Here is a 288,358-nt window from a genome sequence, read left to right as displayed (position 1 = left end):
TGAGGAGATGCTGCTGATCAACAGAAATGCAAAGACTAAACATTCATTTTCATCAAATATTTCAAACTTGCAACACGACATCCTCTCATAGTGAGTACTACAGTATGAAATTGTTTTATGTTCAGGCTCTGGCAGCACTTGGTTGAGGTTTGGGAAACATCAAGATCTCGATTTAGTACAGAAAACTGAATCATAAAACACAACATGTTAACACAAACCATTATCTTTCCCTAATTCTGGACTCTGGTGCTACATTCCTGTGTGTTGTATACCTGTATGTGGGTGGGTGGGTGTGTGTGTGTGTGTGTGTGTGTGTGTGTGTGTGTGTGTGTGTGTGTGTGTGTGTGTAGCTAAACAGTTTTAAAAGACTCTCAGCCAGATATTCCTCCACCACTGACATTTTTAAGAAAAAATCTGAAGATGTACATATTTTCCATGTTTTTTTTGTTGCTCTTAAAAGTCTTCATATTTTAGTATTTTATATATTTTTTATTTTAGAAGTGCAACTTACAAGCTGTGTTTTATTAATAAATTTAGTTTAACAAGTTTTTATCCTGTCAGTGCAATTTGGATATATTTTTTTTTTGCTGCCTGACCAATACCTCATGCAGCACTTTGGTCAAGTCAGGTTGTTTTGAATGTGCTGTATAAATAACTTGATTTAATTTGATTGAAAGGAGTTGATACAGAAGCATTAAAAGTTACAGACAAATCTGCCACTGTCTATATTACCTATAAAATATAATCATAAGAAAATTATTTTACATTTTCATACATGTTTTTACCCTATTTTTTCACTGACTCTATCCCCGTCGCTGATTTACCAGCTAACCAGTGAGCAGATGGACAGTCAGAGGAAAGAGAGGTGAGAATAGAGGGATGTGTGGAGAGACAGGGCAGACTTTTAACTCTTTTAATTCTGCTGGAGGAAGCTGGTTAACCCTTAAGTGTTTCGCCCTGAGGACATCCATGAAAACTTAATCAAGCCCACCTGGGACGGGCACCTCCATAACAATGACTGCTTCTGTGTGTGTGTGTGTGTGTGTGAGATGCATGCATGGAAAGGTTGTGGTCAGTGAGGTATGCAGGTCCATCTCTTATTGATGAGCGGCTGGCAGTGGATGGGCGGAGTCTGTGGTTTGGTGGCAGCACCACAGAAGAAGAAGAAAAGGGCGAATCAGGAGATGAAGGCATCCTGAGGACCATATGCACTCGTTCAGATCGGTTAGCATGCCCAAAGGCATGAGAGCTTTCATCTGAATATGCCAACTTTGTACAGCATGCAAAACCGCCACAGTAGCTGCAGGTCAGCATGGCCTGTTCGGTGTGTGTGTGTGTGTGTGTGTGTGTGTGTGTGTGTGTGTGTGTGTGTGTGTGTGTGTGTCCTTAAAACAATGTGTGTGTCTGCCTGCAGAGATCGATACATTAAGTGTCCGATGGTCTGCTGCTCATCAATAGCATTGATCACATAGTACCTTATCTATTCTGTATGGTAATGTATTGAAGCTAATGAGCGCACCCCACCCCCCCCCCACCCCCCCCACACACACACACACAGACACACACAGACACACACACACACACACACACACACACACACAGCTCATCCCACCTGAGAGGTAATTTCTTTCTCTTGCTGAGAGGCACCAGAACAAAACATTAATTTATTATTCAGAAATATATTATTCATCTATTCAATTAGCCACTATTCTCCTCATCCAACCTAAAGAATCAATGTGGGCGATGGATATGATATGCACAGTCTGTCGTCTGACACGCACACACACGCAGGGAGAGGTCAGTCAGACTGTGATCAGAATTCATAATGGAAACTCCAGCCCAGAGAGGAGTAGCAGGCCGGCAGCAACAACACAGAGGTTCACACACACATACTGTACGTGCACTAACAAATACACACAAGGTATACAAAGGGAGGGGAAAGGTCTGACTGCAAACCAATAAACCGTAATGACATTTCAGGGACACTTACAAGGTTCAGTAGTTGTAGTGTTTTCTGCTCCAGCTGACATTTCTAATGCTAATAATTGCATTTGCTTTATTGGGATAATTACAAAACTGAGCAGTAGATTAGAATTAGTCTGTATCGAAATATTTTATTCAAAACTCCACAATGTGATTGAGCTCTCCGTGGCCTTATGAAATACATGTGCTCCATTCATGCTTTCAGAAAAATTGTGAGCATTAAACTGCATTTCGCAGTTACAACAACAACAAAAAAAAATAAAAAATCAGTTTCACATGTAGAAGGTTACAACAATAAATACATAAAAATGTACACATGTATAATATTGGTGTCTTTGCACTGGATCTAAATGGAATTAGACTACAACTACTAATCAAGACTGTTCCTAACTTTGAACACACTCAAATCATGAATATTTTAAAGTACAAATTTCCTGAAATTTTCAGATTTTAACAGCACATTGTAATTGATTTCTTGTTAAATTCTTATTGCCTGCTCCTCTCTCTTTACATCAAACACAACAACAGAAAACAAATGGCCTTTCTGGCAGGACGTGTTTGCCTTTATTTGACAGAAAACAAAGCATGGACTGAGAGGTGAAAGGAATGTAAGGCTTCTATACAGTAACATAGGTAGCAAATGTATCGTTGGTTTTCATTGTCCCTGATCTCCTACTTTTTGAATACGAGCTCCTGGTTCTTGTTTGCAGGTCCAGCTTTGTTTAAGGAAGTTACAAATATTACAACTGCAAAAAAAGTATCCAATCACAGTGTGCAGCAGTCCTGGAGGCTGCCTATGGCATCACAAAAATCTACATACTGTATGTGTAAGGCAGTGACAGTTATGCCCTGCAACACTGTTCTGTTTAAAATGTGCCACGTGTCAGGATGCGACTGTCGAGGTGACAGAGGTTTGGTGTTCAGGCCTTGTAAGTCCTTATAAGGTATAGAAGTGAAAGATGAAAATCCTGGTTTAATCACTTTGTGCATATATTATTAAAACATAAGTGAGAATGTTTCGTGTTCCCTAAGACGCAAAACATGCCAGTTGGATTTTTACCCCCAGTATCTATTATTTTAAACTGTCCACACAGACAGTTTAAATAGTTTTTTAAGGTAAAATACTAGGTAGAAATTTTAAATTAAAGATATCATCATGAAACCTCTGCTTGTTAATATTCGCTTGTTAAAATGCACACATTTGAATTAAAAAAAAAATCCAGAACAAGAATTTGAACACTGAATAAAGTCACCATCAAAATTCTTGTTTCATCTTGTTGACATGTTAGATAAAGTATTTCCTACATAGGGGGTTTATGTGATCACTCTTTAAATCTGAAAAACTGTAAACAGTCATAAATAAATATGAAATCAAAATTCAAAGATGTTCCTGTTTTTAGGAACACGGTTTTGAAAGTCAGATAGTGAGATATGAACAAACCTCTCTGTAAAAACCTTCAGAATAAAGAAGGAAATAATACTAGGAAGTTACTGAAATTAAGATTTCTGGCTCAAAGTATGAAGAATTTTTGTTTTTTTTAATTCCTCCATTTTTATAGGAAAGCACAACTGGCAGGTAAAAGTTTCAATGAATAGTTGTCTCATGAAACTTCCCAATTTTATTATTTACTTTTGTCCTTACATGCAGTGTCCACAACAAATCACAGATTTTATTTATTTTTTTACATGTCATCAGATAATAAATATATCAAAATATTAAATAACTAACAGTTTTTTACAGACTGACATTGGAACTGACCCTGATGAGCAGAGTATAATTATTGATGATCAATGTTCTCTGCAGTAGACAGTTACTGTCACTCAGAAGAAAATAAGAGAAGCCACACTGATAAAACTTTGATCAAGCTTTCCTACACTGCAGTTAATCAGAGAATATTTTGTACATGTGCGTTTCTTGTAGAATCAAAGGTTTTTATAGATATTCCACAACTAACAGACACATTTCCACCACCATCTGCCATTTTATTTCAATATTTTAATTTGATCAATATTTTCAGAGTAACACATAACAATAGAGACAATGATCATACAGAGAAGTCTTGGGAGATTTTTGTTTTGGATGACTTATTGCAAATGATGTGGTTTTAGTTCAAGTTTAGATAACTGTCTGCTGTAGTGGATACCATGAAAGAGTTAAGAAATGTGTATTATCTGAAGACAGAAAAACTGGCTTATTACAGCATAATGGCTGAACAGTGAGACGCATTAAATGATAAAAATTTGCTATAAGCTGTTCGTGTAACATTAAGTTACTGTTTGGGGCCAACAGAGACTAGTCCTACTTTCTCTGTTTACATAGTGAAGTAAGGGCTCAGCACATGAATATATGTGCGGTCGAGAAGTTGCTCCAAAAATAAACCTATACCCAGTGAATTTTAATTTACTGCCTGACATTTTGGTGCATTAGAGAATTAGCTTAACTACAGGACAATCTCCTGAAAACTTCAATTAAAAAAAGAAGGTTATTTTCTAAAATAACCTCCCTCCCATGGCTGTTTAACCGGCAACTTTAGAGCAAGAACTGTTCATCAGAGGCACACACACTGACACTGACCTGTGTGTCAGTGTGTAACAGATGTCAGCCTCCACATCACTGTCGGGATAAAGCCTTGACAAAACAGAGCTGTTTCCAATAGGAATTAGCCAGAGGTTATATCCCCATTCGTCATATTCAAGATATAAAAGACTCATCCATTTAATATTGTGCATTGCTCAGAGCCACCCATCATCAGACTAGATCATGTTGAAGAGATAAAGAAAGACAGTGACAGAGAGAGAGAAAGCAGTTGGAGGTAGGAAGAGAGAAAGTGTGTGTGTCTGTGTGTGTGTGTGTGTGTGTGTGTGTGTGTGCATGACAGTAAGTGAGCATCAGATAGAGACATTGGGCCATTTTTTGTCCCTCCTCGGAGGGGATAATTATCTTTTGCATATTCATTTATGCAAAAACGACATGAATAATTTCCCTCCAACACCTTCCTCTCCCACTCTCCAAAGGTTAGCTCATTAATTACAGCCCAACAATTAGCAGGAAGTATTTTTATAATTAATTATTTGGCGTTTCTTTGGTGCCAGCGTTTGTGCATAACTTACAATGGGGTCAGAGCCCAGGACAGCTGTTGAGGCTGTCTGTAGCGAATGGTGTGCCCATGCTAATGCAGTATACTATATGTTTGCACTGTGCAAGGCTGAGTGTGTCTGTGTGTGTGCATACAACTGCTAAAATGCTATGTGCGTGTCAGAGACATGGAGTAAAGCTATTTCAAAATAAAAGCATGTAAGGATATGCACCATCAAGGAAAAACCACACACACTTGCAGAAATACAAGCAAATCAAAAGCACGTCAGGACAAAAACATGCACACACAGACCAAACACGCTCTCTCGCTCAGCCTTACACACATACACACACACACACACACACACACACACAGACACGCACATACAGAGCGGTCTCAGAGTTGGTTGTTGCCTGTGGGCCTGTGGTCTTTGAACTGCCTCTCAGACTCCAGTCTGTCCAAATTCACTATGAGAGATCCAGCTCTGTGCCTGCCTAAACTACTGCAACTCAAACACACACAAAGAAAGAAGAAGCACATGCACACACACAGGCCAAAGACAGACACAAAAACACGTAGACTGTAACACACACACAGATGGAAACACACTCCAAATCAGTGCACCTCAGCTTCTGCCAGCATAAGTTCTTGGAAAGTTGGTCTTGGCTTCTATCTGGAGTCATACAACCAACAATCTCACCTACAACTTTAGATAGGAAAATATTTCTGAGATCATTGAGCAGTCAAATATTTTCCTGTGGTTGGTTACAGCACAAAAAAATAATTCCTCTCTCTTTTTTTTAGGTGAAAAGATGCAGTTCTGATCTGCAGTCCACAAACTGTACTTTACTTAAAAAAAAAAAAAAAAAAAATACAGTAATGTGTTGCCACTTTGCTGATATTGATCACATTTGGGCCACCCAGCTTCTCATCTGCTATTAGCCCTGTAATGGTGATGATGTGTGTTTCTATATTCTGTGAAAAGCTCTTCTTGTTTTTGATCGCTAAAATAGACAATGATCCCAACATCATATAAAAGGTGATTTTCTTCCACCTGGTCATACAATAGGATTGTATTTACTGCGATGATTTTGGCATCTTTTGTTTGTTTTTGTATGATTGTTACTGTGCCAAAACAGTTAGAGACAAATTCAGCTTTCAGTTAGTCAAAATGGGCACACCACTCTATTCTAATTAAATTGAAGCGTGTGTGTGACTGTTTCATCACTTGTTGACCTGTTGGATACTCTTGGGTTGGCTACAATTGGATGCTAAGAGAGAGAGATGTTTTCAACATGTTTTTTCTTCCACTTCAGGTTCAAATCCATTTAGATATTTTACAAAATCACCAGTCAGACAAAAAATAAAAATGTAAAATTAATTGCAAAATGACCTAAAAGCTACAAGTGGATCCACTGCAATTTCATTATATTAAGCAGATTTTGTTCTGAAGTTTTGCTGCTTTATAAATGCTGTTGTGATTAGACCCTATGACTACAAATCAAGATGAAATGACTGCACTGAATCGACAGGGTCAATTACACAAACTACAGCTTTGTGCATTTCAGTCCTATTCACTGATTCTTTAATCCTCTGAACTCCAAGCAGTTTCTGGTCATTTTTTGCCCTTTTCACTGTGGTCTCATTTGTTTAGTCTAATATAAAGTCCTGCACCTCCATGGTAATAGAAAGAACTCAAAAATGTATGTTGTTGTAATGCCCTAAATATTTTTCTAAGTTGAATTTAATTGATTATATGCTTTCCCCTTTTCTTTTGTTTTCTTTTTCTTTTTTTTTCTTTTTTTTTTGGATGAGTACGTGCTTTAAACCTGCATTGTGTGTAACAGCCAGCAGGCTGGAAGCAGGTGACTCCTCTGGTCATAAAAAGAGGTCTGAATGCATCAACGTCTGAGAGAAAATGACCTAAGTCATCACTTGATCTGCCACATCAGAATCAAATTTATGGTCTTAATCACTAGTTTTAAAACTTTTTGAATACAGCATGATGTTCATTTTGTAACTTACGGTCCCATTTAGAGTAAAATAAATAATAAAGGCAGTCTATGTTTTAGGGCATAGCTGCCCTGTAGTTGACATGTTACTACTGTGTCACTGTGCATAACGTCTTGGGATTCCTGTCTGTTTCTATTTGCTGCGCCCGGTTTCAAAAGATCAACATGCTGATGGCCAAATACCAAACCTGAGGCTTCACAGCAGGAGCTGACAATGAATGGGTGACGTCATGGTGGCTGCATTCAGAACACAAACTTTACAAAGACATCTGGATGGCATTGTTGATTTTTAACCTTAGAACGAGATGAGATCAAAAGTGGATCGGTCTCAGTTATGTAAAATTCTACAAATCCCAGCGCATCCACGCAGAATACATGTAGACACTTTACATCTTCACCAGGTGAGTCAACAGGAGCTTAAGGTGATGAAAGCTGCAGTTTTATTCACCGTATTTAATGCAAAGTGAAAGATACAACATAATAAACAGATTCCTTTGGTCAATATACCAAAGACTTTACTGTCACTGCGGTGTACAGCAGATAATTTCCTTTCTCTCGTGCGAAGGCCTGGCGTCTTCTCACTTTGATCTACACTCTTTCCTCATGCTGTGAAATGAGAGGTGATGTGACTGCGCCGCCGTACGCCGTGTGTGTAGTTTGTGTCTGAGCTTTAAAGAAGTGTTTCAGTGCGGAGCAACCTGTCCTGTTCGCTTTCTCCTGAAAACTAATTTACCCGCACTGCCTCTCATGTCGGAGCCACTCTTACACCACAGTAGAGCTGTTGACTTCTACAGAAGGTGTGCATATGTACGCTCATCAGCAGTGTGTGTATCTGAGTGTGTTTGAGGAAGACAGAGATGACTCGTGGGTGTTTGAAGAGTGAAAGGAAACATTCTCCCGCTCTCTCCTCCCATTAGACATATTTGTACATTTCATCGCCAATAAAAACAGCAAATCAATCTCATCCAGCACTCTTCAGAGGGCTCTTTGAAGTCTTCTTAGTAAATGACCTCCCACTTTCCCCATCAACCACAACCCCCCAAACCCTCTGAAAAAAAGACTAGTGCAATATTTATCTCACTTCACAAAATTTTTAAGTTTTTCCTTTTTTTCAGTTTTTTTTTTTTTTTTTTTTTAAGGAAAATCCTTGAAATTTTCATCAAAAGCATTCTAATCAGGCACTCCTCAGGTCAGCTAATGAGTTGGCAGGAGTGGAGCCCTCGCCGGGCGGTTCTCTTCAAAGGGCTAGCTCATTAGCGTTAGCGGCTCTGATTATGATACTTTCACATGCTCCTCTCACACACTCACACACTGGTGTGCATACACACTTGCTCACTCACTGACGCTGTCTCTCTTTTGCTTTCACACACACACACACACACACACGCATACACACACACACATATAGCCCTGTCATTAGCCCAGTTAGCATCATTAGCATCATTAGCAGCCAAGGTCAGTGTTTGAAGCCAGAGACAGACGAGCGACCTCCATCTTCCTTCAACCAGCCTTTCAAAATGTCTCCTGGCTACTTTAACAGCTCCAAAGTTACATCTCCACAATTAGACCAGAGGAAAAGAGAGAGGAAAGAGGAGGAGGAGTGAAATGGATGAGAAAGAAAATATGTAGAGGACAGGACAGGAAAGAAAGAAAGAAAGGAACGAACAGAGGGTTAGGAAAAAGAAAAGACAAGAAAGGAAAGACAGGTTTAAACTGAAAAATGTGGCTCGGCGATAGAAAAAAAATTACAGTTTGCCCTTTCTGCCCTTTAGCTTTACAGGTTTTAAGAAGCCAGCGTTTCCCACCATCCTTTTCTTTTTTTTTTTTTTTTGCTGGCAAAGAGAGAAACGATTTCACACGTGATTTGCCACAAGTCCGCTGAGAATTAATTAAAAAAGATGAAAAAAAGATGTCACCCCTTCTTGGATTATTCAGCCTCCCACTGACGTCGTGATAGCATCATGGCTCGGTCTATGTGGTGACTCTTTGTGGGAGTTTTTCATGTTTGCTGACATTTATTGGACTATCATGATGAATAATGTGAATATTTAAATACTTTCTGACTCATGTATGCAGCCTGTTCTAATGTCTAATGCTTTCATTCATTTACATTGCTGCACAAGTGTTAAAAAGATCAATAAATTTAGATGAAAATAAATAGTGACTTTATAGTTCATTTTCTTTATTTTTAAGTATTTTTTCCTTCTAATCCATGAACAGCCTGTGGAGTTTTCTGATTTGCAACCAGAGCACCAGCGTGTAACCAAACAGGGGACATTGCAGTTATGTAGACCACCTCCACTTACACTGTTCTCTCTATTTTGGTGGTTTCGTTCAGAGCCGATGCCTGGGATGGTGAGTGGCAGAGTAACATTAGTGCTTTATTGTTCATAAGTTGACCCCGTAAAATAAAATCATGACAACTTGTAAGCCCTAACTGCATGTAGAGGAAAGTAAAGTTAGACTTTACTGAAAGACATTTGTTTTTATATACAGTCTCTGGTCTTGAACCATGAGAAGACACAGAGCTACTTCTGTTATTTATGACAAGCAACAACACAACAACAGCAATCAGGCAAACATTCAGTGTTGAAATAATGAATAAAAACATATACACAAATAAATTAAATTAGATTTGATTTTAGCAGATCAAGGAGTGGCTGTTTATGCTGCTCATTGACCAGTGTGTACTGTGTGGTTCAGGTTTCACTGACATACACCCTGTCTCATTATTTAACAGCCACACCGCAACACCTTATACATTTTGTAGCATGTCTGACCTGGAGTTTAACTTTTTGAGTGAGTGGTTTTACAAATTTGTGACAGTCATTATATATATATATATATATATATATATATATATATATATATATATATATATATATATATATATATATATATATATATATATATATATATTTGAAGATAGATAGATGATAGATGGATAGATATGAAATTTAAGTAAATAATAATAATACATTTTATTTATATAGCACTTTTCAAAACACTCAAAGCCACTTTACATAAAAATCATCAAACAATAAAAATATAAAATAAGTCATAAAGTACATCATAAAAATAAGTTCATATTATGTGTTAAAAGCAGTTTTGAACAGGTGGGTTTTGAGGAGTCATTTGAAAGTAGTCAGGTCTGTGCAGTCACGGGTGTGTTGTGGCAGGGAGTTCCAGAGTGTGGGGGCAGATATGGAGAATGCTCTGTCCCCCCAGGTTCAGCGCTTGGTTCTAAGCGGGGGGGGAGTGGTAGATGAACGAAGGCTGCGGGAAGCAGTGTGACGGTGGAGCAGGTCTCTGAGGTATGGGGGCGCTTGGTTATGGAGGATTGAACTGGATGTGTTGTGGCATGGGGAGCCAGTGGAGGCTTTGGAGGACAGGGGTGATGTGTTCACAGGAGTGGGAGTGGATGAGGAGGCAGGCAGCAGAGTTCTGGACATGCTGAAGTTTATTGAGGACTTTTGAGGATGAACCATAAAGTAGTTCGTCCAATGAATAGCTTGAAACGGTACATTTCAGAATTACACAAAAAGGCCTTTTTCAGGGAACAGGAAATGGGTTCACAACTTAAAGCTTTTCTGCAGCAATGGAGGTTCATCAAGCCTTGAAAGTTGGTGCTACCAAATCCTACAGGTGTTTCAACTTTTCTTGATTACTTACAACCCCCTCTGTCTGCATGAAAGTAGTGTTGGAACACACCATGGCACCACACCCTCCAGAGCATTATTTGAACAGCATTGTACTGCAGAAAGTAGTGTGTTGCTATAAAAATGGTGAGGACAAGGCAATTAACAATAGAAGAGAGACAGACCATCATAACACTTAAAAATGTAGGTACAGAGAAATTGTGAAGAAAGTCAAGGTGTCAGTGAGTACAGTTTTCTTCAACATCAAAAGGCACTCAGAAACTGGGGGAAACTCTGACAGGAAGAGGTCTGGAAGACCCAAAGCCACAACAGAATGATAGGCGACTCACAGGACAACAGCTTCAAGCACAGCTTAATAGTGGTCGTAGGAAGCAAGTCTCAGTTTCAACTGTGAAGAGAGGACTTGGAGTTGCAGGTTTGGCAGAGTTGCAGCAAGTTGAGTTGCAGCAAGAAAGCCATTGCTAAGACATAAGAATAAGAAAAAGAGGCTTTCCTGGGCATTGGTAAACCACCAATGGACTACTGAAGACTGGAAGAAGGTATTATGGACTGATGAATCAAAATTTGAAATCTTTGGCTCATCATGTAGGATTTTTGTATGCCGTCGAGTAGGAGAAAGGATGGCTCCTCAGTGTGTGACATCAGCTGTCAAATATAGAGGAGTAAGCATGAGGGTCTGGGGCTGTTTTGGTGGATCCAGGATTGGTGACTTGTACAGAGTGAGAGGTATCCTGAACCAAAACGGCTACCACAGCATTCTGCAACACCATGCAGTACCCTCTGGTATGCGCCGAGTTGTTCAGAGGTTCATCCTAAAGCAAGATATATATAGGTCTGTTGCAAGAGGCTCCAGTCCCCCAATCCCCACCCTCCCGCCCACCCCACCCTCCACAACCCTAGTGAGGATTAAGCAGCATAATAACCAGGTTGGAGACCACTAGTCTAAAGATTAAAAAAAAGGCAGAAGCAGGAATGTCTACTCAGAAATTCCATTAACCTGAATATGATTCTTTAAGTTTTAATACAAAAAGTAAAGTTACAACAAACAGTGTAAGAAAAAAAAACTTTATGATCTGTTTATCTTGATTTGTCTGTACTACAGAACTTCAGTCCTGAAATAATGTCTATGTTGCTGTTAGCCAGAAATTATAAATCTCTACCTACTAAGTAACAGAAAGAAGAAAGAAGAGAAAAAATGGCACCTTTAAACACTACTTCTCAGACATTATGTAGCCCAAAAGGATGCCATAATTACCAGCCAAAAACACGCTGATACAGTTAGTGATTGCCCCAGAAGAGGTAGAGCAACCTTTAAGGGAAACCATGTTTATTCTTGATTTGGCCATATATGTATACAATATGTCTACAATCAGACATTAAAGATTCTTCTACTGCAGACTTCTAAATGAAATGAAACAGTGCATCAGAGGTGCTGTTAGTCACAGCAGCAGCAGTGTACCAGTATCTCCAGGCTTCGTGCTGAATTATTGCATGCAGGATATCAGAATGAGGTGGTGGCATGTTTCGAAACAACCAGCCAAAATTACAGAGAGTCAAGGCTTATCTTTCCCTCCAACAGCCTCCCTCTTGTTATCCATCCATTCCCCTCTTCCTCCTCCTCTTGTTCTCTGTGGTCAGTGTGTGACAGAGGCCCCGGGCTGACTAATGGCTGTGGGCGAGATGTCTGGGAGATGGATCTGCCCCTCTAATTCACTGGTGGTGGACACACTGGATTTAACCCAGACTGACTGTGACGGTGTGTTTGAAACAGTATGTGTAAATGTGTCTGAAGACACAGAAGAAAAAGAGAGAGAATCTGCGCTGCTGTGTGCACACTGGTGTGTACATGTGTGTGTTCCCAGAGAAAGCCCATTGAAAAGCCTCTCTCCAGTCTATCAGATTAGCTCCATTAGTGGATTAGCCGGATTAGCCGGATTAGGGGGTTAATTGCAGTCTGCTGCTGCGTTGGTGCACAGAGGCTAATGACGGCTAACGCTAGTTAATCACACACACAGCCGCGTTAGCCAGCTACTGCCACGTCTGGCAACATGGCACACACATCAGGGAAGCCAGCGGACAGCAGCTTCCCATGAGGATTAGGAACAAGACATGTTGGGATCACACATCTCTGCCAGCTAACAGCATATTCTCTATTTTTATTTATTTTTTGGCAACTGCTATTATCTTCTTTTGTAATTAGAAACTTTTACAACATTTTGTCGCATGGTTTCTACAAGGTTTGATGACTGTTTGAGGACGTTAAAGGCAGAATCTATACAGAAAGGAGTCATATCACACTGAGTGTTTAAGTGAAGCAAAAAGGTTGCAAATTTGAGTCGAGGGCAGGGAAATTCACAGCACAAAGACAGAACAGAAAAACCTCTAGGCATACAAATACTGACCTGCAGATATAATTTTCCCAAGTGTGTCATAATATGTTTTCCACCGGGTGTTATAGGCTTATCTGTGACTCCTTGTGTGTGAGTATAATCTCAATGTCAGTGTGTGATGAACTCCTTTAACAAGGGGAGTGACATCTGCAAAAAAGATTTTAAAAATGTAATTTTGTCCAAAACAAGGCTCCACGCCCCAGTAATTTTTCCCCCCTAAAAGAATAAGGGATGCTTTTTAATTGTACCAGTCCCATAACCTTGTCGGTGAGCGCTGCATGAAAATAAGGTATGTATAAAAGCATGTGGTGCAACATTCTATCATTATAGAACCATGGACATGGTTTAAATTAGTCTCCTTTACAAGGTGAACACTGTCTGCATCCATCCTACTGTGAATAACCCCCTGCTTCCTGTTTGTTATTGTTGTTCAAAACAGAAGCTAAATACCAACGTGTGCACACTAGTGGTGTTTGAAACAGCAGGTGGAAATAGTACCGAACAAATATACAGTTGAGTATACCTGTGCCAGTGAAATCTGATGAGCTGTTTTTTATTATACAGATCTGAGTGAATATGCTTTATTTATTCTTAGGCAACATTTTAATCTGCTTTGGTACAATCATAACTAACATCCACTTTTGTTTGAACAAGTTTTGTAATAGTAGTACTTCTACAAGAAATTGTAATATGCTAAGAAGCAGAAGTAGAGTCAAGGGGTGGCTGCAACCACCACAGAATGAAGTCGGGCAGCCCACAGTACCAATACTGAAGCCTGCTACAGGGCAGCATACGTACTCATAGACCTGAAGTTGTGGTCAGTTACTACTATTTTTCAGGCTGAAGGGTTTTGCAGAACTTTTTCTCTTGTTGCTCCCGTCAAGATGCATTTCAGCAGCACAACCACCGGTTAGTCAGTGGATGGATAGGTGAGTATTATATAAAAATAAAGCCAAAGTGGTGTTGTCTGTATCAACAAATTCTCGGAGTGAGTGACCTGGTTGATAGAGATTTGCTGAGAAAAAACAAAACACACAATAACATAGGCGATGTCGTGCCACGCCAATGTGAGTAATGATCTCAGGTTGGACACCTCTATATAAATTGCTTGTTTCTGATCTCATTATTCTCTAAATGCTGCTTGCAGTAATGGTCTGATGATGTTCAAATTTAAAAGAAACTGTAATGAGGTCTATCTGTTATCTATACATCACTTAAACCTCTGTAGGCTGCATGCCTGTAGTAAGGTGAAGCTTAAAAATGAAATACACATCAATGAATTCTTTACAGTTGCTGAGTAGCAATCATATATTAAGACTGAGGGCCAATGCAGGTTTTTGATGACATATTGATCATTTTGATGATTTAGAGGGTTTACTTTTTTTTTTTTTAAAGTGTGTAACATAGACAAGAACTACAAACTACAATATTTGCAGCCTAAGCTATTTTCCAGTGCCTGTGCATAGATTGGCCTTTACATAAAACATTATCAAAGCAATGTATTGTAATCAGCACAAATATAAGTCACAATACAACAAAATAAAACCTAATGATTATTATCAGATTATGTTTGTGACTCAATGATTGATCCCTCTTTAAAATATTTCTCTTTATTAAGCAATGTTTAGTTCAAATATCCTATTAGTTTGGATGATTTTAATGTGCAAACGTGCAAAAATACCTAATACCTAATTCATGCTGCTGTTTCTTTTGCACTGTAATCTGTTGATGTTGATGTTGAAGTGGACATGACTGGCATTGTTTTGACTACAGATGGTTTTCCTCAGCTGTTTTTGAAAATTTGTATAAAAATTTGTGTAAGTGCATAAAATAGATCTAATATCTGCATATAATACAGGCTACTCCAAGAATATGAGTAATGGTGCAATCTTAATTCATTCTGAAATCCTACTAAAGTCACCCACATGTGAAGTTCAGTTTAACCCTGGTGGATCAACACCTGGGGCAGATGTGTAAACGAACCCAAAATCAGCCCCAATCAGCACCGCTACAGAAATGAAAAGAAAGAGATGAACGGTCAAATCGGTGGTACGTGATGTGTTGCCAGTAGGATGTGGTGTTGGGAGCTGAGTGAGTGCGGTGTTATTGATGCGGTAGCCAATGAGGTCTGACACATGGCTTCAGGACAGGAAACGCCAGGGGTTATGGGTAAAATGGGTGTTAGTGAGAATGTGCAGAAAACCAGAAGCACACCCACACCTATGCACATCGCTCGCACGCAAAGAAGTAAGAAGAAGCAGGAATGCGAGCAAGCATGGGCACACACACATACACACACACACACACACACACATACACACACACACACACACACACACACACACACACACACACACACACACACACACACACACACACACACTTTCCATATATTGTGTGGGCACCTCGGCCTCATTAAGGGGAAGTGAAGGGCTCCCGGCTCATCTTTTAAAGATAAAACAAAGTGCTGTGATGTCATACCTCATCAGCCTTCGCCAAGGAGACGAGAAGCACTTTAGCAGAAAGAGCAGAGTGTGTGATCGCCTGAACGCACAGACCTCCCTCTGACACTCTCCCTCTCTTGCTTTCTTTCACACACACACTCTCACAATCGTGGCGGCAGTGGATGGTGGATGAGGGATGCATGTTGGTTTGGGGCTAAACATGATATCTCCTTTCCCTAGGGCCAGCCAATCAGAACAGCCTGCCAGGGAAAAACAGCAAAAGCACTCAAGACCGGCCAGAAGAAAACACACTCTCATACACACACACATAAACACAGACACACACTAGCAGGCACATAAACCTGCAAAACACACACTCACTGTGTTCTTGCATGCATCCAAACTCCCTCCAAGCAACCATCCACTCAGACAAAGAAATGCTTTGGCAGACACACACCCGAAGAGCTGGTTGAAACAAAGTCATCATATTTATGACTTCCATCAATAGTCAAACTATTACCACCCACATTATCTATGCAGGTGCTGCAGTTGCCAGCACTACAAGTTAGTACAAAGTCGAGACTACATGTTCTTAGAGTTGCACCAGTGTCTGCAGGGGGTGGGACCTTAGGGTGGGAGCTGGGGGGTATGGGGCACAGGAAGTAAGCACCTGGGGGGCAGCAGTCAGGGGAAGTGCCTAGAGGTCCAGCACAGATACATTCAGTGCTATCGGCTCCGTTAAGGGGAAGGATCGGGGCTAAGTGTTTCCAGGGGAAGTGTAATAGTAGAAGAAACGTTGTTGAGGAGGAAACCACGAAAACCACATTGGTTTTTGATGTCAGAGAAAACAAATCAGTGTAAGAATTTCACATTTTTCATGAACCATTTCCTGTCCTCTTAATCTGATTACTGAGAGGTTTTAGGGCCTTTTTGTTTCCAGGTTTGTTTAGCTGGGAAATATTGTCCCTCTGTTGAACCTTGACTGGTAAATACTAAACTATTCAATTTTGATATATGATCACATAAACAGCTAAATATATTTTCTGTTGCTTCACATTACATGCACATTCTTTCTCCCCACTGTCACAAACATGCTTGCTCATAGGGAATCTTTGAATTTGTTGGGTTTTCCATATACAGTTTTGTAGAGTTCATTTTTTAATTAGTCAGATGTATCTCCCTAAATAACAGTACTGTCCTAACCTTAGACCTATTTTAACCAGGTACATTTGTGTTTTATATCATTTTGTAGGTTTTAACTGTAATGTTTAATATACTCAGATAAATTCACATTATTAATCACACTGTATGTTCTTAACCTTGACATTTAAACAACAATCAGATTTCTCTGCTGGGAAGCACTTTGGCTCAGTAGCTGTTGTTTTAGATGTGCTGTATAAATAAAAACTTCCAAGAATTCTCTGCATTTGTGGTACTCCACAGGAAACAGCAGCTGAAAAAGTAAAAATAAAACTTACACATGCGTTATATTTTGAACATATTTTGATGGAAAGAGAAGTATTTTTTTACCGAAAGTGAATGTTTCCTAACCCAACTGTTATATGAAGCACTTACCAGATGCACAATATATTAGAGCTAAAACTACAGAGTATTTTAATTAAATTTCCAATGTTTTTGCTATTAGTTCGTTGGTCATTTAGTCAATAAAATATGGAAAAATCATGAAATATGCCCCTGAAAATTTCCCAAAGCCCAATGTGGCATCTTAAAATGTTTTGTCCAAAATCCAAATTTTAGACATTTAATTTCCAATAGCATAAAACAGAATAAACTGGGAAATAGTCAAATGTGACAAGCTGGCCACACTGAATGTTTGGTATTTCTGCTTAACAACTAACTTAAATTTATTCTTTGATTATTTACAGTTTTATTACTAAAAAAATACACTGATATCATTAGGATTTCATTGACTGAAGCTCAAAAGAAACTCCTTCTCTTGTACTAAACAAATCATCAGTAATTACCTGTAAATTACCTGAATTGATTAATTAGATCATAATTTCTGCACTGCATAACATTTCCATGCTTTTTTTTTTAACTGTTCCACTCTGAATACACCAAAATGTTTCTTGCTCGCAACACAAAAAAGGAATGGAGTATGTGAATACAACAGGGATCTGGTCCTTTACTAACGTATTCCCATTTTATGCATCTTCATGTTTGCATCCAGCACCATTCTGATGAACTTTTAAGCATTTAAAATATGGTAAGTCAAGTCAAGATTTAAACATCCACAGTACTTGAATTCATTAAACACATCAGTAATAATGATGCAAAAATAATATGTGATGATTAAACACTAACAAGAACATTCTGCTTTTCTTCTTTATCTACAGTTCGGTTTTTAGTTCAGGACTTTAGCTTGGAATTAAATTGTGATATTATTAGTTTTACTTACATGTGTATACTATCTGTTCGCATACATCTCTATACTGAATATTGTGGGCCTAAATTTAGTAACATCATACTTTTATTTAAAATCCTCCTGCTAATGTGTAAACTCAGATACCCTCCAAACTGCCCTGTGATGAAGGGTTTGTGTCACACACACCAGGAAGTCATATAGTCTAGTTATGCAATATGAGGGCCGGAATAGTACAGTATAGAGCTCAAGCTGCTTGCTGGGGAAATGGTCCAGTTGTAACTGCATCGGTCTGGGAAACTGCACATTTGTGAATCTATGAGCACCATCCGAGTCAAATCATCAAACCACAGCTCAGGTGAAGCTCACTGACAGAGGATTAGAGAGAAGAGACTCCTGGGTTTGTTTGAGAAGTCGACTCCATCGCTCTTCGATTTGACTGTGGGTCTCACTTGGTTGTTGACCCCTCATAGATCTTGACCAGAGTTTTCCCTCACTTTCTATTATATCATGCTAAAACACCAACAATAAATAAATAAATAAAGGATTCAGAACATTGATGGAGAGAATGTTAAATTTACTCTTTCTACTCTATAGGATCTTCTCTTGACAATTACCGATAATTAGTCCTCACATCAAAAATAAAATGAATAAAACAGCAGTGACCCAGGAGAACATAGGGATGGGGTGAGGAATTGTGGGGAGGGGGTGAGTTGGGGTATTTGGTGATGGCAGGGTCATTATAGGGGGTAGAACGGAGTGGAAGTGGGGGCATCGGGGCAGCGGGGAGGGGCGGTGTGGAGGGACGGTTGAGGGGATTTGCGTGGGGTGAAGGCTGGGTGCGATGCAGGGGAGGAGGGGAGGGTGGGTGCAGCTTGGAGGCTGGTGTGCGGTGGGGGTGAGGGTTGGTTAGGAGGGGGGGTATCAGTGGGGAATGGTGTCAGCTGCAGAGGCAGCAGGGAAAGCCGACATCTTAATAAAACAGCCTCGGGCTAAATCCCATTAAAGGCCTCAGAGCCTGTTACCACTGCTGGCCAGGTATCGCGCACACACGTAACACACACAACCCACTACACATACTCACACACACACACATCATATATCTGTGCCTGCGCATACACACAGACACACACGCACACGAATATATTATATATGGATCCATGTGTCCGTCTCTCTGTCTGTTCCTGTCTGTCCATGTGTGGGGGTCTTTCTTTGTGCTCTTTTTTGTTTTTTTTTTTGGATGTGTGGTTTCACCATCTGAACAATTAAACACTCTGAATCACACTGGACTTTAACCAGCAAACACACCTTCTCTCGCCTGTTGTTGTCGAAGGTGCACAGTTCATTCGCAATCCAGTCGTGAACTGATGGAGTCAGCTTGAATTTAGCCGTCAGTCTGCCGCTATGTTTGCCTCCGAACATCTCCTCTGATTAGAAAGAGCGAAGAAGAGGTGGAACTGTCTGTCCTGAATGCTTGGAGGGAAAACCATTATTACTGTGGCTCAGCTGGGGTTTCTATCAGCGTAAAGGTGAAGCCAATAGCAGTGTAAATGCTACATGAGGAGCTCAAAAACAGGAAAAATAGAATTTTAAGTGGCACTTATGGCTCAAGCTAACATCTTAACATCTGAAAATATAGAAGGTATCATTTCTACAGATACAGCTGAAGCTAATGGAGCAGTAGCGCAACATGACACGACCTGTGAAGTTAAAAAATACCTCCTCGTTTATAGGTGGAAGCTTTAATATCAGATGTACAAATGCTCCTGAAACTAATGCAGATTTTTCCTTGTAATGATGGAGAGTCCAGAGGTCATGTTTTAGGTCATACTCCTCCAGTCCTTTTCTGTCTTGAACAGGCCCATGGGTGTTTACCAGACTGCCCCTACAGCGACCCCTGGTGGCTGCAACCAGAACTGCCTGAACTGATGGGACATAAAGGTAACTGAGAAAAGTTTCGTGAGGGAAGGTTGTAGTTGGAGGTACCCTTCAAAGCATGTCACCACTCTTAATACACCAACATACGGAGAACCCCATTCTATAAAAAGTTATTTCAAGGCATTTAGATCACAACTTTTAACTCTTTTCATCATGGCAGGGCTTGTTGGATAGAGTCAATGAGGTAAAAAAAATTGATTGTCAGAAGAAAGGGTAGAAAAATCAGTTGGGTTGTTTGTGGAGATAATGTGACTTTCCTCTAGTCGAGGCATTCCAACCTGAGGGTTAGTATCCGCCAACAGTTCACAAGATAAACCTAAAGGGCTGCGAGGTGATTAACATGGAGGTATAAAGAAAAACTTTCCAAAACTGCTGCACATTTCCACAGAAGAAGCACTGAACAATGATCAAAACATCATTTCAAATTTATTATCTAAGCTTTCGGTCGCAAAGGCCCTCATTAGAGCAAAAAGGAAGAAACATATTTCTTTTGCAAGGGAAAAAAAAACAGATTTCTTCTACACATTACTTCTATAATGTTTATTTTTCCAGATGTTGCTTTAATCTTGTCTTCTTTCCTGTGAAATGTTGGATAATTTTGTTGCTTTGGATCGCTAATCTCATATGCAACATGTGATGAGAGGGTAGAAGTGTCATGAGCTGAAAAGGTTTGGGAAGCACTACTCTATTCCACAAACCTGCACACAGCTGCACTACTGGGTATAATGCAGAAGTGGAAAGACAGAATTTTTAAAAGTGAGAAAGGAAACGGCAGAGAAATCTTCGGCGGTACAGATGAGCTCTGGAGGAGATTTGTCAATGATGGCAATTCCTCCCTGGAGCACTACAGACGCTTGTATGATGAACAGTATCTAAACTGTCCTCTGAGTTTTTATCTACACATACACTCTCTGATTCTGGGCTGGGATCCAAGTACACTGGCCCAAATGAAACACATGCTCACACACACACTCAAACACACATGCACACACCCAAATCGGGGGGAGATCAATATGAAAGAGGAATCTATATGTCCCAAAGTTGAAGTTCAGCCTCTGTCTGACAGAACACACAAGTTCCTGTTGTAGTAAACTATTGTTTTGACAGGATGTCACTTCAGTTCTGCCGACTGTGTGTGAGAGCGCCGAGCGCCGCGCCTCCTCTTTATCTCAGGCCTAAGGCTACTGTCACTGAGCCGGGGGGAGAGTGGGAGACCGAGGCAGACAGTCAGAGGGAGAGAGAGAGAGAGAGAGAGAGAGAGAGAGAGAGAGGCAGGGAAATAGGGAGGAAAAAGGGAGGGATAATTCACTTGTCAGTTGCCTGATGAAATGCCATTTTAAGTGAAGCTGCTAATAGGAGCATTACGGGGGTTCAGCAAGCCTGAGACAACTTGCTGATGGTGAAGTCTGTGTGTGTGTGTGTGTGTGTGTGTGTGTGTGTGGGTGTGTGTGTGTGTGTGTGTGTGTGTGTGTGTGTGTGTGTGTGTGTGTAATGCCAATACTAGCATACATTCCTCTTCTTTTTATATAAAATCTCTGCCGCCAACAGCCAACATATCTCTGCCTCTGCTCAGACTGGGTCAATGTAGGTTTTTGTTTTCTTTCGACACCTATCACAAAACCCGTAGCATCTATCCCAGCTGGTAATTACTCCACAACACTCTCACCAGTCAGTGTTCATAAGAAATGATAGTTACTGTAAAAAAACAAAAAAAAAAACTTTGGAATCTTCATTAACTTCTCCCTAAATGTCTGTTCTTTAAATGATGTAGGATCATCTCTGTAATATTTCATGTTTGAAAAGTTTCAGCGGATATTTTTTAAAAGGACGGTCATCTAGTGATCACAAGGTGAACATTAGATCACTCATTTAAACTGAAGATGGGACATTTAATTCTGTTGTTGCTGAACACAGTAAGAACCAGTGCAAGAAAATTCAAGAAGCAATATGCATGACTATATATGTATCTCCAGATAAATTAGGGCACTGTATAGAATCTGATATATACAAAATAAACAGAACAATACACAGTGACAAGAAATGCAGCTTTTATGTCAGTAATGTAACTGCTGGACGGAAGCAATAAATTATATTTACAGTCAAACAAGTCTATTTATATTATGTGCACTTTAAAAACCAAGTAGGTAGTGTAAAAGAAGTCAGTGTGTAAGATGCTTACTCACACACATACAGAGTCGCAGTTATAGTTTGGAACACTGACGTTTTAAATAAAATAAAGTATATATAAGATATTGTCATTACTTAAAAAATATTTATGATTTAGTTTTGATAAATGAAAGATCGCAGCAACTTACACTGTCAGAGTGTATAATGAACAGCATAGAAGACAAGAGAAAATAAGATTTTAGCCAAACACAGCTCAGTACAGAAAGATATAAACTCACTTTTTAAATTATTCTCTCTCTCATACAGTCAGAGAATACTAATAGTAATATAATTAAAGCCTGTATGTAACAGTGGATATGAAACTCTTCGTATAATTTCATAAACACAAAAATACAAAAAAGTGAAATTGCAAGAATAGTATTGATTTTGTTTTACAAACAGTGACAAATTGTCAAAAACCAACAACATCAGTTCGGGTAATAGGATAGTATTAGGAGTATTAGTAGTAGGATAGTAACTGTAATAGTATTACAGTTTTTCTCAGTTGCATTGGTACATTTCTCACACACAACTACTTGTTCAGTTTTCACATCATTGTGTCACTTGTGCACATCAAAAAAGCAGTTTCTCATTTCTTTGAACAAGTTGTAAATGCTTTGGTGCATCCATGCAAATGATTATGTACAATTCTCTGCTGTTTCCTACATTATCAATTGCTTATGTTATGCTGATCAAAATGTATTATCATGGGTCTGTGTTGAATAGTCTCACCCTCCACAACATTTAGGCATTAGTTCATTGCATAAGTCTTTGCATGCAAAATAGTTGAACAAGTTGTCATAATATGTCATGGATATTTCTATACATTTCCATTAAAGTTTTTTTTCTAAATCTGTCCTGAATTGGGAAATTGCTCCCAGATGAATCTTGGCTTTCCATGGTGTTTACTATTTGTACGAATTGTTTTGAGAAATGCACTTACTGTTTTGCAAATGTCGAGGATGATTCAATAAATGTATCGAAGCAACTGAGAAAAACTGTAACTTGAGGTAAATTGAGTTACATTGAACGTAATCTCCCATCCCAACAGTCTCATTATAGCTGAGACATTGAATATTTTGATCAGTTAATGTTAAGTTATATGAAACATCAGAGCACATACCAGCCACCTGATGAACACACGTACATCTGCATCTATCATGAAAGAATATGAAAACATTTTCAAAGCAAATAGGGTAAAAGGTTTGCTGTGATTTCATCACACAAGAACTATAATTTCTTACATTTTCAACTAAAAATAAAAAAAGCTTTTTCTCTCTTTAAAAAGACATTTGCTTTATATTATGTGAGATTATATAGCTATTTAAACTAGTGTTCTTTGAAAGTGCTATTTAGCTATTTATTGGGAATTTACACCTTCATTTCTTATATTTTGCTCTTGTTCTTTTTGAGTTTGTAATTTGCTTGGGACAAAAGCGTCTGTGACGCATGAAACTTTAGGAGCTCTTAATACTAAACACCTTGGATTACTTAAATTAAGTCACATGACTTTGTAGCTTTATCACCAAAAAAATATATATTTTAATGAATTTACACTCTGTCGTGTTTAGCAGAGATTTTTTTCTGCTGACTAGAGATGATGCACAGTATTTACTATGCTATACAGTTCTTACTGTAACATTTCACTATTCTTTTGTTTTCTATACTAGATATGAATTGTCCACACTCTTCAAGCATTTGACTAAAATATTAAATCATTTTATAGTATGAGTTAGCTTGAATTGTGCTCTACATTCCCTCTAATGGTTAATGGGCAGTTCTGGATCTTTGCCTAAAACAGTTTTATGAGTGCGTCAGATTTCATGCAGATTCAGTGGAAGCTTATATGCAGCATCATCACAGCAACCAGCTCTACTGTCTACCGGCATTAGTGTTTTCAAAGGGACATCTACAACACACACACACACACACACACACACACACACACACGCACACACACACACAGCCACACAACCACACACTCACTCACAGAGAGAAAGGGTTAAGAGAGCCCTGAGGCCAAGTGATTTACGCAAGAATGGACTGAATAGTTTCTGTCTCTTTCTGCATGAGTGTATGCATGAGTGTGTGCAAATGTGTGTGTGACTGTTAGCGTGTGTGGGCACTCCAGTATTGTACTGAAATAGATAAGACCAATACAAAAGTGCAGTATTCTTTCCCAGCCATGGAATATAACTGATGGACTGATGTCTTCTTACCCGTCCTTGTTTAATTACTTCATTGTTTCGAATGCACAGATATATTTTACACTGTAAAAGCTGGGACGACAATATCCTTTAAGCTCTCCTTACCACACTTGCAAATCACATGTCTATGATACCATTAAAAAAAAAACAATACATTTACGTGCTTTCTTTAAAGAATTTCAATAGCACTGACAATTCTTCTCCAGTTATTTTTAACTGGTGCTAATTTAAATGTTATAGATGCACGTCAGTGAATTGTGATATTTGGATTGCAGGGCATCACAAGCACCATCATTAACAGAGCAAATTCTTTCTCATTTCTATTTATTTTTCTCTATAAAAGGACCTATCATCACGCAACCAACAAGAGCTTATTGCCGCTTACATTGTAAAACACAAAATATACCTCCTGAAGACTAAAGCCTGCAGGTAGAGCTGACTGAGTTGGATATAAACTGAGGCCGCGGCTTTATGTGACAAATTCAACACAATATCCAGACGAGACAGACGAGCACACAAGCATCCATCCAGATTGCTGTGGTTTCAGTCTGTGAAGAGCCTGAATGCCATCTAGTGGCTGCAGCGGGAGGCCTTGCTGAGAGGGAGAGCATCCAACAGCAGGATCAGAGGTCACAGAAGGATCCACTTCCATTTCAACAGCACCCCCTGCAGGGTGAAGCTAACAGGCCTTTATGACATGCATATGATCAGCTGGCCAGTTCGACCTGAAGAGCTTTAAAACTGTGTTGGGTTTGTCTGTGATCCACTCTCTAAAATGGGAAGTTATGTACTGTTTTGATGAGTACATGTTTTAAAAACACGTTTTTTCTTTCGTTTTTGTTTTTCAGGCAGAAGCCACAAACTGCATCTGCCGAGCTGCACTCCAGGGCACTTCAATTTATGTCTTCCTTTTTCCTTGCTTTGTACATCAGCTGAAATTAGCTTTACAAAAAAACCTACAGAAAACGGAAATAGAAAGAAGCTTTACTCTTCTGTTCGATAACTGTTTGAGTCAAATATTTATTTTTTAATTATAGCTCATTTTCCAACATGTAAAAATGTTCAGCAAACAGCTACTTTACACAAGATAAGGATGTTAGCTACACAGTTCCAACAAACCTTCAACTGACGGCAACAAAAGTAAACACAAGTCATTAAAGAAGCGCCACAGTGATTGCTACCTTCAGCTGTACCAGGCAGACAGTGTGAGGATACACACTGAACAATGTCATCAGAATAGCAGTGCATGGCGCAATCGTCATATCAGTGATACTTTTTCTTTTTTTTTTTTGAGGTATTGCCATATGTATGCTAAGATATTTATGTAAAAATCAGGTTTCAATGATCCAGTGAGAAAACCTGTATGGTTAAAAGGACCTGGGAAGTGCTTACTTATATATTCTTGGTTGTTTTCTGGCTCCATCTTTAATTCCAGAGATTCATTTTCTTGGAATGATCTTTTTTATGTGTCCATTCAAACTGCAGAAATCCAAATTCTTCTTGTCCTTATTCAAGAATTAACATAAGACATAAAGTATGTAGCTTTCAGAGTAAAAATAAATATTTTTTCCAGAGAAAAGATGCAAATATTTGATTACAGCACCAAAATATTAAAACCTTAGGTACTTAAAATCATATAACATTTATTGTATTGGCTTTATTTGAATGGATGTATAACAATCCGGTCCCATCACCTGTCATTTCTTATTACTATAAATACTTTCAGTATACAGTGTAGCAGAATAAGAGAAAAGACAGAGCGTGAGTATGTAATGTGAAGCATCTCCCACCATTTTAATGTCCCAGTGCCCATCAACATTCTGCTGGTGAAGGAAAACAGGCACATGGAACAGGCCTTCAGTGACTGGTAGAGCAGGGACCACTGAGACTGACATGACACACACACACACACACACACACACACACACACACACACACACACACACACACACACACACACACACACACACACACACACACACACACACACACACGCGTCCCTACACACACACAACTGTGTGTACGCATGCACCTTATGAAACTAAAACTATGAGTTTGTGTGAATGTGCATTCACTCAAGGTGTGCTTGTCTGTCAGTGTGTGTGTGTGTGTGTGTGTGTGTGTGTGTGTGTGTGTGTGTGTGTGTGTGTGTGTGTGCATGAAGCTGTGGATCTCCTAATTTAGCCTCTAGAGAGCTGAGACGTTGGGGTGTCAATCTCACTGCGCCGCTTTTTTCCCCACTTAACTTTTTAACCGAGTTTCCTCCTCTTTGCAATCCTCCGTATTTATAGCTGCCAAGCCTGGAGCAGCCACGTATGTCTCCGTGTGTGTGTGTGTGTGTGTGTGCGTGCGTGCGTGTGTGTGTGTGTCTGCGGTATTTACCAACATTAAGCTCTTTGTGCTGTGTGTGTATATGTGTGTCTATAGCTGCACAGCTGTTGATATTGTGGGGTTAGGGGTTTGGTATTTCAGTCAATTTCCACCGAGACGAAGATGAAGCGCAACGTGAGAGAGACAGAGGAAGTGTGGAAATCGCTGGAGGAAAAAGAGAGAGCAGAGGAAGAAAGACAAGGAGGTGAAAGGGATGAGGAGGCAGGGGGGATGGGGGTGGAGGGGTTTGAAGGGGGTACAGGGATGGATGGAGGGATGAGGCAGACTTCTGGCCGGGCGAGCTGCTCTGAGACTAATTAAGGTGAGGGCAGTGGCAGAGACGAGGTAATGATGAAGAAAAGGATTTACTCCCTCCATCCCTTCGTCTAAGACACACCACCTCTCTGCCCGTCACTCAGCCCCTCACCGCCTCTTCTTCTCCTCCTTCATCCCCTGTCCATCCCCCTTCCTCAACCCTCCTCCTGTCTCTCAGTTCTCTCACCTAGTTGAGGGCATTTTGTCACAGCGACAAGCAGAGTAAATATAATGTTTACATGCAGGAAAGCTGATTTGACTTATAAAAACTGCAGAGTAAGAGGCATTGTCATGGTAGGGTTGATTATTTATTATATATCTTTGTGATGCACTACATTGGCTTTGTGACCTCAAGGGCAAGAACACTAGAGCACAAATAAGAATGCTTCTGTCCTGTTCCACATCATCAGTGTTGTGTAGAATTTAAAATGACTGCTTTCTGAAGTTAGGCTTTCATTTGAACAAACAAACAAAAAAGACTCCAGCACAACTGTACATGCAAGATATTCTACACCTTGATGAATCTTTTAATGACTGCTTGATAACACAAGAGCACAGTGGCAGCCTGATGTCCTGGTAGTCTAGTCATAGCCCAGGCATTGTGATTGTAACACCTTGTGACCTGAAGGCAAAAGGCCAAGAAAGAAAAGGGAGGTAAAATCCTTATGTATGGATCCTATCTGTCTATCTCATTCTGCAGCTTTGTTCCACTTTGTTTCCCTCTAGTACACTGTTCAGTTTCATTTCTGTCTGCTGAGAACCTTGCATTTGCCAAACATTCAGAGAAATATATTTCCTTTTAGCTTTATGCCCGCGCAGTGAATTTGTTAATATGTAGCGTAACAGATCTATTTACTAAAAGCCTGCCGTCACTGTTCTGCACCTTTAGGCCTCAGAAAAACATTTCTATGGTGAAAACAAGACAGCTCCATTTCCCTATTCATGACATTCAGCCACTGTAGGAAAATAATAATCTTGTCTATAATGGTTTTGTCAATTTCTCTAATTCAGAAAACATTAAATTGCCCTAAAAATGGAGGGATACTCTGACTGACCAACAGCTATCTAGAATTGAACCTCTACTGAATCACTACAGTGCACAGATGCACATACTGAATAAAAACTCCTGTTTGAAATAAGCATCGAAACATAGCAGAAGTTGTTTTGTATTCTTACTGCTGACTGTACTTGGAAGACCTCTTGAAAAATATTTTTGCTTTATTTTTATTCCATGGTCAAACTACAATTGAGTACAAATTGTTACAGTTCATCTACTATTACAAATACATATGTTACAAAATAGGTAATTTAGTATATACACTATACCATTCAAAAGTTTGGGGTCAGGAAGGCAATTTCATGTTTTCCATGAAAACTCACACTTTTATTCATGTGTTAACATAATTGCACAAGGGTTTTCTAATCTAGCTAACACAATGTAGCATTAGAACACAGGAGTGATGGTTGCTGGAAATGTTCCTCTGTACCTCTATGTAGATATTCCATTAAAAATCAGTCATTTTAGGGTGCCCCTGTGGCTCAACTGGTTGAGCGGGTGACCCATAAACTAGGGCTATAGTCTCCGACGCAGAGGCCATGGGTTCGAGTCTGACCCACAGCCATTTGCTGCATGTCTTTCCCTCACTCTCCTCCCCATGTTTCCCGTCTCTCTCTCCACTGTCCACTCTAATAAAGTTTAAAAAGGCCAACAAAATAACTTGATTTAAAAAAAAAATAAAAAATCTGCCATTTCCAGCTAGAGTAGATGTTTACATTAGCAATGTCTAGAGTGTATTTCCTATTCATTTAATGTTGTCATTGAAAAAAAATATTTTCTTTCAAAAATAAGGACATTTCTAAGTGACTCCAAATCTTTGAACAGTAGTTCAAATAAAAATATTCCAGACCTGTATTTTTTAAATTAAACCTTACTTTTTCCAAGATTTCTTTTCATACTTTTTTCAATATTTACCCTTTTCATATTGTAACTGACATACTTTGTGTGCAAATTAAAATTTCAAACACAATATTTACACAGCAGAAGAGGTAAGCATCAATTCAGCAACATGGATGTGTCTCACTTTAAGAAAAACAGAAATAATTAACGTCCGAATCAGAATCGTCTAACTTTCTCTGCCTTTTGCTGTCATCCAACCCTGCAGTCTTTTCTTCTCTCTCACTGTCATGCAGGTGTGTCTTCTCATTCGCTCCAGCTGTGCCTCCTCCACTGGTTTCTCCCTCTCTGCTGCTTCTCAGGTGTCTTTCCGTGGGCCAACAGGAAGCTGCAGCAGCTTGTCAGGAGGCCTCCTGTTCCAGCCCCGCCAACTGTGTTCCTGTCAACCAACGGCAATACATCCCCTCTCCAAATGTTCGCTTCCACCCACACGTATCCTACATCTGCTCCTCACATGTGTTTTGGTGTCTTCTTGTTACACATTTGCATACAGTTTGCAGAAACACATTCATATCCTGTGTTGTTGTCTGTGCCTGTCAGTCCTTCGCTGCAACTGTAAGAAGGTGAGCTCAAGTGTCTCCTCAGTTTAGTCCAAACAAGCACTTTTCAACAAACATGCTTTGAGTTGTTTCTCTCTTCACTTCATTTTGTTTGGCCATTTGACCGATTTCAGGTCAGCTTGTTTGTTGAGGAGTACAGCTCATACTCCATTTCTCATGATGTGGGTTATTCTCACAAAGCTGGGTTGGAGTTTTGTCCAACAATCTGCATTGTGAACTGGAAACATGAAGTTTGACAGATAAGACATTTTGGCATCTGATTTAGTCTTAGTTTTAGTGTTACGACAAACATTTGGTTTGGTCACGTGTTAGTCAAATTTTATTTAATGTCACAGTTTAGTCAGTTTTATTATACATTTCAGTCCAGTTTCACTCAGTGACATATTAGTCTCATGTTGTTGCAAAGCTTTTGCCATCTTTGTGTATGGTTACCATGGTTTCGTGTATTTCTGTCCTCCATGCTGAGGTTAGTAGAATTCTCCTCTGCAGTGATACAACAGATGGACTCTCCTCAGTAAATCCAGCTGTCATTTCCAAGCTCTGAACTGCTCTCTCTCTCCACCTAGCATTAGCTTTTGCATTACATGCTCTCTCCACTGAAGAACAGCAGCTTTTTCTGTTGATGACTCAGTCACTTGTTCACGAAAATCCCATTTACTGTCTCAGTTCAGCTTGAGAAGAGACTGTTTGAAAAAAAAAAGTTTGCAATCAATATTTTTTTGGTGACACCTGGAGCAAGCTTTAGTTGGAGCCCCGTCATTAATCCTGGAGCAGACGTTCTTTCTGACAGCTACATGACAGAGTAACGTAAACATTACATCCACATCAGCTGTCTTACAAGATCAACGCTAGATAAAACTCTGCTTACTTTCGTATATATAAGAAGCTGTTTTGTTGCTTCTTCACACTGTAACTTGTAGATGAGTTTGGTTCATAAGTTCATTGCTTTTAAAGAACCACCAAAAAACATTCCTGACAGATGCCTCTTAATTACCAGCAGGCACCAACACAAGAGATGTTTTGGGTGGTGGAGAAAACTTTGATCAGGATCTTCAGAGTTTGATTCCCCACATGCTGCAACTAATTGAAAAACACTTAAATAAATGAAATAAAAACAGTGATTAGTTCATTTGACTATTTGTCCATTTTGAAGTGTTGTTTAGTTTTTAATCATTGACAAAAACAGGTAGAACATTTTATCACAGTTCCCATTTTATTTTCTATTCAGTTTTAGTTTAATGTCATTATTGTCATGAAAAACAGGTCACACAGATATTTTAGTAGATGACTAAAATATGGAACATTAACACTGGAGGTCTTGTGAATGTGAAAATGAGTTGCATTATGGGTCATGATACCTATTTTATTGTCAATCAGCTGCAAGTCCCAGTTTTTATAAAAAGTGCTTTGCTAAATCACTGCTGAACCTCTTTAATCTGGAAATAAAGAGAAACTTTTGGTGAGATTATTATCAGTTTATTTAAAAAGGGACCATGTACAACATTAAACATAAATTTTTCCATTTGATGTATGACACCAGAGTCAGCTTTAAGCTAATTTCCATCTGAGATATCACTTCTGAGTGTTTCTGGTCATAAATTTTCAGTGTCCCACAGTATTCAGTTCAATTCAATTCAATTCAATTTTATTTATATAGCGCCAATTACAGTCAGATTGTCTCAAGATGCTTTACAGAACCCATATGCCTGAACCCCCAGAACAAGCCAAAAGGCGACAGTGGCAAGGAAAACACCCTTTTAACAGGGAAAAAATCCTCGAGCAGAACCCGGCTCTAATGTGGGGGGACCCATCTGCCTGCTGGCCGGGCGGGTTGAGAGGGACAGAAGAGGTAGAAAGGTAGAGGGTTAGAGGTAGAGGAGTAGAGATAGAGGTGTAGAGGTAGAGGGGAAGAGGTAGAGAGGTAGGGGGGGACACAAGGACCATAAAACACACAGTTTAATACATGCATGATAAGACAGATGATACATGCAAAGTACAACTGACATGGAAACTAATTATAGTTTACTGCTATGGTGTACAGCTCTGGCATTAAATATACTACATATATAGCTGGTGGTAAATTCAAAAACATGTAGGTGAGCAAATCAAGTATAGTAAGGGCAATGCAGAGTAGATTGGTGGAAATGGGCAGCTGGAAGCAGTGGGCTGGAGGAAGGTCAGCAGCAGCATCCCACAGATGGATGTATTGTCTTTGTAAATCAGAAAGATGGAGAAACTGGATGATTAATTTCTTCTCAAAGTGATTCTGGCCCTTTGCTACACCAGGCAGATTAATGACTCAGCTTGCAGTTTTATATGGAGCAAATTATTTTAGTTTGCAGTGCCTAAAGCAAAGGCCTAATCTGTCTCCCTTAGTTTACTTCCTTCTTTAGACATTGCTGGTATTTAGACCATCTCTTTGCTTTTTCCCCCGCTTTCAGTTTGTAGTAAAATATATTCTCCCCAAAGGAAAACTTGTCTTAGGTACAGTGCTACAGTTAATTTACACGGAAGTGGTCAGTGGTCACAATTGTACATGTAATTTTAGACAAGTGTTCCAGCAGTTCCTCCAGAATAGCCTTTCATTTTTCAATATTGCCATCACTTCAACTTTAAAATATGCAACACAAATACAAGTTGCTGTCATCTGCAAAGACTTCAACTTAAAATCTGATGAAACATGAAAATCAAAAAAATCAAAAATCAAAAAAATTATTTGTAGAGCACTTTCCAACAACATAGAAGAAGACCAAAGTGCTTTCCAGACAGAATAATAAACAAAACAATGCAGTTTTTGATTACTATAAAACCATAAAACCCATAAAAACACAAAACTAAGAAAAGCATAAAACCATAAAACCATAAAAACCATAAAACAGTCCTAAGATTCGAAAGCATGTCTACATAAATAGGTTTTCAATCTAGACTTAAAAAGCTGCAGGTTGGTAATAACGCGGAGCTCGAGTGGGAGTGCATTCCAGAGTCTTGGGGTGGCTACAGCAAAGCATCGATCACCCCACTGCTTATACCGGGACCTGGGCACATCCAGCACCATCTGCGTGGACGACCGGAGGGCTCTACTGGGGCAGTGGATGGTTAAAAGCTCCGATATGTATAAAGGAGCTAGGCCATGAGGGGCTTTAAAAACAAATGTTAAAATTTTAAACTCAGTACGATGATGGACCAGGAGCCAATGGAGGGGTAAGTTTCCTCCTCAGCTAGTGAGCTAATGTTGCACAAAAATGTGGGAATTAAATATGAACTTTTGTCAAGTGCTCCTTTTGATTTAAAAGCAAAATTTTCCATGTATCCTTTATTAAAAAACAACAGCAACACACACGGTACATAAAGATGAATATATATATATATATATATATATATATATATATATATATATATATATATATATATATATATATATATATATATATATATATATATATATATATAGTTTTTAACACTAACACTCACTCTTCTTTTCTGCAAAAAGGAAAAGACTAAATGCCTCAAAGCATTTTGTTCATTGGACTCTTCTGCTGAAAATATTGATTCAACAACAATGTGCCCCTACAGACGACAGAAAAGGTAAGACACCACTGTTTTGTTGTGTATGCACTGTTATAGAATGAAAAGGAACAATTGCTGCTGCTGCTGCATCTCTGGTTGCATAGAATGTGTGCTTTCAAATAAATGATGGCTTAAACATCGATTCAGAATGAGCTGGGGCCGTTTGTTTTGTCAGTTTTATTTATGTACTCTACACTCAAAAGTTTGCGGTCACCCAGACAATTTCATGTTTTCCATGAAAACTCACACTTTTATTCATCTGCCAGCATAACTGCACAAGAGTTTTCTAATCCTCAATTACCCTTTCAACACCATTAGCTAACACAATGTAGCATTAGAACACAGGAGTGATGGTTGCTCTAAATGGGCCTCTGTGCCGCTACGTAGATATTCCAATAAATATCATCTGTTTCCAGCTGGAATAGTCATTTATCACATTAACAATGTCTAGACAGTATTTCTGATTCATTTAATGTTCTCTTCATTGAAAAAAATCCTTTTTCTTGACCCCAAACTTTTGAACAGTAATATTTCCCTTTTTTTTTTTTTTTTTTTTTTTAAATTTCATGATTTATTGCTAAGTAGTACCACTCCAAGAATAAAAGTTCCAAATGAAATAAAAAAAAAATAATAATTAAATCCTGACCAATGCCACTACTGATATGTGTGCCGCTGATCACAGATAATAATAAGCTCATGGGGCGAGAAAGCAAGCAATAATTCACAAATGTGTGTGTTTTAAGTGCAATGTTATTGTATGTAATATGTAGCCATGTTGTCAGTTCATTGCAGTTCATACAGCCAAGTCATACAAAGTCTTCAAAACACACAGTATGTACAAAGTTGCTGTTTGGACTTCATCACTCCCCAAATCATACTGGGGCAATAGTGCGCTTCATCTTGTGCCTCTATTATAAATTACAGGTAATCTGATCTTTTCAGCTGACAGGTACAAAAACATCTGAGCTGTTTGCATTGCTTGGTGTGCAAACATTCAGTCTACTTTTAAGTTATTTCTGCTAGTCAGACAAAATTCAGGCCACAATTGTTTACAGCTTTTAAAATTTGATGTAATTGTGTCTTTTTGGATTCCTAGAAAGTGTGATGCTTTCTGCCTCAGAATGAGCTCTGTGTGAAATATGCTGCCTGCATCACCAATGCACAGCTTTTAATTCCTGGGGTTTCAATGGAAATTAAACCTCTCCTTGCTTTATTTCATTCACTGTACACTGGCAGTTTACTTCATTGACTTCCCAAAGAAAGTTGGAAAGATAATCAGACAGAGCAGACATTTAAATATTATATGTTAATAAGTCTACCTATGTGGCCTGCAGTACCTTTGTTTGGATTTTATCAGGTGAGCAAAAAAATACAAGTCAGAAACAGAAACCATGTTTCCAGGTTTAAATGAGATTTTGCAGTTGTCGTACGGTATGATGAACCTGTTGATCTCTATGCTTCAAGCCTGTGAGTGGGCCAGTAGGACAGTCATTATAAACTCATGCTGTGCAGCTAAACAGTGTTTAAACCCACAGGACTGTCTCTTAAAGTCTAGTAAAGATCCCAAAGTTTTTAAAGTTCAAAAATGAATTTTGCAGAAATGTATTTAAAAAGAGCCAGCACAGGAAATATTTCCATTTGGTAGAACACTATGGCCTTTAAAACATGTTCTTTCCTTATGTAAAGTGTGTATGTAAATCCATGTAAAGTACATGTATGATACTGTCATAGTGGGGATTTTTTATTTTTTTTACCCCAAGCATCGTCCTAATTAAGAGCTATTACCATTTTAAGAGGTTCTCCTATTTGAAACCAAACCTTTTGACTTGTAGACCTAAAGATGATCATTGTTGGATCCAAATATTGTTCGATAAAATGTTCTGAGATCTTTTCTCCTGCACAAGCGGACACTGTAAGTACTGTATCCACTTGTTAAGACGTGTAATATGCATTGGTTGTCAGCAGGTCTTCAACAGGTTCGTTTTATTTGCAGATTTTCCTAGTTTACACTTAATTCTAGCATTTTTAACAGTGTTAAACAGTCAGTAAAAGAGAGTTAAATCAGTAGAGAGGTGTCACATGGCAAAGGGAAGAATTTGGAAAGACTTGGACCCTTTTTAAAAAAATAGCAAGGTAAGACACTGAACTTGATGAAGTTTTGCACTGTGTGAGTGTTTTTCTAGTTTTGTATTAAACCTTGTAATGAATGTACCTAAATGAAGTTAAAGGCTGAACTGGAGGCGAACTGATTTAGCCTCTAAAGAATACCTATAGTAATTAATTAACAAGATATAGTCAGTGATGACAAATCTATAGGCTGAATTGCAGCTGAATTATTCAGAAAAGTGATTTACAATTTCCCAGATCAACAGCAGCCAACCTTAACGTCATGGTAACAGTATCTCATTTAACTGGACTCTCAAATGGCCTCTCACTTTGGAGCACAGTAAATGGCATTATGTATACCATTTTGTGTTCTGGTATAGTAGTTTGCATTACATTCTGTTACTATACAAAACTGCCAAACTCCAGAAAACTTTCTGAATTCCTGAAGGACCTTGGTAATTTGTGCATGGTCAGCAATCTGTCGCATCAACTCCTTCCTCCCGCCCTCTTCTGCAGTGCTGTTTTTGAGCAATGCAGGTACTTCATCCATCAGATTTCAGGTTGCTTGACCTGATAATGGAGTTTAAATAGCTGTCTAACCAACCCAGCCTAAAGCTCCAATCCCAGTCGCTTAAGAAACTTCAGCCATAAATGTCAACTTGTGCAGAATGTCTGTACGTTACATAGATTTTCCTACATTCAAATTTCTTACGGATGTATACATTAAATCATACAGATTCTCAATAAATGAGCATCAACATATGTTTGGTAAAAGTTTGGTCAGGTGATCCACTACAGCCATCGACAGATTGCAGTGTCCTATAAAGCTGCTAAGCGGAACGCCAGCTTTTGCCAAATTTATCCTGGCATTTAAGACGTACAAGCATCATCATCTGTGGCTGATTCTTCCTTGAAAGTGTTCTCTGTTGTTGCAGTTTGCTTCAAAATGTTCCTTTGCATCATACACACCAGCAGTCAGCACTGAAGTGTGTCACACAGACTGTGCAGTTAGTTTTCAGCTTTGTGGTTTGCTGATATGATGGCAAAGTTGAGCATCACTTTTTGCTGATGTTTTGATCAATTATTACTAACATTTTGCTGCCATTTAGAAATCCTACAGATTTTATATGGATTATTTTTTTTTTTTTTACATTGGATGATACAGGTGTGCATCTGAAGGAGTTGACATGTATGTAATGTATGTGCAGTCAACAGTTTGCTAGCTAGGTATTGCCTCGTCTAGCACATGCTTCTTCCCTGGAAGTTACAATTAGCAGCTCAGGCTTTTTATTTGAATTTTTCTAAGAATGAGAAGATCCAGAAGAGGTGGAATGATTTTGTGAAGAGCTGATGGAGAACTAAGGATTCCCACCATAACCTCTGCAGTGACCATTTTAATCCCACTTTAATCACAGACAACTGGAAGGCCATCATTCTACTATCTGGTGGAAATCTAGTGCCATCGTTGGCAGTACGTGCCCACTAAACAGTGTAGGTCGCTTTGTGTGCTTAATTATTTCGGTAACTTGGTCCAAAATATCCAATAATATCTACAATGCACACTTGTGAGTTTACATTTAGCCTGTTTGGGTCAGTTAAAACAAACTCAGGTCTGATTGCACAGTTAGTAAAGTTCATCTAGGCTGCTGTGACATCTGCCAGTCAACACACCCCAATTGTTTCAGAAAAGAAAATATTACTTGCTTTTTCATGATTTTGAAACCTAATTTTATATACAGCGTAGTTTTTTAAAGCATTCAAATTAGGCTTGGCATTGAACAACATTTTTCAGATGGTGTGACAAACCCAGAACATAAGTTTTTGCTGCTTTACTTGCTTTTTACTATTTCCAATGAGCTCCTGACATTCACAGGCTAAACAGGCTTGACAGAGGAGATGAGGTAATGTTTTCGTTGAAGGTTTGCAGCTAACTCAGAGAGTCTGCAGGACACAAAGGGGCAAATGTCATAGAAGTCTAGAAAGATAAAGAAGCAACATTTTCTGGATATGAAAGAAGCTACCCTGGGATGACATTAATACCTAAGTGGCCACAGTTGTAGTTTCTTCATACTAGCTGGAATTTTTTCTTCACACTCAAGGTGATCATGATTAAACTTTATTACAAGCACCAAGAATTCATTTTCTTGCGGTAGCTGCTATAGTGGATGGTAATTTGCCTTAAAATATGGAAAGTACGCCCAAAGAAGTCGCTCTGTTGTTTCAGAGAGGCTGATGAAATAAATGCTAAATGAGAATGTGCACTCTGGCTCATGGAACAGAGGCTACAGCCCAGACGTGATGTCATGACTTCGACTCTTTACAAAGTTTTTATCTGCAAACTGGTGGGATGACAACCTTTGGCCCCTTCAGTCGGGGCCTGCAGCTCAGTGGGCGTTCTCATTGGACAAGGTCATTGGACATTTGAGCCCTGTGGGGAGACGTGATTGGAGCGTGAGCCTTATGCAGAGCACAGGATGCAGGCGAGAACAAGAGACACCAACGCAGCATGAGACTGATACAGAGAGAGAGGGAGGCTGAGATGAGGAGAGATGGATGGATGGAAGGAGAGACGGGGAGGAAGGTGTGTGTGTGTGTGTGTGTGTGTGTGTGTGTGTGTGTGTGTGTGTGTGTGTGTGTGTGTGTGTGTGTGTGTGTGTGTGCGCAACAGAAAAGCCCGGATAGCAGTGTCAAGAGTGCTGTCAGTCACTCATCCATCCAGCTGGCTAATTGGCTCCTTACCCTCTCTCTCCCTTTTTCTCTCTCCCTCTCTTTCCCTCTCTCTCTCTCTCTACCTCCCTCCCTCCATCCCTCCCTCCCTCACTTGCCCTCTCTCTCTCCCTCCATCAGGCGTTGCTCCTAACTGCGCGCCGGAGGCCAAAATGCAGATGAGCTCTGCCTCGCGTCAGGGGGAGCTTCTGCTCTGCTTAATTATCTGTGTCTCTCTCTCTCTCTCTCTGTGTGTGTGTGTGTATGTGTGTGTGAGAGAGAGAGAGTTAGCTTATCAGCTTACTGGCCCACACACACACACACACACACACACACATTCATGCTGCTGCTGCTGCTGTTGCTGCTATGCTAAACAGCAAGGCATCCTGGGAATTGCAGTGACAGCTCATTTTGGTTTTTTTCATAGTCTATGTATGAAAGCTGCTGAGAGACAACCCTTTCCTCCCTCCTGCCTCCCAACTTTCCCTCTCCCCTTACAACACACAAACACACACACGTGCACACACACACACACATACGTATACACTGACACATTCATACACGCATTGACATATATACACACACACACACCAAACCTTCTCTGTTTCCCCGGTGCTCATGGGAACGGGTCCGGGGCCTGTCACTAACCCTCCCCCACTCCCTACTCCCCCCCCTTTCCCCCACCACCACCTCACCCTCCCCTCATCGCCGCGGTGACAGGGCTTGTTGACAAACGCCAGCAGTCATCAGGGCACCATGGGAAATCTTCTGCCACCATTTTGTCAGCAGAATGACAGAAGTTGTTAATGTCTTGCCTCTCGCCCTGACACGAGACGCTGGGGCTGACAGACTCACGCACACACAGACACACACACACACACACAGACACACACACACACACACACACACACACACACACACACAAACATCCAGATACACTCTCCTACGTGCACCCATAGACTAACACAAATGTCATGCTCAGAATACAGACACAAACACCCTCGACCATGCACACTCACACACACTGACATGCTGCACACACACCATTCATGTCCACATTTTGTGCCCCCCATCCATAACGCTCCCCCCATTTCACTCAACTAATTCAGGCAGTGTGTGTGCTGTCTGACAACTAGATGTGTATGGATGTTTAGTGTGTATGACTAGGGAGTGTTAATGAGGATATGTCTATGAGTGTGTACGGCTTCTAATGAGTTGTACTCCCGTGTGTGTCTGTGTGTGTGCGCGTGTGTGTGTGTGTGTGTGTGTGTGTGTGTGTGTGAGAAAACAGTGTCTCAGCTCTCGTTATGGATGCGGCGTATGCATCTGATCAATAACATTTACAATCCCGACAGGAGATCGAGCCTGGCGGACAACCCTAACTGACCGTTATGAGAACATGATGAACTCCGGACAGAGCACACACACACACACACACACACACACACACACACACACACACACACAAATACATATCTGCAGCTTCTCTGGACAGCCAATTACCGTTCTTCATAATCCACTTGCTCCACACACACAGCCTCTGCCATCCACCTGTGTACAGCTGGTGCACAACCGACAGACGTCGAGATGTATTTGAGCGTGTGAAGGTGTGTGAGTGTGTGTGTGTGGGATGGTTGCTGAAGATGCCCAAGTTCGCTCCAGAATCCACAACGATCCACCGTCTCAAGCACACAGGCCCCTGATCAGATCAACGTCAGTAGTTTACCACAGTTCGGTGCACTGGCTGCACCTGTTAGGAACTGCTCTATCTGTTTAATGTCTCGGGGTGTTATTGAGTCGTACCTGCAGGGAGGAACGCTGCAGAATCTGTTGAAGATGGAAAAGACTGTGTTTATATTGTCCATCAAACTGTGAATTAGGATCAGCTTGGTTGCTTCAAGAGACCGACACTAAGCCTAGCATGCATACAATAAAGATACAGGCAACACTATTAGAACCTATATTTTATTTTAGCGCAACATTTGGAGGTTTCTTTTAAATTATGCTGAATTATTTCTTTTTCCTGTTTTATGTAATTGCAAAGTGAATGTGTTTAGGGCTTGAACTGTTGATTGGACGAAACAAGAAATCTGCAGAAATTACCTGAGGCTCTAGGATTTTATGACAGACATTTCTCACAATTTTCTGGTAATTCAGAGACGGATATTATTAACTGAAAAAAAATGTTCATAGATGACTGAGGAATGAAAATAGTAGTTAGCTACAGCCCTAAATCAAGGCCTGTATAGAATAAAATGAAGAAATGCACAATTTTGAGCTGAACAAACACACAATACTACAAGCAATCACTATCTGACCTGTGTATATCAATCAAGTTCAGTTACTTGTAATTCTTTAAAATAATGGGCTGTTTGATTCATGGAGGTGACACCAGGGCAAGTATTTAAATTCTGTGTCATAAAAGTTAAAAAAAAGTTAGAGTTTCTGCATTTATCAATGTTTAAAATAGTTTCCAAAGTTGGTTTAATCTTTTTTTTTTTCTTTACATTGTGTGCCGGTGTTGCTTAGTATAATACTTGTTCTCTTCCTGCACATCAACGTCAAGAAAATTCTTAACTCAAACACTGCAGACTGGGCCAACACAAACAAGTAAACAGTTTTTTTAAAGACATAAGTGTGTAGATACAGTATACAGTATATATACAGAGCCCTCCAGCCTGCCTCCAGTACATGGAGCCAACAAAAAAGCCATTTGTTTATGTCTTGTATAAATGATGTAACTCGTATGCATAGAGGGGAATTCTGAGTCACAGACTGTTCAGCCTGGTTAAACATTATCATCACTCATACCATAGGGTCTCCATCACTTTAAAGAACATTACGGTGACTTATATTGATTTCCTGGAAACTTACTCTAACCCTAATCCTTACTTTAACCATAAACCAAGTCTGACACCGGGCAAGAGGACAGACAATTGTCTGTACATTCCAGGTACACTGAAATGTATGTGTTCTGACCATGTGAACAGGCTGGAGCATGTAAACAAAACCAACACAGGCAATGGCTGAACATGCAAACTCCACATGAACTCAAAACCCCCTAGCTCTGAAGCGACTGTGCTAACCATTGCACCACCGTGCTGCGTCTAGAACCAAGTCTCTGAATGGAAAAACTCACATTGCACGATTGATCCAGCTGATGCCGGACCTAAATACAGTCATCCAAATACGGAAGAATTGGAGACAAAGAAATTGTGGAGACTAGTAGAGCAAGCTGAACGCTACACATGAGATATTTTATTGCATGCACTGAACTCGCAGCAACTAAAAACGAAATGTGATCTAACTAAAATAGCTCTGAGCTATAAATGTAGTAGAAGTCAGGGAAGGACAAACATTGCAGTATTACAACCAGAAACGCTTGTGAGGAGAGGTGAATCCTGATTCATGGGGGCCTGGGGCCAGAAAGGGGCCCAGGAGCATGTTCACTTTCTCAGAGTTGTTATTATTGAGTTATAATCAGGAGGCTCAGAATTTACTGCTCGTCCCTGGTTACAGCTGATCCTAACATGGTCCGTTAGCACCAATATAACCACAAATGAATGAAATGCATCAAATACATTTTATAAGTGTAGACTAAACAAAACTGCCCAACATGACTGCAGTCTGGAGTTTTGAATCTTTACATATCTCTCTGAAACAAGCCATTCAAACAGAATAATGAAATGAAACAAAATGGTAATTAAGTCTGACTATGGGGCAGAAATTGTCATCGCATCACCAAAATTTTAGACACATGATCAAAATCTGCTCTCACTCCCAAAGTAATTGACAGGTCTTTTAACAAAAAGATCAACACTTCAGATAAAAACGAAATTAGAGCTCGGAACTTGATTTCTGACTTTAGAAACAGCAGCTGACAAAATATTCTCCCTCAGTGTCCACTTCATGGTTTGTTCCTGATCTTATTAAGGCCTTGTTGTCAAAGCTCCAGAATAAGGAGAGAAATCTCAATTATTTCCTGATGCTACCTGTAGTATCAGAAGTGTTTCTAAACATTGTGAAGACTACTTTAACATCATATTTATTGTGACTGTTTCAGCGAGATGACAGAATATTGACTATTTTACTAAGTTCAGGATTTTACAAGATTATTATTTCACCAGCAATTGACACTCTGTGACTAACAGTAAATGTGTGTTACACAGTAACAGTGTAAATGACCCTGTATCTTTTTCCTGTAATCTTTTATTATCTCTGAGAATAAGTAAAAATTACAAAGTATCTTATATCTAGGCTGCCTACTTCAAAAATGTTGTTGGTGCTTTATCTGTAAGCAGCCTGAAAATTAAACCGAGAGTTCAGTTTTTCTGGATCAGTGTACTGCTAATTAAATAATAGCAGCTGTCTGAGTCCAATTTTTTCTAGGTAAGTGTCTATTGCTATATGTCTATTTGTTACAGATTGTCACTGTTTTATGTGTATGTTAAAGGTTTTGTATTTGCTGCTTGAGAGCAGTTTTGATCTTCTCAACTTCCAATAAAAACAAATTATGTCACAAAATGTACTATTGCATTAATGTTGTTCTTTAACTGATAATACTTGATTGTACAACCATAGCTACTGCAAATGTGTTTAACTCATGTCACCGTATCACCCATTTTAGGAGTCAAGTATCTCATATTGTTTTCTAGACTGAATGACTATATAAATTGTTGAAGTCTGTTGTTGAAGTCTGTTTTCGCATTATTTGGTTCCTTCCAGTATACTGTGGAGCTAACAAAGCTGTGAATGATGTTGACTTGTTGCTAACTGCAATGTAAGTTATATTTAACCAGCTCAAAAAATGAAAACAGTGTGACTTAAATACATTTATGAATAGTAGGAGCTTCAGATATTTCCTGTGTAAAGTCAATTTATCAGACAATCAGTTGTTATCCCACAAGTAAGCTAAGATTTGTGCTTGCTGGTTGTCTTTGGCTAAAACTGCAAAAATGCAATTATTTTTGTAAAATATAAATACCTGAATAATACTACAGCACAAATAAATTCTATTTAAAAAAGGAGATAGACATGAACAGATTTTTATGGAGTGAAAAGTTTTAATAAATACCAGCCCCACGTTGAAAAGGTCTACCTTAAAAAAAATCTTGTTGATGCTTTACTTTGGCTTTCTTTTTCATATGATCGTCTTTACATGCGTATTCTTGGGTTTTCTGAGATTCTTTCACTACCTCCAGGCATTCATATGCAACATTGGGAGTTGCATCTCACTGCAGGTATTTCTGGCTCTGGAGTTGCCGTGTCTCAACTGCAGCTACTTGTCCCACCAACTTGTCCTGTGTTCTCTGTTTTGTTGTCTATTTGTCTCTGCTTTCCTTTTCCCTCTCCCCTTCACCCTCTTCATGGCTGCCTTCTATGTACCTGGCTGGAAGGTCTTCTCCTGTTTAAAGGAACTTTTTCCTCTCCATTGTCCTGGTATGCTTAATCATTGGGGAAATTTTGGATTCCTTGGATTTTCCATGTAGAATTTTGTTGGGTCTTAATTGTCACTTTTAAATTAGGCAAATTAGTCACCAATAGATTGACTCCTATAAGTGCTGCGGCCATTTGAACCACGTTTAGTATGGATGTGGAAAAATATAGCCACTTAAGCACAATTATGGTATATAACCAGGAGGCTGAAAATCCTAATATGTGAGGAAGGCCCATGTGTGAACTGTCCAAGACAGCTTTGACAAGATCTCCTGCTCAGAAGACACTGTGCAAGACCATAATGTTCAGAACAGGCTGTACAAAGATTGTAGGAGGTTTTAATGTGAACATGACATGCAGTTTCTGAACATGAGGGGAGAATCAGGTGATTGTGATACAGTGGTGGGCCTATGATGCATGTGGGGTGGGGTTTAAGAATTTCTTTTTGAGTTCATGCATTGTGTGACATTGTGTAGTTATTCTTGAAACCAGCTTGGTTTGATTGTACTCTGTATATTGTACAACAAAACTACAAATGGATCAAAGATTTAAGACCTTGCTTATCTTTAAATAGCATTGAAATCATTCTGCTGGTCTGAGGAAATTAGTAGAGATGGTTTTGAGGTAAACTGATGTAGTATTTTGACAGTATAAAGAGCCACTGTGTTGTTTTATGACAATGTACTTGTACTGTTTTTTACTGTTTACATAGGAGCCATATGGAAAGTTTAAAAAAAAAATCTGAACCAAAAAAAAGACAAGCACTTTTACTGTAATATGTGAAAATAGACACCCATGGACTTCAATAATTTCCAAGTCTTGCTTTGCTAATGTTGCTAATTTGCCATAAATTATGTACATTATGTAATACAGCAACACAACAGACAGCAGTAAAAATGTGTAATTATCTGTGTAAAAGGCTAACTAGCTGACTTTATGTTAAGCTTATAATGTTATGCAATAGCCTATTAACTTGCCGTGGCACTAGTTAGTTACTTTGAACTCTTCACTATTGTCGTCAGGAATTTTTAAAAACATCAATAATCCCAGGCCCTCCTATTGCAAAATCAAAACGGTTTTGTTTTTTTTACCTAAAAAAGGTATTTTCTTGCATAATTAACTAGCTTTTATTGACCGACATTCCTCTTAGGGGGGCGTGCTATTTCAGTTTCCTGCTATTCTTACAAGTCAAAAATGAAACTTTCGTCTTGTTTTCGAAGTGCAGCCATAATTTCGTAAAGAACACATTCCATTAGTAGTGAGTTTTGTTTAGTGAAACTGAATGAACCCCGGGCTGCAGCCTGTTTCCTGCTGCTGGCTGCGGCACTTACAGTAGCTGCACTCAGACTTACTGACGCACTGTGTGAGCGCGCGGAGCAGGTGGAAGAAGAGGCGCGAGTCAAGTGCGGCTTTCAGCAGGTGCCGCCCCGCGTGAGCCGGCGAGGACGAGATGAAAGGTTCCGCTGCTCTCCGAGTCTCTCCCCGGCTCCCTCCTCCCTCCTCCCCGCGCCGCACCGACACACCGAGCCCCCCCGCACCCTCCCCGCCTCCCCGCGCGCTCGGTGAGGTAGATTTGTAGTGACAGCAGCGGGTGCATTCGCCAGTCATTCCCCATAAAAGGTTCCGTCTGATCAAAGCCCCGCTGAGGCAGGGAGAGGCAGGGAGGCGGCCCGCTATGTCGGTGTGTGTCTGCGTGTCTCCGGTGTCTCGCAGGGTTGAGGCGGTTTTGAAGCTTTATAAACACAAAACCCTCTCTGTCTATCTCCCTGCTATTTACATTTGAGCTCCGTTTTGCCTCGGCAGTAAAACATTGGTTTTATTCCCTCTGCCTGTAGCCTGTGTGACAGGCTCGGCTGCATTAATCAGCTCCTCCCGCTCAGAGTCAAGGATTTCTTAAAGTGGAAGAATTAAATCTTTAAATACATTTTAAACGCCAGTGTCTGACTGAAGTTATGTTAACAAGGCCGCAACCGGAGGTGTGTGTGTGTGTGTTGAGCAGATTCCCCGGTGAGCGCTGAGGGGATCGTACACACCAAAGCAGAGAGGAGGCAATGTGTTCATATGCATTTACCCATCCGCTGTCAATTAGACAAACACTTTAGCAGGTGTAAAAGTTCGGCTTTTTCCACAATATGAGCACCCAGATTTCAGGAACACACCAGCGCAACCTTAACTTTTAAGTCAGCTGCCAGTCATATTCCCAATTTTCCATATTCATGTTGTTTTAAATCACCAGGAAACCCGAGCATCCCTCTTTACCTCCTCATTAACATCAGTCGTCTCGTCAGAAGCAGACAGCATTATTCACCATCAATTAAGTGCACAGGAATCCAAAGCCAGTCTGCTGCTGACATATCTTAGTGCAGGGATGCAAATGCAAAAAAAATTTGGAAATGCAAATTTTGAAAGGTGTTTAAGACTAGACTGTACACCCTGTTTTCTGAAGCACAAAGCTTCCTATACATTGATCTTCTTTCTCCGAAAACACTTTCAGTCCCTGCTGAATAAAACATAGACCATCAACATTGCTTGAAGTTGTTGTCCATGCATGCAGGCCTCTTATCAGCAGAGTGCAGATTCTTTCAACCATGTTGTCAAAATGTCACAGAAAAAGTAAAATCACAGAGTAGCAGTGTTTCCGCATGTGACTAGAGCTGCAACAATTAACTAATTAGTTGTCAGCTATTAATCAATTATTTTGAAAATTGAGTAATTCTTGTAGAAAAAAGTAAAAATTCTGATTGGAGCCACTTAAGTGTGGGCATTTTCCCCATTTCTTTCCACCTCTAGCAAACTAAATACCTTCGGGTTGTGAAAAAAAAACATTAGTCATCTTTGGCTTTGTCAACATTTGTCACCATTTTCTGACATTTTAGAGACCAAACAACTAAACAATTAATGAAGAAAATTAAAATAATCATTAATTGGAGCCCTAATAAATGCAGTTAATTAAATCTTTGTCTGATTACTAGAAACATTTTAAATTTGGATATGAATGACCTGATCTAAATGTCATTTTAAAACATCTTTTTCAAAGTTAGAACAGGTTTGTTTCTACAACATGATAGAATTCTGTATTTTTGTCTTTTCGTACTGGTTTGAGTGGCTGGGGATCAGTTAACTAAGATGAGATTAATAAGGGATGAATATTTGAATGAAAATGTGCTGATGGCAGTGGGGTTGTTGTTTATGTGGGCAACCCACTTTTAATTAAATCAGACTAAAGCCCATCCATTATGAAATAAATTAACAGAGTTTTGAGCATTAAATTGTTAACACATTGCTTTTAATTGTTGCATATCATCCAAGTTTTGAAGTCCCTTTTTCATAATCATAAACACAAAGAGTCAGGATTACTGTCAATATCATTTCTCTACTGTTAACTTGAGGTGCCTACAACCTTGTTTTTGGTGAAATTTGGAGGGCATTACAGCATATTTCTTCAGTGGCTTCTTCTTGACCTACTATGATTTAAAGTGTACTTTATTTTTTCAAATGTCCTAAATCACTGCTTCTGTTTGATAAACAATACTTGCAAATATTCAAATTTTAGAAGTTGGATTCTTTGAATTTCTACTATTATTGCTTTTAACAACAGATGCATTTTAACTCCACAAATGATGACACAGAACAGAACGTAGCCATCATTCATGTTAGTTATACCTGAGCTTTTCAAGTCAGAATGTCTGCTGTGAAAAAGGTGAAAGAAACAACAACAGATCCAGAAATGCCTGATGTCAACATGGCCATCATCAAACTGGCACATTTAATTCGAACAGTTCGCAATAAAAAGAAATAGTACAGCGTATATAAACATTAGGATCACTGTGGCTCCAGCTGAGTGCTTCAACTTTGCTATATTACATTAGATTCAGTTACTGTGCAGACAAAACGCACCTCAACAACATTCTGTTTTAATTTAAAGCCTCTAAGCAATGAATTTAAACAAGATCTTTCAAACACCCACATACTGCATCTGACTCTTATTCTGACGAAGGCAAAATGGTGCTAATATGTACACTCGGTTGTCCAGATGTGAGTGTGTGTTTGTTTAGCCGTTGTAATGAAGATGAAGATCTAGTTGCAGATGGTGTTCTGTTACTGTGGGTAGGCCTCGATCACCATGGCATGCCCCTGGGAAACACAAGAAAAGACCACAAAAATGGGAAATATTGAAGAAATAATTTTTCAGTTCCCAGTCACATGATACTAGAGAACATTGTCATGTTATTTGGAGCACACAAGACAAAAATATTACAGTGAAGGTCACATTTCCCCAGAAAGCTAGGATCTGAAAAAAGGACAGATAGAAACAAAAAAGTTTGTGCCGTTACCTGTCCTCCAGCAGCACAAGCTGCCACCAGTCCGTACTGTCCTCCCTCCTTCTTCAGCCGGTGTGCCACTGTGGTTACCAGTCTGCAGCCAGTGGCACCGAACGGGTGACCCAAAGACAGAGAACCTCCCCACAGGTTGAACTTGTCCATGGAAGGAGTTCCAACCTGCACACACAACAGGCATTAAGTCAGGAGTGATATTTACACCTATACCATCAAAATTCAGGCTTTAGGTCAGATAAGTAACTTTCAATTTGAAAATCTATATCTACAATCTTGGGTATAAATTTAATGAAGTTACAATGTTACCACAAAAATACCAGTAAAAAAAATACATTTTGCGGTACAATACTTTCACATTAAATTGATTATCTTGGCCAAAAATTGCATACATCTCTTGCAGTACGTTGCAAACATCAGATGTGCTGCATGGATCTGTTGTGAGAAAAAGTGCAGCTGACCATCAGCTATCTTTACCTTTGATTTCCTGCCCATGTATGTCTGAGCAAACCAGTCTGAGTCCATAGCCTTCAGATTTGCCATTATCTGACCCTGGAAAACACACAAGTATATATCAACAGAGTTACCATAGAAACCACGATTAAGATTGATTTCTTCTGATTCAACAGGGCGAATATGAAGCAGTCCTGCCAAGTTGTACTCCAGCAAGTGAGGAACATACACTGAACAACCACAACATTAAGACCACTTTGAGGTGAAGTGAATAACACTGATTATGTCATTACATTACAACATGTTCCTGGGAAATCCTGGTCCCTGATAGTCATGTGGATGTTACTTTGACACTTAGCACCCACCTAAACGTTGTTGTAAACCAATCACATTCTACGACAAGAAAAGTACTCAGAGAGCCAGTCCTTCACCAAGGCTGCTCAGTCGTTGTATGATTTCCGATGGATAAGTCCTGATAAGTCCGCAGCGGAGGATTTGTAGTAGGATCGTAATCATGTGATCATCAGCAAGCAGCTGACATACCGTTCACTTGTTGTCATAGTTACAGTAACCACTGTCTCGCAATGATTCAGAAATCTTCAACAAATCCATGGATCCAGACTATAAGCTGCATCACTGCCAAAATCTAATCACTTGGTCCTTGTGTCATTTCTGACCTTCCCCGAAAATTTCATTCAAATCCGTTAGTCCGTTTTTGAGTAATGTTGCGCACAGACAGAAGGACAGACTGACAAATGTACGGCGATCATCACAAAGGGGCAGTGGTGGCGCAATGGTTAAGTCTTTGGACTACTGATCAGAAGGTCAGAGGTTCAAGCCCCGATGTGGCCACTGTTGGGCCCTTGAGCAAGGCCCTTAACCCTTCCTGCTCCAGGGGCGCTGTACCGCGGCTGACCCGTCGCTCTGACTACCCCAATTGGGGAGATATGCGAAAATCAGAATTTCCCCTCGTGGGATTAATAAGGGATAATTTAAAAAAAAAAAAAAAAAAAAAAAAAAAAAAAACTTTGCCACATTCCTTAGCAGAGCAATGACACTCCCTGGTCCCAGCAGCCCCCGACTGCATTACAGTGCACCCAAGAACAAAACAAAGATCCCAAAATGCTGACCCACCCTCCACAGATCCCAATCTGAATGAGCATCATGGGATGTACAGGAATAAGCCCAATATAGACAGGGGCCCGCCCTACAATCCACAGAACCCAAAGGATTTACCAACATTTCAATGTCACACACTACAGGACATCCTCAGAATGGTTGCATGAGGATGACCTATACGGATGGTTTTATGGTTGTGGCTGATTGGTGTATGTACATAACACTGTGAAGTTGCATTAAGGCAGGCACACTCACACACATTGACAGAATCCAGTTAATTGATGTTGGAGATGGACATACTGACCCCAAGCAGCTTCTAGGTGCTTTTTGCTACTGTAACTTTTTTACTCACTGTAGGCTCATCTTTCAATACAATATAAAGTACATATTGAAGAATTGACAATAAAGCTGAGTTTGACTTGACTTTGACTTGACTAAAGTCCTAAATCTCTATCCAAACAGCGCAACCATGGCTAGAAGCAGATTGATTGCAATTGAGTAAAGGCTTCTCAGTTGTGCCATGGAGAGCAGAATGTTTTTGTTTATTACAGAATCTGGTTTCTGCAAACTGACATGTAGAGTTGGGTGATACTGATGAAATATCTTAGTAGCTATCTTATCTTAGGTTGATTTTCCAGATGAAACTGACAGTAATGACTAAAGCATGATTACCCACACAATCTGAAGATTGTCTATGTTTTTACAGTTTCGTGCTCAGATGAATGGTGTAGTTTTAGCGCTCTTTAGTAGAATAACAAGCCCTTCAGACCCACCAGTGGCTTTTGCGTTTCAGAGGCTTAAGCTTAATACAGAACACAAGCTCGCAACATGTTGTTTTCCGTATTCTATTGTGATAACTTACTGCGAATGCCTCATGAAACTCAAAGACATCGATGTCACTCATGGACAGGCCAGCCCGTTCCAGGACTTTAGGTGTGCTGTATGTTGGCCTGAAAGAGTCAAACACAGCAAGTGTGAAACTAAAAACAGAATAACTTCTTTTTCCATTCCTCATAAACAACCACAAGTCAAACTGTTGGTCTTCAAAGAAACCACGGTCCTCAATCTCACTTTTAAATAAAATGGAGAAAAGCATTATCAGTTGGCTTTTACTCTGTCAGGAAAATAGCAAGAGCACTTACCCCAAAAGCAGCTGATCTTTAGGGTCCTGTGAAACATAGACGAAGTCTCTGCCAGGATGAAAGAATTATGTAGATGAGCATATCACCTAAAATAGCATTGTTTTATGGAATTAAGACTGCTCTATCAAACAGAGTTCAGATACCTGAGATAGGCTTTAGGCTTGTACCCCATAGCCAAAGCTTTCTCTTCAGACATGATCAGCACAGCAGAGGCACCGTCAGTCTGAGAACACACAAACAAGCAGTTTACTTAGAGTTAGGGCGCTTTAAGTTCAAGACTAAGGAATACATTTCAATGTGTGTGACAGACACTGAAAATCAGGACAAAGTTTGAGCAAGTCTATACAATTTTCTTCTTAAGCATAAAAAGGTATTTAAAAGTGCAAAGAAAGCTTTGGATAGCTGAAAAAAACATAGAATATCATCAAAGAAACTGTAATGGTACTTTGCTTTTTGCACTTAACACACAGAAACAGATGCTATCTCTGCTGACGGCATTTTAAATCCAAGAAGGAGGAATTAAAAAAATTGATAGTGGTGTAGGGCCCGATGTGTGTGTTTACCAGGAAAGAAGAATTGGCTGCAGTGACTGTGCCATGAGGTTTAATAAAGGCAGGCTTTAGTTTGGCCATTTGCTCCATGGATGATGGTCGTATGCCGTTGTCTTTTGACACAATATCACGGCCTGGAGGGGAGACACAAATGTATGGTCATTTTACCTCCTGCAGCTGTTTGCTCAAAATAAATAGTTCAGCTGAAATTGAACTATTAGTTGAGGCTTCACATGGGATTAGAACTATCAATTTCTAAGTATTTATTAACCAAATGCACCACCATGTCCGACTGATAATATAGGCTAGCAATGCAAATCATGAACAAATTACTAAATTGATAATCAGCATGCTTGTCGATCAATAACTGAATAGTTGATAACACGAAGAAAACTCAAAGTATATCATTCTGCTTCGAATGTGGCTTTTGACATGACATGGTCGCTCCAACGGTGCACATAATCCATCACTAGGTCAAAGTGACACTCTTATTTGTCAGCACCTAAGACTTTTGTTGTTTTGTTTTTGTATTCTAAAATCTTGCTTCATCTTCTTTTCAGCTTCATTTGTTGACTCCACCATGACTCCTGACAGCTGTGGTAAATCCCAGGGCCCACAGTTTTGCTTTGTCTGTCCACTGCAATATTAAAACTGCCTCCTTCCGCATCATTTGTGTTTGGTCCTACTGGATCCCAATGCAGTGATCTACTACAAATTTTGTAGGTCTTTATATTGTCTTAATGCTCCGAGTAAAGAAAACCTGTGATTGGCAAAAATCTCCAATCTGGGCTTGATTTTCTCAGGTATGGCTAGTGTATTCTCTGACCAATTCAATTACAATATGCTTGAGGGTTATCATAGAATTTTTACCCTGTGATGCCAATTTTTTTTTCAGCTTTAATTAACCAACCACTTACAATTCGATCGTGTAGAGCTTTAAGATTCTGAAATATATTGTGTAAACAGTTAAAAAATCAAATGTAGGGGATTTTGCCAGAAAAAAAAAACAAAAACATTTTCCAACTAACTTTCTGTTAAATTGGTCATTTTTGACATCTACACACAACTTACAATATCACTACATGCTTCTAACTAGCAACTTTAAAACAAAGCCAGTGCAGAGAATGCAATGAGGCACAGACAAATAGCATTAGTTAACTACAAACATGTAAGCAATTACAGTTGAGAACACAACCATCAATACAATTCAAGAAAACTAGAACAATATCCCGCTCTTAACTTTTTAAAGTGCATCACCGAGAGTGTCATTTAGAAGGTGAAGCAGTGTGTTTACCTGGCACTTTAAAAGAGATGACATCCTCCAACAGCCCACTTTCCTGTGCCTTTTTGGCCAGACTGTGTGATCGCACAGCAAACTCATCCTGTTCCACTCTGGAAACCCCAAACGCAGCAGCCAGACGATCGGCACTGTGGCCCATCGTCTCTGCTGTGGAGAACTCTGCCACAGCAGGAAGCTACACACGATAAAAGATTCAGGATGAAATACTATGCTGTATGTGAGTGATAAAAGAGCAGAATTTCATTTTTGATGCTGCATGCAGCTTTAGAATCAATTTAACAAACTCAGAGTGGTTAAGTGAATATATACCTCTGGAGAGAGGTGTGCCATCCGGATGCTGCCAATGAGACTGAGCTTCTGGCCAAGAGTCTTTGCCTTGTTGAGGGACAGCATAGTCTTCCTCATCTTACGGCTGTGACGGATTGGGACGTCGGACATGAACTCCACTCCGCCTGCCACAACAGCGTCACACTGACCTGCAGCAATCAGACCAACAGCTGGAGAGAAGGAAGCAGAAGAAAGAGGAAAATAAAGGTTAACAAAGAGGGAACAATAACAAAAACATAATGGGAGATGTAAAAAATAACAATAAACATGTAGATTCCTGTTTTTTTTCCTACTGTTCTTAACATAGTGTATGTGCCTTACTGTAATGACATGAGCACCCATCTGATCTCAGGCCCCTGCTGGATCCCCCTCCATTATTCCCCTATCATTGTCATGAGGCATCTAAATAGTTTGTTATGACTCCTCATCTCCGTCCTGCCCAGATGCTTGTGTATGATGGAGTATTTTGAAGGTGAAGATAAGCTAGTATGCTTTTTTGTTTTGCATTGATTTTTGCAGTCCCACTTCTCACAACAGCAGCATACAACAACAAAAATCACATAAAACAATCTGACTGTTTTTGCAGCTATAATGTAGGACTGCCTATATTATGTATAATCATGATTATTGCCCAGCCTAAAATATCCAGTAGCAAATGGAAGAGGTTGGTGAAGACACTTCTTTCTACAGCATACCTGAAGTCATTGCCTGGTTGGAAGAGATGCAAGCCATGGTGACGGTGTGAGCTGGGATCTTGTCAGAAAAACCTGCACCCATTGCTGCCTAAAATCACAGTTAAAAATGAAGGGGAAGCACTTTACACACAGATACCACTTTTACCAATGTGCATTTGCAAAGGATGGTCATGACTGTTTTCCAGTATGCAGTATCCAGTCATGCTTAGCACAAGGCTTACAGAGGTGAAGCGTCACATGCTATAACCACTTTGGAGTGTAAATGTGTGTGCTGGTGTGTGTGTGTGTCTGTGTACCTCTCTTGCTACATTGCTGGTTTTGACCTCCTGAATGACTGTTCCATAGATGATGTAGTCCACAGCATCTTTGGGTACACCTGTCCTGTTTAACAGTCCCCTACACAAACAGAATGGAAAATCAGAGAAAGAGATGACAATAGAATTAGAGCAGAAAAAACTGACTCCTGAATAAATGTATTACTTGACAGGGGACAAAAGCAAAACCTTTTCAACAAAATATATGGACTCAACACACCCCATCACAGATCTGTCAGGTCATTGCTCCAGTGTATCTCTGCTTTGTCTAAACTTGCACTTTAAGTCATTTACAGTCAGTTTTGCCTAAACATAGCATCTGAATGTCACTTACACTGGATAGAACTGAAGTTATGTACCGTGCTGTGAAAATAATCAGTCTTCTATTTTTGCATATATTTTTTAAACACTTTCAACATTTAAATGCTTCAGATGATCAAACTAATATTTAGATTTATTTAAAATTAGACAGATAACCCACACAACGCAAAATGCATTTTTTAAATAGTGATTTACTGAAGATTCATTAAAAACCTGTATCACCCCTGTGAATTAGTAATTGCTCTCTGAAACCTAATAACTGGTTGGTCCCTTGGCAGCAACAACAGCAGTTAAATGCTTGTTACAGCTTGTGATCAGTCTTTTACATCACCATGGATGAATTATGACCCACTCTTCTCTACAGAATAGTTTTAATTCGGCCACATTAGATGGTTTTAGATCATGAACTGTCTTTTTAAAGTCTTGCCACAGCATCTCAATTTAATTCAAGTCCAGACTTTGACTTGGCCACTCCAAAACCTTAATTTTGTTCTTTTTGAGCTCCCTAGAGGTGCACTTGCTTGTGTGCTTTGGATCCTTGTCATTCTCCATAAACCATCTGTGTTTGAGCTTTAGGTCCTGAACTGATGGTGGATATTCTCCATCAGGATTTTCTGGTAGAAAGCAGAATTCATGGCTCCATCACAAGCTGTCCAGGTCCTGTGGAAGCAAAGCAGCACCAAACCACCACACTACCGACACTATATTTTACTGTTGGTATCATGTTCTTCTGTGGAATGCAGAATTAGCTTTACACTAGATGTAAGGGACCCATGCCTTCCAAAAAGTTCCACCTTTGACTCATCAGTCCACAGTATGTTATCCCAGAAGTCTTGGGGCTCATCTAGATGTGTGTTTTTTCAAATACCTTTATGTTCTTTTTGGTCAGTAGTGGTTTGTGCCTTGCAACTCTCCCATGGGTATTATTTTTGTCCTGTGTCTTTCTTATTGTGGAATCATGCAAGCGGACCTTACACTTCTTATGAAGTTTGTCTGGGGTCTTTTGTGACCTCCTGGATTAGATGCCGACGTGGTCTTGGAGAAATGTTGGTAGGCTGGCCACTCCTGGGAAGGTTCTCCACTGTTCCGTGTTTCTCCAATTGTGGATAATGTCTCTCATTGTGGTTCTCTGGAGTCCCAGAGCCTCAGCAATGACTTTGATAAATGTCAGTGACTGGTTCTCATCTGTTCTTCAATCTCCTTCGAAGGCGGAATCGTGCTGCTTTTTGAGACCCTTCAGCTACTTCGCAATGCCAGAGAGGTTCTATTTAAGTGATGTTTAGATTCAACAAGTCTGGCAGTAATCATATATTAGTGTGGCTGGTGAGACTGAACCCAAGTGAAAATGATATGAATGAACCATTTGATAGATTGGTAGCTAAGGGGGCAAGGTGGGGCTGGACAGCATTTTTCCTTCAATAAATGAAATAATTATTTAAGAACTACATTTTGTGTTTTCTTGGGTTGTCTTTGTCTTATATTAAAATTAGCTTGATGATCTGAAACATTAAACTGTGACAAATACACAAAAATAGAGTTTTTTTCAGAGTACTCTATGTAACTTTGCCAACTATATCAGCTTGTGATAGCTTTTGTTTCATTTGCATGACCCACAGAGTTTTTCTTAGTATCAATACCTGAAAGCAGTAAAAGTGATTTTATTCTTTCACCATCTCCACATTTTCTGAGAGTCAAGATGGAGATTCAGAGTCGTCTTACCCTCTTACCCTCAAACCTATCAGCTGGTTTGAAAGAAATGTGGTCTTTGAAATATAAATGACCATCGTGGCATACTTCAGAGCCACAAAATGTAAAAACAGAAAGAATTGTCGGATTTTTGCTTTCCAATGGTTATTGAACTACTCATCTGTGACCCACTGTTCTGTCAGTAAAATTATCCGAATTATGTTACGACAAAATCACTTTACTCTACATATCTTAAACAAAAACCTTCACCAACTGCTTACACTAAACAGATACTGTAAAAAAGTAAAAATTCAGTGCTCCTTGGCACAATGGTGACGCCACTAATGACTCGAATGTGACCAACAGTCCTATAACAAAACATCAGTGACTATTTGGATGAACTTTGTTGAACTGAACTGCAGGCTGTGTTCATACAAAGCAGATAGGAGAAAAGGACTGGGAACAAATTAAAAATGTAAGTGGTAAAAATATGTATATGTAGTATGTAGAGACACCATTTCTTTCAAAGTATTGGTAACACTTGTGGGCACTTGTAAAAGTGTTGTACATGTTGATTTCCAGATGTTTTCAATTTTGGTAAAATGAATAATCAAACAAAATCAACTTTTGTTTTATCTTTTTTATGGTTTATGGTATTCTAAGTGTCTGATACTGTAGATTTATATATTTATGGCATTAATAAATTGCCTAATGGTGGGTTCTTTAGTGTGATAACACAATAAATACAACAACAGACTTACTGCAGAGCTGCTCTGGCCAGGTCATGGGGCATTAGGTCGACATACCTGCAAACACAAACCAGACAAGTTTTCATTTCAAGGCAGAGAACTCTTCAATGAAGTTTTCACTGACAAGACAGCATTTAAATGAAAAGTATTCATTTTGCTTTTCTGATCACCAGAAAATGTGAAAAGTGTTCTTATGAACATCGTGAATGTGTGTGGCCACAGGCTCAGGGAGCGAACTAAGCCGTAAAAAAAAGAGCAGAGACTTACGTGGTTCCAGACAGCAGGAAAGGGGTTCGAACTCCCTCCACCAACACAATGTTCTTCACACCAGGGCGAGCCAGTGTCTTCTTGCTCTTTGTTTGAACTGAGGAATATTAGAAACAGTAATAGGTTGATAGATTAACACTTGTGAATAAGAATTCACCTACTAGAGGAAGGTAAATAAATTCAAGGATTTGATGTGCAGCTAAAATGTAAAACTATGTAATCCATACACGACAACAATGTGGACTTCTACTCAGAGTAATAACTTACCCTGAGCCTGAAGTGGGGCCGTCGCACTGAGAGAGCGTGCACCTGAGACACACAGAGAAAAATATAAAAATATTGCTCATCAATTTAAAAGCACTTTATGACTTTATAACGATTATTTGATGATGACAAGCCGCTGTGACGTGGCTTGTATTTCTATATCCTCTGTTGTTCGGAAGAGATTTTTTTCCCATGGTATAGATATATTGTAGAATTTGTTAAACTGTTGAACAACTGAGGAAGAAGACATCTTACCAAATCGCATTGCCCAAGAGTGGCTGACAGAGCAGCTCCGCATGGAGTTCAGCAACATGGAAGCCATTATGTTCTAGAAGGAGAAAAATTGTTTCAGTGGAGGTTTCATTCAATGCTTTAAAAATATTATAAGAACATATAGGCTCCTGATATTTCAGGATTTCTTCAGAAAAATTGCGGAATACTTGAGTTTCTGTGTATGAATGCACGTGCAATTTTTACTTTATTCCTGAAAGTGCACCATCCATGTGTACAGTACACATCAGAAGTGAGTACACCACTGTGCAATCTCACTTAAGTATCAAATAATTCAATGAAAGATAGCAGCGCTTAACACATTTCTGGAAAGATGACAATCTTTACCATCTGCTCTATGCAGGAGGGACTGTGTTGCTCCACCTTTCTATTCAAAACACCCCAAAAGTTTTATATTGGATTCAAGTCAGGTAACATACTTAGTTTTCACTTTTTTCTTCTTTAGAAAATCTTGTGTGATTTTGGCAGTGTCCTTTGGATCTATACCATTCTGGAATATTCCTTTCTGTCAAGCTTTAACAGACTGGGAGTTATCCTGTCAGTACAGTATCCTTACGTTATCGCAGCTGTTTCCACTGCTTGCGCCAGACATTCACCGTGGTAGTCCTAGGCAGGTTCATGCAAAACATGAATAAATGTCTTTTACCTCAACATTTTATTAATTAATATATTTTAAAATATACATATTTTAAAGAGGACAGTACTATGGCCTATTCTATAACCGTGTGATTACTGCTGCAACTGTGTTTCCACTGATTTTTAGTTGGCCACTGATCCTCTCATATCTTTTTCCATCTTTGCTATGTTTGACTATCAGATTTTTCAGTTCCTCTAACACTTCTCTTGAGTGTGGAACCATGATGCAGATATGCAGATAGATATAGATCATAGGTCCAAACTGAGAAAGTTCTGGTAGCGTTTCATAGCTATGATCATGCAGTTAGATTAAGTGGAAAACACAAGTACAGACAATTTTATTTTAATGATCACAGATTTCATTTGTGCCTCAGTGATCTCAAGTGTATTTATTTTTGTACTCAACTTTTATTTTGAGGCATGTATTTTCAATATAGTCTTTGCAAAGCAAAGTTATTTTTCATGAGAGGAAATACTCGACTTCAACTCAGATGCAGTTACTGAAAGGTGACAATTTTGAACCGTCTGACATTCAAGTGGTCTTGTACAGAGATGTAGAAGTTCACTTCTGAAGTACACTGTTTATGTGCCATCATTATTATCACGGGATTGTTCAGCCTAGAGTGTGACATAACCACACTCCCAGGTAATACGCAGATCCACTTCTGTAGGCAAAAGTTCAGCTGTGATGTGAATGTCTGACCCACACTAGACGTAATAAACCATCCCTGATTGACTGTTTATAATTAGTCAACTCTGTCGTATGACTACATAGATTTGGTGACAAAAAATATGGGATCAAACATGATGGGTCATTTGCATTCAGCTTCAATTAATATATACCATCTATTATGGACAACAGCTGGTGAATAGGGCGAACTCAATGTGCAACGCATACACATGCTAAATATAACCTTACGGACAAGCAGCTACCCGTTAAAAGGCAAATAAGCCATAAATTTCTTGATAGCATTTATGTTACTTATTTTCTTATTATGTGGGTCAATGAGACATATCACTGACGGTCACCCTGCCACCCCCTTCCCCGTCTCTGACCCTTCACCTAGATTCTCAAGCAGAAGAATGACAGTGACAGAAATACACAATCACGGGGCTTGCAAAAGAGCAAAACTGCCTACAGATCGACAGAATACTTTACTCCTTCAAGTAACGTTTAAAACAATCAAAAATAACAGCAACAATGTCAAGGAATGACACTGGACGCTGGGTGCAGCTAATAAACCTAGCTAGCTAAATGTTAGCTTAAGTTTAACTAACAGTAAACTGTCACCAGGCCTGGAATGAAGGAACGCGTGTGCAGAGTTCATATAGCGCCTTTTCTCTTTCTGCTTTTATCATTAACACTGACTACAGAGTTCCAGCTTACTTGTTTTTGTGTTGTGTCGTTGCTCGCACCAGTTCTCTGTCGGACGATCGGCCAGACTCTGCAGGACTACAAAAAACACATTTGAGGACCTACTCAACGATCAAGCTGACCAAAAATGTGCCTGAAAAAAAGTTTACAAAATATTCATTACATACCTAATAATATTAAAGAGCTAGTTTGATTTCAAATTATTTTATAGCATCAAAATTACGTAAATTTGCTGAAAGCAAAAATTGCTATTTAAAACAGTAACATTTTATGCTAAGGCGATGCTCAGCCGGATGTGAGGTCCTTTTCCTGTTTCTGAGCAAACGACCCTCTTGCGCCCCCGACGGTCACAGTATTATTGGTGTACGCTGTGAGCTGAAGTTTCAGGTGAATACTTCAGTGAAGATGGCAGTTAGTCGAGCAGCCTGCGTTTTTTCCACCTTTGCAACTAGCAAATATCATTTATTCTCAGGTATGTGATACGAAATTAACAATTTAACGTCAACTTTATTGGAGGCATTTATATTGGTCTTGGCATTGTTTTTTTTTTTATTGTATTCTTCAAAAATGCTACTTTGTGACAGCAGCTGGCTTTCAAATGTCAATGTTTTTCTTTTTAAACTGGGTAAAATTATTTGGTAAATTGTTCTTTAAATGGACCGCACTGTGGTTGTTTAATATTCCTACTTAGGTGATTAAAAGCTATCATGAATTGCTGGTACATTACTGTATAGTGCATTTCATTCAGGTGTAGCACATTGCACAGATGATACAGGACTATTATGTACTGAAAGTTCTGGCTGCACACACTGGAAATAAATAGCTTGAATAGTGAAATGAATTAGTCATCAATGAAGTAATAACGACTCTAATAAAATTATCACAAACAATTTCAATATTTGAGCAATTGTTTACATTTTCTCTGGTTTCATTTTGTCAAATGTTGAGCAACAACTAACAGCTTTATCATTACTGATCTTTGTCAAAGATACTGATACTTTGGGACATCAATATATAAATGATTGAGGTATTCACTTTACTGTTATACATGACTAAGATAAGCAGCAACTCCTGGTGTTTGAGAATGTTGTACCTGAATTTTTTTTTTTTTTTTGCTGACTAAATGGCTAAATATATTACAGTACCCACTGAGTATATTTCTGTCAATCAACTAAGAATTGTTTCAGTTCAAGTCTAATATCTAGTATCTGCTGCTTTTCATTGGATATTGTTGTTTTTATGTACTGTTAATTTAAGAAACCAAACAGTCTGAGGACAATTCCTTAGCAGAAAGGGATTTTTCACAGTTTCTCTGAAGGTGTTGAGCCATAGTATCAGTCTCAGCTTAATCAGCAATTTCAATAAATGTGTGTCTTGCAGCTGTAAATTCAAGTCTCAAGTACAATCCAATGTATGTTTATCTGCTCATCTCTGACTGACTGGAGCATCACTCCATATCTTTCTCTGTTCTTAGGTCATATCAGCCGAAACCTCTCAGTGTCTTCATCATGGGCAGGTAAAGAAAGATTTAGATGGTGATTTGTCCTCCGAATATACACTTATTAATGAGGTCACGCTAATGATTTACACACATATCAAATCATTTAATAATATTTAGATTTTACTTGAACATTGTTCCAAAATCAGGTTTTAAAAAGTTTAAAGAGACAGGTAGATGTCCCATACCATACCCAGAAACATAATCCTGCAGTTTTTTTCCCCCTCTAAGTTTGCATAAATGGTAACGTTGCAAACCTTTCTTTGGATTGTCAATATCACTACTGATCTGCAGCTGCCCTGAGGAGTTTTCCTCTATATATACTCAAAATTTATGTTTGCATACAGTGTTGACTCTTGAAAACATGTTGTAGCCATCCTTTAGGGCTAACAGACATACTGAAGGCTTTCCTGTCCTCACCAAACATTGCAAAACTGTTTTATTTGAAACCTGTATTGCTACAATTCATTCTTACCATCTGCCTTGTTCTTCTTCCCTGCCATGTTGAATTATTGCTGTGTATCTTAACTCATTGCTGCCATCTATATATCAGTGTGAAACCACCATGAGGAGTGTATCACCAGCATTAGGGGTCAGCTGATAGGTTTTTTTAGGGCCGATACTAATTCTAAATATAACTAATGACGGAGACCGATAACAGACATTTGAAACTAATAAATATTAGCAGGAAAAATGAAAATCTTAGTATGAAAGATATCTTGGTATCAAAATTTACACTTGACAAAACTCTAACACAAAACGTTGTTAAAGTGTTTTACATATGTCTAATTGAAAGAGAACTTTCTCCTTCAGTGTTGACAGGATATTACTCATTACATGTAACCAGTCAGATGGTGCTGTGGGAGGGACATTGCTCAAGACCACAGAGTGACGACAGTATGAAAAAAGCTAAACATGGGCTGACGACCAACCAGCATGGACGTACACAGGACAAGCAAAACAGAGGACCACTCACTTAAAATCTGCTTCACAGTGCTACTAGATGTCAGTAACTTCAAAGTCCCTGTCCTGAGGTGTATTGCTTACTAGGGATCGATTTATTATTGGCCTGGCCATTTACTTGATTTGATATTCAGCATTTTTCTGATAATTAGGATTTTTTCAAACAGATATAATATAAGAACACATTCCTTCAAAAATGTGCCAGTCCTTTCTAGCTGTAGTCAATCTGTTGTCTTGCCAAGTGTCCTGCCCACAGCACTGTCTGATTGATTACACGCAATCTATGAAGAAAAAAATGTTGAAAAGTTCAGTTTTAAATAAACTGATGGAAAATAAATAAACAGGCATTTAAAAAAAATAGTGTTGGAGGTTGTGTAATTCAAAATTTTGACACCAAGATTTTCGTTTTTACTGCAAAAATATATTAGTTCCATATAGTGGTTATTGATCTCCTTGATTACTGATAAGTGGTATTTGTATAAGCCCTGAATAAAGCACACTGCTTACCAAGTGATGGGACCAATGATGATATCAGTGAACATCATAGATACCACCAGTCAGACAGTGCATACCCTGACTGTGAAGAGTAGCCACGAGCAGTTTGGTAGTTCACTGTCTGTATTTCACCCTTATGCCACACATAGATTTGTTCTTGGGATTTAGTTTATTTAAAAACATGCACTTTTCATTTAGTCACAATTCAGCTGGTGACAGGCTTTTGTGGCCTACTGAGTCCCAACAGTTCCCAATATACCTAAGTGTATTCCCAATGGTTAAGTGTAGTTGTATCGTGGTATTTACATTCTCCAGGGATAGTGTTAAACTAGCAGAAATTAGCATAATGCAATAGCGGTGGCCCGCTGATTGACTGTCTCTCATCTTTTTTACTGTTCTCTCCATCAAGCCCGAACACATGTCAGCTATGAGCTCAAGGATGATGTGGCAGTTATACGACTCAATGATCCAACAGCCAAGGTGTGTGCGTCTATCTGTGTGGGTGTGTGTTTGTGGAAGAGAGTATGAGACAGTACATATGTGTCAGAGAGAGAGATTATGTTTGTGACAGTCTTGACTACCTGTCCCTGTCTCAGTCTAACACTGACAGATGTGACATGATTAATCAGGATGTGTGCATTTATGTGTATGGGTTTGTGTGTGTGCAGGTGAACACACTGTCATTGCAGATGCAGTCGGAGCTGACTGAGGTTATGGGGGAGATCTGGTCGAATGGGGGCGTAAAAAGTGCTGTCTTCATCTCCAGAAAACCTGGCTGCTTCATTGCCGGGGCAGATATCAAGTAGGATTATTAGACATTGAAGAAGGATTTGTAATGCTTGTGTGTGTGTGTGTGTGTGTGTGTGTGTGTGTGTGTGTGTGTGTGTGTGTGTGTGTGTGTGTGTGTGTGGTCACTCCTTCACTTGTATGCGGTTGAAACCACAGTGGAATAGTGAAAAAGTGCAAGCAAACAGAGTTTGTAAAGAAAGTCACACATAACATTTTAAACAAAAGTCAATAAGAATTCGGGCAAATTGATTATGTGTCACATGCTTATTGAATTGAACTGATCTTTTGAATAATTAAACTTAAAAAATGTTCTCTTCCCTCTCAGAATGATCCAGGCCTGTAAGAGCAGTGAGGAGGTCACCTGTCTCTCTAGGGAAGGTCAAAAGATGCTGGAGAAGATTGAGAAATCTCCTATCCCTATTGTCGCTGCCATCCATGGTTCATGCCTGGGTGGAGGCCTCGAGGTACGACACTGTGTGTGGGTGTGACAGACTGAGTTAGATTAGGGATAAAAAAAATAATGCTTCTGCGGCCTGAGATTTGAACAATAAGTCCTGATCTTGTTACTTGTTCTGTAGCTTGCGATAGCCTGCCAGTACCGAGTTGCCACAAAAAGCAACAAAACTGTCCTGGGGACACCAGAGGTCATGCTGGGACTGCTGCCTGGAGCAGGCGGCACTCAGAGACTGCCTAAAATGGTATACATACACACACACATATTAATCAGTTACTCAGTTAAAGGCATGAAAGCAGTGCCACAGTCTTGTGCTGGTGGCTACTGAGTTACACTGGAGTATATTAAGGTCAAGAGGCTCATTTGGGCCAATATCAGCTCACAATATCTGCATTCCTTCTGTTGGACAAGTGTAGGTGGGTCTCCCTGGAGCCTTTGACATGATGCTGACAGGCAAGAACATCAGGGCTGAAAAAGCTAAGAAGATGGGTTTAGTGCACCAGCTTGTGGATCCTCTGGGTATGGTCTGCATTGTGACATTTCTTCATTGTACCTCAAGAGAAATAGAACACTGGTTTTCTGCTGAAAACTTCTGGGGCAGGGTGGGAGGAATCTGAACTCTTTTAAGAAGCTAAAAAGTGAGTAAATTGATGTTCGGATTTCGTTGTTTGTCTGTGCTCTGTGAATTAATTTATTCCAGGTCCTGGTCTGAAACCTGCAGAGGAGAGGACTATGGAGTACCTTGAAGAAGTTGCAGTGGGTGTTGCCAAGGAAATCGCCAACAAAAAGATTCCCCTTACCAAGGAGAAAAGCTTCATGCAGAGTGAGTGAAGACTGGTTTATGCTAGTTGCCCTAATCTCACCAGGGACTTGCACCATGAAGCAATCTGCTTGTTGAGATGTGACATACCAACCTTCTGATAATACTCTTTCAACAGAGCCTATGCAGTTAGCTGAGGCGCTTCTTTTTTCAGCATGCTGCAGTGCTGTGTCCTGTATTGTTTGAACAGATATAAGTCCAAAAAAACTTTTCAGCTGTCATTCTAGTATTAGTACTATTCATTCATAGCACATCTTTAAGCAAAAGCTTTAAAAACTCATGATGCATACTACAGCCTCTAGGCTCACAGTATTCTGAACACTAATATTTTACCACTTCCAAATATATGAATCTCCTAAGATTTAAGTATGGACATTAAGTTTAGGATTAGGTTTTTTTCAGTAGCCAATAATTCAAACCATGCAATACCACCAAAATCAGTTGATTACTAAACTTGTGTTGTGGATGGTGTCGTCTCAGAAAATTTTGTTCACTTCTAGTGTCAAGCACATAGATAGCTTTCCACTGCAAAAACTTGGGGCAGGCATGAAGTGGCACCAGAGTTTACAGGAGCAGTCTTGTCATCTGCCCTATAAGCATTTCTGGTTAGGATCATTTGCAGTGTAGGGTTTGACAGCTTCCATCGCGACATTAACTCTGAGTGTCTCAAAACAGCAACAAATAGTTGCAACTGAATGTAACTTCAATGAATATGTAGGAAATAGAACAATAGGGGTTTGTCATGTTAGCCCATTAGCTGAATTTTGCTTTTAAGATGGTGATCTTAGAGAGGAGATGACTGATACTTACAAAGGATATTGAGAATGCAGAAAAAATGGCACTTGCTGTCTTCTCTGAGTTCAACCAATCAGTGTTGGCCACTGTCCAGCAGTTTTTCAGGGCCACTCAGAAGAACCAATCGACACTGGCATATTTTTCTCCCTAGAAAATGGCCCTGAAAGAGGCTCTACATGGGCAGTTTGGGTTTCCTGATAGTGAACATTGGTGTTCTGGCTGGTTCACATAGTATAACAAGGCTGGTTATCAACTGCTAACTTTGGAGGATCCCATCCAGATACACACATTTTCATTGAAGACAAGCAGCAACATTTGAACTGTGAGGGAAAAGATACTGAGTGAGGTGCATTTTAAAACCATTAGGATTCGATTACCACAACTGCTTCTTGGAATCATAACTCTGTCAGATCTTATTACATTGACATGATGCAGATGTTCTCAAATTAGGAGTGACTTTTCCCTTTCCACAGATCCCCTTTTTTTCTGATAAGTGGTTAGCACTGTTACATTACAACTCAAAGGTCTGTGGTTCAAAACTGTATGGATTTTCTATGTTCTCCCTCTGCAGCGTGGGTTTTCTCTGGGTTCTCTGGCTTCCTCACACAGTCTGAAAACATGTGGCCCTGTGATAGACTGGTAACTTATCCAGGGTGAACCCTGCTTAAAGCTGTTTAGAAGGGAAACAAAAAGATGCTTCTGTCCTTGTAAGTCCAGACATTGCTGGAGAATAAGGAGGTATTTAATTTTTCCTCCCTTTTAAAGTAAGCCAATGATAACCTGTACATCCAAGGCTAAATGAATCAGGTGCGTGAGTGAGGGACGAGCATAGCTGAAAGAGTCAGACTCCTGCACACTGTCTGAGCGAGATACATTTATTGGGGCAACATTTTATTGCTAGACCTTCATCAGGCAAATACTTTAATATTTTTGTTTTAGCTTGAATGTTGCTGTTTTGCCAAAAACACCAGCTTTATTCCCAAAAGATAGAACATGTATGCATAGATGCCAGACTTTGGAATCTGGTTGTAGTTAACCAATTAGCTAACACATTCACTGTAAAATATGTCTGTGATAGCCTCTCATTGAAAAATACTATGAGCCTCTCACAAATACAGAGCAGGCTCTAAAACATGTTTAACACAAAAATTGTCCACACCTGTAAGCTGTGATTGTGTGTCTGTGCAGAGCTGCAGGATGCAGTGATGGAACTTGGTCCAGTGAGGAAAAAGATCTACAAGACTGTCAGTGAGAGGGTTCAGAAACAAACTAAAAATCTCTACCCGGCTCCAGAAAAAATCATTGAGGTAAGGCCCTCACAAATGGGAAGAAACAGAAGATATATACAATAGCATATGATGTTATCGTTACGTGTGTCACTCTGTTTTCTGTGTTAATGTGCAGTGTGTCCAGACTGGCATGGAGCAGGGCAGTGAGGCAGGTTATCTTGCTGAAGCTGAGGTGAGCTATCCAAAAATGTTGTGAAAATACTTTTTTTTTCCACCTGGGGTGTAGAAATACATTTTGCATTAATGTTTTCTTTTTCTTAGCTGGTATTTCTTAACAATTTATCTGCCAGCTTTCAGTAGAAACTTGATCCTGATTTTTATGTTATAGTCTATGTGTATCTGCTAAGCTCTAGTCTATTTTTGTTCTGTTCACTGTTCAGGGCACATTATGCAAGAGCAGGTAAACGGAGCAAAAGAATAAATTTAAATAAAAACTTACTGGTGAAGACACAAAAGCTAGCAGGAAACGGAACTACAACCGAAGGTAGCTGAAGAGTACAGCAAAAACAATGAGGCGTTGTCCAGCAAAGGTCAAGTCCCTCAAAATAGGGTCTAAGCAACGAGCAAGAAACAAGTAAGAGAAAAGTAAAAGGTAAAACGAATAGTGGCAAGCAAAGACACAGGGAATCGTTCACAGATGCAGGGAGACAAGCAGTGACTAAAGAAGGTGTGCAGAAGAACTGACAACTCACAGGGCAGGACAGTGTGTGTTTGTCATAGTACTGACTTATACTTCCTTACATCATCTCTTGTACTGTGACCTGAAAATTGTTCCCCCTTTTACTAGGGCAGTATTCACTGTATAGTAAATTTAAAATCCACGATGGAGCATTATGACATTGAACATCAGCAAAAGTGTGATTGCCACAGAACTGTTTGTCAGGGGTGCTGCAAAATGTATGCAGTGTGGCTACATATAATAAATATTGATGAGTGGGAAACATGAATAGCTCATGAGACTTTCACTGAAATGAAATAAAACTTAAATTGAAATGACAGCATTAGGCTAATTATTTAATTGCCATACCTCACACGTCCTAAATTGCAGCCTCTCCGATTTGCTATTTGTATTGTTTCACATTGAGACTTTGATTGAAACACATGCGCATCCTCACATCTCTTCCTCAAATCTCTCTTACAACTTGCTGGAAGGAGCTCAGACATGAGGAAGAGATTCGACTTAGGGGCCCATTCCCAGTCTGCACACTTAAGAACTCATGGACTTTGAGGCATATTTACGCTAAATGTCTGAGTGCTCAGTTCTGTCCCATTATCATATAGTCAAATGCATAAATGCTCTAATACAGATGTTTTAACATGTGGCCACATATCTGCCAACATCCGGGCGGGTGAAAGTCGTGTACTATAGGGTTTTAATGGTGCATGATGTTCCTGACTTTTGGTAATTTTCTAAAATCTATAAACACTGTAATGTCATAAACAGGGAGTAATGAACTGAGCAGATGATCAAACTGCAAATAAAACATGAGTCTAAACTCCCTTTTGTTTTTTTAATGCAATTCATTGTTTTCAAGCGACCTTTGCCATCACTCGCTGTCCCACTCCGCCTTTTTATGTCATTTTGAGCCCTCATGAGTTCACATACTTGACTCTGTGAGGATGTAATGCTCAGTCCTCAGGGGGAAGATTGGGATTTTGGGCCATGGAAGCAAGGAGACATGTTATCATAATTAAAACAACCAGGAACTGGGAAGCCAGACGCAGGTGAAACTAATAATAATAATAATAATAATAATAATAATAATAATAATAATAATAATAATAATAATAATAATAATAATAATAATAATAATAATAATAATAATAATAATAATAATAATAATAATAAATTTTATTTATAAAGCGCTTTTCCAAAAACTCAAAGACGCTGTACATAAAATACAATAAGATAAAACAAAACTGTTAATTAAAATCAATAGATAGTAAAACAAGTTCAAGATAAAATACAGAATCACTTAAGGAAAGCAAATCTAAAAAGGTGAGTCTTTAAAAGGGATTTAAATGTGTTGAGGTTGGTGCAGTCACGGAGGGCATGGGGGAGGGAGTTCCAGAGTGTGGGGGCGGCGATGGCGAAGGCTCTGTCCCCCCAATGTCGCCGGCTGGTCCTGTGCGGGATGGAAAGGAGGTTTGTGTGGGAGGAACGGAGATTCCTGGGGGGGGTGTCGGGGAGGAGCAAATCGGTAAGGTAAGAGGGGACAAGATTATGGATGGACTTGAAGGTGAGGAGAAGCAGTTTGTACTGGATGCGGTGTGAAATGGGGAGCCAGTGGAGGTTCTGCAGGACGGGGGTGATATGGTCGTGAGAACAGGTTCGGGTGAGGAGTCGGGCAGCAGAGTTTTGAATGAGTTGAAGTTTATTGAGAACTTTGGAGGTGGAGCCGAAGAGAATGCTATTGCAGTAGTCAAGGCGGGAAGTGACGAAGGCATGAATGAGGGTTTCAGCGGCTGAGAAAGAGAGGAAGGGGTGGAGACGGGCGATGTTGCGGAGATGGAAATAGGCAGTTTTGGTGATCTGATTAATGTGGGGTTCAAAAGTGAGGTTGCTGTCAAATATCACACCGAGGTTGCGGATGTGAGCAGAAGGAGATAGGGTGGTGTTATCAATAAATAAATAAGTAATAAGACTGGGGCAGACTATCACAAAGGTAGGAAAAGCACTCAGAGGGAGGAAGCAAAAAACACAAACACACAAAGTAAGTAACTTTAAAATGAAGCAGCAGGTAGCTAAAAAGATGTGAAACTTATGCATCGACAGAGTGATGCAGGAAAAAGCAGAAGATATGAGGAAAACACAGCAGAACACACAAAAAAGGAACACAAAAGTGACAATGACAATATTTGCGTCTTACGCAGAACTTTGGGAAGCTCGCAATGACTTCTGAGTCCAAAGCTTTGATCGGACTTTACCACGGTCAGGTGGCATGTAGGAAGAACCAACTTGGGCCCCCAGAGAAGGAAGTAAAGTAAGAATCAATACCTCCACAAACACTTACTGCATTGCCTCGACAACTATTACACACCTATACAATATGGTTTTTGTGTATCAGGAAACTGGCTGTTCTGGGTGCGGGACTGATGGGTAGCAGTATAGCCCAGGTATCAATAGATAAAGGCCTCACCACCATCCTGAAGGACACCACAGTGGACAGCCTCAGTAGAGGGCATGAAAAGATCTACAAAAGGTAATAAACAAAAGCAAATGTGCATTTCACCATGCCTCATAAGTGCTCAAAGCAAGTGGCTTACACAACAACCCAGAAGAACAGAAGGGGACTATTATTTAAGTATTATTTTCAAAATGTTACGTCTCTGTCTTCAGTCTCGACGCTAAGGTGAAGAAGAATGAAATGACAGCATTTGAGCGTGACACCATAATGTCCAATCTTTTGATCCAGACTGACTACTCTGGATTTGAGTCTGCTGACATGGTGATAGAGGCTGTGTTTGAAGATATCAACATTAAACATAAAGTTGTCAAAGAGGTTGAAGCGGTGAGTACAGTCTTGCGCTTCATTTCCACACAGCTCTGTGTACTTCTAGCTAGTCACTCACAACTCCATTCATTCCCACAGTAACCTCCATGATCCCCAGTTTGTGTGCAAAACTCCTCCCATTTTTTTAAGTATGGCATTTTCCTTGAGTCTGTGAAAAATGTAAACTTTTCCACCACTTTGTGAAGTAGCTGAAGGGTCTCAAAAAGCAGCACATGATGCCACATTCTAAAGAGATTCAAGAACAGATGAGAAACGACGTCACTGACATTTATCAGTCATTGCTGAGGCTCTGGGAATCCAGAGAACCACAATGAGAGGCACTGTCCACAAATTCAGAAAACACGGAACAGTGATGAACCTTCCCTATCAACATTTCTCCAAGAGCATGTCGGCATCTACTCCAGGAGGTCACAAAATACCCCAGAAGAACATCAAAAGAACTGCAGACCTCACTGGCCTCAGTTAAGGTCTGTCTGCATGATTCTACAATAAGGAAGACTCTGTGAGAAAATGGTAGGCACAAACCACTCCTGACCAAAAAGAACATAAAGGTTCATCTGGCATTTACAAAAAAAATATCTAGATGAGTACCAAGACTTTTAGGACAACATCCTGCAGATTGATGAGTCAGAGGTGGAACTCTTGGGAAGACGTGGGTCCGTTACATCTGGTGTAAAGCTAATACTGCATTCCACAGAGGAACATCCTACCAACAGCGAAACGTGGTGGTGGTAGTGGGATGGTTTGGTGCTGCTTTGGTTCCACAGGACCTGGACGACTTGTCATTATTAATGGACCCATGAATTCTGCTCTCAGTCAGAAAATTCTCCAGGAGAATGTCCACCATCAGTTCAGAACCTAAAGCTCCAGCACAAATAGTTTATGCAACATGACAATGAGCTAAAGCAAACAAGAAAGTCCACCTCAGAGTGGCTCAAAAAGGAAAAAGGTTTTGGAGTGGCCGAGTCAAAGTCCAGACTTGAATCCAGCTGAGATGCTGTGGCAAGACCTTATAAGGACAGTTCATGATCTAAAACCATCTAATGTGGCCGAATTAAAACTATTCTGCAGAGAAGAGTGGACCAACATTCCTCCATGGTGAAGTAAAAGACTGATCACTAGCTGTAACAGATGTTTAACTGCAGTTGTTGCTGCCAAGGGACCAACTAGTTATTAGGTTCAGGGGGGCAATTACTTTTTCACAGCGGTGATGTAGGTTTTAAATAAAACTTTTATTAATCATCATTTAAAAACTGCATTTTGTGTCTATAGGTTATCTCTGTCTACTATCAAATAAAACTATTAGTTTGATAATCTGGAACATTTATGTGTTAGAAATATGCTGAAATAGAAGACACCAGGGGCAGAAGCAAATACTTTTTCACAGCACTGTATTTCTCAAATGAATCATTGGTCCTGTTTTTCTCGCAGTAATGCTTCTGCACATCGTCCATAAAACTGGACAGTAAACTGTCTCTCTCTCTCATGGCTTCAAAGTTTCCACCCATCTGTAAAGAAATGCAGATTAAGAAATTGTACAGAATAACAAACACCAAGCAAGAAATGAGATACTACATTTTGGACTGTGCTTTCCAAAATATAAAGTGGTTCTGCAATGTATTGATAGGCCCACTGATCACAATTGCTTCTCTAGAATGGCTATTGACAGTGAAAACCTTGAACTGTAAATAAGAAGTTAATTAGGATGTAGACAATTTTGGCTGCAGAACTGTCATTTTCAGAGACTCACTTTTAAAAGCCCCACTTTATCTCAGCTTCACTAAGGTTTGGACAGAAACCTTCAGGCCAAGCCTTCTCCTGAACAGTTACAGAATTTACTGGAATTCATATACCTGTACCTAGATATTATTGGATAACAGTTTGTATTTACCCTTTCTCTTTGTCCACAGGTTGTCCCTTCTCACTGCGTTTTTGTGAGCAACACCTCAGGTCTGCCCATCAGGGACATTGCTGCTGCCAGCCAACGCCCAGAAAATGTCAGACACACACTGTTTAATGCTGCATTATGCATGACATAAAATGTTTTTTTTTTATGGTCTGCAAGCATAGATCAACATTATTATACTTACATTCTTGAGCATAGCTTAGCTTTCGGTGAGAATGCATTATGGCTGATTTCATGGCATTTAACTGCAAGTCATAACATTTTTTTCTGTCTGTTGAGGTATTGATCGATGCTTTTGTGTGTGTGCATATGCAGGTGATTGGCATGCACTATTTCTCCCCAGTGGAGAAGATGCAGTTGCTGGAGATCATCACCACAGATAAGACGTCAACAGACACTTTGGCGTCTGCTGTCAATGTGGGCCTCAAACAGGGGAAGGTTATCATCATTGTCAAAGTGAGCGCAACTCTGAAAATGTGCTTAAATCAATATTTTGCTAATATGAACATTACTTCAGTGTCAGCTTTTATATTGTTTACTACTGTGTTAATCTTTGGGGATGTGTTTTATTCATCTCATCTCTTCCTTCTCCTTTGCTGGACAATTCTATGACCACAGGATGGCCCAGGGTTTTACACCACTCGCTGTTTGTTGTGCGTTTTTCTGGAATGTATAAGAATTTTTCAGGTAAGAATTTTCCTCAGAAAGTCAAGGGCTTGAGATATTATACAGTGCTGGTGATATTTTTTTTCTATATGGATTTTGTTGGCCATTAGGTCCCCTTAAAAATAACTTAATGTTTTGTTTTATTCTTCTAAATTAACTTTCTTGAAGATACATTAGGCAGAGATGCACGTGCAAATTTATCTCCATATGGATGTTTAGCTATATCAGTGGGGTGATTTTTAAACAGAGATTTGGAGCTTTTAACACCATATTATTATGCAACATTCTCTGAATAATTTCACTTTAATGCCATTCGAAAATGGAACTTGACAAAAGAGAGGATTCACGTTTGCTTCACCCAACTGTCTTCAACTAAAACACCTGATCTGTAGATTTCATTCTGAAATAATGATCTTTCTCAAAGCTGTGTTGTTTTTTTGTTTTGCTTTGTTTTTTATACATATGTGTGACAGACAGATGTCAGCTTAAAGATGACCAATGTTTTGATTCACAGGAAGGTGTGGAGGTACAGAGACTGGATGCCTTGTCAGAAAGCTTTGGTTTTCACACTGGATTGTCAGTGGTGGCTGATGAAGTTGGTCTTGATGTAGCGTTACATTCATCGGAGGTAAAGCTGTTTGGCTTACTGAGGACTTGTAAATAAAATAAAACCATCTTGACTACTACATGACGCACTCAAGTTTAAATTTGCATGGATTTAGATTGTTAGGGTTCGGGGGCACTATATTGTGCATTATCCCTTCTAAACGTAATTTGAAGGAAATAAGCCAGACTGTTTTTAATGATTTACAAATAATATACGTGACACTAATGATGGTGTGTTTGTGTTTATATGTTTGTGTGTAGAATCTGTCCAAAGCGTTTGGTCCTCGTTATGAAGGTGGGGATTTGGAGATTGTCAGGCTCATGGTAGAAAAAGGCTTCCGAGGTAAAACATTCTGTGATAAACTATGTAGTAACACTGTTGTTTGTTGTCTCTCAGTTTCATTTTCAACTGTTCACGTTTGGGTGGTTGATTCAGATTTTGTTTCAAAACAAAAATGAAAAACTACTTAATATTGTGTACTATTAGTGGCTGGGGATGTCTATAGCCAGAGTGGACCCAGTATTGCACTCACATGATTTATGATCATGCAATGATGTATCAGAGACCATATTATGGGAGGATTTGAAGACGTGTGTGAACTCATAGACTAGAGTTTTAGGCTAATGGACTGGTATTGTTGTTGTTCAGGTTAAACCAAAAATACTTGTCTTTAAATACCTTTCTGAGCCTCTTCCCTCACCCACCTGTAACTGACCCAGAGTGCGTGTTTAATGACACAAATATAAGTTAATAAATAAATGAATAAATAGAAATCTGAATGTAAGACAACATTGTTATAATAATGTCATATATAGTATAATATCTATAGCATTTTATTATTGCTTCACCTATATGCAGCTGTAAATTATTACATGATCAGATGTGCTGTATAGTGCGTAATGTGTTTGCTTGTTCTGTGGCTGGCTGTAGACTCCTTCAACTGCTAATGGTACAGTCCAACCATGAGTGGAAGATACAGGAAAACTGGAATAATGAGTTATTTCTTTTCTTAGTTCAAAAATTATATTCTAAAGCAAAAGCCCAAATGTGAATAATCAAATTTTAAAAACTAAGTGACAGTTAACTGTTTCAAAGTTAAAAAAAAAAAGAATCAATGTTGCAATCCCATCTTACATCTGAGTCATTTTTGTGCAAATAGAGCAAAAAAAAGTGTTACATGGGATGCTGTTTATGCATGCATTTGCTTTTTATTTTATCACATTACAATTGCAAATATTTCTAATGTGATGTACATGCTTTTTAAACCAATATCTGTTTTTTTGCATTAAAAAGGGGGGGGCCCGTAATGATAAACAGCATTTAGGCAATAAATAAGACTAGCTTTTTCTCACTGTTACAATATTGTTTGTGATTGTGGACTCACAGCTCGATTAGCATCCTGGTAAGCAGGCAAATGACCAGGGAACTATAATGGCCTTTATGTTATTTAGGTCTATATAATTTGATTGTAGAAATTTGAATCCCTAATCATGAATTTTATCATTAGTTTTTTTTTCAGCTCATTTGTTGCACATTTGGTTTTATTCAATTGCTGTGGACTTTACCAAACTAGCACGTTTTCTTAGTCTGGAAAATATGATTTATAAGCTAGTGTGTATCTGTTTCACCACAAACAAATCACAGCTTCATTTATAATAGTATGTTATGGCAAATCTTACCTTTTATCAAAAAAATTGCAGCTCTGGTGATCTGGATATTGCGCTTAACCATATTGTAATTTTAAATGATTTCAAGTTCATTGTCACTGCACCACTGTGCTTCCTATTATAAATCTATAATCCATATATAATAAAAAATTTCTCGCCTAATGCGTTCACTCCTAGGGTACTGGTTGGTTTATCTGAGAGCCTAGGAATATAACGGGGCAAAGCAACTTATTTTTGCCGCAGGTCACTATAAGAAGATAGTTGAGCCATAAGCACATCCCCTTTACTATATCTAGCACCCAGTGAGACCAATATGTGTTGTTTTGTTAATCAATTGTAGGCCGGAAATCTGGAAAAGGCTTTTCTATCTACAGTAAGACAAGGGAGGAGCGGAGAATAAATCCTGAAATGGAAGAAATCTTCAAGAACTACAAAGTGGCAACTCCTCTTGCAATGTAAGACAAGAGCCTCTGGTCTGATGTACTCATCACTTCACTCTGATTGTTCTCTAAAAATGATCTTGTGTGTTTTTTTGCAGTTCATCTGATTCTGACATCCAGCTTCGCATGGTGTCTCGCTGCTTAAATGAGTCAGTCTTGTGTCTCCAGGAGGGAATAGTGGCAAACCCCGTAGAGGGAGACATCGGAGCAGTGTTTGGATATGGCTTCCCTCCCTCTCATGGTGGTATGTTTCATACTTAAATACACACAATGCTCGCATTCTGAACTAGAGACATATTTTCAATTAGAAATGTTCTACTGCTAATTTGCAAATTTAATCAAAATGCTAATTTGGCGAGTTACCAGCGATTAAGCCAAACAACATTTCATTAGTAAATCTTGTAGTGTTGCTGCCTTGAAATACTTTCTCTAAAGTGTTTTTTTTAATGCTGTGTCCATCAGGTCCGTTTAGGTTTATCGACACATTTGGTGCAGAGCGTCTTGTGAGCACCATGAGGCGCTACGAGGATGTTTATGGAAACCAGTTTACACCTTGCCAGCTTCTACTAGACCACGCCAAGGACCACAGCAGAAAGTTTTACAAGTGATCCTCTTTCCTATTCCAATAATGACTTCCAGTGTTAGAGAGCTCTGAGGTTTAAGGATGTCCTTATAACAGTAATAAAAAAAAGAATGGAAATCAAATCAGCAAAATACATCTGTAGCACTGTCCAGCCTAAAGCTATCATCTGTGTAAACAGGAAGCTACTCTAGCAGCATAGCTGTATCAGAATACTAAATATCATTTCTGTAGTAGCCCAAATCATAGTAAAGACATATCTATTGGCCAATCCTCTGGATATGACTCTGTTTTGTTTTTGTGTATTCGTGCAGAAATCCTTTGTCAACAATGAGGGGAAATTCCAATTAAGCTGTGCTACCTAGCTCTTTTAGCAGTTTTGACGAGGTTACAGGGTCATAGTCTACTTTATTCGCTTATTTTGTTTTTTACTGGGCTGCACAGTGGAACAGTGGTTAGCAATGTCGCCTCACAGCTAGAAGATTCCTGGTTCCCGTCCTGGCCTGGGATCTTTCTGCATGGAGTTTGCATGTTCTCTTTGTGCATGTGTGGGTTTTCTCCAGGTTCTCCGGCTTCCTTCCACAGTCCAAAGACATGCTGAGGTTAATTGGTGATTCTAAATTTTTCTGTAGGTGTGAATGTGAGTGTGTTTGTTTGTCTCTATGTGTAGCCCTGTGATAGACTGGTGATCTGTTCAAGGTGTCCCCTGCCTTCACCCTAAGTCAGCTGGGATAGACTCCAGCCCCCCCACAGCCCTACAGAAGATAAAGTGGTATATAGATAATGGATGGAAAGATGTATTTTACTGTAATATAGAAGCCTAGATATGTGCTTTTTGTGAAATGCTTAAAACCTTTTCATTTTACATCATCAGTTAACAGCATTTAAATGATCAGGTCAACAATTTTAGTGATTACTGGTTAATTTGCAGGTCAATATTTAATAGTTTAAAAGGGAATTATGAATTTTAGACAGTTAATGTATCGAATAAAATGGTAAAAAATAAACCCAAGAGTGTCTAAGCATTTTGCCCTCTTTTTCACAAAAATATTCTGCAGAGCAGAAATTAGCAACACGTCACAAAACTAATATAAAATTGTGTTTAGAACAATCATCCCATTACCCCCCAGGTTAATCTCATGACTTTTGGAGGGACCCAAACCCTAGATTTGAAACAATTAAACTACCTACATTATCTGTTTAAAAGGCTGTATATATACAGAATATGCTATAAGTTGGCTCTACCTCAGCCAGCTACAGTTCTATTTTTATGCAGAACGGCTGATTTTTCTGCTGCTCCTGTACTGTTGCCCAAGTAACATTTTAAATGCAAGACTTTTGCATTGATGCAATGTACATTTTTGGAAGTAATGACTTGCACACTTACCACTGCATTATTCTGAAGCATCACCTTTTTAAATGGATACTGATATAAAATAATGAATAAATGATGTAATTTTACATGCTGCGTAAAATCCTTTGTCTATATGAAGGCCAGACTCCTGCTTATGGATCGAGCTTTGCTTGCAGGTGGTTATATTTGTAGCTGAAATAAGATGTCTTAAATAATGATATTCTTTAAACACGGGCCTGGCTAACTTCTGTAACCTGTCCTTTATGTTTACTGACTGCATGTGGCTAAATGACCTGTAGCACTGTCCATGTCTCTGATCTGGGATGCTGTTTTGTGTTATCGTTTTCTTTAAATGCATTAACTGTCACTGTATCCGGCCTCACAGCCCACTGTCATGTTGTAGACTCCAGCTCCCCACAACCAAAAACAATGAATGAAGGATGAATGAAATTGGGTGAGGTCATTTAGTTTCAGTTTATTTTGTAATCTCGCATTTATTTTGTCATTGCTCTTAGAGTGGCCTTGCAGTTACATGATCACAGAGAGTACATCAGTATCAGTATTATGGGTGTGGTAGGGTTTCTGATATCATGAGAAAGAGTTTTCAGAAACTTGGCATTAATAAGCAGCTTTTCACCTGGCTGCAGCTCATCAAATTTATGGGAATCTAATGGAATTTAAAGAGGATTCTGTCAGACATTATGAGAGAACAGGAGAATCACAAGTGTTAATAAACAAGCTCACAACAACATAAATTGCATTTTCACAGTTGTCTGGAAGATCTTTGTTGCAGAAATAACCCTCAGTGTAGCTAAAGCGACAGTCCCGGGTTATAGGACATTACTATCACCACTACCTAAAAGAGACACACTCCTAATTACATAGGACATACATGAATTCAGAGAGCAGGGCCACATTTCATTTGAACAGCTGAAGGAAAACATTTGTCCTTCTTTCTGAAAATATTTAGGACCAACATTTTTTAGTCCTGATTATTTTGTTACTGTCTGAGGAAACAGACTCTGGCTTTGTGTATGTAACTGTTTTGGGTAACATTTTGATAGTTTTATTATTAATTTGACTGCTAATTGTTTTTTCGATTACTCCATCAGTTGTCTGAAATTTTAAAAAAACCTGTGAAAAGTTTCCATTTTTATTATTGTATGATTTGTTGTGGGAGTTTGGCTCTTTCCTTGAATTTTTGGTGTGTAATGAATAAAAAAAACAATGGTTATGAGAACATATTATGCAGTATGACTACATTTATTTTTATGCATGGCTAAACTGAGCATATCTGGACAAGCAGTCTAAGGTTTGAGAATTCTGTTTCTGAGGAGCTGAAAACCCTCATAGTATGGCAACGTAACTGCGTAAGACACAAGGAAATCTTGTGTTACCCTCAAAGGGAAAGTTAATAAAAATGCCATTGCCCCAAAGCACAAAGTGGACTAAATACAGAATAGCAGTGTGCAAAAATTGTTCATCGAATCATTAATCATTACCAAAACCTCAGTAGTAACTTCACAGAGTGGTAAGATTTCTGAATTTTGTACTTTCTTTTTTATTTAGCCTTAAACATCTAGGTCTTCCTTACCTCCTAAGAACCTCCCATTTTGTTATTTGTACCAATTACCTGCCACTGAAGCTTGACGTGACTGATAAAGAAGGCTGTGCAAGAGACTTGCCTAGGGGACAGGGTCAGTGTTATAACATGTCGTACTGGTCAACCATAGAGGCTGTAGATTCCTTAATGTACCTTAAATTGAAATTCACTGAGCACCTACTGGTGCTACTAAAAACTGCAGAAATTTTGTTCATCTGTCAAAATATTTTATGTCACATTTTATGCGGAATCACAGCAGGAACGTCACACAAATCCACCGTGTCTAAAACCTTTGTGCCATTTGTCTGTGTAGCATGAATGTGGTTGGCTATCTGCCCAAAAGACGAATCGAAACAGGGTACTTTCATCATGTAGCTCTCTGTTGAAGCTACTTGTTAGTAAACTAGTCCCACTCTGTGATTCAGACAGGACATATGCAGTCAGTCTGTCAGAGACTCTTAGTATAAAAGCCAGTCAAGTGTCAGTTCTACAATTTGACCACAGTGTGGCGTGGTTTCCTTCAGCTGCAATCAGTGGCTCAGCAGCCAGTTGTCACAGTGGAAGGCACATTCAGGAGGGCTCAGCAGCCAACAGGCACATTATCAGGACAGTGTGTGTGTTAGATTTTGGGCCTCCAACCCTGTATGAATTGTGTGATCTTGGTCACATGGAGTCGGCTCAGGTGGAAGTCATGTGACAAGATGTCCTCAGTCAGCTGCACCAGAAGGCTGCCATCGATTCGTTCTCTCTGAAACACGGCCACCGCTGCCTCTGATAGGCCAATGAACCGTAGGCAGGCTGACACTTCCTCCAATGACAAAGCAGATAGGTCAGAAGGAGGCCGCCAGGTGGGGTCAGGAGGCGGGGACAGCCCCTCGGTGCCCCCTGTAGATGTCCCACCGCCTTCTGCACCTCTGGAAGAATCTGTAATGGGATTAGCAGCGGGCTCAGGTGAAGGACAAGGAGACTGACGGTTGAAGGGGTTCAACGCACCGAAGGGAGCAAATCGACTCTGTGGGGGCGGCGGCCTGAGTCGAGGTCCAGAGGAAGTGAAGGATTCTACCCACGGCTCGGCCCAGGTGGCCTGTGCAGGCTGAGGAATGGCTGTGGTGTCTGCAGGGATGGCAGAGGCTGGCTCAGGACTGGCGGGGTTGGGAGCAGGGCAGTCTGCCCAGGAGCACGGGTAACAGTACAGGGAGGCATCTGGAGAGGGGGAGCAGCTGGGGCAGAAGAGGAGAAAGTGAGATGAGTTTCTCTGACACATTTTATTTGTTTACAGTATTTTCAATGAGTCTCGTGACAAGTTCTTCCAACATTAGTCATAAACAGTCATTAAAAGTGAAGAACAATAGTTCAGTTTCCTGCAATGATATGTTGAAAATTTTTTTATGGCAACTTGACATTTAAAAAAAATGCTTTTTTGCAAACCAAATTTAACATAGCTGATAAAATAATCAAACATAAAGTCCTTTTAGAAGCTTTCAATCAGTTTTGGGTCATGAGCAGATGGAGTTTATTATAGAAAATGTAAAATTTTAACACTTTTAATGGTCTTTAAGAACTTTGTCCCTCTATATAATATTTTTTTTATGGGCTGGAAGATATGTCTGGACCGAAATATGCAGTGAATGCCATGGCTGAGCAGAACCTTTAAACTGCAGAGTACCGATGACAGTGTAAAAAGCACAAATTCAGAATTTCAAATGTAAAAAACCTAAAGAACCAATTCCAACAACTTCCAGAATGGGACTTTCTGAATCATCATTCTTCTTCAGCTTCTGGTTCTAGTTTAAACATGCATGGCAGGATATTTTAATTTATGTAGAATAGAGTAGTTTTTGAGCTGTAGGCGAGCTGGTGTGCTTGAGCAGGTCTAAGTGTGTGTAAAGAAAAACAGGGACATCATAGATCTGCGCATTCTAAAGCAAGCAAGAACGTAGAGGACATTATTACCACTCAATTGGACGATAGCATCTATTTGTATATGGGTGTTCAACAGTCATCTCCTCAGTGTCTGCAGGTTGTAATTGTGATGACGGCGCCATTACAGTCATCCTTTTACTGGCTGTTTGTCTGTTGACGGATTGGTTTGAAGATTTTATTGTTTATTTTTATGGTTTTAAGTGGGCTGGCCCCACCGTCTTTAGCAGAACTCTTGTATTATCACAACCCAGATAGAGGACTAACCAGGTGATCAGATAGATTGGATAGATAGATTAAACCTTTATTGATCCCGCAGTGGGGAAATCTGAACTTGAATGATCTGAGATCCAGGTACAAAAACAGGAGCAATCAAGCCTTCACAGTGACTGCTACTAATGGCTGAACAGCTCACATTTTCATGTGAGAACTGCTCACACCTCAGAAACTTTAAACTCACTGCAAAACACCAACTTTTTCTTGTTGGCACTTTGATTTAGCTGCTGTTGTTTTTCTATGTGCTTCATAAATAAATCTGACCTTAACTTGACATTTTAAGTGAGCAGGGGATTATTTTCTTGAAAAATATGCTTCTAAATATGTAACTTTGACACAGAGAGTTTTTAGGGGTTGAAAAATGAATGACCGGAGAGCAATTTAGAGTTCAAATGCTCAGAAACAACTCTGTAACAACTAGGCAAACTTGTGTAAAAGGTTCTACACAGGTGCTTTTTGAGGACAGCAAATTTTCAGAATATAAAAAGGGGGACTAGAGCACACTGCTTAATTCGCAAGCGACTAACAGCATTTCAGCACTACTGTGTCTCTGATGAAGACACAGTAGTGTTGAAATGTTGTTAGTCTTGGGCAAATTCCATCTACTGATGAAGATCATGGAATATAATTGACAGCTCCAGAGGTGCTTCTGAATAGAGTGTTTTCTCAGTCAGTTTCCAAAGTCATGGCTAAAGTTCCTATTTGCCCGTGTTCCTTCCCATATTTTATCTGGTCGGAACAGGAAGAGGAAAGAAGAGAGAAGGAAGAGGAAATTTGGTGATATTCTTTGTTGAAGAAACTAAAGGTACAGTCACTCAGTAACCATCAGTAACGCTCAGTTACTAATGGTGACTGTTGTAATAATAATAATACTTTACAAATACATTAGATAATGACTTTTTGATAACAGAAAGTGTAATTATTTGCATGTTTGGTAAGTATTCTGTACCTGTCCTGCAGTCCAGAGGAGTAGAAGGAGAGGTTTGGTCTCGGAGAAGTGGAGGTTTTGGGGAAGCGAGGTGGAACAGGAGGGCTGGGAGCCGGACTGCAGATGGAGCCTCCTTTAGAGCAGCGAGGGGGAACTGGAGGGGCGATCAAGTAACGACACTCCTCTCTCACCTACACACACACAACAACATACACAACAACCAAAAAAGTTAACTGTGAAAGCGTGACTTCTCAGGAGGTTTTGTGTTAGTGTGTGTGTTCTGCTTGCTAAATGTCAAACTGGGTGACCTTTACACCTCAAACAAACTGCCTCGCACACAGCAGTAGTCTCTTCACACACACAGACACACTGTAGAGAGTGTCTTGGCAGGCTAAATATCAGGGCGTGAAGAACACTATGTGTGACAGGGTATAATCCAGTTGCAGAGCAGATAACACCCACACAAAACTTCCTGCACCGCTGCCTACACTTCGAAGGAAGAAATAATAATTAAACAAAACAACAGCATGATAACATGACTCTAACAAACACCCTATACACTAACATATTAACACTGATGCTGGGGAATAGCTTTACAGTTACAAAATGTGAACAGCTGACCTGATGATGTTCTTAACCTAACACACTGTTTCCTCTGTTAAAAACTATTTTTCTGAGATGATTTCATATATGGAAGTACAAGTCACAGCCCTGTGATAGACTGCTGACCTGTCCAGGGTATCCCTTACGTCCACCCTAAGTCAGCTGGATACAATCCAGCCCCTCTGTGACCCTAATGAGGATTAGGCCTTATATAGATAATAGATGGATGGAAGTACAAGTCACCTTAAGTTTAATATGAGAAGCATGAATAAAATAGAGTAGGGTGTTATGCATAAGCTTTGACAGTACACATACAACCCTCAGCTTACTGTACTGTAAATAGCAACCACAACAGTTATACAAATAAAGCTAGTTGCACAGCATGTACACTTGTACAATGTAAAACACTCAGTGAAACAGAAGCATTTTACCTAAACAAGTTCAACTTCATCATTTCACAGTGATTGCAAGTTGTATTCTGATTAAAGGTTTAAATTTTAATGCCAATAAAGCCCATTTGGATTGAACTGAAGTTGATTAATCATTATTCAATGCAATATCAAAGCAGTATTCTAAAAAAACTTATCATATATATTAAAAGAAATTGTTTCCTTTTATCATCACTGTAATAATACAACCACATGATGCCCATGAAAGTTTGTAAAGGAAGTAGTTAATTAATATTCAATCAGAATAGGAGAGCAGATCAGTTTCCATAAAAGCACAAAAGTAATTTTTAAATAACTTTAACACCAATAGTAACAGTAGTGTAGACTGAGTTCAAATGCCAATCGTTTAGAAGAAAAAGCCCAAGGTATTCCCCCTTCCTCAGCTTACCCTGTTTCACTATCATCTTTGCAGCTGTAATAGTTAAATGGCAACAAAAATAATTTTTTGTTAAATCTCTGTTAAAAGTATGAGATGCTCAGACTGTTCTTACCAGTCATAACAGCTGCTAAGTATTTATCTTATAATATGAACCAAAACCCCTGAAACTGTGATGATGAAGTCAGTGAAGCAGGCCCCTGTGAGAATACGTACAACATAGGCTGGGCAGAAAAAGTGAGGCTTACATACTCAGCAACAGTTGTGAAATGGAGTCCTTACTGTATGTCAACTTAGAAAGAGCAAGTTAGAATGAACATGCCGAAATGATTAATTAATCAACTTTGATAACAGGCTCATGAAGCCAAAATGGGTCAAATATTCTGTTTCTTGATTCTGACTTTTATGAGGTTTTTAGTTTTACATAATTTCACAACTGAATTAGACTTTGTTTGGAGTTCTGTTTGGACAAAACAAGTAATGTGAAGACATCATTTGGGTATCCAACTTTTTCCATGTGTTTACCATTCAATCTCGTATTTGACAAAATAATTCAAAAAATAATCAATCAATAATCCTCACAATTTCAATAAAAACTACACACCCTGGTTAATTGAGGAATTATTTTTGGAAGGTAAGGTGTTGATACACAGCAATCACAGCAAACAAAATCCTCCAGATTAAAGCTTCTACATGTATTGTGACAGCTTGTGTTTTTCTTTGGATCATTAGAAATAAATAGACTGCAGCTTCAAAGCCATACTTTTATCTTGAAATCAATAACAATTCTTAATACCATAGACTTCATCAGTACTACATCCATATACCAATAACAATAAGCTATCTCTGTGCCATTAATTGAATTACTGTATAAATGTTTCCTGTGCACTGTTTTCGGTTGAGCTGCTCGTTGGCCATGAGGGACACCATGACATGCCAGCACCTATGTATGTATGTGTTCATGTGCTGTAAGCAGAAGGACAGTGAGTGTATGGCAACATTTCCAGGAAGTCAGTGTGTGTTTGTGTGTGTATCAGTGAGATTTAAAAGCTGTAATGTATGAATAATTCAAGCCAGGCATCCTGACTTAACAGCCGGATGCTGTTGTGGACAGATAAGAAGGATGAGAGACAGAAGGATGAAGAGAAGGAGAGGAGGTGAGGACTGAAACTCACAGCATCAGATTTTGGAGGTACAGGTGGCGGGGTAGACACTCTCGCCACCACAGTACCAACAGTACCGTCCAATGAGGAAGATGAATGGAAGGATATGAGGTTTGGCTCCTTTCCCAAGCCCTCTGCGTTTTGATTGGTCCACAGTTCCTCGTAAGGGATTTCCTCACTGGTCCTCAGTTCAGCCTCAGTCCACTCAGGAGTCACATATTCCCTCTCCTCACCTGGTCCCTCCCCCAGCCGCTCGCCGAGAGAGTCCCTACAGCGCTGTGACACACTGTCTGAAACCCCACCAACATACCCGCACATTGAGAGGTGCTGCAGTGCCGGTGCCAATGAGTCCTGACCTGACACACACATGCGAGATCGCCGTGGGCTCACACACTCCTCTGTCATGCACTCCAATTCTGGACGGGTTTCTCTAACAGCACGGGAGTAGGCGTCTGGGTCGAATGCATGTCGCAGAAGAAGGCTCTCCAGCGCTGCTGTGTGGACGGAGGCCTCAGCAACATTAAACCGGGGCATGCAACGCAGCAACAAGAAGTGGGAGGGGGAGACTTCCTGTCGGCGGAGCACCATGCAGAGCACCACCGTCTTGCTGACAATGTTGAGCAGCTTGTAGCGGTGGCCCTCTCGCACCGCATGACGGTCGTAGGGGTTTCGTGGTGGCCGTGATGGTACAGACACATTGACAGGGAGGCGAACTCTCTCGATAATGCTGCGTACCGTGTGCTCTCCTCCCAGCATGCCTTGCTCCAGGGGGGAGCGTGTGCAAAAGCGTCCACGGCAGCCAAAGGGTAGGCTGACACTCTGATTGGTGCGATGGTTCATACAGACCAGACAGGGAGTTTTACCTGAAGAGACAGAGACAAGCAAGGTGGATTAGAAGGTGTCAAAACAATAAATGACATACATGCATTAATTCATCTTTTCTTCCGCTTATCCACAGTAAAGTCATGGAGGCAGCAGGCTCCGCAGGTCAATCCAGACATCTCCCCAGCAATGATTTCAAGTTCATCCTGCGGGATTCAAAGGCATTCCAACTCCAGGTAAGATATGTAATTCCTCCAGAGAATTCTGGCATCCTAATCAATTTGACCGGACCACCTTAATTAGCTCCTTTCGATGCAAAGTAGCAGCAACTCCACTCCAAGCTCATGTGGAAACTAAGTCCCAAATCAGCTCCTTGAGAAACTTGCAAGGAAACTTACAAGAGAGGGTGAGTGTGAAACAAATAACACAGTGCACAAAGAAAACACCACAGTCAGTACAGGCCAGTTGCACAAATACAATGTTCATGTCAAAAATGTCACATGGTACACTATGGAATCAGAGAGTCTCCATTTGGTCTCCATTTGATCTCAGTCATCTCTACGGCTGAGCCCAGCCACCCTACAGAGGAAACTCATTTCAGCTGCCTGTATCTGTGATCTTATTCTTTTGGTCTCTACCCAGAGATTATGACCATAGGTGAGGGCTGGATTGTGGACTTGACTGGTAAATCAAAAGCTTTGTTTTCTGGCTCAGCTCCCTTTTCACCATGACAGTGTAATACAACACTTGCATTACTGCTGGTGCTACACCAAGCTGTCTGTCCATCTCCATATTCTGTCACTCATGCAAATGGTCCTGAGGTAATTGAACTTTACTTGGGGCAGCAACTCACAACCAACTTAGGTGGAGCAATCCACTAGTTTCTGGTAAGGACCATGGCCTCAGACTTTGAGGTGCTGACTCTCATCCTGACCAATTCGTACTCAGCCGAAAACATGCACCAAAGGTCACAGCCTGATGAAGACCACAGAACCACGTCATCTGCCAAAAGCAGAGACAAAACCCCAAACCAGACACTCTCCTCAAAAGGCTGTGCCTTGCAATCCCATCCATGAATATCACAAATAGGATTGGAGACAAGAAGTAACCCTAATGGAATCCAACACTCTCCGAAAATGTATACTTCTATAAGTCAGCTGTGCACAACTGCATTGTCAAAGCTGAACAACCTGCAAGTATGCCAGAACCATATGTGAATTGGCGATGTAGTGAATGATTGTGGGATGTAGAGTTAAAAAGATCTCAGCCCCTTTTGATGGTAAGCAAACTTATACATTTTTCTTCTAATCTTTGAATGGAAGAGCTAGCAAAAAAAACTAAATCATTTATGTCACTTGAAAAAAGAACAATATGCAAAATACAGATCATTTGCGAAAGAGGATTCCCTTTTCCTTGTTTTGATGTCCATGTGTAATCACTGCAAAAAGTAAAATGCTGTAGTTTGTCAATACTTACTTCTAGGGGTCTTTCCCAGGCGTCTCAGAAGTGCAGTCAGTCCTGTCTTTTCCTTAGAGGGCGTGGCACAGAGAAGCTCCGCCTTCCCCATCAATGACAGCTCATCTCCTGCCTGCAGAGTGAAGCTGTAGGGCTCACTGTCCTCACTGAACTCCCCTGAAACCACCTACAGCACACAAATGCATGCATATGTCTATGTGATGTCACAACACAGCAAGATAATTAGACTGAAAACTGACCTGCTGTGATCAGACAACCAAAGATACAGAACTGCCTGTAGTTTAAAGAAAAATAGAGCAAAAGCACACCTGTAAGCCAAGCATTACAGGGACCTATTCTGTAATTCTCTAATTGTTGGGGCTAAAGCAGTTCCATAAAGGTCAATTCAAGCTCATGCAAGCAGGCTAATTCCATACAGGTTCAAGTAGTTTAAAGTATTAAAGTATTAGTATTTACTATTTAGTCAGCTATTATCAGACCTATTGTATATAGCAGAAGCCTAAACGTTTCATATCACACTTTTTCCTCCCACTATATGCCTTGTCCTGGGTCTTACTCTGCCCCCTTCTGTTTATATTTTATTATTTTATGTCACAGAGGGACAAAGTGTAAAATAACAGCTCCTGTGCTCCTATGGGGTGTTGGGCCATCCCCTAACGTAACCTAGCCTGTGCCTGGCTGGTTGATACCAACTGTGTGTTCTCCCTCATTTTTGACTTTTTTAAAAATTTTATTCCTTTACTATTTGCCTCAACTCATATTTCTTGTCCTACGTCTTGGTCTGCCCCTCCTCTTTTTAATCTTTTATTATTTCAAATCACAGAGGGACCCCCCCATAACTTTGCATGTATATATATATATATACATACATATATACACACACACACACACACACACACACACACACACACACACACACACACACACACACACACACACACACACACACACACACACACACACACACACACACTCACACTTAAGCAAGCCAGACTAGAATAAACACGACTTATATGGCAAACTGGCTTTATGGAACAGGTCCCTGCTGTGCCTCAACGGAAGTGAGCGGTGCTAACCTTGACGCTGAAAGTGATCGTCTCCATGACAAAAACACGGTCAGGGAAGACTCCAGCAACTTCCTCCACACTGGAGAAATACTGGATGGGGTCCCTGACGTCCCGGTCTTCATCCAACAACTTGAACTTTCCTACAGAGAGGAGAAGAATGAGGGAGGAGGAAAGAAGGGATGAGTGAATAAAGTTGGTTAAGGAAGTGAAGGAAAGGATGGAAGACGAGCAAGATGTAGAGAGCCAAGAGAAAAGACGTGATGGGGCACAAGAAAAGAGGTGGGAAGAGAGGAGTGATGGAGGACAAGAAGTTAGGAAAAAGGAGGAGGGAGGTAAAGAAGGAAGCAAAGGAAAAAAGCATACATAAAAATTGTTTTTGTTCTTTCTTTTTCTGACTGCCTGCAGTCCCAGTATAAAACCACACATACATCGGCAGTAGACACTGTTTGGACGAGAAGAATACAAAGACACCTCGGTGACCTATGACCTGGCACCAGCTATCGGCCAATCGACAGCCGATGGGGTTGTCATGGCAACCAATAAAGGGCCCCCATTCTCACGCAGAGCAGAGACACATCACCATGGAGACACTCACACATACACTCTCACACATGCACAACTCTCTCGCTCTCTTTGACCCTATCTTTCCCTGGCTCATCCCCTCCTGTCGCTAAATCTTTCACTCGTGACTCCAGTGTTGTGTTGTTTCAACTGTACATATTTTTTTAGTTTATATCACTTTCTGATGTTGTAAAGAAAGAAAGTCAAACCAGCACTGGTGTTAATAGAACATTTCATAAGTCAACTTTCCCTTTATTCTTATTAACCAGTTTATCAGAGGGTAACTGAATGACTATAATCATTCAAAGATCCTCCTTTTTCTCACAGAGTCAATGTTTGTGAGGGAAAGAGAGATGAGAAAGTTTTTTTGTCTGGGAGGCAGAGCAGAATATCAAACTCCTCCATCCTCTGCACCAGACTACCTCCTTCTCTCTCTCTCTCTTTCACCCCCACCTTCCAATTGAAAAAGAGCCCCCAGGATAAGGAGCTTTCACTGAACAATACCAGCAAGTGCTATTTTTCAACACAACCCACCAGCTCCCTTCCCCCATGAAAAAAGTGACAGGCTGAGGAGGGGTTTGAAATGAAGCAGGTTTTACCATCACTCTAAACAAACTCCAGCTCAATGCTGGAGACTCTTACAAGTAAGAGGATTATTTGGATAGAAGTGAGACTCCAAATGTTACCAACAGACAACATATTAACAAGATACTATTACTTTATGAGGCTTTTACATTCATACACATAAGACCATTGCTGTTAGTTCCACATCACAAGGGCGGCTGTGGCACCACTGCTTCCCTCAAATCCATTCATGACAAGGGGTCATTCAGCTTTTCTGTCCTCCACACTTGAGTCATCCTGCCTCTCACTGATGGGCAGAAGAGGATACACACAGACAGAGAGAAGAAGGAGGGAGGCATCCTCTGCTCCATCCCCAGGGGTAAACCTATATTGCTCTCATCCTAAGCTTATTTAGACTTCCTGTATGAAGTCATCACACAGACATTAGCTCATCACTGGTGATAGCCTGTGATTCCACAACAGCTCACCTGTCATATTTAAAGAGACACAAAGGTGGTCCTAAAAGTATTCTGGCTCTTTCACACCCATTGGAATGCATCATTAACTAAAAAGGCCATCAGGCTGAAAGGCTCTGAGCAGGAAAGGCTCGGACTCTTCCTTTGTTTTGCCAGATAAAAAACTGAGAGCAGCCTATGGCAGCCCTGACAAGGCTGTGACTAAGGCCTGTTTTACAGTAAAGACCGTTTTCTCTATTACTAATTGGGTAAAGACAAATATGTGGACCTTTTAAAAAGACTAAACAACCAATTGATCAAAAACAAAAACAATCAAAAGTTACAACCAAAACTGGACCTAAAAAAAAATCATACACGAGTTGGTGCATTGTATCTTTAAAGCTGGACAGCTTAACTCACATGTTTAAATCGGCTTTTCTGCACTGCCAAAACCCACTGAATGTAAGCATGGGACCTCTGGTCAGTTTACTTCATTCTTATTGTGTTCAGTGTCGTGTACAGAACGCAAGAAGAAAAAATAAAAATAAGGAGGCACATCTCTATTGCTGATGTTCCCATAAAAATGCATTTCAACAACAGAGCCACCTCTATTCAGCCACAGACAGCCAAGTAGTCCTGACCAAATTGAAAATATTTACACTATTTTGAAGCAAATCAAACAATTTATATTATTCCACTCACTTTTTCTTCCACTTATCCGGCAATGGTTTCCAGTTCATCCTGGGGAATCCCAAGGCATTCCCAGGCCAGCTCATGGCCATAGCTGAATTGTTGGAGCGTAGATCAACTGATAAATCAAGAGCTTTACTGTCTGGCCCTCTGTACCAAGACAGTCCAGTATGCCCGCATTACTGCTGGTGTTGCACTAATCTGTCCATCTATCTCATGCTCCATTCTCTGTCACTCTTGAACAAGATACTGAGATACTCAATCTCCGTAACTTAGGGGAGCAACTCACCCCAAACTCACAGGGGGCAATCCACTAGTTTGCGGCATTTTTATTTTAAAAAGTGTACCCGCAATATCGAAATACATCTGTTTATATGTAAATAAAGAATGTGTTTGTACTTGCTTTTATTAGATAAAGAGTCTCAGCTTCTGATGACCCCATTTTGGCTATTCTTTTCAATCTGTTACTTATAATGTGCTTTTTTTGGTAAGTGCAATACGAACTCAAATAACACTTTAAGAAAATCCTGGTTACTCTGCTATTTTTATTGGAGTTTTATTAGACAACCTCTATATATTTAATACATATCAGCATTTATATTTTTTAATTATTATTTAACTACTTCTTATCTTCTTAATCATTATTATGGACAATACCTTCTGTCACATGCTTTCAGTGTGAAAAGCTGAAATGTCTAAAATGACAATGATTTCAACATCCCTCCTCCCAACCAAATGTTCTTTCATTCTCCTGAAAAGGACCCTGAGAGGCGGCAGTAGTGTGAGGTGACATCAGCGCTGCATCAGTGGAGGAAGCAACGGAGAAGAGGCATTAAGATCCAGTTACACAGTGAATAATGTGACTGGACTGAGAGTCGGAACAATGGGATTGTGAGGCTGAGCTACGGTGAGGTCATTCAGACTAGACTTATTCAGCAGCAAGACAACAAGTCAATGGACGGGAGGAGTCATGGAAGGTCAGATGGTTGCTGATTGGATGTGTGAATGTAGGTAATTGTAGTGAAGTATATCTGTCTTTACATTAGGGTTTCAAGTTAGGACGTCACATTTGTAACATTATTCAGCATTCCTAACTGTAACTATTTAGGCTACCAGGTGACAAAGCAAAAGAAAAGCCAAGCGATAGTGTCTTAGTGTGGTGTGTGGCCACCATGTGAGGCCACAACAGTTTCAGTGCACCTTGGCATTGATTCAGCAAGTCTCTGGAATTCTATTGGAGAAATGAACACCATTCTTCAAATGATATTCCCTCATTACGTGTTTGATGATGGTGTTTGAAAGTGCTGTCTATGCTGTTTCAAAACCTCTCATAGGTGTTCAAAATGGCTGAAATGTGATGACTGTAAAGGCCACAACATATGACTGACAACATTTTCATACTCATCAAACCATTCACTGATCCCACTAGTGCACTACGGAGGACACTGTCATCCTTGAAGAGGTCACTTCCATCAGGATAAGAAATGTTACTTTATAGGATAAAGGTGATCACTCAGAGCAACTCTGTATTGATTTGCAGTGACTCTGCCCTTTAAGGATCCTAACCATGGAAGCAAAATAACCCCCAAAGCATCCCAAAGCAATCAAATCCCCTCAATGTAGGGGTCAAAAGCTTAGGTTCCACCTCCATTTACCAAGTTTCATTCATCATATTTCTAGCTGTGATAATAAGTAGGCTACTTTTGGGCTAGTGCTTGAGGGACAGCTCTTTTTGTGAGTGTCAGCTACACTGAATGATTAGGAAAATCTCTGTGGATTACCTGGAAACCTAATTGTGAGCCCATACGATAACTATATTTTAGAGTGCCTTTTGACAGAAAGCAACCAGAAAAAAGTAACATGGAAAGAACATGTAACCTCAACAAAGAAGGACTTCAATCAGCCTAAATAGGGTTTGAACCCACAACCCTGCACTATGAAAAACATATGGATAACTTCACTTAATTATTATCACTATAAATTTAATTATAGATTTTGACAATTATGTGACACCTCTTGATCCTGAGAGTTTATATTTTTGCTCTGTGATATGTCAGCTTTTGAAAGTTTTCTGGCAGTTCACAGATAAATCAATTTGTTATTAATATTGTTCACATAAGAAAAATGTCCTGAACATGGAGCACTGAGTTTGAAGTTATTCTAAAGCCTCTACAGCTTCTACAACTTTAGAATTCATCTTCAGATCATGCTGACCAACATTATTATCTGAAGAAGAGATTGCCCTAGGATGCTTTACTGAAAAATGTAACAAATTTTGTACATCATCCTTGCGAGTTTCAAAGGAAATTACAGCACAACAGACAACATTACTTTGCACTCTAGGCATGTCAGCCAGCTGCTATTTTGTCTTGTCTTTTCTCAAAGAAACACAAATTCCCCACCAAAAATAGAACAAGTGGAAAAAGTTGACCTTGTGACAAAAATGTGAGTTTATTTCTTATCCCTAGAGGACATGTAGTATTTAGGGAAAATTGGCGCTGTACGGATGTGCATAAAAGTTTGAGCATTTTCTAGGGAATTTGTGTCCCGTGCTGGTGTATAAAAGCAGTGTGTACTGAGAGTATGAGCATGCATGCTCACCCTGGTACTGCAGAGGGATGTCAATCTTGGGTCCAATTACGTAGTGTCCCTCCTCTAAGCTGTGGGCTGTCACTGTGGTCCACTGACGGCAGGAGTGTAAGAGCACCACATCCTCCTCTGACAAACCCTCCACACATTCACCTGCAGCACACAAAGCAACACACAGAAGGGATAAACAGTGTCACAGACTCAGGGAAACAACAACTTTTTCATTTCTAAGGTCACACTAAGTCGCTCCGCAGTGGAAAACGCTAAAACAACCATACACACACAAAATGAACTCAGGATTCAGTGTTTATAATTGCAACCATCAGTGATGGTTCACCACCCCTAACCTACTCATCAGGACCCTGCTATATAACTGGCACCCTACTATTAGGCAGCCCCCATACACACATACAGACACACACACACATACGCACACACACAGCTCTCCAGCTTTCACAAGAGCTGGGTAGCACAGCAGCATTGATTTCTGCTGATAGCAAAATGGTAGGTACAATTCAATCACACAACACACACAGCTGTTACTCCCAAGCCTTTCAGTTTAACAATCATGTTGATGGATGACTGAATAATAGCACAGCACAGAGAAAGGAGATTCTAAGTAGAATAAAGGTAATTGTTAGGAAGGCTATTTTGTTGCCAGGGTTATGCGATAACCACCAATATTACTTCAGTTGATGTGTTTAAAGCAAAAAACTGGACACAACAGCAATATTACAACAACAACGTCTAGCTCTGGGCAACTCACTTTGCATCTTTGCCTTAGTAACTGCTTGGTAATGGTTACTACTGGTTACAGCTACACCTACCTCCATTTACACAGCAGAAGTGAGTACACCTTATTGAAATATCACTCTACTGTCACATGATTCAAAATTACATCAACTTACAGTTGAAAGTTTATGTAAAATGAAAATCTAATGTTTTTTCACTCATGAGTCCCCATATCATTACTGTCCCACCTCTGTGCTTCACTACTGGGACTATTCATTCACTGTGGTAGTCCGGCCACATGTTCTACCACATCTAAGCTGAAAAAATGAAAATATTCCACTGCTCAACTATAAAATATTTACTGTGAGGTGATTCAACTTTGAATCATTCGATCTTTACATGAGAAAAACCCCATTTCACATCCCGGCCTGGACCTGTGATCTTTCTACATGGAGTTTGCATGTTCTCCCTGTGCATGTGTGGGTTTTCTCCAGGTACTCCGGCTTCCTCCCACAGTCCAAAAGCCCCCCACAAACCTAATGAGGATTAAGCGGTGTACAGAAAATGGATGAATGGATTTTTACGTGATTTTGCACAGAGGTACTCACTTTTGCTGTATATTGTAGGTTTTCTAGGCTAATTCATGTAATGACATGAAGACAATTTACCTTGTGTACCTTATTTATTTGCCCCAATGCAATCAGTTAAACCCGTGTTTCAAGTGATATCATGCTGTGTGAAGTATTTCTATTATATCCCATCAGAAAAGTTTCTATCACACTGAATTGCATCCTTGTCACATCACTGAACCACAGCCTCTCCATACAGATACTGTTGTTGTTTGTTGATGGGGGGAAAAGCTTACTCGCCCCCATCATTGCCTGTTGTAAATAACTGATTACACTCTGGGTTGGCTGGCTATGCAAACAGGGAGGCATCTGTGGGGTAACTACAGTGCAGTTAATAAACACCCACGGGTGCTCTGTCCATATAATGAACACGCGCGCCGCCAAAAGTAAGGTGCGTAATTTTCCGGGACCATGACACGACTTGGGTGCGCGCTTTTGTCCACTGAGGAAAGTTGGAGGTTTTTCTCCTCGTCGCTGCTCGTTAGTATTCACTACATTCACCGACAGATTACAGCATTTACATATGAAAAGAATTGAGCAGCACTTCAGCAGCACAACAGACACTTTGTGGCTTTCCGGGCCTCGCTGGACTGGAACAACTTTGGCCATGACACCCATCGCCCGTTCCCAAAGTGAAGACACCAAACCTGGTGAAGCAGGGAATCATGTTGGCAGAAAACCATATAATAACAAGCAAACTCAAAAAAAAAAAAAAAAAAAAAAAATTTACATGAAAACTTCTTTCGGCAAATCAGTGGGTTGGTGTTGAAATGGTAAAGTTTGTGTCCGTGTATAAATGCGGCACTTGCGTAAAGTTAGCAACATTAAGCAGATTTAATAGCGGACATAATGGCATGCTGGTTTCAACATAAGAAACCCTGATAGTTGGCTAATCAATAAAACTGGATACATGGTGGCTTCCCTTATATTCGGTTATATCACATCACTACATCTGAAATAGTGCAATTAATGTACAATAATACAAATGATCTACTCCTGTGAAGCTAATTTGTGCCTGTTTTCTGACAAGAAAGCCTTAATTTAAGCACTTCATCTGACCAAATTATACACTTTGTCGGAAAAATATAACCAAGTGTATAACCATTTAGACCACTTCAATGTTGTCTTTACATATATAATCCCATAACCTGAATATAATGATGGCAAATAATCAGTGGGTTGAAAATCATAACATGTGAGGAATGTCATGTGTGAACTTTCTGAGGTAGCTTTGATAAGACTGTTTTGTAAAACCACTGCGTCATTTCAGAAGACACTGTGCAAGGCCACAATGTTCAGGACACAAGGCAAGCTGAGCAGAGGATTGTAAGAGGTTGTGATGTAAACTTGTTATGCTCAGTTTGTTTGTACTCTGTGCAGTGTACAAAAAAAAATAGTGGACCAAAGATCGCTGACTGGGCTCATTCTTCTCATGTGCGTAGAATAATTCAGAGTAATTTGGCAGACGGAGACAACCACAACAGCTGTTTTACTTCAAAGCAACGTGAGCTACATATTTATTGAATCCGTCAATGATATTGCATCATCATAGAGCCATACACTGATGATAATCATTTCATCTTGATTACATTAATTCATTACAGATATCAGTATAAGATATAAGCATAAGCAGCTGTCATCAAATGTAGTTTTTTTAATATAGTTTTTGCAGCAGTTTAATGCATGTTAGTGGATTCACCTGAAATGAATTGTGGAAGCTACAATTTATAAACTCTTATGCTACTGTTGATGTGTTAAACCACTCATCTGCACCTACTTATGTCATGTGCACATTCTGTTCATTTGCACACTTCTGTATCACTCTTGTATATTCTGTTGATTTTTTCTATATATTTTTTAAAACTTATTTTACCTTCATTTTATACTCTAATATTCTGTGTTGTCTTATTGTTTATCCCTTTATTGAATATCCATGCTGCTGTAAAACTTAATTTCCCTCCTGGGATTAATAAAGTCATTTAAGTCTAAGTTGATTACCTATATCAACTCAACATAATAGGATAACGGTCTTCGTTTTGCTATGATTACGTAGAATCACCGTCTAAAAAGATGGAATTTAGCTATATTTGTTTATATATTCTGTCATTTAACCCAATTAATTGTTCCTCTCTTACCTTAACTCTGTGACAAGTTCGCAGATTTATTTTGAGTACTGTGGCTGGAAGCGGCCATTTTTCCTGCCAACTTGACACCGTTACAAAGCGTCACAGACTCTTCAGTAAATTGCTACACTTATTGTTAGCGCCATGCATCGTTACACTCATAAAACCCCTTTAAAACACACTATAATCGTGAAAATGTTTAAGTTTTTCCATTTTCCTCACCGTAAAACCATGTTCATGGTTATTTCTCTCACCAGTCCCACGGGTATCCGAACTCCAGCAGCGACGGAGGAGCGTCAGAGTTAGCTAACAGTTTTCAAAAGCAAACAATATGGCGAAAAGTTTTTCCCAACCGAGTCTCCGGTCTGGACACCTGCTGAGGTTTCTTACCGTGAGCCAGGCGGACCAGAGTGGGCAGACGGAACTTGCTGACCACCGCGTCCAACGGCAGCGCCAACGGGCTCCAAGTGATCTCCGACAGGCTCGCCGACAGCTTCTCCATCCTCCCGGGTCATCACGGTAGCGGAGATAGAGGTGATGTAGAGGGTGAAGGTGTCTGTGTCAGCGGGGATGGAGACGGTGAGGCGGACGGTGTCGGTATAGTGGCAAAGAGTTTCGCCATGTTTGAATGTAGCAGCGCGAGCGAGTCAGGGACGGAGCGCACGAGCCCAGAGAGGGAGGGAGGGAGCGCGAGCCCTCTGTCGTTCTCTGCGTGTGTCGCTGACCCACTAGCATCCAAACGCGAACCGAACGGACTCTCACTCTGAAGTAGCTTTTATTAAATATAACGTAGAGCAAAGATGGCAGAAATGTGGCTGTTACTACATTGTTTTCCACGTCAGTCATTGCATCACCGTGTCCACAGAGGTTAAACTGTGTGGGCGGCTCAGAACAGAGTTTATCAACCTTTAGTGGCCAGTCGCCTCATTTTCTCATCCCAAAAACTGAAAGACCTACTCTGGACTGAAGCTAAGTACATTTACTTAAATTGTATGCACATTTTTTGGGGTACTCTGAGATAAAACTAGTGTAATCTCATAGAATTGTCCAGCATTAAAACCTATTTTCATTTAGGTTATAATGTTCAGCAGAATTAGCTGGATGATCTCTACAGTCGACAGGAAAGCAAACCACAGTCTCACTGAACTGCCAGAGTATGCAGTTGTCAAGGCTGCCTCTACCTTGGCCAACTTCAGTATTAAAATGCTACAAAAATAATCTGGTATAATATACACATCAGTGACTTGAACCGGATGTTTCAATCCCTAAAAAGGCATTAATAAGGACATACATTATTTTAAGTGAAAATTTTCTGCATAATGCATTGTTTTACTTGGGATAATTTTAGTACATTTTACTGTTAGTTCAGGTCCCGCTCCAGGCATTGATTACACCTCTGAAAATTCATCTCTGTGAGTCGAAGTTACACACACACACATATACATACACACACACACACACACACACACACACACACACACACACACACACACACACACACACACACACACACACACACACACACGTGAAAAGAAGCCATTCCTGCCCTAAAATGGCTTAAATATAGTTCGACATTGTATTTTTTTCTGTAAAATTTGTAGATTTATGAAGTTCCTGCATCTTGCTAAGCCCTTCTTTCCCCACTCTCTGCAGCTCGAGCACACCAGCTCACACACTGTAGAAATACTCTATTCTACACAGTTGGAGTAATTCACTCATGTTCAAACCTGAAACCAATCTAGGTTTTTTAGACGGTCATCGGTACACTGCAGTTTCAAGCTGGAACTGCTCAGCCATGGCAGTGACTGCTTATTTCGCTCAAGATGGGCTTTACAACATATAAAACATACCATATCGACATTGTTAAGGTTAAAAAAAAAAAAAAAAAAAAGATTTTCACCGAGGAGGATCTTTAAGATTTTGAATAGAAAAATATGACACATTTTTTCCATTCTTGCATATTTAGGGACCAGTGGCATAGCACTGGAACAGGAAGCAACAATTATAGTTTTACCAGATATCTATTTAATGATGTAGCATTACAGTAGAACAAATTCATAAAAGCCTACATACCAGACTCTTATCTCATTCCTACCGACAAAAGCAATCAGCTCACTTAAGTCCCAAGAGAGAAACTCTACAAAGGCACGAGTGCAGCATGACGTCATCAACACACAGAGCGATAGGAGTCACCTGAGCCTGTTCAGTTCTGTCACAACTACGGTGGCCTCTAAACAGACATATTTAAACACGTTTTTTGTACAACTTCAGGATGTTGTGAGGCTTGCAATATTAATGACACACCCTTATATTGTTGTCATGCCAAGAGAAACAATACACCTTCTAAACACAAGTTGTTCTAGTGTATAAAATCTTAACACCTGTATGCATTATCACTAGCACATGTAGACAATAACCCTCCTCACTCAGCACTACATTTGTGGCTTCAGGCAGGACTCTGGTCAACTCACTCAGTTCACTGAACCAAACTGTACACAGAAACCTATTCATTTGCTATTGATTTTTTATCGATGAATCAGTTGTGATGCTACAGTGCTTTGTTGTAACCCAGGGTGAGCACTTCAATAAATTATATAACCTGTGTTAAATCTACCATTGTAAATTAGAGCATTATTAAAAATATTTAATGCAAAAATAACAAGGTTAGACTACTATCAAATGGCCTTGTCCCATCAAAAACCTTTCGTTAGAGATTTCTGGCTTTCCACAATGACTAACCACACTATACACCCACTCAGCATCAAGCATGGCAGTGCTGTGGTTTATTCTCTGTTCAGTTAAAATGCAAACCCAAACAGTGATTCACTGACTATAAATTGCTCACTCATTCCCATTTTTTCCCCCCAAGAGGATATGGTGAACACTGATATACAGAAGGATGCAATTGTCCCAAGGATCAAATAGCCTGGTCTGAACCGACGAAAGTGCTTTTGAGGTGAGCAAGACACCAAACTGGAATGCAGCAGTTTGCAGATTTTTTCCTCAGTAGCCCGCACCAAATTCTTAATAAAAATCAAATTATCATGTCAATGGATCTTTTAGCACCATCTATTATCAGTGCTACATACCTATAAAATGTGTTGTGGAAATCTGAAATTACGACTGATGGCAGATCTTTGATAATTCTTTACTGTAAGCTTTACTGTTTCAACCATACAGAGCAGTATGGAACCAGTGTAGCACTACACTAGGTCTAACGGAGTAACTCGTGCACTACTGAATGTAGAAGAAACAGTTTGATAGCAGTTATAGAGTCCACGTGGACTGTGGTTTCAGCTTGAGACATGGTGGCAAGGAATTGATACATACTTGCTAAGAACTGATAGACACACTGGTCTGATCTGGTTAAAAAAGTCAGGGTAAAGGTGATGTATTAGTCAAGCATTTCCAATAAGAACATATATGGATAGATCTTATTTGGTTTGTAGAAGCAGATGGGTCACCTACATCACATTTCTAAAGTCAAAAGTTAATATGATCTTAATGCTAATAGTATAGTCCAACTATTAATTGTACACTAGCAGCAAAGTATTTATGGGCCATACGAAATACAAGAAGCATTTTTGCTAAAAATGTTACTGTCGTGTTTTCACTGTGCTGCTGAGAGAAAGGCCTAAGGTTTATTCCCCACACCCTTTTAGAAATCATTATGTTGTTGCTTTTTTCTGTGTAGTCACCATTGCATACAAAAAAATCTATTATTTTATGGCCATGGCGTAACACAATAAGTCAGAAAAATTTAATGAAATAAGTGAAGTTTACGATAACAACTTTATTTGTTTCATATTAACAAAAATTCAAATATGAAGCTGGAATTCTGGATTGGGGGCACGGGGTATTAATTTCACAGCAGGTGGAGGGGTGGTCTGCATGGTGGAAAACTCAATGGGCCGGCTCTGCAAAAAATCAACAAAATACAGGTTTAATCACAGCAAAGTGCTAAAAAATAAAAATCTCTGTACGACCTTGAAAGACCTAACAATCAATCAATTCATTCCAGCAGCAAAAACCACCAACAATCAGGCAGCAGTGACAAGATTGTGTGTGACCTGTCAGTGACATCTCGAGGTAAAGACATGCAACTGCACAAAATCTGACATGCTTTGACCTGACTTTTGCTGTCTATATTAGGTTCTATTCTCTTCCACATATCTACATCTATGGGAAATTCTAATTACAGCATAGTGCAGACAACTATGTTTCTAAAGGCTGTTACTCAAGTCTTCATCACTATGAAGAACAAGCTGTCTCCAAAAATCATCAATCATTTTATATGTAATTCTAAATGATCTGTGATGTGACATAATTAAACTTACAAATGTAATAATCAGGCAAAAATGTTTAACTAATCCAGTTACTGAAGGGCCAACAAATTTAATATTCTCAAAAATCAGTCTTCATTGATTAACAACACTGCCTGCAATAGTCAATATACCTAAAGATCAGGTATCATTAGGTAGACCAACTACCACTATATAAAAGTTCAGGAAAACTCTAACGGTACACAAATTTATATCATCATACAGTATGTATAATCAAATTGTCAAAACCTAATTACATAGTATGAGTAAAAAAATGTTAATATACTCACTGGCTTTCACAGCTTTCTTGCCTGGAAAGGAGAAAAACAGACATTTATGTGTCACATTGAGACACTCTAGAATGAAATATATTCAACTAACTGTAGTTTTTTCAGTATTTGATGACTTATTCAGCGACAGAGAAGACAAATTTAATTCACACCTATTTCTAAAATCAGTAGTCTGTGTTGTACAGAAATTGAAAAGAAATGCCTTTGTTACGCAATTTCTACTTGCATTTATAAATGAAGCCAATTCACCTCGTACAACACTTTCTTCAATCTCAGACTATTTAAGTCAGTGAAGTTACATCAGATACAAGATTCAAGATGTCTCTCCAAGTTTGCATATCACATTCCATAGAACAAAAAATCAACTACACTCCTGCACATTCAATTCATATGACTGAAACTGCATTTTCCACATACTGTACAAATCAAAAAGAACCGAACTCACCCCCATAGGAAACTTTGTAGTACAGGTATGTCATGATGCCGACTCCCACCCACATCTCTTGGTATGCCTTAGTGTAGTAAGGGCCCACTGTAGCCCACCAATTGGCAAACATGCGTCCAGCCATCTGTAGAAGAAAACACCAGCATAGTATCAGAACAGAGCTTATGTACTTAAAACTGTTTATTTCTGTATAAGTATGGCCAGCTAGAATGTCTGAACACCTAAGTCAAGGTGGCACGCATTCTCGATCCCGAGAAAGACCACATCAAAGTTAATTCATAATTTGATCAGTTTTTGCCCAACTAATGTCACACAATTTAATGCTGATTAGAGTTCACATGTGGTATAATGCATTTATACATCAAGGTAAGGCTAAACAACTTCAAATTGCAATTTGAAACAATGCGATTAGCAAATCACAAAAGCCATGGTGTAGGACATACACTATGTAGTATGTCTGATACAGAGGTTTTTTTTGTTGTTACTTTATTTAACCTACTTAGATGGTGCTCCTGACCCATGAATGACCTTCCCATTATAATGTCTGAGACTGATTACAGAAAGGTCCTATTATTTTCCTTTTAGAATTCTTCTATTTTTAATTGTTGTTAATTGGTGCTGGTTAAGACTTTGGGTTATTGATCAGATGGTCGCAGGTTCAAGCCCACCTTCACTACCACCAAGCTGCCACTGCTGGGCCCTTAAGCAAGGCCCTTACCCTCTCTGCTGCAGGGACACTGCAGAGTGGCTGACCCTGTGCTCGGACCCAGGCTGCACAACATACTGGGGTATATGAAAAGACAGCATGTTGTTGTACTCTGTGCAGTGACACTAACTTTAAATAAATAGAAGTTCTAAGCAGTTCATATCTTTAAGTTCTCATCCTTGCATTTAAATATAGAGCACTTAATATATTGAAAGTGCATCATGTGGTAATGTACCATCACATACTTTAAATCTACTGCAACAAATACTGAGCAAATAGCAATACCAGTTTGAAAAATTACCCGATATTGTCCTTGAATTGTTTAGACTGCATTAGTTCTGACTAAAGTCAACTGATAGATAATTGTACTTCATTGAGGCGATGTTGCTGCTCAAGAACACTGGCCGGTTTGCTCGCTGCTGGACTCGGATTAACTTGACCCTCAGCTGTGTCTGGTGTAATCAATGACTTTGGCCAAGTGGGAAATAGTGATCCGAAGAAGTAGTGAGGTAGCCTTACTTCTTTTTGACCTTCCATGCTTGGAGTATAATATATTCTGTTCTTAACTTGACGTGTCTAATCGCTTACCTTACCGAAGATAAAGTAACGTGAGCTAATGCTACTGCTAATTTTCCATATCGAATATAGCTAGCTGCACCTAAATCAGAGTTAGCGTCAATGTTTGCACGTCGGTCAGAAAGAGAGGAGACCACTTACAAGCAGAGATATAACAATGTGATCTGCAATGCGTTTACTAAACACGACTAGCTAACTACTTCAATCACTGAATGGCTCATAACTTGTATGTTAGCTTCTTGTCTTTCATAGAACGCCAATTAGCCTTAGCTAAAAGCTAGCTAGCTAGGTAGCTGAGTACACCTTTCAAAGTAGCACACATGACCGTGGTGACAGCGACTTCATGGCTAACCACTATTGTGTTGCAAAGAGAGTGGCTCTGTTATGAACAGTCACTTTGTTAAATAAATATGAACTCTTCTCTTACCTTTTAGTTTGTCACGCTGCTGTAGGAAGGTCAAGCCAGACGCTGCTACTGCTAGACGTCAAAGTCGTGGAGGAAGCTTCTTCTACTCTCCACCGTGTAGATCCTCATTCACATGGTTTGGTATGTAGCGCCACCAAATGGAGCTAAACCATTAACTTTTTTGATGCCTGTGATCCGATCCGTTGGCTCCACCTTGAGGACTTGATGATAAATGCTAACCACAGGCTCTGTCCCCTTGTCTGTTACTGTTTTTATATTAAAACTGAAGTCAGGGAACGACAGTGTGGGCTTGTTTGCACAACACGATCATAGCAAGACCTGCATAATTTCCATATTCACAGATATAACACTAATTATTGAAAATATATTCAATGCAATCAATAGATAGTGTTGATGGTATGTTAGAACTTAATGACTCAATTGCACTAACTGTAGTTAATGAGAAAAATGGTGCATACAAAACTCATATTAATAATTCTCAAGATTCTCTGTAAAGATTACAGCAACAAAGGTAGAGCCAGGGGGGTGGCCCAGGGTGGCCACGGCCACCACAAACTACAGTCTGACCCCATCACCCAAGCATTGGTCAAGCCTGTTAGAAGCACATACTTATAGAACTGGAGTTACATCCAATAAGTACTGTTTTTCAGACAGAGCTGTTTTGCAGAACCATTTCTCAATGTCTGCTTTTCTTAATCAGATATATTTCAACAGCACACCTTCCATTCAATCACACTCAGCCAAGTAGTTCTGACCAATTAAAAACTGTTTGAACAGATTTTAAAGTAACTCAAAGATGTTGTGATGTTGCTGCTGAAAAGTGTATAGACAGTATACAAATACATCTGTTTTACATGTAAATAAAGAACATGTTTGTACATGTTTTTTATTGGGTAAAGTATTTAGGATTAAAATTCTTGTACAGGCATGACACCATTAGCATATGGATGACATCCATATGCTAATATTCATTCACAGTCATAGCGCCACCTTGTGATATCAGGAAATTTGACATTTTTTCCACTTTGATATACTGCAATTAGCCCGTTGTCTAGATTCACCTCAAATGTGGTGACATAAGCCTGAACATTTGATGATAAATCTCAGTGAAAATGGTGACTCGTCATCAGTCTGAGGACATCTGCACTGAAAAATTTAGAAATAGTCATAGAACCTTGAGAGCCAACTACTGCTGAAGCTCAACTGTCACTTCACCGAGTGAAGAACAAGCATGTTTTATCCAAACATGCACAGACACGGACACACACCCAGGCAGTTTATGGAAAAGAGAGACTTCTTGTATGTACACAAGCTGCCTTGTTGTAGTGTTATTTTCTATCTAGTGAGCCTGTGCCATTTGGAGGGATGCGAAATGCAGTATGCAGTATAACCTGTCACTGGAAGTAGTTTGCACTGTTCAAACATACAAACATTACCTGCTACAGGTGTTTGTTTCAAAAGCTTTATGTTGTGAAAAAGTGAGATTTGGAAATTTGTTTTTGTTGTGCCTTAATGTGTTATTTTGTAAAGGTGTTATCTATTTTTACAATTTATTTTGTTTTTTTGGAACTTCCAGCATTTGCACATTATTTTACATTTTTTTCTGTCTGATCACATCATTTCTAAAAAATAATTCATACATAACGATCAACCAATTACTCAGTACTTGAGAAGTCTTTTCACCAAATTCTTTTTTACTCTTATTTGAATGATTTTTTGAAGGACTACTTTTTACTTCTACTTGAGAGATATTATTTGGAAGTAACATTACCCTTACTTGAGTACAATTTTTGGCTACTGTACCCACCTCTGCACCTCTGACCATCATTCCTGGGAGAAGCTACCTGGGAGAAGGCGCTTTTGGTAAAGTTGTGAGAGCATACTCAACTCACATGAAAAAATGAATTGCCATAAAGATCATTGACAAAAAAATTTTGTTCTAGTTGCAGGGAAAAGTTCCTGTCCTGTGAAAAAAAAAATCATTCGGTCTCTTAACCATTCCAACATTATCACGACTTATGACATCTTTGAATTACGGCTGGGAACGGTAAGACATATTTATAGTTTCTTCTCTTTTATTGTCATTACTGTACAGTTGAAGTTGCTTCTCTAAACTCTTCAGTCCCTTTTTAAAAGTGTTTTATAGACACAAATGTTTGAGTACAGGTATTTTTATGAAATAAATACATATAGACATTATCTTTGGATTGCATCCTTTTCATGCACACCAAAGCTGGATTTCAATCAAGACAACATGCTAAAAATTGTTGCCTGCGATTGTTAGGTCAGCATTTTGTTTTGATGGAGCTTACTAATCCACAGCCACCAGTAATTTCCATCCATCCATGAGCAAATCCCCAACAATAATACTGTGTTCAAGTTATTAAACTTTCTAATAGTCATAATGACTCTTTTCTTGCAAAAATGGTCAGGTGACATTATTATACAGCTACCAGTTCTGCAGAAAACAGATGGACAGAGTGAAAGAACAAGTCAACTAACCATCAGACTAACATGGTGATCATTGTTTGTTTCTCTTTTCCAGTAGAAGATTGGTTTACTATGAGCACAGTTGTTCCCTAATGTTAACCAATTGGCTATTGTAACTATAATGACAAAAGCTCTCTAGCCTTGAAGTAGTAATTTTAACTCAAAGCATTATTCCCTTAGGAAACCAAGTTGCTTTTGTGCCTAAACTTAATAAAATATAATTTAGTGCTTTTAGGCACTAATAATCAACAAAAACATTCTTAAGCATGTTGAATATTTACCACTGGTGCTACAGTTTATGTTCTGAAGTCAGAATTTTCTCTCCTTTTTTCCTTTACATCATTATGCATTCACTTGCATATACTTTGCTGTGCACTTTTGAATTTGTAGGTCTACGTAGTGATGGAACTCTGTGAGAACAGAGACCTGTTAAACTACATTTCTGTGAGAGGGGCCTTAAAGGAATCTTCCAGCTGCAGGCTTTTCAAACAGTTATGTAAGGCCCTCCAGTATCTTCATAACATGGACGTGGGTCACAGAGACCTTAAATGTGAAAATCTGCTGCTGGACAAGCATAGCAACCTCAAAGTGTGTGACTTTGAGTTCAGCAAGAGGCTATCTTATGTAGATGGTCAGATGGCGCTGAGTGAAACCTACTGTGGCACTTCATCGTATGCAGCACCAGAGATTTTAAAGAATTTTCCCTACAACCCCAAAGTGTCTAATGTGTGGAGCATGGGTGTTGTACTATATATGATGCTCTGTGCATCTGTACCCTTCAATGACTCCAACATTACGAGGATGGTGAAAAAACAAATGGAGCATCGCATTAACTTTCCAAAAATTCCACCTGTGTCATTTGAAGCAAAGGACCTCATCCACGGCATTCTGCACCCTGTTGTGGAGCAGCGCATTACAATTGGAGAAATATTAGAGAATTCATGGATACTGAAGGAAGGGAAAATGGAGGACAGTAATGAGGCCTCCGCATCAAATGCAGGCTTCAGACAGAAAGTATCTCTAGAAGAAAAGACCAAAGAGGATGAACAACTTTCAATAAGTAGTTCAGATGCAGAGGAAGGACCATCAACTGTTGACCAACGATGATAATCTTGATAATAAATACACATTCCTTCAAATGGCATCCAGCTGCAGTGTTTAAGATTCCACTAATATATGGCAACTTATACAGTGTTTGCCAAGTTTTTTCTGCTGGCAAACCTAATCCGAAAAAAGTAAAGTACTACTACTACTACCACTAACAGTAGAGATATATTTACCTACATATATTAAAAGGTCATTTTCTGCATTTTGAAAGTGTCAATGCACTACAAAACATTATTTTCAATTTTAAAGCTGAGAGTGATGTAAAACAGTAATGTCATACTCTCCAGGAGCAGTCCTTCTCTTTTCTGAAATTTAGTGTAGGAAGCTTCATGTGTCACTCAGATCAACTTCTAGGGAGTGTTTCTGGATAACTCCAGACTCTCGGTAAGATTAGCTTATTGAATGATTCTTTTGAAAGAAACAAAATACTTTTGAGACTTTGTGTGGATGAGGAGGACAATACAAGGTATCCTTGCAATGTTGTGATGGGGAACATGCAGCTTCGCAACAGTCATGATTGTGGCAGGCAAGAGATTTCTGCAGTGATGACTTAGACTTTAATCGTATGATTGTTAAGGCTCCTCACAAACATAGTGCCCACAACATTCGTGGTGAGTGAAAGTTGATTAAAACTTACTAGAGCACAATTGTATCTCCCCCTGGCTGCATACCATCTACTTGGTCTTAACCAGTTCCAATGTGAATGGACAAAAAACACAGCCCACGTTCTTTGCAAAATGTGGCATCTATTACAGGCAGGACGTTTCACTTACATCTACCAAATTTGGTAGGCATATGTAGCACATCAAGGATCACAAAGAAGCCGGTGACACCCATACCCTAAACCAGGCATGGGCAAACTACGGCCCCCGGGCCACATACGGCCCTTTGGGCTTTTCAATCCAGCCCACGAAATAATTTGGTCAATATTAGAATTGACGAAATTACAGTAAAGACCACATTCATTTGGCCTTCTCCTTGCAGTACCCGGCGTTTATGTTGACCCCACTAGATGGCGCACTCCAGACACAAGTGACCTTTGTTGGTTTATTCTCTCTTCTTCTTCCACTTTGCAACTGCATTGAGCTGCTGTACCAAGGAGTGGATAAAAGAAAAGTCGGTAGTGAGTGTCGAGTGTTTCAGGAGTGGACTGCTAAATATTTTTTCGCTAAAGTCCGTTCAAAGGCTGTATGTCTTATTTGCAATGAAACCGTTGCGGCTTTTAAAGAATACAATATCAGCCGACACTTTTCCACGAAGCATGCTAACTACGCTAGCAACCAGTCAGCACAAGAACGGACAGCTACGGCTCAGAGGTTAGCAGCCAGTTTACAGACTCAGCAAGATACTTTTTTTCGACAAACTACGATTCAAGAGTCAAGCACGAAGGCAAGTTATTTGCTAGCATTCAAAATAGCAAAGGCTAGTAAGCCTTACTCCGAAGGGGAGCTTTTGAAAGAATGCACGGTAGAGACAGCAGGTTTCCTGTGTCCAGAGAGAAGAAACAGACTTGAAAAAAATAGTTTATCACGCAGGACAGTTACTCGCCGTGTTGAACGAATAGACGAAGACTTAGCCAGCTCACTGAAGTTAAAAAGCGGAGTCCTTCAAGTTATATTCATTAGCACTGGACGAAAGTAATGACATAAAAGACACTGCTCAGCTTTTAATTTTTATTAGAGGGATTAATGACAACTTTGAGACAACGGAGGAATTTTTGACCATGGAATCCATGAAGGGGAAAACAGGAGCAGAGGACTTGTAGAACAGGGTGTCTGGGGTCATCGGGAGGCTGAAGCTGCCTTGGTGTAAACTCGCCAATGTCACTACGGATGGATCGCCAAACTTGACAGGAAAAAACATCGAGCTGCTGAAAAGAATCCAGGATAAGGTGAAGGAGGAAAACCCTGAGCTGGATGTGATTTTCCTCCACTGCATAATCCATCAGGAAGCGCTCTGTAAGTCTGTTTTGCATCTTGATCATGTCGTGAAGCCAGTCGTAAAACTCGTTAACTTTATACAAGCGAGAGGGCTTCAGCATCGTTAGTTCATTAAGTTTCTTGAAGAAACTGATGCTGATCACCAGGACTTGCTTTGCCACTCTCATGTCTGCTGGTTAAGTTTGGGGGGAAAAAAGGCTGACCAACAACACTGTTCCCACTGAAACTGAATGTGAGTATTCTTTACTTTGTCAGTGATGTCTTTAACATGTAATTCATATTAGTTTGCACAATTTCCATCCATCTGATGCTGGCCTGGCCCGTCTGTCGAATTTCAAAACTCAATGTGGCCCCTGAGCCAAAAAGTTTGCCCACCCCTACCCTAAGCCCAACAGGAAGTCCGCCATTTTGGATTAATTGTGAGAATTTTGGTGATTTTTGTCATTTTCAAGACTCCAACAGACCTGAAATTTTACCAGTATGTACAACAGGTATTTGTGATCAAAATTTATCAAAGTTGTCATTATAAGTTTGAGGGCGTGGTCATGGCAGCCTCCACAGTTTTGATGCTTCGCCATGAAACAGCAACTGCTGTGTAACTATCCTCTGCATGCTCCAATCTGCCTAAAACTTTATATATGTGATCAGAGTCCAGCTTTGAAGACATCCATAGACCAATACACAGTCAGAGTGATAGCGCCACCTATTGGATGGACCTGAAATGCTGTATAACTAGCCTGTACGTGTTCCAATCTGTCTGAAATTTTACGTGTGATCACAGTCCAACCTTGATGGATTCCATAGACCAATATACAGTCCCAGTGATAGCGCCACCTGGTGGATGGACAGGAAGTGTTTCATTTCTACCCTGTACATGCTCCAATCTGCCTGAAACTTTAGTGTGATCAGAGTCCAACACTCACCACATCCATTGGCAAAAATACACTATCGGTCGCAGCGCCACCTGGTGGACATGCTTGGATTCGCCGACCAGCAAGGATGCGAGGACCCGTTCAACGCTGCTTGCAGCTTTAATTGTTTTAATAGTTGCTCTGGTGGCATGTTTGTGCTTTGATAAGTCAAAATGGTAAAAGCGTCAGAATTTGATGATAGTCATTTACTTGTTCATGCTGCTGACAGATTCTTTTACTCTAATAATCTGTATTCCCTAAACTCTGAAGACATACACTAAAATAACCTTTTAGTGGGAAAACACCCTTTCTCACTTCCAGTTTCAGTCACACACAGTGCATTTTCTCTGCTTTTAACTTGGGAAAGACAAATACAACATTTCACAGGCTGCACTGCTTTTATTTAGTTTGTTGTTTTGCTGCTACCATTGCAGAGGTGGAATCTGACGGGAGGCTGCAGTTGCTTTGTGCTACATAGACTGTCCACCAGTGCTGTCTGCTCACCATAGTGAAACAACAAATAAAACACTGGCACTGCTCTCAAGGATAGACGGGCATTGTGTAACATGCACTGTTTAAAGCACCTACTTTCCCTTCAGGTGAAACAGCTAAACACGTTAACTGATAAGAGATTTTAATTTAGTACTGTGTATTGGAGAATGATGAGCTTGAATGACCCCTTACACGAACCTTGTTACCCTGCTGTTTTATTACTGTGTTAATGCACAGACAAATCGAAAGAAAGGAAACAAAAAGGACACTAAATTACACTTTTGCTTCCGGAAAGACAAGGATTTGCTTTTGCAATCAAAGCTAAAAAACTAAGAAGTTGTCTCGTACGTTTGCCGATATATGACTGCTTTTTAGACAAAGGGTACTAAGTTTGTCTGAGAGCCTGCATGAGCATGAATGATTTGGACCTGCAGTCAGCAAGGGCGGGACTTTCCACTTTTTTCTTTCCTCGTGCTCCAATACGCAAGGGGCACCTTGTTTCATTTATGAGCAACTAAAGACCAAGTGCTATTTGAAGGCAGTCAACACTTTGAATCACTGTGGAGTTGGGCCACTTTCAAAGGACACAGCTGAGGAGATTTATTGCAGACTTTTACACTTCTCTGGGCTCTTCATTGTAATATGCACTACAGTAACTGTCTGTGGTGACTGCAGCCCTGCTACAGGTATGTTGAAGATTTGTGACCAGGTCGTCTATTTTTGTATGTCCACATTATATCAGTGGGTTACTCGTTCTTTCCATACAGCAGTTAGTCGTCCTATCTGAGCTTTTCATTTGACTGTTTGCATGTGTGTGCTTGCAACTGTGTGTGTCACTGGTAATGAAAGGGTGTGGATCAGTGTATTCCTGACATGACTAATCATGCAGTGGAGGTGTTTTGGACAATAAAACACTGCAGTTCAGTTTTTGGCTATTGTGATTTTCTTTTAAGTAGATGATTTACTAATCTGTGTCTTCTGAACCTTCCTGAGGTTCATTTTGTGCTGTGGTCAGAGGCTACATGGCTTCAGGTGGAGCTGAAGAAGACGATGGAGGCATTCCATTGGACATCGACAATGTGCACATGGTCCTCCAAGGTCAGTCTATTTTTGTATTGTCATCCTGCTGTCAGTTTTATTTTGCACTGAGGTTATTTGCTTGCTGTTTCCTGTGGGTGGAAAATACATTTAAACAGCAAACACATGTAGAAGATGGAACTTGCACTCCGTTCACCACATAGGTTTTAATTAAAAAGCGTTTTTGTAGCTGCATTGTTCATTGTTTGCACTGTTGAATTAGAAAATCCAATTCTGCTCTTTATTTTTGTTTAGTCACTGTCATTTGCGTTGCTAGCAATATCATACAATAATTTTTTTTTTTTTAAAGAGACCATAAACAGTTTTATTGTTCTGTATTGGAAAAACCTAAAATGTTTATATAACAAGTCAAACTGATTTTTAATCCCAGTTATTGTTCTTAAGTTTGATCATCAAACAAATTCTGTTATGGCACACAGCATAACTACAGTGTCCCACATGTAAATGAGATTACAGTCATTTCCAAATTACAGTGAGAGTTACAATTATTTTTTGACTGTTCATATATTTTGGAATTGAAACGGATTAGTTCTCTCAGTTTTCTTCTCTCAAATATGTATTCATTTATTTATATCATATCTTGCCTTCTTGTATTAATGAAAATTTACAGCCTAATGTTCTGGCTCTGTAGTGGTGCACATATCAAAAGCAAACAAAGCCTTTTTGTATATTCTACGTATATACTGTATAATATATAACATAACATGTCTATTATGTATTTACAAAACTGTGTATTTAACCTGTTTCATGCCCAGTACTAGTTTTGTATTCAAACATTAAAAACAAACAAACTGGTTAAAACAGATATACCCTTATACACAGAACTATTGTTCTGTGTATCAGGGTATATCTGACATAACTAGTTGTGAGAATGCGCCAAAACACACACTTTCAAGTGCCGAAGTAGTAGTAGTAGTAGTAGTAATTCATAGGTGTGACCTGATAAGCAAGTGTTTACGGTGCATATCACAAAGGCGCAAATGCCATCAACAGTGAGTGGCTGGTTCAGTTCTCAGCCAGCTAGAGCCTTATTATATGTGTTCCCATGACTGCTATAAAGACAAAATGCCTCAAAATAAAGTAATTCACATGTGAATATTTATATATAAGTACAAATAAAAAGAAAATCATCTAAAACATACACTCACTGGCCACTTTCTTAGGTACTTCTGTTCAATTGCTTGTTAACACAAATAGCTAATCAGCCAATCACATGGTCGCAACTCAGTCCATTTATTCATGTAGACGTGGTCAAGACAACTTGCTGAAGTTCAAGCCGATCATCACAATGGGGAAGAAAGAGGATTTAAGTGACTTTGAACGTGGCATGATTGTTGGTGCCAGACGGACTGGTCTGAGTATTTCAGAAACTGCTGATCTACTGGGATTTTCATGCACAACCATCTCTCGGGTTTACAGAGAATGGTCTGAAAAAGAAAAAATATTCAGTGAGCGACAGCTGTGTGGACAATAATGCCTTGTGGATGTGAGAGGTCAGAGGAGAATGGGCAGAACAGTTGGAGATGATAGGAAGGCAACAGTAACTCAAATAACCACTTGTTAGAACCAAGGAATGCAGAATGCCGTCTCTGAACGCACAACACGTCCATCCTTGAAGAAGATGGGCTATAGCAGCAGAAGACCACACTGGATGCCACTCCTGTTAGCTAAGAACAGGAAATGAGGCTGCAGTTTGCAAAGGCTCACCAAAGTTGAATAATAGAAGATTGGAAAAACGTTGCCTGGTCTCATGAGTCTCCATTTCATCTACAACATTCAGATGGTCAGAATGTGGCGTAAACAACATGAAATCATGGATCCATCCTGCTTTGTATCAATGATTCAGGCTGCCAGTGGTGGTGTAATGGTGTGGGGGATATTTTCTTGGCACACTTTGGGCCCCTTAGTACCAATTGAGCATCAGCCTACCTGAGTATTGTTGCTAACCATGTCCATCTCTTTGTGACCACAGTGTACCATCTTCTGATTCTACTTCCAGCAGGATAATGAACCATGTCACAAATCTCAAATCATCTCAAACTGGTTTCTTGAACGTGACAACGAGTTCACTGTACTACAATGGCCTCCACAGTCACCAGATCTCAATCCAATAGAGCAACTTTGGGATGTGGTTGAACGGGAGATTGGCATTATGGATGTGCAGCCGACAAATGTGCTGCCAAAATCTCTGGGAAATGTTTCCAACACCTTGTTGAAAGTATGGCACGAAGAATTAAGGCAGTTCTGAGAACAAAAAGGGATCCAACCTTTTACTAGCAGGGTGCACCTAATAAAGTGGCCAGTGAGTGTACTTTCAATGCATTAAATGTCCCCTCTAGGCATACTTGAAGATGGTCAAATTACCTGAGTTTGAATTATAGTTTGCATCTGATAAGTTTTTTTCTTCTAAAAACGATTCAGTTACCTTGATAAAAATGAATCTAATGAATTCCTCCTCCTTCAGGGAAGATTGCATGTTGAACTAGGTTTGGCTTCCGAACTAGCTGCAATGTGATAAATCTTGCTTACAGATACACACAGTAGCCTCTGGTTTTAGGCTGGCACAGACTCAAGTCTTCACCTTCATCAGAAGAACTTGAAAAGAGTCTTAAAGCATTGAACTCTGAACATCCATTATTTTGCATAGTGAAAGTCAGTGAAGGCCCAGAAAAGTGACAATAACCAAAATTAATTTCTGAGTGGAGGGACACTTTGAATTATATGTGTATTCTGTTTGTTTGACTACTTGTAAACATCTATTGCTGCATGATGATTGTAATTTGATCTGAAGAAACATGCTTTACTGCTGCCAATCTTACAATGGACTGAGAGCAGGAAAACACAGTTTGAAGTGTTTGTACTGTGAATGCCAGGTGAACTGGGTGGAGTCAAGTGAATAATAAGCGTAGGTGTTGCCTGCCTTGGCAGGCTCTTAAACAAACAGCAGAATCAGTGACTCAGTTTCATAGTCAAATTTGATAATAACAAGGGAATCTCTGGAAAGTTATTCTGACTCCCTCAGAGAAACATATCAATTTCCTTTTAGCCTGTTTGTAATCTAAATTTCATCTGCTACAAAGAGACACAACTGTGCCATTCAGCAGTTTGGGTTTAATAGCAGCACAAACTCAGAACATGCCTGAACTAAGGCACTAGAGAACTGACACTGCACAGAAAGTAGTGATTAAAGATGCACGAAAGTGACAAAATCATTTAATTACAAGCATCATTCGTCTTTTTAAGTTGGACACACTCATATAATTCATGCACTACTAGGTGATCTCTGGCTCCATTTACCCTGCCAATAAAGAACATTTACAGCTGAAACAACCAGACAGCCAATTTACAATGTTGGCTGTTAAACTTTCCATCATATTACTCGCTGAAAGGACTTCTAATGTTGTATATAGTAAAAAGTTCATATTTTGGCAGCAGGGGCTCAGGATGTGCTCTAGTACCCCTGTCTGTTTGCATAAGTCTGTCTGGGAATTCATTATGACTGAGTCTGACTCTGTGTGTGTGTGTGTGTGTGTGTGTGTGTGTGTGTGAGTGTGAGTGTGAGTGTGAGTGTGAGTGTGAGTGTGAGTGTGAGTGTGAGTGTGAGTGTGTGTGTGTGTGTGTGTGTGTGTGTGTGTGTGTGTGTGTGTGTGTGTGTGTGAGTGTGAGTGTGAGTGTGAGTGTGAGTGTGAGTGTGAGTGTGAGTGTGAGTGTGTGTGTGTGTGTGTGTGCGCGTGTGCGCGTGCCTCAGTATCTATGTCTGCACTGTCTTGGAAGCCATCCCGTCTTGGAGTCAGATCCTAGCCCTTAGCCTCACTTTAGCTTAAAGAAGCAGCTTTCACTCCAGGGTAGTCCAGGGGGCAGAAAGAGAGAAGTTTTCTGGCTTGGTTGACGCTGTTCTTAATCATTGTGCATGTATTTACTGACTATTGGTTATCAGAATGGAAGGTCGAAAAGTTGTTCGGTTTTCTGATGTTGGTGAGTAGTTCATGACCTACATTTACCCACAATCCACATCAATTCTTGCACTGCAGTTATCTTCACAGCAGCATGATCCAGTCATGAACACTGAAGGTATACACAAGTTGTTTGGAAAAATATACTGTCTTGTATTTGATAAAGTGTTCTGTCTTTATTGCACTAACTGGTGGTGTTTAGTCCAGCTGGAAGTGCAACTGACAGTTCACATAAAAACAACAGCTTTAGGTTTAGTGCTTTGCCAATTTAAATTTTTTTTTAAGCAGCTTGTGAGTGGAGCTTTTGCATAAATGAATTTCCTTTTGTAATATTTGTATCTTTTTTAGCATCTAGTACTTCAGAACTGTGATGTGCTATGAAATCAGAAACTCCCAAATATAGAATACACCTTGTTTGTTTATAAACTGTTTCTTTCTTTCCCCGACAGTGGAGCATGAACAGATTCAGAAAAGGACTTTCACCAATTGGATAAATGCTCAACTTGCTAAGGTATGTTGCCAAATTTGTGTGATGCGTGTAAGATGACTAACTACATTTGATTGTGTTTGGGATGTTAGTTTATTTAATGTATTGAAAGGAACAGCAAACTGAAGGCAACTCATTTGGATGAAAACTACCGCATATGAAGAGTTGTAAATTGGAGTTTTATCTCTTTCATGCTTGTCAAAGTGATATTTCTGCTCAGGGTAATTTCAAAAAGCTGATTGTTTTCCAAATAAATGCTGCAGGTCCTCCCCAATGAGGTGTAAATATAGGTATCAATTGAAAAATCTATGTTTTGGAGGATGACATTTGGGGATTTCAGAGTATGGTGGAAAGAAGCCAGAGAAATACTGCAGAAAGGAACTAATGTGAAAATGCTACATGAAATTTAATGGTTGCAAACTTGCAATTTGCAGCATCACATGTTACAGATGTAAGAATAGAACTGTGATATACTGCATTACTCTTTCACCTAAACATATAAACTACTTTGAGCATATTTTGTTTTGTAAAAAATTAAAAAAGAAATATTGATGTAGCACAATCAAAAGTGCAGATTAACATCTTTTCTTTAAACACTTTTGTATTTTAGCCATCAAATGATTCCAGTAATAATCAAAGAATGAGTGGTAACATGTGAAACGTTTCCAAGAACATAGAGAGTGCTATTGTGTGTGACGTCATGCTGTGGTTGAGCCGTAAATGATATGAAGCGAGCTGTGGAGTGTAACATGCTGACTCACTGGTCAGACAGCAGCGAAGCAGCTCATGCTGGAAAGAGACCATGAGCTGCTGACATGGACCTGAAGTATAAATAGTGCTTCAGTGGAGCAGAACAGCATGTAATCTGAACCGAGACACTTCTTCATACCTTCATGCCCATGTGATTGTGCTTTAACTCCAAATCATTCGTTCATAACATGCCATCTGTTACACCCCTCTGATGCCACTGACAACCCCAAAATGCAGGTACTTCCTCCATTATGTCAATAGGGCTTTATACTATTTTTTTTTTCTCCTTGGAGCTGCTGTAACAGTGAACTTTCCCCACTGTGGGATCAATAAAGTTTATCTTATCTTATCTTACTGTTGTGACTTGGTCTGAAGCTCTGAACCAGAACTGAACCAAACTGTTTTTTTAATAGATACATTCAATATAATAATTGTGGGCTTGCCCCTGTGAACTGTGGGGTGTATTTATTAAGGTTATTATTTAAGGTATTAAGAAATTGTTCAATTTCTCAAATTGTCCAGACATACAAGTATATCAACATTTATGGGCCAATAAATGTTGGTATCAGTGTATATACCACTACATTTTTTAACGCTCGGTGCTTACTATTGCACTTGAGCTTACTTTGGTTCAGAAAGTAGAATATACAGCAGAAGTGAGTACACCCCTGTGCAACATCATTTAAATGTCAAATGATTCTAAATTGTATCGCCTTATGATAACTGCATTACTTCTTTGTTGAACAGTAGTGTTTGCTTTATGTAAAGTTAAAACCTAACAGTTCAGATGTACTATATTAAAACACTGTTCCATAGTAAGAGCTCAGTGCAACAAAAGTCAGTACGTTCATTATTGGAATTCCTGTCTTTTATTTTGTCAATAATTCATGTGTCCACTTTATTTCTGATGACAGACTCAGTCCTCCTCTGCCTGGAGGATACCAAATGTCTGGAAAGATGTATTGCCATTCTTCAGAAACAATTTTTTTCAACTGCTCTTTGCAGAGAGATGGTGATTTCATATTCATGTTCAACCAAATAGGCTGACTGCAAACTCAGTTTTATTTATATGGTCACAGATTTTCCAGTTTGTGTTTTAGTAGCAACACTACTTGTTCACTTAAACAACTGCAGTTACTCAGAAATGATACAATTATTTATCATACAATGAGTCTTATTGCTCTGCTTTTATGAGGCAGCTGAAAATGTTTTTATTCCAACGGGCCTTTTGTTGCCCTGTAACTGCTTTAATTTATTTATTCTTTGGATGCACTTTATTTTAGCTGCTGCTCCCCTGTTTTAACAGTTTAATACATTGAACATTATTGTTTTCGTTTTTATCCTTGTTTTATTATTGTTGTAAAGCACCTTGTGATTTTATACCTGTGAAAGGTGCTATATAAATAAATTTTACTTACTTACTTATTGCACATTTGGAAATACAGCTTTAGACTGTGGATAAAACCAACTGTCCTTGCAGACTTTCCATGTAATTAGTAAAATCTATGATGGATAACAGTTTTCACATGAGCTCCCCTCCCATTTATTTTATCATATTGTGTTAGTGGACTAATACATTTAAGACTTGATTTTCTGCATTGTTACAGAGATGCCCTCCCTCATTTGTGTCAGACCTGTTTTCTGACCTCAGAGATGGGTCACAGCTGCTTGACCTGTTAGAGGTGATGAGTGGTCTGTCGATGGTGAGTTGACGTGTTTGACATCGTTGAGTTGAACTGTTTCCAAGAGCCCTATAAGTAATCAGTAGAGGAGCAGTAAGAGTGTAAAAAAGCCAAAACAGAAAAAAAGCATGCTGAAATGAATGTTGTCAATGCTATAAAGCTGATTTTTGCAAACTGCCTTCATAGAAAAGACAAAGGGGCCGTGGGGTTTTCCAGCAGAGGGCCAACATTGAGACAGCACTGAACTTTCTCAAGAAAAAGTCTGTAAGTTTACACACTAGACAAAAACTGCAGTATAACATGTGGATCTGGAGTGTATTTGACACTTTCGTCATGGTTGTTTGGTATAGATTAAACTGGTGAACATAAACATCCCAGATATCATAGATGGGCGGCCGTCCATCATCCTCGGCCTCATATGGACCATCATTCTCCACTGTCATGTGCGTACCAGTGTACTATACAATACTAATGCCTTACCTACTGTTACTACTGCTAAATGCACTGATTCCAACTTTTTGTCAAATTTTATAGTTGAAAAACATTATGAGGATACTGATAATTTGATGTTCAATAAGTTATTTAACTATGTCTGTCTGTTTCAGATTGAGGAGCTGGCCAGTGCTCTGTCCTTCAGTTCTCGTCATTCCTCCCTCGACTCTCTGTCCAGCCTGGACTCCTGGTCTGGCAGCCCTGTCCCAGCTAGTCCAGTCCCTTCAGGCCGGACGTCGCCGCTCCACCGACGCTTCCGCATATCTGCCAAGAAGGCCCTGCTCATGTGGGTCAGGGACCAATGCCAAAAGTAGGGTTCTTAAATACATATATTTTCATGTTTAGAACAAAGGCTTGAAATCAATGTTTAGATTCAAGACCCGTGTTTGTGGATTTTTCACTTTGTCTTAGTTGTCATGTGCTTTAGTGAAAATCATGATCAAGACGTAACTGATACTCTTGACTCTAAGTAACTTTTGTCTTTCTTATTTGCTGTGTCTGTCTGTCTGTCTTTCCAGAGTTCATTGTTCTGTCAGTGTGAGGGACTTTAAATCAAGCTGGAGAAGTGGGGAGGCCTTTTTGGCCATCCTGTGTTCACTCAGACCACAGCTAGTCGATCTCTCACTGGTTCCATCCAGAAGCAACCAGGAGAACCTGGAAGAAGCGTTTCAGCTGGCTGAGCGGGAGCTCCACATCCCCCGCCTGCTGGAGCCCCAGGGTGAGGCTGATGTTGTCTTGCATGACGTTTCACTAAAATGTTATATTTATAGTCAACCATATTAATCATCCTAAAAGATAACAATTTGCTTTTGAAACCCTATACTTTGATTCTCTAGTTGCCAAAAATGCTACATTGAGTCTTGTATATGAAAGAAAATACAAATTAGAATAAATAAACAGTTCAGATATTACTACCTTTAAATTAGCACTTTACAATATATTTCAGTTTTTACTAATACATCCCATTCTTGAGGAACAACAGCAATACTAGTTTTGCTTAGTGGCATTTAACTGGGAGTAAGCTCTGCCATGGTGAACAGTTCTAGTCATTCTTTTTTCTTTCATCCCAGATGTTGATGTTAAAGACCCTGAAGAAAAGTCCATTATGACTTATGTTGCCCAGTTTCTGCAGTACTCCAATGACATGCCTGCACCTGATGACCACCTACATGTAAGTAATCGAACAATTCTTCATTTCAATTCACAGTTACTTCACGCCTACTACATACAAGAGACTTTGTTCCTGTCAAACTCACAGCAGTTCTGTTAGTGAGATATTTGACAAGAAGAATCCAATAAAATACACAGATGACTGAGTAAGTAGTAATCAAGGGCAGTCTGCTTTATTGATTTTCAATAACTACATAGTAACTTTGAGGTACAAATCTTTAAGGCTTATACTACTGTCATAGTGTCCTTCATTGATTCAAGACTCAAGACTTTTTATTTTTGAGACCCTTTATAGCTGTGAAAAACACCAAGAAACTAATTAGCCCTGCAAGCCCGTTGTTTTCACTGAAATATATTTCTACAACAATAAATCCACAGTATGATTGAACTCGCTGTATAACTAGTTGGATGATTAATGCTCATTTAGGACCTGCTGTTTCCCTGTTTGATCTTCTACAACTTCCTGCATGTCAACCATCTTCACTTCTATGTTCTTCCCTCTTTCTCCAACTCTTTTTCCTGCTGTGATGTGGTGGTGTAGCTGTTTCCTCTGGTCCAGACCTCTTTTCTCTCACCTGTGAATTTGCATCCTCACATCACTCCAGCAATTGCTATGTCACCGTTGCGCCAGGTACACATGGAGTAGCTTCATTCTTTATCACTTTTTTCAAGTCTCTCTGTCAGTTGGTGTCTTTAATTAACTTTCTGACTCCAACATGCAGAAAATCTTTAACATTATTCTTCCTGAGATAGTTCAGAATACCTGTTAGGTCTATCTGAGTGTGGCACCTGCAACTTTCATGTGCAGCTTTCACACCGTTATTTATCCCACACTCTAATAACAATTCCTAATAGCACTGATTGTGAACATTTAGGTTTCACCAAGTGAGCGAGCACAGGAGGTGACTTCCTGGCTGCAGCAAGCCTATGAGGAACTGTCAGAAGCATGGACAGCTGCAGAGAAATCAAGCTATGCAGAAAAATATCAAGTAAGGCGAACAATAGAATGAAGAAAACATTTATTGACATCAGTGTGAACATTTTGTGTCGTTGTAGAGTGATTAAAAGTTGTTCTTGTATTTGGTTCACCAGGTGTTTCAGAGCCTTGCAGGCTCCTTTACTGAACAAAGGAGGCCAGTGATGACCCTCTTTTCTGCCATAAGACGCTGCCCTGGGCTGAACCAACACCAGCATATTCTTAAGACTGCATGGGACCGTCTGGAGGAAGAGGTTAGGAAATATATGTAATAAGCAGCAGGGTCATGCTCAGGGATTTAGTTACTTTTGCCTTAATGTCTTATTGCACTGTAGACGCTGTTTTTCTTTTATATGTTTTGTTTTTGTTTGTGCATTTGTAACAACATTTTTCATCATTATGCAATATGCATTTTCCTTTTCTTATGGAAAATGACTTATTGTTTATGTATGTGTCAATCTTCAGCTGCAGAGGTGTAAAACAGACCTAGACGTGAGTCTTCCTCCTCCTTTGGACTCGGTCGTTGTGTGGCTGCAGCGTGCAGAGGCAGAGCTAAAGGAAGAGAAAGGAAAAGTGAAAGATGATGCAGATGCTGCTAAAGAAGCAAGAGCACAACAAGACACCCTGAAGGTTATTTTTGTTTTGAAGCTACATAACACATTTGATCTTTCCTATGCCAAAAATCAAAAGTAGACAAGTGTATGAAACCCTTAAACAACTCAGAAGCGACAAATACTGAACAGCCACAACAATAAAACCACCTCCAGAAGATTTGGACATACTAATAGGTTGAAGACTTAAGCTTAATGTCATAAGTTTTTGTGCTTATAATCTTGTTTGCTCTATTTTCAGACTTTAAATAAGGACATGAGTCATTACATTAATATCCTTGATACTTACCACAACATGGATGACTCAGGGGATGCAATAGTACCACCTGAAAAGTTTGATGAGATAAAAAAACGGTATGTAACATAATTGTTCAACTCCTGCAATTACTGAATTATATAAAGGCCAGCATTGTCATGGGCACATTTAAAGCCATATATCTTTAAGTACTGTGTTTTAGATGTAGTTAGTAGCAGTTTGGTTACAATAAAATAATGAAATAATGCAATAACACCTTCCTTATTTGAAAACAGTTTAACCAACATCCGAGTCACAGCCAAATACCAAGGGATCAAGCTGGAATACCAGGAATCCCGACACACTGTACTGGACCTCCTGAGACACGTCAGTGCTAAGGTCCAGTCCTGGAAAGCTCCCTACAGGTCTCAGGAGACCATACATGATCTTCTGCAGGACTGGCATGTGAGTGCATATCTGAAAGAGCAAGATAAAAATCATCAGTTTCCAACACAAAACAATGTGAATATTGAAAATAGAGAAAGTTATCTCTTTGGATTTTGTTGCAAAAATGGTACAATTTATCGGATCCTATAAGTCATCTTTCAACTTAACCAAAAAAAGATTATCTTTGTTAATTGGTTGTCTAGGAAACAGTTGAGCATCAAGGTCTGCTTTTGATTCTGTCGGATGCTCTCCAAAATCTGAAGGAGAGGGCGTACGCTTATACCAGCAAAGCAGCACTAGGTATGAGCTAAACATTGCTATCAAGACTTCTGTTAGCACTCAGTCTGCTTCGTCATGAACTCTGTACACACTGAGTTTAGTTAAAAAAGGGAAGACATGACTTTAACACACTGTTGACTCCCCAGGTGAAGGTTCCCAGCTTGTTGCTCGTCAGGTGAAGGAAGCAGAAAGCGAAGCTGACTTGGTCACACGGGCTGTGGTGACTGCTAGAGGGACGATGGACAGAGTGGTGTCTGCATGGGAGACCTACAACAAGTGCCTCACTGCTCTACAGGCATGGCTGGCACAGAACACACATTTACAAGCTCAGTCTTCTTCAGCGTCAACACAGGTAAGTCTTGAATATTATCCATAAATAATTCTGGAAGATTCCTTCATTAAGCTCATCAAGCTATGTTTAATGTGAAAGTTATTCCATTAAAGTATATCACCTTGCAATAATCACAAACTGAGGCACCAGATTCTTTTTCTTTTGATTTGGCTGCTGTAGGATATGACTGAGTGGACTTCATGTCAAGCCCAGTTAAATGAGGCCGGGAACTTTCTCACTGAAGTGACAGAAACTTCGACCAGCTTCACTCTGGCTGAGCAACTCAGCAAGGTCAACATGCAGTGGGCTGAATGCATTAAGAAGGCCATGTTTGTAAGTGTTCTTACTAATCCTCCCTCAGAGACTTTTCATGGCAGGATTGGTGGTTTTCAACTATTAACCCTCTGACTCCAAGCAGTTTCTCAGCATGTTTTTGCTCCTGCCACACTTTTACTCAAAGATAGAACAATTTCTTTGATTATTTATTTTACAGAAATTGGAAAAACCAACCAATCAACATGTACAACATTTTCTTTTCAAGTGCCCACAGGTGTTACCAATACTGGAAAAAAAATGGTGACTGTGTGTTTTATTAGTTACAGTTTTAATTTATTCCCTTACTTGTCTCCTCTCTGCTTTGTGTCTCAGAAATTTTGTTGTGTGACTGTTGGTCACTAAAGACTTTTGAGTAGTACTAAGGAGTGCATATTTATTTTTTAGTTGTTATAGATTCTGGTGCAAACAGCTTATTTTTTTGTGAATTTTTACATGAAACGTGTAGAATAAAGTGATTTTGAAGAAATATGACAATTTGAAGTTGGCTGACATCATGGTATGTCACAAATGAGTAGTTCAAGAACCACTGAAAAGTTGCAAATCATTCTTTCTGTTGCTGTACCTTTTTGGGCTCTGATAAATGATGTCTTTTTGGTGATTTTATTCAAGATAAAATGCCTTTAAAGTTCTCCAGTCTGTTTTGAGGGTCAGACGGTTAACAGCAAGACTTCTTTAAATACCACTGTGGTTTTTTGTCTTCTGAAAATGTGACTTTTTTCAGTTTTTTAATTTTCTTTTGAATATGACAATGAAGGTAATTTACTAAAGATGTAGAGATTAAAGGACAAATATACATCAATGAGTACTGTCATTCATAAAGAATTTCTTTCTTAGGAGGTGTCATCAGAGCCCAGTGTTGGTGCCTCATGTCTTCAGATGGTGCATTCACTGACCCAGGAGGCTGGCTGTCTCTTGGGACAGCCATTGGAGGTGGCCTCAGCCCCACTGAAGGCCAGCAGAGAGAAACTACAGGTTAGCAAAGTTTCAAATGGCTGAAGAAGAGTAAAGAAACCAGCAGCACAAACTACAAAATATTTTAAAAATCTTTATGTGTCTGTTTATTAGTTACTCAGTAAAAAGATGATTGGAGTGGACGTGTCATCTCTCAGCGCTTCCCAAGACTTCCAAGCAAGCCACATAGAAAAACTCCAGCAGACTCTCCCACAGGTGCTCATTGTGATGCAGATGACTCATTTCTTCTTTTTTGTTTTGATTAAACCCTTTCCCAGTCAAGTCAGTGTACAGATGAATATGTGTAAATCCAGTATAGCAATTTTTTTTTCTCCTGTGTTAGTTAAAATGTTATTATGTTAATTGTAATATGGCAAACAAAGGACAGAGTTCGGTGTAATTGCTTGTATCTGTATTGCAGATGCTTGCTGAAGCAGAGAAGACCTGTGGGGAGCTGCAGAGGGCTGCTTCCAAACTGGAAGGTCATCTGGCTGAGCTGGATCACTGGAGCACAGATGCCCTGGACTGTTACAATCACATAAAGGAGAAAATGCACAGAGGACACTCAGCGCTGGCCTCTACAACCAAAGTCAGCAAGTCTAAATGTTGTGTTCCTTTTAATTAGACCTTTTGTTAGACCAAATGGCAAATATTAAGTATAACTGGGCCCTACAAAGTTGTAGAGCTATGCTAATGTTTGGTTTTGGTCAGTCCTTATAAATAAAGATTAGGCATTCAGTCCAGAATAACCAATACAAACTACTGCACTTTCTAGGTGCTGATTTCTCGAGGCTTGCAGCTAGTGAACCAGGTTGTAACTGAGGATCAGGATCTGCAGGACTTTGTGGCAGGACTACAGAAAACCTCTCCTCTACAGCACCTCAGTACCTCTCGCATGCAGCACAGGATCTCAGAGGCAGTCTCCCGCTGCCAGGTGAGTTATGTCAGTTTGTGGTAACTTTTTGTCACTTAACAGTTACTCATAATCATGCTATTTATATATTTTTCATTTTTCTAGGAGATTCTTGGAGTGTTTAGTTCCCTTGGGTTTAAGCAGCAAGTTGGTGAATTTCCTAATAATCAGTCGCCTTTTAAAACAGCATGCCAGACACCGAAACAGCCAAAGACTGGATTTTTAGTTGTGGCCAGAACCAAACAAGGAGACCAGACTGAGAATGTTGTACTGCAAACGCAAGACCCAAATCAACTTTCACCTCGGATTCCATCTCACACACCTCAACAAAGGACAAGAGGTCTACAGGGTTGGTCTAAGACCCTGCACATGAGAGCACAAGATGAAAAAGACATTGTTACACCCCATATAGTAATCCAAATGATGCCTCAGCCTTTGAAGGAACCAACACCTCATTCATTCATTCACTCTCATCTTGCTCAGGCTGCAGAACAAGGTGAATTTGAGCTTTTGATCCAGCCACAGTCATTTTCCAATTCGCATCCTCAAGCTTCAAGTTTCAGTGAAAATGATCAGTCTCTATCTGTTACTAATCAAACTCCTGATGGACCTCAATTCCAAGTAAGTTCAGTATGGTCTAAATGTGCAGCAAGTTCAGTGGTAGAGGAAAAGGAAAGCTCTTCACCCTCACAAACTCACAGCAGCAAGCACAAATCCAGCATACCTGGGCAACCAAACACTTCACAGAGTAATAAACCTCCAGTTATGGTCCGCAGCGAAGTTCATTCAAAAGCCCAGTCGATGGCGAGGAGCAGGCTGGAGAAGGCCAGGTCCCGTCTGCAGGGACGCATCCAGCAAGCGATCAAGTTATTTGGTGGCAAAGAGTTTTCAGAATCACAAGTCAAGAAGAAACAGGTACAGTTTCAAATATTAAGGGATTGAATAGGAAATATGTCACTAACCCTTATAGATGGTTTACTTTCAAAATATTTCAAAACAAGTTTAACATGTCGCTTGATTAAAACAGAAGCTTGATTGTGTTTGACCCTCTGAACCCCAAAACCTGCTGGTAGGTTTGAAAGATGCATTTTAGCTCACAAAAATATCAGAAAAAATTATTGGATTTTTCATTTTCCAGTGGTCCTTCGACTAATCATCTGTGATGTGCTATTAAGGCAGAGAACTTACATGAGGAACTGTAAAAAATAGAATGAATAGTCTGATTTTTAACTTCCTGATGGTGTTTACTCATTACTCATCTGCGATGTGCTGTTCTTTTGTGAAACTTAACCAGACTTAAGCTTAAAGTAATTAATTTTCAACAATGTCACTTTATTCTACGTGTCTCATTTAAAAATGGAAAAAGAAATAAAGGGCATTGTATTCTGTCTAAAACATAAAAGTTTGCACTTTGCAAGCCATAACTGGCACAGCTGTGAACAGCAATCATTTGACAAAAATTCAGAGACTATTCAGCTGAACTGCAGGTTGTGTTTACACAGAGCAGAGAGGAGAAAGTGTGGGAAATAATTAAAAATGTAAGTAGTAAAGTACAGTAGCTATGGTATGCACATTTACCATTTTTCCCAGTATTAGCTGTCGGCACTTCGTAAAGTGTGGTACATGTTCATTCCAGTTTTTTTTGTTTTGTTTTAAAACCAATCAAAAATATTCTGCTTTTTTCTATTTTTAAATTATTTATGGCCATACAACTATGTCATACTGCACAGAGTCTATTTTAGAGTTCTCTTTACTTCTAATCTGCAATACCTGTGTTGTTTCCATTTAGGCGCAAGACTTAATATTGCTGTTAAAAATGAGTCCACAGTGAATAAAAAGGTGACAGGAGCAAAAAATAGTCCCGGAAAGCAGTTGGGGTTAAGAGGGTTCATGCTTTGCATTTCACACTGCAACATCCAGACCTTAAAACTTACCTGAAATTTATTATCACAGTTTGACACATTTTTTGCAGGTCTGTGGTGTTTTGTGTTGCTACCAGTTTAGTTTGTGCATGTTTGTCCAGCTGTATGTCTTTCTGTGCAGAAAGCTTTAAAAATGCTGCAGCCTTCCATGCTTGAAGAGTTCCTGGGTGCTGTTGAAGGTTATGGGGCCTTCTGCTCTGGGCTCCAGCTCCAGGACTTGATGCTCCTCTCTGACTCAGTCAGAAAGCAGTGGGAGGTATGACAGAAACTAGACACAGAGTGTATTAAAGACTGATCAATCGATTAGCAAAGGATAATCCAAAGTTTTCACTGAGTTTTAATATAAAAGTTTCAACCAAACACCAAAGGAGTTCAAAGACACACCTAAGAGAAGTCTTTGTTTTGCTGATTTACCATCGATTTTAATCCAATATCAGTACCTAAAACTTGATTATTTTGATTCTACCAAGTGGAACTTAAAAAGAAATAGATTTTTTTTTTTTAAATTGTTTCCCATTAAATCTTTATATTTCTATATTAATGGGGTGATGAACATTGTTTTGCATCAGTTCTTTCACCATAATTGTAAAGCAAAGATTTCAAGATTAAAGATTCAAGATTTTTTTATATGTCATTTGTACACATAAACAGACAGTTTAGGCACATAGGAGTTCTTGTGCGAGGCTTTCTTGAAAGTCGAGTAAAGGAACAGACAACACAACTGTCAAAAACAGATTTAAAAAAAAAAAAGACACTCTACAAGAGTGATATAAAGGCTAAATACAGACCATATATATATGTGTGTGTGTGTGTGTGTGTGTGTGTATGTATGTATGTATATATATATATATATATATATATATATATATATATATATATATATATATATATATATATATATATACATACATATATGTGTGTATATATATGTATATATATATATATATATATATATATATATATATATACACACACACACACATATGCCATCATACTCACTGTGGCAAGGGTATGTATTTTGATATAGTGTAAGTATATAGTACTGGGTGAAATACCTCCAGGTTGTGTTTTACTCAATTACTTAAAATTTGTGAGAATAATCTTTTTTTGTGTCCAAACTAAATTTAATTTTTAACAAACCTTTAAATCATCTGAGTGTGACATAACTAACTTATTCCTTACAAACCTTCCATACACATTTCCCCAAAGTATGTCTCTGCTTGTTTGTGTCACATTCAGGATGTACGCAGAGAAATGGCTGCCTTTGTTCCCATCTTGTGGTCTAAGATCAGAGAAGGGAAGCCGACATTTTCAGTTGTGCAGTATGGAATGCATACTAACTCTTTCCGTGAAGCTACTGACCAGACTGACCGTGATTTTTTGCAGCATCAGGTACCTGCATAACTGTAACATGGCATTAACATCTGACTGCTGTGTGGGAGCTGTGTGGCAGAAGATCGAAGATATTTGTTTTCAATTTCTCAGAAGTTCATCTTACTTGCAGGCTGTCACTGAGGGAGATGCATCTGTTGAGGAGGGTGTTGAATCACTTAGAGAGCTGTGTGAAACACTGACACCAAGGAAATCTTTGAGCCTCGCTACAGATCAGCTGATAGAGTCAGATGAAGTGCAGGAAACGCAACCCAGTGACACAGCACTCCCAGCTGACGGGTAAGACAATGTTAAGAGGGAAACAAAGATCTGCATTCCTTATATATGTGTTGAAACTGTAAAGCAACGTCTATGCATGCTGTTTCTTCAGTTTTAAATCTTTTTACTCAGATTTGTGTTTATTAGTAAATCTTAGGGTTTTTATAGGGGAACAAAATTTACTGAAGAATTTTTTTGCAACTGCATTTTTAGTGTGTTTTTCCAATTTTTTTACAGGAGAAGAGTTATTATTTTGACAGATGTCATATACTATGCAAAAACTTATTTCATTCTTTGTTGCATCAAGCAAGATCTTAAGATTATGGAAGTTATTGAACTGACCCTACCATTAAAGGTTGACTTTTGTTTTGTGAAAACTCTTCACTTTATCTTTTTCCACAAACAGATGTTACTTTCAGTTGATATTTTAGCTACATGCTCAATTTATTTAAACAATTTGGTTGTACAATTTGGTTCCAGATTTTCAGATTTTTTTTTTGTAATACAAATGATCAAAAAACTGATATATGGCATCATAAGTGTGTCATATTGTACAAAAGACATTTCTGAATTCTCTCTCCTTCTAGCCATGGCGTGCTATTTTCAAAGAGGTGCAGAACTTTACATTGTAGGTAAAAAAAAATAAGCTTACAGTGAGGGAAAAATGTGACAGGAGCAAAAAAAAAAAAACAAAAACAGAGAAACTGCTTCAGAGTTCAGAGGGTTCAGAAAAACATCAGATTTAATTTTTGTCATTTTATTTTGCTGAATTGGACAGAAATGTAGGAGAAGTTTGTTGCTTTAGAAGGTATCCTTAAGTTTGAGTTTACAGAAGCAGATGAAATTTTACGCTAGCCACATTATTTAATTGAAGCAGACAGCTTTTTAAAAAAATCATTGTCACTCTGTAATCCTCTCAGCCTATTAATCTTAATTTAGATTCCTGTCGGACCGCGTGGTTCTAACTGACTACCCCTGACTTCCCCCTGATAAACATTTCTTATCTCAGCAGGGGACGGCAGCTCGGGGCAAACACCCCGCTGAGGCCGACTGACATGTCCGACGACACACAGTCGAGCAACAATCCCCCACAGCAACAAAGTGTGGAGAGCCAACAGCAAGAGCTGGTTACTGCTGTGTCAGCACAACTTCATGGTGATGGTGAGATCCTCCAACTGCAAGTCCAAGACGACCCAGCAGAGGCTCAGCACCACCCTAGTCAAAGTACAGGCTGTGTGGGAAAGAAAAATCAAAAGCCTTCACTCAAAGCTGAAGAGCAGCTGCTTAAAGCTCGTCTGCTGCACATCACAGAGAGCAGTCAACAAACCCAATCGCATATACAGGTATGAAGAGTATGTCATTGCATTTCGTACACCAATTTAAAATTTTCTGTTTAAATATAGCTCGCAAAAGTGTCTGTACAGCAGATCATAATTTAGGCTAGTGAGACAATTTAACAGCAGACTACATCTTTTCTCTGCAACCAAACTACAAGACACATGACAAGTATTTTAACTTGAAGTCTATTCTTGGATGCAACCTATTTAGCTAAAATCCTGGACATCCATGCTTCTGGATAGTTCTGAGAGAAAGCCAAAGGCATCAATGTGCATGTTTCCATCTCCTTGCTCTATGTATACAAGTGTTAGTTTTTCTTTAGTTTTCTTTGCTTAATATTGTGCTTGTGCAATTTTGATTTTTTGGTTTGACACAGGCTTTGCTTTGCATTATCATTCCTGTGGAATAGTAAAACAAACCCTATGATATAGCTTGTAGTATAAAGAAAATACTTTGTACGTTGCATTTAAAGCAGCCTTCTTAACACAAACTCAGTCGTTTTCCTGGCTGTGCCTGACCTGTACAAGCCACAGCACCAGCTGTAGGGCACTAATCCTAAGTAATTGGATAGGCTCACCACTCCATCTTTCCCTCCTTTCTTTGCTGGACTGGCCTCTTCAACTCTCCCATCCCTCAGGCACTTGTCAGGAGCAACACTGTGGAGAAAAAACAGAAAGCTGAGTTCACCGTCATCCCAGAGACAGTCCCACCACAGCAAGAGCAGCTTCCTGAACAGGGAGTACTGGAGAGGTATGGATGAATATCTCAGATCAGCTTTACTCCACATTCCTTTTGAAAGAGAACTGACAGGATGTATAATACAAATATGCTGATGAGATTAACTAGATGTCACACATTTTGCATCGTGGTTGGCTCCCATTTAGTCATTCAGTCTCAGAATATGTTATATTAAAACAATGTGTAAATCTTTGCTCTAGTTACAGAAAGACCTCCTCAGCATTTTAACATCTATTCACAAGAAATCAAGAAGCTGTTTCAGTATGTGTTTAGTATACTGAGATTTGTGATTTCAAATAAGCTCTTTTCAAGATAGGGGATCTGTAACACTGCTCTTCATCAAGTAACTGCATTGTGTTATTCAGACATAGATCACTTTTCTGGTCATGTTCCTCATAACTTCATTCAGATATACCCACCACAGTGACGGAGAGAGCCACGGTATTTGTCATAGACACGGCATTTGACAGTACATCAAGTGATGCAAAATAACGAAATAATAAACAAATGACTAAATCTAAATACCAGCTTATCAAACTATTCAAGTAACTAAGTACAGCAACTAAAAAGATCCTGTCTCCGTGTTGGGGATAATTTATAATTTCAGATGAGTAATGAAGTTACTGCTATAGGTGTGTAAATGAGTGCAACTCTCTCACTTTGCAGACACTCATATAGCTCTTTAGATGAAAGATTCCTACAAACAGACTCTGACCTTCATAGCAATAAATCTTCAAGGACAATTCAGTTGGTAATAGATGTGAAATTGTAAGGAAATTAATAATGTGTATTGTGATTTTGGCACACAAACTGTGTCTTTTGCTCTCTGTGATGTTTTTGGACCATTGTTGGTGCTCAAATGTGGAAAACACCTTCCCTAAATCACTTCACATAACTTGAAGCACTTTACTTGTGTGTTTTTAATGTGAGAACGTGCAGTTCAGACTTGTGCTGTGTTGCCATGTTGTCATACGAACATGTTACCAGGTAAGACATTTTAAGATTTCCATTGGAACTTTTATTGAACAGGGGGCTGCACAGTGTCTTGGTGGTTAGCACCATCGCCTTGCAGCTAGAAGATCCTCCGTTCATGTTCCGACCTGGACCTCTGCATGGAGTTTGCATGTTCTCCCTGTACATGCGTAGGATTTCTCTGGGTGCTCTGGCTTCCTCCCACAGTTCTAAAACATGCTGAGGTTAATTGGTGATTCTAAATTGCGAATGTGGGTGTGCTTGTATGTCTCTATGTGTAGCCCTGTGATAGACTGGTGACCTGTCCAGGGTGTCCCCTGCCTTCACCCTAAGTCAGCTGGGATAGACTCCCGCCCCCTGCAATCCTAATGAGGATTAAGCAGTGTATAAATATTGGATAATGGGCATTTATTGAACAGTGACCAGGATTCTCATTCAGACATGAAGCTGACACATTCAGAGGCTGTCAGATTAACGGAAAGGAGTGAATGAAACTTTAGTTTAAAATACAATACAAAGGTTAAAATACAGAGCATTTATAGAAATACTGTAGATGTACAATATTGTGTATAGACAATCTAGCTGTCACTGCTTTGCAATTGCCATTCTTGTTCAGGCTTTTAAATTTAGGTTAAAACCACAAAATAATAATTGCTATAACAGATTATTTGGTACTTAGCAGGCTATGTGATTGTGTGTCTGCATTCTACTTATTGTAAACTGCATTGTTATTTTTTGTAAACCTACCAAAATGCAGTAAATCAGTGTGCAATATCATTTCACCAAGCCCAAAATTGTTAAGTTCTGCTTCTTCTTTTGTGTTTGGAGCAGAATGTCATCTCTGGAGAACACTGCTGCCCTGATGGAGTCTGCAGATGATCAGAAGACACTGATCACAGAAAAACTGAACCAGATCATCAGAAAGTCAGTGGACATCTCCCCTTTGACCTTGGCAGATCCTACAATGATATCTGACTTAAGGGTACAACATATATATGTGTTAAAAAAATAGCAGTTATAATATAAAGAGTGAAACAGGTGCACATTAATATTGATGTTTTCCAGGAGATAGATGACAGACTGCAGGCTGAAATCAGGAAGCTATCAGAACAAAGCATTGAAGAGGAAAGACAAGGGCCAGAAGCCACGTCCCTGTCACCCATCTGCCAGGCGCTCCACTGCAGTGTCCATCATCTCAAGCAGCTCAGACAGCAGCTGGGGAAAGTTCAGTCAGCTGCTGAGGCTCTGGATCGCTTCCTGGCCACAGTGAGAGAAGTCAAGGCCGAGATCCCAACCCTGCTGGCAAACCAGGACCCGAACAGGCAGAAAAATGAGGCCAACTGGGAACAAGGGAGACATTCTTGGCAGGCAGCAATGCAGAGGTTGCAGGCTGCTGCGGAACAATCTGATAGTGTTGACGGTAGTTTAAACGCAGTGGGCATGACTCTGACCATGGACGGTACAAATGTGACATGCCAGGATGTGGTGAAATCCGTGTCCAAGCATGTTGTGGAGATGGAGAAAAGGTTGGTGATGGCCAGTAAAAAACAAAGAGAGGAAGAGCTTTTTTTTCTGGAAAAGGTAAAAATACTGGAACATGAGGAGCTGAATCCTGTGGAGAGTTGTCTGATGAAAATTGGGAATAATTTTCCACAGCAAAGCAGAACACAGGAGCATTCCACGCCAAGTGGGACAGAAAAGGAGTTGGCGCTGGAGCCTAAAAGGAGTAGGTTGGAAGGAGAGAACTACACAAAGACACAACGAGAGGAAGCTCAAACAATGAAACCTGACAATGTTTTAAGAATCAAGGAACAGAGACCAAGACGAAGAAGTAGCCAGATTACGAAAGAGGGAGAAGAGAAGCAGGATTTGGTCCAGAGGAGAGCTGTGTTGCTAGCAGCATTGAGGGAGACAAAGACTGCAGCTGAGCAGCTGAGGCTGCAGGAGCCCAGTCTGCCTGCTCTGCAACAGAGGTACAACACTTAACTGGCTTCAATCATGCATCTGTATTCAGTGTAACCACAGACATAACATAGGTGACACTCACCACTTTCAAAATATTGTATCTAACGTCTATTGGATAATTCCGTAACGGCAGAGATGGTATTGTATTACGCATGTCCTATCTCTTCACGAGCCAATTATTTTCTTTGTAGCAGTCAGCTGGGACACATCCAGTCAATCGTGTTGTTGCACTAAGTCAGGCACCGTGTTGTCAAACTGTGCACATGCCTAGTAGAAGTATAACAGTCAGGGAAGAAAGCTTTTTAAACTTTAATTGGGGTTAACTCACCAAACTTATAAAGCATTGTTTTATTAGATTTGACTGGTGATTCTATACATATGAAGTATGGTGTCAGAATTTTTGATATTGCTAGTTACAATATCAGGGCAATTAAGGCTGAAACTAAAATTGCTTTTTAAATGTTTTCTTACAGCAGAACATGCTACATTATAATTCACACAATGAGGGAGATCGTCTTTGGTGTCAACCGAACACTGTGCATGAAGACAGAGTATATGAAAGCAAAACACTTAACTCATCTAATCTCTTGAATCTTCAAGTTTTTCTCCTAAGCAAGTGGAAAAAAAACTTTAACACAGAGCATGCCAATATTGTATGTGATGCTTACACTACGAGAAAAGTCTTGTTTTTTGTATTTTTACTTTAAGAAGATATGAAAATGCCAAAATCAAAACGGTAACAACTTTAGCAGTATGACTCTAAATGCACATACAATATAACTCTAAATACATAATTCAATTGAATGAAAAATCACAATTTCACTTCATATAAAAATGGAAATTGTATTGTATGTCTGATATTGTGTGTGTGTGTTGGCCTGGGGCAAATAACTGACTCAAATGCAGGGATCAGACAAAACATGAGAGTCCAAAATCCAAGGTTTAATGAACAAAGCAGGGTTCAGACACATACAGGCAGTCAGCAAGGCAACCAGCCCAGAGTAGACAAAAAGGCAAAAATGAGAGACGTTTCAAAAATCCTAAAGTACATGATGCAAAAAGACTTAGCGATATTCAGCCAAAAACATGAATCAGGAACAGACAGCAGTCATACATGGAGAATCACAAAATAACACAAAGAATGGCTGAAAAGTTTGACCATGGACAGTACAAAGACAATATGGCAACTGGGAGAAAATCAGCAGGACTATACTAGTATATACCGATCAGGTATAACACTATGACCACGAACAGATGAGGTGAATAACAATGATTATCTCTTCATCATGGCACCTATTAGTGGGTTGGATATATTAGACAGCAAGTGAGCATTTTGTCCTCAAAGTTGATGTGTTAGAAGCAGGAAAAATTGGCAAACGTAAGGATTTGAGCGAGTTTGACAAGGGCCAAATTGTGATGGCTAAACGACTGGATCAGAGCATCTCCAAAACTGCAGCTCTTGTGAGGTGTTCCTGGTCTGCAGCGGTCAGTATCTATCAAAAGTGGTCCAAGGAAGGCACAGTGGTGAACCAGCAACAGAGTCATGGGTGGCCAAGGCTCACTGATGCACATGGGCGTGAAGGCTGGCCTGTGTGGTCCGATCCAACAGATAAGCTACTGTTGCTTAAATTGCTGAAGAAGTTAATGCTGGTTCTGATAGAAAGGTGTTAGAATACACAGTGCGTCACAGTTTGTTGCGTATGGGGCTGCATAGAAACAGACCAGTCAGGGTGCCCATGCTGACCCCTGTGCACTGTTGAAAGCACCAACAATGGGCATGTAATCATGGAACAATGGAAGAAGGTGTCCTGGTCTGAAGAATCATGTTTTCTTTTTCAACAATGAGGTTTCAACAATGAGGTTGAGGTGTTGACTTGGCCTCCACATTCCCCAGATCTCAATCCAATCGAGCATCTTGTGGATGTGCTGGACAAACAAGTCCGATCCATGGAGACCACACCTTGCAGCTTCCAAGACTTAAAGAATCTGCTGCTAACACCTTGGTGCCAGATACCACAGCACAACTTCAGGAGTCTAGTGAAGTCCATGCCTCAATGGGTCAGGGCTGTTTTGGCAGCAAAAGGGGGACCAACAAAACATTAGGCAGGTGGTCATAATGTTGTCCCTGATCCGTGTACACTGACTAGAGAAATTGGCTGACACAGGTGATGTATCAAACTAGTACGTAAACAGAACAAAGAGCATAACTACAACTAACCAAGAAACAAAACAAAGTCCCACAAAATGTCTTCTAGTCATCCAGGTCATAGTGATCCTAAGTGCTTTAGTAGAATGCAACTGGCCTTCTCTCATCCAAGAGTCTTCCTTAGTTTTGACTGGTGGGAATTCCCAGGTATTTATTTTAACTTCCAAATTATATTGATTGTGTCTCATTAACAACCCAAGATTCAAATGCTTCCAAGTGTGAAAAGTTGGGAAACTGCCTGGGAAGGGATATTCAGACTGCTTCAGAAGTACTGAATGAATGGTGTTGTGGACCTCTGTTTAGAGATGACTGTTCCTATTTAACAGAGATGATTTCCTTTACTCCTCTCTCGAACTAGTCGTTTAGCCAAGCATTCTGCAATCACCTGGCCAAACAAAGAAGAGCCCGCTCCTCAGAACAAGTTTCAGCAGTCTACCTGCATCTAAAGCATATGGGGAAATCCTTAGACGACAGCAATGTCCACATTCTGAACAGAGAGGACAGTTGGTTTGAGAAAGGAGTTGAGAAAGCCATCTATGTTAAGATTTCTAAGTAGACAGGGTCTATGACACCACTTATCAAGTACTTATAATGCAGTCCTAAGATTCTTCCACAGGCACCTTCACAACTATTGACACCTTGAGTCATGTAAGACTTTTTGTTAACAGGTCATAAGCCATGTGATTTGGGACTAAGAATAAATACCTGGAACTTCACAGTAGTCATTTGCAATTGACAAGACCACTTGAATAGAGATGAAACAAAAAAAGAGAAATTCTGTTGCATTCTACTGATGTACTTAGGAAAACACTGCAGCGATGTTGTAACATTATGCAAGTGTTATCATACAATAATATGTCTTCACAAATCCTTTTTTTAAGTAATGTCAGTAGCCTGATTGTTTAATTGTCTGTAGGACACGTGCCTTGACAGAGTTGGAAAGTTCTCTTGCTGGCCTCCTCTCGGAGGTACAGTACATACAAGATGCAACTTCACAATCAGGAATCCTTGATGAAGATCAAATCAGAGAGATGGAAGATCTTTGGGAGGAGACAACAAAAGCTGTAACTGAACGGTAAAGAAGAACAGCCTGTTTGATTATTACTGTTTCTGTCTTTGATCATTTACCACCATATGCCTCTGCCTCTCTAGTATTTGTCCTACTTGGCTGAGTTGGTGTGTGTTTGTTGTGTTATGGATCATACACAGGCTGGAGCAGTGTTGTGTCCTAACAGAGCTGCTGAAGAAGTTTCAGAGTCTTCATGGTGAGCTGAGTGGGACACTGCAGAAAGCAGAAAACACCATCAGTAATCAAGCCTCTTACATGGGGAAAGATAACCTGCAGAGACTACACACCAAGGTACATCACACATCTGTTTGGTTTGAATAATGAACACAAAGACATCATAATGATCTCTGTATATATTACTGGCTTTAGTTCTTTGTACTTTAACATTTAATAGAGCTTGTAGAGTATATTTACTGATATTGTTTGTGTCTATGCATGGTTGTTAAGGTCCAGGAAATCAAAGTCGAGCTGAATGGCCTTGGGGACAGCATAGAGGAGATCCGGAGCATCTGCAGGCAGCTTCACACTCGCCTACATCAGATACCAGACTGCAATAGCATCCCATTTGAGAGTGAAGCTGATGCTCTCATGGATCGGTGGCTGGATGTAAGATTACCTACTTTACTCACAATTCACTACCTATTTCACCCTGTTTTTTGTTTTTGTTTTTTGTTCTTTTTGTCCTTTTCTAATATTTTACTAAATTGTAGATACTTTAACATTATTTTTCACTATGTAGTTTTTTGTTTTTTCAAAAAAATAATTCTCATATTACATTCAACGGAATGTGCATAACATATCCGAACAAATTTAAATTTTGAGTGTTCAAAAATGCATATCATAGAAGAAATATTTTGTTAAATCTGACATTTTAATTCAGAGTTATGTATTTTTAGAATAGTATATTTTTTGGGCAACACAGTGGCTTGGTGGTTAGCACTGTCGCCTTGCAGCTAGAAGATCCCTGGTTCGTGTCCCGGCCTGGGCCTGGGATCTTTCTGTGTGGAATTTGTATGTTCTCCCTGTGCATGTGTGGGTTTTCTCCGGGTTCTATGGCTTCCTCATACAGTCTAAAAACATGCTGAGGTTAAGTGGTGATTCTAAATTGCCTGTAGATGTGAATGTGAGTGTGCTTGTTTGTCTCTATGTGTAGCCCTGTTGGCTGGGATAGACTCCAGCCCCCCGCAACCCTAATGAGGATTAAGCGGTGTATAGATAATGGATGGATATTTTCCAGCTGAGACTTTTTTACACATTATTGTGCGCATTTTTCAGGCATTAAACCTGCTCTACTTCCAAATCTAAATTTCCTGTACAAATAATGCTCTCCTATGTTAATTCTAAACTTTGTAGTTGTCGGAAAGAACAGATTCTTATCTTGAAAACCTGCATCTTGGCTTGGCTCTGTGGGATGGAGTCCTTCAGCTGGGGACAGAAGTGGAGAGCTGGACAAACAATACACTGGCAGCGTTTGCTCAGTGTCCGTCCTTTCAGACTGAAGATGACATCGAGTCATTGAAGGTAAAACCACATTTCTATTTATTGTTCTTATTTTATCCTATGACCTTAAGGTTAAATGGTCCAGATTTTCACACAGTTGCTTTTCATAATGTTGACCTCCCTTACGCTGTCTTTAGAATGAGATTGCAACTCAGGAGGAGAGCATACAGCGTTTCCACAGAAGAGCCATTGAGATTCAGTCACTGCTTCAAAGCACAGAGCCTCCCCTGGAGCTGCAGGTACACCATGTAGTTTTTGTTTAGTTTTATGTTTAGATTGTAGGTGTTTCAGGCTGGAAAATGGCATGAAGATGGACAGATATGTAAATATAGCTTGTTTCATTTTTAGCTCCAGTCCAGGTCAAAGTTAACATTTTAATAATCATCTTTACTATGACAGGAGCTTTATCTTTTTGTAATGAAGTAATGTTGATTTGACATCTCACAATAATACATTAATGCTCATTTTGTGATTTTTAAGACTTTTATGTAGCAGTTTGTTGATCAGTTCACAATCAAAACTGTAGAATAGCCTAGAACTGGTTATTTAAGCTGATATGATGCCACTATTATACACACTTGTTACTTTTGATTAAACTTGGCTATATAATAACATGCTTGTCAGAGACATAGTGGTGCTACAGCATATTGTCAACAGAGGTCTCATGATTTGTTTTGCTTTGTCTAGGTGGTGGAGACTCAGGTGAGAAAGAAGATAGAACAGCTGAAGGAGCTTGTTTCTGAAGCTGAGGATGTGTACAGACAGATGGTGACTACGAAGGGGCAAATTACTGGGAGAATGGAAGAATGTTTGACTTCCCTCCAGATGATTCAAGAATCACTCCTCACTCTTAGTGGGCCCAGTGTTGCAACAGTCCTGGCAAAACTTAAGGTAAATGCTTAAATAAAATATACACTACGAGTCAAAGTTTGGACACACCTTTTTATTTAATTATTTTATACATTGTAGGTTAATACTAAAGGCATCAAAACTATAAAAGAATACATATGGAATTATGTTTTAAACAAAAACATGCCAATCTTTAGTATTAATCTACAATGTAGAAAATAATACAAATAAATAAAAAGCATTGAATGAGAAGGTTTGTCTGAACTTTTGACAAGTAGTGAATGTGTATGAATAAATATGCATAAACACATAATAATCAAACTAAACAATAATTTAGACACTGTTCATTGGCCTTGTTTGGTTATATTTTGATGTTAGGTAGGGAAACAAGCAGACAATGTCACATTTACACATGAAGTAAAGCAGCATTCAGTATGCTTTGATACGCCTGACATCTGAGGAGCAAAATATTTGAAGGTCAAATTTTTGACCACAGAAAACTTGAGACAGTGGTAAGACGACAACCCAAATGTTTCTTTCATCAACATGAAAACAGTACAGCTAGTGTTCTTCTTGTCAAACATTACTTTGGGCCACACATAATCTTGTAGTTCTGACCAAACAGAGTCAGATGTAAACCGCTAGTGGCACTGACCTGGACCCTAACCCTAACAAAGAGTAGACCGTCCCTTTTCTTACCTTCAGTCTGTCTAAACAATATACAAAAACAAAAATGGCTACAATCTTATTACAGGTTCATATACACTGGTAATGCTTAAACTAAAAATTAGTGGAAATTGTGGAAATTTGTAATTGCTGTTTGGAGCACCTGAAGTCTCATTTTTCTTGAACACCCTGAATTAGGATATTAACACAGAGACAAGTGCCTGAATATACACATCTAGACACATTGGGCATCCTAAGTCTTTCAGTTTAATGCAGTTAGTTGTGAAATGTGTTGCCTTTAAGCAATGTACTGAGAGGCTGCTAAAGTGTCTGCAACATAATTATTGATACATATACAGATGACAAATCAATAACACAGATTCAGTGCCAGCAGTTTATGCCTTCTTTCTTATAATGTAAGCAAACATATGCAACAGGGTTTTACCATTGCAGAGCAGATTGTCAGTCATATACAAAGAGATTGCACACTTGGTGTTACAAATTTAGTGTGATGCAGTGATGATTTCCCGTAATCACTTCATCTCAGTTTCAGCCAGTGGACTGAACCTGTTCTATCAAAGATGCTGAAAATATTATCCGTCTTGCCTAGCACACACTAATTTATAATCGTCTGAGATTATCCTAGGCTGAAATGCACTATGGGTACTCATATGTACTTAAAGCAACACATTTTCAAATACTGCTGGATTATTGCATTTCCTCACCAAAATTTGTGCAATCAGAATTATTTGCAGGATACTTAACATCAAAAATGCTTTTCTAGGAATTTTAAACATTGACACTGAAGTTAGTGTTTGTGTTTTTAAAGCTGGAGTTTAAATGTCTAAGTTCCAGTAATGGCTAGTTTGCCAGACCTGTAGAGATGTGCAACCACAACAATGGAGATGGAACAGCTACAGCGGATAGTAATATGGTGGAGCCAGTGGCAGAAAACAGTGCTCAAGACATGTTTCTGATGCTCCAGATACTAATCAAACTCACCATTCAGACAAAAGATTACAGTCTAAAAAGTCCACCTCATGAGTTTATCTAGACAGTATTTATTGAATTATTCTCACTGCCAGAGGGAGAACACAGGTTTAAACTGGTCAAATTAGAAGAGGCATTGAAAGCTGGGGTTATAAAATGCTTATCAGTAAAGGCAACATGTCCTCTGCAGGAACTATGTTGGCAGCTTCACACCCAGGATGAGCAGGCAGAGAGTCTGCAGGAGGATGTGCGTGTTATAACTGCCATAGCAGGTCCAGAGTGCCTTCTGAGTCTGTCTATAAATGAGACTCAGCTTCAAGAGAAAGTCCGAAACACCCATCAGCTTTTCTCCAAAGTAGAAGAACAGACTGAGAAGAACATCCAGGATCTCGACAGGTAACAGACATTATGCATACACATTCACATTCATGGTTCAGTTCAACTAATGTGTAATGAGATACACACATCTGCAGTCAAATGTTAGTTTGTGACTCTTCTCAACGATGTAACATGCAGCCAATATAACATGCAACATTTACGCACTGCAGAAAGGACCTGAGAGAGCCGAGCAGGAATTTCTGTTTCTTTGTCTAATAGCAGCTTGATTGTTTGACGGCCTTTCAAAGGTTGTCGTCAGGGGATCTACATAAAGAAACAAATCAAACTCATCTAAGTCAATCTGACAGAGCTGGTGGTCGACTAATATGTGTTTTTCAAAGGTTGATACTGGTGTTGATATTTAGAGAGCATGGTGGCGGATAGCTGATATATAAAGCTGGTAATACGTTTTTTGGGGGGTTTTTTTGCATCGGATAAAATGCAACAATTTAATAACAGTCACATAATGAATGATGAATAATGAATGAATTTATCTTAGCGCATATATCCTTACCTATCTAGTAATATTAACTTTCTCTGTATGGAGGCTAATTTTAAATTGTAACTTGTTCTACTTAAGCACTACTAAGCTACTGGGTAATTTTACACTTAACATTTACCTAATGTCTGCTTTTGTATCTCTAGTTACATTATCTCCAGTTACCTTCACTTTCTACTTAATTATTTCCCATTTTTCAACTTTACTCAACAAATCCCTGCCTTCCCCTAACTGTGTGCTGCACTCGACACTAAGTGTATTCATTGCAAAAAAAACAAAAGAAAAAACTGAATTTAAAAAAACATGCCACAAATGTTTACTTGTATTTAGCAAATGTACTCAGAGAGAATGAACCTGTGTATTTACTGAGGACTATTTTCAGTTGCAAGTTATTCCACATTAAGACAGCTAGTATTTATAGCAGCAGAGGGGTGTATTTACGACTGACTGAAAAACCACAGTGACCGTCTTAAATATAATGAAGCAGCCGGTCACCCAGGGCAAAAGTGTAGTCCATTGATATAGTTTGGAAAATATCGGAGGGCAAAGACACAGATTAATAAAATATTGTACTTTGCCCTCAATGGGAATACTTTTTTTTTCATGGAATTTGCTGGAGTGTTCTACTTGAACCTTAGTGATTAGTTATACTTGCATTTACCTTGTATGTAATACTGATAAACTCTTAGTACATACACTCATGGAGTCATTCAAACTGTGGAGATAAAAAGAAGACAGCAGAACAAGTTTAACTTGTTTTTTTTTCTGGGGTCAGTCTTGTACAGTATTATGTGGCAGAATCTTTTCTCTCTGTAATACCACTTTAATCTATGGTATATTGTGAATACTGTGTCTTCACGTGTCTGTGGTATACTTGTGTGTTTTAGGCTGCAAACAGAGACTGACCATCTGGAACAATGGCTTCATGCTGCTGAGGAAAAAACAGCAAAGGAGGAGGATCTTAGTCACTTACAAGAGGAAGCACTTCAACAAAGGTAAACAATTTTCCAAGGTGAAGACATGCAATGGTTTGTATGTGTGCTTGTTTTAAGTCGTATTAAATGCAATCATCATTTGATATTTTACTATTCCTTTCTGTTTGTTTCTGTGTTTCGCCTTAAAGCTGATTGAAAAAAAAAACATGTTACTATTGAGAGCGTTTGAGTGCCATTCATTTAATTACATATTTGGATGAACATCACCTGTTCAGCTAATGCTAATGTCTGTAAGTTTACTCATTTTATCACTTCCTGTAGTTTTTTTTGTCACTTTTCATAAAACAAGCAAGGTATGCAGAAGTGTACACTACATTCTTAGGCAGAAGAAATGTTTTTTTCTGCAGTATAATTTCTTGTGACCAAACATTCCATAAACAAATTCGTCTATGCTTTGTTGCCCAAGATTAATATATGTTTTAAATGATTGCAACATAATTTATTTCCATAAATACGGTATTAAAACTGGAGTCCTGATTGCAGAAATAAATATATAGATACATATATGAGTTCAGTTAGACTCAGAAGGTGGGAAAGAGGTAGTAAACTTTATGCTACATATAATCTGGTTTGTACAGAAATGAACAGCAGATCTCCATTAAGTAAAGCAAGTTTGAACAATGCCCAGTTTTCCACTGCTGTTATTTTGACTAATACTCACCAAAGAGTCAGGAATGTTGAAGGTTGAATAGCCTGTTGATCTGTGCAGGTGACTGACTCATGCTTAACTGCATGACTGCTGTAGTCACACAAACTCTGTTAAATTGTAGTTCAAAGTATAAGTACACAGCTTTTCCTGGCTCAGAATTTGGGCTATGACTAAACAAGACAGCAAGCACAGTCCGTCCATGTGCAAGGCAATTATAGTCTGTATTAACTTGTTTGACAGAAATCTACGCATTTCCGTTCCGTTTCTGTCTATTTCAGAAACACAAATGTCTATATTGTTTAAGTAAATAAAATGCCAATAAATAAAACTTATTATTTTTTATTTATTTTAAATATTTGTCACTATATACTATATCATTTTGGCACTTGCAACTTTGCTTTGGGGAGTGCCCAATTCTTCAATGCAGAAAAAGTGTCCCTGCTTTTGTTTATCCAACTTGTTGTGCATAATAGCTGCAGCAAATTTTTTTATAGTACATGCACTAGAAACCTTACCATTTTTTGTCGCCTTAGTAAGATTTGAAAGTGTGATTTAACTGTACTTGATCATCATTTCTCTACTCTGCAGCATGAGGACAGAGCTCCTCAGTCAGCTTGTTTCGTCTTTACAAAGCAGCAACCTTCATCAGTTGGCACTGCTGGAAGTGAGTGGAAAGCTGATGGAACGATACCACAACTTCCACACTCACATATTAGGGGACCTAAAGGAGACGCAGTTCTCTCTGAGCAAGGACATCGAGGCCTTTCAGGGATTAGCCAAGTTCACACGGTCATGGGTCGAGGATTTGAGACAAATTGTGGACTCTGCTCTTGTCAAAAGCCCTGGGAGCCTGAGTCCTATAGAGCAGAGACTTTACTGTGCTCAAGTAAGAAAACTTCACTTACTCATCCATTCATCTGAACATGATCTGTTTGACTTGAGACACAGCAGAGGTGTTTCCTAAGAGTGCATACTCCTCACATTTCAATCACATGTCCTTACCTGTCCATACTTGTTGGGTTATTCTACATCAAAAACATTATAACATCATAGTAGTTTAAAGATTTTTTTTGTTCTCTTTTGCATAGTCCTAAAAAGGGTGTGCCTTCAGTACTGTGTAATGTCACGTAAGGGTGTGGTGTGGGTTATTTCTTTTTGTCTACATTTGTTTCTGCATGTTCCAAACTTAGGAGTGTCCATTTGCTGTACAGATCTGACGTTATGATGACTGAAAAGCTCAGAGAAGTTTTTTTGATGAACAGTTGGATAACAAAGTTGACATGATTTGTTATAGAAACAGAATCCAGGAGAATTTTTGCCACTTTTCATAAAACTGTATTCAGAATAGGTTATGCAAAAACGATCTGGAAAATCTCTGAAATTCAATTTCAGGTTGTGTTAAATGCGACAACCGAGGGGGAGACTCGCCTAGAAGAGCTCAGAGTTACTGGAGACAGTTTGAACTGCAAACTGTTGACTAGAGATGACCTGAAACAGGGAATTCAGGAAACCATTCAGAAAACAGAGGAGCAGTGGAAGAACCTTCTGCAGTCAGTTGAGCCTCACTACAGGTGAGTGGAGCCATTGAGGGGCTTTTCTACTTTAATGACTCATGAAGCACGATCAGTTAAATAATTACATTTGAGGGTTTGGAAGTAGTTACAATCTCATGATGTCTCCTGGTGATTCAGTGTTCTGCAAGCTGATCCACAGCTCACTTCTATCTACCTGGCCCGGAGACAGGAGGCCAGCCTCAGAGTGGAAGAGCTGCACCATCAAACTGATCAGCTTCCCATTTTATTCCCATGGCCTGGCACAGCTGAGCGTACACAAACCTGCCTTCTTGCCCACCAACTGTGGGAGGAAGCTGAATCCTTGCAGTTAACACTCACCAGCCTGTCTGAACAGAGGAGGGAGCTGGCTGAGCGAACCAGCAATTCCATCTGGAAAGATCTCTCCTGGAATGAGCTAGACACTCGCTGGTCTGCACTGATGGCTGAGCTGAAGGTAAAGCTTCACTTTTAATGTTCAAGTGATATCTATGGCTTACAGTGGCTCCCATAATTGCTATGTGTACCCTAGAGTTGTCAGGGGTTGTATTGGAAAATTATTTGAAATTTGAAGAGACATATAATTTGATTAAAAAAACACATCCACACTTGCGCATATTACTTTGTTTTGGTTCATAATTCAGATTTTATAAACCACATGTTGTCACTGAGGTTACATGAACACAGCTTAGGAAGTTACGTTTGCTACCACCCACTTTAAAAGAATGTTACAAGGCCGCAATCATAAAGTGCGGCCCGTGTAGGGGTTGTGGTTTGTATGATCCCAGTGAGTTCTGCAGAACTCTGACTGTGACTTGGCGTGCTGGATATATCCACAGGGTGTGAGCTCCCGCCTCGAGGAAGGTGTGAGTAATGAGCAACACTTTGGCCAGTTGCTACAGGACTGCCATCATAAATTGACATCCCTGCAGGAAAGGATGTCAGTCTGTCAAGCCAAAAAGGAAAGTTCAGCTGGACTAAATACTGATGCACCCAGTCTGGAGGTGAGGTCCATTCAGTAAACTGAGCTGAATAATCAGTTTGAGTTGCAGCCACAAAAAAGACATTCAGATGAAACATTATGCCACTTATATTATGCTACAATGCTGTCTGTTTCTGAGAAAGCACATTTATCTCTCTCTCTCTCTTTTTTTTTTTACTTTTCAGGTTTTGCTACAAGAAGTAACAGACATTGAAAAAGACATTTTACAACTTGCAACACTCAAGGATGCTATCATAGTCAGTTCCACAGGGGAGGCTCAGGCAGGTCTCTCTCAGCAAGTCAGCAATCTCCAAAACCACAAGAGGGTGCTAGAGAATGGCATCAGAGAAAATCTAGGACTGCTTAATAGGGATCAAAGAATTCAGCAAGTCAAAGAAGAAGCCTCCTGTTTACAGACAGCACTGAAAGACCTGACTGAAAATGTAGGGGATCTGTGTGGGACCCTTGAAGTGTTGCCTGATACCATCCATCTGAAACAACAGTGGTGTGCTATAAAGGTAACAATATAAGATCTTTAAAGATGTTTCTTTGTTCCTGAAAAATAAAAATCTCCAAAGGCAGTTGACAAGATTTGTGTCTCTGTCTCAGGACTTGGACACCATGCTAACAGAGCTGGACGCAAGAGTTAACAAACTGCAAAGGACAAGGGACTCAAGCATGATGCAGGAAATGCTTCCCGCAGAGATCATTTCGACTATCACTGCACTTTTTAAGGATCTTGGCAGGTACTTCACCTCGTTCTAAAGCAGACATATTACATTACACAGAATAATTAACTGTCCCAGTATTTTCCTTGCAATATCCATGCAGCTTTATAGTTACACTGTGTATAGTTAGATTTAACAAATATTAGAAGGGTAGAGGCTGCACAGTGGCGTGGTGGTTAGCACTTTCGCCTTGCCTTTTGCCTTGCAGCAAAAAGATCCCCGGTCCGCTTCCCGGCCTTCCCAGGATCTTTCTGCATGAAGTTTGCATGTTCTCCTTGTGCATGTGTAGGTTTTCTACGGGTACTCCGGCTTCCTCCCACAGTCCAAAAATATGCTGAGATTAATTGATTATTCTAAATTTCCCGTAGGTGTGAATGCGAGTGTGATTGTTTGACTGTATATGTACAGGCAAACAGACTGGCGACCTGTCCAGTGTCCACTGTCTTTGCCCCAAGTCAGCTGGCATAGGCTGATAGGCTCCATTTGAAAATTGGCTTTTGCTACCTGTCCCTTTAAAAAAAAAAAAATTAAATTGTGCAAACTCATCACCTGCCTTTTTGATTTCTAACTCTAGCCTCACATCCATTTTTCAACAAAAGAAGAAGGAATGCGCAGAAAACGCTGCCAACAAGATGACGGAGGTCATCAGCCAGCTGCACCAGTGGAGCCAGAGAATACGAGCCAAGCCAGCATTACTCAGCCAGGTAAAACACATCAGTGTACCCATCCATTTGTCTTTTATCACACCCCAGATTATTTAAAAGTAAATCTTTTCAAAACAAACTTACCCTTCAATTGATATATATGCAATAACTTGCTATTGTGCTGCATTCATGATGTTAAATGTAATAGAAAAAGTTATCCAGCCTCAAGATGTAATAAAATATTAGTATACAACAAACACATGAATGATCATATTAGCATGTTCATCATGACTCTTCATAATAATTGTAAGGCTAGATTGGTATGTACCATAATGATTTTTCTGTTTTGTGTTACAGCATGTTGTAGTCTATAGAGTCTGTCTTGTCCCTGCCAGTTGAATTCAAAACAATTCTGAATAATGTCCAAAAAGAAGTAAAATCCATCCACCCATTAGCTATTCTTGCCTTATCCTGAAGAGGGTCGTAGGTTGTATCCCAGCTAATGTTGGGCGAGAAACGGGGAGCACTCTCACCAGTTAACCCACTTTGCATGTCTTTGAACTGTGGGAGGAAGACAGAGCACCACGTAACGTAGGCATAACACGAGGAGTGCTAACGACAGTGTCATTCTCATTAAAGGTGAAAGAAATTCTGAAGGTGCACTCGTTTTTAACTTAATCTTTGTGCTTTTGTGTCACCTGAACTTGTGAAGCATTAGAATCAAGAATCTTTATTGTCATTGTGTTTCCACACAGCGAAATTACGATTGGTGCCTCCCAGCCATAGATAAAGAACGGAAAAAGGCACACTATATACAAATATAATTTAAAAAATACTGAAAAGATATAAATATGTAAACAGAGTTATTGCACATGAGCAGTAGGATGAGTGTAAAGTGCAGTCCAGTGCTAGATTCAGTTCTTTATTGCACATAGTGTGTCTGTTGTGTGTGTAGGGGAGAGGATGGACAGCTCTGGGATAGAAACTGTTTTTCATTCTGGAGGTCAGAGTTTTTATGCTCCTGTACCGTTTGCCCGAGGGAAGCGGAACAAACAGTCCATTTCCCGGGTGGGTGGGGTCGGCAGCGATACGTCGGGCCTTCCTCTGGACCCGGGCCGCGTATATTGAGTCCAGGTCTGAAAGAGGACTTCCCACAATCCCCTGGGCTGTTTTTCACCACCCAGGATAAGTTCTTTCTTTCCTGAGCTGTGCAGCTGCTGTACCACACTGTTGCACCAAGACAGAGGACGCTTTCTGTTGTGGCTCTGTAGAAGTTTGCCAGGAGCTGAGGGGAGAGACCAGCACGTTTCAGCCTCCTAAGGAAGAAGAGTCTTTGTTGAGCCTTCTTCACTAGATGAGCTGTGTTCAGGGACCAGGTCAGGTCAGATGTAATGTGGACGCCCAGGAACTTGATGTTGTCAACACGCTCCACCGCTTCCCCTTTGATGAGGAGAGGAGCATGCTCTGTCCTCCTGGACCTCCTGTAGTCCACGATGACCTCCTTGGTCTTGTTGGTATTCATTAGTATTAGTAGTAGTAGTATTAGTAGTAGCATTAGCAAAAGACAGCGAGTGGTTCCAACAAAAGCAAAAAGCTGAAGCGTCCAATTCCATTTGTGCCTGCACTTTGTGGTAATACCAAGGCGATTATCTTTTGTTGTGTCTGACTTGGGACACAAACCCATGATTTTTCCACCCAGCAGGACTTTTCTGTATTTTGTACAGCTGTTTCTGAAATGCCACAGGTCCATCTATCTAAATACTTCTCGTGAAATACCTTTGTGTGCTACATGGTGTTCAAAACAAGGAGGCCAAGACTTACTCATTGAATCACTACGTTTTTGTGTGTAAATTATTTTCCCATCACTCTTAATATGTTTAAGTATTTTTAGCAATTGTCAATAAACTCATGTCAACTACCTTATACATTAACCATTTACTGATGCATCTTTTGCAGATTCTCAGCCATACAGGTCATGGTAATCCTAAGTTCATTTGTAGAAGACAATTGGACTTTTTTTGGGTTCCTAAAGATGTTTCACATGTCATCCAAGAGACTTCCTCAATTTGAACTGACCAGTAGGGAGTCCTGGGTTTTTATTTTTACCATGAAATCACATGTCTCATGGCCCTTTAATGACCCCAGGGTCACATGACATGGAGTATTGCTGTGTTCCCACAAAAAAGTATTTCAAAATTGTTTTGTGCTATCTCACAATGACTGGCTGCTCAGTCATAAAACAGCTGTGACACTTTAGTGAACAGTGGGTATTAGACTAAATTCATGAAAGGGTTGTATGTGTGTAGTGAACTGACATGGTCGTGATGGCTGAGCGTTGTCTTAGAACTACTTATTCTTGAAATCGTTTCTCCTTTCTGTAGTATATGCAAAGTCTCTCTGCAAACTGGCAGAATAGTATAATTGAATTGGATCAATACACTAAGTGTCCATATGGAAAAGGGAGCTTCACGGTCAAAAAATACCAAACTGTCAGTGAAGCTTTTGTTTACTTCTGATAAAGTTTTTTTGAGTTTGTATGTTTATCTGCTTGTGCTCTTGTAGGCAGCTCTGGATGAAGGTTTGCAGCTTCAACAAGCACTTTATGAAGTGCTCTCAGAACAGCACTTTCTTCTAGACTGTCTGGGAGCAAAAGTGTCAAAGGAACTGGAGAAAAGTGCTTCAAGTGTTTTTAATGAAAGTCAAACTACAGTTGAAACCCTCTCCAAATGCCTGGTGAGTTTGTTCTGAGTTACACAATTGTACAGTCCAGTGTAATACAAAATTATGTTTGTGGAGTTAATATTGTTGTTAATTTTATGGATTTCACAGGTCAGTCACAGTGGCAGTGATGTGCAAATAGAAAATGTAGAGTTGTTGAGCAGAAGTAAAAGTAAAACACCACAGTCATCTTCAGCTGATGAAACTTCAGTCATGGGTCCGTCTTCTGCAACAGACACCAAGGAAAACTCAGAAAGTTGTCAGAATGACAACAAAATTAACACTAACGGCACTTTCCACACTTCAGAAATAAGTCATCCTTCCACTGAGCCTGTCACAGACTTGTCAGAAGGATTAAATGTGGAAGCTGATGCCAGCAAGCAAGACAAAGCATACATTCCAATGCAAAAAGTAGGCATTTCTGTCATGGGTGCAAGTCGCCTTACAGAAAAAGATGATGATGCCTTTGTCCCTATTCAAGTCCCATGTTCAAAAATTTCAGATGTTTTACCCTCAAAGGCCCAGCAAGAATCACAACACTTAACATTAACTCCACAAAGTCTAAAGCCAAATCTTGGGTCAAAAGCTGATAAAGGCATATCGTACACTGACACCAATCCTCAAAGCAGCAAGCACAAGACACTTTCTAGAGATAACACAGAGATGTTAATGTTAGACTTGCTTCCTACTCTCAGTAAGACTTTAACAACTCAGGAAGCAAACACTCAACCATTGGAGGCAGACACTGCTTTGCCCAAGCCAGAAAGCAATTCTGTTTCTACCACTGAAAATATGTCTGAGCATCTGGCAGCACAACCAGAGGCCACTACAGATGCCAGATGCCAGGACATCGCTGTGACCACAAAGAAAGTGTTTACAATTGTGTTGGATGTAGAGCCAATGGACATGCAGCGAAGCGAAAATGCTGGTGCTTCCAGTATAGATACACTAAGGTGCTCTCCGGAAGCAGAGCTGTGTGATGCAGTGCTGACAGAATTGACGAATACAGGATTCCCTGACAAGAAGCCTGAACCCTTTACAACTCCAGTTAGCCCAGAATCAGATGTGAGCAGCTTTCATTTAGCAGTACAGTCAGAGACATTTAAGACAGTCACTAATGCTCAACAACAAGAAAAGCACTGTGAGGATGTCTGTTGGAGCCCAGACAAAATATTTACTATAGTGTTGGATGTGGAGCCGCAGCCATGGGACATGCAGCAAAGTGAAAGTGTTGGAGCCAGCAGTCCAGATGTGCTCAGATGTTCACAGAGAGTGGAACTCTGTGATGCACAGCTCACTGAAGTTTCAAACGAGGGACTCCCTGAGAAAAAGTCAGGACTCACTCCCACATTAATCATTCCTGTATCAGATGAAACAGATTTTAAAAGCCATTGTTTGAGTTCGGAATCAGACTCTTTGGTGTTAGTAAATGCAGAGCTTGAGGAGGAAACATCTGCAAGACCCAAACTGCCACGTGAAGAACACCACATAATGTGCGAATTAGAGCATAATGAGGTGTTGACTTCCTTCATATCATCTAACACGGTCACTGAATGTCAGCTCACTCATGCAGATGCAACAGAAACAACATTTCCTGATGTCAAACAGCAAAAGGCGGCAGATTTCTGCCATTCTGGGAAACAAACAGTGGGCTCAGTCTTGTTCAGTGTGGAGGATTCTGTGCAAATTGGAGATGAACGGGTGACGGTTGCCGACACTGCACTGAACACGGGTACATCAAATGAGGAGATAGCAGAAGGAGAAAACACAGAAGAAGCAAATGACACTGAATACATAGAAAGCAAGCACTCAAAAGTGAAAGAGAGACGAGACATTGCTACGCTATCAGAAGAAGAAAGTGAATGGAAGTTGCCTGCAGCGCTGGAGGACATGGGGGCGACACAGGGACAGGTACGTGACATTTAGCATTTTACTGAGTGGGTTTTAAGGTCTTTCTTCCTCATAGTTTTGTTTGTCTGAGAAAAAGTTTCAATGTAAAACAAAAGTGTAACACTGGAATTAAGTTAATTGTAGGGGTGGCACAACCAGTGGGAATGTCACAGCTCCAAACGGGTATGAGACAGATACACTCTCAGTGTCGGTAGTAGGTTTGCTGGGATTACATATACCTGTGGTTTAAATGAAATCACATAGAAGCCACTTTGTGTTGTCAACCACTAAAACAATTACAGTGATTGGTGCTCCTAGCCTGAAATGACTAGTAAGTTCTCTTTAGTATGTAGAAATTAACACATGTAGAGAAAATACCATAAGTAGAGTGAAAAAAGAACCAGTTTTTAACCCTTTAGAACTCCAGCAGTTTATTGTTTCTGTTGCATTTTAAATAACCGTGGTCACATTTTTCTCTAAAATATAAAGTCCTGCACATCTATGGAAGCAGCACAACCATAACGAGAGAAAAGTCAATAAAAAATATGGAATCATGTCTAATATTTTTCCAAATCCCCACAGATGTTACCAGTACTAGTAAAAATGGTGGTTCCACAATCTAAAGACATGTAACTACTTAAATTTTTTTTTGCAAACATTGTGTTTTTACACTACTCTGCATATGAATTACTGATATTTCACGATGCTGAATCTGTCTTCCAACAACCTGCTCCTGTCAATGCTACTTTTGAGCCATGGGGCATTTATTTTGTTGATCCAGTATGTTTTATTTTCCTCTGTCTCTTTTGTCATCTCCTCTCAGCTCTGTGGAAACAGACTGTAATTCACCTAATTTGGGGTTTTGTACCGAATCTAGTACAAACCATTTATTTTTGGAGAATGTCAGAATAAGAGATCACAATTTTAAGCCTATTTTTGTCTATTTTTCCTGATGGATCTATACTTGACACATGATATGAAAATCGAATGATTCTTTAAGATTTCTAGCTGAACAGTTGACATTGTGATTAAAGATCCCATTCTATTCCTATTCCCATCTTACCCTTTTGAACAAGTTAAGGCAAGTCTAACATGTAAAAAAGACTTTGAACATTCAGCTCGGAATGTTGCAGATGTTGCAGGTTATTCATTCTACCATGCTTATAGTACTTCAGGTTTTAGGCCTGTTCCAAACAGACTGTTTCACTGTCCTGCTCCTCGCATGATATACACAAACCAACCATGCACAACTGACACAACTGAAACTGACTGAAGGTTTGTCTGTGAGTGACAGAATCTGCTTGGTGTTGTTGTTATTTATTGCACGTTGTAGAGTTGTTTGTATTTTTAGTCAAACATCTGAATAGGACTTATAGATTCACTGCTTTCATGATCATTATAGTTTGCTAAAATGTACAAACATTCAACTGAGCAGCTAAACAAAGTGTAAATGAAACACAAGTCCAAATTCAGTTGTGTTTTTTTAATGTCGATGAGTCTCCCAACAACCTGTGCTGTCACAATAGTGTTTTTCTTTTTTTGAGAGGTTCAGTGCTTAGGCCTTAGTGTGGAGATCAGGATTGGGACTGTACCTACCGAGTGGCAGAGATGAGCCCAGGAAAGGGGGAGGAGGAGCCATTTGGGGGCAGAACTTGTCGTGTTGTAACATCACAACACGCCCCAAACCTAGACAGCTTGTGCAGAGACAGTTTCTGATCTATGGAGAAAGGAAGGAAAAACAAGAATAGTCTTGTCTCATATTTTGTGGGTCTTAAGATTAGCTGGGGGCATATAATCATGTTCAAAATCAATTAATAAATGGATTTTGCATAATACAGCCCCTTTAACTGGTGAGCCACCAGGACATTCTATTAAAAATTTTCAGATTAATATTACTGATGTCTAATGTGAAGTTTTTAAAAATCATTTAGAAAAAGCAAAAAAAGAAACAGAATTTTAACTTGACACATTTTTAACTTGTTAGAAAGATGTGACCTTTCTGCTGATGGAACCCCCAGGTGTCTCAGGTGAATCTACTGTCCCTGCTTTTTAAAATTGCACTTATCAAATTTCTTTGACATTTACAAATCAAAGTCATTTCCTTATCTTACCCTCAAGCTAGAGAGCGTGTGTGACCCAGATATTACTCACATTGTGGGGACTAGAATCTACTTACACAGTCACATTATGGGGGCTTGTCCTCATCATGGAACAAAAGGCAAGACCAGATAATAAAAATCTTTAAATTTTAAGGTGAAGACATTTTTTAAAGTTTGGTGTAAGGTTAGGCACAATTTAGTGAGAGGAAGAAATAGTAGGAAATGTGAAGTAATGTAAAGTAAGTCATGGACACACTATGTGTGTCTCAGTAACTGTGTTACTGACATTTTGCAACAGTTTTACCCTAACTTGCACCTTAAGCCCAACCGTATTTTCTTTTAGTACATATATTCCTCTCACCATTTTCCATTTCCATCGATCCATCCATTATCTATACACCGCTTAATCCTCATTAGGGTTGTGGAGGACTGGAGTCTATCCCAGCTGACTTAAGGTGAAGGCAGGGGACAACCTGGACAGGTCACCAGTCTATCACAGGAATACACATAGATACAGACGAGAACACTCACACCTGAGAACAATTTACAGTTATCAATTAACCTCAGCATGTTTTTGGACTGTGGGAGGAAGCCAGAGTACCCAGACAAAACCCATGCATGCACAGGGAGAACATGCCAGGCCAGGACGTGCACCAGGTATCTTCTAGCTGTGAGGCGACATTGCTAACCACCAAGCCACTGTGCAGTCCATTTGTCATTGGTGGTTATCACTGTCGCCTCACAGCTAGAAGGTCGCTGGTTCATGTCCCGGCTTTCCCGGGATCTTTCTGCATGGAGTTTGCATGTTCTCCCTGTGCATGTGTAGGTTTTCTACGGGTACTCTGGCTTCCTCCCACAGTCCAAAAATATGCTGAGGTTAATTTATTATTCGAAATTTCCCATAGGTGTGAATGTGAGTGTGATTGTTTGCCTGTATATGTAGCCCTGCGACAGACTGGTGACCTGTCCAGGGTGTCCCCTGCCTTCACCTTAAGTCAACTGGGACAGACTCCACCCCCCTTGCAACCCTAATGAGGATCAAGCGGTGTATATGTGATGGGTGGATGGATGTCATAATTTTGCTAAACTCCATTTATATATTTTTGTTTTTGTGATTTATTTTTTGGAGCATCATTATATTCATCATCTGTGAATAGAATTTTTTTTTGAGTGATAAATGGATTAAATTGATGCTGTCTTGATATTGCCGTGTGTTTTACACAAAATGGGTTATAAACTGGGTGTTGCAGAACAAATTGATAAAATACAGCATGCAACAAAACACAAAATGTAGAACAGTGAAAATAAGCTTTCCTAACATGTTCTATTGTTAGATCATGAGTAGTGACAAGAACTGGCTATCAACAAACTCATTCAAAAGAAAAATTAAAACAAAAAATAGAGTTTTTCTGACATTCGCTTCATGCCTATGCTAACCCTACAGCAGCACCAAAGAGCATAAAAAAAGCATCCGGAAAAACTAAAGAAGTACCACTTTTCTGACCAATAGACCAGGCACAGTAACAAAACAGAATTCGATTATTTCCTGTGGAGTTGTTATAGTTTCTAACTGCTTCAAAGATTGTTTGAGGAATATCTCTCTACAACAACCTGCCATTATCCTGAGTAATAACAGCATGCCTTCTCCCCAGCTGACATTTGTTTCCAGTGATGACTGCTGAGTGCACCAAGATATGCTGAGTCCCGAATACCTCCAATACTTACACTACGTAGTTATGTGTAAAGGAGAATGTTGGAATCAGCCTCTGCTTTGATGAGATTAATTTTAAAAAGGTGTTCTTTAGAAGTCATGTTGTTATTTTAATATTGAAAAGACAGTGCTAATATCATTTGGAATGTGTCTGGTGAACTTGGCTGTTTTGCACTTTTATATAGAGGAAGTTATTATTCAATGCCATTTCTCAATTAATTTAGCAAAATAAAGATGTACGTCCACATTGATAGTGATAGTGAAGTACATATTAAGATCATTTTAACATCCTTTAAAAACTTCAGTGAGTAATTCTTCAGAATATTTTTGACCAATTTCACTTTGAAAGATAAACAAATAAATATCATACATACTTGGTTGTGATACGCTTGCCCTTAAGTGCCAGATATTTTCTTTACCCTGACAACAGGTGTGAAACCTGCAGCATGTTTCTGCTCCGCCTACACCTGCTTTCAGTACACACTTTCGTCATGCCCAAGATATTTTAAAAGACACCTCCCCACTTACAATCTAGTACTCTAGCAGTTCATGTAAGGTTTTGGTGTTTGTCCTGTCTAACCAAGTTATAAGAAATCTGTTATTTCTTGAAGAAGCACGAGAGAGAATTTTGTAGAGGAATAGAAGGAATTCTTATTCCTCAGGCGAGACTGCTCCTTACACAGTCACATTCTTGTGTAAACTGTACTGACTCGCTCAGCCACAGTCAACATAGTAACATTTACTACCATGGAGGAGGGAAAGAACAGGAAGTGCTGTTATTATCTGCGGACAAACACAGGCAAGAAGAAGTCTTAAATGTGACACCACCCCTGTCCTGTGTGTGTGCAGCCTCAGAGCCAAGAAAGCATGGAGCCCGAGAGGACAGCGCTGTGTCTATCAGCTGGTCTGGCTGCTGCTGAGACATCAGGTGGATCAACAAAGTCCTCCAAACACAGGTCCACCATGCAGGATATTTTGTCTGAGATCCAGAGCTTGGTGGAAAGAAGTAACATAATAAATGTGAGTAGAAACTGGGTTTGGTGTTCATTTAATGTGCTTGCTGCACCTGTCTCAGTGTTAGATTTACTAACTCTGAGACGGATGCAGAGTTAGTAAACTGTAACTGAACTGACTGGAAGAATTAAAATAAAAACATATGAGGAAAAATAAAAGATTTAAAAAGGAATTCTACACAAAATTGTGATGTTTTTCCTGGTTGCTGCATGCTTATGCTCAGCTTGCAGCAGCTCCCAAGGCTTTTATGAAATAAATTACCGTTCAAAAGTTTGGGGTCATTTAGAAATATCCTTATTTTTGAGAGAAAAGCAGTTTTTCAATGAAGATAACATTAAATTAATCAGAAATACAGTCTAGACATTGTTATTGTGGTAAATGACTGTTCTAGCTGGAAACGGCTGATTTTTCATAGAGTATCTACATTGGGGTATAGAGGCTCATTTCCAGCAACCATCACTCCTGTGTTCTCATGGTACAATGTGAAAGGTAATTGTGTTGAAAGGCTAATTGATGATTAGAAAACCCTTGTGCAATTATGTTAGCACATGAATAAAAGTGTGAGGTTTCATAGAAAACATGAAATTGTCTGGGTGACCCCAGACTTTTGAACGGTAGTGTATATAAGGTAGAAATAAAGCTGATTAAGACTGTTCTGACTTCTTGGTGAAAAGAAGTATTGTCTTAGATTTGATTTTCAGCTTGTTTTAATTGTAAAAACGTATTTGCGTTGCACGGGACAGTGAACAGATAAGAGTAGCAGTGTTTTGATTGATGTTTGTGTATTCCCCTGATGCCGCTGACAGGAAGGTCAACAGGAAGGATCTATGAGATACAGTGATTTCCTGCTGGGTCATTAGTGGCCCTAACTGGGCACAGTACTATCACATGCACTCTCGTAGCTTCTGTGCTTTTGTGTGTTATTGTACAAATCCAATGGGTAACTTGTCATGTTAGACAAATGGGTCAGTCCATGTCAGTTCAGACAGAATTCAGGAAATATGTTGCTCCACCATCTCAGATTTTGTTCATTTTCGTCACTGTGCTCACTGAGGCTATTAACTAAATTCTATAAACATTTTCACAGATTTTTGAGAATTTTATATTTGTCCATACCAGGGAAATTCTCTATTTGACATTTTAGATTGAAAGCCATACTTAGCGAGATGATAATTGGACATACATTACAGTACATTGTTTGTATTGTCTTCTCCTCCTTACAGTGCTTGGAGCTGGAGACAGAACATGTATTACTGACATCAACAGATATTATCACATGTACACCACTTAAACAATGCAGCTGGCCCACTTGAGAGCAGCATAAACTTACCCCTTACACCATGGTTGTCTTCATCCTCAGTGGTGAATCCATCCAGTACTTACCATCATACACATGGGCTGCATCATTCAAGTAGCCTCCATCCAATGATATCTGTTGCATTGGATTTCTTGGTTTCAAGTCCCATCATCCACTACCACTGCATCAATGCAACTATATTGCACCACATCATCTACGCAGTGTTTAGAATTTCCACACAATGTTATTAGGTCAGCAAATTAGCATTATTAAACCAAGTTACCTCGTGTATTTGCTACCACCAAAAGATGTTCAGGCTTTAAACCACAGAAGGCAGAAGTCTGAAAAGAAATAACAGAATGACAACAGATGACTTTGTTGCTATTCATACTAATCCATCTGATTAGTGAAAAGCCCAGTGATTGACTAAATTCTGCCATCTCAGGCTAGACTTTCTAAAACCTGAACACTGAGTCAGAAGGAGTTCAGTGTTCATATAGTAAAAGCAATAATAGAGTTTAACAGGTCAAAGATAAGCACAGTTCATAGTATATTTGTGAAGGTATATATAGCCTATATTGAATGCCCTTTAACTGCCTCTAAGTGAGAAAATGTGTTGAAATGGGAAATTGAGTGATGAACAATTTTAATGTGATATCTACGAATGCACTAAGAGTTTTCTCTTAGCACACTTTAAGTGCTATATTGTGGAAACTTAATGTGGAATTTTATGATACAACATACCCAGATTTATGTGTGCCATGGCATTTTTAAACTTTAATTTCCCACTGATATTATTTTGTTTGTTTATGTATTTATGTTTTTCTTTTTTTTTATAGAGAACACCGCACATTGATTTAAACTGGTACCTGAAGTCCTCTCTTGGTGAACCAGAGATTAAGCTGGTACGGACTGTTCAACAAATTTTGGCATGTCGATATCAACCAGCACAACTCAGTGTCACAGCTATGACCAAACAACTGGGTGAGGCTGAGGTAAGTACAATAGTTCTATTTACTTCTTTTCTCAGTTGTCACTACTGCACTTTGCAGCAGTATCACCATTTTGGTAAATAAGGTAAAATTAATACAGACTTTATTACATCGTGGTATTAATGTTAAAAACTGTCTAATCTGTTTGCTGTAGGAATACAGGCGCTGTGTGCAGCAGCAAGTGGCTACAATGAAAAACATGAGTGCTACTGTGGTTTGTGACCCAAATGCCTTAAAGAAAGCTGAAGGTCAATGGAGTGCTGCACTACTCGATGCCTCTGCCACCGTGCAGGTTAAAGCTGCACAGCTGGATCAGGTCAAACAGTACCACAGACAGATGACGATCACCAGAGCTTTTCTGGAGGTTTTAGCTGCTGAGAAGGAAAAAATGAGCTTGTGAGTAATCTTGTCATTTAAAAATAAGCTATTCATAGCTCTAGTATAGTTTATATGTACTTGACATGCACTACACTAATGCTCTTTTATTGTGGATTTTGTCAGAAATGCTTTGGGAAGCAGTGCCCTTCAGGCTGAAAAACTCCATGTTCTGTTGCAAACCATGGAGAGGAAGAAAGGCATGATGGAGGACCTATTCCGATCAAGCGGCCAGTTGTCAGTCCACTTGAGTGATGCTGAAAGTTCAGGTGCTCTTCTCGCTCAGCTTGGAGATGTTCAGGAGGAATGGAGGCTTCTAGAAGGAAGTATCAAAAGAGCTCTGCGGCATGCCTCAAACGCCACCTGTCAGTCCTCACTTCTTTTAAAAGAGGCTGAACAGCTTAAAGACAAATTTGAATCTCTTCAGTTATCCACCTGGGAAAGCCTTGAGAGTAAAAGTGCTTTAGAACTAGTTTGTCTGACCACAGACCTAAAACTGTATTACCAGCTTTATCGGCATTTACAGTCCCAGTCAGATGCCCTCATCAATTTTTCCCTGGGTCAGAAAGAGAAGGATGAGATCGAACATTGTCTTCAGGGATTGGGGACCTTGCTCAGTGTCACCAAGACGAAACTTGACTCCTTCACAAATAGCCGTGGAGGCAATTATTCGTGCAAAATCAACAAGCAACTACAAGATTTGATAGTATGGGCCAAGCAGGCAGATAACCATATCTCTGTTGGGGAAAAACTAGCTCTTTTCCCTGAGGAGGCCCGTATTCAGATTGTTGAAATGAAGAAATTTCAGACTGATATTTTGTCTAGACGATCTAAGATGCAAGTACAAGTTGAAGAAATAAAAGATGTAGCCTCCGATATGGAAAAAGAAGAAAGCGACCAAGTATTGAGGACAGTAGAAGATCTATATCAAGCTATCACTGACAGCTTGGATCATGTTCTTGACACCATGAAGAAGAACCTCAATGATAGAGAGAAACTGTTGTGCGAGCTTGCTAGCATGGATGCCTGGCTAGCAGAGACATATGCTAAAAGAGACCCCTGCACCCATGTTGAGAATGTTTCAAAAGCTGATATTAAAAAACTAGAGAGTGAGCTAAAAAGTCACAAACTAACCACAGTGGAGATAGAGACGCAACTAAAACTGCTGGAGGGTATGTCAGAAAGTTGCAAGAAAATAGCCATCGGGTTGAGTCCAGGAGAGAGCCACTACCTTGTCAACAGACTTTCAGGCCTTTGGACAGAATTAGATGGGTTGCTAGCTCATGAGAAAGCCACCAGCTGGGAATTAGAGGAGCTAATTCACGAACGGACCTCTTCAGATGAGGAGTTATCTACCATTCAGGCAAGCTTAAAACAAATTTCGGATGATTTGGATCAAGAGAAGTTCCCTTTGACACAAGACACCCTTTCAGTGGTTACAAATTTGAAACACATGCTAATGGAGCATCAGTGTCAAGTCCAGGAGCTTCAGCATTGCCAGGAAACCAAGCGGAGCCCCTTGCTTTGCTCCATTGGGGAACTACAAGACAGGTGCAAAGCTCTTAGTAGGAATGCCTTTGAACAAGAAAAATATCTGCACCTGAGGAAACAAATGGAGGAGTCAAGGGACATTGTCAAAGGGCAAATCCAGCACTCCCAAAACAAAGCAGTCAGTGTGGGTGAGAGGTTTAGACAATGCCAAGCACTCCTTGTTGGACTTCCGCTTATCAAGACACAATGTCAAGAAGCAGCTGATCAACTGGAGGTCATAGCTCAGGAGTTGCAGCCATCTGAGCTTAGTTCAGAAAGGGAGAGGATTCACCACACTGTGGAAACTTTGGTCTCCTGGGAGAACTCTGTCACAGATGACATCAAAAACTTAGAGACCAAGCTCCTGTTAGGTCTGAAATTTAACTCTGAGCTTCCTGCCTTAATAGAGCAGTTGCAAACTATAAGACTAATCCTGGAGGGAGCCAAACCAGTCATTCCAGAGGAAAAAGCTATAGATATTGTACTACAGCAATATTGGGTAATTTGGAGAAATATGGAGTCTGGGATGCGAGTGTTGGAAGGTCTGGGCCGGAAAGAAAAAATGAACCTGAAAAACTACAAGAATCTGTATTTTCTTAGAGATACAGTCATGCGAGAGTGCCACTCGTGGATGGTAAGCTTTAACTATTAATACTTTGTGAAACTTTGCAACTCATCTTTCAAGGATTTTTTTTTCTAAACTTTGTCTGATCTTGTATCATGTTTTCAACAGGTCAGTCTATCCCAGGCTAGAGAATCCTTGAAAGATTATCAGTGGGCTGCTCAGGGAGCAATAGGCTTTCTTCATAATGCTGAAGCAACCTTCTTATCAGCTCCTGGAGGGTTTCTGGATTGTACTGAGGAACAAAGACAGACCCAGCAGGCTTTAGAAACCCTTGAAGATGGATTTCAAGCACATATTTGCCACCTTGTGGAACGGGTACCCCAGCAACCCTGCCTCTCCCGCCCAGAGATGGAGCAACTCCACATCAGCATCGTCAGCCAGTTGCTGGTTGGAAGAGCTGTGCTGGAGGCTCAGGCCCAACTCAGGCTGGAGACCTTGCAGAGGTACTGGGCTCTTAATGACTCCCAGAGGCACATTCCTATTTATAACTTTTGTCTTTTGATGTGGTTGTGTCTGCATTTGTATGTTAATATTTTTTGTTCTCTCAGGTGTGAAATAAGACAACAAAGTCACAAAAAGTGTCACGAAGACATCCGACAGCATCTTTCAGGGTTTGAAGCCAGGCTTTCAGAATGTGCTGCAGAACAAGTGGGGTCATATGACAAATGCGTTGCCCAGCAAAGAAACGTTAAGGTAAGTTAGTTACCAGGCTGTTTTGCAGATCATGACTAAGACTACATACTAGATCTACTTCAGCCTTTCATTTTATAGATTTTACATTTGTTAGCTGTTTGGCATGCTTGCTGAATAACTGTAGGGATGGCAATGCCAGTTGTCTAATCCAGACTGAAATATTTCAATAGTTGTTTGATTGTCATGGTATTTTGTGCAAGTAGTCATGAGGAAACTACTCTTAGGGTATACATTTTACAAAATTCTGCCTTGGTGATCTCCTAACAGTTGTTTTTGGCACCACTAGCAGGTTGGCAACTTTGGCATTCATCAAAATAGCATAACAACTGCGAGGTAGCTTCCAGTGATATTTGGTTCAGTTATCTATTATGCCAAGACAATGAACTCCTGATCTTTTCTCTGTCAAACATATGTAGTTTTGAGTGAATTGTCAGACATCCGTGTCCTCCTTGAATTGTAATAAGTGAGGGTCTGTCCAATGCTTTTAATTTTTTTCTTCAATTCGACCATCAAAATGAAGCTAAAGAAAAATGGACTTGAAATTTTCATAACTTTAGAAGTAGATAATTGTATATCTGTTTTATTTTTAATTGTTCACTTTTGTATTGTTGCCTCAGAATTATTATTACATTTTTGAAAATGAAAATTAAATTTTCTTATTGTGGTTGGACACCCAGGGGAGGCTACAGTTAGCTACAGACCCCATGGTGCTGTCACATTGTGTAGTACATCTGACAATGCAATAATTTATCAGCTACCCTATTTTGGCTTGGGCAAAAATGTGAACATTTCTCATAGACTGAACCTAGCGTATAGCTGTTGTTGTTACGTTATGCAACTGGATTATGTGTTTAGTGCTTTTTAACAATGTTAGCTGACATGCTAAATAAAGATGGTGAACACCAAACCTTTTACTCAGTAAACATCAGCACGTTGCTTTAGTGACTATGTTGTATGTTATGCAGACATCATCATTTCCTTCACAGCAGCACTGTGCTCGAGTGCAGTTGCTATGCTGGTTCTCTAGTCTTGTTTTAACCTGTTTGGAATATGACATGTATCTGTATCTGTATCAGTGCCATAGGAATGTCTCGAATGTACAGAGAAATAGAGCCACATTTAAACCTTATTTTGTCTTTTTATAAAGCTTCTGATGGAAGATATTCACTGCCTTGCTGGGAAGATAGAGGACCTGAGAGCTGCATGTCCGATGCATGGTTGTGGGGTTGGAAAGGATGGTGAGCTTGGTGCTCTCTGGAGACGATGGGTATCATCACGACGAGGTGTCGGCCTCCTGATGGCACACACAGAACAGAGAGGAGAGGAATGGAAGGACATTACTACAAGTGTGAGCTTTTCTGTCCACAAATCCTACACAACAAATGAAATGATCAAACTTTTTTTTTCTTTTGAAACTTGTTTTCACTGCCAAATTCAGTTACAAAACTGAATAACTAAGGAGTCATTACCTGTCAGTCAACTTATGGTAGAGTCACAAAGCTGACACTCTCTGAAGAAAAGGTCACTATATGATGTAAATGTTACTGATTTACTGATTTATGTAGCTGTGTTATGTAACTGATTGTGAAAGTAATGTACAAAAATGATTTCCAATTCAATCCTGTGTCCTTTAGATGGAGCAGTGTTGCAGCTTTTTGACCAGTCTTCAGGCTGAGGTTCCAGACTCCTCCACTGTGAGCTTCACTCAAGATGAACCCCAGGAGCTTCTCGCCCAGGCTGAGGTGTACCAGGCTGGTTTAGAGCAGGAGCAGCAGGCTTTAGCGTTCCTGGAACATCAACTGGAACACGCCCTGAGCTTATCTACTTCCCAGGATTTCATCAGCCCTGGACCTATAGGCAAAACCCTGGTGAAGATCCAAGAGAATGTCAGGAGGTGGGATTTGTGTTTAATATACATGTGAAAAGTGATTACTCATTTATATCAGAGGTTCTGAGAATGCACTGTTGTCCACAGCTTGAAAGAGAGAAACCTGCTGGTTGTAGCTGCAGCCCAGGCAGAGGAGAAAGAGAGACAGCAAGTCCAAGAGGAGATAGGAGAGGTTGAGAAACACATGCTCGCCATTCTCCTGGCTCTGGAAGCATGTTCAACTCCAAACAAAAGACAGGTCGGGCTCATTTTTTATGTCTCAAAAGTTTAGAATTGAGATTTTACAGAGAAGCAGATAAAATTCAATTCAATTCGATGCAGTTTTATTTATATAGCGCCAATTACAATTCAAATTGTCTCAAGACGCTTTATAGAACCCATATGCCTGAAATACAGTCAAACATAAAACAGTAAAATTTGAGCTGTAATTAGATCTAATTTTATGGTATACTTAAAACAGATTTGCTTTAGTGATTGGGTTTGTCTGGAGGTCTTCTACAGTCCAGTGAGAAATCAGAAGCCCTTTCAGACATGCTGTCCTTTCTGTTAATCTGATGGCATCTGAGTGTGTCAGCATTCTGTCTGAATAAGCACTTTTGTCACTTTTCCATAAAAGTTGTGATGCCCATCCTACCAGGTCAGACCTAGTAACATTTATATGTCTTTTTAAACATGGCACAAGTCTGAACTGCATGTGTCCACAGACCACACGGAAAATCGGTAATCGATTGCAGACCATGAGGGATTTTTTCAAGAGCTAACTGGTCAATTTGATGAATCAGGGGTACAGTCATAGACTATTTAAAAGATGAACTTAGCTACAGTCACATCACCTATTGCTTTGTGAGTTACTGTTTTGAGGCCTTGAGTTTGCCATTTTGGCTGTTCCCTTTTGGTTTTTTGAAACTGGATGTGACTAGTGAGATATGGGTTTGACTAAAATCTTGAGGGCACCATGCATGCCCATATACTAGCAATTTGTCAATCACAAAGTAGCCCTGCTCTATCATGAACATCATGCTGTACTGAAGAAGACTTGAAGCTAGTGATTTGAACCATAAACTCATTCCAAAAATGTCTACTGAAATAACAAACCAAATGACAAATAGAGTCATTTTCCTCATAGCCTCTGATGCAATTCAATTTTGTTTTTGCAACCAGAAAAGTCGCTTTCTGCTGGCCAGTAGAAAAGAAATGTAGGTTTAAGGCACTTCTGCATTCGCTTGACTTTTCAGATCTGTAAACTACATCTAACTTTTATGTTGATTATATTGATACAGGGAATGGTAAACTGCCTCTTTAAAAGATAGAAAATACTGAACTCTCCCTTCAACCTTTAACTGAAAAATAAATTTAACTAATTTGAAAAGGAGTTCGGAGCTAAACTTCTGACCCTGACTGTTAGTCTCATTCTGTTTTCTGTATTTCCTCTCTTTCCAAATTTTTTATTGCATTTTCACTCTGATAGGAGCTCAGGGAGGATTTGTCCACCCAGAAGACCAAGCTTAAGTGTATCATGGACAGTGTACAGAGCCGATATGCAGAGATTCCCGCTGATATTGGAAGGCTGATACAAGAAGTTCAGCTGACTCTACAGAGAGCAGAGCAGAAGGTGAAAAGAAACAGAACTAAATCCATTCTTGATGGAGCACAAATTATCTCCCCCAAAACCTAACATGTTTTGGGAATGTGTATGTGTGTGTTCAACAGCTCATGGAGAAGAACAGCCCAGTTGCAAAACTGGCAAATAGAGTGATTCAGCTGGGTTCTGGTCTGGAGAAAGTGAAGGAATTACTGGAGCAGAGAAATCCAACAGTCAGTGAAGCACGAAATGTCCTTAAGGTGTGTATTTTTTGCTGTCTGCTGGCTTCAATGTCCATGTGTGAGTTTTACTTAGACCTACTGGTCAATGGATACTTGTCAGTCTGTTTTAGATCCAATTTTTTTTTTTTTTTAAATCTTTTGAAGCACTTTTTACTCACTTTCACCCTTTTTTGTTCCCTCTCTTTACCCATTGATAAAGTATCCCACCTTTTGTTTTTAAGCAGTTTTTAATTTTACATTTGATTTGAACAGTTTACCTAAGTGACTATGAGCTATAATCTGATTTTACACACAGCTGGCAGCCACTAATTAATACTTCCACTAGCTACAGCAAAATTAACTAGTAACTTTATTTGTTTAGGACAGTTCATACAGCAATTGAACTTAAAGCACTTGAATCTATATACTGCATCAGATGCTCTTACCTCCTCTGGCAGAATACAGAATTTCTGTGCGCCTTAGTGAAACTCTGGGGAACATGTAAGAGACCAGAGGATTTTGAGGTATCCAGTCAGGGCAGATCTTACCAGCTAATTAGATAAATAGTCAGGACCTAGTCCTTTAGGCAATGTAAAAGCTAAAAGCTAAGTCTTAAAACATCTTTTCTGCCTTCAGTTTTGCTTACAAGACATTGCCGCATTTGGATTATCTGTAGTTTGTTTAAAGAATTCTTTGGGAGGCCCGAGAATAGAGCATTACAGTAGTGATACTGCTAGAAATAAGTGCATACACAACAGAAAAGGTTGTACGCAGGCAAAAGTTCTGAGATGGTAAAATGCATTTTTCGTGATGTTTCTCACCTGTGTTTCAAAGGCGAGGTCAAAGAGAAAGGTGACACCAAGGTTCTTTGCTTCATGCTTTTTATTCACAGCAAGCTTTTGAAAATGAGCCCTGAGGTGAGTCTACCTTTTGTTGGCACTGAAGATGAGCATCTTTAGAAAGTTTTATGGCATCCATTTATTAGTGTAACAGAGGCAACAAGACATTTTCTCAATCATTGACACAGCTATGAAAGTCACAATTCAGTGGCTAACTGAAACCACAACGCTATAAGCTTGACAATTGACAGAAATCTGACAATTAACACAAAATTACAAATTTGAAATAGCGAGACCCCCCCCCCAAAAAAAAAAAAAAAAAAACAAAAACTCTGAAAATCCCCATTATTGGTTATAACATGCTTAAACTGTTTGTTCTCCAGCATGTGTGGGATGAGCTGGATACATGGCACAGCAGCCTGATGCTCTTGGAGAACGAGGTGCAAGATCTTGCAGAGGAACTTCCGGATCAAGCCCAGCTTCTTACCGACCAACTCACCCAGCCACTGCAGATCTACCAAAATGCCTCGCAGATGGCTGAGCACCGCACTGCCTTCCTCAGCAAGGTGAGACTTATTGTTGCTACATACTTGTATAAATGTACGGTACATGCTCCGTATATTTTTAGGCTCATCGCACTGCTTGGTTGAAGGTAAAATAGCACTCTGCCCTTTTGCATCTTCTATATTCCTTCTTTATGTTAGATTCCAGCCTGTCTTCAAGAGTTTGAAGACATACTCAGCAGTGCCACCTGCTGGTTAGGAGAGGCCCAGTTGTGGCTCAGTACTCCCTGCTTGTTCACAACAGCCAGAAGCCTCCAGAATCATGCCAAGTCCTTGCAGGTCAGTGACTCAAGCACACAAACGTCTGTCGCTTACTTCTGTGACCCATATCAACTAATTTCATATTCTTGAGTATATGTCCTTCTGTGGATATCCTCGTGTTTTATGTGAATTTATCCTCCATATATCTGGTTTGTACTGGACCTTTATTGTAACAGTATGTCCTTATTCTGGCATGTGTTCATTGACGCCTATGTTACTGTGGCAGGTTTTTCACACCTCAACGGCTTGCTGCATTTTGCTTAATTCATATTATTTGTTTTGATATTTAATGCATTCATTTTATTCATTATTTAACACCCATTTTTAATATAATTTTCTCTGTTCTGTTTCATTACTACTTCCTGCTGTATAACATCCACGACCTTAGCCAATAATGCTAAAGATTCATTTTATTTAAATTTCTGAATCACAGTTGGTGTTGGAAGACTCCGAGAGGATCAGTCACACACTTCAGGACTTCAGGCCAGTGCTGGCTGAGGTTTCTACTGTGTGTGACATGAGTAGCCAGGAGGAGAGACTGACCCAGACTGACCGACAAGTCCAGAAAATGCAATGCAATGTCCTTGAGCCCCTGGAGCAGCTGCTGCAGGCTGTTGCAGTAAGAGTGTTACAAAGATGAATCCCACACATTTCAGTTGTCAGGTTGTTAGTGACCCCAAATGGCAGTGAGATAAAACTGCTAGATGTTTTTTCTCTAAAATAGTAACGAAAGTAATGTGAAAGAAATTCATAAGTGAACAGCTACATAAAAAGAGCTCCCCTTTAGATACACTGATGAAGGATCTACAGTTTACAGCTTACAAAACACTTTAAATTCTAAAGATGCATGCCAACTTCCTGAAAAAATTGCTGGCAATTTCTGTCTCAGATGGTGGAGGAGATGGAAGCTGAGCTGAAAACTATAGAGAAGAATATCTCGAAAATCAAAACGATTTTATCCTCTGTGGACATCTCCAACATAACTCTAATGGAACATCTTCAAAACCGAGAGGTAAAGCAACACAGTTGTGGGTCTTATTTATAATTTTTTTTTTTTTTTTTTTACAAATACTCTGCATAACAAAACACTTAAATGTATACAAATAATAGTATTTTACTATAATATGAAACAATTCAGACCAAAATAAATATGGGACAAATAACACTTATTTACGTGGCAGTGGAGCACACATGGATGCTTACAATTTGTATTGCGCTCCAAGCTATTTAAGGTAACAGTTAACATTTTTAAGGTGATCCTGGCCAATGTGCGGTCAATGCAGAGGACACTGGAGGAGATAGAGAAATGCAAAGGAGAGCTTCACATCCCACAAGAAGCAGAGGAAAGTTTGCTGGTCTTCTCCAGAGCCAGACTACTCCTGCAGCCGCTCGAGGAGCTGGAACAACTCACCCAGCAACAAGCATCATTGCTGGAGGTACAGCACAAAATATGAATGCCACAACACATGGAAAACTAATGATTGTTTTCTGTTTCTGTAGATCAGAAGGGAGGCTAAACAATAGGTGTTTAGTGAGACATAACAATGACAGAACTTATTTTGCTGATGTAACTTCACACTGAATTGTGAATCAAGGCTCAATCAAAAATGCTTCTTGCCAGCAAGAAAGAACTAAAGCCAAAATTTGTATCTTTATATGTCTTTATTTTTGTATCTTGTTATTGGCACCAGTGTGCTGATCTTGTCAACCTTCAACACAACCTTCAGTATGTTTTATTCAGCTAACTTTTGTCCCTTATTGTGTTCTTTTTTCTAACATAGAACAAGATTAGAGAGGAGGAAGGAAAAAGTAAAGATCCTGGCTTTACCATAGCTGCTGAAGTGATGCAGGAGCTGGGCCGATCTCCACATAGACGCTTAGTCCAGGTAACAATAATCACAATCGTAATACAGAACTGCAGTATGTCACTTTTTGTTTTAACACAGTACAAGACTTCTACTGGTTGCTGAATTTTAAAACTACTTTGAAGCAGGGACGTCTAATAATGCTGGCGAAATGTTTAAGGAAGTCGGGCGTAGTGACTGTTGCCCTGTGTTATCTGGGATTAGTTGGGCCTGCCTCTTAAAGTTTGGTCCAAAAAATATAAATCTCAAATAAGAAAATAATCTAGTGGACTGGGCAGGCTCAAAGAAATCCTACAATCTTATTTTTTGGGGGATTTTTTTTCTTGTCCTGCTGTGCATACCCAGTGATTGATAAGCTACATTGGGTATGTTTTGCATGCAATTTATAGTAAGTTTTAACAACCATCTGGACCAAGTTTAACTGAATTAGCTCAACTTTGATGTTTGTTGAATCCCATTTAAGGTACTGATATAATCTTCCCCAAAAAATGAACAATCCTTTTCAGCAAATCGATATTCACTATACTAACATGCATTCCACCATTAGACCCCATACATTCAATCATATTTATCAAGTTCCATATAAAATGTAGAGAGGAGAGATGGAAAATGCAGCAAGAATGAATAGATTGGTTACTAATGGAGTCCTACTGGTACACATCCTAGAAAGAAACACTTTTTAATTGATATTGCTTGAACACTGCATTAAGGCAACATCATATGTAGGATAATAGCAAAAGTGAGTCATTAGAAAGACAATTGTTGATCCATTTTAAGCACAGTCTTGATCATATATTCACCCTGTCACTTAAAGCAGGAGGCTTTTGAGGTGTCTTATTCAGAGGAAGAGGAGGATGAGGAAGACGAGAGTTGTCACTCATCATCCTCTGACACACTAACATGCAGTATTCCAGAGGTAAATCTGAGAAATGATTACATCACATCAGGAGAGCATGCGTCTGGGTGCCTCTGTCGTTTGGGTTTCATTCCAAAGTGTCACATTCAGTGCCATAGAAAGTGTTATCGGTCAAACATGCCGGTCACTGACAGAATTTACCTCATCTATACCCTCAAAAACAGAACCTTTAGCCCATATAAACTCTAGGCATTTTGGACTGAAACTCAACATTTCTTGGGCTACCATTTCTTGGATTTTTTCCACCTTTATTTATATTTTGACCCACCTTATTTTCAACTTTAACACTGCTTCTTTTTCCTGTGGTGTGGAAGAAATAAGCAGATTTTTGCATGCTGATATAAAGCTGTGTGAAGGAAGTAGTCGCATCGCCTGGTAAATCCACTCTGGCACTGTCAGAAGCAGCTGCTTGAAATATGTTGCTCCACAGAAGCCTTTCCTGTCATACGCACACCCAGAATGAGAATGGCACATATATATTCATGTGTGCATGGATTGAGTTTGCATATGAAATTTGTACCACCAATGTGTTAGGACCTGGAGGAGACACTCAACCTGTCCGATGTGCAAAGTGAGGATATGGCTGAAATAAAGCTGTTGTCAGATGTTAAGGTAAATACCTCTTTATTTTTCGAGATGTATTTGTTTAAAATATTTGTTGCATTTCTTATGGAAAGCTAGACTTCAATAGTATATCTTATTTTTTACATCAGTGTGTTTATTTCTTTGGGGTCAAAAGACACATATACTAAGTGTCTTTTATGTCTACGATATGCACATACAATAGGAATAATTTGAGGGTTTAGGCCTTTTCTGTTCTTATTGAATTGAATATTATGATGTCTATTTGTTTGTCTTTCAGGAAGTGGAGCATTTGGCTGAGCAGTTTTCTTCGGAAATGGAGATGAGTTCAGAAAGTGCTGAAGCCAGGCTCTTGTCTATGAAGCCTGGGGTTGATACCAACTTTGGATCTAAAAATGCTGAAAATGTATTAATAGAGCTGGACTCTGCTGGCAAAACTTTCAGTCCTATAACTGTGACAACTGAGTCACTAAACACTGCCACCATCCCAGCAGCTGAAGACCAGTTTGTAACTGCTGCTACTGACCAGCACCATGAATCACCAAAACATGAAACTTTACACACTGTCCCTCAAACAAAGTGCCCTCAGGCAGCTGCTGCTTTGGAAGACACAAGACTGATTCCTTCGAGACCTATAACCCCATTCACTTCCAAAAGAGCATCAGATGAGTTCTTAGAGGAGGAAGTTGAAGACCTATGTTTGTCCACAGCTCCTCATCCGGATCTTGTAAGTATCTGAGAATGAAAGACACCATTCAAAATGACCAACTTTTCATCCATCACTTTTTTAAAGTAGAGTATTAACCAGTCAGTGATGCCTATATATGAAATGAATCAAAGGATAAAGCTTGATTGATTACATGTTACAGATAAACTGACTCTGACTAAAACCCTAAATATTAATTATGTGGAAGAGAAAATTGCAGTTCTTTTTTTTTTTTTTTTTTTTTTTTTTACTTTTCCCTGTAATCACTTTAATGTACAGGACACGTCTAATAGTCTGAAAAGTGAAGTCAGCTCCAGTCACAGACGACTGGTGGAAGGATCCCAGCAACCACAGGAGTTTTCTGAGATGCCAATCAGGTAAAAGACTACCAAAAAAAAGAAAAAAGTCCCTTTTATACTAAATTATGAGTTTTGCTACTCCTGTGTACATAACATACTCAGGCATATTGTTTGTTCCTTAGCTTGGCTGAATGCAAAGAGGATGACAAGGAGTCAGAAAGGTGGAACCAACTTCATTCCCAGATCTCTAAAAAACTGATCACTTTGACAAAAGTTAAGGAAGAGCATCAAAGCCTGATCAGTGCAGACGATGGAGGGAACAGTGAAAAGGTAGGAAAATACAGAAGAATACTGACATATGTGTCTTATTTGAAGGGGTTGATTTAGATTTTTAAGGAAGACTGAGTCTTGGAGGATGTAGGCAAGGGGTGAGACAGGAGCTCAATGACAGAGGCAAAATTATTTTTAAGATATGAATGCTAGAATACCAACTCATCCATGACATCTGTTACCAGGGCAACAGTTGACTCAACCCTTGAAATGTGCTGACAGTCTTTTCATTTTCATATCTATACTGTTGCCAGTTTTACATAATGAAAATGACTCATAGCAGAAATCTAAAAAAAAAATGTATGATATTATTGTTGGAATTTTTATGTGTACATGCTGGTAAGTACTAAATATGGCAATAAAAGCAGTATGCTGTTTTGCAGGAATCAAATTACTGTTCTCATATAAATAAATACAGACAAATGAAGTAGTAGTTTTAACTCCTTGCACCCTGCCTAGATATAGCCTCCATGCAGTTGTTCTTTTTGCCTCCAGCTACTGTTAAACTAATAAGTACTGCTTTCTGTTTGTGTTTAGGTTCCAGAAAGGGAGTTGATATCAACTGGATCTTCTTCTGCAGTTCTTCAGCGGACACATGAATCCATCACCATGCTAAGACAAATAGTATGTGTAGTTGAGTCTGAGGTTATCTGCTTGTTTCTACTCAAAATAACTTGTCAAGTCAGCTTCTTAATATAGCAAAACAAACATTGACAAAATTGATGTCCACCGTCAGACACATAAAACCATGTAAACAAATTAAAAACAAATAAACCATTACAACAAACGTACTCCAAACCATTGGAGAATTACAAGTTTAGCCATTAGTACTGTACACTCACTTAAAAACTGAAATTACATTAAACCAAAATAGTCACTGAGTGAAAATATGTTTTTCACTTGGATTTTAAAGCTGGAAATGATGTTTAGGAGCTTCCACTGAGAAAGCCTAGTTGGCTCTAAGTGCCAGTCTAGATCTCCCAGTGATTCATACATAACAATTCAAAGGAACCAATCTGATCAACTGGCAGCTTGGGGCTTCCTGTTTCATTGATCTTTCTCAGAATCAGACCTTCTGCTTTGAAAATATATGACTGAATTATTCTGATATTACAACTTACCATTGTGTTTATGATAGTGATAGTGAGTGATTCTGAGTGATAGTGATGATCATGTTTAATATTCCTCAGGTGAGTGCTACAGGCAGGTCTACAGGTGTGAAGAAGGAGTTACATGAGGCTGTACGGAGAGTCCTGTTCTGTCTGGACTCTTTGACTGACCTGCTGTTGACTCCTGGTGGTTCTGGTGAAGATGATTCTCAGCTGAAGCTGCTGCAGCAAGAGGTGACACAACATAATGCTGTTCAACTCACGCATATGCAGTATTACCAGCACAACTGTACATTTTTGGTTTTCAATTGAATCTACTGCATTTTTTAAAAAGTCATATGCAGGGAAAGTGATAAGAGAAGGGGTGACTTTTTCTTTTTCAGAATCAGAATCAGAAATACTTTATGTTTGGTTACTCCCATTCAAAATCAGAAATATGAACAGTACAAAATATATAGGTCAACATACAAGTACAAAATATAAACATAAGTAGAAAAGTGTGATCTAAGATATAAACATGAATAAAAAATATGTCCTAAAATTATAAACATATGTATATTTTCTTTGGATATGGATTTCCACTTTTTCACTGTTCTGCTTTTGCTTTTTCTGTTTGTCTTCATCCCTGTGCAGTGTGTATCAGCTGAGCTGGAGACTCTAGTGGAGCTGCTGAGTGAAGTAAAGTCAGAGACTGGACCTGCACTTTCAAAGGACGAACCAGATGCTTACAGCTGTTTGACCTGCCTTCAGGATTGTCTTCATACAGTCCAGCTGGTCTTTACCTTCCCCCATAATCAGCTCACTGAACATCCAGCCATCAAGAACCAACATCAGGTCTGAAATAATCAGTAAATTATATCAACTCTTGCAAGTGAAAACTTCAATTAACCATATAAATTCTATTGTGTCACTAAGAAACTAAAATTAGGTATAGAATTCTAGGGAACCAAGAAAACGAACATTTTGATGGCCTATATACAGCTTTAGGCAGGTTGTTATCTTTATTATTATTATTCTGTTCCTGTAAATATTTTCTAAAGTACTGAATATTTTTTCTGAATCTACTATAGTGATTCTAAATACTAATACAACCGTTTGTGTCCCATACACTTCTGATGTGTTAGGGGGTTCCTACATTGTCCGAACCAAAAAGTTTCCCTATGTTACATACAGTAATACAGTATTGGTCTACTTTATATTATCCGTTTTATAGTTAAACTTTGTACTTTTTTTTCCTACATTGCCACTGGACATACTGCATGAAGTATCCATTATCCATTGTCTGTTACACTATATCCGTTGCAATATACTTCCAGTTACTTTACAGATTTAAATATTACACAAAAAAACATAGTCATTTAATGAAATATGATGATTGGCTAGATCATCATATTGATGATTAACCTAGAAACATGTAACATTATTAAACTGAGCTGTCTCTTAACCAGGTCCGACATTAAAAATGCTGCTTATGCACTATGTTAGTATAGTAAAGGTATGTTAAAAATAGTAAAATAATACTAACTACTGGTCAGGACCAACACCGTATGTTTTCCTCACTTAGGAGCTCTTCTCCATCCAGCCGTGTCTTCTGGATGTGGTTGAGCTGGGACAGAGTGAGATCTTCCCTCGTCTGAACGATGCGCCGAGTTTGGAGGTAACCACTGCTGCACAGCCTTCTGTATGTGTTGAAGCATGTTTACATTTCAATATGTGTGTTGATATTAAAGGCTTAGTGAATATGTATCTTGTCTCAGGGACTCCCATAACATTATTACATTACAAGGAAATACCTCATTTAATTGCTAGTACTATAAAAGCAAACCATAGATTGTAGATCATTTCTTTCACATATAATCAAATATCAGATTTAGTGACGTATGCAGAGTGATGAATCTGGCCAAAATGTTATTTAACTGTCTGAACATCAAGCAGTTGCACAGCATTTTTAGCTCCAGTTTCATTTTTCCTTACTATGGGCTAATTTTCTCTGCAATATTAAGTCCTGCACCTCTGTTGAAACAACCATGGCTGGAAGAAACAAGAACTCAACAATGTCTTTTGTGCAGTATAAAAAAGATAGAATGCCATAAATCATTAATTAAAAAGGAAACACAAGTTGAATTTCTTTCTGGAATGGAATGGAATCCGCATGTACAACATTTCCAAGTTCCCGCAGATGTTACCAGTACAGTACTGGAAAAAACAATGGCTTTACACACTAGAAATATTTTATCACTTATATTTTTACAGTCTCATATAAACTCTTATTTAGATTTTATTTTCTCATGCCACTGTGCACATCAACTCTAGAAAGATATATTACCATGCTGACTTCCTGCTTGCAAGCATGTTTTATTTTCTCTCATTTTCTCTCATTCTCTTTTGTCATCTCCTCTCTGCTTTGTCTAAACACCACCTGCATTTTACTTAGACAGACTTTATTCATCCACATCCACAAGGGAAATTTTGTTACCTGAAAAATCCTAAAATTTTTGTCATGTGACTTGAGGGCAGTTAAGTTAGTCATGACTTTCCTGTTGTGCAAAGGAGGACTGAATTTAGTTTTTTGATCTTGTGCGAACTGTTTATTTTTTTTGACAAATTATCAGATGAGACATGTAGAATAAAGTGAATTTGATAAAATATCACAATTTCACACTTAGACACGTTTGTTTTTGTCAGTGTAACATTACACATTATTACTTCAAAGACTGTTGAACATTCAACCAATATCAAACATCTGAGGAAGTCCATGGCTCTAATAAGTTCTGTGTTTTTGTTGATCGTTTTTACAGATGCTTTGGGGTTAAAAAACTTATTGACCTGACATGGATGCTATAATTAATGGATCGCATTCAGTTTTCCAAAAAAGTAGGGCTAATGGAATCACTACACTCTTATCAGACCCTTGTAGTTGCGACTTATACAGGATCTATGTTTTAAAAGTTAATAGTATTCTCCCTAAGCTCTGTGCTGCTCCTGTACATCTCTGCAGTGTGTTCTGGGCAGACATCTGAGAGAGAGTCCAGGGGAAAAAGCCAAGCTGCAACATGCTTCTCGGTCCTTGCTTCAGGGGATAGCTCGCCTCCTGGAATTGGGTGAAGAATGCATAACAGAAAGACAGATGAGCCAGGTTCACAACTACAGTAAACTTCAGACCGTTCTCTGCAGACACAAGGTATCTTGCTGTGCTTTCAACAAGTTCTTTAACACATAGATGAAGCCCAGATTCAAGTTAGGTACACTGATTTACCAAGAGAGTGAAGGAAACTCCTGATGATTTTCAAAGAGACAGTCAGCACAAAGCCCACCCTAATCGACTGATGATTAGAAACAGACAGTTTAGACTTCAGTCATATCTAGTTTGTTGCAAAATTTCTTTACTTTGTATAGTTTTACTTCACTCTTATCATAAATCTGGTCTTTTGGTCATGCAGAAGCTCCTGCAAGTCCTCAGGTCCCAATTGGCTTATGTCCAGCATCTATTCCAACATGAGCCAGAAGCACTCAAGTGTCAAGAGGATGAACGGGTACAGCTGGAAGTCAGGGCCAAAGCACTGCAGCAACAGGCTCTGGAACAGGAGGTGGCTTCTCAAAGGAGGCTCCTGGTTTGTAGCGTGCATTTGCTGAAGGCCATATGAATTCATACATACACAAATGTGCATTTTTATTTTGTAATGCCTGGAAAAATACCTGCACTGGGTTGCTCTCAGATCATGTGTTAAAACAGATGTGTTGGTTTATGGCTGACTGTGCTGTAGGAGTGGACCCGCTGGGAGGGTAATTGTGCTGGACTGGGAAGGGTGCTGGACGAGTGTGAAGCCTTCATCAGCAGCGGGGCACCAGAGGGAGATGACGATGAGGAGAAGCTGCAGCACAGACTGGATGCCTGCCAGGTACATCCTGTCACACTTAACACAATTTATTCTCACTTCTTCTCTTAGTTTGAGTTTTTTCATTTCTCATTCCTTCTTTAGAGTCTAATGTAAACTTCAGGATTTGACTAGCACAAATCCCCTCTCAGTTATGCCTACACTGAGCAGTTTTGGATGAATTTAGTTTTGTTGAATAAATGTTTTTATTGATGCAGGGTTCAGGTCATTTTAATATAGCATGTGTCCTCCTTTTATAATCATTTTTCGTTCCTCCTCTGTTAAGGTTTCTGTTATTGATTTCCTGTATTCCCCAGAATGCATCCCAATGCCTTGAATTTTTTTTCTAGCTGACAGTTGCACAAAATCAAAACTTGACCTGCTGTAGTTGCAATTTATCAATCTGTTAACGTGTTTGTGTCTATTTCTGTCGCTTTTCAAATGAATTCATGGGACTGTTTGTATTTGTGCAATAGAAGAAGTCCTCACCCCAAATTTGAAAGTTAAGCGTTGATGTTAAAATGTTTTCCTTCTTTAAATGCTCTTAAACTACATTGTAGTTGCACTGGCAACACACCGACTGGTATTTAAGAAAAAATACTCAAATAATTAATGTGACCTCAGAAATAAATGGTACCATACAAACAGACAACTGGAATATGTTTTATGCCTTTCTTTTTGCAAACAAGTTTTTAAGTCAGCTTTCAGAGTTTCATAGATTCATTTTTTAATATTAAGTATTTGTTTCTCTGTCAGAAAACATTTTTCTACACAGTAATGTAGAAACATGCTTTCTTTTATGGCACTTGTTTTAAACTCTCTTTGCTTTGTTAGTATTTGTACTTTCTTTAGATGGCATCGACTGGATTGATTTGGATAAAGATTTGTATAGAGAGATAAAGAAAAGGCTGATGGTTTTACTGGCATGAATCAATGACACTGAGAGGAGGGTAAATTAATTGTTTTTCTTTTCCTATATTATTGTGTTTTTTTTTAACTTAACAGGTATTCTCTCCTTTTCATTTTTCTACCATCCATTTGACATTTTTCAGATTCATTTTCTTTAACTGAACTCCAAAATACACCAGCAGGTTTGAAAGACATGTTATCTTTAAAAATGCAAAAATTGCACCATTTACTAGAGCCAGAAACTAAAAACAGAAAGAATTGTTATCACTTTATTTGACATGTCTCATTTAAAATTAATAAATAAATAAAAAATCTGCACTTCTCAGTCACCAGACAAGCCATGGCTGACTCATCTACAAGAAACAGTCACATAACAATTTCACAGACTGTCCATTTGCACTCCAGGCTGTTTAACAGAGTAGATAGAAGACACGACAACTATGAAAAGAAATTTAAAATTTAAGTAGTTAAATGTTCATAGCATGGAAAAATGTTGTATTTAGTAATTGTTTTTTGTATTTTGTATTTTTTTTGTTCAGAATCAAGCAGATTCAACTTTCCATTTTTATATTTTTAATGATTCATATAAGTACATTTGTGTCACACTAAAAAAGACATTTTGAGTTCACTGTACTTGTAGACATTGTGCTGTCTCCATAGAGGTGCAGGACTTTATATTGCAGTGACAAGTGAGTCGGAGTGATTAGAAAATGTGACAGGAGCAATAAAAACCCCAGAAACGGGCACCCCGGTAGCTCTACAGATTGAGTGGGCAAAACATAAACAGGGGCTATAATCCCCAACATGAGTCATGAGTTCAAATCCAGCTCATGGCCCTTTGCTGCAGGTCCTTCCCCATTCTTCTCCCCACTTTCCCGTCTCTCTCTCACTGCTGTCCTCTCAATAAAGCTGAAAAAGGCTAAAAAGAATCTACTTGAGGTTCAGAGAGTTGAGGTTCCTCAGCATTTAGCTCATTCTGTCTTTTCAAATGTTGCTGTGAAAGCTGCCTGTCAAGAGAATATGGGAACATGTAGATAAGCACTGATGAATCTTGTCACTCAGCAAACGCTGGTCCGGCTGGATGAGAGCAGAGCTGCTTTAGGACGGCTGCTGGATGACGAGATGGTGCTGCAGGCAGAGCCATTGTTTGCTGCCTCCGTCGGTCAGGCAGGAGGCGCTCTGGAGCTGCGATGCAGGAGTGTCTCTAGGCGGACAGAGCAAGAGATTCAGCGCTGCAGAGACATTCAGGACACTCAGACCAGGTGGGCCAGGCTCCAAAATACTAATTTGTTACATCTATTTGAACCAACTTAGCTTTTCTATCGATATTATCTCACTGCAGTTTTAATTATTGCCTGAACAGGATAGAAATGTCATTGCCTTGAACAACCATGTCAGCAATTTTGCTTGTAGAGTCAATGTAGAAATGAATGCTAAACTTTCTCTTCCCTACAGAGCCAGAGCTGTTGAAAGACTGTTAAAATGAACTAAATTCTGCTTCCAAACCTGCCAGTTTTACTACATGTCCAGTTTTTCCATTAATGTCAGGAGATTTGTGGAGGTTGCAAATGGAAAGCATTAATGAGAAATTGGGCAGCCTTTTAAATATGGATCCAAGAGATTTATCAGAAACATACAACTACATAATTCTGAAGCTGATTTAGTAGAGGAGCAGCCTTAAATCCATCAAGAGTGTGAAATCTAAAAAGATGAATGTTTTAATGAGTAATGGTCTTTCCACAAGCTGAGGAAACATTTAGAGGATTCTGCTATATCAAATTTTTAATCATACTCAGAAATGTTCTCTGGGATTTAGTGAGGAAATCTGAGCCAGTCAAAAATGTAGTTTCTATACAAAATGTGCCACCTGAAAAACAGACATCGGAAATAAATACCTAAATGCATTCCTTATGAGATTCTCTAGTTTACAGCAATGGTTTAAATCATAATCAGTTGTTCTGAAAGTCCAATATATCACCATCTAGTTTTTTTTTTAACCTTGTTAATGTCCATACTGTTTTTTTAGACGCTAGAAGACGTATCAAGTAAAATAAGCAGTCAGCACTATGGCTGAGCAGTCTCAGAAACACAGATTTAGACAGCCAGGGTTTCATAGGTAACAAACCTATAGAACCAATCTTGTCAACTTGCAGGGTGAAATTTTTTTTGTGTTGCTTTACTTCTTCATAAGGGCTTTTCATCTTGAACATGTAGGGCTGCATTACTTAACTATTACAATTTGCAGCCGTGTAGCAATGAGCAGTTCCAGCGTTTGAGCAGAATCATAGGTGAGCTGGCGTGCTGGGCTGCAGTGGGTGGTGTCTGGAGGATGTAGATAGAGGCAGGGACATAGATCTACACATTCTAGAGGAATCAGTAATGTAAAGTTACATCTAAGTTGTTCGAAGGCAGGAAGGCGGCATCTTCATGGAAACAACTTGTAAACATTTAACTTTGGGTTTTTAGGGGTTAGACTATCAACCAGAGAGGAACTTTAGATGTACTGTACAATCATGATATCAGAACAAAAACCACATGCCACTCTTCTACATCCTTCCTTACCACTATTAGACTCATGCCTGAGTCCTTACCTCACTCTGTGTGAAGGAGCAGTCATGTTCTGCCCTACTGATCAAGATGTTTGTTCTCTCATCCTCCCCACAGATTCCAGACTGACTTTGCCTTGCTCAGTGAACGGCTGCTTGGTGCCAACAAACCTTTGAAGACTTTGTCAGATCTAGCAGATGCCTCTGACCTGAGTCAGGAGTGTGTTCACAGCAATCTGACCAAGCTGCTGGTAAGGTTGTCCTATCTCTTCATCAAATAGCCTTCAGCCTAAAAACAATAACTCAAACAAAAAAACCTAGTCAAATAGAGAAATTTGTCTGGGTTTTTTTGTTTGTTTTTTTAAATTAAAGGCATCAGTTTCAAATCTTGACTCTGTTTTACATTTATGTGCACTCAAAAAAGTTGCTTTCTCTTGTTTTGTTTTTATGTTTGAATTCTCTGTAAGATTCTGTGTGGTGCTATTAGGTTTTTATTTATTGGTTTTATGTCATGGTCAAGCACTTTGCTACATTATTATTATATTCTCAGCTATTACAATGTGGGGTTAATACAGACAAAAGATATACAAATTAGACAGTAATTTATCCAGTAGTAAACTTGCAATCCAGATCAGAATCATATCGGACATTAAAACATTCTGTGACATGATCATACATAGACAAATAAAATCTGCCAACTGATATGATATATTATAACATTTATAGCCTGGCTACTTGTCATGAGCTTTAGCTGTGATGTGAGAGCACAAATTACAATAACGTAATATCACAGTATTAATCCATCAAATCCATGAGTGGATGTGTGACAGCTCAATGCAGACAAGACTGAAGTGACTGCATTTGGCCCCAAAAATGAAAAGTCAAAGATCAGTCTTCATCTTGACTCCATGTTACTAACAAGTACAAATCAAGCCAGAAACCTCAGTGTCATTATTGACTCAGACCTGAATTTTAACAACCGCTTGAAAGCTAAAGTTACTAAATCTGCCTATTACCACTTGAAGAACATTGCAAGGGTTTCCTGTCTAGAGAAGACAGAAACTTGTTCATGCATTTATTTTCAGTAGCTTTCAGTAGCTATTGTCTTACCAAGAAATCAATCAAGCTGCTGCAGCTGATCCAGAACACTGCTACCAGAGTTCTAACTAACGCCAGGAAACTGGACCGTATTACACTGGTCCTCAAAGCACTACACTGGCTTCCTGTTAGTCAAAGGATAGAGTTCAACATCTGACCTCTGGTCTACAAAGCACTGAATGGTCTTGGATCAAAATGCATCTTAGACTTATTAGCTTCATATGAAACATCCAGAGCCCTCAGGTCATCAGGGACATGTTTACTGTGTGTTCTTAGAATCAGAACCAAGACTAGTGAAGCAGCATTCAGCTCTTATGCTCCTCACCTGTGGAACAAACTTCCTGAACACCTGAGGTCTGCTCAAACTGTTGGCTCTTTTAAATCGGGCCTGAAAACTAGATTGTTTCCTGCAGCTTTCTCTTAGATGCTCAGTCTATTTCCTTGACTTTAAATGCATGTTTAATCTTGACTTTAAATGCTCTTTTATGTTTTATTTCTATGATTTTAATGTATGATCTTAATGTCTACTTTTAAATCATATTTACCATTATTTTTTGAATGTATTTCTTTGCCATTGTAAAGCACCTTTAACTGCCTTAGGCACGAATTGTTCTGTACAAATAAATTTGCCTTGCCTTGCCTTAAACACTTATTGTAATGGACTTGTAATGGCCTCAGCTGGCCACTGGCCTTAACTAAAGATCTATTCAGGTTGGCAATGAAAGTACAGCAGTTAATAAAACATCCTTTGGCCAGGACTGACCAGCTTTCTGATATTAACCTCTAAATGTAAATGCTGTGCCCAGGACTTCTCCATACAAGTGGAAGCTATGTCAGTGCTGAAGGAGTCTGTATCTAAAGATGGCACTCGGCTCCTCCACCTGCGGGAAGCTGATTGTCCTGGACTGAGAACTCAGCTCACCCAGCTGGAGGTCAGCTGGAACAGACTGACCTCTGACCAGTCCAAGATACAGGAGCAACTGCAGCAGGTGAACAAAACACACTGTTACTGCAAGAGAAATCATTAGTATAATTCTCTCATAGTAAGTAATGCAATGGTTGCAATGATCTCCAGCTTTTACAACATGATAGTATTCTTGTTAGTAGCTTGATTTCAAATTTCATGTAGCTGCTGTTGGTTTCAAATATAATTAGGCACTGAGAAATCTCCTCTGGTTAGGAGAGTGTAAAATTAAACCTTGCAGAAATCCTTCTTGGGGTGGTTGAAGATAGGGAGGACTAGACATCATGGAGGAGGTCATGTTTGATTTTTTTCCCCATCATTTATCACCAGTGAATGGAACAAGAAATTTGTCATTATAATAATTAAGCTGCTTTAGACTGGTCTATCTTGCAGACATTTCATTTTGATGTCTCGAAATTTGGCAATCACCCGCAAGGGAAGATGAAAAGATCTTTTCTACCAATGAAAGATTTAATAATTTGGATATGCACAGTGGTTAGATTGTAGCTGAGCAGATGTTTAGTGTATGATTATCACTGAAGATAAATGAAATAAAGCAATTTAAACTCAAAGGTTAGAAATGTACCGATGTTAAGTTAAACTCCCTTTCTTCTCTGATGTCTTATGCCTAATAGCGTCTGCTGGCAGCACAGCCACCAGTGGAGCTGCTGTCTGACCTGGAGGACCGGCTGAAAAATATGGAGGCTCAGCTGAAACAGGAGAAAGAAGGAGTCCTTAAGGCCACAAATGCAGCTCAAATCACTGAAGTCCTGTGGCACTACCAGGTACTCACACCTGCACTGCCTCCACTTGGACTTTTCTCTGTGAATCTCCTTTGAAAATAGTTGCATGTGAGAGGTTTTTTCAATGTCAGAGCTTTATTTTAAACATAATTTACCCATCCACCCATCACTAGTTATTTAGGAATAACTAGTGAGATTTTTATTTCAAATTAATTAAGTATGGATGAGGTAATATTTAGTCATGCACCAAAAGTACTACCACTGTAACTATTAACATCACTTAATGGTAATGAATTCATACTTGAAATATGCTAGATGATTTTTGTCAAACACCTGAAAGGTAAAATGTAAGTAGGCCAAAAAAAATTCTGGAGAAATACAGAAGAAAAGTATACTTCTCTATGCTTCTCTCTCTCTCTCTACTTCTCAGGATACTTTATTTCTATGTGTCTCGATTTCTTAACATTAAACATTTTTTATCAGGTGTTACAGGCAGCTGTGGCCAATGGGCAACTCCTCCTCGATTTCCTCTGCCAGCCTGCACCTCAGACGGTGGGAGCCGACATCCAGGCTCTCCGCTCTGAACGTACAGTGTTCTCAGAGAAACTGGGCACCTTCAGACTGAAGTGGCAACACTTTCAGAGGGAGCTGGAAAATCAGGTCTTCATTTCTGCAACTAATATACATAAGACATAGATCACCTCTACTCTGAATCTAAAAATGTCATTGTATACTCACTAAGTGATTCTTAAGTGATTCTGTATTTTATCTTGAACTTGTTTTACTATCTACTGATTTTAATTAACTGTGTTGTTTTATCTTATTGTATTTTATGTACAGCGTCTTTGAGTTTTTGGAAAAGCGCTTTATAAATAAAATGTATTATTATTATTATTATTATTATTATTATTATTATTATTATTATTATTATTATTATTATTATTATTATTATTATTAAAGCTTAGACTGAACCAGAAACCACTGTTATGCAAACAGATGAAATGCGAAATGTGGCTAATAAGTTAAATATATGTAGACTCCATCAAAAGAAAACAGATCTGCATACAACTGAAAAGAAACACGACCAAGTCTTGAATATGTTGAACCAGCACAAATATTGGCAAATAACTGACATTCCACCTGGAGCACCAAACAAACTATAATTCCCTTTATGGCAACAAGAATGGAAACCACATGGACTAATTTTCAAGAATTTTTTGCTATGCATGAATCAACCACTGTTTGGCTTTACCTTCTCAGATTCGTGGAACTGAACAGATACATCATAACTGTGCAGGAAGAGAGAGACATTTGCAGCGTCTTCATGGCTGGATAGAGCGGCAGAAAATACAAGTGAATCTGTGGAAGCAGCCCACCAGCCAAACGCTGGCTCACAAGGCTCTGCTGGAGTGGGAGGTACAGTAACAGGAAGCAAACAGAGCAGTGTGTTTTGCACAGTGTCTTCTTCTGCTCTGATCTGAGGCTGCTGTTTTTCTTCCAGGCTGTTGTGGGCAGAGTGAGGGAGGTGGCTTCAGCTGTGCAGGAGCTACAAACCAGACGAGTACATGGTGAAAAGGGAGAGGAGCACCCAAGTGATACTACCTTTTCCACTAAGGCAGAGAGCACCAGTCATGCTTGCAGGGATCTTAGTCAACAGGTAAAAGTAAATCTATTACCGCAATCTTGACATGGAAGATTCTGTGCCAGGCAACAGAAAGTTAAAGTTACTACCATGAGACATTACACACTGCTAATCCAGGGCTAAGCAGATGATGAAACATACTGTGGCTTGAAATAGCATGAACAATATGGCTTAGCAATTGTGATTTAATATTATTTTGTTCTTCTATGCTTGTGTAGCACACTTGTAGTGAATCATCACTCAATACTCCAGTTCCCCTCACATCTGCAAAGAGTTTTAGTGTTTTCACGTTATTTTTTATTTTTTTTTAATTATTGTTGTAGTTTTATAGTCCTCAACTGTACAAGTTAGGTTCACTCTCTCAGCAGACTTGTTTCCAAATGCAGCTGTTCACTGTTGACAAATGCTCTGACAAACCCACACAGCCCAGCAGACAAAGTTAGCAGGTAGCTCCATTTAAAGTCAACACATTTAAATGTGTGCCCATTTCATTTCTGAAACATGATGTGTGTCCAGCCAGTTATTTTTATACATTTTCATACCATAAATTAGCAAATATCACCTGAAATTGATTCAAAATATTAATTGCATATCCAAATCATTCATATATTAATAATCACTCCTCGATTTCATGTACAAAACACAAATAACTTCTCACCAAAGATAAAAAGCTGTGTAGCTACCAAGTCAGTGATCTACTAGTGGCACATGGATCACTTTGTTACAAGTATTCTAATGTTATACCTGAACCTGGCGCTGTAATGGTGACAGGTGCGGAGCGTCTCATGGTGTGTTCTTTCGTTTGGAGAAAACTTAAAGGAACACAGATAGCCTCAGACACCGCTCACACGCTGCACAGCCAATACAGTCTGCTCCCCTTCAGGCCAGAGGCACAGGTCACTCATTTTTAGGACCAAGAGAGCCATGTCAAGTTTCGTGCCCACATCCATCAGACTTATGAATGGCTGAGCCATTTTATTTAACTACTACCTCTTCAGGATCTTTTAATTATTTATGTATTTGGCACCTTGCACTTTTGTAAGGATACCATATTCTTTTTAATCTTAAATTTTCCACTCTTTTATCTAGTATCTCTGGTATGGTGGATGTGTTGTGTGTATGGTATATTGCTTGTGTTTATTCTTGTGCTGTTGGGTACGTGAATTGTATGTACAGTATAAGCAGAGATGCTGTGGCACAAATGAAGTTCCTAACGGAAAAATAAAATTCTTTGAATTGAATTAAAATCAACAGATGAGAGCTATATTGCTAGAAATACAGAACCTCTACCTCAAAAATACTGAATAAATCCTCTCAACTGTCAGATAAATTCAATTATAAATCATCATCCAGTTTTATCTCTGGCAATTTGCAGATGGAAGCTCTGAGACCAGTTCTTCAACGGGCTGTGGATGACTGGAGTTGTTTTCACAGAAATCTACAGGATGCTATCCTGCACACCACTAGGTTGCGCTGTGCCCTGCACCATCAGCAAGCTCCCCTCTTTTCACTAAAGCAGGCAGAAGGATACTCAGACCTCCTCCAGGTGAGCAAAGACAGTGATCATCATATACTGTATACAGATGTTCACATACAGGCTTTACAGCTACATGTTCATTTTTTAAAAAGTGTTACAATCATCATTTTAATCCAGGTAGATTATTTCAGCTTTATCTCTTTAAGCAAGCTGATCCGATGTCTAAGTGCTCAGGAAAAATGTTGGCATTCACGGTTGTTAAACAGAAAGGTGATTTTCTGTACACAGCAGCTCCAGGGAGAGGCTGGTAAAGGAGAAGAACTTTGGACGGCTGTGGACAAATCCTGTCAGAATCTTGTGCAGACTCTCCATCCAGGAGCAGCACAGGCGCTGCATGATCAAGTGGAAGGAGAGCGAAAACGGTCAGTGACCTTAAATGAGTAAAACAGAATCAGTATATCAAATTCAAAGAAAAAAAAATGCAAATGACTTTCTAATGAGAACATGTAATTGCATATTTTTTAATTTTGATTTTTTTTTTCAAACATATAAGCAGATTAAATGTTCTTTTAAGCACTAAGAACCTTAGTTTTCATACTAGGCTAAAAGAAATACCAAATTTTAAATTGTCAAGTATAAATGTGTAAAAAAAAAAAAAAAAAAAACATTGGACTGAATATAAATGGAGCTCCTGAAAAGTCAAGTTTTGGAGAAATACTGGTTCAGATGATTGCAAGGAAATGTATACATAATATACATGATATCAAATATATTACTGCTGCAGTGGAAAACCAAATTTTTTCCACAAAAAGTTACACCATGATCAAATTGTGAAATAATAATATAATGTGTTGTGTTTCCAAACTGAAGAGCTGATTTGCAGCAAGTTCATAAACTTATAGTGCACAGTCACAATTAAATGTACATCAGAATTTAACCATACACTTATTTAGATAAGAGTACCAAACTGTCTAACACTGATTGTCATTTGTCTTTTGTCCTCTACAGTAACTGTCCTAAAATGTATTATACACAATTTCATTTTCGTGTGAGCCTCGTTATACTCTTAATGTGTTACTAATATTTTGTGGCCTTGTCAGGTGGAACGACATTGTGCAGGAGATAAAGGATGAATACATAAAGACTGAAGAGACACGTTCCCTCTGGCAGGAGTACACTCGCCTCTCTGACAACTGCTCTGTTCACCTGCAAAACCTCTGGCATCAGTGGGAGAAGCTGTCAAATTCTTCACTTTCACCTGAACAGAACACACAAGACACATATTACTCAGTAAAAGTGAGTGTTGGGCTTTTAGTATAATTTAAATAAACAGTGTAGTGCTGAATGTGTTCAAAAGTTCAATGATAGTATGTTGTAATCAGCTAGTTGTTACCAGAAATTGACTGCTTCATATGTCATGTAAAGGTACATTATCTCTACATCAATCACTGAATATTGTCAATGAATCCCACAAGGAAATGTCAGTTTAACAAACGATAGGTTTAAAGTAAGTTACCTACATCATGCATTCATCCATTATCTATACACCGCTTACTCCTCATTAGGGTTATGGGGGGCTGGAGTCTATCCCAGCTGACTTAGGGTGAAAACAAGGGACACCCTGGACAGGTCACCAGTGTATCACACGGCTACACATAGAGACAAACAATCACACTCACACCTATGGACAGCTTAGAATCACCAATTAACCTCAGCATGTTTTTGGACTGTGGGAGGAAGCCGAAGTACCTGGAGAAAACCCACGCATGCACAGGGAGAACATGCAAACTCCATGCAGAAAGATCCCAGGAAGGCCGGGACACGAAATGGGGATCTTCTAGCTGCAAGGCGATTGGCTAACCACCAAGCCACTGTGCAGCCCTTACCTAAGTCAGCTATTCATAATTTAGAAGATAAAGTTGTTGGTGTTTGTTTAAAAATGCCATGTATTCATTCTGAATCTAACAAGAAAGATAATAAGACAATTTTTGTTCAAAGAGAAGTTATGATGAATTTGAAACCATATTGTTTAACAGCTATATAAGACAGGGTGGATCTTCTACCTTCATGCCATCAGTGCTGACTTGTTCAACACTCTGAAACCCATGAAGGTTTTGGACGTCACATTTTACTCACTGTGGCTTTGTTTTTCATCACAGTATTAAATCCTGCAGATCTGTGGAAACAGCACAACCGTGGCGAGAAGTAGACAGAACTCAGAAAATGTCTTTCATGCATTATGACACCTTTCAGTCTCAAAAAGAAAAACATGAGCTTCAAATCTTTGATTATCTGTTAAACAAATATGCTGGGTTTTTTTTGTTTTTTTGATGAATTCAATATGTACCGCATTTTTCCAAGTGCTCACAGATGTTACCATTACTGGGCAAAAAATGATGGCTCTAAATACTATATTATTACTACTTACATTCTTAGTTTGCTTCTAAACCAAGCACACCCTGCAGCTCAGCCTGCTTCAATCCAAACGTCCTTAAAAAGTCAGTTTCTTGCTCTGATATTAGGTGTAATTTTGGCAGTTCTTTAAAAACAATATGCCTTTCAAACCCACTTGTGGATTTTGGGGGTCAGAGGGCTCAGACACATACGAAAACCTACAGCATTATAAGCAATTGAACTGAAACCTTTTGCCAAGAACCAACAGAACCAGTTTGATAACCGGATTTTCTAAACCTTGTTTTTCAAGGTCACCATGTGCAGTATTTTTTAGAAATTCTCTGCTTGATTCATCCTGTGCTGGTTCAGGGAGTCCACACATTACATTCATAATTTAATTGAATGTTTTTCTCAGTGACTGGTCTCGTATTCTTGGAATGGAACAGTCAGAATGCACTTATGGGCAGAAATATCAGCGATGCTCTGCTCTCTGTTCATACACCTGATTTCATCTCCTCTTATGCGTAGTCTGGACACTGTATTATATGTTGTTTTGCTCATTTGTTCACAAAAGGATTTAGGGCTTACATTCAAGCATACTTTCCACTTCTATCCTCTTTAAAATACACAATAAGACATATATTGTTGAAACGTTTAAATTCAAACCATCCACCCATTATCTAAACACTGCTTAATCCTCCTTAGGGTCATGGGGGTGCTGGAGTCTATCCCAGCTGACTTGTGAAGGTGAAGGCAGGGGACAGCCAGGACAGATCACCAGTCTATCAAAAGGCTACACATAGAGACATTAATCACACTCACATTCACACCTACAGACAATTTAGAATCACCAATTAACCTCAGCATGTTTTTGGATTGTGGGAGGAAGCCGGCATTCCCGGAGAAAACCCACACATGCACAGGGAGGACATGCAAACTCCATGCAGAAAGAGCCTAAGCCCAGGCCGGAACATAAACCAGAGATCTTCTAGCTGCAAGGCGACTGTGCTAACCATTAAGCCACCGTGAGGCCTTAAGTTAAAACTATTTGTGCAAATAGGCACTTCTATTTTCCAAGAAGATAAAAAGCAGCACCATGTGCATTAATGAAATAAGCTGAAAACAGTTGGAAAGATGATGGAAAACAGGAAATATTTAATCAATTAAACGTGTCATCAGAATAAGCAATAAGATGTTTTTATTCTTCCATCTAACTGTCTGTTTTCTCAACCTAGAAGTTGCAGGAGGCTGCTGAAGACTTGCAAGGCAGTGTGGGAGAAGTGCTGGCGGTATCCAAGCCTCTTACTGGACAGCTAGAACCTCTACCTGCAAATTTAATCCAATCAGAAACCAGACTGCTGTCACGTGATATTCTGTTGCTAAACCAGGCCATGTCAGGGAAAAAGAAAAGTCTTCAGGTGAGAAAATTAAGTATCAAACAGTTGAGTGATTGATAGAGAGTGTTCTATGCAATAACTAACAGATTAAACATGTGAAACGGTTACAGAATGTTAGAATTTCACAAACCAGACTAATATTAAGGTGGTTGTATTTTTGTCTGTGTGAAGGAGGACTTGGACCAGCAGAAACTATTTCATACTCAACTGGAGGCCATTGAAAAGCAGACACGGAACTTACTGAATAAATCGAAGGACACAGACTCTGTGCAGGTTAACCAGACTGTCTTTTTGTTCCCATAAACCAGCATCCCTAAACACAATTTTTTGCTGCTGTTTTTGAATCCTTTTTGATTGCGAGTTCCTAAACTAAAAATGTGCTTTGTGTTTGTTATGTCTTAAATTTGTAGCAAGTCCTCTTGGAGCTCAGCAATCTTTACCCATCAGTGGCTGAGATTAGGGAGATGGGCAGCTGCATGACCCTGGCCAAGCAGGAGACCGAGAGACTGCACATGCTGAGTGGGGACTGGGTTGAAAGCATGACTAGTGTATCTGACATGAACAGGTGAGAGAGCTAAATTCACAAAAAAACAAAGAAAACAACAATAATAATAATAAAAATAACAACTTTATTTATATAGCACCCTTAAGAAGAGCATCCACAAGGTGCTTTGTCAGTTAAAACATGCAAATACAGAGACAATGAAACTAGACATAAGGAGACAAGGCAGAGCAGTCAAATACAATTAATAAACATGATAAAAAATAAGTTAAATGAATAGTTAGCTAGATTAGGATGCATATCAAACAAAGGCATTAGGCAGTTTAAAAATGTATGCATAAGACTGATAATTAAAAGTTAGAAATTTAAAATAAAGAATTAAAGACATCACACCAAAGAACTGGCCAGCTAAAATTAAAATAAAGCAATAGAGAAGATATAAAATGAACAGGTATAGTACATCCAGTTGAATCCAGTGTAAATCTGCAGACATTTTGGCTACATATTATGATATTCTGGCCTGGTGAATAAATCTATAATATGTATTAAATAATAAAAATGTGTCACATGTTCAGTACTTACAAGTCCAATATGATAAAAATCTTTTTTTTTTTTTAAATTGTGTTTTGTTTGTCTTAAAAACTTGGACGTGTAAAATGAATGCTGAAACGTATGAGGTGAATATGAGGACACTACCGCCATCCATCTTGCACCCTTGGAAATGGTAGCTCTGTGGACATGAAAACACTGAGGGGCAATCAGATATAGAGGAAATGTTAGAAGTGATTTTAATCTAATAAACAAGGATTAGATGGATTTGTGTTTTATGCTTTGGTGCAACCTAAACTCAGTGGACACCAGGTGCTGAAATGAGCCATCTTATGAGAAATTATTATTACTATTTTGAGCTCTCATTCTGGAGACGTGACACTTTCCTTAATTTGCTGAAGAGGGCTACAATATGAGACTTTGTAAGTTGACAAGTGTGTTTTAACATCTCAGAATATTGTATTGTGTTGCGAACTGTTTGCATGCATCAAGTGTTCATTTATACATTAAAAGAAGACTGCTGTGGTCTTGAACTCTTTATATGTGGATGTCTTGCATTGTTTTACAGAAAGTTGCAGGCTGAGCGTCAACATTCCCAGAGTTTTCAGGAGAAATGTAAGAACCTGACATCTATCCAGGAAAAGCTTAAGCAAGAATCAGTGTGCAGAAAACCTCCAAGTTATTCAAGCGTCCAAGAGATGCTGGCTGTCCATCAGGTAAAATACACTTTTCACATTCTCTACATTTATTTCATTTTATAAACATATCTGACAAACGTGAATAAACTTTAACTTGTCTACTTTAGAGATTAACAAACAACCTAAAGTACTGCAGTTTGAAAAACATTATATTGTATTACCCTGTTAACTTTCATTGAAAAAACTGTTTTCCACTAATGGAAAAACTGGTGAATTTCTTTGTTGAAAAAGCTTTTCCAGCTGCAGATTAGTCTGAAATCTGGATAAACAGTTCATCTGTATACTGCACATGCTTTACTAGATGATGAGTATGTTGACAAGAAATATGTGTTTAAGTCTAGAGGAAGTTGAATAAACCACCTCATCAGACACAGACTGAGATCATGGCAGGGCATTGTGTAGTTTGAGTGCCATTTGTGAACAAGGAGTGTTATCTTACCATTCATTCCCCACAGAGGCTTCAGGCTGAAATAACTGCTGGACATCAGTTTCTACAGGGTCTGCTCTGTGACGCAGTCAGGTCTATGGAAAAAGAAAGAGGAGAGAAAAGGTAAACGGTAAAACTTTTTATTTATATATATATATATATATATATATATATATATATATATATATATATATATATATATATATAAAAAAATAAATTTTTTTTTTTTTTTTTATTTCTACAATTTCTTGTTCAGTTCACTGCCTGGTACCACTAAAGGTATATTACCTGAAGAACATGACAAACAATACAGCTGATTACATAATACTTTATGTCCTATTTGACATGCTTAAGCTTCATTGTATTCCCAACTTAAATAAGAAGCCATTTCATTTTCATAAACAGTATTGCTAGAGTGGTTTCCTGCTTACATTCAAGCCGTAGCACAACTCAGAAGTTGTCAGCTCTCACCAAAATGCCTAAAACAAAAGAATTATGTGAAGCCACAAAGGCAGTCATCTTGGCATTGCTGGAAATTGGCATGAGTGAGAGACAGGGAGCGAAAAAAAGTGAAGATCTCCAAGACAGCCGTTCATTACACCAAGAAAGAACAAGCCGAACATGGTACTACCAAATTGCTAGCTGATCACGGCAGGAAACGTCTTTCTACCCCACGAGATGACCATGCACTCATCCGTTCCTGTATCAGGAATCGTTGTCAGACCTCCAGGGACCTTAAAAATTAGTGGGCACCGTGGAGAAATGTGACTTGTTCAGCAAGGACAATTAGAGACCCACTTCTTGAAGCTGGTCTGAAGTCACACAGGCCATGGAAGAAGCCCTTCATCAACAAAAGGCAGAGGAAAGAGCGGTTGCTCTTTGCTGGAGATCAAAAGGATTGGACTGTTGGCTAAGGTTCTCTTCAGCGATGAATCCAATTTTCAGTTGATGTCCACTACAGCCCATTTACTGGTTAGGAGGAAGCCTGGAGAAGCCTACAAACCAGACTGTCTTGCCCCTACAGTAAAACATGGGGGTGGATCAGTGACGATCTGGGACTGTTTCAGTATGGGTGGAACAGGGCAAATTCAATTATATGAAGGGTGAATGAACCAGGTCATGTACAGGGCTATTCTTGAAAACAATCTTCTTCCATCAGCTGGAAAACTCTTTCCTGCCTCCAACGACTAAATTTTCCAACAAGACAATGCCTCTTGCCACATGATAAAGTCAGTTAAAGCCTGGATGGAGAACCAGAACATTGGAACCATGCCTTGGCCTGCTCAATCACCAGATGTAAATCCAACTGAAAACCTGTGGAAAATCATCAAATATAAAATAGAGAACCACAAGCTCCAATACAAAGCAAATTTGTTTGAATTTGTGCAACAGGAATGGGCTGCTGTGACAGCAGAACAATGTCAGAAACTGATGGAGATCATGCCAAGTCATCAAAAACAATGGTTATGAATCAGTACTAACTCCTGTGTGTATCGTGACTAAAACAGACAGAAAAGAAAACAACTAAAGCGCTGTTTGTGACAGTACAATGCCATAGCTATTGATCTAAGAACTTAAGTGATTTTGATTATTATCAAGAAAACCATGGAAAATATCTAGGTATCAGCTCTTAAATTAAACTCTTACGAGCTATTTTTGTTGTTATCAAAATATTTGTCCAAACAAATGTACCTTTAGGTGTACCAGGCATTAAAATGAACAAGCAATCGAAGAAAACTAGGGTGGTCTAATATTTTTTTCCATGGCTGCATATACATTAGATACATTATAGATACATTATGTATCTATCAATTGCAGATTGATAAACATTAAGATATACATAGTTAGAACCATGTACACTGTTGATTTAATAGAAAATATTTAACTCTGGTTGGGTCTCTTACTAAAGAGAAGCTGTTAGTTTGATTGAGATCTTGAATTTCTGTATTGTCATCTAATTATAAGTAATTAGATTTGAGGTTTTTCGATTGCATTCCTTTCTTCCTTCATAGCAGTCACACATATTACTTGAACACTGACACACAGCAAAATGCAGTGTGTGTATGAATCTCCTGCCGTGGAACACAGAATTGTCTCTTTCCATGATGCTCGATCCTTAAATCAGATCTTTGGAGTCTTTGGAAAGCTGGGAAAGCTTTCACAGTTTTGGGGGAATTCAAACAGGAACTTCCTTCTATTTACTGAGCTGGAACTGCTGTAGTATCCTGCTGATTTGGAGGTGATTCAGAAATTGCCCATGAATCATCTATGACAGACTTGTTTGTGACTGTGCCTCCTTGTTTTATTACTTTTCCAATTTTGTGTTTGTTTTTTTTCAATGAGCTGAATTCCAGCTGCAACAACCTTGTGTATCTCTGTCACAACCATTTTTGTCAACTCATCTGCTTTATTCCAAATTTGTTATGTTTTTGTTTTTGACTGGATTCCAAAAACCAGGTTCCAGTTTTCCTCCAAGTGGAACTCATAAACTGAACCACTTGTGTTGATTCTTACAGATCTGAGCTCATGGCACACGTAGCCTGTATGAAGGAAAGCTGGTTCAACTCCATTGCCCTGGCTCGTCAGAACCAAACCTTGACAAAAGAGCAGCTGCACCACTGGAGAATCTACCACTGTGGATTGAAACTTTTGAGGAAGTTGCTGACGGATGTTGACTCTTTGCTGCCCCCCACTGGACCTTCTCTGTGTACGCTGCAACAGCTACAGAACTGTGCTAATAATTACCAGGTCTGTATGTACAGACGCCAGTGGAGATTAATGTATTCTTAACTTTGCCTCTCAGCCTCTGTCACTGTTTACCAATGCACTGAACAAAAATCTTATTTATTTTCCACCAGAGGAATGCTGAAATTGTGTCAAATGTAATGTAATTATTTGAAATGCTCAACGTAGGCACTGTGTCTCCCTACATTTTTTAAAGTGCGCAGAACAGTCTCTGGGTCTGCACTCTCCTGTGTACACTCAGACACTGGAGGCTGGCAAACATTTGTGTGAAACCATGACAGAGCCGGAGAGTCAGAATCGACTGCAATCAGAGCTTCTGGCCATAGAGGAGGCCTGGGAGCGAAGTTCCTCACTGGTGAGGAGAAGAAGAGATCTGGTTCATAACACTGTCCAGGTAACACTTGTTTTTTATTATTTTTTTCTAATGTTAAATCTTACATCAGACATTTAATTTGTCTGAATTCTTATTTTATTTTATTTAAAATTTCTATTGAAGATTTGACTAAATGTACCTTGAGGCAAGAAAATGTAAATCTCATTTCTTTGACAAATGTTCGGAAGTCATTATAAGTACAATTACAGCCTAAAACATAAACCTAAAAACAACATATATATATATATATATATATATATATATATATATATATATATATATATATATATATATATATATATATTTATGCAAAAATAGATGAAAACCAAAAAATAAGCTGCATCTAATAGATCCTCTCATGAATTTAGGGAACAATAGTCACTCCACTGTTCGATATAACTACACTCTTAACTGCCACCAAAGACTTTATTGCTTAAAATCTCTGGCATCAGTGTTCTCTTCGTTGTACTTAATATACAACTCAAGGCAAGTCAGAATGTAAAGATTTATAAATAGCAGTAATTTAAGAATTATTCCTGGATACTGCATCTAAATATCAACAGTCCACTCATTAGCAGAATCCAGAGAAATCACTGCAGATTGCTTCGGCTTTACCTGATAGAGTTTTAGCATGTAGAGAACTGCAGCTTTGGAATGACAAAATCTAAGAGAGAGCATGTGTTGTAATATTAAGAAGAGATGTGTCTGCTTTGCATGACCCATATCCAGGATCTGATCCCACGCAAATACACACACACACACACACACACACACACACACACACACACACACACACACACGGGAGCTGGTGTGTTGCTCTGGCACTAAGCTCCTGCCAAGAGGGATCAAAGAGCAGCTCAAATCTCTCCATGATCCACATCCAGAGACAGCTGCCAACGTCTGTCCTTTTCATTCCTTCACTGCTGTGCCTACTGTAAGACCTCAACCAACACAAACTCGAAAGAAATTCTATAAAAATAAAGAGACATCACCATAGTTTGCTTATAGTAAAGGAAAAATATCAATGGACCACTGATTTTTTGACAATGTTGACATTTTGGTCAAATCCTTGTGATTTCTTTTTGATCCAAGTTGTGTGAGATCACTTTGGTCTGAATTTTGGAAGGTCTTCCCTGCTCCATGATCTATGGTAAATATGACATCTGAATGTGTTGGTGACAAAGAGGTCGGGGAAAGTTGTGTTAACCCCTTTAACCTCTACAGGAAAAGGAAATCTCCCTGATCAACATGTGAAAGATTACACATGAAGTAACGTTAACAGACAAAGTAGAACTGACACCAAGAGACTAACTTGATCACCATATTTTATCAACAGTTACACGTCTGTTGTTTTGTTTTATTTAAGTAGTTTGTTGCTGACTTCCTTCACAAATGCCAGTATGAGATACAGATAAGATACTGAATGCACTGGAGCATTGTAGCATCCAGTGAGCCAATCTTGGTCTTTTCAACTTTTGATACAAATTTTTAAAGTTTTACTTAAGATTCATTTTAGCATCTAAATGCTTTACAATTCATGCATTATTGGTCAAAATTTCTGTTAAGCAAAAAAAGGTTGATTTGATTTCCAAAAGGCAAATGGAGGATGAGACTTCTCTTTAATATTTTAAGAAAGATTACTTTTTTATTTCTAAATTTCACAGCTTGAAGATGAAAAAAAGAACACAGACCTGAAGCAAAAATGTGATCATACTTAGTAGTACTCTTTGGCTAGTGTCACAGCTTGTAAATGCTTTTTGCAGCAGTTAAGAGTCTTTTAGTTCTTGCTTGGAGGATTTCATCCATTCTTCCCAGTAACAGGACTGTGAGGCCCACGACAAAGCCTTCAGCTTAGGCCTCTTGAGGTAGTCGGCTATGAGTTTTGAAAAGTGTTTATACTTTTGTAGAAGCAATCCTGTTTTAATCTTCAGCTTTCTTTTTTTTTTTACAGACTGTGATGTTAACTTTCATAATTTGTTGCTATTTAGCTGACTCCACTTTTCCTTCCACCATTGAAATGTTCCCCATGCCACTGGCTTGCGTAACAGTTCGAGAGGTGTTGTTTTGAATCAATTCTGCATCCTTTTCCCCCAAAATATACCCCCTGCAACCAAAAAACTATTATTTTAAATTCATCAGTCCACAGGGCTTGCTTAAACAATGCAGCATGCTTGTTATGATGTTCTTTAGCAAAGCTTGGGTTCATAATGTGGTGATAAGGAATTTTATGATGAGAAAAGTTATTTTTTTCTAATTCTAATATTCATTCTCTCCGATGAAGTCTTTTTCATGAAATGAAGGCATGTGGTTTGCCTGTCTAGTAATTCCACATATAGTTCTCTGGAAAGGTTTTCTTGGTCTTCCAGACCTTAACTTGACCACTACTGTTCTTAATTAAGAGTGCAGAGCAGCAGCTAACATGAGCCCAATCCTGTGGATTGTTGCGATGAGGTTTGAGGAGTCAGTAAATGTAAAGCTTGGAAATTTACATCACCTGGTCTTTCCTAACGATAACTGTAAAAAGCTTATTTAAGGTATGAGATCTTGGTAAAGGTTATATGGGAGTCGACACCTCTTGGGGTGCCCAAACGTTTGCTGGGTGCTCTTTTAATTTTTGCACTCTAGAATTGAACAGAACCATAGTAATACTGAAATCTAGCCCAAAAATGCTGAAAAGACTGTTTCATCTGTAACTTTATACCTTTTGGAGATCAGTTCATCTTCTACTCACTTTACTATTCACAGTAAAACATTTTGATCAAACTTTTATTTCTAATGTATGTTAAAAAAAAAAAAAATTCAGAGCAGTGATAGCATTTTCAATTTGTCCTCCTATGTAATTAACAAAAAAATCAACCAAAACACAGAACTGTCACATCTTATAACAAAACATGTTAGGAAAGAGGTTAACTCTGTGTTCCCTTAACTTGTCCTTGTTTATGTAATGTAATTTAAAGATTCTCAGGATGAAGTTCCCAAAAAATACTGAAAGTGTATAGAACATTTTGGTTAGATACACACTGCTGATATCTCTGTCTGTGTTCTGCCACCTGTTCAGATGTGGTCTGAGTGTCAGGATGGAATAACCAACATCATGTCTGAACTTGATGAGCTGAAGCTGAAGCTACCACTGTCTGAAGGACTGGAGGACTCTGAGGAGGAAGTGCTTATTCAGGTGATTGAAATATAGGTTTTTGTACAGGACTAGATATTAGATAAAACACAGTTGTAGGTATTTCTGCCAGCTCCTTTTCTACAATGGCGGGGGAAAAAATTCATGACTTACCTTTTCAACGAACTTGGATCAACTTGTGCATCAGTGAAAGACTATTGATACTAAAATGATGTGTGTGTGTGTGTGTAGTAAATTGGTGGATTAGATGCTGTATGACAACAATGTTGTATGTTGAGTGATAGAATAGCACTATTAATATTTAAAGTAAGAAAACTGATCCTACAATTTATACAACATAAATTTGCTCCTGGCAATGTAAAGAAGAGTTTTGCAGCATTACAAATATCACTGAACAGAATAAAAACTCTGAAAAAAATGCTTTATATTAGAGACTACTTTCAGGCAATAGGAAAAGTTGGATTCTCTGTACATATAAAATCCAAGCTATGGCCCTGCAGCTAAACTGTTGACTTTTATCGCCAAAGCCATTAATCTACTCGTGTGCTAAAGAAACTGTCTAAGTCTTTGTATTAACAGAACAGAATCTCATTCAGTAAAACTTTTCTGCAAAGGAACAAAAATTGCTACAAAAAGCCTGAATTACTTCTCTGAATCAATTCTGATTTTGCAGAAAAACAGGCAGGGAGGTTAATGACAGTGTTAATTGTGTAACTGTAGCTCATAAAAGACTGAAGAGAAACAGTCACAAAATAACAGTTTTGTAATCGTCATCACACCGCACATTATCATTGTACATTATGTATGACAATGACACATGATGTCGCTGTATAACATTCAAAAAAGCCGGGCTCATAGTACAGGACCTTTGTTTTACTCATCCTGACAATCAGAGGACAAATGTTGTCTGGGATCTTGGATCGGGCCATTATTAATATGATTTGGTAACGTGAGGGTTACAAATCCAGCCTCGAACCATTGGGGCTGCCACTAAAAATATCAAACATTCGATATTTACAACTTAAGATTAATGTAATTCCAATTGTCACACTAGCAACCACAGCATGGGACATAGCTGCCAAGCAATGCTGAACATTTAGCCATTTGATGCTAATATTAGCTACAGGTGTAGTCTCACCTCCTGCTCTCACTGAAGAACAGACATCCCCTATTTGCTGCATCTTCACAACCGTTTTTCACATTTAGCTTTTCATTTAGATTGTTTCTGGCTCCTCCTTTTGCTTTTGGGTCACTGTAAAGTATTATTAGAGTTACAGCTGGTTGTTACTCCACAGTCTCTGTTTTGTTTACATCTGTTTCCTGTGAGATCACGAGGCAGTGCTTTGCTTCCTGACTTCTGCCTCTCAGATGATAATCTCAATAGTATTATTTCCAATATTGTAGTGTGTGCATGTCTGAGATTACAGAGAAGAATCTCAGCAAGTTTCTCCTTTTGTCTGTGATGTAGCCTGATTTTAAAATCTGTCAGGATTTTAAAATTCCTGTTATGTGAGCCCGGTTAACTCATCCCAAAGAGCGTAATAGATGAAACTCTAACTGATCAGCTAGTCTGAAAACTAGCCAAAGTTTCCCTACCCCTCAACTCCATCAACAGCTACCCCCATCCCATCAGAGAGCCTCTGAGTTTACACCCCTTTCTCTTATTTAATACCCCCATGCTTTCACTCCCCTCCCCCTTTCCACCCCTTCTACCCTCCCCCTGTCCCGCTGTCCCGTCCACGGCTCTTTAATCTGGACGGTCAGAGCAAACAGGAGCAAGGAAAAGGTAGAGAAGCGTGTACACACTGCTTGTACATGGCTGTCTGACTGCTTGCTGAGGTGTTCATGTATGTGTGTGTTATGCAGGAGACTGAGCTCTCTCTGCAGCGATTAGCTGGTGGATTGAAGGAACTGGTCACCATGAAGACGGACCTGTCCCAGTACGTCGTGGCCAGTGACTCGGCTCTGCTGGAGCAGCAGCTGGAGCAACTACACAGTCAATGGGAAGAGCTGTGTATGAAGGTGAGAACTGACAAAAATCTCTATTTACAAACAGAGAAAGACCATAAAATGAAGCAGAGGAGGAGAGACACTGTAGTTGGGACAGGTGGAAAGCAATTGTGGGAGTGGGAAGGAGGGAAAAGTTGCTACCAGCGGTTTCTTGGTAGTGACCAGCAGCACAAAGCCTCTGCACCCCAGGGCTGAGCACACACACACAGACACACACACGCTCATTTGTGTAAGAAAAGAACCTGCAAGCCTCCATGAGCCTTGCAGGTTCATGGAGGGAAAAAGTACATCTTTAAAACTGTAGCAGTTTGCCCCCCTCCAGATCAAATGCGCTTTTTTTCTTAGCATTTCTACTGCAAAAATTCGCAAAGATGTGTTTAGGTCATTAACAAAGCTCTCTCTGCGTGAAACAAAAACAACGTCTCAGCAGTTTATTCTAGTGCTCACTTTGGAGATTCTAATTAGCTTCTGAGTCAGGCTCACTGTGCAAAGCGAGCAATCACATGAAACTGTTCCACACAACAGGCTGTGTGTAACTGCATTAATGGTCAAAGTAGCTCTGCTGTACATGCTCACATTCCGACAGTTAAATCTTTCAGCTTAAACACAAATGCACTTTTGTTCTTGAGAAATCAACGGTTATGACATGCCCTGGACATTTTTGTCAGTTATTAGGGTTATGGGATCATTTGTACTTGTGCTAATTGGGTCTCCAGTTAGATTGGGTGCTTCCACCTGCTCCTGTCTTGGCAGGAGTTACTGAGATTCACAGATGAAGTAACAGCAGCCAGGAATGTGCTTTGTATGTACATAGTAGCCTTTGTTATCTGTGCAAATATTGTATCTGTTCACTCTAATTCATCTTAGGTGTGTCCCAAAATAAACCAGAAATTAAAATTCCCTGAAAGCCCCCTGATCTCTTCAAGGAAAGACCTATCAGTCATTGAGTGTTAAAAATACCAAAGATAAAATCCTGCCTGATGTGTATTCTTAATCAGTTCATCAGTTTCATGTAAAAAAAAAAAAGAAGAAAAAAAAAGAAAGGAAGAAAGAAAGAAAGAAAAAGTCTACTTCCTTTTTTATGGCAGTTATTTTGTTAATTTGTGAAAAAAGATGGAAAAATTATTAACAGGTTATTTGAAAAAGCACAGATCTCAGCTGCTTGATCAGACCTCAGATTTTTAATCTTTATTCATTTCTTTCATGGCTGGCAGGCATGTATCTGAGCCACAGCAGTTTCCACTGCATAGCTAACAGGTTGTAGGTGGGGGAAGCCACTGGAATGGGTCCGATGAGCAGATGGCTTGGCTGGGCTAAGGGGATTCGGGGGACAAGCTCTATTGTTCCTCAGGCAGCACAAAGTCCTCACAGGATGACTGCAGCTGACAATGCACCCTAAATTCTCCACAGCCCAAAAGGCGCAGCAGTGGTAGCACATAAAAACAAAACTGGGCTGATTTAAAGAAAATAAATGCCACTGAGCAGTAAAATATTGCTGGTTCAAACATGCCCTGAGGGGTTGCTAAGCTTTTAACCTCGAAAAGATCATCAGCCCCCTCCTCATTCATGTAATGGGGTGTTTTCATGGCATTAAGCTGTCATTAGGAAAATGGACTTTGTTAATTTTATCAAATAGCCAGACTCTCTTGGGATTTCTCTCAATTCAGATTATTACTGATTCTGATAGAGATTAAATATCCTCACTGCTTCACTGTATCAACAGAGGATATAGAATATCCAGTCAGTTTTAATTTAGTCTCATCTATACCATGGAAGCACTTGTGTTTAGAAGTTACACATACTTTTCCATAATTTATCAGGTTAAATGGCCCCCTGCACCAAGTTCCGCCTGCTCATGCTTTGTTGTTTATTATATTTGGGTCACAGTGTTTCCTGAATGCATACCAACAAGTATCACGACAAAAAACCCTGTTTCAGACTGGACAGATAATCATCAATCTGTGCCACCACTGTCTGAAAGCTTTGTTTTTGTACCTGTCATGCCCTTTTAATTTGCAGTTGCTTCCAGAGAGTGTATAATGAATTTAGCAAAGAAGTTACTTAGTTTTGTAAAACATACACTGCATTTGTTTACTCTTACAAATATGGTAAGTTTGCTGGTTTGTTTAAAAACTCTAAGTGATAATTATCCTTGGTTTGTTCATAGAAATAAAGTCATCTGGTTAACTTAAACTGAATGACAATCGAATCAACATGTTCTAGTGTGAATATTAAACCTAAACTCAGTCATACACAATTTCAGTTGCCACCCTATATTCATAACTTCACAACTTCTATTTCTAACTATAGTTTAACTCTCACCACAGGTTTATACTTTGAGGCTCTAAGCTATTTTCTATGTAAAAACAATGTGCAAACATAACATACATGGTAATACTAGGACATATAAGATGTTTCCCTGCTGTGAAGTGTGCAGTAATCTGCAAAAACACTAAATGTCACTTGTTTTGCTTTGGATCATCCTAGGTATCCTTGCACAGACAGGAAATTGCAGATCGCCTCAATGCCTGGACCATTTTCAATGACAAGAACAGGGAGTTCTGTGATTGGCTGACTCAGATGGAGAACAAGGTGTGCCATAGTGGAGATCTGAGCATCGAGGAAATGGTGGAGAAACTGAAGAAGGTACAAGGCTGTGGAGTCATTACATCTCTCTAATAAAATACAGGAGTTTTCAAAGGTCTTTGCAGGAAGGTTAGACTCACATTAGGACTCCATGTAATAATATTTTATCTTAGTACACTTCATGAGAAGATTGTTTTTGAGTATTTTTGTTCAACTGTTCGCATAACATGTAAGGACAGAACCGTGGATAGGGTAACATTATTTTGGAAAATAGATTTTGCTGAAATAAGAAAACCCAAACATCAAATAACACTTTCAATTTGAATTTACTTTCCAGGTATAAAATAATAGGTGTCCACCTGTAAATACACTGTAACACCTACATGAGGGACATTATTTACAACCTATTCTCAAAAATAACACAGTGTATTTGGTATATTCCAGCAGCTAGTTCATGAATGAGGCAATTTAGGACACTCATGTGCATATGATTCAAATCCATACATGTGCAACATGCTGTTTATAGCAGATGGTGGCCTGGAATAGAATAGTTGCGTGCCTTTTGTTCATGCACAACAGTTGTCTTTTCAGTGACTGAAAGCCTTTTCTGCCTTCTTGTCTCATCATGAAATATATTTATTTAGTCTACTCGGTAGTACTATGTTTGAATTTTTCATGCTCATTGTTTTGGGCTGTTAGATGAGATGAGAAATTAGTGACACTTGAAACTAGCTTTAAATTATTAGGATGGCTGAAGAGGGCACATCCTGGTAATAACTAACTGCCTCGGGGTATGGAAACAGTGTCTGCTAAGATGAATGAATGCAACACTAAAAGAAATATTTATCCCCCTTTATTATAACTGAACTGAAGTACACACATCTTACTTCTCATTCTTTTGATGTTTTTGCATGTAAATTAATACAGATTCACCAAATGGAGTGAACATGATTACAAACATGCAGTTAATTGGCCTTTAATGTTCACTGCTCCAGGTGAAGTTTATAATTGTTGTTTATAAAGCAGGGTAATCTTTTGTCATGTTCCCACAGGACTGCATGGAGGAAATCAACCTGTTCAGTGAGAACAAGAGCCACTTGAAGCAGCTGGGAGAGCAGCTGCTCTTAGCCAGTGACGAGGCCAAACAGAGCCAGGTCCACGGCTCACTGCAGGAGGTCAACCAGCGTTGGCACAACCTCTTCCACCACATCGAAGCCAGGTGAGAGCAGCTAAAGCTGTTAGAGAAGCTGCACTGAGGGATACAATAACCTGCCAACAGGCAAGAGTGTGTAGTTATATCAGTTAAGCCCTTTCCAAAAGACGCAAACAATGTTGGAAATTACTGAATGTGTATAACTAGTGTGTCTATGCCATTTAGTAACCACTTTTCAAAGACAAACTATGATTTGTCAGGTGCAGTGATGATGGTTAGATTAAAAGTAAAGGTGTGTAAAAAAAAAAAAGTGTGTATGCATGTGTGTGTTTGAGATGTTTCAGACTGGCTGAGTACCCATCCATCCATCCATCCATTATCTATACACCGCTTAATCCTCACTAGGGTCGTGGGGGGGCTGGAGTCTATCCCAGTTGACTCGGGCGAAGGCAGGGGACACCCTAGACAGGTCGCCAGTCTGTCACAGGGCCACATACAAAGACAAACAATCACTCTCACATTCACACCTACGGGTAATTTAGAATAATCAATTAACCTCAGCATATTTTTGGACTGTGGGAGGAAGCCGGAGTACCCGGAGAAAACCCACGCATGCACAGGGAGAACATGCAAACTCCATGCAGAAAGATCCCGGGAAAGCCGGGACGCGAACCAGGGACCTTCTTGCTGCAAGGCGAAAGTGCTAACCACTACGCCACTGTGCAGCTGGCTGAGTACCACACACTAAATTGAAATCGTTACCCTGCAGCATGAGAGGTGCTTTACAGCAGAGCTGCTCCTCAGTAAAAAGCGTAATTAAGCGCTGAAGGGCTTCAACTGGATGCTTGTAATGAAACAATAGCTGCTATGCCTATCCATCCACCTGCTGTTGTGCTAGCTATGCTTTGCAGCTGTCAGGAATACGTGGCCTCTAATGTACAGACTGTAGAGGTTAAGCCCCTGTGATGGTACACTGGTTACCGCCTCAGACAGATGGACAGTCCTGTGGAAGAGCAGCAGATACAGACGACACCCCTAACCCTGCACTCCCAACCTGCCCCCACCACCACAAAAAAAAAAAAAAAAAAGCTGTGGTTAAGTCTCAGACAGTACCATATGTCCCTGTGACCACACTGGTGACCCCTCCCTTTGTAGTCTGTCAGTGGGATGACTCTGTGAAGGAGGGTGAAACGGGGGAGTATGTCGGTATGTATTAATCGCTGATTCTCAAAATGACGCACTTGCAAAGACCTTATCAGCACATTTTAGTTAGCTTGACCGCTGCAGGCAAAATGAGATCCTTGAATTCTTGATGAAGTCGTGTTCCTCGGCCTCTCTGGATTGTGGCTAATAACTGGAATCAGCTGCCTGCTTATGCTTAGTTAATGGTGGCAACATCATTCAACTGTGTGGTAAATTTTCAGCCTTTAAGTCCAAAACAATAATCTAAAGTTAGCTAATAAGCTTAACTGATCAAAAGGGCTTGGGCTTTGTTACTATGAAAGACTTTTTTTATTTACATTACACAGCATTTTGATTCAAAGTTAATATCAAAATAGTGATTAGTGGAGCTTTAGATTAAGGTGCATGCATGGCACTTATAGTGAAGTTATAGCTATACATTACCAGGTATAAACTGTTAATTGTAATAGAGCTTATATAGCACAATAACTCAAAAAATATGTTTTTTACAAAGTACATGTACAGTAAAGAGCTGCATAATTCCAGTGAGAAGAATAAATGGCAGTAGTAGTAACTCTGAGCCCTCCTGTGGTCATCTGCACTTTGTTGTGTTCATCCTCCAACCGTAGATCCTCTCTTATCCTCCAGCCCTTTTCTGCTTCATTTTTTCCATCTATTCTCCTCTTGTCCTTTTCCTGAGCAGGCACCCCTGACCGGGTTTTGTGCCTTTGTTTGGCCTCCGCATGAAGCTGCTGGCCTTTGTTGGCCTGTCAGAGGTGGAGAGGGAGTGAAAGGGACAGAGAGTCTTGTTAGTTGACTGGGATGGTTGTAGCTGCAGAGCAGAAGAGCATTTTCTGGACATAATTTAAACTGACTGTATTATGTCTTGATTACATGGCTGTAAACAAAAAGAGACCTTAACTACACATACAGACCTTCGCTGACGACATACTGTACATTATTGAAAACTTTTTGTTTTTCTACTGGTGTGAAACACTTGAATTATGATACAAATACCAGCAGCCTACATTTAGTTTATGTCTATTTTTTGTGTTGTCTTTTTTCATACTGTTCCTTTTCTTTCTATTGTTTTATGGTTCTCTATTCTTTCTCTACTTTTTATTTTTTTCTTAATCTTTCTCTATTTTTGTCTTTGTTGTTTGATTTTTTCCAGAAAAATTCTGACAATGCGATTATTCCTAATTTGGATTTTTAACAGTTCTGTTTAGGCTGTACTGTGTTACAGGCACATTTTGGTTGGTGGTTGTTGGTAGTAGCATGTTCTAATTCCTACGTCTGGATATTGTTTACTTTTGATGCATTACTTGTAAAAAAAGAAGACAAAAAAATGTATTTCTAAAAACCTTTTTAGCCTACATAATATTACTGGCATGTCTGCATTTTTAGTCTTATTCATTTTACAAAAGCAGTCAAAGTTGCTAAATGTCTAAACAAAAGAAACCACCAACAATGTTGATTAAATAAAGTGTCAAATTTAAAACTGGATATCCTGCATTCACTCAGAACCTGCTCATGTAAGTAATGGATGAACAGCAGTTTTTGGTATTTGATAGTTTTCAGTGCCCAGGATACATTTCAGTTCAGAAACACCCTAACATCCTACAATTCTTTTTTGAAATCCAGATTAACCTCTTCAAGAAAAGAGAAACTGTTCAAAATGACTGTGAAGATCTAAAACTCAAAGCGGATCTCATGAAAACAGATCTGAAGCGACTCACTCCTTCACACACTCACTTATCTATAGTTGGCCGAATGTCCAGCATCTGTTGGGAGCCTTTCATGCATTCTTCAGCAAGGCACTTACACTCATAGCTGTTTTTAGTTCTTATTATTTTGGTGGAGAGCGTCTCCTTCTCAGCCCTGACAGGCTCTGCGGGACCTCGACAGGAGAGGAAGGATCAAATGGGGAAATTAACTCAAACTCCCAAATGGGGCACACTTAAGGCTTTTAAGCCCCAGAAGAGAGCTTTTATTGTCCCATGCGTTGCTATGACACCAGTCTGTGTGTGTGTGTGTGTGTGTGTGTGTGTGTGTGTGTGTGTGTGTGTGTGTGTGTGTCTGTGTCTGTGTCTGTGTGTCTGTGTGTGTCTGTGTCTGTGTGTCTGTGTGTGTGTGTCTGTGTGTGTGTTCGTTCATTCAGGAGGGGGTCAGTTGCTATGGTGACTTTGGTGAAAGATACCTGAGAGGGCTATAGGTTAGTGAATAGCGAAATTTCTTTCTTTCTTTCTTTCTTTCTTTCCAACCTTGGCACATTGGACCTCCAAAATAGTCATAATAGCCTACATCAAAAGAAGTTGCGTTGCTTCAGTTCATAGGGTCACAGGCAGCAAAAGTTGAGAATTCCTCAGTTTGATGTTGATTAATTCCCACAATAAACAAGCTGAAATGCCTCTAGAAGTCTTGATTTCTTGCTTTAAGTATGAATTTTGGATCATACAGTTTAGAAAACATTCTAAGTGGCTGTGTGTTTTTAGGGTGAAGAAGCTGAAGGAGACTCTGGTGACAGTGCAGCAGCTGGATAAGAACATGAGTAATTTGCGCTCGTGGCTTTCTCGCATCGAGGCCGAACTGTCCAGACCCATCACCTACAGCGTCTGCCATGAACAGGAGATCCAGAGGAGGCTGGCTGAGCAGCAGGTAAACACACACACCCAGCCTTAGTCAGTTAACAACACTATACTCTCACTTCACTGTTGGACTGTTTCATATCACATGATCATTGTCATTGACGTCTCTGTATGTCTCTGTTCGTCCCTATTGTATTTCTCATTTTGTATCAGTTGTTTCTTCTTGTAGTTATTTGTACTTTGTATTTCTCTGTCACTCCCGCTTACTCTTTGTCTCTGATTATCATTAATAATTCACATCTGTCTTTTGTATAATCTTGGGAGTGGTGGTCTCATGCAGTGCCACACTGTCCTCACTCTGTGGACTTCTGAGTAATGCATGAGGTATACGGTATAACTGATGTAAATGGCTGTTTCTGTGTCTGTCCAGGAGCTGCAGAGAGACATTGAACAGCACACTGAAGGCGTAGCATCAGTGCTCAGTCTGTGCGATGTTCTGCTGCGGGATGAAGATGCTGCTGGCGGCACTGAGGCAGAGAGTGACTCCTTGCAGGAAACCAGCCGCAGCTTGGACCAGCGCTGGAGGACCATCTGTGCTATGGCTCTGGACAGGAGGCTCAGGTAGAATTTAAAACACATGTATTCATATGGTCTGCTCACACTAAGCCAGTCAGATGCACATCCCATCGTTGTTTTACCTGACAGAAGAACTTAACTTCTCTACTCATTGTCTGCCATAGTAACTTCATTTATTCTATATTTTATGATAGATGAGCTTGTACAGACTGTAATCAGCTTAGTCCATGGTGACACATGGAGAGAAAAGGATAGTTGACAAAACAATTTAATCACAAAGTCTATTTAGTAACTGTTTTAGAGGTCTCATTTTTATGTCAGGATGTCTCTCAGCACATGGAGTACCATTTATTTTAAATAACTTTGGATGCCAGAACACTGCTGTAGAAAGAAATTCAGTCACCTGGATAGAAAAGCATACATCAGTTTCACAGAAACCATCCACAATAAGCGGTGTAACTCGAACACGTCTCCTTGCAGGATCGAGGAGACATGGACACTGTGGTGCAAGTTCCTCAATGACTACTCCCGATTTGACGACTGGCTCAAGATGGCTGAGAGAACTGCTGCTAACCCCAACTCTGCAGATGTCCTTTTTACTGTCGCCAAGGAGGAGCTCAAGAAGTTTGAGGTCAGTTGTGAGGTTGTCAGGGGCTTGAAGTAGCTTTGTTTTATTGCTTGTTAGTTAGATATTGTCATTGTTCTGTATTGTATTTTAAATGACTGAGTCAGTGGGTTTTAAATTGTGGCCTTCACAGACTACAAAGGTGTTTGCCTTTTTACTGTTACACAAGTAAAACTATTGAAAAGGCCCATTCAAAGTGCGAAACCTCCTGTTTAAGTCTCACTCTGCAGTTTATTATTTGATGTTAGGCCTGAAACTAATAATTTTCATTATCAGCTGAGCTGATGATTAGTCAACAGTTTAGTTTGCATAATAATAGTCGACAAAGCAGTGTCCATTGCAGCTTTTAAGAACCCAAGTTGACATTTTTAAATTGACAATCAAAGCCTTCATAATGTATAAATGATGAATCAGTTTTCTAAATTGGTGCAAAATAATTTTTGCTCCACCAAGTAATTGGTTACTCAGCTAATCGTTTCAACTCTGTTTCACATGGTGAGAGTGAAGATTCCAAATCACACTCAGTCACACAATGAATTTTTTTATTCATTTTCTCTCTTCCTTAGGGTTTCCAAAGGCAGGTTCATGAGTGGCTGACCCAGCTTGAGCTGGTGAACAATCAGTACCGCCGCCTGGCCCGGGAGAACCGCACTGACAGGGCCAGCCAGCTCAAAGCCATGGTCCACGAAGGCAACCGGCGCTGGGACACTCTGCACCGAAGAGTGGCTGCCATCCTCCGCAGGCTCAAGGTACAGTTCAGCATCCACAGTGCACAGCAATGCAGAAGAGCTGTTTAAAACACTGAAGATGAATGATGTAATTATCATAATCAGCGAAGACGATAATATCGCTTCAAGTGTGACATGAATTCAACACGCTTATGTGTAACTTGCCACTCTCTGTCCTAAGCCCCTCCCACCAGAGGTACATGGGCATTTACATGTGCTTTAAATGTGCTAAAGTAGACATTATTGGCTTCACACAGGATTTGAACCCCACTTCCTTGAAACCAATTTAGCCATCACATCTTCCTTTCACCTTGTTTATACTATCTTACCTGAACTGTGCTGAAGAGACCTTTTACCAATGTTTTCTGTCACAGGCTGCATTTTCTAAAATCTCAAAAAAGAGCCAAGAGTAAGTGCAGAAGCCTTGTAACTTCCCAGACCACTCAGATTACAAAATGGTTAATATGGAATTTTTGCCCAGTGATACCAAAATATAGATTTTTTTTCCACCATATTCCTGTATTTAGCCATCTGAACCCCAAGCAGTTTCTGAGTTTTTTGTGTTTTGATTATGCTCCTGTCACATCAGAGCTTACTGTGGGCTCATTTTGAATTTTTTCAAGTCACAGTTGAGTCATGGCTTCTCAGTTGTTATGAGGTGCACAGAAATATAAAGGATCTGATTAGGGCAAATAGTTCATTTTCGACTCATTTTGAAGAGATGTAAAATATAGTGATTTTGATGAAATTGTACAATTTCAAGCTCAGATTTGGTTCAAAGGAACAACACCTCACAACTGAGTAGTTCAATAACAGTTGGAAAGTTATGGTAAATGGTCTGTACTACAACACACTTCTACCTTAGCAGTACTTTGGGTTCAGTGTCTTGCAAAAGGTTTGCTGAGGGTCAAATTGTCAATCGTGTGATTACGAAAAGAGAACCTGCTCTACCGCTTGAACTACAGCCCAAGAAACCACTAATGAGCAAATTATTTTGCTCTAAAACTTGACTGGGACTTCAGCTCAATGCTTCCCTTTACTCAATATTTTTGCGCTGCAGATTTTTAAGGTAAATCGCTTTCTTATCATTTGAATTTGATATTATTCCCAATGTGATTTGAAGGATTAATTTATGCAATCCTTTGCTTCAGTTGTCTGTCACTTGGTCTCCCTTATCTAATGTTACAGTCCAAACATGAATGGAAAAAATATCCTAAACCGGTCCAAGCACTTAATAAAAATGTTATTAAAGAACATAGTTAAATGTGTATTTTCCTTCCTTCTGCTCATCCTGTGGTCATTTGTCTTGCAGTATTTTACCAGCCAGAGGGAGGAATTTGAAGGCACCAGGGAAAGCATGCTGGTTTGGCTGACTGAGCTGGACCTGCAGCTCACCAACGTTGAACACTTTTCAGAGAGCGATGTCCATCACAAGATACAGCAGCTCAATGTGAGGCTCAACTCATTCACACACTTGTTTTACAGAGACCATATAAAACCCTCCCATTTTTCACGTTGAAAATTGTCTTCCATCCATTAGAAAACCTTGCATGTTATAACACTTTAACAGCTAGTTTCCATTGTCAGCTATGAGCTATTTTTAATGAAGGTTTGTCTCCCACTCCATTTACTCGACCCTTTTACACATATTATTAGCATGTTTTGTTCCTGTGAGTTTTCTGACTCAACCTCTTCTCACCCAACCATCCAACTCTGTTCCTGCAGAGTTTCCAGAAGGAGATCACCCTGAACACTGAGCGCATTGATGGACTAATCGTGTTTGGAGAGGGCCTGATCCAGAGGAGTTCACCGCAGGATGCAGCGCTGATAGAGGATGAGCTGGAGGAACTGCACTCCTACTGCCAGGAGGTTTTCAGCCGACTGGTCCGCTTCCACCAGCGTCTCAGCCATCCTCCTGTGAGTACACACACTTATCTTCTACACTATTGTACAGTAATTCTCCAATTTCCAACTTTAATTATGCACTTAACAATGTATCCAACATATTATTTTATACAGCACAGTTATATTTTTACACATCAATGGAGATTTTCCACTTCCAGCAACTTTCAGGTGTTACTTTACATGAAGCGATTAATGGGTTCAGGTACCACTTACCAACATGTTTATTATTGCATTCACTTTGTATTCACCCTAACAGTGATCCTACCTTTAATTTCCGTTTTTGTAAAAACTTAAACTACAAGCTCCTCAAAATTAAAGGCCTTCACACGTGCTACACTTCTAATGAGAAACTGAACTGAGAGTTTAAGGAAGAGGGCTTCACACTCACACCAGTCAATTAAAAGGGAAATCAGAGTTACAAAGAGCCTAACAGCAAAAACAATGCCATAAATAAAAACTATGATAAAGTAGAGTCCAAAATAAACTAATTAGGTTGTAAAACAAGAAAAAAAACAATATAAAAGGCCATTACATTTTAGAAAAAGGCAATATTGAAGTAATTTTATCCTTTGAACGGCAAACAGTTCCTCGGCGTCTTCTACTCATCACGTTTTATTCACTGTGGGTTCACAGGCACATGCATTTTTCACAACTGGCACCTGCTATTTCCTTGTCTTAGCAGAGCAGAGAAGAACCAGAGCTCTCTGCTACCACCTTTTCTCTGGAGTCCAGCTTGGAGCTGATTGGCCGGCCGTGGCTGGGACGGAACCTCGGCAGCCTCCCGGCCACACCCACCCACCTGCTGACCTCACCCCTCGAGCGTTCAGGGAGGGAGACACCAGCGAGTGTGGACTCCCTGCCTTTGGAGTGGGACCACACCGGAGATGTGGGAGGGTCATCATCGCATGAGGACGATGAAGAAGAGGAAGCAGATGATGAAGAAGGACCCTATTTCAGTGCATTGTCAGGTACATTTATAGTCAGGCACATTAACGGTACCGCAACAGGAAATATTCACACACTGCTTTATGTTTCCTCATTTGCTGCTGCTGTAATGGCTTTATTTTAAAAGGTCATCAAACACAGTTGACATCAGAGGCCCACAGACAGATGCAAAGGAGAAAAAAAGATAAAATAATTCACTCTTCAGTACCTGGAGACTGTAAATTTCTAAACCACACCCCACCTGTAGTTCAGTTTAGTTCAGTTTATTTGATCCAGTCCAAAGCACGCAATGACTTTTTACAAGTCAAGAGGTGCAAAACATGACTGATGGGTAACTCATTCATTGACAATCAACAGTTTAGACACCTGCCATCCATAAATGTGGTCTGTGCAACAAATTCTAGACACTGACAGCAACTTATTCAGTCGTAGAGAGCTGATTTATTAAAAGCTTTAAATATATAGATTGCAAAATTACAACTATAATAGTGGTGAAAACATCCATTATATTTTAGCATAATAGTTCAAGTAGTTAGTCAAGTCATTGTTTATTAATAGTTAGCTCATTTCACTCGATTCTTTAAAGTGGTACTGCTAACATACACAGAGGTGAAGAGAAGCTCAACAAGCTCCTGCTTTAAACACTTCTCTTGCTGATTGATGAGGGAAAATCTCAGCACTCATGCCCTGACATGTTTCTAAACCATGGTTACCAAATACTGCACAAATTAAATGCAGTACAGATTTGTTTCATTACAAGTGAAGTTTTTTGAAGAGCAGTTTTAAGGCTAACTCTACCTAATTCAAAAATTAGCAAGAAGGTGGATGGGTGGAGCTGACGTGGCCATGCAACATCTCTGGGACACTGGCTGTCCCATCAGCACTCACCTGTTCCACAGTGCAGCTGCACAAGTAATTATACATTATGCAACTTTGAAAGATAAAAGGTAGGGGTCAACTTTTAGTAAATGGACATCTTTGACATACCAGTGTGCTTACAGTTACAAAACAAAATACAGTATATCAGTTTAAACTGTAGGTTGAGACAGCAGCTAGCTTCAGCTAAAGAGCTTGGAGTTATGAGGTTTTTCATGTGACAGCTAAAACATCTGACTTCAGGCAGCGACTGTGACCCTGGAACCTTTTCATGACATTTTGACGTAAATATGCTTCTCTAATTAAAGTGCAAGTAAAGGTGCACTTCAGCTGATGTTACTCGAAAAGAACATTTAATTTTATAGGGATTTCATAGGCATTAAAGTTGAAAAAACAAGACAAAACTGAATATCTATTTCACACACCTAAACATACTCACACACACACACACACACACACACAGACACACACACACACACAGACACACATACACACACACGGAGACATCCATACATCTCTACCCTGACCCTTCTTCTCCCAGAGGCAGAGTTGACTGACAGCCAGCAGAAATTTATCAAAGTCCCAGACACCCTTCGAGCCTCCTCATAGGGTGGACTCCAGAACATCTTCACTTTCTGCCTCTGCATCATAAATCCTATCACAGCTCTGTGCTTCATGGTGAAATAAGTTTCCATAAAACCTCTTCCAACAGCTCATGTATCACTTATGCTGTGTGAGACACTGAGCTGCAAAACAGCTGAAACTGAGACTCTGATACTTTGCTTACTGTAGCTGTGGTTTGGAAAACTTCTTTCTATTGCATATTTTTGTTTAGCAGGCTTAGATTGATTGAAGGTCAAAAATCTCTAAATGTTAAAGTCAAGGTCAGATTTATGTTTTTTGTTTAGTTTGGGATCTAATCAGTTCTCACAAAATAATGTTTTATTTGCTAGCATAGTCATTAATTATGATTACATTTGATGTAAATTCAAAATATTTTTTTCTCGACAGCACTTGATCACATGACAAGCAGCTAAGCGTTGCTGAAAAGATAGATGATGTGAGAGATGAGAGAAGATGAGAGAGCAATTCAAATGGTAGAAGCGTTTTGAATTTGGTTGCAAAGTGTGTCAGTTTTTGTCTAAGGTTTACTATATCATTTGTCCATGTCCTCTTAAGCACTGATGTGAACAGCTGTTATAGTTTCCAGTTGAAGCTTTGCCTGCTTGGGTGTCTGTGCTGTAATTTCTCTTCCTTGCTGCTCACACACATGAAATATGGCCTTAAATGATCATTACCACGCAGAGTTTGAATTTACTACGTTGGGTGATTTATGCTTAGGTGCCATCATTAGACTTACTAGGATTTGTGACTTGTTCTGGATGAAACTCAATCCACAGCAAAGTCAACATTAGCCAGGTTGGGAGTTCCCAACACTATAAATGTACCATGAACAACATCAGCTGAGTTGACAAAGTTCATTTGTGCCACATGTAGTATCTTTGCAAAGAGTGAGTGAATCTAAAGAACCTAAAAAGTCCTACCAGCTTACTAGCAAATAATCCCAGCAAATTTTTTCTAAGCACAAAGCCTGGTGCCTTGCCTGTAATCACTTGTCCCACTAATTAAATTGTGCTTTGCTTGTGCAACAGGCAGCATACTTAGATTAAACTCATTTTTATTTGTGTTTGTGTTTCAGTTTGCAGCAGGTCTATGGCTGTACATGAGCCTCCAAGATGGCGACCACCAGCAGACACAGAAACTCAGCTTGACACAGAGGGGAACCTTGAGACACCCACCCTTACCAGCACCCCTCTAAAACACAACTATGTACGTCTCAAAAAACTCTTTAAAAGTTTGGAAATATATTAAGAGTCCATTTCCTGCTCCAGCTGTCAGCACTAAATATGTGTTTGTCGTGTTTCCAGCTGCGTCTCATGTCTCAGTGCAGCGGCAGTATCGAGAATATTAAGAGAGTCTCGCTGATCCTGGATGACGAGGAGCAGCCGGAGGAGTTCGGTCTGACAGGACTGACTGTCTCAGACAAACAGTCAGGTGAGAGTCACTTGCAGACAACTCTGGCAGATTTCCTGCGCTACTGCAAGACAAATAAATGGAAATAAAGGGACAGAACAGTAGAGAATGTATCCAAATTTCTGACGGCAGACTGGTTAGCAAAACAGTAAGCTCCAGCCTGCAGAATCACTCTAAAATGGCATATTCATATTAATGTCAACTACATTTCCAAAGAGCACCACCAGATATCTCATCATGATTGCTGTCGTTTATAATTCAGGTTTTTAGATTTACCTGTTATGCCAAGCGTTATCAATGACTGAACATTAGCTTAGATGACAGATCTTGTGGACAAAGATGTTCCAGGTTGTCAGGCAGACATTAAAAACAAAACATCAGTAAAAACATTTAAATCCACAACACTACATCAGACACACAATAAAAGAATATTCCATTTAAAATGGTCAAAGGGTTTCTTGTTCAAATGTTTCTCTCAGCATTCAGTTCACTGCTGTTTTCCTCCATCTCCCAGCTGTAAGCTAGAAAATCATCCTCAAGATACCTACAAGGCTAATGTAATTCTGTCAGTGTGTAATGATGGAGAGTTTCAGCAGCACACTACACTCGATGACAAGGGGTTTGTGTACTTTCAGGTGTGATTGAACGCTGGGAGCTGCTTCAGGCTCAGTCCAGATGTAATCAGCAGGTCGGCTCTCAGGAGCCTCAAACACCCACATCAGATCTGGATGACATCACTTCCTGGTTAGAAAACGTGATCCTGGAGCTGAAGCACCTCAAGCACTCCGACCCAGCAGCCAGTATCGAGGACATGGAGGCCAGAGCCAAAGAACTAAAGGTCAAATTTAACCCTGAATGTAACACAGCTGATGGTAGATTTTCTCTATATTTCCCTTGAGATTTTTTCAAAGCTGATACTGGCTATTAGAAGCCCCTTCCCAACCCTAATGAGGATTAAGTGGTATATAGATAATGGATGGATGGATGTTTATTTCGGAGAACTTTTCAAAGTGTATCCTTCGGTGCTGATAGTTGATAACTATTCCATTCTCCTCCCCACTAAATAGTGCTGTGGGTGGAGCATCACATCCAATGGTGACTACAGATAAAGAGAGGTGGCTGCATCAGAGCCAAAATAGAACACTTTTACATTGGTTAAAAAACTAAAACTATACCAATAATCAAAAAACATGCTGGATATCGGATTCGATGGTTACCTTGGCTGATATTTGATTGACCCCTAATACTCTTGAGTGTTTTCTTTTGCAGGAGATGCAGAAAATGTTTGCTCACTACAAGTCTATCATGCTGTCTGTCAACCTGTGGACTGAGGAAGCTCCAGAACTGCAGAACAGACTGATGAGTATGAACAGAGACTGGAGCAGAGTGTGTACAGGCCTCCAGCAGTGGGATAGCAGTCTGAGGAAGACGCTGATGCGCTGCCAGGTGGGGAGAGTATTCATAACCACATATTTACAACACACTATTACACAGTGCAGGCTCCTACTTACTGTACATTTTCGAAACTTTAAATATTGCAGCATTTAGTTGTTTTAAGTTTACACCTTTTTTTTATCCATTTTCCTAAATTGAGCTTCTGCGTAAATGTATTTTTTTTTTAAAAAGCACACATCAGAATGTTTTATCACAATTCAGTACACACAAAATGATACTGTAACTAAAAAGTGAAAATGTTCTGTTGTTCCGTCAAAATGTACATGAGGTTCAGTCATATTACAAACTACAACTGTACGCCTCCACTTAAATATCCCACACAAATAACCTTTAACCTTTTCCATTCAGGAGTTTCATGAAACCCTGCACTCTCTGCTGCTGTGGCTGGCTCATGCAGAGAGCAGACGCTATGCAGTGGACATCAGCCACCCAGACATAACTGCCAGAGCCCTGCAACAACACAGCAGCACGCTCACCGATTTGCGGGAGGAGCTGCGAGGCAGGCAGGCCCAGCAGGCCTCCCTTCAGGCTCTGTGGTCTCAGCTCCAGCCTGAAGACGGGGCAGAAGAGAGCGACGAGGCCCAGGAGAAGCTCCACGTGACGGGCAGCAAGTTGAAATTGCTCCTGAGGCAGGTGGACCAGGACCTCAGCACCCTGCAACAGCGTCTGGTAACTTTCCACGACTTTCTGTAGCTTCATGTCCAGGAGTGTTCTGAAATTGTGAATTAAGGTGCAACAACACACAAGAGGCTTACAGTGGTTTTAGATGGTTCTTTTGCGGCACGTTGTCTATTGGACCATTTTAGCCCACTCACCTGTGTCTTGTCTTAAGTGTTATGTAAAATGTTATACGATTTAGCAAAATTAGATTGTAGCATCCATGATTATATTTTTATTAATGTAGAATCACCTGTTGCTATTCATTTGAGCCCTTCATATGCACAAAGAGGGGCTGCACAATGGCAGCACTGTCGCCTTGCAGCTAGAAGGTTCGTGTCCCGGCCTTCCCAGGACCTTTCTGCATGGAGTTTGCATGTTCTCCCTGTGCATGTTGGTTTTTTCCGGATACTCCATCTTCTTCCCACAATCCAAAAACATGCTGAGGTTAATTGGTGGTTCTAAATTGTCCACAGGTGTGAAAATGAGTGTGATTGTTTGTCTCTATATGTAGCCCTGTGATAGACTGGTGACCTGTCCAGGGTCAGTCAGGTTAGATTCCAGCCCCCCTATGACCCTACAGAGGATTAAATGGTGTATAGATAATGGATGGATGGGATATCTGCAAAGAGAGCAAGTTCTCTTCCATGACGCCCACCACATTATGCTCCATGTTTCTACAGAAGCCCGGGTTAAAGTCAAACACTTGAATTGTATCCACTGTGGATTCTCCTATATGTTCGAAAAAAGAAGGGTGACAGAGTCAGTTTTGCTCTGTAACCTCAACCTTTTAACCGTAACCTAAAATTCATATTAATCCTCTGAACTCCAAGTAGTTTCTGGGTGTTTTTTGCTCCTGTCTCATTCTACATCACCGTGGGCTCATTTTTCACTGCAATATCAAGTCCTGTACCTCTGTGGAAACAGTACAAGCATGACTAAAAGTGAAAGTTTTTCAGAAGGTTAAAATCAAAACATTCATTTTAGCCATTGATGTTTATTATTTGCTGATATTGCTTTTCAGAGTTTTTTTGTTTGTTTGTTTTGTATATGTCATGCTCGATATGATAGCCTAATATTTCTTTTTTATATTTCTTTAATTCAGGATTGTGAATCTGCATCAGCTGTTGAAGCCCAAAATGCATCATCAGACACATTTCAGGAGTCGGTACATTCAAAGAAAAGTTCCTCCTCTCAAAGGTATGTAGAAAGGCTTATTGTAGTTGAAAACTGCTTACTTCCAGTACAGACTGTACACTACATTGTGCAAGCTCTCTCCTGCTTAAAAGCATTTTTATTCTATGTCTTCCTAAATAAACATTTTAACTGTGTCTTGCAGAGAAATGAGGGACTCTGCTCGGCCTCGGTCCTTCTTCTACCGGGTCCTTCGTGCCGCCTTCCCCCTTCAGCTCCTCTTGCTGCTCCTGCTGCTCCTCCCCTGTCTGATCCCCGTGTCAGAGAGCGACCCCAGCTGCACTGTGGCCAACAACTTTGCCCGCTCCTTCTACCCCATGCTACACTACACCAACGGCCCACCGCCCACCTGATTCAGCTGCATGAAAAGAGACATTTTCTAAAGAATACAGAGAAACACATGGCACCTTTCTGTCACAGTGAAACATGTACTGACATATAAAATTGATAATATCATTCAAAGTGTTTATTTAAGTGTCTATTTGTAAATTTTTGACCTTGCAGATTAGTGTATGTGTTTCATGAAGATGAAGAAAATCACACATTTGACTAACTTTCAGTCAGTACAGAACCATCCATCCATCCATTATCTGTGCACCACTTAATCCTCATCAGGGTCACAGGGGGCTGGAGTCTGTCCCAGCTGACTTAGGGTAAAGACAGGGGACACCTGGACAGGTCATCAGTCTATCACAGGGCTACACAGAGAGACAGACAATCACACTCACATTCACACTCACAGACAATTCAGAATCACCAATTAACCTCAGCATGTTTTTGGACTGTGGGAGGAAGCTGGAGAACCCAGAGAAAACCCACACATGCACAGAGAGAACATGCAAACTCCATGCAGAAAGATCCCAGGCTCAGACCTGGACGCGAACCAGGGATCTTATAGCTGCAAGGCAACAGTGCTAACCACCGAGCCACTGTGCAGCCCTTAAGTGAACCAAAAGGTAAATATTTTCAATTCGTATTGTGAAGATCTTGACATCGTCCAAGACATTCGCCAGAAGACCAGCCACAGCTCCCTGAGGAGTCACAGATGAGGTCTGGCAGAGGGGTAAAGCATCACATACTTAGCAGCAGCTTGAAGATGTAGAATAACCAGCAAATTAGTTACAATATCCCTAAACTAGAGTGATCATTAGATGACAGAAGAGTCAGTGAATATATTCCAGGGAGTTCACTGAATAATAACTGAGGGGTGGAGGTGTAACTAATCAAGTAAGTTGATGTAATCACATTTTTTTTTCTGCTTGAGAAGAGAAAAGCTTCTTTTAAATGATAATCACATCATTATGTCTGATGTTATTGTCCCTGTTTGACTGAACATTTTATTTTTTACAACAAAAGAAACACTGCTTAAATTTGGCTGTATTCTATAAAAGATGAACAGAAGAAAATGTCAGTTTTATACACATACTTGTATATTCATATTTTTGTAGATGTGATTTGTCTTGTGTAGATTGTGAACACACATTACCATATCTTCTGGTGCACTGTTAAAACATTGTGGATTTAGTAGGATGTTTACGTACAGAATGTAATAATATAATGCTTATTTATAACATCAAGACATGGATTTATGAGCCTGATTTTCTAGTAGTAAACAATGATTGTCTCAGATCAGCTGCTGAAAGACTTTTTCATTTCTAATTTCAAATCCCCAAAAATTGCTTAGTGAAATGCTGAATTTCAGACACTTGATTTATTGAAATGTAGTTTGGTTAAGATGATCATTTTAGATTACCAAGATAAAACCGAACAATTTTAAACTAAATAAATTAAAGTTAAGGTTAAATTAAATGTATTCTTGATGCTGAAATCTGTAGTTTGGCAAAAATAAATAAAAATCTTAACCCATTGTCTACTTATGAGCTTTAATGATCACTTGAATCATCAATAAAATTCAGAAGTTCTGGGAAAAGTTAGTAATTGGACTCTTCAATAAGATTTTCTTAATTTGGTTCAAAGAATATTTGGTGTTAACAATCCACATGTACCAGCATATTTGACTGAAACAATCAGTCAGCTATGACCAAGTCTTATGCTGCTCTTCATTATGTGTCCAGGGCTCCAGCACATGAACATTTTGGTCACATATGCAACCAAGCAATCTGTCAAGGGCAACTTAGTATTTTCATTGGTTGCAGTGGTGCAACTGACATTTAGCAGGTTGTAGCCACCTAGCCAACATCAATGAACGTATATGTGAAGCAGGACTTTCTATTGCCTCTAACTTTCACTCTGAGTGATCATTTGACATGGAAATCTTTCAGAATTTACAGCACATCTGTTGTTTTTAACTCATGTGTTGGTCAGCGTTGGTCCATGAGGGGATTGACAAATGCTGCAATGAAAACTGGATTAAAGAAATAAGAAAACCGAAATGAAAGCATAACTAAATTCAACTGAAAACAAGCTTCTAAGAAATACAGCCAAGTCCACACACACCTGGAAGCAGAGGGGCCACAGAGCACACTAGCTGCTGATTTGGTCCACTGGCAACGACGATCAGGCTAGCCTCGCTTTTAAGCTCCCTATTGATTGCATAGTGGCCATAGTTGCTGTTGGCCACTCCTTTTGCTCTTCAAGGTGTAACATGAAAAGAGAAAAAACACACAGAACCTACCTACACACATACAGCACTGAGGGCTGTAAAAATCAGACAATTTTGTGGTTATATAATTCACATTCTTGCAGTGCAGAGTCACAGCTTTTGATCTGGCCATGAAGTGACTGCTGGTTAACATTAAGTGTTAAAGGGCTGCTTTTCAAACACTGCTTCATATTTGTTCTGTTGTTTGACAACAGAAACAGATAAATATGTAAGTGAGAACAGCTTTTTGGGATTAATCCATCCAACCATTATCTATACATCGCTTAATCCTCATTAGAGTCACGGGGAGACTAGAGTCTGTCCCAGCTGACTTAGGGTGAACGCAGGGGACACCATCTATCACAGGACTACGCAGAGAGACGAACAATCACACTCACATTCACACTTACGAAGAATCACCAATTAACCTCAGCATGTTGGACTGTGGGAGGAAGACGGAGTACCCGGAGAAAACCCACACATGCACAGCAATGTTCCCTGTAATTTTTCATGAGTCTGAGCAAACACACAAACTCCCTGAGCGTTCCTTGGACCACTGTGAGCAACATCAGACGTGTGCACTGTGGTCACACCAGCATCACATCCATTCAAGTTACATGGTTCATTAAAAGAATCAAATTACAGCATTTACATTTCTGTTAAAACACTTTGTCAACAGGAGCCAGTTGAAGGCTGCAGTGATTTTAGTGACACTACAATGTATAAGAGTGAAGTTATTGAATATTTGTCTCTCTTTACTGTTGCAGCGGTTTTGCAAATTGCAGACGGACCCTGTTCACTCCATAGACACCAATGTTATTCCTGTAGCTTGAAAGACAGCTACTTTTGATAAAACTGGGCTTGTAGCACATTATCTGCCTTGCAACAATGGGAAAGAGGCACCGTTTATGTTTTGACAACCTATATCTAATGAGTTATTGATGCTGGAAGTCCGAATCTGTGAATATCTTTCCAACTTTACTGAACTTGGGGCCACTACCACCTAAGGAGTGATATATTTAATTTTGAAAAAAGCATTTAGCCATACTTAAAGCTTTAAGTGCTTTATTAACACGGACCTAAAAATTTTGTATTGTTTTATTATCACAGGTTCTGTCTGAAAAGAGGTGGCATCATTTTAAACAGTGAAATCAAACTAATAAAATGTAATGACCAACCAGTGAGCAATACTGGATTCTGCAAAAACATAAACAACTTTTTTAAAAATCTAAATCTTATCTTAACACAGTTAAGGTATTAACTTATTTTTGTGTGTATGCATGTATTTATTGATTTATTTAGTACTGTTAACATATCAGAGTTCTGAGTGAATTTTTCTTAAGATAGGCAAAGGCCATTTATTGATTACATATAGGCTGTTAAATGTTTATTAAAAACTAAAAAGCATTTAAAAAAAAAAAAAACAACTTAGGCATTTATTGAGTCACTAAAATACTGTAGAGTACAGACCACATCAGCATGATTATAAGCATCCTCTGGTAAATTAACAACCAGATACTGATGTCTCTCACCATATGGACTTCAGGAGATGATTAGATGATGATAAACTGTGACCTACTGGTTGGGTTCTCTCTGTTCTCATGTTTCTTACATGTTTGTCCCTGACAGCCAGGTCCTAATGTTTTTTGAGCAACACACCATACTATGACGTTTTTACAATGATGGTTCTACTATGGAACCAGTTTGACATGTTCAGGTGTTCTTTGTGTGAAAACTCAGAGATTTCAGGTATCAGAAGGTGGTTTTCAACTTTCTTTGTTAACTTTCTGCTTCAACTTTAAATTAAATTTCCTTCACTAACCCAGCCCTCTGGACTTCCAGTAAGCTGTGTTCCTATTGGCTGTCCAGGTGGCTGCTTGGTGTTATCAGGAACACCTGAGCAGCTCAGTGTCTTCCTGCTTTATTTAGCTGCAGACAAACATTTCCTCTGCTTCTGTTCACCAAAGAACCTGGTTTGGCTCTGTTGCTTTAGGTTGTTCTTTAGGCGTTGGCTTGCAGCTTCCAGCAGTAAAATCATCTTTAATGTGTTTCTTGGTGTGTTTTAGGGCTTTGTACTGGATAGTTGTCTTGGTAAATGTGGTTCTTTAGCCACAGTTAGCACATGGTGCTAATGTGTGCAGTGATTAGTGGATTTGGTGCAGCTGAGTTGTGTCTTTATCTTGGCTGTAGTGAGTCTTTAGAGGTTGTTGGTCAGACACATTCTGTATTCTTGTTTGTGAACCAGCGTTGGTTGTCCAGAAGGTAAGAGTTCCTGTCCTGATTCTCTGTTCTCAGAGGTTCTCTGGTAGGCTGCAGGAGACTTTAGTGTTTGGGTTGTGCTAGTTTGGTTTTTGTACGGTTTCATTTGGACGACTATCTTGAAGCCCCTCCATGTGGTTTAGTGAGGTTTTCTGCAACAGTTCTACAAAGTAACCTGCAGCAGAAGAGACTTGGAGAGTTTTTAGGAAGTTCTGGAGACCAGACTTTAGAGCAGCAGAAACATTTGTCAGCAGTTTGAGAAGGTGAGCTTCAGAGTAGAAATGAGACGGAAACCTTCTTGACCCGTGTGGTGAGGTCCTGTACCAAGAGTTTGAGCAGGTTGTGAAGAGTCTGTAGTTCTTTGGTATGAAAGCACAAAAAGAGTCGACTCATTAAAGGAGAAAACAGGAGATATTGTTGGTTCTTCTGTCGGCCTGCAGTTTCCAGTTTCCTTAGACTGAATATCAAGTTTATATTTTAAATGGTTTACCATGTGAGCCCAAGAAGACTTCAATAAACTCCCTCCATCCCCTGGACACAACATATTTTATTACCATGTTAAATCTTTTTTGTTTGTTTATTTTTGAGTTTTAATCATAGTTTTAGCATAGTTTTTTCTCTTTGCTTGTTTAGTTTTGTAATCTGTGTGAAAGGTGCGAAACAAATAAAGCTGAATTGATAAACTGAGTAACTGACTAACTCATGATTGTGACAACAGAAGTATTTTCATTGTGATTTAAGGGTTTATTTCATTTTTAAGGTTGGGGTTAAAATCTTGACAGGAAAAAAAAGATTAAAGAAATAAACTACAGTAAAAAAGCTATTAAATCAAAGGAAAAAAAACATTTAATAAAACTTTTAAAAAGAAAATTAAACATTAAATACAATTAAATGATATTAAACAGACTAAATATTTAATTAGATAATTAAACGGAAGATACAAAGCATGTAATTATGAAATTAAACAAAAAAATTTAAACAAAAATATTAAATATTAATATTTATATATTAATATAAATATATTAATATTTATATTAATAATAAATATTAAATTAGATTGTTAAACCTTTAAAAGTCAAAACATTTAATTAAAAAATTCAATGTTTAATTAGAAAATTAAATCTTGAAGACAATAAAACTTTAAATAGGAATTAAACAGAAAATACAATGAAGCATTAAAAAAGAAAATTAAACATTAAAAGGTAGTAAAACATTTAAAAAGAAAAACCTTAACAAAGATTTAATCGAAAAATTAAACATTGGGAAAGAAAATGAAATTTTTCAAACAAGCCGATAAAACATTTGAAAAAACAACAATTAAACATTAAAAAGACAAAACATTTCAAAATCAAATCAGACAGAACAGAATAAAAGGTGAGAAAAGAGCAAAACTAAACATTTAAGAAGAATCAAACTAAAGATAAAACCTTTGAAAAGACACCAGTTAAACTTTAGAAGATCAAATTAAACAGAAGAAACAATAACATGATCAAAAGAGCAAAAACAGATAAAGGTCTGAAAGTGTTTTCTAGTCTGAAATGAAAACATCAAGTTGTTTCTTCAAACATTTCCTCTTTCTATGTTCTTGGTTTGATTGTGGACAGATTTGCTAAGAACTCATTTAAGAAAACTGCTTTCCAGATAAAGTCTACTAGTAGTTGAAGGCATTGATCAGTCTAATGTTACCTTCTGATCTCCACAAACTTTACTGTTCAGTGAAGAGAATCAAAGTTTGTTGAGGATTTCTAAAAAACCCACAGGTGAAGGTCTGAGAAGAACTCAGATGGATGGTCTAAATGTGAAATCAAGACTCATGGTCACAAGTTTTAAGGCTTCTGTTAACCAGAAAGTTCAAACTAACAGAGAAGTACTGAGAAACTTTTAAAACTTCAGTCCTCAGAGTGTCTGAAGGTTCAAACTAACAGAGAACTACTCAGGAACTTAGAAGATTTCAGTCCTCAGACTGTCTGAAAGTTCAATCTAACAGGGAACTACTGTGGTACTTAGAAAATTTCAGCCCTCAGACTGTGTGAAAGCTCAGGTCCTGAGGACTCGGGAGGTCCGGAGGCTTTGGATAGTCTTGGAACTGAGGGTTCCACCCTCCAGCACAAAGGCTGAAGTCCAACCTCCTGAGAAAAACGGTCGAGTCGAGACTCGAGTTTAAAAAAAAACTCGAAAACGACAAAAAATAGATGATAAATGCGCAAAAAAAAGAAAAATTTGTATCTGAGCGAGTAGCTCAGGGGATAAGAAGACAGACTCCCAAGCGGAGAGTCGCAGGTTCAAGACCCAACACTGGCAATTTTCTTTCTTTGTCTTTGTCAGGATTTTGATAAAAGTTTAAGAAGGGTCTGGTCTTGAACCAGCGACCTGCAGCTCCATAGGCAAATCCTTAACTCACTGAGCTACAGATCAGATACAAAGAAATAAATTCGTCGTCCCTTTGGCATCGTAGTTCCTGAAGTGACCACATGGGCGGAGGCAAGGCGGAGTCTGGGTGGAGTCAGGGCGGAGAGTAGGCGGGGAGGTGGGTGGCGGCCTCCCCCCTCTACTCCCCCACCACCCACCACCACCCACCACACCTTCCCCCGCCCGACGAGTTCGAGTCTCCACGAGTTCTTCGAGTTTCGACAGGTTTTCCCGAGTTTCTGGAGTTTCCACCAGGTCGGAGGCAGAACAAGTTGTCATGAAGAGGTGTTGAAGTCGGCCAGGATGGAGTGACTTTTTACAGCGACTAGAAGGAAGACGACTAGAAGAGCAGGTCTTTAACCACCATCCATAAAATCCATGGAGTCGCTCCAGAGAAATGAAAGGTCAACTTTTATCAACCTCCATCCAGATGTTCAACTCGATATCTTTACTTTGAGATTTTTAGCACCACAAACCTTTAGTATCACACTTTATTATCCTTTATTAGGACTTTCATGGAATCCACCAGCAGATTTACTTTTTGTTGACAAACTTTATTCTTGTCGTCGTGGGACTGCAGTACTTAAAACTGTTCCTTCTATTTGACCTCATGTTTATTAGTTTTAGTGGAGAAAGTTTGAATCGTCAGTCTCTTAAAAACTAAATAATAAATTGGATTAGTCAAGAGGTTTAAATTTCTTACTTTGTCATATTTTAAATATGACAAAAAATATAAAAATAAAGCATTCTGAGACAAGTTGACCTGTAATTGGCATTATATAAATAAAATTGAATTAAAATTGTATGTATCTTGTAATGTTGGAGTAATTCAGCCATATATGTTGGAAAACACATTTTCTTTGTCCATTAATCTGTCGTTTTCTCCAGTAATTCATTTCTTGTTTTGGTTTATAAAATGTCAAGCCCAAATATATTCAGTTGACGGTCATAAAAACCAAAAAGATTTACATTCCTGATGCAGGAATCAGGCAGTTTTTCACTTTTTAATCTTAGTTTAGTCAGAAAGATAGTTGATGATGTGTGAATTGTTGCAGATTGTGAGCCATAAAAGGTTTTAGTCTTTGGGGCCGAGTGTCAATATTTAGAAACCAACATCAAACAGAACACTCAACAAAGGGAAATCCAACTTTTGCATGACAATGTCTAATTAAAGGACATTTATTTCCAACATAAATGTGTGATATTCATCCTCTGGAGCTTTCTCTTCACATCATCTTCCACCTGGACTGGTTTGGTCGGGAGCATGTGCAACAAACATTTGAAAAACTGCACTTTAACATCAATGAATGACACTGAAGTTTAATCTCTACATAAATGAGACTGAGTCTGGATGTGCTGCTCTGTCATTAACTCCTAAGTTTAGGGAAAGTTCAAACAAAAGACGACAGTTCAGAGAAGACTTGAGAATGAGCTTATTTTGAACAAACATCTCAGACTTGCTGAGCTTCAGCACCTACAGCAAGATAATTTAACAAGCAACTCAAGAGATCCAGAAGTTGGAGAGAGTTAGCTTTAGCTGAGCCAAAGAAAATGTGGGACGCTAACCTAGCAAACATTTCAGACTTTTCTCTGTGAATTCTGAGAAATTATTTACTATTTAATGACAGAGCTACACATCTTAACTCAGTCTCATTAAAACAGACTCTAATTCAGTGTCATCCATCCATATTAAAGTGCAGTTACCCAAAATGTTTGTTGCATGAGCTCCAACAAAACCTGTCCAGGTAGAAGGCCACTTTGACAAACAGGAAGTGGAAGATTCCAAGCAGATTTATAGAAGGGGGAACCGGACTGTACTAAGTGTCGTCGAGTATAGAGGGGTGTTTTGTGGGTTTTTAAGGCTGATAATGATTATTAGTGAGACATTTGCAGTAGATATTCATTTGCAGTAAATGAAAGTATTTAAAATCTTGAGTTAAACTTAGAAGAACACAAACTAACAGAAAACGTTGTTGATATGTTTTTGTTTTGTTTACAGATGTTAAGTTAAAGGAGTTTTATTCGTGACGTATAACCAATCAAATCACTCCAGAAGACAGAGCGACTACAAGTAGATAAAGGTTCAGAGCCAAAGTAGCACCATTTTTAAATGTATTTATTACCGTAAATCAGTAAAAAATAAAATACTGATAATCAGTAAATCAGTCAGCCCACAATTACTACAATTCTACAATGTATGTCTCTTTCCTTTGACTTGTTATTTGTACAATATACGATGTATATGATGGTGTTTTTTCATACCAAAGACTATACTATGATGTTTTCTAAGAGACATACTATCCTATTCTGGTTGTTCTGGCTCTGGGCCGCTGCACTCCTCCTCTGTTGTTTTCTGGATTGTACTCAGCTGCATGCCTTCGTCCACCCGGCCTCCGTTGACTCGTCCCGCCTGCCGTCTCTGGAGCTGAAGCTGGATTGGAACAGACCAAAGTACAGTCCAATCACGATGCCAGCTGCCTCTCAAAAGGCTCCTTCATCTGGCAGGTGGCGGCACTTCTTCTGAGGGGAAGCTGAGCTGGCCCAGCAGAACTTTGGAGATGTGTTCCAGTGGTTGGTGGATGTGTAGGGAGATAGAGAGGGACCTTTGAATTGTTCAGAAAGGAAAACAGGGAACCCATTGGTAATTTTAGTTTAGGGTGCTACTGCGGTGTGTTTTTGGGTTTTAAGAGGTGAACAGGAAGAGTTTTTTCGTACTGATTATCTTTTACTTTGTTCCTGGTTGGAATGCCCATCAATGTCAACATGAAGTTCACTTTTAGTTCTGTTTATTTATTTTTATTTTACTAACACCCATTTGTTTTTAACCCCCTCACATGTTGTGTTGTTGTAAACTTACTCTTTCAAATAAATTCTCGTCTAACCCTCTGGAAACCAGCGTTTGGACTGTTTTTGTGTTGCTCCTCACCTACTTCAGACAGCCGGGACAAACAACATTTTGTGAACTAAAGGCTTTTCTATGACATTTTTAGAGCGACATGCTATACTATGATGTTTGTTGGGCGACACGCTATACTATAGGCTTTTTTAATTGACATTGGTGTTATCAGGAACACCTGAGCAGCTCAGTGTCTTCCTGCTTTGTTTAGCTGCAGACAAACATTTCCTCTGTTTCTCTTCACCACTTAACCGGGTTTGGCTTCTTTGCTTTAGTTTGTTCTTTAGGCGTTGGCTTGCAGTTTCCAGCAGTAAAATAGACTTTAATGTGTTTCTTGGTGTGCTTTAGGGCTTTGTACTGGATAGTTGTCTTGGTAAATGTGGTTCTTTAGCCACAGTTGGCACATGGTGCTAATGTGTGCAGTGATTAGTGGATTTGGTGCAGCTGGGTTGTGTCTTTGTCTTGGCTGTAGTGAGTCTTTAGAGGTTTTTGGTCAGACACATTCTGTATTCTTGTTTGTGAACCAACGTTGGTTGTCCAGAAGGTAAGAGTTCCTGTCCTGATTCTCTGTTCTCAGAGGTTCTCTGGTAGGCTGCAGGAGACTTTAGTGTTTGGGTTGTGCTAGTTTGGTTTTTGTATGGTTTCATTTGGATGACTATCTTGAGGCCGCTCCATGTGGTTTAGTGAGGTTTTCTGCAACAGTTCTACAAAGCAACCTGCAGCAGAAGAGACTTTGAGAGTTTTTAGGAAGTTCTGGAGACCAGACTTTAGAGCAGCAGAAACATTTGTCAGCAGTTTGAGCAGGAGAAGGTGAGCTTCAGAGTAGAAATGAGACAGAAACCTTCTTGACCCGTGTGGTGAGGTCCTGTACCAAGAGTTTGAGCAGGTTATGAAGAATCTGTAGTTCTTTGGTCTGAAAGCACAAGAAGAGTCGACTCATTAAAGGAGAAAACAGGAGATATTGTTGGTTCTTCTGTCGCTCTGCAGTTTCCTTAGACTGAATATCAAGTTTATATTTTAAATGATTTACCATGTGAGCCCAAGAAGACTTCAATAAACTCCCTCCATCCCCTGGACACAACATATTTCATTACCATGTTAAATCTTTTTTTTAAAAATGTTTTTGAGTTTTAATCATAGTTTTAGCATAGTTTTTTCTCTTTGCTTGTTTAGTTTTGTAATCTGTGTAAAAGGTGCTAAACAAATAAAGCTGAATTGATAAACTGAGTAACTGACTAACTCATGATTGTGACAACAGAAGTATTTTCATTGTGATTTAAGGGTTTATTTCATTTTAAAGGTTGGGGTTAAAATCTTGACAGAAAAAAAAGATTAAAGAAATAAACTACAGTAAAAAAGCTATTAAATCAAAGGAAAAAAACATTTAATAAAACTTTTAAAAAGAAAATTAAACATTAAATACAATTAAATGATATTAAACAGACAAAATATTTAATTAGATAATTAAACGGAAGATACAAAGCATGTAATTATGAAATTAAACAAAAATTTTTAAACAAAAATATTAAACATTAAAGATGAAATATTTTAGATAATTAAGCATTTAAAAAATACAATTAAAGAAGAATATTACACATTTAGAAAAATACAAAACATTTAATTAGATTGTTAAACCTTTAAAAGTCAAAACATTTAATTAAAAAATTAAATGTTTAATTAGAAAATTAAATCTTAAAGACAATAAAACTTTAAATAGGAATTAAACAGAAAATACAATGAAGCATTAAAAAAGAAAATTAGACATTAAAAGGTAGTAAAACATTTAAAAAGAAAAACCTTAACAAAGATTTAATCGAAAAATTAAACATTGGGAAAGAAAAGGAAATTTTTCAAACAAGCCGATAAAACATTTGAAAAAACAACAATTAAACATTAAAAAGACAAAACATTTCAAAATCAAATCAGACATTAGAACAGAATAAAATGTGAGAAAAGAGCAAAACTAAACATTTAAGAAGAATCAAACTAAAGATAAAACCTTTGAAAAGACACCAGTTAAACTTTAGAAGATCAAATTAAACAGAAGAAACAATAAAATGATCAAAAGAGCAAAAACAGATAAAGGTCTGAAAGTGTTTTCTAGTCTGAAATGAAAACATCAAGTTGTTTCTTCAAACATTTCCTCTTTCTATGTTCTTGGTTTGATTGTGGACAGATTAGCTAAGAACTCATTTCAGAAAACTGCTTTCCAGATAAAGTCTACTAGTAGTTGAAGGCATTGATCAATCTAATGTTACCTTCTGATCTCCACAAACTTTACTGTTCAGTGAAGAGAATCAAAGTTTGTTGAGGATTTCTAAAAAACCCACAGGTGAAGGTCTGAGAAGAACTCAGATGGATGGTCTAAATGTGAAATCAAGACTCATGGTCACAAGTTTTAAGGCTTCTGTTAACCAGAAAGTTCAAACTAACAGAGAAGTACTGAGAAACTTTTAAAACTTCAGTCCTCAGAGTGTCTGAAGGTTCAAACTAACAGAGAACTACTCAGGAACTTAGAAGATTTCAGTCCTTGGACTGTCTGAAAGTTAAATCTAACAGAGAACTACTGTGGGACTTAGAAAATTTCAGCCCTCAGACTGTGTGAAAGCTCAGGTCCTGAGGACTCGGGAGGTCCGGAGGCTTTGGATAGTCTTGGAACTGAGGGTTCCACCCTCCAGCACAAAGGCTGAAGTCCAACCTCCTGAGAAAAACGGTCGAGTCGAGACTCGAGTTAAAAAAAAACTCGAAAACGACAAAAAATAGATGATAAATGCGCAAAAAAAAGAAAAGTTTGTATCTGAGCGAGTAGCTCAGGGGATAAGAAGACAGACTCCCAAGCGGAGGGTCGCAGGTTCAAGACCCAACACTGGCAATTTTCTTTCTTTGTCTTTGTCAGGATTTTGATAAAAGTATAAGAAGGGTCTGGTCTTGAACCAGCGACCTGCAGCTCCATAGGCAAATCCTTAACTCACTGAGCTACAGATCAGATAAAAAGAAATAAATTCGTCGTCCCTTTGGCATCGTAGTTCCTGAAGTGACCACATGGGTGGAGGCAAGGCGGAGTCTGGGTGGAGTCAGGGCGGAGAGTAGGCGGGGAGGTGGGTGGCGGCCTCCCCCCTCTACTCCCCCACCACCCACCACACCTTCCCCCGCCCGACGAGTTCTTCGAGTCTCCACGAGTTCTTCGAGTCTCGACAGGTTTTCCCGAGTTTCTGGAGTTTCCACCAGGTCGGAGGCAGAACAAGTTGTCATGAAGAGGCGTTGAAGTCGGCCAGGATGGACTGACTTTTTACAGCGACTAGAAGGAAGACCACTAGAAGAGCAGGTCTTTAACCACCATCCATAAAATCCATGGAGTCGCTCCAGAGAAATGAAAGGTCAACTTTTATCAACCTCCATCCACATGTTCAACTTCATATCTTTACTTGGAGATTTTTAGCACCACAAACCTTTAGTATCACACTTTATTATCCTTTATTAGGACTTTCATGGAATCCACCAGCAGATTTAGTTTTTGTTGAGAATCTTTATTCTTGTCATTGTGGGACTGCAGTATTTAAAACTGTTCCTTCTATTTGACCTCATGTTTATTAGTTTTAGTGGGGAAAGTTTGAATCGTCAGTTAGTCTCTTAAAAACTAAATAATAAATTGGATTAGTCAAGAGGTTTAAATTTCTTACTTTGTCATATTTTAAATATGACAAAAAATATAAAAATAAAGCATCCTGAAACAAGTTGACCTGTAATTGGCATTATATAAATAAAATTGAATTAAAATTGTATGTATCTTGTAATGTTGGAGTAATTCAGCCATATATGTTGGAAAACACATTTTCTTTGTCCATTAATCTGTCATTTTCTCCAGTAATTCATTTCTTGTTTTGGTTTATAAAATGTCAAGCCCAAATATATTCAGTTTACGGTAATAAAAACCAAAAAGATTTACATTCCTGATGCAGGAATCAGGCAGTTTTTCACTTTTTATCTTAGTTTAGTCAGAAAGATAGTTGATAATGTGTGAATTGTTGCAGATTGTGAGCCGTAAAAGGTTTTAATCTTTGGGGCCGAGTGTCAAAAAATATTTAGAAACCAACATCAAACAAAACACTCAACAAAGGGAAATCCAACTTTTGCATGACAATGTCTAATTAAAGGACATTTATTTCCAACGTAAATGTGTGATATTCATCCTCTGGAGCTTTCTCTTCACATCGTCTTCCACCTGGACTGGTTTGGTCGGGAGCATGTGCAACAAACATTTGAAAAACTGCACTTTAACATCAATGAATGACACTGAAGTTTAATCTCTACATAAATGAGACCGAGTCTGGATGTGCTGCTCTGTCATTAACTCCTAAGTTTAGGGAAAGTTAAAACAAAAGACGACAGTTCAGAGAAGACTTGAGAATGAGCTTATTTTGAACAAACATCTCAGACTTGCTGAGCTTCAGCACCTCTAGCATGATATTTTAACAACAAGCAACTCAAGAGATCCAGAAGTTGGAGAGAGTTAGCTTTAGCTGAGCCAAAGAACATGTGGGACGCTAACCTAGCAAACATTTCAGACTTTTCTCTGTGAATTCTGAGAAATAATTTACTATTTAATGACAGAGCTACACATCTTAACTCAGTCTCATTAAAACAGACTCTAATTCAGTGTCATCCATCCATATTAAAGTGCAGTTACCCAAAATGTTTGTTGCATGAGCTCCAACAAAACCTGTCCAGGTGGAAGGCCACTTTGAAAAACAGGAAGTGGAAGATTCCAAGCAGATTTATAGAAGGGGGAACCGGACTGTACTAAGTGTCGTCGAGTATAGAGGGGTGTTTTGTGGGTTTTTAAGGCTGATAATGATTATTAGTGAGACATTTGGAGTAGATATTCATTTGCAGTAAATGAAAGTATTTAAAATCTTGAGTTAAACTTAGAAGAACACAAACTAACAGAAAACGTTGTTGATATGTTTTTGTTTTGTTTACAGATGTTAAGTTAAAGGAGTTTTATTCGTGACGTATAACCAATCAAATCACTCCAGAAGACAGAGCGACCACAGGTAGATAAAGGTTCAGAGCCAAAGTAGCACCATTTTTAAATGTATTTATTACCGTAAATCAGTAAAAAATAAAATACTGATAATCAGTAAATCAGTCAGCCCACAATTACTACAATTCTACAATGTATGTCTCTTTCCTTTGACTTGTTATTTGTACAATATACGATGTATATGATGGCGTTTTTTCATACCAAAGACTATACTATGATGTTTTCTAAGATACATACGATGCTACTCTGTTTATTCTGGCCCTGTGTCGCTGCACTCCTCCTATGTTGTTTTCTGGATTGTACTCAACTGCATGCCTTCGTCCACCCGGCCTCCGTTGACTCGTCCCGCCTGCCGTCTCTGGAGCTGAAGCTGGATTGGAACAGACCAAAGTACAGTCCAATCACGATGCCAGCTGCCTCTCAAAAGGCTCCTTCATCTGGCAGGTGGCGGCACTTCTTCTGAGGGGAAGCTGAGCTGGCCCGGCAGAACTTTGGAGATGTGTTCCAGTGGTTGGTGGATGTGTGGGGAGATAGAGAGGGACCTTTGAATTGTTCACAAAGGAAAACAGGAAACCCATTGGTAGTTTTAGTTTAGGGTGCTACTGCGGTGTGTTTTTGGGTTTTAAGAGGTGAACAGGAAGAGTTGTTTTTTCGTACTGATTATCTTTTACTTTGTTCCTGGTTGGAATGCCCATCAATGTCAACATGAAGTTCACTTTTAGTTCTGTTTATTTATTTTTATTTTACTAACACCCATTTGTTTTTAACCCCCTCACATGTTGTGTTGTTGTAAACTTACTCTTTCAAATAAATTCTCGTCTAACCCTCTGGAAACCAGCGTTTGGACTGTTTTTGTGTTGCTCCTCACCTACTTCAGACAGCCGGGACAAACAACATTTTGTGAACTAAAGGCTTTTCTATGACATTTTTAGAGCGACATGCTATACTATGATGTTTGTTGGGCGACACGCTATACTATAGGCTTTTTTAATTGACATATTACTGTGACTTTTTTTTTTTTTTTAAAGCAACATATAAGAATTCGAACAGTTTTAAAAGTTACTATACTTTTACTTGTGCAATAAAATTATTATTCTATGGCATTTTTTAGATGACATATTATACTCTGATGTTTTCTTGCATTAAATACTATTTTGACAATATACTGCACTATGACATTTTTTGAACCACATATCATACATGACAATTTTAGGTGACATCCTAATACTATGAACTACAAGCCAAACTATGTTATTCTTGAGTAAAGCATACTATACTTTGACATTTTCTGAACTACATCCTATACTATGGCGTTATACACAGAGTGCTTTGGTTACATGTTGATTTATAATCTAGATTTTTTTCTGTTTTGTTTTTTGATGGGATTACCACAGACCTGACCGTGAACACCGTTGACACCCACCTCAGGGAGACGCTGGCTAAGATCTCAAGGCTGCTTGGTCGTGGTCTTTCTGGCACGTACTCTTCCAAGATGAGCCAGGAAGTTTAACACTGATGGAATGACACCAGGTCTAAGCCGACAAACTTCCAATTCCTCCTCAACCCATAGTCTCTGGGAAACCTACATGGAGTAAGAAAAGTAGACAGAGAAGTAATTACGTCTGTAGACAACATATTAAAAAGAAATCATGCTAATAAATTAAGTACAAAGAACCGAATTCGCCAATATACTGGAGACCAGAGCTATTTAATTTGATAAGTATAACCTTGTTTAGTAACATTTCAATTATTTGAGAGCAGTCCTAAAGAACTGCCTGTAATCCCAATCATAAAATGAGTTTGGAGGAAGAACATAGACGGTAATCTGGATATACATGAGTTAGGCTTTATAACTACTATTGGTAGTATTGGCTGGTAGTAATAGCAATGTGACTATTAACTACTGCTGCTGATACTGGCACTGCTACTACAACTTGTCATACTATTACAAATGCTGATACTACTTCTACGACTCTAACATATACTACTACTGCTGCTTGTACTTTTAGTATTACTACTACTGCTTGTACAACTATACTACAGCTACTATTAATCGTCTGATATTTGGTTGTCAAGCTGCTAGCTCGCCTTAGTGTTTTGCTAGTGGCTAACTAGTTAGCTCTCATAGACTGGAAGCGCTCAACAAGATTTCATAATGAAAAAAGAGCCAAAAACTATTCTTACCTATGAAAAGTCATTCCAAGTTTCCTTGTCTCAATCGTACGACGTAGTGTGTAATTGTATGCAGCACAGTGAGCCGGCATACTTGTTTCCGTTTTCATGCCGTCTACATCAACGGAATGCACTGAAACTTTGCCCCCACTAGCTTAGCCTCACCGTAGCACGCAGCTCAAAGGGGCGTGTCCTATCTACTCATTCATATCTAACGGTGACTGCACATAAGGACGCCTGACGTTGATTAGCTGCGTAAATACCATTATATACAGTCTATGGTAAATACGTATGTGAATCGCATCATTGGCTGCAGCAGCCAGTCACCGGTCACTCACTGACTCACACTGAAAAATAGCACAGAATGAATTGTTACGTGTTTATTTTATTTACAGTTTAGGTTGGATTATTTTTTTTTGTGCGCAGTGCACATTTTCTGTGCGCGGAGACCGTGTCAGCAGTGCGCAATTGCGCACGCGCGCAGCTTAGAGGGAACAGCGATGCACAGGGAGAACATGCAAACTCCATGCAGAAAGATCCCAGATCCAGGCCGGGACATGAACTGGGGATCTTCTAGCTACAAGGTGACAGTGCTAACCACTGAGGCACTGTGCGTCCCTCTTTGTGGGATTCAGTTGTGTTAAGATACAGTATATGTGAGCACAGAGAGCAGGAAAGAAGTAAACAGATGTAAACACCTGCTGAGTTATGTTGAAGCACAACAACACAGTAACACACCCAGTCCCTGTTTATTGGTTGCAAAAATTTCTACCATTTCTGAATAAAGCTCACCTTTACACTTTCCACAGAGCTATGACGTGGGCATACTAACATCTCTGCTAAAGATAGCCACATGTTGTCAGAGGTTATTTGTGCAGCAGTAGACTGCGTGATACCCGTCAACGATTGCTGGATAATGTATTCAATGGAGGAAAATAAAATGCGACTGGAGACGTCTTGCTTTGCAGAACTGAGAGAGATCTTTTATTGGTCAAGCAATATAAATAGACTTCGGAAAAATCGGAAGTTGGGACTTGCCCTTCAAAATAAAACTGAAAATAATTGAGAGCATAAATATATCGGTCAACACCCCCACTTGCTCTCACATTATTGGCATCTTTATACATTTTACAACAAATAATATTCTCATGACCCAAATAAAAACTTTGAAAAATTCAACAACTTAAATTGTGATGCAGGCTTCGTCAGGATATCTGCCAGCATCTCCTGTGATGGACAATACTTCAGGACTACTTTTCCATCATTTATAGTAGACCGAATGAAATGATATTTGATATCAATGTGTTTGCACCTCTGTCTGTTTACAGGATTTTTTGCTAGAGCTATAGTACCCTGGTTATCCTCAAAAACTTTAGCAGGTGTATGTACACATGAATCAATACCATCCAGTAGTTGGGTCAAATATAAACACTCCTGAATGGTTGCAGCTAGTGCCATATATTCAGCCTCACAAGTTGATAATGCTACCGTTTGTTGCTTTTTGGTCTTCCATGACACTACAGGCCCACTTTCATTTAGACATACACAATATCCTGTTGTGCTGCGTCTATCAGTAATATCTGCTGCCCAGTCAGCATCACTGTAGGCTTGTACCTCTAGTTTGTCACATTTTCGGTAACATAATTCTTTGTCTGTACTTCCTTTCAGATATCTCAGTACATGTTTGGCTGTAACCAAATGCTCTTCTGTGGGATTCGTAAATGACTGAGATAACCTACTAACAACAAAACTTAAATCAGGCCTTGTGCACATGGACAAATAAATGTAACTTCCAACCATTTCTCTGTATTTCTCGACATCATTTAGTGGATTGGCATTTCCTGAGTGATCGAGCTTTTGTTCACATGGTGTTTTCCTGGGTTTACAATCCTCCATGTTAAACCTCACCAGTAACTTTTCCACATATTTTCTTTGTGACATCTTAATACAGTCCTCTGACTGCTCAAAATCAATACCCAGAAAATATTTCAATTTGCCCAAATCCTTCATTTTAAATCTAGCTGTAAGCATGATTTTCACCTTTTTCATTAATTTCTCATTACTCGCAGCTATGATTAAATCATCAACCCATATTATTATGATGACTTTGTCATTTTCATTTTCGTTCACATATACACAATGATCTGATTCATTTTGAATGAAGTTGTTGTCAATCAGGTAAGAATGTAGCATAAGATTCCAATTACGACCCGACTGTTTAAGGCCGTACAGTGACTTTTTGAGTTTACACACAAGCTTATGTTCTGTATTTGCTACTTCATACCCTTCTGGTTGTTCTACATAGAGCTCACAATCTATGGGCGCATGAAGATAGGCTGTTTTCACATCCATTTGGTGTAATAGCAAATTTTCCTGAACTGCTTTTTGCATTAACACCCTCACACTCGTCATATTTGCTGTTGGTGAAAATGTTTCATCAAAATCTATGCCCTGCTTTTGACTGTAGCCCTTGGCAACGTAACGAGCCTTATATTTGTCTGTGCCATCTTCATTTCTTTTTAATGCATAAACCCACCTTCCCCCCACTGCACACTTGCCTAGGGGTAGCTCTGTTAGGGTAAATGTATTGTTCTCTCTCAATGACTCCATTTCTTCATCCATAGCTTGGGTCCATTTTTCAGAATTAATTGAACTTTTTGCCTCTTTAAATGATTGTGGTACACCACACGCCAGTCTGTAACAGTAGTCAATGTTAGTAAGCACTTGGTCATCATCAGTACTAACTTCAGTCACATAGTCATTTAGGTAACTGGGTTTCTTTTTGGTCCTAGTCGATCGTCTCAAAGATTCAGCACTGCTTGGCTGTGCCACACTGTCAGATAAAGAGCTGTCTATTTCTGGGTCATCCTGCATTTTTTTCTTTTGTAATTGGCCTTCTGTTTGATCTCCCAGAGTCTAAATAATCATCTTCATCCTGGTCCGAGTTCATTTCTGTCTGTGTTTGAGACACTGGAGATTGTTTTGTCACAAATTTTAACAATCTGTGTTTTGACACTTTTTCACTCTCTGGATAATAGACAAAATAAGCTGGACTATTTTTATCATATCCAATGAAAACTCCTTTCTCACTTCTTGCGTCAAGTTTCTTTTTGTCGTGCTTGTGTGCATAGCACACTGCACCAAACTTTTGCATTTGTGACATATTTGGTTTCTTTCCTGTTAACATAAAGTAAGCTGTCTGTTTTGTCCGATTGTTGAAACATCGGTTCCTGACCACTGCTGCTGTCTGCACTGCGTAGGTCCACAAAGTTTTGGGTAGGTGGCTTCCCAGTAACATACACCTAGCCATGTCAAATAAAGTCCTCCAGCTTCTCTCGGCTGTGCCGTTTTGGTGTGGTGAGTATGGTGCTGATGTTTCATGTCTAATGCCCTGTTTACGCATTAATTTTTGGTATTCTTTGGACATAAACTCAGTACCATTGTCAGATCTCATACACCTGACCTTCCCATAGGGGGCGATGTCTGCCAAGAATTTTTCTGTGGCACTCACTGTATCACTCTTTTGTTTTAGAAAATAAACAAAAATTGTGCTGGAATAATCATCAGTGAACGATAATGAAAATCTGTGTCCATCTATAGAAATGGGATCTATTGGCCCTGCCAAATCTGTGTGCACTAAACCAAACACCTCTTTTGCTCTTGCATCAGGCTCCCTGTTTCTGGTTTGCACAAACTTTCCTTGAATGCACACTTCACATGGTGATACAGGTTCTTCTGTTTTTCCCTTGATTGTCATACCATCAACCACTTTTGTCAATTTCTTAACATCACTGAAATTACAATGACCAAGAATTTCGTGCCAGGTCTGTAAATCAAAACACCCTTTGCATTGATCATTACCTCCGTCTGCTGTGGACAGGTAGAAAAGCTTATTAAACACATTTATAGGAAACACAGTACCATCATTCATTTTAACCATATCTCCTCCCTCATTGAAGATCACCGCTGCTCCACTTGCTGTGGCCGCCTTCACAGAGAAGATGTCCTGTGGATATGATGGGATGAACAGCGCGCCCCTCAGCGTTGCTCTGTGCTGACGTCCTCTGCTGTCGATGAGGGTCACCTCTGCATCTCCCCGCCGCTTCGCCACGCCTTGACACTGGGTCCCGTCTGCGAGCTCAACACAGTGTGTGTCAGCTCTGAAGGTCTCGTCGAAGCTCTTGAACCTTGCCTCGTCGGTGATGATGTGGGAAGTAGCGCCGGTGTCCACCATTAGGCCTTTCATCTTCACGCCGCGGCCTGGACTGATGTCTGCTCCCCGATCTTTGGTCAAGAAGGCATATGACGTGCCCTCTCCCTCTGCAGCTTGTCTGGCATGTTCATTCTTTGGTCGACGCCTGCAGTTTGCGTCTCTGTGCGTCGAGCTCTTGCAAAAACTGCACCACTGCTTTCTCAGACATGCCCTGGCTTTGTGCCCTTTAACACCGCACTTAAAGCACACAATGTCCGCCATTTTGTTTTTGTCCTCGACCCTTTGAGTGGCATGCCCCTTCACGTTCACCTTCATAACATTATCGGACACTTGAGCGCAGAGTTTTTCAGTGTCCTCATATGAACGCAGTCTTGTTTTAAATTCTGCAAATTTGAGCTTTTCCTCACTTTGGGTCACATGAACTGCAAATGGCTTGAATGATTCTGGAAGCCCTTTAAGCACCATTGCTATGAGTAAATCGTCACTCATAATTTCCTCTGCATTTCTTAGAGCCGTGATTATTGTCTCTGCCCTAATCACAAAGTCTGTCACGCTTTCATTGCTCCCCTTCTGCAGGTTTGTCAGTTCAGTATACAGGTTAATAATTCGTGGCTTCCCTTTACCTGCATAATATTCACGGAGCATCTTCAGGGCTTTTCTCCCATCATCTGCAGCTTCACGCATGACCAGGCCTAGACTTTTGTCGTCTAAAAACTGTATCAGCTCTGCATACGCCATTTCGTTCTGCTCCTTGTCCTTCGCCTCCTCCTCGTCATCGTCAAATTCTGTATTTTCGTTCAGAATTGTCTCTTTGAGCCCCTGCAGCCGCATGTAGGCCAATAATTTCGTCTCCCACAGCTCATACTGCTTCTCATCTCCATTGAAAGCAAGCCTTGACCACCTGCTTGAGCGCTCCATTGCTCGCTAGTTAGCTCCAGGTGTTAGCAGTAGCGCACGAGGTAGCACTGTTAGCTAATTAGGCTAACCTGTCAGCCGTAGCTCTTCGCCGAGTTCGCTCTTCTCAGCGGCTCCAAACTGTCTTCAGCCGTCCGTGGGGTTCTCTGGGCCCATAACCTGTTGTCAGAGGTTATTTGTGCAGCAGTAGACTGCGTGATACCCGTCAACGATTGCTGGATAATGTATTCAATGGAGGAAAATAAAATGCGACTGGAGACGTCTTGCTTTGCAGAACTGAGAGAGATCTTTTATTGGTCAAGCAATATAAATAGACTTCGGAAAAATCGGAAGTTGGGACTTGCCCTTCAAAATAAAACTGAAAATAATTGAGAGCATAAATATATCGGTCAACACCACATTAGCCACACAATGAATTGACAAGGATTTCCCGTTTTTGTGCCCTAACCCTTTTTACCATCAGTAATAGAAGCAATCCACTGAATCTTCAGTTCCTCAGATGCTGGGAGTGCATGAAGACTCTCGTGTTCACTCTTGTTTTCACTCAATGAAGTGTTTCACCATATGGGACCTTTAAACTTCAGGAATCAAACTAGGTAACACTCAGGCCCTCTAACCTGCATAAGTCTCTGAATACACAACAGTCAGGCCACACCACCCACCACCACAAGTAAATTCTCAACCTGTGGGAAACACTGAGATATGGTAAAGCATTAAAAATTTATTGCCAAGGATGTGGCCAAAGTATGGCTGGGAACAGTGCTTTTGCTGTTGCTGTATCAATCTTCTGAAAATAAATGTTATGTTTTGTTTTTTTAAAAAGCACAATGTCTCTGTTACGGCCGCCGGTGGCTGTGCGTTTGGAACCATGATTGATTACACCTGGCCGAAGACTGAGCCCCAGATCTCACCTGGCCTGGTTCACCATACCTCCCGACCCACCGGATTGGTCTGCCACCACAACTCCTCCTACCATAAGTCTCCAGCAATCACCACACATGAGTACATCTACAACCAGAACTCTCAGTCTTGGCGGCTGGTTTGTTGTAACCCGTTCACCATGGTGCCTCTTTGGGATTTGTGTGTTCTGATATGGTACATTGGTTTCATAGTCACTGAGGAGTGACTACAGACGTTTAGAGCTTCTGTTGGCGGCTGCTAATTCGGTGTGGAGACTGTGGCTCCTGTTCAGGAAGCTATTGATAACGTCAGTCTCTGCATAGTGTATTAAATGTGTGTGTTCTGAGGCACAAGGTTTGTTTAGTTAGTTCTGTGCACTGTTTGTATCAGTTTCAGTTGTTTGTGGTGGGTGTTGCTATTGTGATTCGGTTTGGCTAGGGAGTATAGTTGTTTGTGTTTTACTAGATTAAATACTGTTTGTTTTTATTTTGTTCTTTGATTTGGCAACACCCACCAGCCTTGTTTTGCTTTGTTTGACCACTTTTATGTTGACTTTTCTACTGAGCTGCAAATTCCTTTACCTGAACCAATGACGTGGTTATTTTTGGTACATCCAGCTGACCCTAGAGATTGGATCGGAACAGTCTCCATAAATGTGTGCTGTGGTGTGATGTATGCTGCCAACAGAGCAGTGTCATGAAGAACCTAAAAGAGAAGCCCAGGTGCTTTTTACAGAAGCTCCTGGGATTACTTGGATGCTTGAGAATCCAGCACAATTGTGCACCTATATTGAAAAGTTAGTCTGGAAACCCTGGCATCCAAGTTTTGTTCAGGCCAAAATCATTAATGTGCAATCTCAACCTGAGCTAAAAGAAGACATGATAATTTTAGCCCATGGTTTGGATTCATTCACTGACAGGAGTATCTGTCCAATGCCTTTGTGGTAGAGAGGGTAAACATTTACATATAAACTGAGATGGTCACACATTAAAATCCCTCTGTCTGAAAGTTGGGAGAACACAGGGGAGATCATGTTTGATAAGTAACCGAAAAACCACCCATTCCTTGACTTAGAATTTTACTGGTTTACACAATCATTGTTAGAGACCACCAGAAATGAGCAACGAATGACATTGTTTCAAAGAACATGAAGTACACTGCAAGTACATATATACAGTGAAAACACAATTTGCTCAATGGTGACCAAGCGAGTGATGATAGGAAATGCCAAGGACTGAAGACGTACAGACGCCTAGAGCTGGTGAACAACCATTTATCTTACAGTGATCCTGATTGTTGAAGCTGCTTCATGTCACAATAGCTACTGTAGCAAAATACAAAAATAGTCTCTTGAACAATAACCTGCCATATCTCCCTAAGAGCAACAGGTTATGATTCTTCCCAGGAAACAAGATGTCTTTGAAAATAAGGCAAACAAGGGGGTAAGCAGGCGATAATGTAAAGCACCCTGAAGTGGTCAACCAGAGGTCTGAATACAACAGCAGCTGGAAAACAGTCAGCGAGTGTCTACAACATAATCATTTCCCTCTTTCTGCTTTTAATCACAGTGTATTTATAGCAACACTCTGGATGAGAATCATGGACATTTGGAAATTCAATTCTAAAACATTTGTAGAAACAATGTGCAGATTAAATACATTGTACAACAGAAGTGAGTACACTGTGCAGTGTCACTTATACATCAAATGGCTCAATGTATCACTTCACAGTAATCACACTACTTCTAAGTTAAACAACCAAGTGCTTCCTTTTATTAACAATTAGAAACAACTACTTTTACAATGCAGTATTTAAAAAACAGACCCCAAAGTAGAAACTCAGTGCAACAAAAGTCGATACACTTGTGATGGCTGGCACACAAGTTAGAAAACCCGTGATCACTGAAAGTAAACTGAGTTCACCCTGTGATTTACCATCAGTCAAAGTGCTTGAACAAAATGAGCTGTGAACACCAGAACTTTGACAATACTTAATCAGTACTCACTTCTGTTGTGTGCTGTAAATAGGATGTCTGGTTTTCTCTGTTAAATGAAACCGTCAAATCCTGTTCATGCCAAGATAGAGCAAAGGGCTGGTTACCCTGATAGAATTTCTGTAACAGAATCTACATTGCTTTTTTTATACATCATCTTACCTAAGGCTATCTGAACTATGTACAAACAGATTTGTTACAACACACTGCAAAGAGCTGGGTTTTTTTTTTCACTCCGCCAAGGAACGCGGTGGAGATATGTGACGATCGGTGTACGTTTGTCCGTCTGCCTGTGCGCAACATTACTCAAAAACCAATTGATTAGATTTTGGCTGTGATGCAGCTTATAGTCTGGATCAACGGACTTATTAAAGATTTCTGTATCATTGCGAGATAGCGGCATGGTGTCACTGTAATTATGACAATTGAACATTATGTCAGCTGCCTGCTGATGATACATGATTGCGATCCTACTACAAACTGACCACTGTGGACTTATCAGGACTTATCTGTCAGAAATGACACGAAGACTGAGCAGCCTTGGTGGAGTACTGCGCTCTGACTGCTTTTCTTGTTTCTTCTGTGCTGCAAACTAAACCATTTCAGTCAACCATTTTTTTTTGCAGAAATGTCAAACATTTTCTGCTTCTAGTCTCTCAAATGTGATGATTTGATGCTTTTTCTTGACATACATTGTATAAAATAGAATATCGTTGGATATGGGACTGAAGATGTGACCGTGTTCTGTGGGAAACAATAGCACATATTTTACTGCCCACCTTCAGTGATAAATTGGTTAAATAATAAGCTGCTTAATCAATAATGACAATCTTTGCTTGCAGTCTAACTGTTAACCATTAGCTAACAACTAAGCATGTGTGTAGAGTTTTGCTTTTTAAAATAGGCTGAGCATGAAGTCAGGATTTGTTAAAACATTCCAACAAGCAGGTTAGGTTCAAGTTTGTCTAAACTCAAACGTAAAGTCTACAGCAGACCCCTGGTTGCCGTGTCTTTGGGCATCATTACACACAGCTGTTTGTTACACCTCCATGATTGTACCAGCAAAGGGTGAACATATGGAGTCTGGTGAAGCAATAAAAAGCTTTGCTGTCATTATTTACTCCCTGTGAAGGTTACTGTCCTGCTCTGGCCTTCTCATTAACAGCATCTGTGGTTCAGTGAAAGCAAGGGATGCTATGTACTGAAAACCACACCAACTTAAGGCTGGCAGTAATGCATTACATGTGTGGTTAAGCAAACACTGGTCCCATTGGTCATCAGATGACCTGTCTTGTTCCAGTCTGGCATTTTTATATATGGAGGCAAGGCAACGGATCCTGCAGGTCTGGCCTATCATCTACAGCTTTTACTTTAAAGATTTGGAAAATTCACCAGAAACAGTGCACAGTGTGTCAAAGATTCAGCAGTGATCGATCAGAGAATCCAGCTCACAAACTTTGCAGATTGCTCCTGTTAGGCACCTTATTAGTCCTCTGAACTAGTTTTGTGCAAAGCAGTGAAATTTCGTTGCATTTGAATTCTGATGTGACTACTGGGGTGCACCTCCGGCTCCAGCGCTGCTGGGAGTCCAGGTATTCGAGGGACCGACCCTGGAGCTGTGTGGCTTAGCAGAAACCTCCCCTGGATCTGTGGACTCCTGCTGAGGAGGCCGGCGAGGCAGACGGGAGCTGTGCATGATGTGGGCGTCCAGCATCTCCAACAGGAGGTCATACAAAGGCACCATGTTCTTCATTTTCATGCAGTGAAGGTGGTCCATGCCTTTGTTACTGCATGTTTGGGAAGACAAAGAAAGAGTCGGAACAAAGTGTCTCGTGATTGGTTGGCACAGCAATCAGTGCAGTAACCCAAAAGTAATGGGGCTGTAAAATATATTTTAGGGAATGAAGACCACATTACATGAAATTATTATTATTGCTAATTAATGAGAACACCCGGTGTGTATGCAGTACTATCCTGATGTAGGGTGTCCCATTACCTGGCATGGCGGATATGTGACAGCAGCATGAGCAGGTGGGCGAGGCGGGTGTACTGTTGGCGGAAGGTGAGGCCGGTTTTGGCGATGGCCCACACCAGAGCATCCGTTATTGCATCCAGGAGACGCAGCACTTTAGAACGACTCTGAATGTCCTCACTGCCCTCTGAGGAGCTGAGGCACATGTCTGGTAACACACAGAGGAAACAGCATGTCAGAAACCTTAACAAAGGTTGTTTTTTTACTGAAATGTACAACACAATCCTACTGCAATTGGAGTTTTTCCTCCTTCAGCATGTTGCCATGTTTGAAATCTGACTACTTCCGTGAGGATTACCTGTTATTTCAAGCAATATGTTTTTGTGAAAATAGAAGTTCATCCAAATTACCAACATAGTAGCAAAATTAAAGCCGGATGGCGGAAATTCTGTCATAGCCTGGCTGTGACTAATGTAAATATTGACACAGAAAATTGTAGCTGTTTCTTAAAGGATTCATGTTGAATGGTAAATAATAGAGGGAAAAGTAGTACTGTACATTGATTCCTTCTGCTTCAAAGAAGTTAACAACTGTTGATAGTGACTCTTTTAGAAAAAAAATAGGTTTAGCACCTGATAAGAGAGAAACTGGAATTTATACAGACATTTTGACACAGCAAGAAAAGCAGAAGACTGACTCCATTCTGTTCATGTATCCCAGTGAGTGAACCAAGCACAACTGGACAAGGTCACCGTTAATTTTGTCTCACACGTGCTTCTATTACTGTGACATTTTAAAGTGTCTTGAGGCAAACATCCAAAAAGAATCTGATATATTCTGAAATCTCACCTCCAAGTCTAGCTGAAGAATAGTCAACCTGTGCTAATAATAATACTAATAATGATGATACTACTACTACTAAAAATAATAATAATAATAATACTTACTTAGTTAATAAATCAAATTTCAAATTAAATGAAAAACAGTGATAAAACATAATATGGTAAAATACAAGGGTCCATAAAAGTAGTAAATAGACTTATCCATCCATCCATTATCTATACACCGCTTAATCCTGACTAGGGTCGCGGGGGGGGCTGGAGCCTATCCCAGCTGACTCGGGCGAAGGCAGGGGACACCCTAGACAGGTCGCCAGTCTGTCGCAGGGCTGTAAATAGACTTATTGCCAGTAAAATACATGAAACTACATACATTTGAAGGTTCCGCTTGAAGCTGTCTACTCAATCAATGCTCATTCTACATGTGGCCTGACTGAATCCTGGGCTCTTTATAAAGGGCTCTCAATTCAGGAGATTTGTGCAGCAGCAAGCTGGTTTTCACCTCTCACTTTTGTCCACTTTTATAAGCTGGACGTCTCTGCTCTGAGCCTGGCTCATGCAGTACTGAGTGCTGGGCCCCCCACAGCAGAGGGTCATTCCTCGAGTGCAGGTTGATTTGAGATAAGCATGTCCGGCAATACGAGAGTTTCCATATCCCATAGCGAGACATCGAAACGAATGTTGGAATGAGAACTATAGGTTACTTGTGTAACCCCGGTTCTCAGAGTGGCATGAGTGAGTTGTCTCACCAGACAGCCCTTCTTGCTGGGCGAAGCGAGAATTTGAATTATTTTGAGTGATGCTGTGTGTTTGCGCAGGCTACTTAAGGGTTGGTAGTTCAACCCGACACAGGCATCATGATCACCAGCCAATCAGGATTAGCAAAATGAGATAAATGCTTCTGAGGCATATGCAGGAGGCATATCCCATAGTGAGACATCTCACTCATGTTACTCTGAGAACCGTGGTTACACAAGTAACCTATACACACACCACTGCACATTGAACATGATTAGTTTAGGGACTGTCTCAAAGTTAAACATCCAATCATTTCTAGCTCTGATAGATGCTGCAGCAGTTATTTTTAAGATGACATGTCTTTCAAACCCGTCTGCAGGTTCTATTAATGATCATTTGTCACTTTCTCCTACGTTTAATAAATAACCAGTATGAAAGTGCTGCTATTACCTGATATTGAAATAAAAATATATTTTGTTGTCTTGTCCACCTCTAGAAATATCACTGACACTTATCCAGTCAGAGATTGAAGCCAATGTGGAGGCCCTTTATGATGCAGGCCACTGAATGCTCTGATCATTTCACTCAATGAGAAGGACACCGACTCTCTCTTTAAAAATACAAATTTTGTAAGAAATGTTTTTCATGCCTGAACATTTATTTTCAGATTCTGGAGGTGAGAAGTTAAACAAGTTTTACTTTCAATAGACAGGACAGTGCAGAAACATGAATCTTGTCATTAAAAAGGAGGTCGTCTGACTAGAGAAGCCCCCGTTCTGTTCAAACTACACACAGTGTCCCTTCAGGGGTTTTCTCGGCTAAGTTATTCAGCTGCTGCTCATCCGTGTGCAGACTCACAGTATCACAAGCTGAGAAACCAATCAAACACTCCACTGTGGTTTTATGTACAGGAGACACATGCACACTCAACCCCACATACAGTACATCACACATGGAGAGGACCTTACCAGTGCGTGTCCGCCCACACAGACACACAACATGCTCACTCACTGGAGTTAAGGAGGATCATGGCCTTGAGGCAGACGTACTCCTCCCTCTGCAGCTTGAGCTCTCTCACCCGGGACGTGGCAGCGATCAGCATATCAAATATCTCCACAAATCCCTGGACACAGCTCCCCTCTTCTCTGCCACGGAAAGACACAAACAAGAGCGATTATTTATCATCACCGACTCCACCAAATTAGGCAGAAGTGTACAGACGTTTTGCTTAAACACTGCATTGATTAAACTCCTACTAAGACATAAAAGATAACCTGAAACAGCAAACTCCACTCTAAAGGGAGAAAGCTCTGCGGCTGAACACTAAGGTAACTTCATTGACACATCTTTCAGTTGCAGGTTTGACTGAAAATGTGCACAGAGATCAAAAAAATATATTTTCCCATGAAGCATGTGTGCCTTTTGGTGAGAGGGCCCAGGAAGATTCTTTCCAGCTTCTGGAGCAGCTTAGAAGCACAACATGACGCACGCTGAAACCAAATGTGAACAAAAATAAGTCCCAGTACTTGCACAGTTGTGGTCAAAAGTTTACATACACTTGTAAAGAACATAACGTCATGGCTCTCTTGAGTTTCCATGTCACTTTTTCTGTTAACCCATAATAAAGTCATAAAAGAACCAAACTTCATGAATGTTTTTTGTGACAAAGAAGTATCTGTTCCAATCACTCTATCAGAGAAAAATCAGAGTTGCAGAAATAACTGGAAACTCAAGAGAGCCATGACATTATGTTCTTTACAAGTCTATGTAAACTTTTGAGCACAACTGTATATTCTCACTTTCTCAGTGACAAACATCTGCATGCTAAGGTTAGCTAAGAAAGAAATCCTTAGAGTGACAATAAATCACAAATAAAGCTACATCTATTATTTATTTCCAGCATGAAGTGAATGTGAGATGGATAATGCGCTATGATTCCAGTTTAATACTGTACATAGACGGGCTTTAACCAGCCAATACTAAACTAACATGATAATGATATACAGGACAGTGCCTTTTTTTAAATGAACATCATACAAACTAGCTTCATGACTACTCAGTTACTTTTTTTAGAGTATTGTGACTAAGATATGTTTCTTTTTTGAAGCTTGCTTTGTTGTAGTTAAGGGCGCAGCTGAAATCATTGACACTTATTATCAGCCATGCAGCACTTTGTTCAGTGCGCATGTCGTGTGTAGTGAGTCAAATCATAGCAGTATTTTTCATTATAAAACCTGGAGTGTGGGAGGGAGGTGGTACTGTCCTTGGTGACTGTTCTTCAGTGGACACTTTAATGACACTGTTCCATCAATGTAAACTGGTTTGTGTGGGCTCCTGACCTAGGCTGCATTTCCAAAATTGCATACCTTGTCTTTTACAAAGGTCATTATAATACTGTGCCTTAAACTTTGCCAGTCACAGTTTGTATGGAACTGAACTTTCAGTGGTTTAAGCTTGCTTATACTATGCAGTTATGTCACACACCTTACAGTACCTCTTTAGAGGATTAAGAGTCAGACTGGCCAGAAAAAGATGCTTGTCTGTATTTTTGGCACACTTCATTGGACATAATGTGTGCTGGGACATACTAAATCTTTTTGTGGCATACTATATCATATGGTAGTAATAGAATGCACCCTTAATGTGAGCACCTCATCTCTGTGCCTCTCATTGTCTTTGTGTTTTTAGTGGAAGTGTTCTGTGTATGTGTCCCTGGTGATTACTTGTCTCTGTGTGTTCTCTAATCTTTTGCCACTGGCTTTCTGTAGCCTTGTGATTTTTGGTGATTACTTGTCTTTATGTGTCCCTCACTTGTGGTTACTCGTAACTTTGAGCTCTCTTTGATTTATTACACTGAGGCACTAACTGCCTAGAACCTGAGCCAGGCTCAGTTAAGTTCACACATCTGAACACACTTTTGCAGTTATTGTATATGAGGCACATTAGGAGTATGGTGTTGCTGCCCATGTCTTTAGTTTCAGTAGCTTATCTCTTCTCTTTTGTGGTTTACTGTGCGAGCTGGAACACAGTTAGCCCCCCTTTATTGTATTTGCTTCATTAATTTAGCAACACCCACAGGCTCTGTTTCCTCTGCAGTTTTTTCTCCTTGCGATAAACTAAACCAAAAAAACAGGTTTTGTTGATTCTCTGTATCTTAGCAAAGCTGAGGCATGACATTGACGAACATATTGGACAAACTGCATTAGGGAAATACTGTTTTACTTATCAGCCAACATCTTTGCCAGCTTTTATATCTGAGATAAGCTAACAGCAGCTCACTTTGGAGGTTCTGCTGTTGATACCAAAATTCCAAACAAAAAGAACAGACTTTAACTGTATCACACACACTGACGACTCAATGCAACATATTTAAGTTGTCCTTTTCAGACATTTCAAATTGAGTTTGAACTAGTCTGAATGATGTTGTAGACATTTCAACCTGGAATTCTCCCTTGTCAAAATGTAATTACAGATATCTTTAATCAGAGTTTCAAGGTGAAATCATGTTGCAATAGTTACAACAGAAGCTAAAGCAAGTGGGAGGCGGCATGCTTTTCAAAGTTACTATGGCAATGCAACCACAACCACATATGACAAACTGTTGCATGTCAGAGCAGCCTTCTTGTTAATTTCAACCACAAGTCTCTAATGAACCAAACTTTTGTCCTTCACAAACTCCTCACTTTTGAGCACTTGTCTATTTAACTGTATTTTCTAATAATCGTATTCATCACAGCAGCTGCCGTTACTTCTTCTAACACTTTTGAAATGTTCATATGAGGATTCTCAATATCCAATGAGAAGCATAATATGAGCAGCATCATGCACAACAATTCAGACAAGCAGAATGAAGTTACAGATATCTGGAAAAAAACACTCTGACTAGTCACAGTTTAATTATGATTAGTCAGAATGATGTTGTTAATATCTGTAATTTGTCTGTAAATGTCAAAACAGCTTGACATGTTTTTGTTCTTTTAACGGTTTCTTGATGTGTATCTTTCTGAATACTTATTGGTGTGAGTTCGAAAAACTTGAGTCGAATCCCTCCATATTATCAAGCATAATCCTTTAATCATGCTAGTGACGTGGTGCTCGGAGGTTTCTGTGGTGGTACCTGCTCAGGCTGAGGTCAGGGGAGAAGATGAGTTTCCCTGGATGGTCCACTGACCTCCACATCAGTCCGATCATCAGCACCTCCAGCCAGCAGCACTCCAACAGGTGCACCTGGTCCAAGAGACCGAGCTCAACAAACCCTGAGGAGAGGACATGATCGGACAGTGCATAACCGTCTGTTCAGACCAAGCATATCACAGAAGGTTCACTAAGGGTAATGAACAGTCTATTTAAAAAGGCTAGAAGAGCAACGAGGCTGCAGCGGGAGAACATAATAAAGAAGAGGAGGAAAACAACAACAGCAACATAAAGACACAGCTGATTGGAATTATAGAAAAAGAGACGTTCCACAAAAATGTACAGGTAAAGGATACCGTCTGCCTTATGGAACAGTGTCTACAGTCAGGGTCATTAAATGCTATTTATCACTGATTAAAGAACAAACAGGCTGGAATAAAAGCACAGCATTAGCTCAGTGCTTGAGTTAGAGAATAATACATTTTATACTGTGTCTTTATCAGTATTTTCTTCAAACTGCTGGCTGTGAGTCCCATTCACAGATCTTTAAGTAAGGATATAAACTCACTGTGCAAGTTAGCCCTCCAATGACAGATCAATTACTGCAGAATATTTTGCTAATCACAATCCTTTGTTTAGTAGAAAAAACTGTAAAACTTTGGTTTCTCAAATTTGTAGATTCTCAGTTTCATACCACATCTTCATCACTGGAAGTGAAGTCTTTCCTCATAGTGCATCCTGCTGTCATCTCTTCCCCAGGTAAACAATCCACACATACAACCAGCTACCCAGATGATTTTATCTACCTTCTTCCGTTGCTCCACAGTCCAGTTCTGATGCCCATTGTTGGTGCTTTTTTTTTTACAGCCTCATGCGCAATAAGCACACGTTTCTATCATAGCAACCTTAAGGTTTACAGCAATTTATGCTACAGTAGCTCATCTGTGGGATCTAACCACGTGAACCAGCCTTCACTCCCTATGTGCATCAATGAGACTGTCACCAATTCACTGGTTGTTCTTCCTTGGACAGCATATGTAGGTACTAACAACTACAAACCAGGAACCCCCCACAAGCCATCTGTTTTGGAGATGCTCTGATCCAGTCATCTAGACATCACAGGTTGTCAACCAACCAGATCCTCACACTGCCACTGTTTGATTTCACCCAGGCTATGATGACTAAGCACACACAAACAACGCTCTTCAGGGCGAGGTGAAAGGTTTCTGTGTAATGATGAGGAATTTCATTTTTTCAGGCTGTTACTGTCTGAAGTAAACCTGTATGTTCAATAAACAGAGATCCACATTCCAAGTATTAATATGGTCGTTACCAAACTCCAATTTCTATACCGCTGCTCACTTTTATTAGACTGGAACTCACAAGCTAAATAAAGCAGAGACAATTACTGTGTCTAGCCAAGATAAAATCATGAACTCAGCTTCTACCACACTAAACTGTTCTGCAGCAATGTTTAAAAAGAAGACGCATGAAGAAAGAATATACACATTTTCTATTCTGGCTATCATTCAAGAAACTTAATCTTGATTAAACAATCCTTAATTCCACAAATGTGTTTCACTATGTACCTTAAACATCTGTGCATCTTTTCAGTGTTGCTGAGGAAATTTAGTGTGGATTTATTCATTTAACATAACACAGACCTCACATCTCACCTCAAGCAAAAACAGAAACTCGAGAGATTGTTGACTATCACAAATGTTTGCAGGGACAGGGTAAACTATTCTTGAAAAATTATGGATATTAGGGCTGCACAATATTGGGGAAAAAAATGACATTGTGATATTTTGTTCATGTGTATATATACCACCAGATGACTGAATAGAGTTCATCCATCTGGAAGGATTTAGTTGGTTTTGTAGGAGTCCATATGCATAGAGAATAAAAAATTATTCTTAAAAGATGAAAAATAACTCCCTACTGTAAAGATTTGCTCTGAGTGGGAACCATTTGGAACCTTTCTCATATGGTGTAACACTGGCAAAGGCATCTATGGAATTTAGATCTAGCTTAGCACCGTTTTCACTTCCATGTTGCACGGCATTAATGCTAATGCACAAATCTGCATAAAGGTAAGTCTCAATGAAAAGGTTTTTACTTTCCTGAAATCCATTTCTTGCAGAACATTTACTTTTTGACAGACGCTACAAATAACCAATATCCCCACCACCGCCATCGTAGAAGCTAGCTGCACAGCTGTGCACAGAGAAGCCTCTAGTCTCTATCAGTTACAGTAGCACAGCAGCACAGATAGGTGCGTGACCAAAAATGACTTTGAAAAGAGTGAAAGAGTGTGTTCTAATGATTTTACCAAGTGATTTTATCTACGCGGACTGTTTTCTATGAGCAGAGAATGTGAAACATCAATATTGCAGTCAATCATGTAATTGTGGGACCTCAAAGTTGTTATGGCAGATGTTGCATTTCTTTTTGTAACTATATCTTCCTCCTCAGTATTTCGCTTCTGTTCCTTGCTCTTTTTACTGTGCAAATGTGGAGCCTGGATGTAAACAAACTGTCTCAAAAAAGAAAACTGAAAACTCTCTGTATCCAACAACCCTTAAATTACAGCAAATTTTGTTCTGTCAGGCAGACTTCTGTTGTAGATTAGTCATGAAAATGAGAACCCTCTGAGTTACACTTTTATATCAAACACGAAAAAAACGTTGCTTGATGTGTTTGAGTTAAGTTGCCTTAATTCCTATCACACTTCCTGTGATGTAGCATTGCAATGTTGATGCTAAAAAAATCTGTTGTGCAGCTCTATTGAACATGTGTTCAAAACCTGTGCAAGTCTGTGGTATAGTTTTGTTTTTACAGTTTTAATGTGAGACAAGGTAAAAAAAAAATGCATATGTGGCTTCAGTGTAATCAGAGGAATATGACATTTTAAGAAACACTTTTTTTTAATTTTTTTTTTTAAACAGAGATTTAGATGAGAAAATTCCTGAAGTTATGGCTAACAGATGTTCAGCTTAGCCTAAAGAATGAAAGGATGGAAATTCCACTAGTTTGGCTCCAAGATCCTTATACTAGGCTAATTTCCCCCTACCTCTAGCTCTTAAGGCACAGACATGACCCATATCCACCTTCACATTCAGCAACAATACAGTAATTCTGAGGTGATTATAAAACTATGCACACCTGGAATCTTCTTGGCCCAGCTGATCATGTGAACCAGCTCCTTATCAGCCAGGTTGGTGAGCGACATCATGACGTTGGCTTCAGTCAACGGCCTCTTCATGTCCTTCATGAGGTAGATCTCTGGTGGCTCTGCTTCCATTATTCGCTCGATCAGCTGCTCCGGGGCCAGTGTAGGTGCTTGTGTCTCGCTTAATGACCCCTCTGCTGGGCCTGTTGACCCCTTTGGGCCGTTGGCTCGGCCCTGGGAGGACAGACGGGTCACTCGCCTTGTCTGTGGGTTCCTGTAATTTCCACGCTCCTTTCGAATAGCTGAGAAACAGACAGCACGCTGTGAATTACAGCATGTTTACACTTGTTCTGTCCAGATTTAATCATGTATATTTGTGTAATGTTGCTGTTCTTTTCCATTCATGCTTGCCATCTAGTTTTTTGTGTTTTTATTTTACTATCGTGCTCTGTACCTTTATTGCCATCCCTAAATGTCTTGTGTTTTAGAAAAATGTGCCAGACGTAACCAGTGATCAGGCCCGGGAGGTTTCTGGCACCGTGGAGCTCCTGCTGAGTCAACTATACTCCCCTGCAGCTAACAGCAACCAGGTTCACTTCAAACAGCTGCTCAACAGATTCATTTTACATGGAAATCATTAACAAGGGCCATTCATGGCTTTTAGAGAGGGATCATATTTCTCTGAATCTAAAAAGGAGGAAAAATGCTGGAACCACATAAAAGATCTCGCAAAATAGACAAATTATACTGTTACCTGACATTGGTTACAAATGAGAAGACCAGTGATGAACCTTCCATTTGACCACAACCTGACCTGTGTGCAATTTCTAACAACAACAGCAATTTATTAATGTTTCATCATCATATTGTAGCGAGCCGACCACTAGAATTGACCTGTTGTGCTGCAATGCACCATGGGAGTTCGGGGTGTTGGGGTTATAAATGTTATTGTGGTTCATATTGGTGTAACAGTGTTATTAGTGTTTGGTCATTATTGTGCTTCTGTGGTTTAGTTGGTCGAGACAGTTTCTTTAAGTGTTATATTGTCAGTATGGTGAGTTAGAAGTGTTAGTGTGTCTGATGTCTTCCGGGCACTGTTCCTGTTTTGTGTCAAAATAATAGCACTTGCTTGGGGTAGTGTATATAAAAGACAAAACTCTGCATCAGCACCATTCTTCCACCCTGCTTAACACAATATTTATCACATGACCCCCTATTAACCAGATAATTAAAACAGCATTATGTTAAAAAAATAAATAAATAAATAATATGCTGCCTGGTTGAGGTTCTCTGCTTGTTAAAGACAGAACAAAACACAAATACGAAAGCAACGTCACACTAACCACATTTGGTCATCCCAACTTCGTAGCATTTGCGAAGGCGACATGCCTGGCAGCTCTTGCGGCGGTTCTTGTCTATAGTGCACTGGTTGGTTGCTGGGCAGATGTAGTCATTGTGTCCTGAAACAAAAATGGGAAAAATTAAGACAAAAAGACAAAGAAAGGAAAAATTAGGATAATTTGAAAAAAAAAAACACTAATGGGGAGACAGGACTTCTTAGATATCAAAGCCAGGAAGAAGACTATGAAAGGTTACATGGCTGCACTGAGGACCCAACAGACTTGTAGACAAAGAGACAAACTCCTTCTGATTGGACTGTCTCAATGCAAAAAGAGCACCAGCTAAAGGGCACTAATGGCAAGCTTCCTGTATCGATTCAAACTCTCTCTCTTTAACTGCATTGTGAACATTCTACTAACTGTCCACAAAGACTTAGCAAGTGCAGCAGTTCCATTCAGACGCCCACATTCAGCCACAGTAAATGTCAGACAACAGAAATTTTAAACTTATCGATGAAATCTCATTTTCTGACGACATTTAGTTTTTTCTAAATTCATGACTTCAGAAGAGCTTGTAATTATTGATTACTTACTGCACTGAGGTGCACCACTGTTTAAAATACCCAGAGTTCTGTGACAGTTATGCACATGCATGGGTGTGTACATGCAGTGATGATGCATTATTGTGTCCCAAGCTGAGATTTGAACAACACTAAAAATCCACAGTCAGTGAAGCTGCACTTATAGATAATGTGGACTCTCTCCTTTCAAATTAAATTTGAATGGAATTCCTTCTGTTTTGTTGGTATTTGTTTGTAAGCCAAAGTACTGAATAAACAAAATGATGACCTAATGATGCCTTAAGTGAAAAGTTAAGGGATCAGCAAGGGTGTTGTAATTATCTTGACGGGAATCACAAAGTCTGTGCCAAATTCTACGGCAATTTGTTCAATAAATCTCACTCCACACACGCCACTGTGCTGTGTGATGAAAAATCAGGACAAGCACCTTTGTTTTAACCATGAGAACTCCAAGCAGTTCCTCTGTGTTTTTTTGCTCCTGTCACAATTTTACTCAGTGTGGGACACTTTTTCACTGCAATATAAAGTCCTGCACCTCTAAGGAAAGAGAGGAGAGAGAGCTCAAGCATGTGTTTTCTGCAGCATAACAAAGTTGTAATGCTATAAGTCATTTAAAAAATTCTAATTTCTTTGACAATTTGTCCTCCAAAAATTGAAATAAGCTAGAATCAACAAAGTATTACATTTATTCACAAGTGTCACAAATATTAGAAAAGATGGTTTCTAGTTCAGATGTTTATTCCATCTAGTAGATGCTGATATATTTTACTAGCACTATGCACAATGCTGCAAACACATCATCATACAAGCAAAGCTATTCTACATGTTGTGTCTCACCTTGGATGCTCCTTTTGAAGAAAGCCTTACAGCCCTCACAGGACCAGACTCCATAGTGGTAGCCTGAAGCATAGTCATGACACACAGCACAGTAGTGGAGGTCGGCCTTCCCGCCTGACGACACCACGCCCTCCTCGCTCTCTTGGGAACGCCTCCTCACACTCTTACTAACAGATATGCTCCAGTCATTATTTCTTCCCACAATAAAAACATGTAAAAAGCAATCTGGCCATAGCACTCACTTAAATGTACAGCATATGAATAAACAATTACCACGTTAGTAGTATGATTGCAGATCATTTTGGCTTATGGCAGCATTGGCTAAGCATTGCAAGAGATGTCATAACTGACAAAATGAAACCTAACTGTGATCTTAAATGACAAAATTTTGAAATAATTATTTTTAAAACAAATAAAATATTAGTTGATAATTTAAAATGGTCTTCTAGCTGCTGACTAATGAGCTTGGGTGATGGTTAAAACAGCATGTCAGAGTCAGGACCTTCCTACCTTGCTGTTAAGACACCGTCCCATGGACTCTGGATGGGTTGGCTGTGCTGAGGTCGAGCCTGCGAGTGGTGCAGAGGTATAGGCGGCCCCACGTGACCGTGGCTGGGCCAAAACAAAGAGGCGCTTAGTGACTGATGGACAGAGGGACAGTCTGGGATACTGGGACCAGCATAGCTGAAGATAGTTGGACTGTAGAAAGGTATGGTGGCGAAGTCGTGGCTGAGGTCGGTGTATGGTGAGGGGATGCAGATGGGCTGGCTGGTTTCAAGGGAGAGACTAGGAGAGGAGGAGTTGAGGATCGGAGAGAGGACACGACTGCCGACTCGACTGGAGTCCACCTCTTGGAGCTGCAGGAGGGGAGGATGCTTCTCTGGAGTGGAAGCAGCGGCCATCACAACTACAGATGCTCTCAATATCAGCAGAATTACTACATCATCTACCAGGAAGAAGGGAGGCTAAGAAACGTGTATCTTCCCTTGGTGTCAAGCTCACTGTGGTTATTTCATTATCTACAAGTACTGCAGCTCTGCTCTAAGAAAAGAACAACTAAAGAGGCAACAGAGCTACCTTCACAGGCCTGCAGAGTTTAATGTTACTATGAGCTCACATGATGAATTCTCAAGACTGATGGATGTCAAACGCAATGTGTTTTACTTGGTTTCGACTTTGCTCAGCGTGACATGTTACTGCTGTGACAGATAATCAACATTAGAGCTGACATTGGTTCTAGAGCAGTCTTGTGAAACAATTCAGAAGATATCCGGAGAGGAGTCTGTTGAGGCCAGAATAGAGAGGATGGCTCAGTTCTCAGTCCAGCCATGAGTGTCACATCATTTCCTGGGAGCAGAGCTTTCCACCTGGGTGACAAAGAGAAAAGCAGAGGCTGAAGTACTAAAATACAGATCATCAAATGTAGTGCTGAGGATATATTTAAGGTGCAACCATTGAAGACACCTAGAGACACAGTCAAACGCTCTGAAAGAAGCTACACACACACACACACACACACACACACACACACACACACACACACACACACACACACACACACACACACACACACACACACACACACACACACACACACACACACACACAAACACACACACACACACACACACACACACACACACACACACACACACACACACACACACACACACACACACAGGTCTAAGGACAAGTTGGTAAGTTGGTTTACTCTTACAACATCCAATACAACAAATCCAGCAGAGTTAATAATTCCTGGGTGGCAGGATTCTGTCTTCAGTTAAGATTGGTACATGATGTCTCTACCTTTCTGGCATGAACCCCACTTCTGTAAGTCATTACTTATCCTGCAGGGAAAAGGGCCCATTAATCTGGCCAAATAGCTGAAAGAAGCTTTGGTTTGGCTGGCCAACAAAACTCGATAATCCGTAGGAGTAGTTGGAGTCTTGTGCTGTAAGAGTAAAATGAAAACTGGCCGTAATTAAACTCACAAAGCTGTAGCTGTTACAGGTGGCCATTCATTATTTTGCATGCTGTGCAAAGAGTCAAGCTGCACTTATGTTTGAAACAATACTCGTAAAAATGACTAGCTGTGGAAACACACGGAGCCATTTACGCTCACTCAGCAATATTTTCATTATCAGCAACATTCAAACATTTCCAAAAGTAAAAGTTATGACAATATATAACTAGAATCAGGTCTACTAGTTGTAGGACTCTTTGAAGTCCAGTCTTGACCTTTGACCTCCTGGGTATAAAATGTTGTCATGTTAGACACTTGTATGAAATTTTGTAATAATTAGTGAATTCATTCTTGAGTTGTGGCCAAAAACGTATTTTGTGAGGTTGCAGCGACATTTACCTGTGATCACAAAATTCTAATCAGTTCATCCTTGAGTCCAAGTGAACTTTTGTGCTAGACGAAGAAACATCTTCAAGGTGTTCAAGACCTATTGCAGTTGTGACGACACCCAAACATCTGAGTTGTCCCCTGGTGCAGAAACATAATACCCAGAAACATTACAGCACACTGCTACATTCACTAGCTTTTTATATTTCCGTACGCTGACCATATCCTTTGCTTCACTGAAGAGGCATGGACACATTATGGGATAGCAGATACTGAAAGAGACATGACACATACTGGCAGCAGCATGTCCATTTCTTCTGTCAATGAGCCAGTTTCACACTTATTTGTCTACATTCAACCTTGTTAGATTGAGCTTCCATTTAATTTTGTTGGGCTGTGACTAACATACTCAGCTGACCATGCAGTCTGGTACTGAGAGGAATTACACACACACACTGGTGATGAATTCTCTTGAACACTGATGAACAGCATAACATTTCCACATTTTTAAGCTGAAGACAGCAAAACTAAAAAAAAAAAGAAAAAGTCTCAGTTTTAAAAAGTATACAAAGGACTTTGTTAAAAGTTAAATGACAATGTTAGAACAGGTATAAAATATTATATATTATTTCCATTTATATCACATTTGATGTAAATTTAATGCATCTAGTAAACATACACACTGAGGTTTTGGGAAATCCATTATAGTCCTTTATAAAAATATGGCACATTTGCTTTCCTCAGAATGCTTTTACACGCATGAAAGAACATATTTGGCTACAACAGGTAATGTTTGAAGCTTGAATTTCCCCTCACTTTGAAGCACTCTACTCAATATTTTTATATTATTGGATCAAATTATTATAAATAATGTAAATAAAAAAAAATAAATCACTCATTGTGATAAGAATTATCTTCAGACTGTGCAGTTTCCCTCAACTCTACAGTGTGTTTTAAGCATCCTTAACTTTCTGATGTGGTTTTACTATGTGAACTACTTTTATGATTTATTGTCCTCTCTCTCTCCTGTGCCATTTACAGCTGCAGGAGGCTGAAAACTGATAAACTGAACTAGCTGGTGATATTGTGCAGTTGGTGGAGACAAAACAGAGCTAAAATAATTCCGAAACTGAACATACAGTCATAATCTTGTCCGAAACAGGACTCAAAATTAAAGCTAATCTTTCTCCCCATCAACTAGATGTGTGCATAGGCAACTGTTCAATAAAATCTGTGCCCTTGCATCTAGACTGATGAAGAGCCAGGAGATCAAAGTTTGGACTATTCTTTGTTTAAAAATTAATTACACTGCTAACCAGCTCATCTGGTCCTAAAAGTATTGAACTGGATCACAAAGCCTCAACTACAATGCAGCCCTACAGTCAATAAAACACATCAATCAATCTACAGATGATGTGCTGCTGAAAGCAAAAACTGTAACACTGTCTTCTCCAATGAGTTTAGTTTTGCAGAGTTTCCTGTGACCTTGTGTTTGAAATCCACGATCTTCCTCCTAAAACAGATGGGTCACTTTAATAGAGTAGAAAAGAGATTTTGCTTCTTTAATTACCATTTGGGGCTAAAAGCAGATGTGGAAGAGTTTGCATTTCCTTTGAAGCCTTGACCTTGCCTTCAAACTTCCTCACTGTCACACTCTGCTGGAGTTGGCAGTTCATTGTGGGAGAAAACCTCCCAGCTCCTCCTTAATGCTGCGCTTCCTGCTGCCACTGCTCTCAGCTCACACAGTGGAGCTGTAAAGTAAAAGCTGCAGCTGTATGACCAATGCTATGCTCCAGAGCACTACGGCAGCTAGGCAATGTTATCTATGTTATAAGGTTTATGTGGCTTAAGGCAAAAAGAGAACTCCGATTCCAGTTGTTTATGTAGCTTAACTTAAAGACACTGAGTTGTTGAAAAGATAAACTGCAGCAATGATGTTTAAAATGCTCTGTTCATAGAAAACACCCCAAGTAGATAAAATCACTTGGATTCATTCTGGGTAAATCTAACATTAGAATGCCTCATTTCATTCTTTTCACACTATTTTCTGCCACTATTTCCACAGCACTGTGTCAGTGCTGGAAGTAACTGAGGAGCGACTAGAGGCTTCGTTGTGCACAACTACTAACAAGCATGTGAAGTGTTATGAGTGCAATATTATTTCTATTTTGTCTCCAGGAGATGCACCAAAATTAGGTGAAGAAGAACCTTATTTCAGCTTTTACTTTGATGCAGATTTGTAGAATCGCTGGAATGTAGCAGAACATGGAACTAAGATCAGTATTAAGCTAGATCACAATGTCATCCAAAGTAAAAAAAATAAATAAATCATTCTTTTCAATTACTTTGTCAGTGTTACACCATATTAGAAGTGTTTCAAATGGTTTGCAATAAAAAAATGTCACAGCAAAAAGGTCATTTTTCATGTTCAAAAAAAAAGTTGCTATTTTTTCTATGGACATGCGCTCCCCTACAAAGTTACCCCAATCATTCTTGAGTTATTCTTTCCAAACAATTACTCAAGTGATCTGCTGAAAATATATACATTTTTTATTAAATTATAAAAACAGTATCTCAATGTCACTTTTTCCAGCCCCAATTTAAAGGCATCTTAACCACATCTATGGGAGGCTAAAGACACAGTAACTGCTCTGCTGTCAAGATCGGCCAGTAGTTTAAGGAAATACGGTTGGCTTCTATTATAAATACCTCAATTACTACTCAAGCATGTCAAAACTGATTTTCTATTGCAAGAAACTAAATGGAGAAAAGAAAATGGGTAAATTAGCCTTAGCTGAGGCTATTTCAACCAAAAGGACTTTACAGGGCAGATTAGACAGCAAGGAACCTCCGAGAGTTTACATGTATCAATGTAGGTCATAAACTTTCACATCCATGTGCAAACACACATACACATGAAGCATATATCCTTCCCCAAAATCAGACAAACAAATCTAAGTCAAATAAAGTAAAAATCTTTAGCAGAAGGAACTGTTCCCGGCCATTAGCCAGAATACACAAAAGCTCAAGGCCATGTCATTTTCCCATCCCCAAATCTCAGTGCCTCCTTAAAATCAGGCAGATACTGATATGAAACAGCCCTGTGAAAAGAAGTCCTACGTAACTACAGAGCAGAACTGAGCCAAAGAATGTAAAAAAATCTCATTGAATTGCACCAGAAATATGTTCTGCTTCAGACTTATTACATGTTATTCTCAAAGTAATCTCAGCAAAAACTAAAACACATCCTTTAGAACTATAAACTCAACTGCACGTTGATTTACTGATTAATTATTTACCCCTGTACACTTTAAATAAACACTAAACAATTGCAATGCATCACTCAATACTAAACCACCAGCAACTTACCTCTCTGACACTGTAATAACATCAGCAAAAACACTGAAACTGACACACTACTACAGTGATTATTGTAAGTAGAAGTTATCATCAGGAATATGGGTAATTAGAATAGAACAATTAAATGCCCTGTTTCTGCTCTCGTTCATATACCAACCATTCCATGTGTCTGTAGTTATTATGAGCAGCAGCTACTGTAATAGCTGGAGTTATAAGATGTTAAGTTATAAGACTCTGACTGACAAGTGATTTTGAGGAAATGCAGTGTAAAGACACTTGCAATGGAATTTGCAAAGGAAACATTATATAACAACAAGTAAAACTGACTGATAAAAGAAACAAAAAATATTGTGAATTAATTCATTATGGTCTTGTCTGTTACAAACACCATTTCCCTGTGACTGTTGTGTTTTCGTTCCCCATTTGGAATTAAGACATTGATATCCTTCTGAGAATCAAGGGAAAAAGTATCTTTCCTTTTAACTTTTTTGCGATTTCCTTCCTTTTTGGAGCCAAAATAACAATTCATAATTTAGAATTTTATTTAAAAAAAATATTTTAGATCTTACAGCATGTCTGTCCACTGTGGTGGACAACAGAATGATTTTACTGTAAAAATAATTTTTAAAAGCAACATCTCAAAATCAAAATAGGCTGACAAGAAAACAAGAATGTCAAACTATTTCCTCATGAAACTTTCAGAAACTAAATTAAACTAAACATGAAGATAAATTAAACTCTCAACAGTCAGGAGGCCTGGTCTTTGCTGCAGTCTCCATTTTGTCTCAGCATGAAAACAAAGTTCCCCTCATCCCACTCAGTCACAAGAGATACCATTGGAAAGGCCAGAATGTCCTCTATTGAGTGCATCAGGGTTTAGTAGGGGAGCTCAAATGAGTCAGAGGATATAGATCCAAAACAAATGTCCAGTACAGAGGACATAAATGAATGGGCCGGGTCTAAGGAGGATATTAAGTTTAGGGCTGTTTTACGTCTATCAGGTGTTCTTTGCAAATTTCTGAAATTGATTAATCAATGAACAAAATAATAGTTGATTATTTTAATGTTTGACAACTGATCAATTAATCAATATACTGTTGCAGCTCTACAAATATTTTCTCTCCACTTTCCGAATGTCGGTAGTTATTATGAGCAGCAGCAACCGCAGCCCAATTTCTCAGACACACTTTGACTGACTGAAGTGATTCAAAGGAAACAGAATGAAAACACTCACAGCAGTGGAAATATTATACAACACAAAGTAAAACCAACTGATAAAACAAGCAATAAGAAATAAACTAAATTAACTGCAACTATGGTCAAGTCAATCACAGGTAATACTTCTCTGTGACTGTAGTATGCTTGTGTTCTTGTTCCACATGAGCATTTGGAAGGCAAGAAGGGGAATACTTGTAATTAAGTTATAATTTTGCACATTATTTCTATTGTTTTCCTCAATCTTATCTGCTAAATCTTTCATTGAGTGCACATAAATTCTGAGAGGACAAGTCACATTATCTCTCAGCTGACAGTTTCTGCAACTCAAAAAGTTGACAGTTCTCAGTCAATGCACAGGGAACTTTTGACAGCATTATTTTATCCACTCATTAGTTCATTGAAGAATACTTTTTGGTAGAAAGGTTATTTTTCTACTGCTCCAGCTGAGGTCTTCAAATTTCTGGTTGTTTCTGACCGACAGAGGAAAAAAATGCTATTTATTCAGTTTGCTATAATTAATTTCAATAAAATAATCCACAGATTGGAATACTAGAACCAGCAAGTAACGACTATTAACTACCAAAATGTATATTCTGTTAATTAAATAATCAGCTAATGTTAACATTTCTTGGTGCTAACAGAGGAAACAGCCTTTAAAACCTCACCAAAAACAAGTTCAAGTTTGGATCAAAAATTAGCATTATTTGCGAAATTGGTCTTTTCTGTTATCTGTAGTAATTTATGCACTGACACCCAAACACTGAGTCACTACATCGTCCTGTAAATACCGTATCAGTGAGCTGATCGGCTAAATGTGGACTGAGACGCACAGCTGGAGCTGAGAGAGGACACACTGCTGTGAATGTCTGGATGAGAACAGCTGACAGCAGCTGCCTGTTTCCACAGTGATAAGTGCTTTCTGAAGTGCCCTGCTGTTCACATTACACTTGTTTAAATTCCAAACCCTGATTCACAAACCATATTAAAGAGCCATTACTAGACAATACAAGGTGTCCCTAAACTCTGGACACATAGGAAATCTGATTATATATTTTTTTTGCCTCCACAGATAAGACAAGAAAGAGCTGAACTGGTATTTCTCAGCGGACGAGAAGGATGGACATATCAAAAAATAGCAGGTGAATTTAATCTTTTGACAAAACCGTATTTAGTCTGTGGAGGCAAAAAATATATATAGTTAGTGAGATTTCCTGTGTCCAAACTTTAGGGACACGCTGTAGAACAGAGAGAACAGTGATCCATATAAAGAGAGCCACAGATATATGATGAGAGATCTGTGTTCACTTTTAGAGTCAGAAGAAATGTTCAAGGAGACAACTGTGGAGACAATAATGGAAGTAAGTAAATACCATGTACCTGCATAGTTCTTCATCTATGTCTATATCTATCTGTTGTAGTTTTCCACATATTTTTATCCAACCTCAAACTCTTCAAGAAGCTTTAAAATGCAGATTATATCCAGCTGAGATCTAGGAATGATTTTGTGAAAAACAGCCCCGGAACTCCTGTAAGAATCTGTCGGCTGTGTAATGATTTCTTGCTGGACTTTACTGTGCCACCTGTTACCAGACCAGCTCTCCTCTGATCTCTGATCCACGCAGTTACAGGCCTCCAGCTGGAAGCCTGAAGTGGCTTGAAGCAGCAGATCAGAGGTACAGCCCGGACTGTCTGCAGAGCTGCAGCTCCACGCTGTGAACCTGAGCAGCTGTAAGAAAACACGGGGATATCCTACCTGTTGCAGCAGGAGCAGCAGCTGCAGAGAAAGTTGTCAGTGACAGCATGGAGTCCCGCTGCGCTGTCGTGCGCTGGAAAGTGTGAACTGAACTGAGATCAGATCAGTCGGGACCCGCACAAAGTCCCAACACAGACGAAGTTCACCCACAGACACTCTGCGTGGGAACAAGCCCTGGGTTTGAGCTCGCAGCCTGTTAACGACCTGCTGCTGCGTGTTTTGAGACTTGATGTCAAATCACACACTCTGACGCGAACAAGATCCAGCCTCAACTTTCAAAATAAAACAGCTCAACAAACATTTTTAAAAAAACTGCACCATTGAAAAATACTTCTTACATAAAATATATATTTCTTTCTTTTATGTAGATATTGATTCGAGGGAGCTTTTTTCTCTGTTATTTTAAACTAACTCGTTGCAAACAGAGCGCAAACTTCTTTCTTGAGGCCACAACATTGAATTAAATGTCATGTTTTCTTCAGCTCGAAGTTACACATTTTTATTAACTGCTTGGTTGCAATTAAGTATTAGGATTTTATCATCTTCCTATTTTCCCTTTGTTTCTCTACAAAGAATGCTGTAACAGCTGTCTTGAAAAATGCTTTACCTACTTAAACAGAGAATGGTGAATATTACATTTAACAAAAAGATCCTTGACATACCTTACCCAGTTACAACCTGAAAATCACAACAGTTAATAATCAGTTAGTATTTCCTGCACTGTAAATAGGGGCGCCAAAAGCAATTAGAAACATCCTCAAATGTCTAGCTCCACCAGTAACCCAAAAATATTCAGTTTGTGTTGCAGAGGAGGAAAGTAACCAGAAAATAGTCACATCGCATCTAAGAAGCTGCTAATGCAGCACTGCTCCTCTGGGTGTCATTTTTCTACAGCTAAAACAATTAGTTAATGGTGGAAAAACTAATAAGCATCTAAATGTGAGGGTCTGATCTTATTGCCACAAATGAAAATAAACTGAATATCTTCAAATTCCTCCACAATCAGACAAAATAGAGACATAAAGTCCTTGAGCCCTGAGAAATTATAAAACTTTAGTTTCTTACATTTTGCTGACTAAATTATTCACTGGCACAACTGGGCAACTATTGCAACCTTCATGTCTTTTCTTGCCTACGCTACAGGGTTAGAAAAAAGTTTTATTATGAAGGAACTGAAACGATTTCGTTTTTTATCTCATTTTTTGAACTTGACTCTGACGTCAGACTAAACCACACCCTCCTGGTCAGTGTATAGATCCTCACAGTACATACCCTGTCATCCTAATTTGAGCTGTTTGGTCAGTGTTTGGTTTAGAAAGCAGTCGTACAGAATTTCACCCTGTAACAGCTGAAGATATTCTTAATGCAGAACTTGTGCAAAGATGGACAGGACATTTATATTTTATATTGTACTCACAAGCCAACATCAGACACATCAAGGCAATATCATTACATTTTAAAACTATACATTTTTGTTGCTTTTTATGAGCTGGGATTCTGCTGTGTTCACACTGAGTGGATCAATCACATTCCACAAAATATAGACTTAAGAGGGACTGTTTTCTGTTTTGTTGAATTCACATTCCTAAAGACTTAAGCTAGTTGCAGCTGAAAACAGCTTCACACATCCTTGATCACATCACTCCACACGTCTAATAGCTGCTCTCCACTCTGATCCACTGAGATGAACGTTGTCAGAGAACCTGCGACCAGACTGCAGGCAGAGGAGGGTCCTGATAAGTCTCTGAGTCCAGCATCTATGTTTGGTTAATTATGAAAATAAATGAGACACACATTTATAACAGATAGTCTGTAGTGAACAGAACTCTGTTTAACCTGTGGATTAAAGGTCTATTTATGCAGTTGTTCCTGTCAGTGCATGTGTTACCCTTTACGACATATTCAGCTGTACAGAGGTCTGCACCAGATCTGAGCTAAATGCCTGAACTCACTGCAGATATCTGACCTCTATTTTCCAATGAGCTCATTAGCACAGAGTCCAGAAAGGAAATTGCTTGTGAGTCTGCATCCAGGGCTGAAAAACAGAAAACAAACAATGCGATTAGACACTTCATTATTTCCAGAGCGATGATGCAAAGACAATTATTTGGTTAACGCTGTTGCCTCCAGTAGTCCTACTGGAGGCTAAAATAAACGTAGTCTGGCTCTGTCCCAATTATTTACAAGTTATATACACGTTATTTATCTAATATTTGAATCACATGCACAGCGTGTCCAGTAACATAAACAGAGCCATTTGTAGACTTTGTTTTGCTTAACTTATGTCACGGCCACAACCTGACGCCTGGGAGTGGCAGCTTCTCCTCCCTTCCCTCCTACTCTCTCTCCCTGTCCTAGGTAGGAGTGTGTTGGTGTGTGGCATGTGGACAGGTGCTGCCACTTGCAATGAGCTGCACTGGCGTGAGAGCAGGTGGCAGTGATCGCCTCATTACTATTCATCTCTCATGAAGAGCTAGATGATGCCACTACTCGATGCTGGATCATAGTGATAATCACAGTCAGTACTGTTTGTCAGTCAGCCTAGTTCTCTGCTTTGCTTCCCGCTTACTGCCTTCTCCTTTCTTCCAGTTCCAGACTCCTGCCTGCTCTCCAACAGTCCTGGTTTCCCTTGCCTCACCTGTCCCTGTACCCTGTCCCCTCTCCATAAATACTGACAACCAGTTGAGGGAACGCAGATGTGAACATAACACCACACACCACAACCTCGCCCCTGTTTTCAGTAAGGAATGTGCCCTGTCCCTGCAACCCCATCGCCCATACGACTGTGTCATCAATCTCATCCCTGGCTCCACACTTCCTTCCAGCTGACTATACAACCTTTCCAAACCTAAACACATGGCTATGGAGATGTATATAAGGGATTTGTTGGCTGCAGGTATCATCTGTCCATGTTCCTTTCCTGTGGGCGCAGGGGGTTTTTTTGTGGACAAAAAGGGCAAAACCCTGCAGCCCTGCACTGACTTTAGAGGTCTCAATGATATTACGATCAAGAACACTTACCATCTACCTCTGATCATCTCCATTTTTGCTTCTTTGCGTGGAGCCATCATCTTTACTAAACTGGACCTAAGAAACACCTATCATCTCGTCCCCATCAAGAAGGGGAATGAGTGGAAGACAGCCTTCAACACCCTCTTAGGGCATTTTGAATACCTAGTTTTGCCCTTCGGCCTCAACAAAGCCCCTGCTGTATCTGATCAATGATGTCCTGCAAGATATGAAAAACCGGTTCGTGTTTGTCTAAGACGACATTCTCATCCTCCTGAGACCTCATTGTGCATATCTCCCATACCCGCCAAGTCCTGAGCCACCTGCTAAAGAACCAGTTATTCATTAAAGCAGAAAAGTGTGAATTTCATGCCTCCACAATTTCCTTCCTGGGATACAGTGGGGGCATTGGTGAGGTCTGAATGGATCTGGATAAGCTGTCAGCAGTGAGGGACAGAAGATATGGCTTTGAGCTGAAGACCTCCCCCTCAAGGTCGAGTCCAGGAAGTTGGCACCCCGTTTTGTGGGTCCGTTCACCATTGAGCACATTGTTTACCCCAGTGCTGTCTGGCTACAGCTGCCTGCAAAGATGAGAATCTACCCAGCATTCAACGTGTCTCAGCTCATGCCAGTGAAGGAGAGTTCTCTGGCCCCTCCTGTCCTTCCCCCTCCTCAACCCAGGATGGTGGACAATCCACCAGCCTATGGGCTGGAGGACACCCCACAAGAGCTGCAGTTTTGGAGATGCTCTGACCCAACTGTCTAGCCATCACAATTTGGACCTTGTCAAACTTGCTCAAATCCTTACACTTGTCCATTTTTCCTGCTTCTAACACATGAACTGTAAGGACAAAATTTTCCACTGCCGCCTATATATCCAACCCACTAACAGGTGCCATGTTGAAGAGATAATCAGTGTTATTCACTTCATCTGTCAGTGGTCATAATGTTATGCCTGATCGGTGGTAACATTGCTGCCTCACCTGTCTGTTAAAGCAACTGCATTCTGTCAATTAGACATAGGTCATTTTTACATAATTCTTCTTCACAGTTTCATTCAGACATACACACCACAGTCATGGAGTATTTGTTATTCACGTGAGATTAAAAAATACATCAAGTGGTGTTTCATGCATAACAATGTATTGCTGTTGTTCCACATGTGTAAATGTGACTCACTTTTTGGAGTCGGTCATATGGTCTGATGCAGATATTTAACAGACTAAGAGGAAAGACTCCTGGCAAGAAACTAACCATCAACTCCCATAAACAATTTGTCAAAACCTGGATTATAGTCATCATTGGTGAGTTTCGTTAATCTGAACAGTTCAGTCTTCATCAAAGTTTTATTTTTATAAATAGTTCAGTCTGTAAAATATTAAAACGTGTTAAAATGTAGAGCAAAGTGAATAAGCAAGGTGTGCAAACTGTTTGTTTATAAAAGTGAAAAAACAGTTGCCTACCAACAGCGGAGCTATCTTTAGTTACACGACAGGCTGTGTCGCTGTTTTGCTCTGCATCACTGTATTTGTCTTTACAACATTCGCAAAGGGTTTTATGGCCACAAAGGCTTAAAAACACATGTTTGCAAGCTAAATGGGAGTATTTGGGTCGATGCATAATTTGGAATGCAACGCGTGATAATACCTCAGATTCAGCCCTCTCTACTCTGCAGTCATTCAGGCAGTTGCCTTCTACAGACCTGCAAACTGTAACAACCAACTCTCACTAGTTTTTATCTCTTTGTATTTTGGCAGTTGTGTTTGTGTTTTAGGCTGCGCAGTGGCTCGGTGGTTAGCACGTTCACCTTACAGCTAGAAGATCCCGGCCTTCCTGAGATCTTTTGCATATTCTCCCTGTGCATCTGTGGGTTTTCTCAAGGTTCTCCAGCTTCCTCCCACAGTCCAAAAACATTGTGAGGTTAATTGGTAACTCTAAATTGTAAATAGGTGTGAGTGTGATTGCTTATCTCTATAAGTAGCCCTGTGATAGACTGGTGACCTGTCCAGGGTGTCCCCTGTCTTCACCCTAAGTCAGCTGGGATAGACTCCAGCCCCCTACGACCCTAATGAGGATTAAGCAGTGGAGAGATAATGGATGGATTACATGTCATTCATTTGACATTTCATATTGTAACATTTATTTTACCTCAGGTATGAGACAATGACATCCACTTCCACACTGCACAGGCCTGGAACATCAGTCCAGTTATTAGTATGCACAGTTTCGCACTTCACTTTGCTTCATTTTTAACAAATACAAAGAGGAGTAAGCTGAAAAATCTTCCATCAATTCAATATTTTTGTTTTCAGCACTGACTCACCTCTGTATGTCTTCTATGGATTCTTACTGTCTCAATGTCCTTTGTGTCTTCATGTTATACCAGACTGACTCCAGTATGTAGAGATCATGGCTCTCTGCGGCTATATCGTCTTTTGCTGACTCCTTGTGCTTCTTGTTGTTGAAGATACTTCTTTATGACTCTGGCTGCGTGTTTGGAGTCATCATGCAACAAAATGAATTTGAATACCTTCCTGATGATATTGCAAGATGGCAATGATAACCCTAACATATAAGGTACTAAAAACTATTACACAGTATAGTAGATGAGAAAATTAATCAGCTCTACTGATCAGACAATATTGATAAAGAAAAAACTGTAGGAAAAGCAAGAAGGCTCCCTGTTGCCATTAAACAAGTAGTAATAGAGAAAATAATTTTACTAAGGGATAATTTACTGGGGTAGTTCCAGTACCTGGAATATTTTCTTCAGAGCCAATTCTCCCTCTACACCTGCTCTCCAGGGATCCAGAGGGACAGAGTACACGTGGGTCTAAAAGAGCATTATCACTCTTGCAATTTTCTTGGGAGAAAAAAAGCTTTTCCCAGTCAGCACCACACCTGCAGAGATAATCATTCAGAATTATGATGCACTCATTTCTCACCTCTCAAAATCCAATTTCAGTGATTACATTTTGTGGCTGTGCAGTCTGTCAGTGCTTCAGAAGCTCATTTGACATTACAGGTAATGGACTACAGTCTTTACATTCTGACCAAACCTACATGAGTGCACTGCGGGTTGCAAGGTGCAAATTGTGCCTGGAGATGTGACTGTAGCTTTTCCGTCTTTCTGTCATTTGGTTCATGGAGACCTGAAGGAGCAATTTTCCCCCAAATTGGAGCTTTTAACCCTCAGTTATCATAAAAGCACATAACTAATGAGCATCACTGAGTTGTGATCCCAGTTCTTTCATAATGTCACTGCTTCACTGCTATGGCACAAAGATAGCTGTCAGCAGAAATGATTTTGTCTGTAATTTTTCGCAACAAATGCGCTTGTACTCCGATCACTCCAATGATAGCGCTGCAGAGGGTTTAATTGCTTTCAGACTGTCACATTCTGTTATTAGCTAAGTCAGTGTGTCAGCTAATCTTTTCCTTTGTTTCCCATTAGTGTGCAGTAAGGGTGCAGTAACTGATTAATGCAGTTGACTCAAATCGATAACTAAATTAGTTGCCCATGAATTTTTTGATGAGTTTGTGACATCTATGCATGTGTTTTTTGCGCTGACTCAGAGCGCTCTGACATGAAGGTGTTACCACTGATTAGGGTGAAGTATCGCTTCTTAATGTGAGTCCCTGCTGATGTGGTTATACAAAGGCATGGGCCATCATCTCACAGTGTGGAGACATACATCACTACTGCATCTCAGCTCAGGAGCACTGGAGGATTAATGGATGAATCAAAAATAATAGCTGCATGTTTTAGCTAGTGTATTGCAAGCTTGGTTTGAATTCCGTTAACTGCTGAGCAAAAGCACTGAAAACAGCACATCCATTCAGGTGAATTTCCTGAATTATATGACACAAGTCTGACTTTGTAATAAGACCTCAGGAGGAAAACCTGATCTCGGAAACAGGTTTCTGTCCAAGTAGGCATGCTTGATGTGTTTTAACCTCTTTCTACTGCATTGCATTAACCCAACGGTGAACACATTGTGTCTGACAGTGACATAAATTGACTCCCTTGAAGGGCCTGAGCATCACCCAAGATGTTTCTAAAAACTGCAGATACAGTGGGCTGGCTCAGTTGGAAACAGGCAGCTCATAATGGTTGAGAAGCTCACCACAGACATCAACAGCTTCACTGAGTCAACAACAGGTTGATAAGGCTCAGCCAGCACCTCATCTTCATTAAGTTATCACATCTTAAACCTGCATTCAGTCTGTTGCTGGCCTGTGCTGACCACCCATCACAACATGCAGTGTGCAGTCCCAGTTGCAGTATTGCAGACACAACAAGGATCCAAATAGTTTTATTGCTAGTTAACATAACTCAAACAACCTCAATCTAAATTTAAAAACTGACAGCTAAATACATGAACATTCTTTCAGTAACTGTAATTCATAATGCAAATAGCTGATTATTCATCTTAATAATAGGTAAAGTGTGTGCTTATCAATGGTGTGCAGACTGGAGTGAATAGATACAAAAGTCCTTAATCACAGCTAAGAGCCCTAAAACATAGCAGAGATGTTACAGGTAGTGATTCTTGGTCAAACATCAGCTCTACACTTCATGCCTACCACCAGTCCTTATGCAAGGGAATGTGTCCCAAGAAAAACAACAGCACCTGCAGGAAGTTCTCATACTTTTAAATAGCAAACACATAGAGGGGTTGTTTAAATGACACATAATGATGTTAATTTGGTTGATTTCTCCCACTATAAGTGGGGACATCTATGTTGTATAAGTCTGCTTCTGTGCTGACATGGACACTTGTAGATAAGTCCAATGGTCAGTAAATGAATACTGTGTTTATATGAATGTAATATGACAGTTTTTTCAAGACTGTGTGTTTCATGCGGAAACAGCTGGCACAGAGAAAGGAGAAGTCCTCTGTGCCCTGGGAGAGATGGATCCATCAGTAAGAGGAACACAGAAGGTTATGTTGCCTTCAAAACTAATAACCCCAAATTCACTACATTCACTGCTGGCCCAGGACGTCTGTTTATCACCAACATGTTACATAAACTGTGGTAGAACTTGTATATGATACTGAAACCTCCAAAAGTCTGCTCAAGTCCTAGACTCCAACAGTTCCAAACTTTCTGCAAAATCTACTTTAAAGGCCTAACAACATCACAATACACGAATAAATGAGTTGTAAACAAACATGTCAATCATTATCTACCCAAATGTTGGGCACCGAAACAAGGAATCAAAACTGCATGACCTCCGAGCTGGCAGGGTCTTGTCAAGGTTAGCGGTTCATGATGACCTCTGAGGCCTGGGACAGAGCAGGCATCACATGCTGGCAGCTTTATAGAAGTGAGAGTGGGAAGTTGTTGCTCTTATTGTGGCAGCCTGGCACATGAGGTGACACTGAGGGCACTGCTTTGCATTTTGGATAGCTGGTTCCACAGCTGACCAGTGTGGGAACCGAGTATTTGCTGAGATTTAAAAGTCGTACTAAAGTCAGAACATACATTTATTTAACTTGTCCTCTTAAACTGATAGTTTAGATGCTGTGTGAGTCGACGTTAACCACGACAGATAATTAATGATACTTTTATTTCATCTCATCTTTACTCCAGCAAAACTTGTGTGCCTGTGTTAATATTACATTTCCTCACTTTGAACTACAGTTCTGTGATTATTTTCGCCTTACTTGGGCAGAGTTTAAACAGTCTGGCATAAATTGGTTCATAAACTTGAATTTGTTGCATATTAAAAAGCTCATGTTTGGCCTTGAACCTGAGCCAAGACCTCTCAAACAACTCTTTCTTTCAAGGCTAAATGTCCACAGACACTTTTTTTTTTTTTAACCTCAAATCGAAAGGACTCCATTTATTATTTTTTCATTTATATTCTATGTCTTGGTTATGGTTTACTCAGTTAGTTTAATTAAGTGGCCAGAAGTCTTTGCCTTACCTTACTTTGATTAATATTAGTACAAGTATTGCTCGCCTGATAGTGGAAGCAGAGTTAAATACAAGAGTGCATAGCATAAAACAGCCATGAGTCTGGTGACGGTCAAGCAGATATGATGCACACTTTGAAAGAAGTTTGCATGAGTCAGCACAGACAGCAAAGAAAGAAACTTTGCTAAGTTCAATTCAGTTCAATTCAGTTCAATTTTATTGTATAGTGCCAATTACAATTCAGATTTAACCCCCAGAGCAAGCCCTAAGGCGGCAGTGGAAAAAAAAAACGACCAACTCCCTTTTAACGGTAAGAAACCTTGAGCAGAACTCGGCTCATATGGGGGAGGAACCCTCTGCTGCTGGCCGGCGGGTTGAGAGGGACAGAAGAGGTAGAGGGGGTGAGGGAAGGGTGAGCTTATGACTAAATATATAAATGCATCTAAATATGTGTAGTTTAGTCACAGGTAAGTAAACACAAATGATACCTTGCAATCAAAAGCACAGATGTCAAACGGGGAAAGAGTTTGATAGTAACTAGGTTGTAGGGCTGAAGAATTAATCTAAATATTATCAGAATCACAATATGACCAAGTGCAATATCCACATTGTAGGACCTGGAATTTTTGATAAATATAAAATGTGTCACAGTGTACTGTTTAAAATGAAGCATGTGATGCTACAGACAAGCCCTGGCCTATTGCAGTCTCTACATAAAGGATATGCCTGTTTAGTTGTTTGAGTTCAACTTTGGACTGACTTACATTCTGTATTTGTGTGTCTGTGTGTGTGGTGAAATGAAAAAAAAGACATAAAGACTAAAACCATGACTCAGATTGCAACTGCAACCTGCCAATTAATCACAATATGATATTTTAGATCCATCAGCCCCACTAGGTTGTTCATTTTCTAGGATATGAACATAAAAGAACTTCATCCATTGTTATATACCAGCTTGTGCTCATTGTTGGAACTCACATTAATACAGAAAATGAGCTTATACTGGTGTTAAAGACACATAGCACACCACAGTGGTCAGTAGTTCCTCAGTCAGACTTCTCTTTGGAAGCTGACAAATGTCCATGAGAGTCACACAAAAAAAAAGTTTGTAAAAATACATGTTAAAGCCTCATGGGACCTGGCTGCAGCAGAGTCTCCCAAACCCCTACCTATGAGATATGAAGTCATAAATCGAAATATCTGACTGAAAGTAGTTTTTGTAGTTGTTTGAAATGAAACGGCTCAGTAAAAATACAGACATGACAACTGTGTGTTAACAAATGCGTTAAAGCACCACCACCAAATTATCCACCAGTACACTTATAGCCAATTTTAGACTTCACAGAAGTCTGCGTTTTAACTAAGAGGACAGTGTTCTCTTGGATAAAGCTGCAGTTGTAGAACGTACAGTATTTCAGTGTTAAGTGCTGACATGGAACACTGAGGTGAAAAATCAACACTGCTATTTACGGATGATTTTTATATACTCTACATTTGTGTTATTGTCTCAAATACATCCAGACATATCTGCCCATGGTTGAATTTCACATTTCATTTCATTGGAGTTGTATAGCTGCTGGACGCCTCCCAGAAGTTTCATGTGGCAGCTTTGTGCAGCAGACTGTGTGAGTGGACTGAAGGGTACTTAGGAGGTGATATAGCTGAAGAAAATGACAAGGCAAGTAATGATAGAGGAAGAATGCGTGAGAATGAAAAGGTTGAGGTGTGTGTGTGTGTGTGTGTGTGTGTGTGTGTGTGTGTGTGTGTCAGCCTCATGGCCCTTTTTGCTGCTGGTTTCCTGTAACAGGCTGAAGAGGTTATTTACTGCTGGAGAGCTCCGTGCCTCGCATTCTCTTTCGGTACATGTTGTGATGTGGGAGTAATGCTGTTCTTCCGAAAAGCAATTAAAACCATCCAGGATAAAAAAGGGAAAAAAACAGCAACCCCACAGTCCAAACTATTATTAAGAAGCATGTTTTCAGGCTTTTTTGTGTAGGTTGTGTGTAGAAGATGTATTTTGTTTGAGGTACAATGTGCAGAGAATAAAATCATGTCCCTTTTGCTTTTGGTTGCGTGTTGTACGGCCACACACAGAACATCAAATTCATCGTTTCTGCAGCAAAAACATCCGTTCATTTTCCTCATTCCATTTCCAATAAAAGACTCTCATTATGAAATGAGAAGAGCTATTTAACCAACAATCTCTGAATCAGATTCTTCTAAATCAAAGATGCTTTTTCCTCAATTACATGTCCTGGGAGTGCATAAAATTAGGCAACTGTGATTCCCTGCAAGCAAACTTAAAAGCCATTTAATGGCGTGGTTGAGTTTCACTTTGCAAATGAATCATGTAAATTTCCAAATGCTGAGGACGAGAGTGTGACTTGAGATAATTTTATGTGATTGTGTTCTAGTCCATGATTTGTTTTCTCTTGACAGATTAAGAGTTTATTGACCACAGCTGGGTTTATACATGTGCAAACACAGAAACATCTAAAGCATAATAAAAAACAATGTATTTTAAAGCTAGTAATACAATGTATTACTATGTATTATTAACTTTATTTTTTATTTTAGTGTACAGTGTTGTCATTTGTGCTATAAAGGCTGAACATTGTGCTGTACAGTTTTAGACTCCTGACAAGACTCTAGACTGACCTTGAATAACTTGTTTTAAGACATCGTCTGCTCAAGCACAAGAAACACAATATATTCTCTCTGAACAGTAAAACAGTGAGTGCTTTTGATTTGTGCAACCCAAATCTCAGCCTTCCTTCTAAAGGGCAAACTAAATCTGCTGTTAGTTGGGAAGAGCCAAAAATACACTCAGAATGCACATAAAATTTTTGAAAATACAAAAGAAGAGGCTGAAATAGGGTAAAAAGTTAGAGATAGTGAAGGTTACTCTGCTTTCATTTGCACCATTAAAAGATACCTATATTCCACTGAATATGGGTCACTTTTGACCCATGTTGTGCATCAAAGGTTTAAGCTCCTGTTTGACTTAAGCCTGCAATACGTGATTTGTGGCCACTTGGAGGCAGCAGAAGCAAGCTGCAGTACAACAATGATATACTGTATCACCCTTTACAGCTTTTTATGATTGCATAAACACTAAAAACAAAAGAATTACATGATTATCAACACCTTACACTCAAGAAGCAAAACATTGGACCAGATTTTCACCCCTATAAACACAAAGTCAGCCTCACACTTTTTGCAGAACAACACACATAGTGATTTGCCAAACACTAAACACGCTTGTATACATTAGACACAGGAGTATATCATGATGTCACTTCCTTGCAAGTCCAAAGCACTGACTGACAAATCAGTACACCCATGATCCAGTTGGTTAAACACACATATCAGGTGTGCAAACACATGATTGCTTTATTGTAGACACACCAATCAGGTTTGAACACTATAAAACCACCGTCATGCCAATATGGGCCCTTACAACACAGATCACATTCTCATTTTTGGACCGATTGCACAACCTTGTCACAGTAATTAACCAAATGCACCAGATGCAACACATTGTCATCTGGGACAATGTGTCATTCCACCGTTCTGCTCTGGTCCAGAACTGGTTTCAGCACCATCCACAGTTTTCAGTGCTGTACCTTCCAGCATATTCTCCATTTCTAAACACCGTTGAAGAGTTTTTCTCGACACGGTGGTGGAAGGTTTATGATCTCTGGCCCCAGGCTCAGGTGCTCCTCATTCAGACCATGGAAAAGGCTTGTGACCAAATCAATGCTGCAGCTGCAACGATGGATCCGTCATTCAAGACGGTTCTTCCCACGTTGCCTTGCCACTGAGGATATTGCCTGCAATGTTGATGAAATTCTCTGGCCAGATCCAGCTAGGCAAAGAGATGTGTACTATTTAATTTATTCAGATTTCTTTTTGTTTTCTTCTTTTACTTTACAGTACTTTTAACCTGTACTGGTAGTACAGTATTTGTATTTGTCTATTTTCTGAGCTTACAGTGTTGGGACATGTTTTGTTGTGACTGTCTGTGTTGACTGATTTTGGTGACATGAAGAGAAATAAATCATGTTTTCAATAGTCTGCAGCATCAACCTTGTGTTGTGTTTGGTGAATTTACCATGTTATATATTTGCACTTTCTCTGTGTACTTCACTTACAGTAATCTAATCACTGAGAGGTAGAATTGCTAAAAGTGTTTTAAGTTAACCCGTTTAATCCCAAATTTTTCCCTGCAAAATAAGTGCATGTATTTTACTCCTTAAACCTCCCTAACACATATACATTTTTTCATTTCATGTTGGTTTTGTTTGTGAAAATGTAGGTTTTATACTCTGCAACAATTGTTGCCGGTGGGAAACCGCATAGTCTAAATTTACACAAATTCTTCAGTTGGACCTATTTACACATTTTAAAAAAGTAAGAATAACACTAATAAGTGTAATATATTATAACTAGGTATGGTTATAAATGTGTTCACAACTTTATAAGATACATAAAGATACCATGGCAATGCATACTGAAGAGAACTAAATTTGACAAGGCAATTACTGCATTTCACAGCCTCATAAAACAGTTAAATAACCGTAGAGCTAAGAGTGTTTGATGCTACAAAATAAGAACTGACCATAGTTTACAACATAAAATCAATTCACATTGTGGCAGTAGCTCAGATTGACTATTTACTGACCACTAACATCATGGCCAGAGGATGAGTGTACATAATGCTATCATGCAATTGAGAGCTGTTTTGTGTATGGCATCATCTTGTGAATAGAGTTAGAGGATACATCAGCGGGAACAAATCAACAGGGTCTGTTTTAGTGTGTTTCATGCAGTCTGCTGCAGTTCCTCCATAGGTCACAAAATCTGGTTTATTAGATGGACTATGTATTGACTATGTATGTATTGGACTATGTATTATGCTAGCGGCAACAAATGTTGCCATGCTTACGTTTACTCTTATTATGATCAAAAGATGCATGCAGACATAAAATTCTCATTATATATCAGTAGTAGACCCTTTTAAAAATGTATGTACAAAATATCTCAGTTATATCTGTTAATAAAGATATTTAAATAAATTCTTCTTGTACAGGTTTGAGGCAAACATCTCCTTCCATCGGCGCAGGCAGGAAGTAAAGAGGTCTAGTCATGTGACAATTCACACTAGATACATGACATTGATGCAATTTAGAGGAGACAACCTATTCTGTGATTTTAAAAGTTGCATTAGCTGTCCAAAGCCAAAACAACACTTTTAGAGAGCAAAAATTTAAAGAAAAATGAGCGGCAACAACTGTTGCCAGTGGGATTAAACGGGTTAAGCACAGCAGTGTGTAACTGGTTCAAATGGAATGAAGCCTTATGAAATGTGTGTTTCATATGGTAACATAATATGGTTATCGTTCAGCTTATTGCTTTATTCTTTCAGCCTACTACTTTTACAGTTTAGCTTCATCATTCACATCAACCTTGTTTCCAGCAGCAGCAGCTGTTCATAACAAAAAAGCTTTGAAAAACACATTACCTGTAGCATCGATTGAGAGACAGGGACTGAGCTGGTGAACATAGTGCAGCATTTAGCAGCAGAAGAGCCAGATGTTTCTGTCAGGTGTTAGTTGAGGGCAAAACAGAGCTACATTCATCAGGTGTCCTGATAGATAGATAGATAGATAGATAGATAGATAGATAGATAGATAGATAGATAGATAGATAGATAGATAGATAGATAGATAGATAGATAGATAGATAGATAGATAGATAGATAGATAGATAGATAGATAGATAGATAGATAGATAGATAGATAGATAGTTGTCTTTGTCACAGCAGCATAGAAAATAGTGTAAAACAAAGCTGGGTGTAAAGTGCAAATCCAGGTCAGGTTTACAACATGGCTTTTATAGCTCTGGGGGAAAAGCTGTTTTTAAAGTCTGTCCCTCATGACCCTGAGCCTGCCAGAGGGGAGAGTGGCATTGTCCAGGGTGTGTTGTCTGACCTGATCTGTTCAGCTTTGTTTGTCAGCCACGCTGAGTATATTTCCTCCAAGGGTGGGAGAGGGGCACTGATGATCTTTGTTGTGATCTTGGTGATCCTCTGCAGGCTTTTCTTCTCTTCTGAGGTCCAGCTGGAGAACCACACTGTGCATCCATAGCTCAGGACACTTCCTATGATGCACTGGTTGGTGAGGAGTTCTTGTGGGAGTCTCGATTTTCTGATGAATGAATAATGAATGTTGAATATTATTGTTGCAGAAGCAACTGTTTGCAAATAAGTTTATAAAGATAATATCTCAGGGATGTGTTCACAGCATCTCACCACAATCTCAGCTGATGTATGATTACAAGACATATATAAGAGAGTCTCCAGGAGTCCATTCAGAGGCTCACAGACCACAGCAGCACAGTATGCACTGGGTGCTCTAATCCTGGTCAACACCCATTATCTGCTTGGTAATCAGTGTTAAAACCTCCAAACTAAAACCCCACAAAGCACTTTAATAGCATCTAAAAATGGAATCAAGAAACACACAATAAATAATTTTCAACCATTTCAAGCACTCCCCCACTATTGACCAGAAGCTTTTTACCACTTCTCCAGAGTAAGTGTGCCTGGTTGGATGTATTACTCATCTGTCAGAGTGACGGACTGCCTGAAAAATCTGCCACACTTTTCACGAAGTCTGCAGCCAAATGAATGTTGTTGTCCATTCAGGGCTGTCATCGCTCTGATGGTGCTTTTTTCAAACAGAATAACTTTACTCTGAAGTATATGCCTACTGTAGGGTTTGTTTGCTCTAATTGTTTAATTTTTGAAAACTTTAATGTTAATATTCTTAATAATGACATTTTTGTTCTATAACTTCCAGTTTTAGTGGTAATACAGGTGGACAGAGTTTTTTGTGAATATGTAATTTTATTTTTATTTTTTTTGGTGAAGAGCAGTTTTTGTCTGAAAATCATCTCTTTTCTTTGACATATTTCACTTATTAAGAATGTTTATCTCTTAGTATCCATTAAGTTGTGGGTAAACATTTTTTGTTTCAGTCACATTTTTTCTCACTGTGGACTAATTTTTTGCTCCAGTATAAAGTCCTGCACTTCCTTGGAAACAGAACAACCACAGATAGAAGTAATTAATGCTTAGAGTTGCTTAATTCTCCAAAAAAGAACTGCAAGTCACACAAGATTACCTAATAGATGGCTGGAAAGTTGAAAATCGGAAGAGTTTTCTCTTTTAACATTTTCTGCCACACATAGATGTGCAATTTTGGTGATTTTTTAAAAAGATAATATGTCTTTCAAACCCACCAGCAGGCTTGTTAACAACTCCAGAGTGACAAACTTATGAATCATGATGACTGATGGATAAAACCTTTCAGAAAAACAGTGTACCTGAAGGGGAATTGTAATTTAAAAGAACATATTTTTGTCCAATAAACTGCCCTATCCTAAAAACATGGCTTTGGTGAGCAGGTTCCATTATGTCTGTATCTATCCTGTCATGAAAATTAAGAAATTTCCATGAATTGTAGCAACAACCTTGTTTAATTTCCTTTAGACATTGTCTTTCCTGGCCCAACCTGATGCATTTAGCCCTCTGTATAGCTTTTAAACTATTTGGATACATTTGTCCATGAGCCAACGTTTTCCAGTAGAGTAACAGTGCCCCCTTGTGGTCAGTTTATTTATTTACATTAAATCTGAACCACAATTTCAATGAAGTGGTCTTACTATTTCTATTTATTACACTGCCACAGTTATGTACTTCCATCATTATAACACAGCCTTATCATATGTTAAAAATCACAGTGAATAGTTTTAGGATTGATTTTGAGAAGATTGTAAGTAGAAGTACACCAGTCAGGTCTTTGCAGGCTGGAAAAAAATGCAACACATCAGTCAAAACTTTGGGCAAATTTCATGTGACTATACAAACATTTACATATCATAGACATGAAAACACTGAAACATCTTTTCATGACTGAAGAGCTTCTATAAAAAAAAATTACACTGATGATAATCTATATTTTTTGTAATAGCCTTATATTCACTTACACATTTTTATTATCATTTCAAAGCTAACATAAAGCAATATAATGTGTAACATTGCTGAGTTGTGGTTTCAACCTTTACAAGCTTTGATACAAAAGCTCTGGAGCTGGAGTACACTTCACCACAGTCTAATCCACACTTCACTGATTAGAATCGAAAACTTTAAGGAGCTGCTACACCCATTCCCTGTGATGAACTCTTCAGTCACCAATTTTACAATAAATCAATCCCATAGGACATGATTCTAAACTATAGAATATATAAAACAGAATCTTAAATTTCAGTATTCTCGTTTCAATTCCAGCTTTCTAAGTAACTTGTTGTAGCTGTAAAATATTCTATATATTGCGGGGAAAACTATACTTTAGTGACTCATCTTCTGATATTAAGAAAATCTTAGTTAATGAAACAGAATGAGGTTACAGAAAAAGCCCAGTTCTGATTTACCATGCTGTTATTTAACTGTATGTAAAGCTAAATCAAAGTGTACTTCATCCGTATTGTAAAAAAGTACAAGACAAACTGTGTATCTCAACTCCTGATTGATTAGAATGACAATAACGCACGATGCTCAAAACTGAATTTGGGGGTTTTGTTAGATGGCCACCACTATTCCTAAAATTAGGGGTCGACCAATATGTTTTTAGGGCCGATATTGACTACTAGTAATCAAGCAGATTGATAAGCGATATTTGGAACACGTATACATCTTCATGTAAAAATTAAAATCTTCGCTTCAAAATTTTTAAGAACTCCCACACAAAACTTTGTTGAAGTGCCTTTGTTTTGCTATGTTTTCCACATGTTTAATTAAAAGAGAACTTTTCAACATTTACCCCGCTGTGTTACTGGTGTTGTTTAACCAATCAGACAGGACTGTGGGTGGGTCACTGCTGAGACCACAGAGTGGTGACAGAGAGTTGTGGCTCAGAGTCAAACTAATTTATTCTAGAATCACTTTTTAAAAAGTAATGATATTGACATTTGACAAAATGCTGCATATTGGGACTGATAATCGACTGGGTTGATAATTGGTTAACATCTAATCAAAACAGAAAAACGATTATTGATTCAGTTCAATTCAGTTTTATGTATGTAGCACCTATTCAAAACATGTCATCTCAAAGCACTTCACACAGTAAACCTTGCACATTTAAAAATGACATACTTTATAGTTAGATTGAACCTGTACCTACCTTACCGTGAAATATTATGTTCATTTTACCTTTGCTTCTTATTTACTAGAGAATGAACATTTTATGCATATTAACAAAAACAATCTATTTCTCCTTTAAAAGACGTATATGACTCAATGAAAAGCAAGCAAAACCAAACAAAAAGAGCTGTTAGAAGGGGAGTTTTTCCTATGTGGCAGACATTTATATGATCTTAAAAGACAAACACTCTCACACACAAGATGTTGATACAAAGAGAGGAGTTCAGTGAACTGTAAAAACACTAATGGGATCCCTGACAATTTAATTAACTAAAGAGGCTGATGGAGGTGACAGCATTCTGTCACCAGACACCCACCAAATGTCTCCCCTCTGGATGATCACATCAAACACTCAATCACTCATCTTATCGAGATTCATCATCCATGTCTTATTTTAAGATCTTTTGCTGTAATATTTGACCAAAACATTTATTTCTCAACACATTCATTAACTTATAAACTTGAAAGTCAGTTATCAATATAACTAGTCCCATTTCCCTGGTGGTTGTAAATGTTAGCTGGACACTTCTGTTGGATTTCATTAAACTAGTATATTTTTCAACTAGTATATCTTTGTAATCAAGGTTGTGTCCAATTCTTGTTTTCATTTTAGGTTAATCTCTTGGTAATTTTATCATTTCATCGAAAAATGATTTAGACTAAAAAATGCAGAAAATACTAAAAGCCCCCTTCACAAGGTACCAGAGTCCAAATAAGTACCTTAAAAAGACATATTTTATGAATCTAATCCTAAAAGATCATTTGTCCAAACCCCAAAATATCAGCAAAAAAATTTTAAAAAAATGCAAACTTTCACACTTGAAAAGTGGAAACCAAAATATATTTGTTATATTGGTTAGAAAAAATGATTCTGTTCTCAAAATAGGTTCATTTTTTTCCAGCCATCAAATAATGTTTTTTTCAACTAAAAATTTTACTTCTACGATTAATTTATTTATTTGGAGCCACAACATCAAACAGACGAATAATAACAGTCAGATTCTACCAGAGCATTTATCATCAAAAATTTCCACCACACAAACCCGTTTTTCTCTGCTGAATGACCTCCTTTACATTTGATTCCTTAACCACACTTTGAGTCCTTGGCCAGCTGGGAATAAATCTGGTGCTCTGGTCTGTCTGATGTGCTGCTTTCACCACCTGCCTGTTCTGATCATAACCTGCACTCAGAGGGAAAACATGTTTGGCCAAAAATGTGAGTGTTGCTGTGAGTGTGTGCATGTGCCTGAGTGCACTGCATGCCCTCCTTAGGCTTAAACTGCAGCTGCACAAGTTAATGGAAAGCTAAAACAAATGTAGCTTCTGCTCAGTAGTCAAAATTAAAATAACTCAGTTGCCCTCACATGTTTGTTTACTTTTCATCTGATTTTTATAGACCAGGTATTCAATAAGAGCTCAAACAAAAAAAATCCTCTTAAGTGGATTTGTTCTAGCAGACACTGGTCTGCTGCAGGACTCTATAGTGAGGACACCATTTGAAACCTCTGCTAATTGGTTCACTTTGCTGCTGGTTAACAGTTAACCTCTTTTCACGCCTGATTTCATGGTTAGCGCAAATTCCAAAAAAGCAGTTCACCATAGAGGTCAGTAAGGTGTGTTGCTGGAGTCACTAACATCACTGTGGCCACTGCAGAAGCATCACTCTTACACTGTGCTGGAGGGTCACTGACTGACAGCAGCTACTGATTTATTGCTGAGCCACAAAAAGGGCTTCTTTTGTGTCTCAGCATAAAAGCCAGGAATGCTGGACGCTCCATTAATTAGGAGGTTAGCTGTGCTTTTACATGGAAACACTAGTAATGATTAAGCTAGCCTGTAACCACATAAACACACACACACACTAGAGTGTAATTTTAATGGGTAATGGTCTTTTCATTTTTACCTTTTATTCCTTAAAGGTGTGGCAGTTTTTTTTATTTAAAAACATTAAATAAAATGAAAAATAGTTGATGCTGACTGGAAGACATTTAATATTTTGGAATCTGGACTTTGGTCAGACACAGTAATGCACTAAAAGATGCTAACTTGGAGTTTTGGAAAATGCTAAATTCTCCATGTTTTCAGGTGTTTAAAAAAGAAAAAAAACTGATACACTGAGAAAATAATCTGCAGATTAATCTATACTGAAAATAGTAATTAGTTGCAGCTCAAATTTCATGCTATTACATGCCACCAAACCAAATAACTCTAATAAAAATGAAGAACCTCAGGAACTTTAAAGAACCACAAAAAAGTTTGTGAAAAACCATCTTCTGAATATAGAAGTTATTCAACTGGTATTTTGAAGAACCTTGAAACCACAAACCCAAAAACAGGTTTGACAGACACAAATAAATTAACAAAATCACCAAAATGACACAATTGTGAAAGCAGAAAGACTGTCAGATTTTCAGCTTTCCAATGGTCTGTGAATATGTCATGCCTTTATTCCACACGTCTCAATCTAAAATTTGGCAAAAATAAGTAATTTCACCTGATCCTGTAAAAAAAATAAATGAATAAAAAATCTCCTAGGAAGCCATGACTGATTCAGCTGATGAACATTCAGAAACTTAGAATTAACTGCAGGCTGTATTGACACAGAGAAGAGAGGAGACAAGTGAGAATGAGAGAAAAATAAAACATATGGGATCAATAAACATGGCTGAAGAACAGTACACAAAGGAGCACGCTGTCAGCAAGTTGAAAAATTAGCACACAGTGAGACAGAAGCGAAACATATCCAGAAACATTGAATATAAAGGGTTGATTCATTTTCTTGTAATTTAAAACTCTTGTTTAATTTATTGAATATATAGTCTCCTTAGTCCTATGCATATTTTCTGAATCTTGAGCCCCAAAGACAGAAGATTCTTTTGAGCTTTTGTTATTCATGGTAAAGAAAAATTGTAGAAGCTCTAGTCCACCAGTAGGGGTCAGTATAAGTATGTGTTGGCAAAGCAAACACAAGTCCAAAGTATTAAGGTCGAACAGTAAATAGTAAGACCTTTGAAACATTCCCTGACAATTACATAGAATTCACTATCAGTACCTTATACTGCATGTTGACCATGCTGTCTGCCCTCCCTAGCAGTACATGTACACCACAGTCTCCTCTTCTGTCAGCAGCAGCAGCAGGAGTAGTGACATGCCCACCTTTGTCTTCTAGGACAACCATGGCAGCACCTTCACTAATCAAAATGAGATGCAGCAGGGAACACAAAACAAATACATTAGATTTTGATGCACAGCTTTACATGCAGCAACGCATTAATGCCTCAGACAAATGTCTTGAGATGTTTACTTAGTAGATATTGACAGATCCAACACAGCACAGAAACCAGCAGCCTGTTATGCCACATGAAGACAGCTCTGATCTGTCAGGGCATGAACACAGGACCTCTGGACAGGTCCCTGGGATGTTGGCAGTGGGTCCTGTGGGTTGTGGGATGCAGCCTTCATGGATCAGACTTGTTCCAGCACATCTTGAGAATGACTAGATTGGGATGTGAGAAGTTTGGAGGGTGGGATAATGCCTTTGTCTCTTGGTCATGTTCCTCAAGCTGTTCATAAGCAGCTTTTGCTGTGTGGCAGGCGCATTTTACCCCTGGAGGAAGCGACTGAATTCAGGGAGTGTCGTTACCATTGGCAGGGGAGTGCTTGGTTTAGATATATGCTTTGCTGGGTGCTACCATGGATGCCA

The 288,358-nt window shown here is 39.3% G+C and overlaps 7 protein-coding genes and 1 long non-coding RNA gene across 22 annotated transcripts; 3 read left to right on the top strand and 5 right to left on the bottom strand.

Moving 5' to 3' along the window:
• Positions 1 to 47,001: 47,001 nt before the first annotated feature.
• hadhb (hydroxyacyl-CoA dehydrogenase trifunctional multienzyme complex subunit beta) lies at positions 47,002 to 59,175 on the bottom strand. 2 transcript variants are annotated; one of them, XM_035943607.2, is made up of 16 exons: positions 59,110 to 59,175; positions 57,051 to 57,123; positions 56,799 to 56,840; positions 56,532 to 56,628; positions 56,277 to 56,321; positions 53,491 to 53,590; positions 53,195 to 53,282; positions 52,482 to 52,669; positions 52,167 to 52,347; positions 50,885 to 51,006; positions 50,465 to 50,544; positions 50,322 to 50,369; positions 50,042 to 50,129; positions 48,085 to 48,159; positions 47,608 to 47,772; positions 47,002 to 47,407 (listed from the first exon to the last, which is right to left on the bottom strand). In XM_035943607.2, exons 2-16 carry the CDS (start codon positions 57,115 to 57,117, stop codon positions 47,372 to 47,374), a joined length of 1,422 nt encoding a protein of 473 aa, XP_035799500.2. In that variant the 5' UTR covers positions 57,118 to 57,123; positions 59,110 to 59,175; the 3' UTR covers positions 47,002 to 47,371. The 2 variants fall into 2 exon arrangements, with proteins under 2 accessions (XP_035799500.2, XP_054872226.1); XM_055016251.1 differs by lacking the exon at positions 59,110 to 59,175 and adding an exon at positions 57,643 to 57,698.
• Positions 59,176 to 59,448: 273 nt separating this feature from the next.
• On the top strand, positions 59,449 to 78,179 carry hadhaa (hydroxyacyl-CoA dehydrogenase trifunctional multienzyme complex subunit alpha a). The gene is made up of 21 exons (XM_023299700.3): positions 59,449 to 59,569; positions 60,572 to 60,613; positions 62,463 to 62,533; positions 62,722 to 62,855; positions 63,168 to 63,306; positions 63,421 to 63,540; positions 63,713 to 63,815; positions 63,997 to 64,119; positions 66,100 to 66,218; positions 66,316 to 66,372; positions 69,075 to 69,184; positions 69,269 to 69,403; positions 69,541 to 69,712; positions 71,626 to 71,712; positions 71,937 to 72,077; positions 72,240 to 72,308; positions 72,802 to 72,915; positions 73,155 to 73,236; positions 74,902 to 75,016; positions 75,100 to 75,245; positions 75,464 to 78,179. Exons 1-21 carry the CDS (start codon positions 59,503 to 59,505, stop codon positions 75,607 to 75,609), a joined length of 2,292 nt encoding a protein of 763 aa, XP_023155468.2. The 5' UTR covers positions 59,449 to 59,502; the 3' UTR covers positions 75,610 to 78,179.
• gareml (GRB2 associated, regulator of MAPK1-like) lies at positions 77,391 to 96,789 on the bottom strand. Of its 2 annotated transcripts, none has more exons than XM_055016249.1 (7): positions 96,352 to 96,789; positions 92,490 to 92,630; positions 87,628 to 87,758; positions 86,552 to 86,717; positions 84,989 to 85,116; positions 81,684 to 81,853; positions 77,391 to 79,758 (listed from the first exon to the last, which is right to left on the bottom strand). In XM_055016249.1, the coding sequence occupies exons 1-7, from the start codon at positions 96,461 to 96,463 to the stop codon at positions 79,158 to 79,160; spliced, it is 1,449 nt and encodes a 482-aa protein (XP_054872224.1). In that variant the 5' UTR covers positions 96,464 to 96,789; the 3' UTR covers positions 77,391 to 79,157. The 2 variants fall into 2 exon arrangements, with proteins under 2 accessions (XP_054872224.1, XP_023155466.1); XM_023299698.3 differs by having other exon boundaries at positions 84,266 to 85,116; positions 96,352 to 96,788.
• Positions 96,790 to 99,734: 2,945 nt separating this feature from the next.
• Positions 99,735 to 102,877, bottom strand: atp5mj (ATP synthase membrane subunit j). Its single transcript, XM_023299729.3, has 4 exons — positions 102,728 to 102,877; positions 101,019 to 101,142; positions 100,574 to 100,594; positions 99,735 to 99,878 (listed from the first exon to the last, which is right to left on the bottom strand). The coding sequence occupies exons 2-4, from the start codon at positions 101,140 to 101,142 to the stop codon at positions 99,865 to 99,867; spliced, it is 159 nt and encodes a 52-aa protein (XP_023155497.1). The 5' UTR covers positions 102,728 to 102,877; the 3' UTR covers positions 99,735 to 99,864.
• Positions 102,878 to 104,099: 1,222 nt separating this feature from the next.
• On the top strand, positions 104,100 to 107,604 carry LOC111589010 (testis-specific serine/threonine-protein kinase 2-like). The gene is given in 4 exon segments (XM_023299692.2): positions 104,100 to 104,104; positions 104,568 to 104,656; positions 104,659 to 104,774; positions 105,608 to 107,604. Coding segments are annotated over 4 exon segments (927 nt in total). The 3' UTR covers positions 106,325 to 107,604.
• A 2,574-nt stretch (positions 107,605 to 110,178) lies between these two features.
• On the top strand, positions 110,179 to 220,626 carry LOC111589009 (nesprin-2). Of its 11 annotated transcripts, none has more exons than XM_055015853.1 (111): positions 110,179 to 110,353; positions 110,661 to 110,765; positions 115,168 to 115,229; positions 117,563 to 117,658; positions 117,824 to 117,901; positions 117,988 to 118,080; positions 118,243 to 118,439; positions 118,648 to 118,847; positions 119,200 to 119,300; positions 119,841 to 119,930; positions 120,175 to 120,288; positions 120,392 to 120,529; positions 120,741 to 120,905; positions 121,128 to 121,240; positions 121,418 to 121,586; positions 121,772 to 121,868; positions 121,994 to 122,199; positions 122,359 to 122,511; positions 123,349 to 123,486; positions 123,580 to 123,681; positions 123,887 to 124,054; positions 124,241 to 124,399; positions 124,484 to 125,293; positions 126,422 to 126,556; positions 127,540 to 127,692; positions 127,805 to 127,971; positions 128,963 to 129,293; positions 129,926 to 130,038; positions 131,830 to 131,980; positions 132,064 to 132,971; positions 136,086 to 136,244; positions 136,379 to 136,529; positions 136,686 to 136,844; positions 137,592 to 137,759; positions 137,876 to 137,977; positions 138,426 to 138,629; positions 140,434 to 140,639; positions 142,008 to 142,115; positions 143,353 to 143,650; positions 144,157 to 144,335; positions 144,456 to 144,771; positions 145,154 to 145,318; positions 145,482 to 145,814; positions 145,906 to 146,042; positions 146,599 to 146,728; positions 149,231 to 149,401; positions 149,498 to 151,297; positions 155,936 to 156,106; positions 158,237 to 158,392; positions 158,544 to 158,785; positions 158,891 to 160,928; positions 161,028 to 161,362; positions 161,468 to 161,612; positions 162,760 to 162,960; positions 163,247 to 163,506; positions 163,588 to 163,738; positions 164,969 to 165,112; positions 165,211 to 165,342; positions 166,526 to 166,708; positions 166,847 to 166,984; positions 167,400 to 167,585; positions 167,856 to 167,978; positions 168,220 to 168,402; positions 168,748 to 168,852; positions 169,646 to 169,747; positions 170,282 to 170,359; positions 170,610 to 171,056; positions 171,315 to 171,412; positions 171,517 to 171,664; positions 172,202 to 172,309; positions 172,855 to 173,007; positions 173,407 to 173,607; positions 174,338 to 174,430; positions 175,772 to 175,954; positions 176,214 to 176,384; positions 176,538 to 176,672; positions 178,620 to 178,819; positions 180,222 to 180,354; positions 182,008 to 182,190; positions 182,801 to 182,950; positions 183,392 to 183,568; positions 184,169 to 184,324; positions 184,410 to 184,565; positions 185,926 to 186,096; positions 186,316 to 186,449; positions 187,128 to 187,323; positions 189,657 to 189,839; positions 189,990 to 190,091; positions 190,229 to 190,383; positions 191,438 to 191,585; positions 192,023 to 192,117; positions 194,511 to 194,742; positions 194,936 to 195,133; positions 198,171 to 198,287; positions 200,112 to 200,267; positions 202,743 to 202,901; positions 203,894 to 204,060; positions 207,672 to 207,834; positions 208,195 to 208,385; positions 208,821 to 208,971; positions 209,532 to 209,714; positions 211,006 to 211,143; positions 211,419 to 211,610; positions 212,278 to 212,566; positions 215,119 to 215,249; positions 215,348 to 215,474; positions 216,089 to 216,291; positions 216,723 to 216,899; positions 217,257 to 217,577; positions 218,671 to 218,765; positions 218,905 to 220,626. In XM_055015853.1, exons 2-111 carry the CDS (start codon positions 110,690 to 110,692, stop codon positions 219,110 to 219,112), a joined length of 23,016 nt encoding a protein of 7,671 aa, XP_054871828.1. In that variant the 5' UTR covers positions 110,179 to 110,353; positions 110,661 to 110,689; the 3' UTR covers positions 219,113 to 220,626. The 11 variants fall into 11 exon arrangements, with proteins under 11 accessions (XP_054871828.1, XP_035799504.2, XP_054871829.1 ...); XM_035943611.2 differs by having other exon boundaries at positions 128,960 to 129,293; positions 169,649 to 169,747; XM_055015854.1 differs by having other exon boundaries at positions 128,960 to 129,293; positions 186,319 to 186,449.
• Positions 220,627 to 228,124: 7,498 nt separating this feature from the next.
• Positions 228,125 to 236,988, bottom strand: LOC129350190 (uncharacterized). Of its 2 annotated transcripts, none has more exons than XR_008603519.1 (3): positions 236,154 to 236,988; positions 235,393 to 235,551; positions 228,125 to 228,632 (listed from the first exon to the last, which is right to left on the bottom strand). It is a non-coding gene; the product is annotated as an uncharacterized LOC129350190 (long non-coding RNA). The 2 variants fall into 2 exon arrangements; XR_008603518.1 differs by lacking the exon at positions 228,125 to 228,632 and adding an exon at positions 234,008 to 234,511 and having other exon boundaries at positions 236,154 to 236,986.
• Positions 236,989 to 243,234: 6,246 nt separating this feature from the next.
• esr2a (estrogen receptor 2a) lies at positions 243,235 to 266,686 on the bottom strand. Of its 2 annotated transcripts, XM_023299677.3 has the most exons (9): positions 266,457 to 266,686; positions 258,286 to 259,142; positions 257,776 to 257,942; positions 256,361 to 256,477; positions 255,011 to 255,319; positions 251,829 to 251,967; positions 248,723 to 248,856; positions 246,159 to 246,342; positions 243,235 to 245,949 (listed from the first exon to the last, which is right to left on the bottom strand). In XM_023299677.3, the coding sequence occupies exons 2-9, from the start codon at positions 258,675 to 258,677 to the stop codon at positions 245,712 to 245,714; spliced, it is 1,680 nt and encodes a 559-aa protein (XP_023155445.2). In that variant the 5' UTR covers positions 258,678 to 259,142; positions 266,457 to 266,686; the 3' UTR covers positions 243,235 to 245,711. The 2 variants fall into 2 exon arrangements, with proteins under 2 accessions (XP_023155445.2, XP_023155446.2); XM_023299678.2 differs by lacking the exon at positions 266,457 to 266,686 and having other exon boundaries at positions 257,776 to 257,938; positions 258,286 to 258,449.
• Between the last annotated feature and the right edge of the window lie 21,672 nt (positions 266,687 to 288,358).

The sequence above is a fragment of the Amphiprion ocellaris genome, chromosome 12, assembly GCF_022539595.1.
Source record: "Amphiprion ocellaris isolate individual 3 ecotype Okinawa chromosome 12, ASM2253959v1, whole genome shotgun sequence".
Taxonomy (NCBI): domain Eukaryota; kingdom Metazoa; phylum Chordata; class Actinopteri; family Pomacentridae; genus Amphiprion; species Amphiprion ocellaris.
This window is presented reverse-complemented; position numbering and strand designations above follow the sequence as displayed.

Bases quoted from the DNA above. Each gene is read 5' to 3' on its own strand.
- hadhb (XM_055016251.1), bottom strand. From the start codon at position 57,678: ATGTCTGGCGCAAGCAGTGGAAACAGCTGCGATAAC. The intron at 53,591-56,276 runs GTAAGTCTGTTG...CTGTTTGTGTAG, and splicing joins CTGGCCAGAGCAGCTCTGCA to GGGACTGTTAAACAGGACAG. The intron at 48,160-50,041 runs GTAAGTTATCAC...TGTGTTTTCCAG, and splicing joins AGTTTCATGAGGCATTCGCA to GGTCAGATAATGGCAAATCT.
- hadhaa (XM_023299700.3), top strand. From the start codon at position 59,503: ATGGCAGTTAGTCGAGCAGCCTGCGTTTTTTCCACCTTTGCAACTAGC. The intron at 66,219-66,315 runs GTAAGGCCCTCA...GTTAATGTGCAG, and splicing joins CTCCAGAAAAAATCATTGAG to TGTGTCCAGACTGGCATGGA. The intron at 66,373-69,074 runs GTGAGCTATCCA...CGTCTTACGCAG, and splicing joins GTTATCTTGCTGAAGCTGAG to AACTTTGGGAAGCTCGCAAT.
- gareml (XM_023299698.3), bottom strand. From the start codon at position 96,463: ATGGAGAAGCTGTCGGCGAGCCTGTCGGAGATCACTTGGAGCCCGTTG. The intron at 87,759-92,489 runs GTGAGCATGCAT...TCCTCTCTGTAG, and splicing joins CATCCCTCTGCAGTACCAGG to GAAAGTTCAAGTTGTTGGAT. The intron at 81,854-84,265 runs GTGAGTTTCAGT...GTGTGTGTGTAG, and splicing joins TACCTCCAAAATCTGATGCT to GTGAGAGAGGAGTGTCGTTA.
- atp5mj (XM_023299729.3), bottom strand. From the start codon at position 101,142: ATGGCTGGACGCATGTTTGCCAATTGGTGGGCTACAGTGGGCCCTTAC. The intron at 100,595-101,018 runs GTGAGTTCGGTT...TCTCCTTTCCAG, and splicing joins CTACAAAGTTTCCTATGGGG to GCAAGAAAGCTGTGAAAGCC.
- LOC111589009 (XM_035943609.2), top strand. From the start codon at position 110,690: ATGGCTTCAGGTGGAGCTGAAGAAGACGATGGAGGCATTCCATTGGAC. The intron at 136,530-136,685 runs GTACATCACACA...ATGGTTGTTAAG, and splicing joins TGCAGAGACTACACACCAAG to GTCCAGGAAATCAAAGTCGA. The intron at 168,403-168,747 runs GTACAGCACAAA...TTTCTAACATAG, and splicing joins AACAAGCATCATTGCTGGAG to AACAAGATTAGAGAGGAGGA.
- esr2a (XM_023299677.3), bottom strand. From the start codon at position 258,677: ATGGCCGCTGCTTCCACTCCAGAGAAGCATCCTCCCCTCCTGCAGCTC. The intron at 256,478-257,775 runs GTGAGACACAAC...TTTTTGTTTCAG, and splicing joins CTTCAAAAGGAGCATCCAAG to GACACAATGACTACATCTGC. The intron at 248,857-251,828 runs GTACCACCACAG...TTTCCGTGGCAG, and splicing joins CCTGACCTCAGCCTGAGCAG to AGAAGAGGGGAGCTGTGTCC.